The 288,358-nt window shown below is 47.3% G+C and overlaps 1 protein-coding gene across 1 annotated transcript; it reads left to right on the plus strand.

Moving 5' to 3' along the window:
• The first annotated feature begins 31,490 nt into the window (after positions 1-31,490).
• On the plus strand, positions 31,491-131,623 carry LOC144790961 (uncharacterized). The gene is made up of 12 exons (XM_078665579.1): positions 31,491-31,651; positions 99,420-99,525; positions 102,342-102,407; positions 103,632-103,697; positions 104,256-104,324; positions 105,366-105,419; positions 105,792-105,905; positions 107,622-107,780; positions 108,936-108,996; positions 109,550-109,572; positions 109,659-110,004; positions 131,589-131,623. Exons 1-12 carry the CDS (start codon positions 31,491-31,493, stop codon positions 131,621-131,623), a joined length of 1,260 nt encoding a protein of 419 aa, XP_078521705.1.
• The last annotated feature ends 156,735 nt before the right edge of the window (positions 131,624-288,358 follow it).

Raw genomic sequence — 288,358 nt, forward strand, 5'->3', positions numbered from 1 at the left:
ATAGCACATAGAAAGATCAGCTTCGCGATAAATGGCTGACGAAGCAATGCCTGGTTCGACTTGGCGCTACAACGATTCGCAACTGCTCTTGGCGCTTCATCCAATTCACAAGATCAACGCTCACTCTCTTCATTTTGTTTCAGAGGTGGGCTTGAGTTCTGGGTCGAAGAGCATCCTTCAGAGATGTCGCATCCTGCCCACCTGGCGCGAGCGCTCCCTCCTGTTACTAGTGTCAGCCAGACTCTCCTCATTCGACTTGGAGGCATGGCAGGTTCCAAATAATCACACCTGCCAAATGAAATGAATTTGTACTTGTAAAGCGCACTTATACCCCAACTGGGGTTTCCTGGCGCTGTACGCATACCGCTGTGGAACCCTTCCTGGCTTTTCCCTGTGAAATCTCCACTCCTGGGCACCCCCAAGGTGAAGCCAGGCATCCCAGCGCTGTTGGGGCCGTTGTGGAGATTAAGCAAGCTATTGCCCAGAGTCACAGAGTGGGACCCATGATTAGACTAGGCACCGAGGCGAGAATTATCAGGTCTGAGGAAATTGAGCCCAAGAAGACCCGCCAAGGCGGGGAATTGAACCCTGGTCCCGGGCTAGACCTCTGCATCAGGGTCTGCCGCTCTAACCATTGAGCCACACTTCTCCACAAAAACAAAACAAAACAAAACAAAAAACCCTAATATCTCTAGATCCCTATGTGAAGACATCTGATAGTTGTTTGGCTTGAGAGAGGAACTGGGGGCATTCGTGGAGTGTTTGGGGGTAGGGACATGGAACAACAATAAGAGAAATCCAGGACTGAATCCGCCATCTTGATGGGTTTGTCTCAACAGTGGTGCCCTGCGAGGACTTCTACTAGGGAACATCGAGGACTCTTACAGGTGTATTGACCAGACATGAGGTAAAGAGAATACAACAGTTAGGAGCATGGGACATGGTATAGCAATGGGACTAGAACAGCTAGGCAAATGGGTCCAACTAGGTTGATCCCTTGTAATGGCAGAAGGTGCTGTGACAAGCTCCTGACAGATGAGGATACAGGGGAGAGAGGGGGTACAGGATGCCAGGAGAGGTCCGGCCGCAGGCTGAGAATGAAAGCAGTGAGCAGTAAAACACAAGGTTACAAGCACAAGGGCTAACAACTCAACAAGGGAACCACTTACTTAGGGGTGGGCGGAATTGGCGGAATTTGATTCAGTGGAATTTGGCAGAATTACTTTACAATTCTGCAAGATTTTGCGGAACTCTGCGACGGGGTGGAGCGGGCATTTGGTGCTATTTTCTTAACTCAAAATGCATTCTTGTACCCAGAAATGGATGTGAGGATGTATTTTACGCCAGGAAATAGTGCTGTCAAATACCAAATGCACTGTAGTGCATGCCCTTTGGCGCCCTTACATACTCTGTGTAATCCATGCAGAGTTTGTGAGGGGTCGGACGGGTATGAACTATAGTGCGTACCCCTCAGCATGCTTACACACGCTGGGGCAGATTTACAAGCCCCTTGCGCCTCTTTTACGCCGCCGTTGTGTCACTTTTGTGATGCAGCGGTGGCGCAAAAGATGCGCCATAGTGCGGGGTATTTACAACATGACGCATCTGGGAGATGCATCACGTTGTGAAGCCCTGCACCAGAAGGAGGCGTTCCTGCGCAGAGGGGGGGGGCGTTCCAACTTGAAGCAGGCGTAAGGCTTGACGCAGCATTGGACAGATAGGGCACCCCCGAGCCTTGCTGGAGCTGCATCGCACTTGCGACGCAACTCCAGCAATGCGCCGCATTTACGGCACAGGCGCTTCACGCATCTGTGCCGTTTTTGCACCATGATGCACCGCATTGTAAATATGGCGCACCATGGGTGGCGGAGCTGCGGCGCACAATAACTGGCGCATCCCTGGGGATGCGCCAGTTATTGTAAATCTGCCCCTTAGAGTATATAAGCATTATACACTCTGATCATGTGAGGGTGCCAAGGTGCATGCACAGCAGTGCAGTCAGGGTTTTTTAAACAGGGCCAGAGAGGGAGGGGCCCCTCTATGTTTAAACAGCACTGCAGATTAAAGTGTAATCTGCATTTCTTCTTAGACATAGACAGACTGCTCCCTCTTCCAGCCCTGTTTAAAAACCTAACACTGCAGATTAATTCCGCAGGAGGAGCAGCAGAGTATATTAGTAGTTCGGCATTACAACAGTTAGATAGAATTACCAAATTCCTCCAATTCCACCAGTGAAATAAAAAATTCCAGCCACTCCTACTGAAGAGGAGCTCTAACCGCAGACATCTGGAAAAGGAGAAAGAAACAAAGGTGTTGGATGGATAAGCAGGCGTGAACTTAAGTGAAACAGAGAACCACAGCAACTTAGGGGCATATCAGCAGGGGCTTTATCCCCGCTTTTTGGCTTTAAAAGGTAGAAAAGCGGAGATAAAACCATCGCCCTCTCAGCAAGAGGGTGCTAACATGAATATTCGAATGTTAGCACCCTTTTGCACTACGCCTACCTTTGCATCTCTAATGAGACGCAAAGTGGGCATTCCTGACATACACTACATGTCAGGACATCAATAGTGCGGCTTCGCGCTATCAGCAAGGATGCCCTAGCATTTTAGCAGATGTTAGTTTAGCAGACGTTAGTTTTTGGAGAAAACTGCTGTTTTCTCCAAAAACTAACGTCTGCTAAATTCTTGACTTAGCCATCTCTAACATTGGGGGTGGATTATGCTGATAAGACCACGGGGTCGTATGAGCAAGGTTATCGCCCTTTTGCAGAGAACATCGCTGGAAAACCAGCGATGTTTCCTGCAAAACCGTGATAACCTCTCTATCGCTGGAATTTTTATCACCCTGGAAAAACGCGTTGTTGATAACGCGCTACCAGGGCGAGAAACTCCAGAGATAGACGGCGATGAATAACAATGCTCTAATCGCGCTTTGTGTTATTCATCGCCGCTCCTTGCTGATAGGCCCCTATATCATTTGTTGCATCTGTGGGGTGTGTGCGGTACTCGCAGCATTCCATAAAAACTCTCAGCGAGACTCCATACAGCTCCACCAACAGGTGAAAAATATGCAGCATATGCTGCAATTTACCGCCGTCAGTGCAGCGCTGAACAATCAGGGTGAACTGCACCGTGCGTTGTGCAAAATCACGTAGCCATTCGAGTTGATTCAGCTGCCGCTAAATCGAGAATCGACTAGAGCGGCAGCAAATGTCCTCAAGCGACACTCCCTGTCTGCAACTGGTAGACGGTTAGAAAATCGAGCTAGAGGATGCTGAATCTCGCTCGCCGGGTCGCCAGCTCACATCTTCTGGAGCTCCATGGGAGACAAATTCTGCCTTGTGGCGAGTGGCGAAATTTGGCTGAAAGTGAGAGCCACACTAGAGAATGGCAGCTTATCTATTCCTGGATTTTTTGCGGAGTGACTATACTTCTGTCAATTTTGCAGGCGGAATGAAACATTCTGCCCACCCCTGGTGTCTGCTCCATCTTGAAAGGGTCATAATTACGGATCCTTCTGCTAACACCCTGGAGGTGTTCAGGCTGACATGGAAGTGAGGAGTCAAACAGAACTGTGTGCAGTCTAGTGTTTGAGGGAGCCTGTTATCTACTGCCCAGACTCTTATACTACCCATCCACGCCACTTCACCCATCCATGCTGCTCCATCCATTCAAGCCCTTCCATCCATCCATGCCCCTCCAGCCATCCATGCCCTCCACCCATTGATGCCCCTCCACCCATCCATGCCCCCCACCCATCCATGCCCCTCCACCCATTGATGCCCTCCACCCATCCAAGCCCCCCCATCCATGCCCCTCCACCCATTGATGCCCTCCACCCATCCAAGCCCCCCCATCCATGCCCCTCCACCCATCGATGCCCCTCCACCCATCCAAGCCCCTCCACCCAAACATGCCCCTCCACCCATCCATGCTGCTCCATCCATACAAGCCCCTCCACCCATCCATGCCCCCCACCCATCCATGCCCCTCCACCCATTGATGCCCTCCACCCATCCAAGCCCCCCCCCATCCATGCCCCTCCACCCATTGATGCCCTCCACCCATCCAAGCCCCCCCCATCCATGCCCCGCCACCCATCCATGCCCCTCCATCCATCCATGCCCCTCCACCCAACCATGCCCCTCCATCCATCCATGCCCCTCCACCCATCCATGCCCCTCCATCCATCCATGCCCCTCCACCCAACCATGCCCCTCCACCCATCCATGCCTCTCCACCCATCCATGCCTCTCCACCCATCCATGCCCCTCCACCCATCCATGTCCCTACACACAACCATGCAACTCCACTCATCCAAGCCGCTCCACCCATTCAAACCCCTCCACCCATCCATGCCACTCCATCCATCCAAGCCCCTCCACCCATCTATGCACCTCCACCCAACCATGCACCTCCACCCAACCATGCCTCTCCACCCATCGATGCCCCTCTAGCCAACCATGCCACTTCACCCATTCATGCCACTCTACCCATTCAAAGCCCTCCACCCATCCATGCCGTTCCATCCATCCATGCCCCTTCACCCATCCATGCCGCGCCACCCATTCAAAACCTCTTCACCTATCCTTGCAGCTCCATCCATCCATGCCCCGCCACCCATTGATGTCCCTCCACCCATCCATGCCCCTCCACCCATCCATGCCCCTTCACCCATCCATGCCCCTCCACCCAACCATGTCACTCCACCCATTCATGCCACTCTACCCATTCCAACCACTCCACCCATCCATGCTGCTCCATCCATCCAAGCCCCTCCACCGATCCATGCCCCTACATCCATCCATGCAGTTCCATCCATCCAAGCCCCTCCATCCATCTATGCCCCTCCTACCATTCATGCCCCTCCACGACCCATCCATGCTGCTCCACTCATTCAAACCCCTCCACCCATCCATGCCGCTCCATCCATCCAAGCCTCTCCACCCATCGATGCCCCTCCACCCATCCATGCCCCTCCACCCAACAATGCCACTCCACTCATTCATGCCGCTCCACCCATTCAAACCCCTCCACCCATCCATGCCACTCCATCCATCCAAGCCTCTCCACCCATCTATGCCCCTCCACCCATCCATGCCCCTCCACCCATCCATGCCGCTCCACCCATTCAAAACGCTTCACCCATCCATGCAGCTCCATCCATCAAAGCCCCTCCACCCATCTATGCCCCTCCACCAATCCATGACCCTCCACCCATTGATTCCCCCCCACCCATCCATGCCCCTCCACCCAACCATACTATTCCACTGATCCATGCTGCTCCACCCATCCAAACCCCTCCACCCATTTTTGCCAGTCAACCCATCCATGCCGCTCCACCCATCCAAGCCCCTCCACCCATCCAAGCCGCTCCACCCATCCATGCTGCTCTACCCATTCAATCCCTCCACCCAACCATGCAACTCCACCCATCCAAGCCGCTTCACCCATTCAAACCCCTCCACCCATCCATGCCCCTGCACCCATCTATGCACCTCCACCCATCCATGCCTCTACACCCATCGATGCCCCTCCACCCATCCATGCCCCTCTACCCAACCATGCCACTCCACTCATTCATGCCGCTCCACCCATTCAAACCCATCCATGCCGTTCCATCCATCCAAGCCCCTCTACCCATTTATGCACCTTCACCCATCCATGCCTCTCCACCCATCGATGCCCCTGCACCCATCCATACCCCTCTACCCAACCATGCCACTCCACCCATTCATGCCGCTCCACCCATTCAAACCCCTCCACCCATCCATGCTGTTCCATCCATCCAAGCCCCTCCACCCATCCATTCCCCTCCACCCATCCATGTAGCTCCACCCATTCAAACCCCTTCACCCATCCCTGCAGCTCCATCCATCCAAGCCCCTCCACCCATCCATGCCCCGCCACCCATTGATGCCCCTCCACCCATCCATGCCCCTCCACCCATCCATGCCCCTCCACCCATCCATGCCCCTCTAATCATCCATGCCCCTCCACCCAACCATGCCACTCCAAGCATCCATGCCGCTCCACCCCTTCAAACCCCTCCACCCATCCATGCTGCTCGATCCATCCAATCCCCTTCACCCATCCATGCCCCTCCACCCATTGATGCCCCTCCACCCATCCATGCCCCTCCACTCATCCATGCCCCTACATCCATCTATGCCCCTCCACCAATCCATGACCCTCCACCCATTGATTCCCCCCCACCCATCCATGCCCCTCCAGCCAAGCATACTATTCCACTGATCCATGCTGCTCCACCCATCCAAACCCCTCCACCCATTTTTGCCAGTCAACCCATCCATGCCGCTCCACCCATCCAAGCCCCTCCACCCATCCAAGCCGCTCCACCCATCCATGCTGCTCCACCCATTCAATCCCTCCACCCAACCATGCAACTCCACCCATCCAAGCCGCTTCACCCATTCAAACCCCTCCACCCATCCATGCCCCTGCACCCATCTATGCACCTCCACCCATCCATGCCTCTACACCCATCGATGCCCCTCCACCCATCCATGCCCCTCTACCCAACCATGCCACTCCACTCATTCATGCCGCTCCACCCATTCAAACCCATCCATGCCGTTCTATCCATACAAGCCCCTCTACCCATTTATGCACCTTCACCCATCCATGCCTCTCCACCCATCGATGCCCCTTCACCCATCCATGCCCCTCTACCCAACCATGCCACTCCACCCATTCATGCCGCTCCACCCATTCAAACCCCTCCACCCATCCATGCTGTTCCATCCATCCAAGCCCCTCCACCCATCCATGCCCCTCCACCCATCCATGTAGCTCCACCCATTCAAACCCCTTCACCCATCCCTGCAGCTCCATCCATCCAAGCCCCTCCACCCATCCATGCCCCGCCACCCATTGATGCCCCTCCACCCATCCATGCCCCTCCACCCATCCATGCCCCTCCACCCATCCATGCCCCTCTACTCATCCATGCCCCTCCACCCAACCATGCCACTCCAAGCATCCATGCCGCTCCACCCCTTCAAACCCCTCCACCCATCCATGCTGCTCCATCCATCCAATCCCCTTCACCCATCCATGCCCCTCCACCCATCCATGTAGCTCCACCCATTCAAACCCCTTCACCCATCCCTGCAGCTCCATCCATCCAAGCCCCTCCACCCATCCATGCCCCGCCACCCATTGATGCCCCTCCACCCATCCATGCCCCTCCACCCATCCATGCCCCTCCACCCATCCATGCCCCTCCACCCCATCCATGCCCCTCTACTCATCCATGCCCCTCCACCCAACCATGCCACTCCAAGCATCCATGCCGCTCCTCCCCTTCAAACCCCTCCACCCATCCATGCTGCTCCATCCATCCAATCCCCTTCACCCATCCATGCCCCTCCACCCATTGATGCCCCTCCATCCATCCATGTTCCTCCACCCATCCATGCTGCTCCACTCATTCAAACCCCTCCACCCATCCATGCCGCTCCATCCATCCAAGCCCCTCCTCCCATCCATGCACCTCCACCCATCCATGCCTCTCCACCCATCGATGCCCCTCCACCCATCAATGCCCCTTCACCCAACAATGCCACTCCACCCATTCATGCCGCTCCACCCATTCAAACCCCTCCACCCATCCATGCCGATCCACCCATCCAAGCCCCTCCATTCATCCATGCCCCTCCACCCATTCATGCCGCTCCACTCATTTAAACCCCTCCACCCATCCATGCCACTCCATCCATCCAAGCCCCTCCACCCATCTATGCCCCTCCACCCATCTATGCCCCTCCACCCATCCATGCTCCTCCACCCATCCATGCCCCTCCATGCATCCATGCCGCTCCATCCATCCAAGCCCCTCCACCCATCTATGCCCCTCCACCCATCCATGGCCCTCCACCCATTGATGCCCCCCACCCATCCATGCCCCCCCACCCATCCATGCCCCTCCACCCATTGATGCCCTCCACCCATCCAAGCCCCCCCCATCCATGCCCCTCCACCCATTGATGCCCTTCACCCATCCAAGCCCCCCCCATCCATGCCCCTCCACCCAACCATGCCATTCCACTGATCCATGCTGCTCCACCCATCCAAACCCCTCCACCCATCCATGCCGCTCCACCCATCCATGCTCCTTCACCCATCCAAGCCCCATCACCCATCCATGCCCCTCTACCCATCTATGCCTCTCCACCCATCCAAGCCCCACCACCCATCCAAGCCCTCCACCCATCCATGCCCCTCCACCCATCCATGCCACTCCACCCATCCATGCCCCTACATCCATCCATGTCCCTCCACATAACCATGCCATCCTACCCATCCACGCACCTCCCCACATCCAATCCGCTACACCAATCCAAGCCCCTCCACTGATCCATGCTTCTCCACCCATCCAAGCCCCTCCACCCATTCATGCCACTCCACCCTTCCAAGCCCCTCCCCCCATTCATGCCATTCCACCAATCCAAGCCCTCCACCCATCCCTGCCCCTCCTCCCAACCATGCCATTCCACCCGTCCAATCCCACCCACCCATCCATGCCCCTCCACCCAACCATGCCATTCCACCCATCCAAGCCCGTCCACCCATCCAAGCCACTCCACCCTTTTAAGCCCCTCCACCCTTCCAAGCCCCTCCCCCCATTCATGCCATTCCACCAATCCAAGCCCTCCACCCATCCCTGCCCCTCCTCCCAACCATGCCATTCCACCCATCCAATCCCACCCACCCATCCATGCCCCTCCACCCATCCAAGCCACTCCACCCTTCCAAGCCACTCCACCCATTCATGCCCCTCCACCCATTCATGCCCCTCCACCCATCCTATCCCGCCCACCCATCCAAGGCCCTCCACACATCCATGCCGCTCCACCCATCCAAGCCCCTCCACCCATCCAAGCCTCTGTTATCCTCAATCGCAGCTCTTTTTCCTTTTCCGCCTGTCTCCTCTTGTTTTTTCCCTGTGTCACCGTCTTCTTCTTCACTTCTGGGAAATAGAATTGATAAAAAAGACTTCTGCAGTGACTATTTAACATTCTTTTGTTAAATAAGAATTTATATGCACATATTTTCTAGAAATTATAAAAAGTTCTATTTTGTTCCCGGAGCCGGGATTGAATCATTACGTCATTTTGGCCTTTCTCCGAAATGAAGTGGTCAGCCTGATCTCGTCTCTCTCCATTCTTCATTTCTGGATGTCACAGGAATGACAGAAGCCTCTGCCCTTGGCCTCTGCCTGGTGAAAGGGCGAGGGGGCGTTGAGGCTTCCCAGACTCCTCTGCGCCCTCTTCTTGACCAGAGTCCGGGGAGTAATAAATGAACAATATTAATCACTGTGCATAATAATTTTAACTGATAAATTGCATGTGTGATATTTAATTGTGTGTCTTGATTAAAATACCTTTTCTAATTAAGTAAAAGCACCGGCTGGACAAGAATCTATTGACCACTATTCCATGTTTCATTGAGGTCTGAACCTTTGCCTCATACCAACTCCCAAAGGAAGTCTGCGGGTGCTGTCCTTTGCGACCCTAAGGCCCTCATTAGGATGGCGGGCGGACCTTGCCCATCCGCCATCCTCACGGTACTTGGGACCGCCCGCCAAATATGGCTGGCGCTGTCTGATAGACACCGCCACCATGCGACCCGGGCGGAAAAGCGGTGGATGGTCTTTTCGTCCGCCGCGGTCCCCCCACCATGGTAATATGGTGGAGGGAAATAAGTGGCGTGCGGACCAAGATGTCGGGCGGATCTGCCCGACATCCTAATGGGCCGCTAAGGGTCAACTGAGGCTCGGCTTTGGGTCCAATAATGTGGGCAGGCTCAAGATGCAGTGGTAAAAGGAGTGCATACTCACAGTCTGAGCTGACTAACTCCTGCCCGCCCTGACAAAGGGACGGGGGAGGGGAGTCGTGGTCTATATCAAATAGTGCTGCAAAGTCACGCTTCACCTTAGTTCAGCATCTTGTAGGTCATATTAACCCTTTGGCCGTGGCGGTAATTCTGCCGCGGCGCTGGGGGGGGAATGGGGGTAGCGCGGCGCCACCATGCTTTTGATGGAACCACACCGTCATGAGCTACGGACGGGCTGTGCTTATGAGGGCGTGGTTCCACCACAACTCCGCCAACTCACAAATTCACCCACACAGATGGGGAATCAGTGCCGTGTGGGCGGAGCAGCCGCAGCGTGACAGAACCACGCCGTCATGAGCACACGTCACCCGTGGCTCATGACGGCGTGGTTCCATCACAAGCATGGAAGGGGTTAATAAGACTGTGGCTCTTACGGTGGCATGCGGTGATCTGAAACCCAACCTGATATCGTTCAACAGACACTATCAGAAGAAGGTCAATATATTGGGTTTGTTCTATAGTCCATGCCAGGGCTCTCCAAAGTCAGTCCTGGAGGGCCGGATCCATGGCCGGGTTTTAGCATAACCCCATTTAGATAAATGTAGTGATCTTAAAATCTGACGTGGATCACGCCCTCCAGGACCGACTTTGGATAACCCAGGTCTATGCCTTTGATTGTAGGTTTGACGATGAAAGGTCGACCCACGACAGGACAATACTTTTCATTGTGTCTGGATCAGTTTTGAGTTTTGTAAAAATAGGCCTTTGGCGCCTTCCTTCAAACAGTTGGAGAGGTCCTGGCCGAGGAAGGTGCTAATGGTGGGGCATATTAGCAAGGGCCTTATCGCCGCTTTAGCAGCACTTTTTGCCACTAAAGCTGTGGTTTTTTATCGCCCTATCAGCAAGCTGTCGCAAACAGGCGTTAGTGACAGATTTCTGGCGATAGCGGGCGGTTTTCCTGTCGCCTTGCATGGCCTGCAATAATTATCTCTACTGACATGCAAGGTGGGCGTTCCTAACTAAAAGCAAATGAAAACAGTCGCTAACACTACTTACCTCTATTAGCAATGCAGGCGAAGCGATAAAAAAAGTTGCCCTAAGCGCGATTAGGTTAAGCCCCCATTGGCGTTAATGCGTGAATATCGCTGGATTTCCACCGATATTCAGGCATTTCGCCGCTATCGCTGGATATTTTAGCACAGTGGAGATAAACGTTGCTCATAGCATGTTTTCTCCGCTAAAATATCCAGCAATAGGCAGCAATGAAAATAAACGCGCTAAGTGCGTTTTTGCGATATAGTTCTTGGTAGTACGCTCTGATATTTTTAAGAGTGGGAGGGGGGGTACCTTGCCACTGATAAGCTGGTAAAGACTCAAGAGGGCAGCTGGGTGGTTTGGTGGAGGAGATAGTTCCTTGTAGGGGTTCACCGATGACCAGGCTGAAGAAGGTCAAGCTATCTTGACTGTGATTGGATTAGAATTGGTGGTTGGGGAGTCTCCTTGTATGTATCTTGCAGATCAGATTCAGCAGTTCTGAGCAGTGCTCACCAGAGATTCGATCACATTTGGGAGTATTAGTACTTGGGGTTTTAATGATATAGCTCAGTTTTCTGGTTTTATTGCTTTCTGATGTTATTTGGTCATTAAAAAATAGAGCTTTGGTGTTTAGTGCGTCACACTTGTTTGCTCACCTGAGTTGATTTACGCGCTCTTTGTCAGGATGTTTGTAGGGCTATTTTGTTCCTGTGTTCCAGGACATGTACCTGTTTTGTCTCATGGTTTAGGGAGTGTGTAAATCACCCTTTGATTACTTTCCTTAAGATGGGAGTGAAGATGTCCCTGATTATAACCATAGAGTTGTAAAGGTGTTGGACTGAGCAGTTATCCTCTGGTTTTACTCTCTTCTGCACACCTCACGATGGCTCCTTGAGACTGCCTCACAAGTGCTGCTCACAACTTTACTCCTCAAGTAGCAAAAAGGCTGCTTCGCTCCTTTGCCTACTGTTAAAAGTGATTGCAAGTAGTTTAAAGTAATCTTATGGTGACATGAACACCACACACATGAACAGCACACAAACTCCTCTTACCCTAAAATTGTAAAAAGAAATCCATCTCCATGGAATGAATCTGTGAACAGACACGAACCTTGATTGTGGCAATCTATGTCTAAATTACACTTCTACACATATGACCTCTCCTAAAATGCATAACACAGCAAAAAGAAGAAAATGTAGAACAAAATAAATATATCCTATTTCAAAACCACAATGATACACAGCAAAGTCGAGATACAATATAGAAAAAGAAATAAGAAACAACAGCTTTACTTGGGTGCATATGTATCAAGCCCTTTTCCGGTTCGCAAATGGGCCGATTCTCAGAATCAGCCCGTTTGCGAACGGGAAAAGGCCTTTTGGAATGTACATCCCAAAAGTGCATCGCAAATTAGAGAATCGCAAAATTTCAGATTCTCTATTTTGCAATTGCATTTAAGGAATCTCAAATTGCGATTCTTTAAATGCAATGTAAAAAGCACCTAAGTTGTGCGAATTTGGCATAAGAAATTGCAAATTACCACCAATTGAGAGTTGGTGGCAATTTGCGAATTCTTTGAAAAAAACAAGTTTTTGCTTTTTTCAAAGTGTCATGTGCCACACATACATGCCCTGAAGGCATGAATGTGCACCACATGTGCACACGTACATATTTCAGGGGTGCAAAAGGGTGTCCATTTGCATATCGCCATTGTCTAACCCAGGGTGGTGTGGAGTGCAAAAAAACGATGGATTTGGGCCCAGATCTTTTGACTGGGGGAGTGTGTGACATTGATCCACATTCAGTCCATCACTTGTTGTTTTTGCAATTGCCGCCCTAAGTGCGCTGGGGATGCCCAGACGTGGGTCCCAGGCACTCCACACCACTTGGAGTCAAGCTAGCCGGGCTGAAGAGAGGTGTTACCTCGAAACCGGTCCGGTCCTCGGATGCTTGATTCCGTTCTGGGAAGGACATGGCTTTTGTAGTTCGGACTGGACTGTTCCCATGGGGCAACAGGGTCAGAGCTGATTTGCATATCGCCATTGTCTAACCCAGGGTGGTGTGGAGTGCAAAAAAACGATGGATTTGGGCCCAGATCTTTTGACTGGGGGAGTGTGTGACATTGATCCACATTCAGTCCATCACTTGTTGTTTTTGCAATTGCCGCCCTAAGTGCGCTGGGGATGCCCAGACGTGGGTCCCAGGCACTCCACACCACTTGGAGTCAAGCTAGCCGGGCTGAAGAGAGGTGTTACCTCGAAACCGGTCCGGTCCTCGGATGCTTGATTCCGTTCTGGGAAGGACATGGCTTTTGTAGTTCGGACTGGACTGTTCCCATGGGGCAACAGGGTCAGAGCTGATTTGCATATCGCCATTGTCTAACCCAGGGTGGTGTGGAGTGCAAAAAAACGATGGATTTGGGCCCAGATCTTTTGACTGGGGGAGTGTGTGACATTGATCCACATTCAGTCCATCACTTGTTGTTTTTGCAATTGCCGCCCTAAGTGCGCTGGGGATGCCCAGACGTGGGTCCCAGGCACTCCACACCACTTGGAGTCAAGCTAGCCGGGCTGAAGAGAGGTGTTACCTCGAAACCGGTCCGGTCCTCGGATGCTTGATTCCGTTCTGGGAAGGACATGGCTTTTGTAGTTCGGACTGGACTGTTCCCATGGGGCAACAGGGTCAGAGCTGATTTGCATATCGCCATTGTCTAACCCAGGGTGGTGTGGAGTGCAAAAAAACGATGGATTTGGGCCCAGATCTTTTGACTGGGGGAGTGTGTGACATTGATCCACATTCAGTCCATCACTTGTTGTTTTTGCAATTGCCGCCCTAAGTGCGCTGGGGATGCCCAGACGTGGGTCCCAGGCACTCCACACCACTTGGAGTCAAGCTAGCCGGGCTGAAGAGAGGTGTTACCTCGAAACCGGTCCGGTCCTCGGATGCTTGATTCCGTTCTGGGAAGGACATGGCTTTTGTAGTTCGGACTGGACTGTTCCCATGGGGCAACAGGGTCAGAGCTGATTTGCATATCGCCATTGTCTAACCCAGGGTGGTGTGGAGTGCAAAAAAACGATGGATTTGGGCCCAGATCTTTTGACTGGGGGAGTGTGTGACATTGATCCACATTCAGTCCATCACTTGTTGTTTTTGCAATTGCTGCCCTAAGTGCGCTGGGGATGCCCAGACGTGGGTCCCAGGCACTCCACACCACTTGGAGTCAAGCTAGCCGGGCTGAAGAGAGGTGTTACCTCGAAACCGGTCCGGTCCTCGGATGCTTGATTCCGTTCTGGGAAGGACATGGCTTTTGTAGTTCGGACTGGACTGTTCCCATGGGGCAACAGGGTCAGAGCTGATTTGCATATCGCCATTGTCTAACCCAGGGTGGTGTGGAGTGCAAAAAAACGATGGATTTGGGCCCAGATCTTTTGACTGGGGGAGTGTGTGACATTGATCCACATTCAGTCCATCACTTGTTGTTTTTGCATTTGACACCCTGGCACCCTTGAAATTGCATTCTCAATTTGCGATTCTCTAATTGCGAATCTCTAATTGCGAATCGCAAATTGAGAATACCTTCCCATTCATTCCCATGGGCCTCCTGGCCCATAGGAATGAGTGGGAAGGTATTCCCTAACTACGATACGCAATTTGCTAATCGCAATTAAGGAATGCCAAGGAATCGCAAAATATTTGCGAATTATTTATTACATCCTGTTTTGCGATTCTCAAATAGCGATTCTCTAAAAATCGCTCTTTGAGAATCGCAATAACGGTATTTGATACATATGCCCCTTAGTGAATTAATTAAATGACACAGATGTTAAATTCTACACATCAGCACCACTTGGCCTCAGCAACCGCAGGGAAAAACCAAGATCCTGAAAGTTGACAGGGCCAGCATAACCGCAGTCACTTTTGCTGATAATGCACAGGAAGAGGCTGAGTCCTTCACTGACCTGGGCTGAGTCGTAGAGAAATGGGGCATCACAGACGGCAACGTCACAGCAAGAATTGGCAAAGCAAGGGCTGTCTTCATTCAGCTGAAGAAGATCTGGAGCTTCAAGGACCTAACGCTGCAAACCAAGACACGGCTTTTTAACACCAAGACCGTGTATGTGTCCGTGATATGAGTGTTCCCTAATGCGCACGCCATATTTACCAGGAGAGTGTTGGTTGGCACAAGTACAGGCATGGTGCTGTGATGTCAGGCGCTCACATACAGGTAGATTCATGAAGCCAAAATCGTCACGCAAAGGGCCAGATTCTGAGAATCTGCCCTTTGCGAGCGCAATTTTTGCATTTGGGATTCATCATCCCAAATGCTAAGATCGCAATTATAGAAATCGCTAAATTGCGAAGAATCGTATTTAAGGAATCTCAATTAGAGATTCCTTAAATGCTATTCATGAACCTTTTTAAAATTGCGAATTCGCAATATGGGGGCGCTATTTACCGCGAAGTGTAACTTCGTGGTAAATAGCGAAAACTTAGAAAAATGCACTTTAGTGCATTTTTCTAAGTTGTATGTTGCGCACACACATGTCCAAAGGACATGTGTGTGTGTAACACCAGTGTACATTTGCATTTCAGGGGTCCTACAGGGTGTCCTTTGGATACCCTGGCACCCTTGAAATCGCTTCCTTATTTGCGATTCGCTAATTGCGAATCGCAAATAAGGAATGACTCCCCATTCATTCCTATGGGTCTTGAGGCCCATAGGAATGAAAGGGAAAGCCAGTTCCAGCTCCTCCCTCAGTTACAAGACCAGCAGGTCTGCAGTTTGAGAGTAGGTTCAGGACACAAGGTTTTAACCCCTCCTCTTGTGATCTTCCACTGTCAGCTTATGTAAGAGGACGCCTTTGACTTCCAGGATAACCTATTGCCGCCAGGTCTTCCCTCTCACCTGGGCCATGGAGCTTTGAAGCAAACGGCCCATGGTCCAAGGCTCCTCTCTAAATACCTGTAGTTCAGGTAAGATGAATGTGAAGTTTATCGTGCAGGCGGATGCCGCGACAGACAGATGGCTGTTCCACAGAGCGGATGGCTCTTTCCAGCAAATCATTTAAATGGATTGATCATCCTGAAAATGGTTGTGAGGAGATGTATTGTTGAAGCTTCCTTCCAGGAATGATGGATGCGCCCGTCTGGCGCTCAGGTGAATCAGGGATGGAGTGAGATGGATTCCCCACACACTTGCAGTGAAGCTGACAAGCAACAATGACATATTTCCTATCTTTTGAAGTAATTTCCTGCTGACATAGTGTCCTTCCTATACACCTACAATAGTTCCTCCAGCTGCAAAAATAGACCCATAATTCAAGTTATGAAACACATCTGCTGCCGTAATTGTTTCTGATCCTCTGAGACCTGAAGAAACTCATAATTCTGAGGCACGTTCCCAGATTCAGCAGATCAAGGGCCTCATGTAGGTAAATAGTATTTACCGAATTTTACAGATTCGGTATTTACGAATCGGTAAATGCTATGTAGCTAAAAAATCGGTAAAAATTACCGAATCGTTAAGATTAGGTTTTTACCGAATCGGTATTTACCGATTCGGTAATTGCCATTCATTCCTATGGGCCTTGAGGCCCATAGGAATGAATGGCAATTACCGAATCGATAAATACCGATTTGGTAAAAGGGGGAAAACATTGAAGGGTGGCAGGGTGTCACTTTGACACCCTGTTGCACCCCTCAATTGTTTATGAGTGCACATGCTGCAGACATACATGTCCTAAGGGCATGTATGTCTGCAACATGGCACTGAAGCAATTTGCATTCAATTGCTTTTTTTTTTTTTGTTATTTACCACCAACTTGTAGTTGGCGGTAAATAACGAATCCTAACATGGGATAAGCACCCATTTAAGTGCTCCCTAAATTAGGAATTGAGTAATTTACCGAATCGGTATTTAAGAAATCGGTAATTTACCGATTCCTTAAATTACAGATTAGGTAAATTACCGAATCCTTAATTTCGGCCCCCTACATAAGAAAAGCCCATTACCGGTCGGTAACAGCTGAAATTCGTTAATTTCGGCCGCTACCGACTGGTAATGTGCCACCTACATCTGGCCCCAAGTTAGAAATATCAGGGGCGGCATTACTGTTCCTGATGTTCCTGCCTCATAATCAGGGCCGAGTGCGGGGGATGTGGCGCTATCAAATAAATTGCCCAAGGATGTCAAACACAGGGACCGCGCCTGAGGTACTTTGTGTTTGGGCCCAATAAATGTGCAGAATGTAATAACATGGGATACCGACATGCAGTGCAGGAGTGTTGACATGCAATGTTTGCACCAGGATGCAAACATTGGACATCTTGAGGCTCCTGGATATGCAATATGAGGTGGTAGCGGCTACTGGGCTTGTAGAGTGAAGAGCGGGAGCACCCGTATGTACGTGAGAGATGAGGAGCAATGAAGAGTGAGGGGTAAGGAGTGAGAGGAGAGAGAGATGGATGAGAAGTGGGGGATGGGTAGCGAAGGATGAGCAGGGAGAGATGGGGGGATTGAGGATTGTTGCTTGAAGGTGGGGGAGTGCGGGATAAAGAGTGATAGGTGAAGGTTCAGAATCAAAGAATGACCGACCACTGATACTGCAAATCTTGCCCAAAGATAATAATGGAGGTAGTAACTTAAGATAAAACTCTATAGTCTGTTTCTCTCTTTGTGCCCCAAACTCATCATACTTCATGTCCTTGTACCACAACCTACTCATGGTAAATGTCCATCTGATGCACTTTACAAAGATTAATTCTCTTTTCAGGGTGCTATATTAATTTCATGGTATGTCTTATCCATTTTAGTACATGTAATATACATTTCAACACATCACCTTCATTTCAGAGCGTCATCATAATTTCAACTTATCCCATATTTTTTCAACATGTGTCTTATTCTTTTCATTGCATGCTCATTTATATTACAGGGTTTTATGTTATCTTCAAGTTGTGTCTTATTCATATTAAGCCACATTGTTTTCATTGTGACACAGGCCATATTCATTTCAACAGGTGCAATATTTATTTCAATATGTCACATATTCATTTCAATCCTTGTCAAATTAATATTAATATATGTTAGATTCACTTCAAAATGTGGCATATTCTTCCCAATGTATGCCATATTCATTTCAGCCAGCTTATATTTATTTCAGTTTTGATCATAATCATTTTAAGGCATGCAAAATTCTTCTAATGGAGATCAAATTACTTTCAAAGCATCCACTATTTTTTTCACTGCACGGTATATTCATATCATCTCAAGTCATATTTATTTTAATACATGTCATATTTCTTTGAAGAGACATCATACTCATTTTAATAAATATTATAATGAAGGCTCCCTGCTTTCCATTTCTGCTGATTTGTACAGGTAAATACAGACAGACATTTATTTTTATGTGTGTATTTATTTTTAAATTTACATAAAAATGGATAGTGGGTTGACTTTTTTGAGTGATTTTAATGCTGACAGGGATAATGTAAAAAACACATTTTAGTAAAGAGGTTTAAGCCCAGTAGACAAGGTTGGGATCAAAATGTGCATGTTTCCATATGATTTTACTGACTTATCATCTGTGGGTGTTTATATCACTGAAATCTGTAAGGTATTCAATCAAGAGTGCACATTTATATACTACTTTCTACCTAATTAGTTTTACAAAACACCAAAAAGTATAAATAGAGATATAATTAGCATACAAATAAATATAGATAAACACAGACTGAAATGTATAAAAAAATACCATAAAACCGGAAGCCCTATTCATAATCAATGTATGTCAGATGTTTTGCAATGTAGTCATATTCATTTCAACTTATGTCATTTTTTTAGCATAGATCATATTGAATGTATCATGCCATACTAATTTCAAGATGTGTCATTTCCCTCTTAATAAATTCCATACTGATTTTAGTGCACATCACATACATTTTAGTGTAAGTCATAATCATTTTTAACACTTGTCATACTCATTTCAGCAAATGTCATATTAATTTGAACATGTGTCCTAATCACTTCAATGTGGCTTATATTAATTTCAATAAATCTCTTATTTAATTTCATACATGCAATAGTCATTTTAATTTGCGTCATATTCATTTCAATATGAGTCATGGTCATTTCAATGCGAGCCAAATTCCTATCAGAACCAGTCATATTCATTACAATATGGCAATGTTCGTTTTGAGGTGCATCATATTCTTCTCAACATATATTGTATTCATGTAAACAAAACTACAATATAGATACTTTTATACATGTCAAATTAATTTCACTAAATGTTATAATACTTTAAGGAAATAATATTCATTTCAGCATCTGGCATACTTCTGTTAAAACATCAGTCACTTCAGCACATATTGTATTCTTTTTTATGCAAGTTATATTCTTTTCATTGTATGCTAAATTCTTTTTAGTGACAGCATACTTATTTTCACAATGGCTGACATATTTCAGTATATGTTTTATTCAATTTGGAAAATGTTATTGAATATAAAGTACAGTGCTTCTTAGATTATGGATTTACCATGTATCATATTGGTTTTGAAAAGGGATGTTTTCATTTTGCTGTGTGTTACTTTCTGTTTACTGAGTGGCATGTATTTCAGGGGTGTCATTTTGTAGAGCTGTAATTTTGACATGAATGGCTTCCCATAGAAATCCTCTTTGCAGATTCAATTTATGGCCCTGTATGGCTGCAGGGTCATGAATCTTTTGAAACATAAATCGAACAAGGACACTTCTTTCTCATGCTGTACCCAATGGTTAAAGCTGAAACCTGTTTTTACTGAGACATTTTAAAGGCAGGAGCTGCTGTTGAATGCTACATGAAATAGCTCTTCCTAGCTCTGCTCTTGGGTTTAAAATAATAGGGCACCTGTGGTTTAAATATGTCTGGATGACCCCTTACCCTGAGTCCATATTTCCAGTGCAGTAATTCAGAGAAGCAACAGTAAATCACACTAAGCTGACATTTACTTTTCTTTGCAATGTCTAGATTTATACTGTTTCCAGTTTTACAACCTATTTCCCTACTGCTGTGCTAAATCAAAGCCATTTTACATCTTCTGCTAAATAGAACTCTTTGGTCACTCAGGTCAAGTATTTTATAGGTGGGCAGATAATTCTTACCTCTAGGTGGGGCCAGGGATTGTCCACCGCGTGGAAACGTTTGGCACCCACTCAACAAAGCCCCCATATAATCCCTTCACTGTATTTGTGAGGTAGGTGTGTGCACATTTTGCGATTACCAGTGGGTTGCAAATAAACCTACCTCATTAATATTCATGAGGTTGGTCGGAATTTGCGACCCATTGGGGATCACTAAATTCACAGGGGTGGTGGCCTGCTGGAGGCAGCAGTCCACCATACCTGTGATTGTTTTCAAATAAAGCAATGATTTTTTTTTAATACAGCCCATTTTCCTCAAAGAAAAACTGGATGTGATTCAAAAACAAAAATGAAAAGTTTTCTTTTCATTTTTAGGTAGAGCCTGGGCAGCGCATGAGCTGCTGCGAGGCATGCAGTAGTGGAGTATGGCTTTGAAGCCCCGCCCACTCTCCGCCCATATTTTTAATTGGCTTGTGTCATTGTCTTTCAAAAATGCTGGCTTCCGAGTCATTATTAGGCTTTTTAGTCCCTTCTTGGTACCGCTTTGTCTGTATTGTTTACCTCCCATAGCGACTGGACCTATTACCTGTTTTGGTACATGGTCTTCTTTATAAGTTGGTGAGCACTATTTTATTTAATTCTCTTCCTCTATTCCACCCACTACCTCGCAGCACGCCGCCCGCTTTAATTTGAATTTTTACTAATGGCTGTCCACTTCAGCAGCCATGTTTTTAGTTTATTTATTTTAGCAGCACGGTCCGCATTTAGCGGCCACGTTTATTTATTTGTTTATTTTGTTTACTAGCGTCCACGCGACGCTTTCAAATCCCTAGAGGCTGCACCCCTTTCTTTACACAAACCACGTCTGAATAAAGGTATGCGTCGGACATTAAAGTGAAAGTGTGGCATGGGAGCTTTTACCACCAAAAAAAAACCGTCTGTTTGTCAACTTGACAAACAAATGTTTTATTTTGTCAAAGCCCCCATGCCGAGGTTTCATTTTAATGTCGGACACGCCCCTTTCTTTAGACGCGGCTTGTCTAAAGAAAGGGCGCGGCCTTCATGAATGTGAAAGCACTGCATGGGCGCTAGTAAACAAACAGATATTTGCAATGCAATAGGTCTCACATTTGCGAGAGTCTAAGCTATTGCACTGCCAATAGCTGAAACTCTTGTTAATGGGAGACCTATTGCATTGAAAATGCTTGTTTAGGAGCAGGCAGTGGTCCGAAGTATGGAGGCCATGTCCTTGCATGTCCTGCTCAGTCCTCTGCTTCTATGTACCACTTATTCCATTTTGGTGCAGTGGTCCATTCTCCTGGCCCATACTGTAACCATTTAGAGGGTTTCTGGTATGCCGGTGGTGGGATATTCGTCTCTTGATGATTATGTACCCTGGCACTATGAAAGTGCGGATGCTGCGTAGGCCAGAAACGTCATCGGTAAGCCCCAAAAGCGTAACCTGTGGGTCTAAGTCTAGGGGCCAGTCCAGTACACACCATACCATTATGTTTATTGAGCGCCGATACCGCGGAACCACTGGGCACTCTCAGATCGTGTGGTAGAACGTATCCGATGGACCTGACCATCAAAGGTAGACCTGGCTAGCAGCCCTACCGATGCGCCGCAGCGTCACTGCGCAGGGCAGGAGCCCTGCTTGATTTGAGGTGGAACTCCCACTTCACCCAACTCTAAATGATAGATGTAAGTAACAATGCACATATTTGAATTGGATAAGCCGGAGGCTCATGGAGACCACAGCACTCGGACGGCCTTTTTGTCTTCAGTCCACTCACCATCCTACAGCGTACCCAGATCTTTCTCTCAAGCCGTCTGGTTGGGTGAATTATTCACAATGGTTTTATACAATCATGAGACATTCCTTTTACCAAGCCTGTCTAATACCAAAAGAGGGCTAAGGAGGGCCATGTTCCGGCAACCTGGGGAGCCCTTTCTCATAGGTGGCTAATACGTGCGTCAGTTGTAAATACCTGTAAAACGGCTTTTTATGCATTTGGTACTCCATCAATAGGTCCTCAAATGTTTTAATGTCACTGCCCCTCCACACATCCCACAGGGTCGATATACCAATCCGGTCCCACTGGGAGAATCGTGAAAGCCTCATGGCCTGTGTTGACCTTGTGCTTTGCCAAAGGAGAGCCATGGCTGTAAGGTTTTGATGAGAGTGATCTGTTCCTGTTTGCAGACTGGTGCCCTCCATACTCCTGGAGAAATCTCCTCCAGCTGGTGCCGACGTAGACTTCTCCTAATTTTCCATCAGCCCCTTTGCATCGGGAATAAGCAACGATCAACACCTTGTGAAAAGTTCCAGTGGAAAACCATTGCGTCCAGGAGCCTTGCCAAACAGCATGGAGGGGATAGCTTGTTGGCCAAGGACATTGCATTCAACATCTGGCTGCATTTGCATTATGAGTTCTCACACAAGGGGGTGGCACGCTCAGCCTCAATTTGAAGTCGACTAGTAAACAGGGATCTGTAATAGGAAGCAAACTCAGCCACGATATGGCCACTTCACCTGGGGACATTGTAGTATCTTCATGTTGTGTTATTATGTACTATGTTATCTTGTTCCTAGCTGCTCAGCCAGTGTGAGTGTTCTGTGTGGAATGTTGGTGTACATCTCTTTTCTTTTTTGCAAATACGGCCGGCCCGGCTGTGAAGTGCACCACCGCGGGATCCAAGCGGCCGCAGCATGTTTATTGGGGCAGCAAGATGCGGATCGGCAGGATGCTGTAAGTGGGGGCTTTCCTTGGTGGCAGCTGCACTAGCAGAGGATTAATGAGCACACCGTAATGTGGCAAACCCACGAGGGTATAACGTGGACTACCGATCCCAGCATGCACAGGCTCCCATGAGGAATATTAAATCTCAGAAGGGGATGACTCGGTGGTTGTGATTGCTGCATGTATCGCGTGCTGCCTTTGAGGAAGGAAAGACTGTTTCCGAAACATGTCAGGCATTTACTGCTTGGATTTTTAACTTAACTGACTCGAATGCCTCCAGATAATAAACTGACCTGCTTTCAAGAGTGCACTTCGCCTAGGGGCAACTCCTATTATATATATATATCTATCTATCTATATATATATATATATATATATATATATATATATATATGTATATATATATATATATATATATATATATATATATATAGATAGATAGATATATATATATAGATATAGATATATATATATATCTATATCTATATATATATATATATATAAATATATAGATATAGATATATATATATATATCTATATCTATATATATATATATATATATATATATATATATATTACCTACTGGCGGTCGCCAGTAGGTATATATAGTTAGGATTTTTTCTCTATGGGATTTTTGAAAATTCTATGTCTAATAACTTTGGCGTTTGTGGACGGAATTGGCTGAAATTTTCAGGAAAATGGAACATTTTGTTTCTGAGCAGCCCCTGAAAATTTGGGGGGGGGGTTCGTCAAGGGGGGGCCGAGAAAAAAGGGGGGTCCCAAAACATGTTTTTAACATTGAGTTTTCCATAGGGCGGTTGGCCTCACTTTTAGCCCGAACGGCTGAATGGATTTGCACGAAACTTGGCAAAATTGTAGGGACTGGTAGCCCGATGTGCCTTTGCTAGGTCTCAATATATGTGCTCCAGTGGATTTTGAGAAATTAACGTTCAAAAAAAGATATATATCTGTAACAGCGGACCGGGCAGCGCTCCAGTTCGCGTAATTTTCTCGTTACGGAGCTTTGTGAAGCGAAGCTGATTGGTTCTCCGGCGTCTGTAAACATTCCAAACAGTCCGTAGCGGCCGCCATCTTGTCTCTCGGTAGGATCGAGAGACAAGAGGAGGCCAAAGCGAAGGGGCAAATGACCATAAGGGGGCATAGTAGATCCTCCCTGACCCCCTAGGTTTGATGTGGAGGTTTTAAAAGGGCCCCGCGGGGCAAAAAAAATAAAAATAATAATAATCGAACGGCTGAATGGATTTGCACGAAACTTGGCAAAATTGTAGGTACTGGTAGCCCGATGTGCCTTTGCTATGTCTCAATATATGTGCTCCAGTGGATTTTGAGAAATTAACGTTCAAAAAAAGATATATATCTGTGACAGCGGACCGGGCAGCGCTCCGCTTCGCGTACTTTTCGCGTTACGGAGCTTTGTGAAGCGAAGCTGATTGGTTCTCAGGCGTCTGTAAACATTCCAAACAGTCCGTAGCGGCCGCCATCTTGTCTCTCGGTAGGATCGAGAGACAAGAGGAGGCCAAAGCGAAGGGGCAAATGACCATAAGGGGGCATAGTAGATCCTCCCTGACCCCCTAGGTTTGATGTGGAGGCTTTAAAAGGGCCCCGCAGGGCAAAAAAATAAATAAAATTTTAGTTTTTTTGCGTGGGGAGCGTCCGGTTCGCGAACCGGGAAGCGTTCTGGGGAGCGTACTTTGTTGAAAATTAGTGAAAAAAGTTAGAGTAAAATAATAATTGTGAGTGATCAGATGTAGGGTAGCTCTGAGAAGAGCTTTTGGGTTTATGGTACAATTAGGTACTTATAAGTAGGTACCAATGCACAGTCTTAAATTCAGAATGAAAATTCTGTTGCCCTCATCTGAGAAGTGAACTCCACCTCCTCTGTAGATATCTTGCATGTAGTAACGCAAGTTATTGTTGTACAAGGAGCCCATTCCATGGTCTCTCATGTAAGCTGAAACAGATTTGTTTACATGCTTCCTCGACTTCTCAATTTGTGGACAAAATTGGTTCGACCACCTCCATTTCTGTCTTTGGCATATATTTGAATATACCAAGGCAGTCTGAGGAAAAAGTGCCATTAATTGCTCAAAGGTGTCCTTTAAAAGCATTTCCAGACCTACCCCAGTCAAAGTGCCCAAGTCATTACCTCCACAGTGCACAATTAACAGGTCAGGTTTTGGCAAATGCATAAAGGTTTTCACCAATGGTATCAATTGGTGACATTTTAATCCTCTGTGGCCAAACCACTTAATTTCCACATCTTGTAAATTGAGGTTAGGTAAATTTCTGTTATAAGCATACCTCTGAGCCCAGTAGATGTAACTATGTCCAACAATCCAGACAGAAAACATGGTGAGAGAAGGTTCTGCTGCAGTCAGATGAAGTGTGGCAATGAAATGGCAGTTGAAAAAATAAGAGTTTAAAATGAAAAAAACTGTGGAGTTTCTGTGTTAATGAAGCAGTAAGAGTGATTGGTGGATTTTGATTGCTGAAAACAGAAAGTTAGGGTGCATGGATGAGTTCTTTGAAAGATGTATTTTGAGTGGTCAAGAAAAAATCATTAAATGAAAGAATGCACTGGATATGCAGGTGCACTGAGAGTTCAGAGTTCAATTGCAACATTGTTGTGTGAACTTGCAAACACCAGAGGTCTTCCAAGAGGTGGTTGCTATGCAAAAAAAGCAGAGAGGGCAGAGGGGGGAAGGGTTTTGATTTGAAAAAAAGTGAGGGAAGAGTTTTGATTGGGTGACATGAGAGATATGTGTGAAGAATTACAGCATTTCTGTGCTTTTGATAGCTGCAGACTCTGGAGTGCATACCTTTTGCTCTGCTGAAGACAAATTGGTGTGTTTCTGAGACTGTTTTGAAACTCAAAGTATTTGCTAAGGTGAGAAAAGATTTCTTTAATTTAGATAGAGAATAGTGTGCTTTAAGGAGAAAATTATGAAGAAAGTTGTGTTTTTCAAATGTTGCTTTGTCTCAAGTGTTTTACAAATAGATTTTGTTTCTTTGAGAAATTGTAATTGGAGAAAATGTGAAGTATTAGTACTGACAGGGTTTTTATGTGCATAGGAGCTGTGGAGTGTTTTCAAATTATGACTTGTAAATCGTTTTTGAGGAAAAGGAATGGTTTTAATATTTATGACAAGGACATAATGGTGTATGCTTCTTTATAAGGCAATTGAGTGTCTCTGATGTTATTTTTCCCATTTTAATGTAAGACCTTTCCCTGTGGAGCAAATTGCTTGTAAATATGCTCTCACCTGTGCATGGCAAATTTAGATTTTGAATGTTTGCGTTACATAGCCATGTTAAAAGTGACCCAAACATGCTGCAAAGGCAATCAAAAAACGCTTTCATGTGTCTTAAGGACATTTTAAGTCATTTCCCCATGTGGAGTGTTTTTAAATTATGACTTGAAAATCGTTTTTGGGGAAAAGGAATGCTTTTAAAATTTATGACAAGGACATAATGGTGTATGCTTCTTTATAAGGCATTTCAGTGTCTCTTATGTTATTTTTCCAATATTTAATTAAAAGACCTTTCCCCGTGGAGCAAATTCCTTGTAAATATGCTCCCACCTGTGCATGGTAAATTTAGATTTTGACTGTTTGAGATACATAGCCATGTTAAAAGTGACCCAAAAAAGTTGCAAAGGCTTTAAAAAAAACACTTTCATGTGTCTTGAGGACATTTTAAGTCATTTCCCCGTGGGCAGTGTTTTCAAATTATGAGTTGAAAATCGTTTTTGAGGTAAAGGAATGTTTTTAAAATTTATGTGCGCCATATGCCCCCATCTTGAGACACCCCTGCACCCTCGGAAAAATTCCTAATTTGCGATGAGCTAATTGCTAATCGCAAATTGCACTTTCATTCCTATGGGCCTCCTGCTCCATGGAAATGAATGGGTAATTTGCAATTAGCAATTTGCCCATTGCAAATTAGGAATGGTAAAGAATCGCTATTTATTCCTTAAAGTTCGCTATTTAGGAAATGCAAAAAACTTTGATGATACATATGGCGGTTCATCTCTAACAAGATAAGAAGCTTAGGGATAGATTTATGATGACTGGCGCATCACCAGGGATGTGCCAGTCATCCTGCGCCGCTGTTCCGCCACCCATGGTGTGCTGCATTTACAATGCGGCGCACCATGGGGCAAAAACAGCACAGATGCGTGACGCATCTGTGCCGTAAAGGTGGCGCATTGCTGGAGTTGTATCGCAAGTGTGATGAAGCTCCAGCAAGGCTCAGGGGTGCCCCTGTCGCAGGGTTTCTGTTCTCACACAGAACTGTGCACAGAGGATTGGAACCTCGGCGAATTAGGGTGCCCCAAAACTCACCTTAGTACCCAAAAACCCCTTACCAAGCTAGCTACAGTGTCACATTGGATATAACAAACTCCCAATGGTTAGACAATCCAGAACATGAACTTACAGTACCTCAGGATACGTGGAACTCATGAACACTCGGTCGTTATGTATTCATTACAAACCAGAACATGGAGTTAAGAAGAACACATGTGCATTTGAAATGTTTATTTACTAATGCCGTCTTCTCAGGCGTAGTATCTTAGATAATACAAGTACACATATTATCAGTAGCAAAATTACCAGCATAGTTACTACTACATAAATAGCGAATGGTGACAGCATGTTAACATGCTGTAAATGAATAAGAGTTAGCAACACTTATATCTCACCCTCCCTAATACACATATTATATTATTTGCTAAGAAGGTCTCTTTGGGTTGGTTTAGGGCGGGCCCATACCTTAGTGTCCTAGATTTGAAGGAATCACATCAGCATACACCAGCTCTCTCTTCATGTGAACCGCATCAAGTGTTGTGTATGTGTGTTCGGCAAAGCAATATAAAAACCGCCTCATGCCCAGAATTGGCAGAAGCTGCACTTATGTTATGAGTATGAAGTCGTGGAGATCAGACCTCATAACAATTCTGTATCGTGTTGTTCTTGAAACTTCAGCACTCCCTGTACAGACATAGTTTAACAAGCAAAGCAGATAGTAGAGCAATAACATATTATTCTCATGTAAACCACGATGAACTACTAGGTTGAAAGCTAAAGCAACAACTAAGTGTCGTGTGCAGAAGTTGCAAAAAAGGAAAAATGGCGTTTAAACCGGTAATGAGCCCATGCTAACTTAACACGGTGTAAAGATATCCAGGATCTACATGACACCCCCCATGATCCGGAAACGAACTGAATAAGATAATAGAAGTGCCATCTCATGAGAGCAGATTGCAACTTTATATGTGCACGGTCCGCAAGGTAAAACATTAAAAACTAGCAAAATGTAATGCTAAAAAAAAATAAAACAGCCAACTACTTTATCGAGGCTTAAGCCAATAGGCAAGCTAAATAATAAAAACTTGACAAATAAGTCAATGAATTGTCAATGAAATGCTAGTACTCAGCATGTCAAACATAAAAAAGGTCTATGACATAACTGTGTATGCACTAACAAGTTGCACACCTATGAACTCATAGGTGTGTCTCCCATGGCACCAGTGTGAATTTGCTGTGTTTTACAGCTAAAGTTATGTCCAAAAAAGTTCAAATGAAACGTTTCAAATGTTCAAGAAAATTTATATATCAATCGCTTTTCTTGTATTCGTTACATGTAGCAACAGTCCTATTTGTTCCAATGCATTTCGGTGTTTACATACACCTTCGTCAGGGAACGTCTACAAATAAACAGAAAATATACTATGTAACAACTTTTCAAATATACGTGTTAATAGACACACAGTCATTCGTTTTATGCAAACAGGTTTCTGGCTTTTAGAATCATATCAATGTCCCTTTAAAGCTAACGTGATCTAACATCGTTACCACTGATATATCACCCCGTTAGTAATCATTGACTGCTTTACGCGCCCAGTTCTCCCTCTTCTACGTAAACGTCTAATAACTAACTTCACCGATTTTCCACAGTGGGGGGGGACCCCTATTATATGATCGCATGCAGCTTACGCTTAACGTATCTAAATTCGCCATGCCTCACCTTCGTTGCTATAACATATAATCCCGCTACTCCGTGTGGGATCCTGCTTCTGTTTGCGTTCTCACTGTTTGTGAAAATTCAACTGACGCCGCGTACCTGACGCATGCGCGCTGTCTAAATCTACCGTTTTTTAAAAGAAACCCGTTTTTTTGAATTTACAAAACTTTAGCATTCTTGAACACGACACCTGAAATTTATATACAAGTAGAGGTTTAAACAAGACTCCAGCTATTATATTATAAACATTATGGTGCTCTGGTTATCAGAAGAACTGCATCATAATTATCTGACGGTACATTAGTTCACAAGTAACATGTAAATTCAGTACGATCATTTAAACCATGCGGTTTAAGGCTGTTTAGATAATAAATCCAGTGATTTTCTCTCTTTAAGAGATTTTTTTTGTTCATGATTCCTTCTTTTCTCGGGACTATTTCCAATACACAAGCCCTTAATTGATTCAAGTTATGGCGTTTCTCTGTGAAATGTGTTGCTACCGTCGATTTCGTGGAGTGGGTTCTAATATTGCTCTTATGTTCGGTTAGCCGCACTTTCAATTTCCTTTCAGTATGTCCCACGTAAACACTTCCACAAGGACATTTCAATAAGTATACCACATTGGTGGTATCACATGTGGCATTGACTTTAAGGGGTATTTTGTATCCTTTCATGGGGTGGTTGATGTTTGTCCCCTTAATGATGTTATGACAATTTGCACAGTTTAGACACGGAACCGTTCCTCTATATATCTGATGTTTGATGTTCTGTTTAGGTTTCTTCAATAGTTCACCTATGTTTTTTCCCCTTGAGTGTGCAAATAAAGGTTCCTGATGAAAAATCCCATTGAAGTCTGGTTTCATTTTTACTATTTGCCAATTCTTGTATATGATTCTATTGAATCGGGTACTCACATTGGAAAATTTGCTTACACATGTTATACGTGGTGATTTTGTGATTGTTTTGTAAGTCAATAGCTCTTGTCTAGATTTTGTCGATGCTCTTGCCTGAGATTTTTGGATCATGTCCTCTGGATAGCCTCTAGTCGAGAACCGGTTTGCCATGATTCGTAGTTGTTCTTGGCATGCGTGATCCTCAGAGACCACTCTCCTGACCCTGAGAAATTGTGTATACGGAAGGTGGTTTTTCAATGATGGGGGATGGTGACTGATGTATTGTAACAAATTGTTCTTATCTGTAGGTTTACGGTACAAGTTTGTGGTAAGGGTGCCATTATTTAATGTGATTTCCACATCAAGGTATTGTATGGTGGTATCATTAATTGTCCATGTGAATTTAATTCTGTCATTTCTGTCATCCAGGATTCTCAGTTGTTGTTCTAATGATTCCTGTGTGCCTTTCCATATGATGAACATGTCATCTATGAATCTCATGTATGCTGACAGATGTGTGGCCCATTCTTGATTATTGTAAATGTGTTCCTCTTCAAAAGATCCCATGAATAGATTAGCATACGCCGGTGCGGCGCAATTTCCCATGGCGGTTCCATTGAGTTGAATAAACCAACGTTTCTCATAGGTAAAGTAGCTGTTCATCAGGGTAAATTCCATCAATTGCATCAAGAAAATGTGTAGGTCTTCAGGATAAGTACTGTGTAATAAGGCTTTTTCAATGGCTTCTAAGCCTTCTCTGTGAGGTATGGCTGTGTATAGTGTTTTAACATCTATGGTGGCCATGATGCAGCCCGTTTCAATCTTTACTGCTTGTAACTTTACCAAAAAATCAGTTGTATCCTTAATGTAAGAAAGATTTTTGATTACCAACGGTTGTAAATATTTATCTATGAATTTACCCACTGGTTCGTGGATACTCATCTTAGTGGATACGATTGGCCGACATGTTTTTTTTTTTTTATCTTTGTGGACCTTAGGTACAAGGTACATCGTCGGGCTCTTTGGATTTTCTTGCATTAGATACCTTTTGGTTTTTTCGCTGATGACGCCTTTGTCTGTAGCTTGGTTCAAAATTGTTTGCAAAGTTTTACGGATGTCTATCGTTGGGTCTTGGTCTATTTCCATGTATGTGTTAGTATCGCCTAGATGGGTGTTGATTGCTTCCTCATAGAACTCTTTGTTCATTATCACTAATGCCCCTCCCTTGTCCGCCTTTTGACATATGATTTTTTGTTGTTCGCTATGCTTTCTATGGCTCCAAATTCTTTCTTCGACAGGTTTGGATTTTTGACTCTTTTGTTAGTATTGATTTGGTTGATTTCTTGTTTACATAACTTTTCAAAGAGATCAATCATCTTATGTGATGTTGGAGGCATGTAGTTACTAGGAGTTTTTAATCCTTTTAGCTCATCTTCCTTTGGAGGTGGTTTTTCGGTGATGACGTTTTCAAAAAATATGTCTCAATCTCATTTTCCGTGTGAGTTTAAAAAGACTCACCTCTAGCTCTAATTGGTTAGTGTGGGTACTAGGTACAAATGACAATCCTCGTTGTAGGGTGTTAATCTGAAATTCATTCAAGGTTTGATCCGAAATATTCAATACTAGGTTATCTTTCTTGGTTAATGTTGTTTCTTTCTCTCTTTCCTGGACGTGGTGTTTCTCGTTTGTGGTTGGTTGATTTCTTTTGTTTTTGTTGCGTCCCCTCCTGGGTCTTCTGTTTCTATTTGGCCTGCGCCTAAAAAACAAGGACAAGGGAGGGGCATTAGTGATAATGAACAAAGAGTTCTATGAGGAAGCAATCAACACCCATCTAGGCGATACTAACACATACATGGAAATAGACCAAGACCCAACGATAGACATCCGTAAAACTTTGCAAACAATTTTGAACCAAGCTACAGACAAAGGCGTCATCAGCGAAAAAACCAAAAGGTATCTAATGCAAGAAAATCCAAAGAGCCCGACGATGTACCTTGTACCTAAGGTCCACAAAGATCCCCAAAAAAAAACATGTTGGCCAATCGTATCCACTAAGATGAGTATCCACGAACCAGTGGGTAAATTCATAGATAAATATTTACAACCGTTGGTAATCAAAAATCTTTCTTACATTAAGGATACAACTGATTTTTTGGTAAAGTTACAAGCAGTAAAGATTGAAACGGGCTGCATCATGGCCACCATAGATGTTAAAACACTATACACAGCCATACCTCACAGAGAAGGCTTAGAAGCCATTGAAAAAGCCTTATTACACAGTACTTATCCTGAAGACCTACACATTTTCTTGATGCAATTGATGGAATTTACCCTGATGAACAGCTACTTTACCTATGAGAAACGTTGGTTTATTCAACTCAATGGAACCGCCATGGGAAATTGCGCCGCACCGGCGTATGCTAATCTATTCATGGGATCTTTTGAAGAGGAACACATTTACAATAATCAAGAATGGGCCACACATCTGTCAGCATACATGAGATTCATAGATGACATGTTCATCATATGGAAAGGCACACAGGAATCGTTAGAACAACAACTGAGAATCCTGGATGACAGAAATGACAGAATTAAATTCACATGGACAATTAATGATACCACCATACAATACCTTGATGTGGAAATCACATTAAATAATGGCACCCTTACCACAAACTTGTACCGTAAACCTACAGATAAGAACAATTTGTTACAATACACCAGTCACCATCCCCCATCATTGAAAAACCACCTTCCGTATACACAATTTCTCAGGGTCAGGAGAGTGGTCTCTGAGGATCACGCATGCCAAGAACAACTACGAATCATGGCAAACCGGTTCTCGACTAGAGGCTATCCAGAGGACATGATCCAAAAATCTCAGGCAAGAGCATCGACAAAATCTAGACAAGAGCTATTGACTTACAAAACAATCACAAAATCACCACGTATAACATGTGTAAGCAAATTTTCCAACGTGAGTACCAGATTCAAAAGAATCATATACAAGAATTGGCAAATAGTAAAAATTGAACCAGACTTCAATGGGATTTTTCGATCAGGAACCTTTATTTGCACACTCAAGGGGAAAAAACATAGGTGAACTATTGAAGAAACCTAAACAGAACATCAAACATCAGATATATAGAGGAACGGTTCCGTGTCTAAACTGTGCAAATTGTCATAACATCATTAAGGGGACTAACATCAACCACCCCATGAAAAGATACAAAATACCCCTTAAAGTCAATGCCACATGTGATACCACCAATGTGGTATACTTATTGAAATGTCCTTGTGGAAGTGTTTACGTGGGACATACTGAAAGGAAATTGAAAGTGCGGCTAACCGAACATAAGAGCAATATTAGAACCCACTCCACGAAATCGACGGTAGCAACACATTTCACAGAGAAACGCCATAACTTGAATCAATTAAGGGCTTGTGTATTGGAAATAGTCCCGAGAAAATAAGGAATCATGAACAAAAAAAATCTCTTAAAGAGAGAAAATCACTGGATTTATTATCTAAACAGCCTTAAACCGCATGGTTAAAATGATCGTACTGAATTTACATGTTACTTGTGAACTAATGTACCGTCAGATAATTATGATGCAGTTCTTCTGATAACCAGAGCACCATAATGTTTATAATATAATAGCTGGAGTCTTGTTTAAACCTCTACTTGTATATAAATTTCAGGTGTCGTGTTCAAGAATGCTAAAGTTTTGTAAATTCAAAAAAACCGGTTTCTTTTAAAAAACGGTAGATTTAGACAGCGCGCATGCGTCAGGTACGCGGCGTCAGTTGAATTTTCACAAACAGTGAGAGCGCAAACAGAAGCAGGATCCCACACGGAGTAGCGGGATTATATGCTATAGCAACGAAGGTGAGCCATGGCGAATTTAGATACGTTAAGCGTAAGCTGCATGCGATCATATAATAGGGGTCCCCCCCCACTGTGGAAAATCGGTGAAGTTAGTTATTAGACGTTTACGTAGAAGAGGGAGAACTGGGCGCGTAAAGCAGTCAATGATTACTAACGGGGTGATATATCAGTGGTAACGATGTTAGATCACGTTAGCTTTAAAGGGACATTGATATGATTCTAAAAGCCAGAAACCTTTTTGCATAAAACGAATGACTGTGTGTCTATTAACACGTATATTTGAAAAGTTGTTACATAGTATATTTTCTGTTTATTTGTAGACGTTCCCTGACGAAGGTGTATGTAAACACTGAAATGCATTGGAACAAATAGGACTGTTGCTACATGTAACGAATACAAGAAAAGCGATTGATATATACATTTTCTTGAACATTTGAAACGTTTAATTTGAACTTTTTTGGACATAACTTTAGCTGTAAAACACAGCAAATTCACACTGGTGCCATGGGAGACACACCTATGAGTTCATAGGTGTGCAACTTGTTAGTTCATACACATACACTCCAGGAGGGGAGTGGTTTCCATGTCAGCACGGTAAAAATTATAAACATCAGGCGGTGCACGACCCTTTTCCTGAACGCTTATAACTGTGTATGCAAAATAAGCTGCAACAGCCTCCAATAGGAAGTCACCGTCTTCATCCGAAAACAGTTCAGCCATCCAACTTAAAAGCGGAAAAGAACATACGTGCTCTCCCAGCACCGGATCCTCTATCACCATCAGAGGACAGCTCGGTGGGTTTTCAAGAAAGCTCTGTTCCAAGAAAGACTGTGCTGCCGCCAGTAAATTCCAGGGACCAATTAGTCCATGCAACAATGCCACAGCCATAATCCTTTCGCCAGGACAAACCAACTCGTGAGTAATGATAGGACTCATCAGCTGATTAAAGTCGACGTCAGGAGAAACCGGTCCGCAGAGACACAAATCAATGGCCCAATCGAAATCACAGGTCAGGCAGTGAAATACAGGCTGGACACAGGTGAAGTAGGAGAATCGAAAAGATAATCCATATGCCGTGCTTAATATCGCCAACGGCATTGTGCCATAATATTCAAGCATGCGATTGCGGAACAACGTCAGCAGCTGCAGGGCGGGACCTTGCACAGGAAGGACATCCATATTTAAAAATGTAAAAAACCACAAGAGCGCCCGCTGCTAATGCAAGTAAAACTGGGAATCCACGAAACAAAGTGGAAAAAATAGAATGAAAGAAAGCAGGGATGACTCCAAAGATTTTCTCAAATGAAGTCACGAGACCACTGCTAACAACTTTAAAAAAATGCGCCAGGCCCTTTGTGGAGGACACGTTAAAGATAGTCCGAACCATGTCGCTGAAATGCAAAGGCAAATCAGTATTTAAAAGGGCTTGCACCTCTGTACGGGTGTTCGCTATGTGAAGCACGAAAGTTTCACGGGCCGAACTCAAGGCCACCTCTCTCTGAGACAAAAGAGCCCTTATTCTTGCCATGCCGTTGAAATCTGCTCCCAAGGTTGGTATTTGTGGCCAGATTGAAATCTCCATATGTTCATGTATGGGAGGAAATAGAACATTTCTGCAGCAAATAACCCGTTCACTTACTGTTACGATAAAAGGAATACTTCTAATTAACCCACAACAATCTTCATTATTGAGCATCAAATAACTACCATTTTCCAACAACTTGAACGTGGGGATGATAGCAGGAACTGGTGTGCCTTGCAACACGCAAGCCATATTTGGTCGGTCTTTGTTGCATGAACCGTGTAACTGTATGTGCCTACACATTAGTGAATGATCTGGCGTCTCAGTGCATTCCTCTCCATTCAGATAAACTTCTTGATCATCTTTGAAACATCTGTATGTGTATGGAAGCGACCAGACCTCATGAAGAAAACCACTACCTAAAGGTTCATAACGACCTATTGGTACATATTTCATACAATTTGAAAACTTATATAAAGCAAAAGGCAGCGTTATTAAACCGTGGATAAGCCACGTTGCAGCAGTGGCCTCTGCCACGGAAAAAGGCAAAGATTCTAACCTTTCAATATGTAACATAGAAAAGGAAGCATCACGCATTGACAGCAAGCGTTGTTTGTCAGTCAAATTGAATGGGGCAAATAAAGAAGAAACGTTCATGTATCCTCAGGGAACTTTACCATTTTTCAGAGTTTGAAGGGTCCAAGCAAATTGCATGATTGATCTTAATTGATTCTGACCATGGTATAACACTGACACTTCATCATGCACAATATCGACAACTGACGACACAATGTCATCTAGTGTGTAAATTCTAGATGAAAGAACGCTAATACTATTGTCAACAACTGCAAGCACTTTTTCAAGATTCGCTTGATCAATAGCCCTAAGGCGTGTAGCAGCCTCAATCTGAGTCAGTTTCCAAATTTCATTGTAAGCTGCATATATCCACCTTTTCGACCTGCCACTAGCCGGGCCTTTAATGAAATCATTCAAATCCACGTCTGCATTCAGTTTAGAAAGGTGACTTTTAACTGCAAGTAAAGTTGAATGCTTCAGCCAATTCTGACACAATTTTCCTACAGAGTAAGTTGTGACAGTGTGGACCAAGTCAAACCGGGGATCAGATCTAACATTTTTAAAACCTTCTCTTAAACCCAAAAATCGATTCTGGCAAGAATCTGAACTACGTTGCCAAAGCAGTCAACCTTTTGGATTTATACTGGAAATGTTAAAGGAAGAATTACGGAGTAGGGCCTGTAAATCACTAATGGACAACCGAGTAAAATTACTCCAACCATCATATTCCTCTAACTCCGGGATAGTAGGGGTGTTTAATTTTTTAGAAGTAGCCAATCCAAAGCATGTGGTCTGGGAAATTGTTTCATTCAGAAACAACATATGATTCGGGATGAGACATGCACGGTGCAAAGCCTCAGTGCCTTGTACCTGCCAGGTTTGTGAACCCCAAACTGATGTAGATCCTGGATATCTTTACACCGTGTTAAATTAGCATGGGCTCATTACCGGTTTAAACACCATTTTTCCTTTTTTGCAACTTCTGCACACGACACATAGTTGTTGCTTTAGCTTTCAGCCTACCTGCGTCAAGACCTATGCCTGCTTCAAGCAGGCGCAGGGTTTTGACGCAGCTTTGTCCTATCTGATTGTAAATGCGGCACACCATGGGTGGCAGAGCAGCGGTGCACGTTAACTGGTGCATCCCTGGGGATGTGCTAGTTAACATCAATCTGCCCCTTTACATTTAAGTATGTGCAGGGGACACAGAGTCGGTGAGGCTTATCCAAGGTTAAGAAGAGATGAGTCCTGTTCACTGAAAAATTTGACATAGGCTTCACCTCCTCAGCATCGCTGGACATGGCTAAATAATAGCTGCAAAATGTTACTCTTGTTAAACAATTTTACTATTATAATCTCTGAGATTTGTCTCTTACTCTGGAACATCTCATTGTTGTTATCTTTCTTTAAAGATAAAGACAACATCAACATGAGCGACAATCAGCAATCAGTTGATTTCGACCTCATCATTGAAGTCGTAATTGAAACATCAGTGGATGTTGATCCCTTGGATGATTTAAATCCTGAGGATGAAGAAGAACGTGATGAGGATGCAGATTTGTCAGAATTGTATGACATAGGATGGGAAGCTGACGTGCTTGAGCCTATGGAACTATAAACATTTATTTAAAAAATTTATAATAAATAAAAAGTAAAAATGTAAACCGTTTAATTTAAAAATAAAGATACCTTCAAAAACAGGTTATGTGTAGTGTCTTCAATAAAATATTAAAATATGCTCATAAAATTAGATCAGATTCACATATAAAACAGCACAGGTAAAATGAATATAAATTCCATTTCTTTTCTGCTATTTCTGTATTCTAAATTTGCCAAGCACTAAAAAATCTTCTATGTAAAAATGTTAAGTAGTGTGTTAAGTTTTTGATGACTGTTATTGATTTACTGTTGGGTAATAGTGGTTAATAACATTTTTTATTATATTTTACCACAGATTCAACTGCAGATCATTTCAAGATTTCAGCATGCCAACCAAAGAAAGACTGAGAAAGGCTGCAAAACGTCAAAGACAGCAGGTCAATGAAAAAAAGCAGCAGTCTTCTAACAAAAATATTTGTCAAGTCACCAAGAAAGCACCGGGTAAGAGTACAAAAACATTCATAAGAAATATCTGTAGTAAAAAAAATATTACTACAGAAAATGTTTCAGTCCAGAAAAGGAGAAGCAATTCAAACGGAAAGGAAAGTCCAATGAAAAATGTTACTGCTAGAGCAAGAGATAACTCTGTGCATGATAGTAGAAGGAAACAACAGTGTAGGGACATTCGTAAACGAATGTTCCGCAACAGGATAATTGGCAATTTGTTAAAAAATATTAAGAAAGGTCAACAGAAAGTGGTTTTTTATAAGAGAAAAAAAATAGTTGAGAAAGTTATTGATCAGGCATTTGAAATTAAACGTAAGCTATTTATTTTGATAATCATTAGAAATAGGCAGCCAAACATGTCAAGTTATGATTTCAAAAGAAATAGTAGATGGAAGAGAATAATTAATCGTAGTAATTTTTGTGAAGTTTTTTCTGGAGAATGGATGCATAGTTCAAGCTCTGAGGCATTTTTTAATGAGGAGAGTTATTTCCAGGATAATGATTTGGTGCATGCAGTTGACACCAGTGGTCGAGCTTATGAAGTGAAAGATGGTTGTCCAGTTGAAAAAGAAAAACTTGTGACAACAGAGATAGAAGAGGTGTTAGGTAATGAGGTTTTAGGAAGACGTCCTAAGGGTCCTGTGTACACCTGGAAGTGTAGTAGTATTTGCAGTGTACGACAGGATTCCATCAATTTGCTTTGTGATTTTATAAGGTCATTTAATAAGAAAAGTTTGAAGCAGAAAATGAAGTTGTTGCAAGAATTAGATCCTTGCAGAGTGAGAGAAGTGATAGGTTTGAATGGTCATTCACTGGCTTGTCTTTCCAGGAGAGTATGCCAGAGTGTTTTTCATCATTTCAGGATGCTAGCAGTGCATCATAATAAAGTGAGGAAATTAGTTAGAATGTTGTATTATGCTAAGAGTCCAGCAATTATGCTTAAACAATTATGCGCTGCTCTTTTGCATGGTTCTGAAATAGATGTGAAGAATATATGTGAAGAAATTGAGTTTTGTTACTTTGGAAGTAAAGAGGAGAATGTTGAAATTGACCAAGAAGAAGAGAGTAATGTGGAAGATAGTGTACAGGTTTCCAGTACAGATAATTTCCAGAGGGAAATTGCGACGTTTGAGGTGAAATCAAGTGAGAGGCCAAATTTCACTTGTGCGTGTTGTCGACGCACTTATTATAAGAATCAGACTAAGTTAGTGGATTTATATGCAAAAAGTGAAAGGGAAAATAATAGTGAATGGAAGGATTTTACAACATACTTGATGGTAGAAAATTGTTTTGATTTGGGATTGGATCAACGTGTGTGTACTTATTGTTGTAACAAATTAAATCAAAACCAGATGCCTGCTAGAGCAGTTCATAATAATCTGGAATTGGTTGAGAGGCCTTCTGAATTGAAGGATTTAAATACTTATGAATCTATTTTGATTCAAAGTATCCATCCCTTTCAGGCTATTGTAAGAATGGAGCCAAAGACAGGGAAATTGCCTCCATCAGATTTACAGAGAGGATTAAAGGGAAGAGTTGTTTATTTGCCTCTAGATTTGAAGAAAAACATTAACACAATTGGAGTAGAAAAAGTGGAAGAGGAACCTCTGGTTATCTTAGTTAATGGGGTTCCGACAAAGAATAAGAAAATATGGCAAGATTTAGTGGATGTTAGGAAAGTCAAAAAGGCAACATTGTATTTGAAAAAAAATAATAAATACTATAAAAATGTATATGTTGCAGAAGAGGAAGTAAGTGAGGAAGAGGATAGCGATTTGTGTGCTGGTCAAATTGAGAAAGTAGAACCCTGTAATAGTGAAGAAATATATGAACATTATAGTGTTCATCCTTTGCATTCCAAGGAAGTCATGGGGAATGCTATTGAGTTGTTTCAAATGAAACAAGCCAAAGGGAGTCCCATTAGTGTTTGGGAGGAAAGTTTGGAAGCTCGGTGTTTCCCACAGCTTTTTCCAACAGGTCAGGGAGGAAGATATGATGAGCGACCTCATCAAATTCCTGCTTCTGAATACCGGACTTTGCGATTGTATGCAGGAGATGCTAGGTTTCGACAATGCATTCCCTATTTGTTTCATCTCCTGTTTGAAAGCGATCTGTCTGGACTGTCATATGCAGTGAACCACATCTTGAAAAGTGGTATACACATGCAAAACATCTCGGCAAGTGACTTTATGGATAAAGTCAATGTCCAAGACAGTATTTTGGATTCTCACCTGATTAATCTCATGGCGTGTCAGCGTGGTACTAATGAGTACTGGTACCGTCGTCATGGTGATTTAAAATGTATGCTGAGGAACTTAGGAACTCCCACATGGTTCCTCACTCTGAGCTGTGCCGAGTATGGCTGGGAAGACTTACTTGAATTTCTACGAGAGGCAAATGCAAACATCGAAAACATCGAATTCAAGACACCCGGAGAACTGTGCTCTTTGGATCCAGTCAATGTATGCAGGTACTTCAATCATAGATTTGAAGCTATGATGTCTTTCATCATGAATAAGAAGAATCCACCTCTTGGAGAGGTGTTGGATTTCTTCTGGAGAAAGGAGTACCAAGCAAGAGGTGCTCCTCATATACATATGCTGCTGTGGATCAAGGATGCACCTAAATTTGGAACGGATCCAGAAGACTCAGTGATGAGTTTCATACAACAGTATTCTACGTGTGCTGTTCCAAACGCAAAGGAGAAGAAAAGCCTAAGAGAAAAAGTTCTACGTTTCCAAAGCCATCGATGTGGAAAGTACTGTCGTCGTAAATTCCGAAACAAGGACAAGTTCTACACCAAATGTCGTTTCGGCTTTCCACGACCGGTGATTTCTAAAGGAAGAGTAAACAGTTTGATGTCTTCGCTGCGACATAATGTGATGAAGAAATCACCTAAAAACACATACAATTTGAAGAGGAACGAAGAGTCCAAGTACATCAACGACTACAACCCGGTGATTTTGTCCATGTGGAATGCTAACATGGATATACAGTTTGTGGCTGATAACTGTATGGCTGTGGTTCGGTATGTGACATCTTACATCACCAAAAAAGAGAAGACAGAATTGAAGGATATGTGGGAGGACATTTCCCATGAAAAGAGCCTCAGCAAGAAGTTGTACAGTTTCAGTCTGAAGATGTTGTCGCATCGAGAAATCGGAGCTTACGAATGCTCTGACCGGTTGTCTTCAGCAAGTCTCTATGCCAAGTCCAGGAGTATCGTTTGGGCGAGTCTTGGTCTTGCTGCAACGCGTAATCGAGTTCTAAAACCGGTGCGGGAAATTGAGTATTTGGCAGAAAAGGAGCCAAACAGTATCGACATTTTGAAGACCAACATGTTGGATACATATTATCCAAATCGAAGCAAACACCTCGACAATGTTTGTCTGTATGAGGTTCTTCAAAATTACATATTCAAGAGGAACATCAAAGAAGATACTAAGAAAGGAGTGTATGCTGTAATAGGAAGTGAGGGATGTCTGGTCAAGCAAAGAAAATGCCACTTGGTAAACCATCGAAAATTGAGTAGCGAATCTCCTGAAAAAAAGGAGTTTTTCTATTTAGCACTTTTGCAACTTTTCAAGCCTTGGCGTGCAGAAGAGGAACTGCTTGGAGATTTCCTCTGTTACGAAGACTCTTTCAATGCTGCCAAGGAGACCATAGAATGTCCTGCTTTTCCCAAATATGTAGAAATGTTGAATGCGGAAATTGAGCAGGAAGCAACGATTGCAGCCGAGATTGCCAGAGACAGTTCTCAGGACAGTCAGAGTTCTGCTTCATTGAGTCAGAATCCACTAGGAGGACCTGTTATCGAAAATGAAGCTGTCACTGCTATGAATGAAGTGGAAAGAGCCATGGCACATGCTCAGGAGGATGCGGTTAACTTAGAAGAGTTGGAAAGACAACTCAACGTTGAGCAGAGGAAAATATATGACGAAGTTACCATGCAAATTGATCATGGATTATGTCATGACAAGAAAGAGTGTTCATGTACGTCATTGAAGCCTGTCCGACTGTACGTGAGTGGAGAAGCGGGAACTGGAAAAAGTTTCCTTATTAAAGCAATTTCATGCTATTTGCAGGAAAGGACAGAGTCATCGCTGTCTTGTGTTGTCACCGCTCCAACTGGACTGGCAGCACATAACATTAAAGAGATTACTTTACATCGTTTACTGATGCTGCCAGTGGAGCATGACAACAAATTACAATATCACAAGCTATCTGGAGATGCTTGTTTTGAAGTTTCAAGAATCTTGAGGAAAATGAAACTTCTTATCATTGACGAAGTAAGCATGGTTTCCAATGTCATGCTTGCGTTTGTGCATTTGAGAATGCAAGAAGTTCTCAAAACAGAGTATGATGTGTTATTTGGTGGCAAAAACATCATTGTTTTCGGAGATCTTCTGCAGCTGACACCAGTGAAAGGGCAACCTGTGTTCAAAATGCTCACGCATGAAGATACCAGGAAGTGCCTAGGGAGCATTGGCAACGTCAATATATGGTTAAACTTCAATTATGCTGAACTGCATGAAAATATGCATCAGGCTAAGGATGAAGTTTACAAGAGTATTCTACAAGATGTTAGAATTGGAAAAGTGACCGAGCATGGGAAAGAAGCTTTACATGCACGATTACTGTCAAATTTATATCCAGAACAAGATGTTGTGCCTGAGAATATTTTTCAGAAAATTACTGAGAAGAAATCTGGAATATGTTTGATGCCAACTCTTGCAGAATGTGCCAAATTCAACAACAAAATGTTGCATTTGGAAAAGCAGGAGATTGTGAAACTAGAAGCTATTGACAGAGTAGAGCATATGGGATCAACAATTATTTTGTCTGAGAATTTGAAATCAAAATTGGATTCATTAGAGAAGACTATATCTAAAACTGCAGGTTTTGAAAAGACTCTGAATGTGTGCTTGAACTGCCGTATAATTTTAAGAAGGAATTTACATGTTGAAAGAGGTCTGGTAAATGGATCAATGGGTAATGTTGTTGATTTTGTGAAATACAGAAATAGAGATGGAATTGAATTTTTTAAAATTAAATTTGATGGCATTGAGGAAGTACAGGTAATTGGTCGTTGCTCTGCTAGATTTTTGCTTGTAAAAGACTTATATGTTCGCCGTAAGCAGTTTCCTGTTTGCTTGGCATATGCGGTGACAATCCATAAATCGCAAGGTTTAAGTGTAGACAGTGCATTGGTGAATATTGGCAGTTCTGTGTTCAAGGAGGGTATGGCATATGTGGCATTGTCACGAGTTAGAACTTTATCGGGATTGTACTTGATTGAGTGTGATGTCACAAACATTTGTGCAGATCTAGATTGTGTTAAGGAATACAATAGGTTGAGAAGAGAGTATGCGCCACATTTGCCTCAATATCCTTTGTTTGAGAAACGTGTGGTAGGCCGGAAACGAAGAAATGTGACAAATACTAGGGAGGTTGCAGCAAAAAGACGAAAAGTCGATGAACCTGAAATTATAAGCAGAAACAAAAAGGATTCTGTTGAAGATGTTGTTGGTTTTCAATTTGAAAACAGTTCTGGTGTCAACTGCTATGCTAATGTAGTGGTTAATGTTTTGTTTTCTCTAAAAAATGTAAAAGAAGAGATTGTGGTCAATTCTGATCAAAGATTTTGCAGTTTGTTAAATTCTGTGTTAGAGAAATGTAGCACAGATAGAACAAAAATAGAAAGTGTGTCTGAAATTCGAAATCTGTTAGACAGATGTTCAGGCCAAACACAATTCTCTCAAAATATTCAGCAAGATTGTCAGGAGTTTTTAATGTATATACTTGATGTATTGCATGCTGAAGGTGTAGATGTAGATCACCTGTTTGGGCTTTCTTATCAATGGCAGCATGACTGCGAGAACTGTAGGGTATCAAGTAGTACTAGTGTAGACTCAGAAAGATTTATATATTTAACTTTGCCAGACAGTAAATCAGTCTCTTTTAATAAACTAGTAAAAGCAGCTGATCACAACATGGAGTGTAGCCAATGTAAATCTGAAATGATGTCCACATTATTTATACGAACATATGGCCAGTATGTTATTTTAATGTTCCAACGATGTAGGCCTGATGGAACAAAATTGACAACTTTAATTAAAAATTTTGTGGCTTCACAGTTGTCAATATCAGGAAGGACTTTTGTAACTGCAGCAATTATATATCATGACGGTCCTTCAATAACATCAGGACATTACACAGCTTATTTAAAGTCTAGAAACGGCTGGTCATTCTGCAATGATTCTGTTTTAATTTTCACAAAAAAATTGCCGTATGACCTTAAAAACTCTTACTTGGTGTTTTTAAAACCAAAATTTTAGGGAAAGAATCTCGGGATGTGCTCTGAGGAATTTCAAGAAGTTCTAATGGCTCCTACACGATTTGGCCTTGAGGATAAGTGTAGTACAGAGACATAACTTCTTACCATAACACTGGACGTCATGTTGAAATAACTGCACTTTGAATGAATTCAGAAAAACTGTTTCTTTTTATAAGCAAATTCAAGCAGCCAATCAAAACATGGAGTAGAGGGAATGTAAGTCTGCAATGCTGTCTACTGTTTTATATTGCTTTGTGATTAAAAGTGATGTAGAGAATTTAATAATTGTAGTAGTCATATAGATAGTGTAAGTCTGCTTCATAGTAAGCAGTATCAGTGTCATAGGAAATGTAGAACATGAGTGAGCAAGAAAGGTAAGATATTAGTAATCCAGGATTGTGAAAATGATCTTCAACATTTTAATTCTGAAAGTTGCGGAAATACAACATGACGGGATTGGTTTACAAGAATTCCAAGAGTTATAAATGGCTCTGACACGATTTGGCCTTGTGGAAACGTGTGGTAGAGAGCGAGAAGTCATTTATTGTAAGTAACATGTTTTTGAAAACGATGGAGGTTTTCTTTCAGAAAGTGGCGGGTTGAAAGTAATAACAGCACAACAGAGTGTAAGCTGTTCATAGGACATCCTTCGCCGTCATGGAAAGTAAGTTAACTTTAAGGAGTTCTGAATTCTGATTTGTTATGTTGTATGGGTTTTTTAAACACAATCATTTTGATTGTGTTTTTTTTCCCCGCTGTTATATGATGAATACCTTCAAGTCACTGTTTTTAGTGAAATTTGATACATTCTGAGAACAGCAAAAATAAACCATTTAACATGTATAATTAATTCTGTTCTGTTTGCATTTATGATGTACATGTAGAACTGTGTAGGAGGCATGGAGAAGGTGAGGCTTCTGTAAGTGTCAAAGTTGTTGCATACAGTGCTCATATTCTACGTAGTCTTTCATATGATAGACTACATTTCCACAATGAGATACCTAAGCAAAGGAAACACAGGTGATATGATTGTGGAATGAGCAAAACAAATTGCACGTTTTTCAATTATATTACCTGTGTTTCCTAACATTACACATCACATTGTGTAGATGAGGTTTAGGCCTGTTCCTGGAGACAGAGGAGGTCTGACATTTGTTCAAGAGTGCAGTGGACATGACACACTTGGTTGGTAGGCCTGCACATGTATTTTCTTCTCTGTATTCTTCAACAAACCTAAATTTCATCTGCAACTCTGAGTAGGACTTACCTGAAACAAATCTGTGAATAGGTTACACCTTATCGGCATCTTGAAACAATGATTTAAAATGTTAGGGTCAGATTTATGATGACCGTGCGTCTCATTTGCTCCGCTGTGGGTCACTTTTGTGTAAAAGATGCACCATGTTGCAAGATAGGTTTCAGTTCATCTCCAGCAAGATACCATCACTTTGAAATGTATATAATTAGCACTGTGTAGGGGACATGCAGAAGCTGAAACTTTTCTAAGTGTCAAAATTGTTGTATACACTGCTCAACTTCTGTGTACTGTTTGATATGCTAGACTCCATCTGCACTATGAGATACCTAAGCAAAGGCAACACAGGTGATGTGATTGTGAAATGAGGAAAATAAACTCCACATTTTTCAATTACATCACCTGTGTTTCCTAAGTTTACGAATGACATTGTGCAGATGAAGTTTAGGTCTGTCCACGGACACAGAAGAGGTCTGGCCTTTGTTCAAGAGTGAAGTGGACATGACTTACTTCATTAGTAGGCCTTCACATGTATTATCTCCTCTGTATTCTTCAACAAGTGTAAATTTGATCTGCAACCCTGAGTAGGCCTCACCTTAAACAAACCTCTGGATAGGCCACACCTTATTGTCATCCTGAATCAATTATTTAACATGTTAGGGACAGATTTATGATAGGTTTATGCCTCTTTTGCGCCACTGTGCGTCACTTTTGTGACGCAGTCGCGGTTGAAAAGATTTGCTATGAGGCGACAAAATTATAAAATGATGCATCTAGGCAGATGTGTCATGCTGTAAAAAAACAATGCCACATGAAACCGATGCAGCAGTCATGCAAAAGATGCACAATGTTGCAAGATAGGACTCTCTTCATCTGCATCAAGATACTGTTAGTTTAAAATGTATATTTTTAGGACTGTGTAGGGGCATGGAGAAGCAGAGGCTTCTGTAAGTGTCAAAGTTCTTGAAAAACTATTTGTCCTTCAATCTTTTCCCTTGTCTTTTCTAATTTTTTAAAAACATGTTTTAATATTTTTCAAATGTTTGTTCTCTCTTTCACAGATTGAAAGTATAAAAAGAACAAATGACTAACTTAACGACAATTATAAGGTAAATGTTTTGTACTCTTTTTGTTATATTTCTATCACATTTAACTTCTATTAGTTCCACTGCTTCATTTCTTTAAGCATCACTTTCCTGCCTTTGCTACTTCCCTCATTCCTTTCTCTATTACTTAATTACTCTACTCCTTCACTATTTTTCTTAGTCCCTCTCTTCTCATACTTCTTCACTCTTGGTCACTCACTCTGTCTCTATTACTTTCACTGTTTCTGACTGATCTAAAAAATTTTTTTTAAGAAGAACAGTAAGTATAAGGGAAGGAAACAGACAGTTATGTTAAAAGAAAGACAGCTATAGGGAGTAAACTAGGGATACTGTTACCCGCAATCCTCTGCTGATGATGTCACTGACCATGTCATGAATGATGTAATATGTGACATCATCAGCAGTGGATTACGGGTAACAGTATCTCTAGTTTACTTCCCTATAGCTGTCTTTCTTTTAACATAACTGTCTGTTTCCTTCTCATATACTTACTGTTCTTTTTAAAAAACAAAATGTTTTGGTTCGCTCCCGGTTCGCGTACCGGCGAGCGAACTGGGAAGCGAACCAAGAGAAATAGAGGTTGGCAGAGTTCCAAATATTCTACCAATTTTTTTATAACGGGGAGGTAGTTCTGAAAAGAACTTTTTTTTATTGTTTTTGTTGTTTTATATTTTTTTTATTATTTTCTGAACATTTTTTTACTTTTTTTGAATTTTTCTCAACGGTTTTATATATTTTTTTGGTTTTTTTTGGGGGGGGAAACGAAAACGATTCATTGTAAAGGGCTCAACAGGAGCAACAACAAAAAAAGAATTTATTGTTTGGGGCGTTTCGGACAAACATAAACATGATTGTCAATAGCTCTGTTGATCAGAGTGATGCTACTTTCTCTGTAGCAAATGAATCCATTGCAAAGTACGCAGACTTGTTTTACTTCCCCGAATCTCATTTGTATATTTGGCACCATCTCCCTGCCCTCTGGTCCCGTCACTTCCGGTACAACAGATCTTCTGGCCATAATAGGGGGATTATCTAGTTCGTTACGTAACTGTGCAGCACTGTAGTTGTTAGGATGCCACCTAGTCATATGGCGATGCATTGTGTAGTTTCCGTAACTGTATTTCTTCTCGGTCCCTCTGGACAGTCTATCTTGACATATAAGGCAAGTTACGTATCTTGCATTTACTTTTTTCTGGCCTTTGGGAAATTAAAAAAATTGCCAAATAAAATTTTCTTTCAGGTGAAACCTCCTGGGCTCCTCAGGCAAAAACTGCCTCTCTTCCTGCTCTTCCTGCTCTTCCTCTTCTTCCTCTTCTTGCTGAATTATAACTTCAGCAGGTGGTCCTCTCTTCCTTGGATGTGGTGGAGGTGGTGGGGAAGCACCAGCTGAAGCTACTAAAGAAGCCATTGCTCACTGGTAACAAAGGGTCTTTCTCTCACAAAGATGAAAGTCAGAGTGAGGAAAGAAGGAGGGGTTTTCATCATTTGGGAAAAACAATAGTTCTCAACCAATGAAAAGTGTTAATTTTAGATTACATGACCTAGTCTTACATCATTAGGAAACCAAAAGTGAAATGAACCAATGAAAAGTGTTATTACCAAGTCACATGACCTGCTGTGTTTACGTTACGCGCTTTGCGCCGCCTCCCGGTTTGCTTCCGGGAACCTGCGCTTCGCGCCTCGCTACGCTTCGGGTACGCTAACGTAGCACGTCATATGACGTATCACGCGACAACGCGAAACGTCATGCGGACGCGACGCGTCACGATGTTGTTTTCTAACGCGGCAGTTGCGCTAAAGGAACGTTTACCGGTTCGCGGACTATTTCGCGGCATCAAGGTGAGCTAACGGGAAGCTTCCCGGTTCGCGAAGCGGGAGCGAAGAAAAAAAAATATTTAAAAAAATGTATTAATAAACATATAAAATATATTTTTGGATTTAAAGAAGAATACATTTTACAGCTACAGATATTAGCTTTTAAAAAACCAATGAAATTCACTGAAAAAACCATAGGTTATAGACCATATATAGTTAGGAATTAGCATTTACAAAACCTTGAAAATTCACTGAAAAAACCATAGGTTATAGACCATATATAGTTAGGAATTAGCATTTACAAAACCTTATTTTACTCACACAAAACCATTGAAATTCCATATATAGTTAGTTGCACTAACTATATATCGCGCACCCGCAATCCACTGCTGATGATGTCACATATTACATCATTCATGACATGGTCAGTGATATCACTGATGACATCTCAAATGACATCACTGATGACATCACTGATGACATCTCAAATGACATCACTGATGACATCACTGATGACATCTCAAATGACATCACTGATGACATCACTGATGACATCTCAAATGACATCACTGATAACATCTCAAATGACATCACTGATGACATCTCAAATGACATCACTGATGACATCTCAAATGACATCACTAATGACATCACTGATGACATCTCATTTGACATCAATGGTCACATCACTGATGATATCATTCATGTGACAATACAATGCATCTCCTCACACTTTAATATAACCTCTGTTACACCCAGTGTTAAATACAGAATATAATTTTTTAAACCATTGACACACCAATACTAGTTACTACATACGCCCTCACTGATTCTTATGTCTACACACACATTCACTCATTCACCCATACAATAATTCATACATACAATCACTCATCTTTACAACACTATCATATGCACTCATACACCTATACAGACACTCACACTCTGCCACTCATCCATGGAGTTACTCACACACCTAGTCAGTCCTGTAAAGAATCAATCACACTTCCATTTTCTAATCTATACAGTTAAACATAGAGTACCTTACATTTTCAAACATATACTAACACATACTTACTCTCTTATACAATCATTGATACAAGAACACATTGATCTGCACAGAGTCACACATCTCCCAGCCAGCCACACACACACTCAGTCTCCCATACAAATACTTGGACAATCAATCAATAACCCATATAGTTACTCATATAGCTACTGATCAACACATGCAGCAGTTTACAGAACAACAGACAGAATGATGCACAAATTAAGACAGTTTAGTCACTAACCCATGCACTCAGTGAGACACATTTAATCACTCACTCATACAGTCAGTCACGCACCTACTAAATCCTTCATCCAGACACTTCTACATCTACTCATTCTTCAATATGTAAAACATATTTAAACTTTACAGAAACACACAGTCACTGGATGATGTCATTAGTGATGTCATCAGTGATGTCATTTGAGATGTCATCAGTGATGTCACATTTGCGATGTCATCAGTGATGTCATCAGTGATGTCACTGACCATGTCATGAATGATGTAATATGTGACATCATCAGCAGTGGATTGCGGGTGCGCGATATATAGTTAGTGCAACTAACTATATATGGAATTTCAATGGTTTTGTGTGAGTAAAATAAGGTTTTGTAAATGCTAATTCCTAACTATATATGGTCTATAACCTATGGTTTTTTCAGTGAATATATATATATATATATATATATATATATATATATATATATATTCACTGAAAAAACCATAGGTTATATAACCTATGGTTTTTTCAGTGAATATATATATATATATATATATATATATATATATATATATTCACTGAAAAAACCATAGGTTATAGACCATATATAGTTAGGAATTAGCATTTACAAAACCTTGAAAATTCACTGAAAAAACCATAGGTTATAGACCATATATCGTTAGGAATTAGCATTTACAAAACCTTATTTTACTCACACAAAACCATTGAAATTCCATATATAGTTAGTTGCACTAACTATATATCGCGCACCCGCAATCCACTGCTGATGATGTCACATATTACATCATTCATGACATGGTCAGTGACATCACTGATGACATCACTGATGACATCTCAAATGACATCACTGATGACATGACTGATAACAACATCCAGTGATTTTTTGTTTCTGTAAAGTTTAAATATGTCTTATATATTGAAGATTGAGTGGATGTGTAAGTGTCTGGACGAAGGATTTAGTAGGTGCATGACTGACTGTATGAGTGAGTGATTAAATGTGTCTCACTGAGTGCATGGGTTAGTGACTAAACTGTCTTAATTTGTGCATTATTATGTCTGTTGTTCTGTAAACTGCTGCATGTGTTGATCAGTAGCTATATGAGTAACTATATGGGTTATTAATTGATTGTCCAAGTATTTGTATGGGAGACTGAGTGTATGTGTGGCTGGCTGGGAGATGTGTGACTCTGTGCAGATCAATGTGTACTTGTATCAATGATTGTATAAGAGAGTAAGTATGTGTTAGTATATGTTTGAAAATGTAAGGTACTCTATGTTTAACTGTATAGATTAGAAAATGGAAGTGTGATTGATTCTTTACAGGACTGACTAGGTGTGTGAGTAACTCCATGGATGAGTGGCAGAGTGTGAGTGTCTGTATAGGTGTATGAGTGCATATGATAGTGTTGTAAAGATGAGTGATTGTATGTATGAATGATTGTATGGGTGAATGAGTGAATGTGTGTGTAGACGTAGGAATCAGTGAGTGCGTATGTAGTAACTAGTATTGGTGTGTCAATGGTTTCAAAAATTATACTCTGTATTTAACACTGGGTGTAACAGAGGTTATATTAAAGTGTGAGGAGATGCATTGTATTGTCACATTAATGATATCATCATTGATGTGACCATTGATGTCAAATGAGATATCATCAGTGATGTCATCAGTGATGTCATTTGAGATGTCATCAGTGATGTCATCAGTGATGTCACTGACCATGTCATGAATGATGTAATATGTGACATCATCAGCAGTGGATTGCGGGTGCGCGATATATAGTTAGTGCAACTAACTATATATGGAATTTCAATGGTTTTGTGTGAGTAAAATAAGGTTTTGTAAATGCTAATTCCTAACGATATATGGTCTATAACCTATGGTTTTTTCAGTGAATTTTCAAGGTTTTGTAAATGCTAATTCCTAACTATATATGGTCTATAACCTATGGTTTTTTCAGTGAATTTCAATGGTTTTTTAATAGCAAATATCATAAGCTGTCGAATGTCAAGTACGTGGTAAGTAAAAACATTTTCGTGTTTATGCACACTGATCTGCTTTGAATGCTGCCCCCCACCCCTCATTTCTATTAGGAGTACTCTCTCTTTGCAGATAGTGAAGGGTAGTTAACGCAGGCCTTTGCCCCCGTTGTAATCCGTCGTGCCTGCTTCTCTCTCCATTTGATTGATTGTTCTCTTTGGTTCATTCTCTATTTACAAACAAGCACAGAGTCGCAATACTCTGTTTAGTCTTTGCAGATAGCGAAAAATTGTGTAAAAAAACAAAAGTAATCGAGCAAAATCAGTAGGCCACTAATGGGATCTCTTTTTGACCTCGCTAAAATAGAAACATTAAGAACAACCTGTTGAAAATAGCAATGTGTATGTACATAAGCGGCGTCCATTTGTGTTCACAGTACCCCTTGTTGAGTGTTTGAATCGAGCATTGAATTGTTCGAAGTTGGTTCTCTTAAGGATCTTCTCTGCCTGCAAACGAGGAAGAATAGGAATATTCTCTCTCCCTTTGCAGATAGTGAAGGGTAGGTAACGCAAACCTTTAACACGTCGTGCCTATTTCGTTCCTCATTGATTGATTGTTTGCCCAAACATTGACTGTTTGGGAATTGGTTCTTTTTGGAGGTATTCCCTGTTTGCAAATATACGTAGGAAAATCTTTGCAAGTAGTGAAAGGGTAGGTAATGCGGACCTTTCTCCCCCGTTGTAATCTGTCATGCCTATCTACTCCCCACTGATTGATGCACCTGTTTCACCCGGACCATTTACTAGAGATACGTCATCTGGCCCGACCAGAGAGCACCCCTAGTGAAAAGGACATATGCAATAATAACGAAGTGATCACTGTATCCTGTTAACAGAAACTTTAGCATGAAACAACCTGGAAAGAAAAGAATAGGAAAACGAAAATCAGTAGGCCACTGATGAACTTTTTATTAAATAACAAACAAAGAAACGATAACAATACGTAATGATAAAACCTATTATTGTCCTAGAAACAAGAAACGTTAGAAGTAAGCCTGTAATAAGAAACCTGAAAACATCGCCCCTCACTGCCCCAAAACCTGTCTGTCCCACCGCCTGCCACGGCCAAATAACAGCAAACTGGGAAAGATAGAAGTCAGCAGACATCCGCCCCATTCTAGAAACTTCCAAAGGGCAACAGGTTTTCGGCTACGCCCAGCCGGAAGCAACACATATAAGACGGGTCCTGCTGCCACGCCTCGGCCAGGAGATCATCACGTAGGGTGTAGCCGGAGGAGAGGCCGAGGCCAGCGGGACCCGGCCAGGGGGATTGACAACGCTGGAGAGTTGCAGGAGGGGGAATGTCCGTGTCCTCGACCCTCCCCTCTCTCTCCCAGTCCGGCCGCGGTGGCCCTTGACAGTTGCAGGTAGTCCCGCCACATTCTCTACCGGTCCGGCCACCAACGGCCGGGGCCGATGGGATCCGGCTACAGCCGATAAACCAAGGAACCCGTTCATGGGGCCAGAGCAAGGGGCGTCCGGCCGACATCCACCGGAAGCCCGGCCCGAAGACGGACGGGACATTTCTTCTTTCTTCAATAATGGCTTTGACAACACTGGGGGGGATGTCTTGCACATGCCTCCGACCCCCCCCTCGTCCTCATCGCCTGGTCCGGCCATAACAAATCTCAAGCGAGACGCCGTGGGGTGCACTGGGAGGGAGAGACGGTGCGAACAGGCCTCTCCCGCCTCCCCAGTGGAGGCTTCCCACCTGCACCCTCAGCGCTCCAGGCGCCCGGAAAAGGGTTCTTCCACTGTGGCGATGCTGCAACGTCTCGCCCGTCCGCTCATTTGACCCGCGATCGCCAGTAGCTACCGAACTCTCAAAATGGCGGTCGACCTGGCAAGAGCGGGCCCAGCATAAAGAAATGGCCCGGTCACTGGTTGACTCCACCACCGTAGTCCTCCACGACCTTGAAGATTCTAGAGGAGCCGCGGGAGTCTCCGACCCCCGCAGACACCCCCGATGGGGAATGACTGCCATGATCGCCCGTGGAGTGACGAAACTGTATCCGCGGGACGTCGGCGCTCCCATGCTGGCGCCAGTCTCACTTTGAATGACTAGAATCCTGCAGACCTCAGTTCCGGTGAAAGCACACTGTGACCCGGTAGGAAAAATTGTTGCACCCCCTCCCCTTTTTGACTGATAGTTCAAACCACCGATCCTTTCCTTTGCTCTTTTACCAGAACTTTGGACTGCCTCCCCCTCTTTTACATTTTCTAGAGAAAACAAAACATTAACCACTACATTAGCATAGCAGTTGACACCAGAACTGTTTTCAAATTGAAAACCAACAACATCTTCAACAGAATCCTTCTTGTTTCTGCTGTGACCCTGCTACAGCACAGGCATTGTCCCCAGCAGTAATTCTGCAATGCCGGTAAGAATAGCTGTGGTGCCTACTGGACTCACTCACCCCCGCGGTGCCCCACGCCGTTATTTGCTGGGCGGCAACTTACTAGACATCACCTTCGTGACATCCAGATTTCAGCGCTTTCTGCTGCCTTGGAACTATTCGCACAACAGACCGCTACTGACAATCCACACCCCGGGACGCCCCACGCCGGATACCCAAATCAGTGCGGCACCCAGGCAACATCTTCTGAATTTTCATAATTTGAAAGAACTAGTAACATGTCCTCATCAGGAATTTCCTCATGAAAAGTCTGCAATGATGATTCTTGTAACTCTATGGTCTCCAAACATTCGATAAATTCGCCATCAAGAGATTGATCAAAAAAATCATTCAAGTCATCTCCTCCTTGTGAGAATATTTCATTATTGGTGCTGTCAATTTCAATAAATGTATTGGATAATTCAAAAGAAATTGCCACGGTCTCTTCGTTGTTTAAATGTTTTTACTGTTTTTGTTTTGTTGTATATATTTATAAGTTATTAAAGTTTTATAATCCTACTACTTTGTTGGAGTGCTATATATTTTTAATGTGACACATAAATGTAAAAAATTTGATGTACAAAGAGTCATCCCTGGAATCTTCCGCTTCAGGCTCGGTCCCCTCCCCAATCACAATACAGGATGGTTTTCAGATAGTAGGAACACGTGTGGTGTGACGGATCTCATCGGGTGTGGGCCTTGATCTACTATAACTCCTTTGAAGAGGGGTGATTCTTTACAGCTGGGGCCATAAACTACATCTGCAGGGCTAGCTGATAGCCTGGACAATCGGACACAGAGGAAGAGGAGTGTCAGAGGGTGCGGTAGTGAATCGGGCGAAAGGGAGGTGTCGGGCGGGCACAGAGTGTGATTCTCAGGGAAGAGCAGCGCAGATGGGGGAGGTTTATTGCCCATGCATAAGACAGAGAGCGGGGGTGACCAGTGCCTGGGGAAGATGCTTGCGAGGGTGGGGAGCCATGCTACGAATCGACAGCGTACAGAGAGTGGGTCTGGTCAAGGCATCTAAAATGGCTGCCGTGCACGACAAAAGTGTGGCATTTCAAAAACGGCAAGATGGCGCAAACAATGTTTTTCAACACTTCCTCATTTCCTTCGAATCGAACGTTAACAGACGTTGGTGCATATTACCAAAGTTAAGCGATATTTATCGCTAACGATGCTTACCAACAAATTTTTTACCGCTAAGCATCGTCAGAAATTATCGAAGATAAACTTTGCTATTATCAAGGTTTATCGCAAATGCGATAAAAAACGGCCGCAATGCATGAATATCGCTAAAAAGTCAGCGATATTCATGCATTACCGAGCTAATGCTCTTAGCCATGTTATCCACCTCCCATTGGATAACATGGCTAAGAACTGCTCAGGGCAGGTGTTAGTTATTGGAGATATTCGCGCTTAGCGCGAATATCTCCAAAAGTTGGTAATAGGAGATAGATATCTTGCATGTTGTAATGCAAGTTATTGTGGTATATGGAACTCATACCATAATCTCTCAGGAAAGCAGAAACTGATCCTTTTGGGACCGCCTGAGAAGGCCTAGGGGGTGAGGGGTACTCTACTTTGCCCCCTTTTCACGTTCCGAACTATTTTATTTTACTCTCTTCTGTAATTACACAAAATAGCAGCGATAAGATGCATCAGAGACACACAGTGAGAGAAAGGAGGCCGGAGATGAAGAAGAGATGTCAAATACACATTGGAGATAATATAGTGGGAGAAGGGAAGTAAATATGAGTAAACTTACCATGTAACATAAAAATGTTGCACTCTATACTATAAGTCTCATTTTATACTACAATCACTTCGCTACAACCTCATAAATTAAAAATAAAAATGAATAATGTCTCAAACAATTTTTGATTTCTAAATATAAATTTATTCTTCTGAATTTTCTAAATTTGAAAGAACTAGTAACATGTCCTCATCAGGAATTTCCTCTTCAATCATCTCATCTGGAATCTCCTCATTAAAAGTCTGCAATGATGATTCTTGTAACTCTATGGTCTCCAAATATTCGATAAATTCGCCATCAACAGATTGATCAAAAAAATCATTCAAGTCATCTCCTCCTTGTGACAATATTTCATTATTGGTGCTGTCAATTTCAATCAATGTAGTGGATAATTCAAAAGAAATTGCCACGGTCTCTTCATTGTGAGCCATTTTATTTTGAAATTGCTTGCTGTAAATTGCAGAAAAAAATAATCACTTTCATTTATCGTTTTTAGTAATACATAATATAAAACTAACTTTATTAAGTATTTAGTATAACAGAAGGACTGCAAATAAATAACAGAAAACATTTTTCAAATTATCTTCAAGTGTACAACATAGTTCCCCTTACAAATTAACAACTCACCTTTTTAAAAGTAGGAGAAGTGTTAGTACTGTGTAAATCAAACACCAGAAATTGACCACCAAAAATTCCTCACAAATGTACCTCAGACAGTAGTATCACAAAATGGCTGTGGTTTCCTCTCATTTGAGATATATACATAACCAATTAACTTTCATCACACACAAATACAAAACCAAAGTAACATTTTAATTGGTTCTAAATTTCAACACTTTCAAATGTGTTTTCCCCATGCAATTTTCCATAGGACATTTACATACGTCTACAGCCTGAATGGCTGAACGGAATTACACCAAACTTGGCAAAATGGTACATCAAACCTAAGAGGTCAGGGAGGATCTACTATGCCCCCTTATGGTCATTTGCCCCTTCGCTTTGGCCTCCTCTTGTCTCTCGATCCTACCGAGAGACAAGATGGCGGCCGCTACGGACTGTTTGGAATGTTTACAGACGCCGGAGAACCAATCAGCTTCGCAAAGCTCCGTAACGCGAAAAGTACGCGAAGCGGAGCGCTGTTACAGATATATATCTTTTTTTGAACGTTAATTTCTCAAAATCCACTGGAGCACATATATTGAGACCTAGCAAAGGCACATCGGGCTACCAGTCCCTAATATTTTGCCAAGTTTCGTGCAAATCCATTCAGCAGTTCGATTATTATTATTATTATTTTTTTTTGCCCCGCGGGGCCCTTTTAAAACCTCCACATCAAACCTAGGGGGTCAGCGAGGATCTACTATGCCCCCTTATGGTCATTTGCCCCTTCGCTTTGGCCTCCTCTTGTCTCTCGATCCTACCGACAACGGAGCTTTGTGAAGCGAAGCTGATTGGTTCTCCGGCGTCTGTAAACATTCCAAACAGTCCGTAGAGGCCGCCATCTTGTCTCTCGGTAGGATCGAGAGACAAGCGGAGGCCAAACCGAAGGGGCAAATGACCATAAGGGGGCATAGTAGATCCTCCCTGACCGTTTAGGTTTGATGTGGAGGTTTTAAAAGGGCCCCGCGGGGCAAAAAAAAAAATAATAATAATAATCGAACAGCTGAATGGATTTGCACGAAACTTGGCAAAATTGTAGGGACTGGTAGCCCGATGTGCCTTTGCTAGATCTCAATATATGTGCTCCAGTGGATTTTGAGAAATTAACGTTCAAAAAAAGATATATATCTGTAACAGCGCACCGCTTCGCGTACTTTTCGCGTTACGGAGCTTTGCGAAGCGAAGCTGATTGGCTCTCCGGTGTCTGTAAACATTCCAAACAGTCCGTAGCGGCCGCCATCTTGTCTCTCGGTAGGATCAAGAGACAAGAGGAGGCCAAAGCGAAGGGGCAAATGACCATAAGGGGGCATAGTAGATCCTCGCTGACCCCCTAGGTTTGATGTGGAGGTTTTAAAAGGGCCCCGCGGGGCAAAAAAAAAAAATAATAATAATAATCGAACGGCTGAATGGATTTGCACGAAACTTGGTAAAATATTAGGGACTGGTAGCCCGATGTGCCTTTGCTAGGTCTCAATATATGTGCTTCAGTGCATTTTGAGAAATTAACGTTCAAAAACAAGATATATATCTGTAACAGCGCTCCGCTTCGCGGAGATAAAATTATATGTGTATTACCTAGCTGTTGCTAACACCAGTTAGCGACGGCTAGTAGGAGATAGCGACCATCTTGGGCCCCACTTTGCATGTGAGTGATATTTATCACTAATGACATGCAAAGTGGGCATGCCAAGATGTTAGCGACTGGAAACAGTCGCTAACATCGCTATCTCCTATTATCAACTTTTGGAAATATTCCAGATAAGCGCGAATATCTCCAAAAGCTACCACCTGCCCTGAGCAGTTCTTAGCCATGTTATCCAATGGGAGGTGGATAACATGGCTAAGAGCATTAGCTCGGTAATGCATGAATATCGCTGAGTTTTCAGCGATATTAATGCATTGCGGTCGTTTTTTATCGTATTTGCGATAAACCTTGATAATAGCAAGGTTTATCTGCGATAATTTCTGACGGTAAAAAAATCGTTGCTAAGCATCGTTAGGGATAAATATCGCTTAACTTTGGTAATATGCCCCAACGTCTGTTAACGTTCGATTCGAAGGAAATCAGGAAGTGTTGAAAAACATTGTCTGCGCCATCTTGTCTTTTTTCAAATGCCACACTTTTGTCGTGCACGGCAGCCATTTTAGATGCCTTGACCAGACCCACTCTGTGCACGCTGTCGATCCTTAGCATGGCTCCCCACCCTCGCAAGCATCTCCCCCAGGCAGTGGTCACCCCCGCTCTCTGTCTTATGCATGGGTAATAAACCTCCCCCCATCTGCGCTGCTCTTCCCTGAGAATCACACCCTGTGCCCGCCCGACACCTCCCTTTCGCCCTATTCACTACCGCACCCTCTGACACTCCTTTTCCTCTGTGTCCGATTGTCCAGGCTGGTCCTAGGGTATCAGCTAGCCCTGCAGATGTAGTTTATGGCCACAGCTGTAAAGAATCACCCCTCTTCAAAGGAGTTATAGTAGATCAAGGCCCACACTCGATGAGATCCGTCACAGCAGAAGCGTTGCTATTATCTGAAAACCATCCTGTATTGTGATTGGGGAGGGGACCGAGCCTGAAGCGGAAGATTCCAGGGATGACTCTTTGTACATCAAAGTTTTTACAATTATGTGTCACATTAAAAATATATAGCACTCCGACAAAGTAGTAAGATTATAAAACTTTAATAATTTATAAATATATACAAGAAAACAAAAATAGTAATAACATATAAACATTTTTAGGGAAAAACAACGAAGTAGCGGTCGGCTGTGCGAATAGTCCCAACGCAGCACAACGTCCAGATTTCCGGCGTGGGGCGTCGCGGGGGGTGGGTCATCAGTAGCAAACTGTTGTGCGAATAGTTCCAAGGCAGCAGAACGCGCTGAAATCTAGATGACACGAAAGTGATGTCTAGTAAGTTGCCACCCAGCAAATAACGGCGTGGGGCGTCGCGGGGGGTGGGTCATCAGTAGCAAACTGTTGTGCGAATAGTTCCAAGGCAGCAGAACGATGGCACCAAGGTGATGTCCAGTAAGTTGCCGCACTGGTTTTGGTATCCTACAATGCTGCTCCGAATAACGGCGTGGGGCGCCCCGGGGGAGGCGGCGTGAACGGGCCTCTCCAGGTGGAGTCTCATCTGTTGTAGTGGGGCGCCCCTTTACCGTTTCAGTTGCCATTCCGTCCGTTTTTGGTCCACTGTGTCAAAAGCCGCAATTCAGCTGAGTTGCGCCCACTCTTGCGGTGCAGCGATAGGCGGCTGTCACAGGACTCTCAAAATGGCGGCAGGCTGTTTCCTTTTTGGGCCTGGTCCACTGAAATGGCCCTGGGACACCTTGGAAATCGGACACTTGTCTGCTAGGTCTTGGACCCCATTCTCGAAAGCGTCCCCTCCGCCTTGAGAATTCATCAAAAGTTTTGGGGGCCCCGACTCCTGCAGGCTTCTGGTGGGGAGCGGCTGCCATGATTGCTCGCGGAATGACCACGACTGAGCTACGAGATGGTGGTGCTCTCATGCTGACGCCAGCTTCAGTCTGAAACATCCAGAAACAAGGTGGGGCTTTCATCGTTTGGGAAAAAAAAAAAGTTTTCATCCAATGAAAAGTGTTGTTTTTAGGTCATATGATCAAGCCTTCCATCATTAGGAAACCAAAAGTAAAATGAACCAATGAAAAGTTTTATAAACAAGTCACATGACCTGTTATGCGGCATAGGGTATAAAATGCGGAGAAAATACGTTGGCACGTGAGGCGGCGTCAGTAGCGGACCGATGTGCGAATAGGCCGAAGGCAATACAACGCGCCAAGATCCGGATGGCACCGAGGTGGTGTCATAGTTGAGAGTTCTGAGCAGCGGTTGTAACACTGTCTGAAGCTTATTTGCAGCTGCTGCAGCTTCACTACGCGCCAAGATCCGGATGGCACCGAGGTGGTGTCTAGTAAGGTGCACTGGTGTGGCCATCCTACAATGCTGAAAGTCGGCGCGGGGCGCCCCGTTGGCCTGTGAGTTTGCGTCAGTAGCGGACCGATGTGCGAATAGGCCGAAGGCAGCACAACGCGCCAAGATCCGGATGGCACCGAGGTGGTGTCTAGTAAGTTGCCGCACTGGTGTGGCCATCCAACAATGCTGAAAGTCGGCGTGGGGCGCCCCGTTGGCCTGTGAGTTTGCGTCAGTAGCGGACCGATGTGCGAGTAGGCCGAAGGCAGCACAACGCGCCAAGATCCGGATGGCACCGAGGTGGTGTCTAGTAAGTTGCCGCACTGGTGTGGCCATCCTACAACGCTGAAAGTCGGCGTGGGGCGCCCCGTTGGCCTGTGAGATGGCGTCAGTAGCGGACCGATGTGCGAATGGGGCCAAAGGCAGCGCAACAATATTTTCTGATTTGAAGACACCACAAGGCGCTGAGATGCCAAGATCCGGATGGCACCGAGGTGGTGTCTAGCAAGTTGTGGCACTGGTGTGGCCATCCTACAATGGTAAAAGTCGGCGTGGGGCGCCCTGTTGGCCTGTGAGATGGTGTCAGTAGCGGACTGATGTGCGAATGGGGCCAAAGGCAGCGCAACAATATTTTCTACAATATTTTCGGAGTAGAAGACACCACAAGGCGCTGAGATGCCAAGATCCGGATGGCACCGAGGTGATGTCTAAGTTGCGGACCGATGTGCGAATGGGGCCAAAGGCAGCGCAACAATATTTTCTGAAGAGAATACACCACAAGGCGCTGAGATGCCAAGATCCGGATGGCACCGAGGTGATGTCTAAGTTGCGGACCGATGTGCGAATGGGGCCAAAGGCAGAGTAACAATATTTTCTGTATGGAAGATACCAGTAGGCGTTGAGATGCCAAGATTCGGATGGCACCGAGGTGATGTCTAGCAAGTTGCTGTACTGGTGTGGTCATCCTACAATGCTGAAACTCGGCGTGGGTCGCCCCATTAGCCTGTGAGATGGCGTCAGTAGCGGACCGATGTGCGAATAGGCCGAAGGCAGCACAACGCGCCAAGATCCGGATGTCACCGTGGTGGTTTCATAGTCGAGAGGCACTTCATCTGCAGTGGGGCGCCGAGATCCGGATGGCACCGAGGTGATGTCTAGCAAGTTGCTGTACTGGTGTGGCTATCCTACAATGCTGATAGTCGGCGTGGGGCGCCCCGTTGGCCTGTGAGATGGCGTCAGTAGCAGACCGATGTGCGAATGGGGCCAAAGGCAGCGCAACAATATATTCTGAATTGAAGACACCACAAGGCGCTGAGATGCCAAGTTCCAGATGGCACCGAGGTGGTGTCTAGCAAGTTGTGGCACTGGTGTGGCCATCCTACAATGGTAAAAGTCGGCGTGGGGCGCCCTGTTGGCCTGTGAGATGGTGTCAGTAGCGGACTGATGTGCGAATGGGGCCAAAGGCAGCGCAACAATATTTTCTGACTGACACCACAAGGCGCTGAGATGCCAAGATCCGGATGGCACCGAGGTGATGTCTAAGTTGCGGACCGATGTGCGAATGGGGCCAAAGGCAGCGCAACAATATTTTCTGAAGAGAAGACACCAAAAGGCGCTGACATTCCAAGATCCGGATGGCACCGAGGTGGTGTCTAGCAAGCTATGCAGTTGAGTTGTGTGCGCACTTGCGGCGAATAGGTCGAAGGCAGCATAACAATGTTTTCTGAATAGAAGACACCACAAGGCGTTGAGATTCGGTTACCACCGGGGTGATGTCTAGCAAGTTGCCGCACTGGTGTGGCCATCCTACAATACTGCTCCGAATAACGGCGTGGGGTGCCCGAAGGGGGGGGGGGAGCCGGCGTGAATGGGCCTTCCTAGGTGGAGGCTCGTCTGCTGTAGTGGGGCGCCCCTTTACCGTTTCAGTTGCCATTCAGCTGAGTTTCGGCTGCTGTTGATGCTACAGCGACAGGCGGCTGCAAGAGGACTCTCAAAATGGCGGCCTGTTCTTTGGATTTGGGCCTGGTCCACTAAAATGGCCCTGGGACACCTTAGAACTCGGACGCTCGATTTTTTTTTCCTTTCCTGTACATGCAAAAAAAGGTAAATGCCCGGTACGTTACACGCTTCATCTGCCACGATGAACTCTCCAGAGGAACCGAAAAAAAATATAGTTGTGGTAACTATACCATGCATCGTCATATGGAGAGGTGGCACCAATTAATTATAGTGCTGTATAAAAGAGAGATTTGGAGGAGAACCCCTGACCTGCTAGTACATTCATCAAAGAAGTGGCACTGAGAGCTTCAGAGGCAAGGGAAACGGTCCCAAATATTTAGAAGAACTTTGGAAAGATTAAAATGACATGTTTAGATTGTGGTAAATTAATTTCATGTGGACAGATGAGTGTTACTCTAATAAATACAGCATATGAACATCATCATAGTCGATGGTTGGTAGAGACATTTTGACTATATCCTGGACCTGCCCGTCCTCGCCCAAAATGGCGCCGGAATAAATGGGACTCGTAACTCCTTGTTGTGTACTGGTTGCAGAACCTTGAAATCACGAGATACGTATGCAGTTTTGAAGCACATGGCGGGCGGGGACGAGAATTGATTGAACATTTCGACATCCCTATTGATATTAAGTTCTGATGTGTTATTGATTACTGTACTATTGAAAGTTCGAATTAACGTCACCCATGGTACTTGCCCGCAAATGTATATCTAGATAATTTTATTGTAACTGGCCCTGTCGTATTTTAATTATAAAATGTACGTCCACCGATTCCGTAACTGTTAGACACCTTAGTTCTTGCAACCTAATGGCCCGCCCGGTACGTTCCTCTACAGTGTAAATGTCTATTCATCATATACGATTACAGTTTGCTCCGTGGCAGGCCCACGTGGTTATAGGCTCGTATTTGTATAATGAAATTTTCACAATAAAGGTTTTTAAAAGAAAACATGGTAGTAGTATATACATTGGTAAAGTTTTTAATAATAGTCACTGTTTTAGAATGATTAAAAGGCAAGTGAAATAAAGCAGACCAATTACATGAAGGGTAAAAGGTATAATACGAAGGAACGCAGTAAAGATAAATGGTCAAGGGCTGTTGTGTTTTCTATTCCTGCAACATAAAGTGATCGATAAGAATCTCATATTCAGGCGTATCGGCGACTAAGACAGCAGGTCGACCCTCTTTTGCTCAACGGCTCCGTCATGGGACGAAGAAACACTATTTTTCTCGAAAAAAGAATATATTTTACTTGCAGGACAGTTGTAAAATTTCCGGGAAAGTACATTAGCCTGGAACATTATAACATATATTTAAGAAAAAATAATGTTCGGAAGTAATGAAAAGCGTAATTTTTAGGTGATATGACCAAGCCTTTCATCATTACAATAAGAAAAGTAAAATGAACCAATGAAAAGTTTTATTAACAAGTCACATGACTTGTTATGCTTACGTTACGCGCTGCGCGCCCCTGATGACTTCCGGATGCGCTAACGCGGCGTGTCATATGACGCATTACGCGACAACGCAGGTCCAGAATATAGTCAAAATGTCTCCACCAACCAGCGGTCGGAACACAACCCCTTTCAGCAGGCTAAATAGTTCTGTTAAATGACAACAGAAGGGACAGGCAACAAGAACCATCAGTCAAAGAGGGGAGGGCTAGTTCTTCTCTACCGGGTTACATTGGGGCGCTACCGGAACTGATCGAATTGGTAGTCTGCAGTGTTTCTGGATGTTTCAGACTGAAGCTGGGGTTAGCATGAGAGCAGCACCATTTCGTAGCTCCGTCGTGGCCATTCCGCAACCAATCATGGCAGCCGCTCTTTATCGTTATTTTGGGCGGGGTGGGTGGCGGAGCCGAGCTGTTTTGCAGCCATCATTGTGTGGAGTTCAGTTCATCTCACTAGTTTTGTATTTGTCATGAGGGGTTGTTCCTAATGTTTCTATTTTAGCGAGGTCAAAAAGAGATCCCATTAGTGGCCTACTGATTTTGCTCGATTCCTTTTCTTTTTTTTTTACACGATTTTTCGTTATCTGCAAAGACTAAACAGAGTATTGCGACTCTGTGTTTGTTTGTAAATAGAGAATGAACCAAAGAGAACTAATTCTAAAACAGTAAATACTTGGATAACAATCAATCAAATGGAGAGAGAAGCAGGCACGACGGATTACAACGGGGGCAAAGGCCTGCGTTAACTACCTTTCACTATCTGCAAAGAGAGAGTACTCCTAATAGAAATGAGGGGGGGGCACCATTCAAAGCAGATCAGTGTGCATAAACACGAAAATGTTTTCACTTACCACGTACTTGACATTCGACAGCTTATGATATTTGCTATTAAAAAACCATTGAAATTCACTGAAAAAACCATAGGTTATAGACCATATATAGTTAGAAATTAGCATTTACAAAACCTTGAAAATTCACTGAAAAAACCATAGGTTATAGACCATATATAGTTAGGAATTAGCATTTAAAAAACCTTATTTTACTCACACAAAACCATTGAAATTCCATATATAGTTAGTTGCACTAACTATATATCGCGCACCCGCAATCCACTGCTGATCATGTCACATATTACATCATTCATGACATGGTCAGTGACATCACTGATGACATCACTGATGACATCTCAAATGACATCACTGATGACATCTCAAATGACATCACTGATAACATCACTGATGACATCTCAAATGACATCACTGATGACATCACTGATGACATCTCATTTGACATTACTGATCACATCTCTGATGACATCATTCATGTGATAATACGATGAACCTCTTCAGACTCTAATATAACCTTAGATACACTCAGTGTAAACAGACACTCACAGACTGTCACTCATCCATGGAGTTACTCACACACCTAATCAGTCATGGAAAGAATCAATCACACCTCCATTTCCTCAACTATACAGTTATACACACCTTACTTATTCAAACATATACTAACACATATTTACTCTATTATACAATCCCTGATACAAGTTCACAGTGATCCATACAGCCACTCACACATTCACTGGCTCTTATGCACAGTTATTTATATATGTCAACTCTCACATGTACTGTGTTTTACATATGTACTTACTTTGACATGTAGCACTGAGATATCCATTCACTCACCAATACACTCATGCACACAGTCAACAGCCCATACAGCTGTTTCCACATGCACTTTTGAACCCATACATCTAGTCAATCAACTGCTCACACATCTATGCAGAGAGTCATACACCTCCCAGCCACCCACACACACACTCAGTCTCCCATACAAATGCTTGGGCAACCAATCAATAACCCATACAGTTAATCATATAGCTAATGATCAACACATGCAGCAGTTTACAGAACAACAGACATAATGATGCACAAATTAAGACAGTTTAGTCACTAACCCATGCACTCAGTGAGACACATTTAACCACTCACTCATACAGTCAGTCATGCACCTACTAAATCCTTCATCCAGACACTTATACATCCACTCATTCTTAAATATGTAAGACATATTTTAACTTTACAGAAAAATACAGTCACTGGATGTTGTCATCAGTGATGTCATCAGTGATGTCATTTGAGATGTCATCAGTGATGTCATCAGATATGTCATTTGAGATGTCATCAGTGATGTCATCAGTGATGTCACTGACCATGTCATGAATGATGTAATATGTGACATGATCAGCAGTGGATTGCGGGTGCGCGATATATAGTTAGTGCAACTAACTATATATGGAATTTCAATGGTTTTGTGTGAGTAAAATAAGGTTTTTTAAATGCTAATTCCTAACTATATATGGTCTATAACCTATGTTTTTTTCAGTGAATATATATATATATATATATATATATATATATATATATATATATATATATATATATAGGACAATACTTATGACTATCTCCTCTACTGAAAATAAAACAAGCAATTGTGGTACTACCTTTTTTACCACTGTCTGCAGAAACCTCTTGAAAAGTAACTGTTAGAAAGCAGGGGTGTGGGTGTGTACACCTGCCAGGTTTTAACATTTAGAACCTTTATTTAGGGAACTTAAAGCAGTGTTTTAAATTAATATTTCATTAATAAACTGTTTCTAAAATTCCCACTTCCATTCGGAAAATGAATATATCTCTTGAGTGCTTTTGCAGAATGAGATGCACTTACCACAAGGTGAAGAGTGTATGAACGCATCTCTGCTCCCAAGAGAGGGACCTTTGAAACAGAGCCATGTTGCTGCTCTCGAGAAGGGAAATACACAGGGGAAGCCTTCTTTTTGAAACATGTGTGGTGCATGGCTTTATATAAATTTAAAAATCTAATCTTGCCTTCTCTTCTTTCCAGTATCACTGACAGTGGAGCTATTTCACATGCACTGCAAGCTGTCCCTTGCTGCAAAATTTGTATAAATGGATTTATTATCCCTGTTGCCTTAATGGAACTGATAATATATGCCCCATCTCAAGTCAAATGTACTTTCAGCATTAATAACATAAGTTATAGATTAGTTCTCGCAATGAACATCCTGCAGTAACTGGTGCAAGCAGCAGTGTGCATCTGCTACTAGGCAACACAAAAACAGGTGAGCATTGCGTGGGATACCTAGGCATTCTGGTACAGGACAGCCATAAATGCACATTTTGGGGCCCATTGTGATGGCGGACGGACGGTAAACTGGACCGCCCGCCAGAAGTGCGGAAGTCTCGCTAGGCCCATTAGGATGCACCCGCCACCCTGGTGGTCTCATCCCGCATATTTAACATTGTGGCGGGCGGTGCTGCAAGCAGCACCCGCCGCAATGTGAAATATGCATGTTGTGCCTTGGCATGCAAAACGTGACAAGCACCGCGCGGTTCGGTCGGAAACATAGGCTTCGATTTGCTCATTCTGGAACCCGTCTGGAGGCCTTCCTAGCGAGATCGGACTCGGCCCCTTAGTAGTAAATGTGGGAGAGACATGAGGAGTGGCTGGAAAATTAAGAATACTTACTACTAAATGGGAGGGGCTTATAGAGGTGTGAGAAGAGGTGTATGGAGGGGCAGACACCCACCCACAAAAAAATTGTTGTTATTCGCAAACTGTACTGTACTAAAGCACCCAACGCAGTATTAAATGCAAACAAAAGTTCTGAGCACCAAAGTGCCAAAAGAGTCAAACATCCAATCCAAGGGTCATATATTATCTGTCCACATTAATCCAGTTCATCAAATCAAGCCAAAGGGAAAGTTTCTGTACATCCAATTCATGCAGCAGTGATACAACTTCGACAGCCAGCCAAGACGTGTTTTCGGTGCACTGAACTGAAGAGGAGTTCTCCCCGTGCCAGTTAATTTGCAGCAGAATTATTTATTATTTGATAGTATAAGATGCTCTGGCTACTCCAGTCAAGGATACACACCACTTCTATTCTACATCAGCCTTGAAGAAGTCGAGGCACAATTTGCCATATGACGCAGCATGTGTTGGCTGGCTGTCTAAGTTGTATCACTGCTGTATGAATTGGATGTGTGAGAGTCTATTACAGACATTTTGCAGAGAAACGCTGTGTTTACGCTACACTCATTAAAAAAAGTTTCTTTTAGATAAAAAAAACTGTGTCTGACATATGAGAAATGAGACGGTGTTCCAGAGATTTTTTGCAACAATATTAATGAGCTGCTGCTGTGTTACAGTCGGTGGACAACAAATTCAAAGTTGTTCCTAACAGGGCCCCCTAAAATACGTTTGGACCAGGTACCCAAAATCCTTAGGGTGTCCCTGAGGAGCTGCATCCCAAAACACTACCAGAGCTGTGAAATTATAGGAGGGGTGGACCATTAGAAAAGGTTTCCCATTATCAGGGTATAGATTCTTCAGAGACCGCCCTTTCATATGTATCTTTCTATAATAATGTAAAAAGAATTAAACTGCATTGTCAGAATGCTTCACTTGTCTATTGAATAAGGAAGTCGACTCTGAGGAACCTACTGATGACATTGAAATGAAATGAATGAATTTGTACTTGTATAGTGAACTTATACCCTGAGGTGTCTTGGCGCTGTACGCATACCGCTGTGGAACCCTTCCTGGCTTTTCCCTGTGAAATGTCCACTCCTGGGCACCCCGAAGGTGAAGCTAGGCATCCCAGCGCTGTTGGGGCCATTGTGGAGATTAAGCAAGCTATTGCCCAGAGTTGCAGAGTGGGACCCTTGATTAGAATAGGCACCGAGGCGAGAATTATCAGGTCCGAGGAAATTGAGCCCGAGACCCGCCGAGGTGGGAATTGAACCCTGGTCTCGGGCCAGAGCTCTGCATCAGGGTCTGCCGCTCTAACCATTGAGCCACACTTCTCCACTGACATTGAGAATGGACTGCAGTGTAGAGTTGGGTTTGGCAAGCCCATCGTGGTGGAAAAGCGACAGAGATGGGATTGGAAAGACTGGTCCTGGGGTAGAACAAGTTATCCCAGCAGAGAGCACTTTGGTGGATGTACTGGTCCCAGGGCCCCTGAAGAAATGGGGTCAAGGTGGGAAGGACAAGTGCTGGGAATGGGTCTCAGGTGTGGGTTTATCACTGCATCTCTATGTGAGAAGTATTTGTCAAACCAAACACCTTGGCGTGCATCCATTCTGGGGTGCATTAGGGGCTGTAAAACATATTGTGACTATGAAAAGAGAAACTGGAGGGAGCATCTCATTTAGAAAGGAGTCGCTGCCAAGAAATGCTGCTTATAGTGGAAAATGTGCTGTGTAAATCAATAGACAACACTAGCCAAGCCAATAATGTGTAGGGAAATGTGTTCGACCTGTGACCTGTAAATTACAAGGTATGTGATATATTACTGAACATCAGCCCCTATACATCAAAAGGTTTATGTTGTCTCCCTCTTTCCGACCCCTCTTTGATGTTCAGTGTCGTATGCAAAATGTTGAGTTGAAAGCTTCCAGTTACAAGAAATGTGGGTAAAGGTTACAGAGAGATGATTAGAAGGGTTGCTTTGGTTCTTGTGCATGAACAGTGCACGCTGCAAGGCGCTGAGCATGCTGCAGCAACACACTCTGGGCCTCATTTATGAGAAGTGACGCATCACTGCGTGAAAGCAGCTAAGCGTCACTTCTCAGTGCGCCCTCATTGCAACATGATTGATGCGTCATACTTACAGTATGGCGCAACAAGTCGGAAGGAGTTACAGATACGTCAGTATTTCTGGCGTATTTGTAGGCGTAAAAGTGACGCATTGCTGGAGTGTGTCACAACAGTGACGCAACTCCAGCAATGTGTCCTTTCACATGTGAAAGGGCCTGCGTCAGTCTCATGCCTGCTGTAAGGCAGGCGTAAGATATTGACGCATTTGCACCCAAGAAATGGTGCAGTGAAATTTCGTAGATTTCACTGCGTCACTTCTACGAGGCTTACGTAGGTGGGAATGCCCACCCTGCATACATTATACCTGACGCAGGTATAATGTAGCGCAGGGGTTTACATTTCCTTAGATGCGTCCCTTTGAAATTAGGGCGCAACAGGAGGCATGTTATACGTCACCAATGCGTCACATAAAGTGACGCAAAGGATGCACAAAACTGTCACAAGGCCTCATAAATAAGGCCCTCTGTGTCGCACTCATGCTTGTTAGAACAGTAAATAACACGCCAAGCACAGTCCTTAATCGGACAGGTTTCCCCTTTGCTCAGCTCCTATGTACACAGCTCATTTACCATCTTCTAGGCACTCACTTCTCTGAACTTGTCATATATTATGCATTTGTCTTCTTTACTTTTCTTCCACTTGATTAAAATCCAATGATTCTTTCAAATATTTCAACATGATCTGATTAACTGTAAAAATCACTAAAGATGCCTGAAATGCTTTGGGGCTTGGGGACACAGAACACATGATTGCTACATTTAATCAGATCATGTTGAAATACAAGTCTCTGTCGTTCACTCCAGGCTGTGCTGATGGGGGGTGGGGGCACCTACCCAAATTTGGACAGGGAGGAGCCCCGTGGTCTGTGGGGCTCGCCCGCGTGTGTACAGATTTTGGAAAAACTCACCAAAAATTCAGTAAAGTGAAATGTGGATGGAAGGCATGGGGACGCCATATGTCGCTGCCATTCACCAACTTACCTTTCTGGAGACATTAGTAAGAAAAGATTCCTCTACTTGGCAATTGGTGGAATTTGGCGGGAACTATAACAGGGAGTCACCAAAATTCTACGTGCGGAATGGAATATTTCGCCCACCCTTAGAAACAGTAGGTTTCTGACTGTGGGACTTCACCTGGCTCTGCCATCAGAAACCTATGACCTGTTGACCAACTCACCAGAGGGTCGCTGGGCCAGTCCATTGGAAGAAATGATTGGGAAGAACCAGGTTTAGTTGTCAATTATATTATTCTAACTTGGAATCAAGTAACATATCTTATCTTGGAGGAAGAAAGGGATGGTCATGAGTGCGGACAACCTAGAGCAAACTAATCCATTAGGGCGTCATGTAGGGAGTTTAGGCTGAAGGAAGAATGGTCCAGTGCCATTGTTGGTTCTATGGGTGATGCAAACGGCTTCAAAGGTATACTTCAAGGCACGGACTGCCGCTGTAGGTATTGACGTGTTGATAAAGGTGAGTCTGAATATGTAGATTAGGGCGCTCTCTTGCAGCTACGTTCAGGATTCTCTGCATTGCAAATCTTGTGGCGATTGCTCGTGCTTGGGTAGACGAGTCGTGAAACTACTGAGGGGATGATATGTTGTACCCGTACTGGACATGTCAACATAGGAAATCCATTCTGGAAGGGATTCTCTGGGATCAATCAAAAGAAGTGCCTAGACTGGTTAGGACCAGCCAATGGGAAGCCTCCAGGTATACAGATGATCCTGAGGTGGCCCGCCCATCTGACAGGTGAAGACCCAAAGTTCAAAGCTGGAATCAGAAGCGATTGGTCAGCTCTGTGGATAAGTTGGGAAATTTGGCCTGGTCAGTGCTCCGTGAATAACTGAATGAATTTTATATGTTTATTGCCCAAAACCATGAGCCCGAAACAAGGTGTCCGAGCGCCTCCCTTCTTCCATATTTAGCATCTCTAGTAAGAGAAGAATCCAGAGGTCAAGAGGGCCACTGGTGTGTTTTTATCATTTTAACTTAAAAAAACAGGACTTCAACTGTTTATTAAATATGGGGAGATTAGATTGTGTCTTTAATCCAAGGGCTTGGTAGTCCACGCTCTGTTCATTAACATTGAAAGTGATCTTTCTACTGCCTTCTCTTTCCTATGGTGAACAGTCACACTATCGAAAAAAAATTATTGACTGAACATAATATCGAGTTTTTAATATAGAATGGACAGAATATTGAATTGCAAAAATATAGTAGTGCAGAATATCGAAATTCAGGGAAGAAATATTGATTTTAATAATATCGAAGTTAGTAATATCAACAGTCATAATATAGTTGTTAAAAATATCGAATTTTTTAGTGTTTTAAGTGTTAGTATATGTGTTTAAAGTATGTATTATCTTTTGTAATGTATGTTTGAATTTTTTTTAAAGTAATGAATTTTATATAATTTAATTTTATGGGTAATTTAATTCCGTAGCGGGTTGTGGGTTTATAGGGGAATAGGATGGGAAGTAATTTATTATAGTAAATTAAATATAAATTTTTAGGAATTATTGATTATTTTTAATTTAATTTTGCGTTTTAGTTCCGTATCAGGTTGTGGGTTTATAGGGGAATAGGGTGGGAAGTAATTTAATATTTATTTTTATTTATTGGTATTGATAATTAATTTATTGTTAATTAATTATTCATTGGTAATGAATTTTTATTACTTGATAATTATGTTAATTGTATTAATGTATTATTCAGAGCAGGTTGTGGGTTTATAGGGGAATAGGGTGGGAAGTATTTTAATTGTAATTAAGTAATTATTAAAATTATTTTTGTGTATTGATGATTAATGTAATGTTAATTAATTATTAATTGGTCATTTTTCCATTACTTATTACATTTTTGGTATTGAAAATGAATTGGTTGTTAATTAATTATTAATAGGTAATGCACTTTTAATACATAATATTTATTTGGTATTTATAATTAATTAGTTATTAAATATTTTGGGATTGGTAATTCATTTTAATCATTTTTTTATTGATATTGATAATTAATTTATTTTTATTTAAATATTAAATCATTACTTTCCCTACTGTTGCACTCACTGGAGTGGGTATAGTACTTTTTACCCCTACACTATCCAACGCTTTCCCTACTGTTGAACTCACTGGAGTGGGTATAGTACTTTTTACCCCTACACTATCCAATGCTTTCCCTACTGTTGCACTCACTGGAGTGGGAATATTAATTTTTACCCCTACACTATCCAACGCTTTCCCTACTGTTCCACTCACTGGAGTGGGAATAGTAATTTTTACCCTCCCGCTATCCAACGCTTTTCCTACTGTTGCACTCTCTGGAGTGGGAATAGTAATGTTTACCCCTACGCTATCCAACGCTTTCCCTACTGTTGCACTCTCTGGAGTGGGAATAGTAATTTTTACCCACCCGCTATCCAACGCTTTCCCTACTGTTGCACTCACTGGAGTGGAAATAGTAATTTTTACCCTCCCGCTATCCAACGCTTTCCCTACTGTTGCACTTTCTGGAGTGGGAATAGTAAATGTTACCCTCCCGCTATCCTACGCTAAAAATATTGAATATTTTTTAATAATAGTACGTTAATATAGATAGGTATTAAATAATTAAAATGCCTGTTTATTTTTTTTAACTTATATTAATTATTTATACATTTTAAGGTTATTTAAGTATTTTTAAGTATGTTTTAGTTAATTATATTTATTATTTCATTAATTTTACATTACGTTTAAGACATTTTAAAATTTCGATATTTTAACAAACTACGGGGCTAGATGTAGGTAATTGCAAATTACCGATTTGAAAATACCGAATTTTACCGATTCGGTATTTTCGAATCGGTAATTGCTATGTAGATAAAAAATCTGTAACAATTACCGAATCGGTAAATACCGATTCGGTAAAACAGGGAAAGAGTCAAGGCTGGCAGGGTTTCACTTTGACACCCTGTTGCACCCCTGAATAGTGCTTGTGTGCACATGTGGCATACATACATGCCCTAAGGGTACGTATGTCTGTCACATGGCACAGGTGTAAATGCACAGATTTGCATTTACAGAGGTATTCGTTATTTACCACCAACTAAGAGTTGGTGGTACATAACGAATCCTGTAAGCACAGAAGCACTCTTCAAAGTGCTTCCTACATTTCATTTACCGATTCGGTAAATACCGAATCGGTAAATGATGATTCGGTAAATACCGAATCGATAAATTCGGTAAATTTGCCACCTACATAGGAAAAGAGTATTACCGGTTGGTAACGGCCAATTTCGGCCGTTACCGACCGGTAATGGCCTTCCTACATCTGGCCCTATATTATTTACAACGATATTTTGGATTCAATATTTTTGTACTTACCTGTTTGTAGGTAGGAATTCAATATTCTGGCATTCTATTTTTGGCAGGTCGATATTTTGCTCCTCGATATTCTGTCAGTGATCCCTTTCCTATATCTGGTCTTACCTTTCTTGGGGCTATTGTTGAATAAAAGAGAAACATGTCTAGTTTTCCTTCTTGTGACAAGGCCATAATACCTTCAAAGAAGGCATTGAAGTTGTTGGAGATGGTTGGAAATGGGCCTTCGACGGTTCAGACCAAGAAACCATTCCTGCTGCTGCATTCTGGACTGTCTGAATTTAGTGGTAAAAAGCTAATGTTTTACAACTGCATTTCAGTTGCAAAACAGTCATAAATGCCACTGCGAGTCGCTATTAGGAAGGGACACTATTAACACGCCCTTTCTAGATATCAAATCCCTAAACCATTTTGCAATTTGGCGAATCGCAAAATAGGGTTCTGTACATTCAAAAAGGCTTTTTTTGCTGTCACAAAATGGCCCGATTCTGAGGATTGGGCCATTTGCAGCCTGAAAAAGCCATGTACACATGGCCCTAAGTTGATAGCTGCTCTGAAACCAAAATGGCTGCTGCAAGAACTTATTGCACTGCTCAGGATAGCCTGCGGGTCCCTCACCTATTCTCTTACTTCCTCCTTCCAGTTATTACTCATTGAGGGGTCTCCACCTCCTTAGACAGACCTACTCTTGTACTACCTTGTTTTCATAGAAGCGCAGACACCAAAGACTTGTGCCCCCCCTCCCTTGTGTCCTTCCGACAGCTGTGTCTGGTAGATTATTGTCTTTCAGAGGGTGCTGTCTTTTATATTTTTTAAAATATAGTATTAGTTTTTGCTATGTTTCTGTTTTTCCCTCTAGTTTGTATTCCTAATCTGGTTGTGAGATATGGATGGCGGACATTAGGTAAGACTGGATGTATTTGTACCATTTTCCCTCCACGTAAGCTCTTTGCCCAAGTACTGATCAGCTAATGAAGCAACCCAACTATTACACCCAAGAAGCCCTCCTGGCGATTGATAGCCCTACTGCACACTTGAATGTCCATTCTGGCTTCAACATCTTGGCCCCTTATCTCTGAAGCTTACTTCAGGAGGGCTCTCCGCACCGCCTTGAGCTCTCTCAGTCCACAGGGGTGTTAACTGGATCACCTCTCTTGGGTTGTCTTCGCCCAAGGGTGACTCCCCATCCTAACCTTGAAGTATCTGTTGATACCTCACTGGATGGTTGAATTTGAAACATGGTTCCCTCGGATACGTTCTCTTCCTTCAACATCATTGTAAATCCTCCAGAACCTCCTTCCCAAACTGCGATGAACTCGGCACCTGGTGATTCAACGAGTGGTTGGCCAGAGGATATAAATGTCGCTTGTCCCATAGACAATCATCAAGGTAACCCTGCTGCTGGGACTTTTGTGAGCGCCCTTGGAAAAGTTGACGGGACATTAGGAAGGACAGGATTTATTTGTACCAATTTCCCTCCATGTAATCTCTTTGCCCAAGTACTGATCAACTAATGAAGCAACCACAACTCTGAAGAAGAGAAATCTAAACCTATAATATTCATCTTGAGCACAGGCTCTTAGATATATCTGGGAAGTTCAACGGACTGGCACATGCAGGTACATATTGAAAAGGTCCCGCGATGCAAGGAAATCTACAATTTTTATGAATGGCAAGATCTCTTGAAAAGTTTATATCTTGAATGCCACTTGGAGAGTCAAATAATTTTCAATTTTTAAATCCAGTACTGACCTGTAATCCCCTGTGATCGTTTGCACCAGGAAATCAGTGAGGTAGACCAGCTTTCCCCTCTGACTCTCTTGGACTGGGATTATGGACCTTTTCTCCAGAGACTTCTGGATTCCATCCTTCAAAGCTTGCTGCTTTTGATGATTCCTTGATACAGGAGTGCTATGAAAACAGCATGATGGGTGGCTTTGGAAAGTTATTCGATAACCGTCTTATATCATTTTCAATACCTATTGATCTGTCTCTGAGGCTCTCCAATTGTCCAAAAGAAACTTTAAAGTGCATCCTTCTGGTCGATGACGGGGAGATGCTGATTTCTGTATCTGGGACTTTTCCGAAGGAGTGTCTCCGCAGCCGTGTCCCCTTCCTCGAAAGGGCTGGTCAGGTGTCCCCGTCTGGATGAATGGGCCCAATGATCTCCTCACCCCAAAAACCTGTCACCTTGATAGTTGCTTAACTGGGGTCATCACATTTCTGTATTTGACTTACTTCTACAGCATATTCTCTAGTTGTGATCCAAATAATGTTTTACCTGAAAACTGAATTCTCACCAAACCCTTATGAGTTGCATTCATCAGTATCCAGGGCCCGACTCACAGAACTAACTTGAGACACAATCCTAAACTTACTACCATGTTGGTATTCACAGAAGGCACTTACTCGTTTTGGTATTCACAGAAGTTAGGAGTCCTAACTTTAGGACCCCTAAATGCCTTCTGTGAATACCGAAAGTCTTAAAGTTGGGATTTTTCTGTGTTTAGGAGTAGTAAAGTTAGGACTTCGCCACCCAAAAACCCATACCCATCCTATACCCTAAAACCCCATACTTACCTAATACTGACATTTAAAACGCATATGCCTTAACCATTCATGCCTTTACAAGGAAATACATTGTAAAGGCATATGCATGGAAAAAGTTTGCGTTGTAATGGTAACTGCGTTGTGATAACCACATTATAATGGCATGCATTGTAAGAGCATGCAATGTGGCGTCATACAACCCTTTTGAACGCAGGATCCATTCCCCGACGGGCTATAGTTCCTTTGATAGGCCACCTAGGGGCTTCATCTCCAATTGCCTCAAGCAGGCCACCTTTTCATTATATCCTCATTACAAGCCCTATTCACGACCCAAGTACCGATCGAGCAGCGATCCATTTTGGGTGTTTCTCTAATGATTTGTCCTGATGATGACTTGCTGAATTATGAAAGATTGAAACGTTGTCAACATGATACTGCCTGAAAAAGATGTAGACTACTATATACATGTATGAGCAATGCAATCATTATGATTTATTTTATTTTTCCAGGCACATAAGTGGAATTGTTACTTCTTTTCGCTGTTTTGCTTTTCTTTGTTTAGCAATCTGTGTCGCCTATACACTTCTGAGCATTTTATGCACATTACCCCTGGGGCACCTCTCAGTTGTGTATCTTATGCTGCGCAATTTGCACTGTCATTATACACACTTATGACAGGGCCACTGGAATTGTGCAGCACTTGACTAAATTAAGCAGCAAGAAGAGGCAAATGATGTGGCTTACTTTCTGATAGTATCACTTCATTATTTCGTCATTTTTATACTTGTTAACACTGCCAGGGCACAGGTTGCACCTAATTAGTACCAGTTTAACACCCAAACATAGGAATAAGTAGCAGAAAGGTGACCAGTCAACCTTTGCACAGGTGAAAAAGCTCCCTAGCACACGTTATAGATTAGTGTTCTCTACAGTATACAAGTGTTTCCACCATTCTTCACTTTCGTATTCATAAATAATTCTTTTCCATAAGGTCCAGTAGATTCTTTTGAAGTTTTATTTCTGGAGATTCACAGCCAACACGTGTTTCGTCGTATTGGGAATGTAACCCACGACTTTCTCAAGGCTCAATGCGGAGTAAATCAGTCGTATATATTATGCGGTGATAATTCCAAACCGCAATGGGTTTCTGTTGGGGGCGTCGGTTTTGTGCTGGTTCTATTGATAGAAGTAGCCAATATTCGGCTTCCGTAAGACAGTCTTACGGAAGACGGGTGACAAAGAAGAATAATGACAAAAGCTGGCAAAAGACACTTTCTAAAGAAGCGGAAGCCGAATATTGGCTACTTCTATCAATAGAACCAGCACAAAACCGACGCCCCCAACAGAAACCCATTGCGGTTTGGAATTATCACCGCATAATATATACGACTGATTTACTCCGCATTGAGCCTTGAGAAAGTCGTGGGTTACATTCCCAATACGACGAAACACGTGTTGGCTGTGAATCTCCAGAAATAAAACTTCAAAAGAATCTACTGGACCTTATGGAAAAGAATTATTTATGAATACGAAAGTGAAGAATGGTGGAAACACTTGTATACTGTAGAGAACACTAATCTATAACGTGTGCTAGGGAGCTTTTTTTACTTATGTAGGCATTTGCCAAACTTAAAGAGGTATTGTGGTTCTCTTTACCTTATAGCACCATTTGACAAACTGAACGTTTAATATTAAGTGTGATATTCTGAGAGGCGCCATTAGACCTAAAACAATACCAGTAGCCAAGCATCCCAGTCAACCTTTGCACAGGGCCTTTCACTGTGTGACAACACGTGGTGCTGCATTTTTGGTACATTTTGAAGCATTTGAGATAGAAACAAACATTTTTTGTTAAAATCTGCACATTATGCGGCAGTTTATGGATTCTGTGGCACATGTGGCAGAACTATAATTATGCAAAAAGCGTTGTGACTGCTCAATGGCATAATTGCAGTGGCCTTGACGTATAATAACTTTTCCGACAATCCTTGGCCATACCCCCTATTTTATTTTTGGCCCATCAATGGCAACATAAAATACCTTTGCATAGCATGGTACTGAAAGATCCCTTCAGGACGTTGTTGATATCAGTAATACCCTGATCATTTTTAAGATTATGGGTGACTCCTGTTGTGTGTACCGCCAGCTGAGACAGCAGCAGCGCTTAGGGACTAAAATGATGCATCTTATAAAAAATAGACCTGTGGCTCCCTGATTCCCAGTGCTGGAGTCCCCTCAGCACCTGCCAACATCTGGAAACCCTATGGTAAGGTTTGAAGACTAGGTGGCTGCAGATTTGCTGTACTGGCACCCCGCGTTTGGACTACTCTACCTTTAGATATAAGAACCTGCACTGAATTTCCTAGATTCCGTAGGCTTCTTAGGACTTGGCTATAACTAGACTTTGCAGACATCTAAAATACCTCAAGTTTAGCTCCAAGAAACCAATCGGTGTATGTGCGCTTTATAAGAAATTTTAACATAAAATAACATAACGTATCATATACCTCCCATAAGAGGAGTCTCTTTCTGAGAATTTGGACGCAGCATCAGTTCTCTTGAGGACCGGTTCCACCATTTTCTCTCTAGGATCTGCCAGTAAACACTCCTTTTGAAATTATAGCTCCCTGAGATGAAAATCCTGCCACAGGAGAACCCACTTTGACAACTGTCAGAAGTTCTTCATTCAACACATGACGCGGATATCTTTTAGAGAGGAAATTAATGTTTATCCAGTTCCTTCCACTCACAGGGCCATATCATCAAGAATGGCGATAACATTATCGTAGCAGGAAACTGCCGCTAAAGCGGCGATAATGGGCTTGATAATATGCCCTTGTGAATTCCCATAGAAGCCCAAGTTTGATGTCCTTCACACCAGAACATGGGCTTCTATGGGAATTCACAAGGGCATATTATCAAGCCCCTTATCGACACTTTTGCGGCAGTTTCCTGCTGCGATAATGTTATCGCTGTTCTTGATAATATGGCCTACAGTCTGTTACTTTCCCAATAGCGCTGCGAAGAGGTAAACGTTCAGGTATTCTCTTCTGGTATTGAAAGATGACTCCTTCTTCTTCTTGTAGAGGAACATCAGGGAAAGCCAGGTGCTCTTTCTGCAAAACCTGTTTCAACTCTGCTCCCTGAATAAATCTTCCCTTGACTTCTTTCTCATCCACCTCCTGAGCCCCGACGCGCTGCCAGCATCCGCGATCCTCATGGCCAGGGTGATAATCAATAGATTATCCTCCTGGCCCCATCAATTCTGAATGCTTTAACAGCGCAGAAGGTTGATGTGGCCAGAGGAGGGAAAGGAACAGTGAGGAGAGACACCGAAAAGGAAAAAGAAAGATTGATGACTTTTGGCTTTGGAACTCCCTCGGCTCCCACTTTGCCTCATATAAAGAGCAAATTATCACTTGTGAATAAAAAATATTCAGGGTGGGTGAAAAATTCAGCTCCAACTGTGGAGTTTGCGGAGTTTTGCCCCCTCAGCTTGGCGCGGAGTTCCGGAAAAAATGCGAACCACTGCAGGGTAGAGTTTTTCCGCACAGGGGGCTCAGTCAGTCAAAACCACTTTATTCGATTAATTAAAATCATAAAAATTCACAAAAGAATCGCGTATAATAAAATACATTAGGGTGATATAAAAATGTTAAAAAGCAAGGAACAATCTCAGTTAAAACAGTTTCATGCTCTTTATAAAATCCAATGAAATTCTTGTTTCAATCAATACTGGGCATCTTAGTTTTCTCATCCGAACAGCAGCTACAAAAAAGTTTGCGGTATTAAAAATTTTCCTGGGGTTGCCCAATAATTGTACTCCCACTTTGCCTCATATAAAGAGCAAATTATCACTGGTGAAAAAATATTCGGGGTGGGTGAAAAATTCAGCTCCAACTGTGGAGTTTGCGGAGTTTTGCCCCCTCAGCTTGGCGCGGAGTTCGGGAAAAACTGCCAACCACTGCAGGGTAGAGTTTTTCCGCACAGGGGGCTCAGTCAGTCAAAACCACTTTATTCGATTAATTAAAATCATAAAAATTCACAAAAGAATCGCATATAATAAAATACATTAGGGTGATATAAAAATGTTAAAAAGCAAGGAACAATCTCAGTTAAAACAGTTTCATGCTCTTTATAAAATCCAATGAAATTCTTGTTTCAATCAATACTGGGCATCTTAGTTTTCTCATCCGAACAGCAGCTACAAAAAAGTTTGCGGTATTAAAAATTTTCCTGGGGTTGCCCAATAATTGTACTCCCACTTTGCCTCATATGAAGAGCAAATTACCACTGGTGAAAAAATATTCAGGGTGGGTGAAAAATTCAGCTCCAACTGTGGAGTTTGCGGAGTTTTGCCCCCTCAGCTTGGCGCGGAGTTCGGGAAAAACTGCCAACCACTGCAGGGTAGAGTTTTTCCGCACAGGGGGCTCAGTCAGTCAAAACCACTTTATTCGATTAATTAAAATCATAAAAATTCACAAAAGAATCGCGTATAATAAAATACATTAGGGTGATATAAAAATGTTAAAAAGCAAGGAACAATCTCAGTTAAAACAGTTTCATGCTCTTTATAAAATCCAATGAAATTCTTGTTTCAATCAATACTGGGCATCTTAGTTTTCTCATCCGAACAGCAGCTACAAAAAAGTTTGCGGTATTAAAAATTTTCCTGGGGTTGCCCAATAATTGTACTCCCACTTTGCCTCATATAAAGAGCAAATTATCACTGGTGAAAAAATATTCGGGGTGGGTGAAAAATTCAGCTCCAACTGTGGAGTTTGCGGAGTTTTACCCCCTCAGCTTGGCGCGGAGTTCCGGAAAAACTCTGCCAACCACTGCAGGGTAGAGTTTTTCCGCACAGGGGGCTCATCAACGTTAAGTTGGCAAGTTTGAACGCCAGAGGCGTAACACAGGGCCCCGCAGCCCCCGCGGTGCGGGTGGCCCCCAAGTTCCAGGGGGGCCCCTCAGCACCGCACTCTGGCTGCAGAGCTCCTGATTGAGCGTTTTGAGAAAGCTGCTGCTTGGGGTGAGTGGAAAATCTACTAGAGTGGCAGCAAAGAAGCAACGCCCTCTAGCTCACCACATGGTGCTGTCCGCCCTGTTCATGCTGATTTTACAGCGTGGAACAAGCTCTTGCAGCTAACAATCAGCACAAGCACAGCGATGTGCCAAAATTCTGCCACTCGCAGAACTTCGCAGAATCTAGCAGAGTTTTAGGTAACTCTGCGGAATTCTGCGGTGTGAAACTCAGCGAGATTCCGCCCACCCCTAGAACATACGATGTTCCACCTCCAACCCTGAGTCTGCACTGACAGATTCAGGATTATACCTATAGCAAGACTGCGAGCATCTAATACAGTTTAGTTTGGAGTGAATAACTTGCAGTAGGTCTAACTTACTATGAGTTTCATCAAACATCGCTTACAACAGCCTTCAGTCACCTTTCACCTGCAGCCACCTCTCAGGAGGGGGCTGTGTGTAGCGGCTCGGCTCTTCACAGGCTGTTTCTATATTGTCTCAATGAACCTTTCATCAGAGGAGTTTGGACTGAAGGGGGCATATTACCTAGAAATAGCGATATTTATCGCTTGACAGGGTTAGCGGGAATAATTTTATCGCCGTGCTACGACGATTTTTATCGCTGAGATACCTTGCTATCCACAAGGTTTATCTCAGAAACGATAAAAATAATTCAAAATGCGTGAATATCGCTGAGAATATAGCGATATTCACACATTATCGTGACAATGCTCTTAGCCATGTTATCCACCTCCCATTGGATAACATGGCTGAGAACTGCTCTGGGTAGGCGTTAGCTTTTGGAGATATTCGCGCTTAGCGCAAATATTTCGAAAACTACACCTTTGTAGGTAATAGGAGATAGCGATGTTAGCGACTGTTTGCAGTCGCTAACATCTTGGCACGCCCACTTTGCATGTCAAGTCAAGTCAATACCACTTTATTCGATTATTTAAAATCATACAAAGTACACACAAACATAAGAAATTTCATTCATTATACTCTGTAAAAACATCATAAACGTTTAAAAAATCGTAATTAACAGTGTATTAAAAATGTATCAGAAGGCATACTTTAAGACCATGAGGTAGATGAAATTGTGAAGAAGAAGTAACTTATCCTCAATAGAGATTCAGTAGGAGTGATCATGAGCACAAAATATCCATACCAGCAACGTTATTTATACATCTTAACTTCTTTGCACGAATAGCAGCAACCAAATACCTAGCCACAATAAAAATTACCCAGGGAGTATCAAGCAACTGTAAATATAATAAAGCAGGACTCGCCTGGGCAATCCCTGAACACCTTAACAGGGGTTTTAAAAATGTTGACCTGCTCTCGTAATAATATCCGCAAAAGAAAGTAAAGTGCATTGTGTCCTGTATAGACATATCATCGCATTTACAAAGTGCTGTATCCTCAGGCTTACTCCACCCTTCAAACACTCCCAAAACATAATGCATTAAATTACACCTAAATTTTGTCAATAAAATGCGGTGGACTTTGCATTTCATTAGTGATAAATATCAATGACATGCAAAGTGGGCCCCAAGATGGTCGCTATCTCCTACTAGCTGTCGCTAACTGGTGTTAGCGACAGCTTGGTAATAGGGCGATCAAATTATCGCCGCTTTAGCAGGAAAAAGTCCCGCTAAAGCGGCGATAAGAGCCCTTGGTAATATGCCCCCCCCCCGTTCCATCAAGGCTTACTTACACTTCATTACCCTTTTCTCTCTTTCGAGAAAAGTTTGGTAACTAGAGTTTCCAGAAGTTGCCAAAAACAATAGTTTAATACTCAGAAGTATTGAGTGTCAAAATGTATCTAAAAATTGTTCAAAATAAATGATTGCCTTCTACTGACACACAGTATCAATAACACTCTGCAAGGATAATAACTTGCATTTGACATTTACTACAAATACATTTTATTCAATTAAAGCTTTCAAAGTCAGGAAGGTGAATGCAGTGGGCCCAGGAATCCTGTCACGAAGGTTTAAATCAAAGTTAGTGCTTCCATAGCGCTCCGACAAGGAGCCACGTCCGGTCTCAAGAATCTTCCAGAACTGCTGGAAACCTCGCCCTTTCACCTCAGACCGAGCAGGCACACCCTCTCCCTAGGAATCCTCACTATGACCTTTCACCTCAGACCGAGCAGACACACCCTCTCCTTAGGACTCCTCACTATGACCTTTCACCTCAGACCGAGCAGGCACACCCTCTCCCCAGGACCCTCACTATGACCTTTCACCTCAGACCGAGCAGGCACACCCTCTCCCCAGGACCCTCACTATGACCTTTCACCTCAGACCGAGCAGGCACACCGCTCCTCAGGACCCTCACTATGACCTTTCACCTCAGACCGAGCAGACACACCGCTCCTCAGGACCCTCACTATGACCTTTCACCTCAGACCGAGCAGGCACACCGCTCCTCAGGACCCTCACTATGACCTTTCACCTCAGACCGAGCAGGCACACCGCTCCTCAGGACCCTCACTATGACCTTTCACCTCAGACCGAGCAGGCACACCGCTCCTCAGGACCCTCACTATGACCTTTCACCTCAGACCGAGCAGGCACACCGCTCCTCAGGACCCTCACTATGACCTTTCACCTCAGACCGAGCAGGCACACCCTCTCCCTAGGACTCCTCACTATGACCTTTCACCTCTGACCGAGCAGGCACACCGCTCCTCAGGACCCTCACTATGACCTTTCACCTCAGACCCAGCAGGCACACCGCACCCCAGGACTCCTCACTATGACCTTTCACCTCAGACCGAGCAGGCACACCCTCTCCCTAGGACTCTTCACTATGACCTTTCACCTCAGACCGAGCAGACACAGCCACTCCCCAGGACTCCTCACTATGACCTTTCACCTCAGACCGAGCAGGCACACAACTCCTCAGGACTCCTCACTATGACCTTTCACCTCAGACCGAGCAGGCACACCGCTCCTCAGGACCCTCACTATGACCTTTCACCTCAGACCGAGCAGGCACACCGCTCCTCAGGACCCTCACTATGACCTTTCACCTCAGACCGAGCAGGCACACCGCTCCTCAGGACCCTCACTATGACCTTTCACCTCAGACCGAGCAGACACACCGCTCCTCAGGACCCTCACTATGACCTTTCACCTCAGACCGAGCAGGCACACCCTCTCCCTAGGACTCCTCACTATGACCTTTCACCTCAGACCGAGCAGGCACACCCTCTCCCTAGGACTCCTCACTATGACCTTTCACCTCAGACCGAGCAGGCACACCCTCTCCCTAGGACTCCTCACTATGACCTTTCACCTCAGACCGAGCAGACACACCGCTCCTCAGGACCCTCACTATGACCTTTCACCTCAGGCCGAGCAGACACACCGCTCCTCAGGACCCTCACTATGACCTTTCACCTCAGACCGAGCAGGCACACCGCTCCTCAGGACCCTCACTATGACCTTTCACCTCAGACCGAGCAGGCACACCGCTCCTCAGGACCCTCACTATGACCTTTCACCTCAGACTGAGCAGGCACACTGCTCCTCAGGACCCTCACTATGACCTTTCACCTCAGACCGAGCAGACACACCGCTCCTCAGGACCCTCACTATGACCTTTCACCTCAGACCGAGCAGGCACACTGCTCCTCAGGACCCTCACTATGACCTTTCACCTCAGACCGAGCAGGCACACCCTCTCCCCAGGACCCTCACTATGACCTTTCACCTCAGACCGAGCAGGCACACCCTCTCCCTAGGACTCCTCACTATGACCTTTCACCTCAGACCGAGCAGGCACACCCTCTCCCTAGGACTCCTCACTATGACCTTTCACCTCAGACCGAGCAGACACACCGCTCCTCAGGACCCTCACTATGACCTTTCACCTCAGACCGAGCAGACACACCGCTCCTCAGGACCCTCACTATGACCTTTCACCTCAGACCGAGCAGGCACACCCTCTCCCCAGGACCCTCACTATGACCTTTCACCTCAGACCGAGCAGGCACACCGCTCCTCAGGACCCTCACTATGACCTTTCACCTCAGACCGAGCAGGCACACCGCTCCTCAGGACCCTCACTATGACCTTTCACCTCAGACTGAGCAGACACACCGCTCCTCAGGACCCTCACTATGACCTTTCACCTCAGACCGAGCAGGCACACCCTCTCCTTAGGACTCCTCACTATGACCTTTCACCTCAGACCGAGCAGACACACCGCTCCTCAGGACCCTCACTATGACCTTTCACCTCAGACCGAGCAGGCACACCGCTCCTCAGGACCCTCACTATGACCTTTCACCTCAGACCGAGCAGGCACACCGCTCCTCAGGACCCTCACTATGACCTTTCACCTCAGACCGAGCAGACACACCGCTCCTCAGGACCCTCACTATGACCTTTCACCTCAGACCGAGCAGACACACCGCTCCTCAGGACCCTCACTATGACCTTTCACCTCAGACCGAGCAGGCACACCGCTCCTCAGGACCCTCACTATGACCTTTCACCTCAGACCGAGCAGACACACCGCTCCTCAGGACCCTCACTATGACCTTTCACCTCAGACCGAGCAGACACACCGCTCCTCAGAACCCTCACTATGACCTTTCACCTCAGACCGAGCAGGCACACCCTCTCCCTAGGACTCCTCACTATGACCTTTCACCTCAGACCGAGCAGACACACCGCTCCTCAGGACCCTCACTATGACCTTTCACCTCAGACCGAGCAGGCACACCGCTCCTCAGGACCCTCACTATGACCTTTCACCTCAGACCGAGCAGACACACCGCTCCTCAGGACCCTCACTATGACCTTTCACCTCAGACCGAGCAGGCACACCGCTCCTCAGGACCCTCACTATGACCTTTCACCTCAGACCGAGCAGACACACCGCTCCTCAGGACCCTCACTATGACCTTTCACCTCAGACCGAGCAGACACACCGCTCCTCAGGACCCTCACTATGACCTTTCACCTCAGACCGAGCAGGCACACCCTCTCCCTCGGACTCCTCACTATGACCTTTCACCTCAGACCGAGCAGGCACACCGCTCCTCAGGACCCTCACTATGACCTTTCACCTCAGACCGAGCAGGCACACCGCTCCTCAGGACCCTCACTATGACCTTTCACCTCAGACCGAGCAGACACACCGCTCCTCAGGACCCTCACTATGACCTTTCACCTCAGACCGAGCAGACACACCGCTCCTCAGGACCCTCACTATGACCTTTCACCTCAGACCGAGCAGGCACACCCTCTCCCTAGGACTCCTCACTATGACCTTTCACCTCAGACCGAGCAGGCACACCGCTCCTCAGGACCCTCACTATGACCTTTCACCTCAGACCGAGCAGGCACACCCTCTCCCCAGGACCCTCACTATGACCTTTCACCTCAGACCGAGCAGGCACACCGCTCCTCAGGACTCCTCACTATGACCTTTCACCTCAGACCGAGCAGGCACACCTTCTCCCTAGGACTCCTCACTATGACCTTTCACCTCAGACCGAGCAGGCACACCTTCTCCCTAGGACTCCTCACTATGACCTTTCACCTCAGACCGAGCAGGCACACCTTCTCCCTAGGACTCCTCACTATGACCTTTCACCTCAGACCGAGCAGGCACACCGCTCCTCAGGACCCTCACTATGACCTTTCACCTCAGACCGAGCAGACACACCGCTCCTCAGGACCCTCACTATGACCTTTCACCTCAGACCGAGCAGGCACACCGCTCCTCAGGACCCTCACTATGACCTTTCACCTCAGACCGAGCAGACACACCGCTCCTCAGGACCCTCACTATGACCTTTCACCTCAGACCGAGCAGACACACCGCTCCTCAGGACCCTCACTATGACCTTTCACCTCAGACCGAGCAGGCACACCCTCTCCCTAGGACTCCTCACTATGACCTTTCACCTCAGACCGAGCAGGCACACCGCTCCTCAGGACCCTCACTATGACCTTTCACCTCAGACCGAGCAGGCACACCCTCTCCCCAGGACCCTCACTATGACCTTTCACCTCAGACCGAGCAGGCACACCGCTCCTCAGGACTCCTCACTATGACCTTTCACCTCAGACCGAGCAGGCACACCTTCTCCCTAGGACTCCTCACTATGACCTTTCACCTCAGACCGAGCAGGCACACCTTCTCCCTAGGACTCCTCACTATGACCTTTCACCTCAGACCGAGCAGGCACACCTTCTCCCTAGGACTCCTCACTATGACCTTTCACCTCAGACCGAGCAGGCACACCTTCTCCCTAGGACTCCTCACTATGACCTTTCACCTCAGACCGAGCAGGCACACCGCTCCTCAGGACCCTCACTATGACCTTTCACCTCAGACCGAGCAGACACACCGCTCCTCAGGACCCTCACTATGACCTTTCACCTCAGACCGAGCAGGCACACCCTCTCCCTAGGACTCCTCACTATGACCTTTCACCTCAGACCGAGCAGGCACACCCTCTCCCTAGGACTCCTCACTATGACCTTTCACCTCAGACCGAGCAGACACACCGCTCCTCAGGACCCTCACTATGACCTTTCACCTCAGACCGAGCAGGCACACCGCTCCTCAGGACCCTCACTATGACCTTTCACCTCAGACCGAGCAGACACACCGCTCCTCAGGACCCTCACTATGACCTTTCACCTCAGACCGAGCAGGCACACCCTCTCCCTAGGACTCCTCACTATGACCTTTCACCTCAGACCGAGCAGGCACACCCTCTCCCTAGGACTCCTCACTATGACCTTTCACCTCAGACCGAGTAGGCACACCTTCTCCCTAGGACTCCTCACTATGACCTTTCACCTCAGACCGAGCAGACACACCGCTCCTCAGGACCCTCACTATGACCTTTCACCTCAGACCGAGCAGGCAAACCGCTCCTCAGGACCCTCACTATGACCTTTCACCTCAGACCGAGCAGGCACACTGCTCCTCAGGACCCTCACTATGACCTTTCACCTCAGACCGAGCAGACACACCGCTCCTCAGGACCCTCACTATGACCTTTCACCTCAGACCGAGCAGGCACACTGCTCCTCAGGACCCTCACTATGACCTTTCACCTCAGACCGAGCAGGCACACCCTCTCCCCAGGACCCTCACTATGACCTTTCACCTCAGACCGAGCAGGCACACCCTCTCCCTAGGACTCCTCACTATGACCTTTCACCTCAGACCGAGCAGGCACACCCTCTCCCTAGGACTCCTCACTATGACCTTTCACCTCAGACCGAGCAGGCACACCCTCTCCCTAGGACTCCTCACTATGACCTTTCACCTCAGACCGAGCAGGCACACCGCTCCTCAGGACCCTCACTGTGACCTTTCACCTCAGACCGAGCAGACACACCGCTCCTCAGGACCCTCACTATGACCTTTCACCTCAGACCGAGCAGACACACCGCTCCTCAGGACCCTCACTATGACCTTTCACCTCAGACCGAGCAGACACACCGCTCCTCAGGACCCTCACTATGACCTTTCACCTCAGACCGAGCAGGCACACCCTCTCCCTAGGACTCCTCACTATGACCTTTCACCTCAGACCGAGCAGACACACCGCTCCTCAGGACCCTCACTATGACCTTTCACCTCAGACCGAGCAGGCACACCCTCTCCCTAGTACTCCTCACTATGACCTTTCACCTCAGACCGAGCAGACACACCGCTCCTCAGGACCCTCACTATGACCTTTCACCTCAGACCGAGCAGGCACACCGCTCCTCAGGACCCTCACTATGACCTTTCACCTCAGACCGAGCAGACACACCGCTCCTCAGGACCCTCACTATGACCTTTCACCTCAGACCGAGCAGGCACACCGTTCCTCAGGACCCTCACTATGACCTTTCACCTCAGACCGAGCAGACACACCGCTCCTCAGGACCCTCACTATGACCTTTCACCTCAGACCGAGCAGACACACCGCTCCTCAGGACCCTCACTATGACCTTTCACCTCAGACCGAGCAGGCACACCCTCTCCCTAGGACTCCTCACTATGACCTTTCATTTCAGACCGAGCAGGCACACCGCTCCTCAGGACCCTCACTATGACCTTTCACCTCAGACCGAGCAGGCACACCCTCTCCCCAGGACCCTCACTATGACCTTTCACCTCAGACCGAGCAGGCACACCGCTCCTCAGGACTCCTCACTATGACCTTTCACCTCAGACCGAGCAGGCACACCTTCTCCCTAGGACTCCTCACTATGACCTTTCACCTCAGACCGAGCAGGCACACCTTCTCCCTAGGACTCCTCACTATGACCTTTCACCTCAGACCGAGCAGGCACACCTTCTCCCTAGGACTCCTCACTATGACCTTTCACCTCAGACCGAGCAGGCACACCTTCTCCCTAGGACTCCTCACTATGACCTTTCACCTCAGACCGAGCAGGCACACCGCTCCTCAGGACCCTCACTATGACCTTTCACCTCAGACCGAGCAGACACACCGCTCCTCAGGACCCTCACTATGACCTTTCACCTCAGACCGAGCAGGCACACCGCTCCTCAGGACCCTCACTATGACCTTTCACCTCAGACCGAGCAGACACACCGCTCCTCAGGACCCTCACTATGACCTTTCACCTCAGACCGAGCAGGCACACCGCTCCTCAGGACCCTCACTATGACCTTTCACCTCAGACCGAGCAGGCACACCCTCTCCCTAGGACTCCTCACTATGACCTTTCACCTCAGACCGAGCAGGCACACCCTCTCCCTAGGACTCCTCACTATGACCTTTCACCTCAGACCGAGCAGGCACACCCTCTCCCCAGGACCCTCACTATGACCTTTCACCTCAGACCGAGCAGACACAGCCACTCCCCAGGACTCCTCACTATGACCTTTCACCTCAGACCGAGCAGGCACACCCTCTCCCCAGGACCCTCACTATGACCTTTCACCTCAGACCGAGCAGACACAGCCACTCCCCAGGACTCCTCACTATGACCTTTCACCTCAGACCGAGCAGGCACACCGCTCCTCAGGACCCTCACTATGACCTTTCACCTCAGACCGAGCAGACACACCGCTCCTCAGGACCCTCACTATGACCTTTCACCTCAGACCGAGCAGGCACACCACTCCTCAGGACCCTCACTATGACCTTTCACCTCAGACCGAGCAGACACACCGCTCCTCAGGACCCTCACTATGACCTTTCACCTCAGACCGAGCAGGCACACCGCTCCTCAGGACCCTCACTATGACCTTTCACCTCAGACCGAGCAGGCACACCGCTCCTCAGGACCCTCACTATGACCTTTCACCTCAGACCGAGCAGGCACACCACTCCTCAGGACCCTCACTATGACCTTTCACCTCAGACCGAGCAGACACACCGCTCCCCAGGACTCCTCACTATGACCTTTCACCTCAGACCGAGCAGGCACACCCTCTCCCTAGGACTCCTCACTATGACCTTTCACCTCAGACCGAGCAGGCACACCGCTCCCCAGGACTCCTCACTATGACCTTTCACCTCAGACCGAGCAGGCACACCCTCTCCCTAGGACTCCTCACTATGACCTTTCACCTCAGACCGAGCAGGCACACCTTCTCCCTAGGACTCCTCACTATGACCTTTCACCTCAGACCGAGCAGGCACACCGCTCCTCAGGACCCTCACTATGACCTTTCACCTCAGACCGAGCAGACACACCGCTCCTCAGGACCCTCACTATGACCTTTCACCTCAGACCGAGCAGGCACACCCTCTCCCTAGGACTCCTCACTATGACCTTTCACCTCAGACCGAGCAGGCACACCCTCTCCCTAGGACTCCTCACTATGACCTTTCACCTCAGACCGAGCAGGCACACCGCTCCTCAGGACCCTCACTATGACCTTTCACCTCAGACCGAGCAGACACACCGCTCCTCAGGACCCTCACTATGACCTTTCACCTCAGACCGAGTAGGCACACCGCTCCTCAGGACTCCTCACTATGACCTTTCACCTCAGACCGAGCAGGCACACCGCTCCTCAGGACCCTCACTATGACCTTTCACCTCAGACCGAGCAGGCACACCGCTCCTCAGGACCCTCACTATGACCTTTCACCTCAGACCGAGCAGGCACACCCTCTCCCCAGGACCCTCACTATGACCTTTCACCTCAGACCGAGCAGACACACCGCTCCTCAGGACCCTCACTATGACCTTTCACCTCAGACCGAGCAGGCACACCGCTCCTCAGGACCCTCACTATGACCTTTCACCTCAGACCGAGCAGGCACACCGCTCCTCAGGACCCTCACTATGACCTTTCACCTCAGACCGAGCAGGCACACCCTCTCCCTAGGACTCCTCACTATGACCTTTCACCTCTGACCGAGCAGGCACACCGCTCCTCAGGACCCTCACTATGACCTTTCACCTCAGACCCAGCAGGCACACCGCACCCCAGGACTCCTCACTATGACCTTTCACCTCAGACCGAGCAGACACACCGCTCCCCAGGACTCCTCACTATGACCTTTCACCTCAGACCGAGCAGGCACACCGCTCCTCAGGACCCTCACTATGACCTTTCACCTCAGACCGAGCAGGCACACCCTCTCCCCAGGACTCCTCACTATGACGCGTCTGGGCGCTGATGGGGGCGCTTGTTATAATGATGCCCTGCAGAAAAGGGCAGCTGCGCTATGCCTTCTGGGACACGTAGTCCCTTTTTGACAGAGTTAAATGAAACCTGAGTTTGTGTCCGGGGTTGTTTCCTAAACTGAAGTGGAGGGCTCACCTTGTCAAGGCAACAGACCTTCAGGAGGCGCTGGGGGGCGCCACTGATGCGTGAAAGGAGAGCGCAGGCGTGCACTGTGCAGTCACTGGTTGAAGACGTTCAGAGTTTGGTTGCAACAATGAGAAAAGAAAGAACATATACTTTTCGGACTGGCTAGCGAATATGCAACAGCAGAGTAGACGGCTGAGAGAAGTGTGGCTCAATGGTTAGAGCGTCAGACCCTGATGCAGAGGTCTAGCCCGGGACCAGGGTTCAATTCCCGCCTCGGCGGGTCTTGGGCTCAAAATTCCCCGGACCTGATAATTCTCTCCTCGGTGCCTATTCCAATCATGGGTCCCACTCTGCAACTCTGGGCAATAGCTTGCTTAATCTCCACAACGGCCCCCACAACGCTAAGGATGCCTGGCCTCCACCTTGGGGGTGCCCAGAAGTGGACACCTCACAGGGAAAGCCAGGATGGGTTCCACAGCGGTATTCGTACAAGCGCCTTGAGACCCTTGCGGGTGAGTAGTGCGCTATACAAGTATCAATTTACAATTTACATTTACGGCTATCTCGCTTGACCTTAATTGGTCCCTGAGCTTCTTTCCCTGGACCAGGGGGTCTCGGACTCGTTGATTGGAAACAGGTCTCGTCTCCTCTGGGAGCCTGTCCACACGATCAAGAGATTGAATTAAATCCGTATCCACTGATTGGAGATCCGCCTTACTTCAAGGAACCAGGCAGAGTAGACGTCCATCAGAAACATGGATTCCGGATCAACTGGAAAAAAATCCAGCTTTGCTCCAATTCACGATCTGGAATTTATAGGAGACAGACAGACAGACAGACAGACAGAGAACGGGTCCTCTTCTGGAGCTCGCACTTGTAAAAATACAGAGGAACATTTTCATCTCTCCAGGATCAGGGTCAATCCCAAGCAAGAGACCGCCTTCAAGTTTAGGGGGATTTGATTCAGAGATGACGGATGGGAACTCCTCTGAAGACACAGACGCCGAAGATGATCACGACAGATGCCAGTGGTAACGCTTGGAGAATAAATGAATGAATGAATGCACATTTTAAAAAGCGCATAGATACTTCTACAAGGAGCGTCCCAGCGCTATGATGGGCTCCATGGAACACCAGAGCAGGTGGTCCCACAATGCAGAATCTTTCTTTTGAGCTGAAAGAGATGGAAGCTGTCAGACAAGCCCTTCGGGGGTGTCCAACTCAGAGTCAGGGGGGCTCAAATTGTGATGAGAAAGAATGCTCTATGTGATGATGAAATAGTACATAAGCATCAGACGGAGGAGGGGTCTTCTGTCCTAGGGCTTGCTGAGGGCGCTAAGTTACATTGATTGTCTAAACGGCAAAGAACATTTTCTATCCCTTTCTTCACTTCACATAGGAATGGAGAATGTGGTGGTAGCCAAAGAAAATACCCTCTCTCCGATTTTGATAATGATTTTCCTTTCTGCCCCCTCTTATCTTTACTTACTTTACTTTGAAGTTGCGCGTAGCGCATAGCTACCCAACAGGGTTTCCCAGCACTTGGCAATCAAAGGGCAGAAACCAAAGTCAAAAGAGCCAGGTTTTTAGAAGTTTATAAAAAACACAGAGGGATTGACAAGCTCTCAGAGAGTCAGGGAGCAAATTCCATAGTTTGGGACCCAGATAAGAGAAGGACTCTCGCCCTGTCGAGCCCCCCTGAATCTGGGACCAGTGGAAAGATGCAGATCGCTTGAACGAAGGGGTCTCCTGGGGCAGTAGGGTGACACCAAGGATCTGAGATAGAGTGGACCCTTGTTCCACATGGCCTCATGCATGAAACATAAGGCGTTTCATTGGACTTGCTTCTCAATGGAGGGCCAGTGAAGGACGCGTAAGAGATTAGAGGCAGAGGAGGGCTTGGGGAGATGGACCAGCAGCCGAGCAGCCGCATTGAGGGCTACCTGAAGGCGTCTCTTTGTTCCCTCTTCTTCTTCAGGTGGGGTGGGATCAGCAGCGGGTGCTTCCTTTATTTCCTTCTTCTATCCTCTGTTCCGACTCAGGCTGTCCTGTTGCATCTTCCGGTTCTTGGTTTGTAGGATGGCAGGGGAGGCCTTCAGAGGAAACGATTATCTAAAGGTTTGGCTTTGGTGGTCGAAGCTTCTAGCAAACCTTGCCCTCTCCTCTCTCACTCTCACCGACCACCTTTCCCGCAGAGGTGTTTTAGGAATGATTGTCCTGTGATGAAGTGAGCATTCCTTCTTTTCTTCAGGAGGGATTTTCCATGGGTCTGGCAGTTGCTACCCTGAGGCTTTAATGGGCTCCTTTTAAAGCATTCCAGGTTACTTGGAGTTTTTTTTTCTCTTACTACAGCTTTGTGTTTTTACATTTCTCAAAATCTCCTCTTCTCTAGATCTTCTGTCAAGGGTTTGGCTCCTGAATGGGGTCTTCTGATACTTGATGCTCTCCAAAAGAATCCCTTTCAACCTTTGGATTTTATTTCCATGCAGTGTTTAACCCCAAACATGTTCTTTCTTTTAGCCATTATTTTGATAGAAGGTTAGGAGACCTCGGTTCTCGCTCTCAGGTCTATTCTGAAAGTGTTTCCTGATAGACCGAGTTCCGCCTGTTCTTTGCACCAACGGCGTATTCCTTGCTTCATTTAGCACAGGTGGTCCTTCTGCCCACGTTTGTCCTTAACTCTTTTTCTCCAGAAGCCCTGAAATGTTAGATGTGAGAGGAGCTGTTTTACTTCATTTCAGGCGGGTTTCCCCTTCCAGCCAGGAGCTCTCTTTATTATTTGTGGCCCTGCAAGAAATCTAAAACCTTCCATCTCTTCTTTGAATAGGTAGGTGCACCCCTCGATGGCGGCAGCACACAAAGAAAATAATTTGGGTTGTACAGGGCAGATTGAAGATAAGTCACCCAGAGGCAAGGCATCTTGTTGGGAGGAGGTCCACAGGGCTTCCATCCTGGAGATATGCAGGGAAGCCCATTGGCCTGGCCCCTCAGCACTTGTGAAGCACAGGCAGACACGAGGTGACACTGATTACAGTGGTTTGGGTTCCAAAGTGCTTTCTGCCGTGGTATCATGGGGACGCAGTCTCTATAGCAACTCTCAATAACGTTTTCACAAGTTGTTGATGTCCTTACTTCTTCGCGTGCTTGACCCAAAGCGCCTTGGCTTGTGCATTACCCAACAAAAAAAAAAATTGAAACATTTTGTGGCAGAAAAGGTGACGTCACAGATAATTACAAGCGATTTCATTACTCTGACTCCTTTCTTCCTCGACCCAGTGTCCGGGGAGAAGCGATAGAGTCGAAGGCCATTTTTTATATGAAATGATCTATGTGTAATTGTAGCATGTTCTCCCACAGAGTGAGGAAGAGCTGAGTTACTCACTGGGTGTTTTTCATCATCCTCTGCATTTCCCACACTGGTGACTCTACTGCTTCTTACACTGGTGACACTACTGCTGCTCACACTGGTGACACTACTGCTTCTCATACCTGTGACGCTGCTGCTTCCCACACCGGTGATACTACTGCTTCTCACACTGGTGACACTACTGCTTCTCACACTGGTGACACTACTGCTTCTCATACCTGTGACGCTGCTGCTTCCCACACCGGTGATACTACTGCTTCTCACACTGGTGACACTACTGCTTCTCACACTGGTGACACTACTGCTTCTCATACCTGTGACGCTACTGCTTCTCACACTGGTGACTCTACTGCTTCTACCACTGGTGACACTACTGCTGCTCACACTGGTGACTCTACTGCTTCTCATACCTGTGACGCTGCTGCTTCCCACACCGGTGATACTACTGCTTCTCACACTGGTGACACTACTGCTTCTCACACCTGTGACGCTACTGCTTCCCACACTGGTGACTCTGCTGCTTCTTACACTAGTGACGCTACTGCTTCTCACACTGGTGACTCTACTGCTTCTCACACCTGTGACACTACTGCTTCCCACACTGGTGACTCTACTGCTTCTCACACCTGTGACGCTACTGCTTCTCATACCTGTGACTCTACTGCTTCTCACACCTGTGACGCTACTGCTTCCCACACTGGTGACTCTACTGCTTCCCACACTGGTGACTCTGCTGCTTCTTACACTAGTGACGCTACTGCTTCTCACACTGGTGACTCTACTGCTTCTCACACCTGTGACGCTACTGCTTCCCACACTGGTGACTCTGCTGCTTCTTACACTGGTGACTCTACTGCTTCTACCACTGGTGACTCTGCTGCTTCTCACACTGGTGACACTACTGCTTCTCACACTGGTGACTCTACTGCTTCTCACACCTGTGACGCTACTGCTTCCCACACTGGTGACTCTGCTGCTTCTTACACTGGTGACTCTACTGCTTCTACCACTGGTGACTCTGCTGCTTCTCACACTGGTGACACTACTGCTTCTCACACTGGTGACACTACTGCTTCTCATACCTGTGACGCTGCTGCTTCTCACACTGGTGACTCTACTGCTTCTCACACCTGTGACGCTACTGCTTCCCACACTGGTGACTCTACTGCTTCTCACACCTGTGACGCTACTGCTTCTTACACTGGTGACTCTACTGCTTCCCACACTGGTGACTCTGCTGCTTCTCACACTGGTGACTCTACTGCTTCTCATACCTGTGACGCTGCTGCTTCCCACACCGGTGATACTACTGCTTCTCACACTGGTGACTCTACTGCTTCTCACACCTGTGACGCTACTGCTTCCCACACTGGTGACTCTGCTGCTTCTCACACTGGTGACTCTACTGCTTCTCACACCTGTGACGCTACTGCTTCCCACACTGGTGACTCTGCTGCTTCTCACACCTGTGACGCTACTGCTTCTCATACCTGTGACGCTGCTGCTTCTCACACTGGTGACTCTACTGCTTCTCACACCTGTGACGCTACTGCTTCCCACACTGGTGACTCTACTGCTTCTCACACTGGTGACACTACTGCTTCCCACACTGGTGACTCTACTGCTTCCCACACTAGTGACACTACTGCTTCCCACACTGGTGACTCTACTGCTTCTCACACTGGTGACACTACTGCTTCTCACACTGGTGACTCTACTGCTTCTCATACCTGTGACGCTGCTGCTTCCCACACTGGTGACTCTACTGCTTCTACCACTGGTGACTCTACTGCTTCTCACACTAGTGACGCTACTGCTTCTTACACTGGTGACTCTACTGCTTCCCACACTGGTGACTCTGCTGCTTCTCACACTGGTGACTCTACTGCTTCTCATACCTGTGACGCTGCTGCTTCCCACACCGGTGATACTACTGCTTCCCACACTGGTGACTCTACTGCTTCTCACACCTGTGACGCTACTGCTTCCCACACTGGTGACTCTGCTGCTTCTCACACCTGTGACGCTACTGCTTCCCACACTGGTGACTCTACTGCTTCCCACACTAGTGACACTACTGCTTCCCACACTGGTGACTCTACTGCTTCTCACACTGGTGACACTACTGCTTCTCACACTGGTGACTCTACTGCTTCTCATACCTGTGACGCTGCTGCTTCCCACACTGGTGACTCTACTGCTTCTTACACTGGTGACACTACTGCTTCTCACACTGGTGACTCTACTGCTTCTCACACTGGTGACTCTACTGCTTCTCACACTGGTGACTCTACTGCTTCTCATACCTGTGACGCTGCTGCTTCCCACACTGGTGACTCTACTGCTTCTTACACTGGTGACACTACTGCTTCTCACACTGGTGACTCTACTGCTTCCCACACTGGTGACTCTACTGCTTCCCACACTAGTGACACTACTGCTTCCCACACTGGTGACTCTACTGCTTCTCACACTGGTGACACTACTGCTTCTCACACTGGTGACTCTACTGCTTCTCATACCTGTGACGCTACTGCTTCCCACACTGGTGACTCTACTGCTTCTCATACCTGTGACTCTACTGCTTCTCACACTGGTGACACTACTGCTTCTCACACTAGTGACGCTACTGCTTCTTACACTGGTGACTCTACTGCTTCCCACACTGGTGACTCTACTGCTTCTTACACTGGTGACTCTACTGCTTCTCACACCTGTGACGCTACTGCTTCTCACACTGGTGACTCTGCTGCTTCTCACACTGGTGACACTACTGCTTCTCATACCTGTGACTCTACTGCTTCCCACACTGGTGACTCTACTGCTTCTCACACCTGTGACGCTACTGCTTCCCACACTGGTGACTCTGCTGCTTCTCACACCTGTGACGCTACTGCTTCCCACACTGGTGACTCTACTGCTTCTCACACCTGTGACGCTACTGCTTCCCACACTGGTGACTCTACTGCTTCTCACACTGGTGACTCTACTGCTTCCCACACTGGTGACTCTACTGCTTCTCACACTAGTGACACTACTGCTTCTCACACCTGTGACGCTACTGCTTCCCACACTGGTGACTCTACTGCTTCTCACACCTGTGACGCTACTGCTTCCCACACTGGTGACTCTACTGCTTCCCACACTGGTGACTCTACTGCTTCTCACACTGGTGACGCTACTGCTTCTTACACTGGTGACACTACTGCTTCTCATACCTGTGACGCTACTGCTTCCCACACTGGTGACTCTACTGCTTCTTACACTGGTGACGCTACTGCTTCTTACACTGGTGACGCTACTGCTTCTCATACCTGTGACGCTGCTGCTTCCCACACTGGTGACTCTACTGCTTCTTACACTGGTGACTCTACTGCTTCTCATACCTGTGACTCTACTGCTTATCACACTGGTGACTCTACTGCTTCTCACACCTGTGACGCTACTGCTTCCCACACTGGTGACCCTACTGCTTCTCATGCTGGTGACACTACTGCTTCTCATACCTGTGACGCTACTGCTTCCCACACTGGTGACTCTACTGCTTCTCACACCTGTGACGCTACTGCTTCCCACACTGGTGACTCTACTGCTTCTCACACTGGTGACTCTACTGCTTCTTACACTGGTGACACTACTGCTTCTCATACCTGTGACGCTACTGCTTCCCACACTGGTGACTCTACTGCTTCTCACACCTGTGACGCTACTGCTTCCCACACTGGTGACTCTACTGCTTCTCACACCTGTGACGCTACTGCTTCCCACACTGGTGACTCTACTGCTTCTCACACTGGTGACTCTACTGCTTCCCACACTGGTGACTCTACTGCTTCTCACACCTGTGACGCTACTGCTTCTTACACTGGTGACGCTACTGCTTCTCACACTAGTGACTCTACTGCTTCTACCACTGGTGACACTACTGCTGCTCACACTGGTGACTCTACTGCTTCTCATACCTGTGACGCTGCTGCTTCCCACACCGGTGATACTACTGCTTCTCACACTGGTGACTCTACTGCTTCTCACACCTGTGACGCTACTGCTTCCCACACTGGTGACTCTGCTGCTTCTTACACTAGTGACGCTACTGCTTCTCACACTGGTGACTCTACTGCTTCTCACACCTGTGACGCTACTGCTTCCCACACTGGTGACTCTGCTGCTTCTTACACTGGTGACTCTACTGCTTCTCATACCTGTGACGCTGCTGCTTCTCACACTGGTGACTCTACTGCTTCTCACACCTGTGACGCTACTGCTTCCCACACTGGTGACTCTACTGCTTCTCACACCTGTGACGCTACTGCTTCTTACACTGGTGACTCTACTGCTTCCCACACTGGTGACTCTGCTGCTTCTCACACTGGTGACTCTACTGCTTCTCATACCTGTGACGCTGCTGCTTCCCACACCGGTGATACTACTGCTTCTCACACTGGTGACTCTACTGCTTCTCACACCTGTGACGCTACTGCTTCCCACACTGGTGACTCTGCTGCTTCTCACACTGGTGACTCTACTGCTTCTCACACCTGTGACGCTACTGCTTCCCACACTGGTGACTCTGCTGCTTCTCACACCTGTGACGCTACTGCTTCTCATACCTGTGACGCTGCTGCTTCTCACACTGGTGACTCTACTGCTTCTCACACCTGTGACGCTACTGCTTCCCACACTGGTGACTCTACTGCTTCTCACACTGGTGACACTACTGCTTCCCACACTGGTGACTCTACTGCTTCCCACACTAGTGACACTACTGCTTCCCACACTGGTGACTCTACTGCTTCTCACACTGGTGACACTACTGCTTCTCACACTGGTGACTCTACTGCTTCTCATACCTGTGACGCTGCTGCTTCCCACACTGGTGACTCTACTGCTTCTACCACTGGTGACTCTACTGCTTCTCACACTAGTGACGCTACTGCTTCTTACACTGGTGACTCTACTGCTTCCCACACTGGTGACTCTGCTGCTTCTCACACTGGTGACTCTACTGCTTCTCATACCTGTGACGCTGCTGATCCCACACCGGTGATACTACTGCTTCCCACACTGGTGACTCTACTGCTTCTCACACCTGTGACGCTACTGCTTCCCACACTGGTGACTCTGCTGCTTCTCACACCTGTGACGCTACTGCTTCCCACACTGGTGACTCTACTGCTTCCCACACTAGTGACACTACTGCTTCCCACACTGGTGACTCTACTGCTTCTCACACTGGTGACACTACTGCTTCTCACACTGGTGACTCTACTGCTTCTCATACCTGTGACGCTGCTGCTTCCCACACTGGTGACTCTACTGCTTCTTACACTGGTGACACTACTGCTTCTCACACTGGTGACTCTACTGCTTCTCACACTGGTGACTCTACTGCTTCTCACACTGGTGACTCTACTGCTTCTCATACCTGTGACGCTGCTGCTTCCCACACTGGTGACTCTACTGCTTCTTACACTGGTGACACTACTGCTTCTCACACTGGTGACTCTACTGCTTCCCACACTGGTGACTCTACTGCTTCCCACACTAGTGACACTACTGCTTCCCACACTGGTGACTCTACTGCTTCTCACACTGGTGACACTACTGCTTCTCACACTGGTGACTCTACTGCTTCTCATACCTGTGACGCTACTGCTTCCCACACTGGTGACTCTACTGCTTCTTACACTGGTGACTCTACTGCTTCTCATACCTGTGACTCTACTGCTTCTCACACTGGTGACACTACTGCTTCTCACACTAGTGACGCTACTGCTTCTTACACTGGTGACTCTACTGCTTCCCACACTGGTGACTCTACTGCTTCTTACACTGGTGACTCTACTGCTTCTCACACCTGTGACGCTACTGCTTCTCACACTGGTGACTCTGCTGCTTCTCACACTGGTGACACTACTGCTTCTCATACCTGTGACTCTACTGCTTCCCACACTGGTGACTCTACTGCTTCTCACACCTGTGACGCTACTGCTTCCCACACTGGTGACTCTGCTGCTTCTCACACCTGTGACGCTACTGCTTCCCACACTGGTGACTCTACTGCTTCTCACACCTGTGACGCTACTGCTTCCCACACTGGTGACTCTACTGCTTCTCACACTGGTGACTCTACTGCTTCCCACACTGGTGACTCTACTGCTTCTCACACTAGTGACACTACTGCTTCTCACACCTGTGACGCTACTGCTTCCCACACTGGTGACTCTACTGCTTCTCACACCTGTGACGCTACTGCTTCCCACACTGGTGACTCTACTGCTTCTCACACCTGTGACGCTACTGCTTCCCACACTGGTGACTCTACTGCTTCTCACACTAGTGACACTACTGCTTCTCACACCTGTGACACTACTGCTTCCCACACTGGTGACTCTACTGCTTCCCACACTGGTGACTCTACTGCTTCTCACACTGGTGACGCTACTGCTTCTTACACTGGTGACACTACTGCTTCTCATACCTGTGACGCTACTGCTTCCCACACTGGTGACTCTACTGCTTCTTACACTGGTGACGCTACTGCTTCTTACACTGGTGACGCTACTGCTTCTCATACCTGTGACGCTGCTGCTTCCCACACTGGTGACTCTACTGCTTCTTACACTGGTGACTCTACTGCTTCTCATACCTGTGACTCTACTGCTTATCACACTGGTGACTCTACTGCTTCTTACACTGGTGACACTACTGCTTCTCATACCTGTGACGCTACTGCTTCCCACACTGGTGACTCTACTGCTTCTCACACCTGTGACGCTACTGCTTCCCACACTGGTGACTCTACTGCTTCTCACACTGGTGACTCTACTGCTTCTTACACTGGTGACACTACTGCTTCTCATACCTGTGACGCTACTGCTTCCCACACTGGTGACTCTACTGCTTCTCACACCTGTGACGCTACTGCTTCCCACACTGGTGACTCTACTGCTTCTCACACCTGTGACGCTACTGCTTCCCACACTGGTGACTCTACTGCTTCTCACACCTGTGACGCTACTGCTTCCCACACTGGTGACTCTACTGCTTCTCACACTGGTGACTCTACTGCTTCCCACACTGGTGACTCTACTGCTTCTCACACCTGTGACGCTACTGCTTCCCACACTGGTGACTCTACTGCTTCTCACACTGGTGACGCTGCTGCTTCTTACACTGGTGACTCTACTGCTTCTCACACCTGTGACGCTACTGCTTCCCACACTGGTGACTCTACTGCTTCTCACACTGGTGACTCTACTGCTTCTCACACTGGTGACGCTGCTGCTTCTTACACTGGTGACTCTGCTGCTTCCCACACTGGTGACTCTGCTGCTTCTCACACTGGTGACGCTACTGCTTCTCACACTAGTGACTCTACTGCTTCCCACACTGGTGACTCTACTGCTTCTCACACTGGTGACTCTACTGCTTCCCACACTGGTGACTCTACTGCTTCTCACACCTGTGACGCTACTGCTTCCCACACTGGTGACTCTACTGCTTCTCACACTGGTGACTCTACTGCTTCTCACACTGGTGACGCTGCTGCTTCTTACAATGGTGACTCTACTGCTTCTCACACTGGTGACGCTACTGCTTCCCACACTGGTGACTCTGCTGCTTCTCACACTGGTGACGCTACTGCTTCTCACACTGGTGACTCTACTGCTTCTTACACTGGTGACTCTACTGCTTCTCACACCTGTGACGCTACTGCTTCCCACACTGGGGACTCTGCTGCTTCTCACACTGGTGACGCTACTGCTTCTCACACTGGTGACTCTACTGCTTCTCACACTGGTGACACTACTGTTTCTCACACTAGTGACGCTACTGCTTCTTACACTGGTGACTCTACTGCTTCTCACACCTGTAACGCTACTGCTTCTCACACTGGTGACTCTGCTGCTTCTCACACCTGTGACGCTACTGCTTCTCACACTGGTGACTCTACTGCTTCTCACATTGGTGACACTACTGCTTCTCACACTGGTGACTCTGCTGCTTCTCACACTGGTGACTCTGCTGCTTCTCACACTGGTGACGCTACTGCTTATCACACTAGTGACACTACTGCTTCTCACACTGGTGACACTACTGCTTCTCACACTGGTGACTCTACTGCTTCTACCACTGGTGACTCTGCTGCTTCTCACACTGGTGACACTACTGCTTCTCACACTGGTGACACTACTGCTTCTCACACTAGTGACGCTACTGCTTCTCACACTGGTGACTCTACTGCTTATCACACTGGTGACTCTACTGCTTCTCACACTGGTGACACTACTGCTTCTCATACCTGTGACGCTACTGCTTCCCACACTGGTGACTCTACTGCTTCTCACACTGGTGACTCTACTGCTTCTTACACTGGTGACACTACTGCTTCTCATACCTGTGACGCTACTGCTTCCCACACTGGTGACTCTACTGCTTCTCACACTGGTGACTCTACTGCTTCTTACACTGGTGACACTACTGCTTCTCATACCTGTGACGCTACTGCTTCCCACACTGGTGACTCTACTGCTTCTCACACCTGTGACGCTACTGCTTCCCACACTGGTGACTCTACTGCTTCTCACACCTGTGACGCTACTGCTTCCCACACTGGTGACTCTACTGCTTCTCACACCTGTGACGCTACTGCTTCCCACACTGGTGACTCTACTGCTTCTCACACTGGTGACTCTACTGCTTCCCACACTGGTGACTCTACTGCTTCTCACACCTGTGACGCTACTGCTTCCCACACTGGTGACTCTACTGCTTCTCACACCTGTGACGCTACTGCTTCCCACACTGGTGACTCTACTGCTTCTCACACCTGTGACGCTACTGCTTCCCACACTGGTGACTCTACTGCTTCTCACACTGGTGACTCTACTGCTTCCCACACTGGTGACTCTACTGCTTCTCACACCTGTGACGCTACTGCTTCCCACACTGGTGACTCTACTGCTTCTCACACTGGTGACGCTGCTGCTTCTTACACTGGTGACTCTACTGCTTCTCACACCTGTGACGCTACTGCTTCCCACACTGGTGACTCTACTGCTTCTCACACTGGTGACTCTACTGCTTCTCACACTGGTGACGCTGCTGCTTCTTACACTGGTGACTCTGCTGCTTCCCACACTGGTGACTCTGCTGCTTCTCACACTGGTGACGCTACTGCTTCTCACACTAGTGACTCTACTGCTTCCCACACTGGTGACTCTACTGCTTCTCACACTGGTGACTCTACTGCTTCCCACACTGGTGACTCTACTGCTTCTCACACCTGTGACGCTACTGCTTCCCACACTGGTGACTCTACTGCTTCTCACACTGGTGACTCTACTGCTTCTCACACTGGTGACGCTGCTGCTTCTTACAATGGTGACTCTACTGCTTCTCACACTGGTGACGCTACTGCTTCCCACACTGGTGACTCTGCTGCTTCTCACACTGGTGACGCTACTGCTTCTCACACTGGTGACTCTACTGCTTCTTACACTGGTGACTCTACTGCTTCTCACACCTGTGACGCTACTGCTTCCCACACTGGGGACTCTGCTGCTTCTCACACTGGTGACGCTACTGCTTCTCACACTGGTGACTCTACTGCTTCTCACACTGGTGACACTACTGTTTCTCACACTAGTGACGCTACTGCTTCTTACACTGGTGACTCTACTGCTTCTCACACCTGTAACACTACTGCTTCTCACACTGGTGACTCTGCTGCTTCTCACACCTGTGACGCTACTGCTTCTCACACTGGTGACTCTACTGCTTCTCACATTGGTGACACTACTGCTTCTCACACTGGTGACTCTGCTGCTTCTCACACTGGTGACTCTGCTGCTTCTCACACTGGTGACGCTACTGCTTATCACACTAGTGACACTACTGCTTCTCACACTGGTGACACTACTGCTTCTCACACTGGTGACTCTACTGCTTCTACCACTGGTGACTCTGCTGCTTCTCACACTGGTGACACTACTGCTTCTCACACTGGTGACACTACTGCTTCTCACACTAGTGACGCTACTGCTTCTCACACTGGTGACTCTACTGCTTATCACACTGGTGACTCTACTGCTTCTCACACTGGTGACACTACTGCTTCTCACACTGGTGACTCTACTGCTTTTACCACTGGTGACTCTGCTGCTTCTCACACTGGTGACACTACTGCTTCTCACACTGGTGACACTACTGCTTCTCACACTAGTGACGCTACTGCTTCTTACACTGGTGACTCTACTGCTTCTCACACCTGTGACGCTACTGCTTCTCACACTGGTGACTCTGCTGCTTATCACACTGGTGACACTACTGCTTCTCACACTGGTGACTCTGCTGCTTCTCACACTGGTGACGCTACTGCTTCTCACACTGGTGACTCTACTGCTTATCACACTGGTGACACTACTGCTTCTCACACTGGTGACACTACTGCTTCTCACACTGGTGACTCTACTGCTTCTACCACTGGTGACTCTGCTGCTTCTCACACTGGTGACACTACTGCTTCTCACACTGGTGACACTACTGCTTCTCACACTAGTGACGCTACTACTTCTCACACTGGTGACTCTACTGCTTCTCACACTGGTGACACTACTGCTTCTCACACTGGTGACTCTACTGCTTCTACCACTGGTGACTCTGCTGCTTCTCACACTGGTGACACTACTGCTTCTCACACTGGTGACACTACTGCTTCTCACACTAGTGACGCTACTGCTTCTTACACTGGTGACTCTACTGCTTCTCACACCTGTGACGCTACTGCTTCTCACACTGGTGACTCTGCTGCTTATCACACTGGTGACACTACTGCTTCTCACACTGGTGACTCTACTGCTTCTACCACTGGTGACTCTGCTGCTTCTCACACTGGTGACACTACTGCTTCTCACACTGGTGACACTACTGCTTCTCACACTAGTGACGCTACTGCTTCTCACACTGGTGACTCTACTGCTTATCACACTGGTGACTCTACTGCTTCTCACACTGGTGACACTACTGCTTCTCACACTGGTGACTCTACTGCTTCTACCACTGGTGACTCTGCTGCTTCTCACGCTGGTGACACTACTGCTTCTCACACTGGTGACACTACTGCTTCTCACACTAGTGACGCTACTGCTTCCTACACTGGTGACTCTGCTGCTTCTCACACCTGTGACGCTACTGCTTCTCACACTGGTGACTCTACTGCTTCTCACACTGGTGACACTACTGCTTCTCACACTGGTGACTCTACTGCTTCTCACACTGGTGACACTACTGCTTCTCACACTGGTGACTCTACTGCTTCTACCACTGGTGACTCTGCTGCTTCTCACACTGGTGACACTACTGCTTCTCACACTGGTGACTCTACTGCTTCTACCACTGGTGACACTACTGCTTCTCACACTGGTGACTCTACTGCTTCTACCACTGGTGACTCTGCTGCTTCTCACACTGGTGACACTACTGCTTCTCACACTAGTGACGCTACTGCTTCTCACACTGGTGACTCTACTGCTTATCACACTGGTGACACTACTGCTTCTCACACTAGTGACGCTACTGCTTCTTACACTGGTGACTCTACTGCTTCTCACACCAGTGACTCTGCTGCTTCTCACACTGGTGACTCTACTGCTTCTCACAATGGTGACTCTACTGCTTCTCACACTGGTGACTCTGCTGCTTCTCACACTGGTGACTCTACTGCTTCTCACACTGGTGACTCTACTGCTTCTTATACTGGTGACGCTGCTGCTTCTCACACCGGTGATACTACTGCTTCTCACACTGGTGACTCTACTGCTTCTCACACCTGTGACGCTACTGCTTCCCACACTGGTGACTCTGCTGCTTCTCACACTGGTGACTCTACTGCTTCTCACACTGGTGACTCTACTGCTTCTCACACTGGTGACACTACTGCTTCTCACACTAGTGACGCTACTGCTTCTTACACTGGTGACTCTACTGCTTCTCACACCTGTGACGCTACTGCTTCTCACACTGGTGACTCTACTGCTTCTCACACTGGTGACACTACTGCTTCTCACACTGGTGACTCTACTGCTTCTCACACTGGTGACACTACTGCTTCTCACACTGGTGACTCTACTGCTTCTACCACTGGTGACTCTGCTGCTTCTCACACTGGTGACACTACTGCTTCTCACACTGGTGACTCTACTGCTTCTACCACTGGTGACACTACTGCTTCTCACACTGGTGACTCTACTGCTTCTACCACTGGTGACTCTGCTGCTTCTCACACTGGTGACACTACTGCTTCTCACACTAGTGACGCTACTGCTTCTCACACTAGTGACGCTACTGCTTCTCACACTGGTGACTCTACTGCTTCTCACACTGGTGACTCTACTGCTTCTCACACTGGTGACTCTACTGCTTCTCACACTGGTGACACTACTGCTTCTCACACTGGTGACTCTACTGCTTCTACCACTGGTGACTCTGCTGCTTCTCACACTGGTGACACTACTGCTTCTCACACTGGTGACACTACTGCTTCTCACACTAGTGACGCCACTGCTTCTCACACTGGTGACTCTGCTGCTTCTCACACCTGTGATGCTACTGCTTCTCACACTGGTGACACTACTGCTTCTCACACTGGTGACTCTACTGCTTCTCACACTGGTGACACTACTGCTTCTCACACTGGTGACTCTACTGCTTCTACCACTGGTGACTCTGCTGCTTCTCACACTGGTGACACTACTGCTTCTCACACTGGTGACTCTACTGCTTCTACCACTGGTGACACTACTGCTTCTCACACTGGTGACTCTACTGCTTCTACCACTGGTGACTCTGCTGCTTCTCAAACTGGTGACACTACTGCTTCTCACACTAGTGACGCTACTGCTTCTCACACTGGTGACTCTACTGCTTATCACACTGGTGACACTACTGCTTCTCACACTAGTGACGCTACTGCTTCTTACACTGGTGACTCTACTGCTTCTCACACCTGTGACTCTGCTGCTTCTCACACTGGTGACTCTACTGCTTCTCACACTGGTGACTCTACTGCTTCTCACACTGGTGACTCTGCTGCTTCTCACACTGGTGACTCTACTGCTTCTCACACTGGTGACTCTACTGCTTCTCACACTGGTGACTCTACTGCTTCTTATACTGGTGACGCTGCTGCTTCTCACACCGGTGATACTACTGCTTCTCACACTGGTGACTCTACTGCTTCTCACACCTGTGACGCTACTGCTTCCCACACTGGTGACTCTGCTGCTTCTCACACTGGTGACTCTGCTTCTCACACTGGTGACTCTACTGCTTCTCACACTGGTGACACTACTGCTTCTCACACTAGTGACGCTACTGCTTCTTACACCGGTGACTCTACTGCTTCTCACACCTGTGACGCTACTGCTTCTCACACTGGTGACTCTACTGCTTCTCACACTGGTGACACTACTGCTTCTCACACTGGTGACTCTACTGCTTCTCACACTGGTGACACTACTGCTTCTCACACTGGTGACTCTACTGCTTCTACCACTGGTGACTCTGCTGCTTCTCACACTGGTGACACTACTGCTTCTCACACTGGTGACTCTACTGCTTCTACCACTGGTGACACTACTGCTGCTCACACTGGTGACTCTACTGCTTCTACCACTGGTGACTCTGCTGCTTCTCACACTGGTGACACTACTGCTTCTCACACAAGTGACGCTACTGCTTCTCACACTGGTGACTCTACTGCTTCTCACACTGGTGACTCTACTGCTTCTCACACTGGTGACTCTACTGCTTCTCACCCTGGTGACACTACTGCTTCTCACACTGGTGACTCTACTGCTTCTACCACTGGTGACTCTGCTGCTTCTCACACTGGTGACACTACTGCTTCTCACACTGGTGACACTACTGCTTTTCACACTAGTGACGCTACTGCTTCTTACACTGGTGACTCTACTGCTTCTCACACCTGTGACGCTACTGCTTCTCACACTGGTGACTCTGCTGCTTATCACACTGGTGACACTACTGCTTCTCACACTGGTGACACTACTGCTTCTCACACTGGTGACTCTACTGCTTCTACCACTGGTGACTCTGCTGCTTCTCACACTGGTGACACTACTGCTTCTCACACTGGTGACACTACTGCTTCTCACACTAGTGACGCTACTGCTTCTCACACTGGTGACTCTACTGCTTATCACACTGGTGACTCTACTGCTTCTCACACTGGTGACACTACTGCATCTCACACTGGTAACTCTACTGCTTCTACCACTGGTGACTATGCTGCTTCTCACAATGGTGACACTACTGCTTCTCACACTGGTGACACTACTGCTTCTCACACTAGTGACACTACTGCTTCTTACACTGGTGACTCTACTGCTTCTCACACCTGTGACGCTACTGCTTCTCACACTGGTGACTCTGCTGCTTCTCACACCTGTGACGCTACTGCTTCTCACACTGGTGACTCTACTGCTTCTCACACTGGTGACACTACTGCTTCTCACACTGGTGACTCTACTGCTTCTCACACTGGTGACACTACTGCTTCTCACACTGGTGACTCTACTGCTTCTACCACTGGTGACTCTGCTGCTTCTCACACTGGTGACACTACTGCTTCTCACACTGGTGACTCTACTGCTTCTACCACTGGTGACACTACTGCTTCTCACACTGGTGACTCTACTGCTTCTACCACTGGTGACTCTGCTGCTTCTCACACTGGTGACACTACTGCTTCTCACACTAGTGACGCTACTGCTTCTCACACTGGTGACTCTACTGCTTATCACACTGGTGACACTACTGCTTCTCACACTAGTGACGCTACTGCTTCTTACACTGGTGACTCTACTGCTTCTCACACCTGTGACTCTGCTGCTTCTCACACTGGTGACTCTGCTGCTTCTCACACTGGTGACTCTACTGCTTCTCACACTGGTGACTCTACTGCTTCTCACACTGGTGACTCTACTGCTTCTTATACTGGTGACGCTGCTGCTTCTCACACTGGTGACACTACTGCTTCTCACACTGGTGACACTACTGCTTCTCACACTGGTGACTCTACTGCTTCTACCACTGGTGACTCTGCTGCTTCTCACACTGGTGACACTACTGCTTCTCACACTGGTGACACTACTGCTTCTCACACTAGTGACGCTACTACTTCTCACACTGGTGACTCTACTGCTTCTCACACTGGTGACACTACTGCTTCTCACACTGGTGACTCTACTGCTTCTACCACTGGTGACTCTGCTGCTTCTCACACTGGTGACACTACTGCTTCTCACACTGGTGACACTACTGCTTCTCACACTAGTGACGCTACTGCTTCTTACACTGGTGACTCTACTGCTTCTCACACCTGTGACGCTACTGCTTCTCACACTGGTGACTCTGCTGCTTATCACACTGGTGACACTACTGCTTCTCACACTGGTGACACTACTGCTTCTCACACTGGTGACTCTACTGCTTCTACCACTGGTGACTCTGCTGCTTCTCACACTGGTGACACTACTGCTTCTCACACTGGTGACACTACTGCTTCTCACACTAGTGACTGTTGGACTTTGGCCCTTAGGGCAGGTTCACCCCTAGACTTTTTGCTTGAAATGGTGACCTGGAGATGGTGATTTTTGGATTCTGCGCACTTTCACTGTGTCCCAGTGGAAAGTGCGTGCGCACTCTGAGTGCATGTGCTGAGCTAGGCCTGCCCGCCCATAGGAATGCATGGGGAATGTATGTGTCCCTGGTAGTTCCTGATGCGTGGGGTGTACAGGCTTGAGTCTGGTATGTGTGAACTCGTGAGAGTGAATGCTGCGAGATGGTGTATGCAGCATGTATGTGTCTAGTAGCGAAGCGCCATTTCTAGACATGGCTGTACGTGTGCTGTGAGGGTGCTGGCGTGTGATTGGCTGGAGCTGGCTGGCATGCCAGGCTCCAGGAAGTCTGGATGGGTCTGCCCGGTGGTGAGTGGGAGATTAGCACGAGTGATGTGTGGGAGGAGTGTACCTGTGTCCTGGATGGGCTGGGTTTTCCCCACACAATGCTGGCTCCGCCCCCCTGTGGTGTGTCTAATGACCCAAGCCCTGCCAGTGAATAGAGAGGGTGGTTGAGGTAAACAGAGTACTCCAGAACCAGCTGCGACTGGTTCCGCCCCCACTCTGCACCCTTGAACAAAGGAATGCACTGTATAAAAATGGGGCTGTGTCCCCACTGAAGTTGTTCTCTTCCAGGATCCTGAGGGGGCGGCTGCTGCTGCTGCTGGGCCAGAGGACCGCCACTTGGGGTGTCTCCCTGCCTGGAGACCCAGTGAGCTGGCTCTGGGCCCAGCCTTGCCCCCCTGCCTACCAAGGACTTGCTGGAAGTCTGCCCTGCTTGCTGAGGGCACCTGGGAGCGCTTTATCCTGTTTGTAGCGCTAGGAGCGCGCTTAATGCCCTCTAGCGCTTGAAAGCGCTTGATTTTGGCCATAGCGCTGTGAGCGCTGTGTTTTGTCCTGTAGGCGCTTGGGAGCGCCTACCCTTCGTTTCTAGCGCTGCTAGCGCTGGGTGTGCACAGCCGGTGCCCACCCGGCATCTAATTGCCCCGTGTGGCGATTTGGCGGCGCGGGTGCCACCCCGCTCATTGCCGCTTCGTTGTGCCCGTTGTTGTGGATTCACGAGGGAGCCCACTCCTCGGATCCTGGGAAGCCGCCTGCCTGCCTAGGAAGCGGGCCGCCGCGCTGCCCGCGGCGACCCGGAAGTGGTAAAGCGGCCCGGCCAATCGCAGCGCGGCCCAGGAAAGGCCGACCGGAAGTCCCGCCTCCTCCGACGAGCCGGGGAGAGAGAAGCTGCCGGCCGGGTCCCCGAGGCTCCCCGAGTGGAGAGGAGAGCCCCGGGACGAGAGGAGCCGCACTGCAGCCCGAGCCGGTGAGTGTTGCCAAGAAGCGAGGGGAGGGGCGCCGGGACAGGTTGTCGGTGTCCGCCCCCCCCCCCCTGCCCCCCTCAGCAGCGCGACCTCGCGCCCTTGTGTCTAGAGCCAGAGAGGCTCTTAGGGGGCATTTGTCGTCCTGAGTCCCCAGAGGGGGGACTCCAAGCGGCCCCAAGTGTTCGAGGGTCCCCCGTGAGGGGCCCTGACGCCCGCATTATTGTTGAGGAGCCCAGAGAGGCTCCTGGGGGCCATTTTTGTTCATTGAGCCCAGAGAGGCTCTGGGGCAGTAGTTCTGGAAAGAAGCGCCTGAGAGAGGCTCAGGGCGCCATTTCTTGTCTGGAGCCCAGTGAGGCCCCACAGTGCCACAGTGGTGGTTCTTGAGCCCAGAGAGGCTCCAACGTTGCCCTAACCTTCCCTGCACCAGTTGCCCAGCACTTTGTGGGCAACTGCGACGTTTAGGCCCTGACATTGGGACACAGGGACTGTCACAGGTGGTGACTGATCTAAGTTTTGCGCAATGTTATTACTGCACCTCTGAATGTATTGTTTATGCGTCATGTGCCCTTACACCTCTGAATGAATGTTATGCATTGCATCATGTGTTTTCCTCTTACACCCCTACAGGTATTGTAATACATAGGTGGTTGTTTTCTCCCTAGTACAGGTGGTGCTAGTGAGGTCCTGGTTACCAGTGATTACTGGTTGTGTGCTATTTTGTGCTATATTCTATGTACTAAGTGCTATTTCTGAAAGTGCTACTTCTGATTCCTGACAGTGGTCCAGGTGGCCCTGTCTTGTACATATCCCTTGTAAATTCTGCCCGTGCCTCTGGCACATTGTAAAGTGTGTGTTTTATCTAATGTGTTTTGGTGTAATACAAAGGCTATTTTTATATAACCTTGTGTGGAGTTTCCTTTGTGGTGGGCCTTTGGTTGTTGTTGCTGGGGTGCGTGCGCAAATACTTAGCCTACATCGCCTCCAAGTTTAGCCTTGCTGCTCGCGCCACGTTACCTAGAGGGTGAGTAGGGGTTATCTTGGCGCGTAACTCCCTTGCCCTGACTTTGGTGTGGTGGTCTCTGACTGACTTTGGCGAAAGCCCTGGCCAGCCAGGGATCCCATTTCCAACATTGGCGGCAAGCGGTGGGATAAGGATTTGTGTTTGCGTTGTACCTTAGTAGTAACTGGCCATACCACAAAACTCTGCATTTAGATGACCACATTTTAGGGGATTGTATTGTTTTGGAAGTTTCATTATTTTCTTCTCCTGAAGAGTGTCATTTGATTGTGTTCAGTACATTTGTCCCCCGCCCTGCTTCCAGAGTTTGGTACCTGTGTCGCATTTGGTCAGGTTGAGAAGTCAGGGGTGGTAGAAACTGCCTAACCGATCCGAGGGGAGGGTGTGTGTGGATGAATGGTGTGTTTTCCTGGACGCATGAGTATGAGTTCTCTTTGATAAGGAGATTGTTGAAGTTTTGGAATTGTGTACTCTTACTTCAGATTGTTAAGTCCCCTGTGTTGCACGTGTCTGTAAGCATCTTGCCAAGATGGAGTCTGCTTTTAATGTCTGGGGTCTGTTTTTGCATGAACTGAGAGAGTTTTGCGAAGAGAGAGACATTGCAGTGAATGAGTCAGACACCCAGTCCCAACTTAGGGGTAACCTGATCCAATGGCAGAAGGAGCGTGAGCACAGTGAGGAGAGGGCCCGGGTCTCACACCATGAGGGTGGTGGGTCAGAGGGGAGCCCTGAAGAGTCTGAGGAGGAGGAAGAAGATGATAGCACAGGGACGCCAGCAGATAGTGAGGACCCCATAGGTAGGGAGTCCCTTGCTGGGTCCAGCGTAGGAGGCAGCGCCTCATCCCTTTCCCTGTCCCCAGAGGAGCTGGAAGATAGGAGGAGAGAAAGGGAGCACCAGCTGGCTTTAGAGAAGCTCAGGTTGGAGCATGCCCAGGCTATGGCACAGCTGGGCATTAGAAAGCAACAGCTAGAGGTTAAGAAGCAACAGCTGGAGACCGAGAGGGTCTTAGCGCAGGACAGGATAGAGGAGGCTGAGAGGGCCGCCACCAGAGGCAAAGTAGCTCTGGAGGGTAGACTATCCCCTGCGCGCAGTGTTGAGTTTCTGGATCCCCCAGGGAGGGTTGAGTCCAGTGGTGGCAGCTATTTAGATTTCAGTGTAGGAAATCCCAGTCCCAGTTCCCCCAGTCTGGTACCTGTTTCCCCAGAGGAGGAGTTAAGGGTGAAGTTCAGGGACAGTAGGAAACTGTCTCACCAGTCTTGGGTAGATTTTGAGGATGAATGTTGTGATACACTGTGGGCTTGGGTAGAGGTTCACACTGACTCTGATTTTGAAGTCTTGTTTGATCTTATTGTCAAAGAGCAGGTGCTCAGTGGTTGTTCGCCAGAGTTGCGCCAACACCTGTTGCCATTTGGATTTACTGATCCAGAGTTACTGGCAAGGGAAGCAGACCGCTGGGAGAAGGCCAGAGGTTCTCTAGAGTCCCTAGTGAGTGACTCCAAAAGTAGTGGTTCAGGTATCCTCCAGCCCAGCGTGGTGGAGGAGGCTCAGTGTAGCCCAGCTAGGTCCCAGGATAGCGAGGAGGGTGTAGGGGCTCACTGCCTGGCTCAGTGGAGCAGGAGTGAGGGGGAGACCGAGGTTCCCCAGACGCCCGAAGCCCTGCCTCAGGACTTGGATGGTTTCTTGAGGGAACACCAGGTTGGGGACCTAGGCTGTCCTGTTAGTCCACTTGAGGAAGATCTCCTAGTGAGTAGAGGACCTGGAGCGTCTGTAACCAGAGCTCCTGTGGTTCTAGAGTCTGGCAGTACCGCTCCGGTAGGGAGGGTACAGGAGTCCAGAGTGAGGAGTGATTGGGGGAGTTCCCCAGTGGCTGGACCAGTGGGTCAGGGACTACCCAGTTGGGCTAGGTTCCCGTGTAGTGACCATGGTGACACCACTTCTGGTCTGGGGGATCTTCGCGCACTGTCAGGTGGACAGGGAGCGGGAGATCTGCGCCAGACAGACAGTCACACGACACATGGGCCATGTGTCAGCCTCAGGGGGATTGTGTGTGAGTCCCCAGAAGTCCTGGAGTGCCAGGCAATTGTTCCACCGAAGGTTTTAGACCAAAGGTTGGAAGGCCAGGTTCAGGATCAGCCTGACCTGAAGGGTAGGACGACTGTAACCAGTGTCCTGACCGGTTCTTCTTCCAGAGGAACTTCTCCAGGTGGGAGAGGGCAGACCTCTGGAAGGGGGTGCAGAGGGTGGGAGAGCCCACCTCTGACCCCGGTGCAACCTGAGTGGATAAGTCCTGGGTTGGAATGGCGTTCTAGGGGTACCCCTCGCAGAGGGAGGAGGAACCCTAGGAGAAGAGGTAGGGGGAGGAGAGCCTTCCCTGAGACTCCTGGTCCGCCTGAGGTTGTAGGCCTTAGGCTGGAGAACCAGTGGCAGTCTAGTCCTGTCTTGCATACAGGAAGAGTGGAGAATGGCTCCTATGTGCCAGGGGTTACTACCCCCCACTCTGCGAATTGGCATGGACCAGTGGCACCTGGGTGGCCCAGGGCCTGGTCCTGGCCGCGGACAACTTGGGAGTACCAGTGGGGTAGCCCAGTTGGTCCAGACAGTGTGTTTAGAAGGAATCCCATGGGTTCACCGTGGCATAGAACAGGAGGGTGTCCCTGCAGTTGCGGGCCCGCGTCCGTGTTCTATCGCCCCAAGCAGGGAAGTCCATCACGGTGGTGATTGGTCTCCCCTGCGTTTTGGCTGGAAGGGGGTTATGTTGGACTTTGGCCCTTAGGGCAGGTTCACCCCTAGACTTTTTGCTTGAAATGGTGACCTGGAGATGGTGATTTTTGGATTCTGCGCACTTTCACTGTGTCCCAGTGGAAAGTGCGTGCGCACTCTGAGTGCATGTGCTGAGCTAGGCCTGCCCGCCCATAGGAATGCATGGGGAATGTATGTGTCCCTGGTAGTTCCTGATGCGTGGGGTGTACAGGCTTGAGTCTGGTATGTGTGAACTCGTGAGAGTGAATGCTGCGAGATGGTGTATGCAGCATGTATGTGTCTAGTAGCGAAGCGCCATTTCTAGACATGGCTGTACGTGTGCTGTGAGGGTGCTGGCGTGTGATTGGCTGGAGCTGGCTGGCATGCCAGGCTCCAGGAAGTCTGGATGGGTCTGCCCGGTGGTGAGTGGGAGATTAGCATGAGTGATGTGTGGGAGGAGTGTACCTGTGTCCTGGATGGGCTGGGTTTTCCCCACACAATGCTGGCTCCGCCCCCCTGTGGTGTGTCTAATGACCCAAGCCCTGCCAGTGAATAGAGAGGGTGGTTGAGGTAAACAGAGTACTCCAGAACCAGCTGCGACTGGTTCCGCCCCCACTCTGCACCCTTGAACAAAGGAATGCACTGTATAAAAATGGGGCTGTGTCCCCACTGAAGTTGTTCTCTTCCAGGATCCTGAGGGGGCGGCTGCTGCTGCTGCTGGGCCAGAGGACCGCCACTTGGGGTGTCTCCCTGCCTGGAGACCCAGTGAGCTGGCTCTGGGCCCAGCCTTGCCCCCCTGCCTACCAAGGACTTGCTGGAAGTCTGCCCTGCTTGCTGAGGGCACCTGGGAGCGCTTTATCCTGTTTGTAGCGCTAGGAGCGCGCTTAATGCCCTCTAGCGCTTGAAAGCGCTTGATTTTGGCCATAGCGCTGTGAGCGCTGTGTTTTGTCCTGTAGGCGCTTGGGAGCGCCTACCCTTCGTTTCTAGCGCTGCTAGCGCTGGGTGTGCACAGCCGGTGCCCACCCGGCATCAAATTGCCCCGTGTGGCGATTTGGCGGCGCGGGTGCCACCCCGCTCATTGCCGCTTCGTTGTGCCCGTTGTTGTGGATTCACGAGGGAGCCCACTCCTCGGATCCTGGGAAGCCGCCTGCCTGCCTAGGAAGCGGGCCGCCGCGCTGCCCGCGGCGACCCGGAAGTGGTAAAGCGGCCCGGCCAATCGCAGCGCGGCCCAGGAAAGGCCGACCGGAAGTCCCGCCTCCTCCGACGAGCCGGGGAGAGAGAAGCTGCCGGCCGGGTCCCCGAGGCTCCCCGAGTGGAGAGGAGAGCCCCGGGACGAGAGGAGCCGCACTGCAGCCCGAGCCGGTGAGTGTTGCCAAGAAGCGAGGGGAGGGGCGCCGGGACAGGTTGTCGGTGTCCGCCCCCTCCTGCCCCCCTCAGCAGCGCGACCTCGCGCCCTTGTGTCTAGAGCCAGAGAGGCTCTTAGGGGGCATTTGTCGTCCTGAGTCCCCAGAGGGGGGACTCCAAGCGGCCCCAAGTGTTCGAGGGTCCCCCGTGAGGGGCCCTGACGCCCGCATTATTGTTGAGGAGCCCAGAGAGGCTCCTGGGGGCCATTTTTGTTCATTGAGCCCAGAGAGGCTCTGGGGCAGTAGTTCTGGAAAGAAGCGCCTGAGAGAGGCTCAGGGCGCCATTTCTTGTCTGGAGCCCAGTGAGGCCCCACAGTGCCACAGTGGTGGTTCTTGAGCCCAGAGAGGCTCCAACGTTGCCCTAACCTTCCCTGCACCAGTTGCCCAGCACTTTGTGGGCAACTGCGACGTTTAGGCCCTGACATTGGGACACAGGGACTGTCACAGGTGGTGACTGATCTAAGTTTTGCGCAATGTTATTACTGCACCTCTGAATGTATTGTTTATGCGTCATGTGCCCTTACACCTCTGAATGAATGTTATGCATTGCATCATGTGTTTTCCTCTTACACCCCTACAGGTATTGTAATACATAGGTGGTTGTTTTCTCCCTAGTACAGGTGGTGCTAGTGAGGTCCTGGTTACCAGTGATTACTGGTTGTGTGCTATTTTGTGCTATATTCTATGTACTAAGTGCTATTTCTGAAAGTGCTACTTCTGATTCCTGCCAGTGGTCCAGGTGGCCCTGTCTTGTACATATCCCTTGTAAATTCTGCCCGTGCCTCTGGCACATTGTAAATAGTGTGTTTTATCTAATGTGTTTTGGTGTAATACAAAGGCTATTTTTATATAACCTTGTGTGGAGTTTCCTTTGTGGTGGGCCTTTGGTTGTTGTTGCTGGGGTGCGTGCGCAAATACTTCGCCTCCAAGTTTAGCCTTGCTGCTCGCGCCACGTTACCTAGAGGGTGAGTAGGGGTTATCTTGGCGTGTAACTCCCTTGCCCTGACTTTGGTCTGGTGGTCTCTGACTGACTTTGGCGAAAGCCCTGGCCAGCCAGGGATCCCATTTCCAACAGTGACGCTACTGCTTCTCACACTGGTGACTCTACTGCTTATCACACTGGTGACTCTACTGCTTCTCACACTGGTGACACTACTGCTTCTCACACTGGTGACTCTACTGCTTCTACCACTGGTGACTCTGCTGCTTCTCACACTGGTGACACTACTGCTTCTCACACTGGTGACACTACTGCTTCTCACACTAGTGACGCTACTGCTTCTTACACTGGTGACTCTACTGCTTCTCACACCTGTGACGCTACTGCTTCTCACACTGGTGACTCTGCTGCTTCTCACACTGGTGACTCTACTGCTTCTACCACTGGTGACTCTGCTGCTTCTCACACTGGTGACACTACTGCTTCTCACACTAGTGACGCTACTGCTTCTCACACTGGTGACTCTACTGCTTATCACACTGGTGACACTACTGCTTCTCACACTAGTGACGCTACTGCTTCTTACACTGGTGACTCTACTGCTTCTCACACCTGTGACTCTGCTGCTTCTCACACTGGTGACTCTACTGCTTCTCACACTGGTGACTCTACTGCTTCTCACACTGGTGACTCTGCTGCTTCTCACACTGGTGACTCTACTGCTTCTCACACTGGTGACTCTACTGCTTCTCACACTGGTGACTCTACTGCTTCTTATACTGGTGACGCTGCTGCTTCTCACACCGGTGATACTACTGCTTCTCACACTGGTGACTCTACTGCTTCTCACACCTGTGACGCTACTGCTTCCCACACTGGTGACTCTGCTGCTTCTCACACTGGTGACACTACTGCTTCTCACACTAGTGACGCTACTGCTTCTCACACTGGTGACTCTACTGCTTATCACACTGGTGACACTACTGCTTCTCACACTAGTGATGCTACTGCTTCTTACACTGGTGACTCTACTGCTTCTCACACCTGTGACTCTACTGCTTATCACACTGGTGACACTACTGCTTCTCACACTAGTGACGCTACTGCTTCTTACACTGGTGACTCTACTGCTTCTCACACCTGTGACTCTGCTGCTTCTCACACTGGTGACTCTGCTGCTTCTCACACTGGTGACTCTACTGCTTCTCACACTGGTGACTCTACTGCTTCTCACACTGGTGACTCTACTGCTTCTCACACTGGTGACTCTACTGCTTCTTATACTGGTGACGCTGCTGCTTCTCACACCGGTGATACTACTGCTTCTCACACTGGTGACTCTACTGCTTCTCACACCTGTGACGCTACTGCTTCCCACACTGGTGACTCTGCTGCTTCTCACACTGGTGACTCTACTGCTTCTCACACTGGTGACTCTACTGCTTCTCACACTGGTGACACTACTGCTTCTCACACTAGTGACGCTTCTGCTTCTTACACCGGTGACTCTACTGCTTCTCACACCTGTGACGCTACTGCTTCCCACACTGGTGACTCTACTGCTTCTCACACTGGTGACTCTACTGCTTCTCACACTGGTGACACTACTGCTTCTCACACTAGTGACGCTACTGCTTCTTACACTGGTGACGCTACTGCTTCTCACACCTGTGACTCTGCTGCTTCTTACACTGGTGACTCTGCTGCTTCTCACACTGGTGACTCTACTGCTTCTCACACTGGTGACTCTACTGCTTCCCACACTGGTGACTCTGCTGCTTCTCACACTGGTGACTCTACTGCTTCTCACACTGGTGACTCTACTGCTTCTCACACTGGTGACACTACTGCTTTTCACACTAGTGACGCTACTGCTTCTTACACCGGTGACTCTACTGCTTCCCACACTGGTGACTCTACTGCTTCTCACACTAGTGATGCTTCTGCTTCTAATACTGGTGACGCTGCTGCTTCTCACACCGGTGACTCTACTGCTTCTCACACCTGTGACGCTACTGCTTCCCACACTGGTGACTCTACTGCTTCTCACACTAGTGACGCTACTGCTTCTTATACTGGTGACGCTGCTGCTTCTCACACCGGTGACACTACTGCTTCTAACACTTGGGACTCTACTGCTTCTCACACCAGTGACGTTACTGCTTCTTACACTGGTGACACTACTGCTTCCCACACTAGTGACGCTACTGCTTCTCACACCGGTGATAATATTACTTCTCACACCTGTGACGCTACTGCTTCTTACACTGGTGACGCTACTGCTTCTCACACCTGTGACGCTACTGCTTCTTACACTGGTGACGCTACTGCTTCTCACACCGGTGATACTACTGCTTCTCACACCTGTGACGCTACTGCTTCTTACACTGGTGACTCTGCTGCTTCTCACACTGGTGACTCTACTGCTTCCCACACTGGTGACTCTACTGCTTCTCACACTAGTGACGCTTCTGCTTCTCATACTGGTGACGCTGCTGCTTCTCACACCGGTGACTCTACTGCTTCTCACACCTGTGACGCTACTGCTTCCCACACTGGTGACTCTACTGCTTCTCACACTAGTGACGCTACTGCTTCTTATACTGGTGACGCTGCTGCTTCTCACACCGGTGATACTACTGCTTCTAACACTTGGGACTCTACTGCTTCTCACACCAGTGACGCTACTGCTTCTTACACTGGTGACACTACTGCTTCTCACACTAGTGACGCTACTGCTTCTCACACCGGTGATACTATTGCTTCTCACACCTGTGACGCTACTGCTTCTTACATTGGTGACGCTACTGCTTCTCACACCTGTGTCGCTACTGCTTCTACCACTGGTGACTCTGCTGCTTCTCACACTGGTGACTCTACTGCTTCTCACACTGGTGACTCTACTGCTTCTCACACTGGTGACACTACTGCTTCTCACACTAGTGACGCTACTGCTTCTTACACTGGTGACGCTACTGCTTCTCACACCTGTGACTCTGCTGCTTCTTACACTGGTGACTCTGCTGCTTCTCACACTGGTGACTCTACTGCTTCTCACACTGGTGACTCTACTGCTTCCCACACTGGTGACTCTGCTGCTTCTCACACTGGTGACTCTACTGCTTCTCACACTGGTGACTCTACTGCTTCTCACACTGGTGACACTACTGCTTCTTATACTGGTGACGCTGCTGCTTCTCACACCGGTGATACTACTGCTTCTAACACTTGGGACTCTACTGCTTCTCACACCGGTGACGCTACTGCTTCTCACACCGGTGATACTACTGCTTCTCACACCAGTGACGCTACTGCTTCTCACACCGGTGACACTACTGCTTCTCACACCAGTGACGCTACTGCCTCTCACACCTGTGACGCTACTGCTTCTCACACCAGTGACGCTACTGCTTCTCACACCGGTGCCACTACTGCTTCTCACACTAGTGACTCTACTGCTTCTCACACCAGTGACGCTACTGCATCTCACACCGGTGACACTACTGCTTCTCACACCTCTGACGCTACTGCTTCTTACACTGGTGACAATACTGTTTATTTCTACCAACTAAGGCCTCTATAACCAGTATGGTGGTGAATACCGCCAAACTTGCAGATCAGCTAAATACTGATTCAGCGGGGTTTGGTAGATGATGTGTTAAATAATGCATATTACAAGGTTTTATTGTGTACTTTTACTGCATGCGCTAAATACTGAACGCAAAAAACACGGAACACAGTTAGAAAATGTATCCCTAGAGAGTAAAAACAGCAGAGTAACAAACAGAAGGACCTCAGGACACCCGCAAAGTACAGTAACAACGCCTCCCCGAGCAGGGGGGTGCAGGCATTCATTGTGTGTGGACAAAACATCTTGAAACCAGACACATAGAACCCTTTGCCTTCATTTGATATCACTCAGTCACCACAAGCAGAAACCTGCCAAACTCTTCCGCCATGGACCCCAGGAGGGAAAGGAAGCGACGTTTCCTGATCCTGGGCTGGAGGTCCTGGCCAAGGAGGTGGTGAGACACCGTGGCTGCCTACAGTGCCTTCTCGTGCTGAAGATGCCACCAAAAAACTAACAAGAAAATGACAATGGAAGAAGAAAACGGACACAATTAATACTGTGTCAACACAGACACATGATTCTGAGGCCATTAGATTTAAATTCAAAACCTAGAAACTCTTTGTACTTAAAAGAGTTGTCAAGCACTTAAGCATGGCAACTGGTGGTAATTATTGTATTGTATTGTAATTGGATTTATATAGCGCTTACTACCCCTGACGAGGCGTCGAAGCGCTTTTTCGGCAGTTAGCACGCTACTCCGGGACCCACAGAGGATTAGTGTTGAATTAGTATAGTGAAACATGCAAGTACATTTTCAGTGGTGGATAGGTTAGTCAGTTATTTGGATTTGGAAGGATCGCAGAAGGATAGAGGAGGACAAAGGTTTGTATTTATATAGCGCTTGTTGACGCACGCTATTCAGGAAGCCTACAAAGGATTAGTGGTGAATTAATATGGTGACATATGAGGTAATTTCAGTGGTGGATATTAGTCGGTTACTTGGAGTGAGAAGGATAGCGGAAGGATAAAAGGGGAAGAAAGGTTTGCATTCATATAGCACCTGTTACCCCTGATGGGTGTTGAAGCGCTTTTCTGGCGAGTAGCAGCCTACTCCGGAACCCATAAAGGGTTAGTGTTGAAAATTAGTATAGTATAAATATGAAGTAATTTGAGTAGTAGATATGTTATTCAGTTATTTGGGGAGTATATTAGTATAGTTGAATATGGAATATGGAATTTGAGAAGTGAACATGTTAGTCTGTTAATTTTGATTGAAAAAGGACAGTGGAGGGATAAAAGAGTGAAGGATTTTTTTTTAAGGTCTCAGCAGTAGGAAGAGGCTTTTGGATGAGTAAAAAGGAGTTTTGGAGGGAAGGAGTCAGAGGGGAGAGTTTAGAAAGGTTTGTTTTAGGGGATCGGTGTAGTAAAAAGAGGTGTCAGATGATGCAAGGAGGGGTAGAGCAGGAGAGAGTCTAGAAAGGGTTATTTTGGCGATCATAGTAGTGGTATGGGGTTTGGGTTAAATGAGAGAGTGGATGTAGAGGATATATTGATAGATCTATAGGATGAGAGATAGGGTAGTGCATTAGAAGGAGTAGTAGAAAGAAGTTTGAGATGAGTCAGAAGGTTGGGCTAGAAGATATATTGAGCGAAGTATAGGTTGAGAAATAGGCTAGTGCATTGGAAATGCTAAATTAGAAGAAAGTGATAAACATATAGATCCATAATTACATTGAAGTATATAGATACATAAAGGAAGTAAGTATATTTAGATTAAATATATTGATAGAGTGCTTATTTGTGAAATAAAAAGATTTAAGAAAATATATATATATATATTGATCGAGGCACAGGATGAGAAATAGGGTAGTGCATTGGATATGCTTTTTCAGGAGAAAAGTAACAGACACACAGATCCAAGTACATGGAAGGTACATAGATGCACAATGGAAGTATGTACATTTAGACCAAAGATGAATTGTATTTACTGATGAATAGTATTATTATTATTATATTTTATTTTTTATTTTCTCTTAACAACATAATTATTTTACATGTTTTATAAAGTAATATACAAAGATAGGTACATATCTATAGTGAAAACAAATGCTTATATACAGAGGGATATGCTGTAAATTTCTGTTTCCGTATGGTGCTTATGTGGGGAAGAGCCAGATCTTGAGTAGTTTGAGAAGGATGTGCCTCCCATGGGGCCTCATTTATGAGGCTTTGCGTCAGTTTTGCGCTTCCGATGCGCCACTTTTTTGACGCATCGGCGGCGTAAAACATGCCTCCTGTTGCGCACTATTTACAAAGTGACCCATCTAGGTAGATGCGTCACTTTGTAAACCCCTGCGCTACATTATACCTGCGTCAGGTATAATGTATGCAGAGGGGGGCGTTCCCCCGCAAAAAGCCTCGTAATAGTGACGCAGTGAAATCTATGAGATTTCACTGCGTCACTTTTAGGACGCTGTTGCGTCAAAATCTTGCACCTGCCTCACAGCAGGCGTAAGACTGACGCAAGCTCTTTCCCATGAGGCTTTCCCCATGTGAAAGGACGTATTGCTGGAGTTGCGTCACTTTTGTGACACATTCCAGCAATGCGTGACTTTTGTGCTTACAGATACGTCAGAAATACTGACGTATCTGTAACTCCTTGCGCCATGATGCGTCATACTGTAAATATGACGCATCATTGGTCTCGCAAGGAGGGCGCAGTGAAAAGTGACGCATCGCTGTTTTCAGGCAGCGATGCGTCACTTTTCATAAATGAGGCCCATGGTTTTTTTCTTGTATGGTGGGATTTTGAGGCGAGATGCTCCTTTAGAGCGGAGGTTCCTTTGTTGAATGTGTTTGGTGATTTTATTCCTGATGAAGAGTAATCCTATTCCATGTATTGCTTTGTGGGTGATACAAAGCAGCTTGAACGTGGATCTTCTGGCTACCGGTAACCAATGCAGGGCTTTCAAGGCAGGGGAGATGCGGTCTCGTGGTTTGATATGCAAGAGTAGCCTGGCAGCCGAGTTCTGAATCCGTTGTAGTCTTTTCATGGTCGTTAAAGGTGATCCGTGGTAGAGGCTATTGGCGTAATCGAGTTTGGATAGAACAAGTGAGATGGTAACTTGGACCTTGTGTGGAGATCCCAAATGAGGGAAAATTTGTTGCAGGGTTTTTATAGTAGCAAAGCATAATCTTGCTAGTTTATCCACTTGAACATTCATCGACAGCTTGGAGTCCATGGTCATTCCGAGGTTTCTTACTTCCTTGGATACTTTAGGCAGTGATCCCAGTTCATCAGGCCATGCGGCAAGCGGGTTGTAATTTTTCCAATCGCCACACGTGAGTATTTCAGTTTTTGAAGCATTCAATTTGAGATGGCTCCAAGTCATCCACTGATCCACGGCTCTGAGAGAGCTGAAAATTGGTGATTTACCAATGTCTTTGGGGCATTCCAGTTGAAGGAGAATTTGCGTGTCATCTGCATAGTTGTAGCACGTGAGGTGAAATGTATTGATCAGTACTGGTAAAGACTTCATGTAGATGTTGAAAAGCATGGGCGAGATGATAGAACCTTGAGGGACCCCTGCTTTTGTGGAGTACGGTTTGGACGAGAAAGGTGGGGTGTGGATGACATTAGTTCTGTTTCGAAGGTAGGACGCGATCCAGTCTAAAGCAGTCCCCTCTATGCCTGGCTTCATAAAGTCTTTGGGGCATATTACCAACGTTAAGCGATATTTATCGCTAACGATGCTTAGCAACGAATTTTCTAACGCTAAGCATCGTCAGAAATTATCGCAGATAAACCTTGCTATTATCAAGGTTTATCGCAAATGCGATAAAAAACGGCCGCAATGCATGAATATCGCTGAAAAGTCAGCGATATTCATGCATTACCGAGCTAATGCTCTTAGCCATGTTATCCACCTCCCATTGGATAACATGGCTAAGAACTGCTCAGGGCAGGTGTTAGTTTTTGGAGATATTCGCGCTTAGCGCGAATATCTCCAAAAGTTGGTAATAGGAGATAGCGATGTTAGCGACTGTTTCCAGTCGCTAACATCTTGGCACGCCCACTTTGCATGTCATTAGTGATAAATATCACTGACATGCAAAATGGGACCCAAGATGGTCGCTATCTCCTACTAGCTGTCGCTAACTGGTGTTAGCGAAAGCTAGGTAATAGGGAGATAATTGTATCTCCGCTTTCTTGGCTTTTAAAGCCAAAAAAGCGGAGATAAACCCCCTTGATAATATGCCCCTTTGTTTCAGAGTGTCATGGTCAACCGGGTCAAAGGCAGCTGAGAGTTCCAAGAGGAGTAGCGCAGCAACACCGTTGCGGTCAACTGTATTCTTTAGGTCATCCCAGATGGCAAGGAGGGCAGATCAGTGCCTCTTCCCAGACGGAATCCTGTTTGGAAATCTGAAAGTATGTCATTCTCTTCAATGAATTGTGACATCTGGGCGAACGTTGCTCTTTCTATCAGTTTGCCCAGGAAAGGTCCATTTGTAATGGGTCTGTAGTTGTCAGGGTTCAGCGGGTCCAAGTTTGTTTTCTTCAGTAAAAGGCGTATGTATGACTTTTTGAGTTCTTCTGGAAATATTCCAGTAGGTAAGGAATTGTTGATGATTCTTCTTACTGGAGTGGCAGCAGAGGTTGTTAAAAGAATTGTCTTGAAAGTTTGTGGCGGACAGGGGTCACAAGGGCTGCCGGCAGGCCTGCTTGCTTTGACCAGGTCCATAAATTCATCGTGTGAGATGTGTTGGAAGGAACGGAGAGGCTTGATTAGAGCATTCTTGGATAGTTGTTTTGTACAAGGGTTAGTGCTGGTGCTTTGTTTCTGCTGTAAGTACGAATCCAACGTGTCTGCTTTGTCCGTGTAATGATTTGCCAGTTTGTCTGTGAAATCTTGAGTAACAGAATGAGTTCCTTCTAGGCAATTTGGTTGTCGAAATTCATTGAGTATTTTATAGAATTCTTTATTTGCACATTTAGCGTTTGGAATTCTGTCTGAATAGTACCTTTTCTTAGCTTTTTTGATAGCTGACTTGTATAATCTGTTAATTGTTTGTAGGTGAAGATTGTCTTGTTTGGCGTTTGTTTTGAGCCAGGTATGTTGCAGCTTTCTAATTTGTTGTTTTATGTCTTTTATTTCTATGTTTCTCCAAGGCGCTTTTTTTCTTTTGTTCTGTTGTGTGGTTTTGAGTGGTATCAGGATGTCAAAAGCTTCCTGTAGCCACTCATATAGATTCTGAACAGAATTTATGTTTTTCAGATTTATACTGGATATTAGTTGTGTTTCCAAGTGTTCCAAATTGAGTTTGTTCCACGGCCGATAGGTGGATGGATGTAAGGTAGTTTTAGGTGAGCCACTTAGTGTTGTTTCATGTTGGAAGGCAGGCAAGTGGTGGTCTGACCCTGTGACTGGAGTTATAGTTTGAAAGGTAACTAGTTCAGTATTAGCAAAAATGACATCTAGGATATGTCCAGCGCTGTGTGTCGGATTGGGGACAATCTGATGCAGGTTCAATGCGTCTAGGCCGGTGATTATTGTTTTTGGATGGGTCATATTGGTTTTATCAAACCAAATGTTAAGGTCACCCAGAACGCATAGGTTAGAGTGTATTGTTATCAGGTTTGAAACTGTGTCTAGAAGTGAATCTGGGAATGTTGCCTTGCTAGGTGGAGGTCTGTAAAGGAGCAGGAAGTTACAGGTGGAAGACGGTGTAGGATTGCATCTTGTTAGAAGAGCCTCACAATTCTTTATGGAGATGTTGTCAACTTTAGTGATATGTATTGTTTGCCTGAATACAACAGCTAGACCACCTCCTTTTTTGGCTATATGTTTTGGGGTGATTATTTGATAGCCTAGAGGAATGGCTTCATGCAGGACTGGAGCCATATCCTCTCCCAACCATGATTCGGTTATGAATAATATGTCTGGTTTTGCATCGGTGAGAAGGTCGTAGATGTGATGCTTGTTTTTAGAGAGGGATCGAGCATTTATTAGTAGACAGTCTAGAGAGTGGCCTTTGGTGATAGTGGGACTTTGTTTTGTAGAAGAGTGGTCAGTATTGTGTGGGTGTGTAGCAGGAGTGCTTTTAGTGCTGGTATTAGCTGTATAAGGATAGCAATTGTGTAGCTGTTCTGTATCGTGTTCCTCATCCAGCATGCTAAGAAGACATTTTGATGCGTATGCATGTGTATGTGTTGGAGATGGTGTTTGAGAATGAGTTGGAGTGCTGTGTTGCTTTTGTGGTGTAACATTGTTGTGAGGTAGACTTCGGGAAGCAAAGTTGTGAGGTGTGGCATGTTGCTTATATTTTTTGCGTGTGTTGAAGGCGGAAGGTGTATGAGTCAGGGGAGGTGGTGCAGCATGTGGGTCTACTTCAAATGGTGGAGAAAAAACGATGACCATCCTCAAACATACCTGGAGTGGAAGACAAGAAAGAAGATCTCGAGGTTGGATAAATCCAAGGTAAGAGACAAGAGAGTGTTAACGGACGTCCATGCGGTTGTAAAAAGGTCGATGTGCTGAGAATCATCATCATTCTGAAGACTCATGTAATAAGTTGCACATGTTCACATGGCTGATGTAATAAGTTGCACATGTTCACACGGCTGATGCAATAAGTTGCACATGTTCACATGGCTGATGTAATACGTTGCACATGTTCACATGGCTGATGCAATAAGTTGCACATGTTCACATGGCTGATGTAATAAGTTGCACATGTTCACATGACTGCTGTAGTAAGTTGCACACGTTCACATTGTTCCATGTATGTATAGCCGTAGGGGCTAACAACTCTCTAATGGTACTGCTGACATGTAATGAGATTGGACTACAACAGTCATAATTAGGGCTCCCGGCTTTATGGTAGTTATTTTCTAAACAATTTCTATCTAGATATATTTATATTTATTTTTTGGCCACCTTATTGGTTTTTATCTATATTTATTTTGTGTTTTGAGAATAAATGGTGTTGTGTAATGGTAAATTTCCTAATTTCTTTAATGGAAATCACACTCACACGTTGATTCCTGTCACATTGTAGCAAATTAGCAGCCAAATATAAGAAAACACTATAGCCTCAGTCAATAATAGCATTATATCCGAATGTATTGTAACAAATCCTTGTATTGAGGAATATCTCACCCTCTCTTTTAACTCCCCAGGCTGTGTATCCGTTCTGTTGTTGGACTGCAATTCATGAAGGACAGCATGCAGAGTCGCTCACAAGAAGTACAATTTTCAGGGTTTTTTTGCTCTTAAAAATGAATACAGACAGGAAACACATTGTTTTCTGTCTGTATGTATCTGTAAAAATCAGTAAAAATGGAATACTGGAAACCTTAATCATGATGCATTGTAATCTTGACGATAAAGGGATGATTTATCTGCCTAGAATGTGCGGGGCGGGGTGAAGTGTCATCACAGTGTCACTAATATTTCTTCTCCACAGGATCATGGCGTTTCATACAGGACACCAAACACAACAGTTGGGTCTACACAGGTCCCATCACACAGCACTTGCATGCTAATAGTGTACTTCGTGTTACTGTTGCAGCACGCTTGTTCCTGTCTATGTCAGGCCATCAGATGTGCATGAGTGCAGTCAATTGACCCTAGACTTTTGGTAAATTCTGCTGCAGCACTGATGTTTGCTTTGCTGAAACTAGCTGTGCGGGTGTACAAGGGGAGCGGTATAGGCTGCGCACTCACTCTCAGCAAAGCAACCACCCCTCGGCAGAGTATTCTCAAGTTCAAAAGTAATTTTATTGAAGCGACAAAGAATAAAAATACAGAATAAGTTGGTAAATAAGTAAACACAAAAGATAAGTAAACATAGAAAAAGTTCAGTTATTACAAAATATCGTGCAAACATGGCTATGATGGAATGGCAGGATAGCTAGACAGCATTACAATCAATAAGATAACACATTTTGTGTGAATTGCATAAGAACTGGAATTCACAAAAGTACATTAATATGACATAATATTGTAATAATAATCAGATATGGAATGTTATGGAGGTCGGGCAACTTCTTGCTGAATTGTAATTAGGGAAAAGGAGCTTTTAGTGCTGGCGTCAATGAAAATTGTAACAGGTGACCATAAATTCAGATGTTTTATAGCTAAATGAATAGGATGAATAAATGCTGTGTCCAATCTATGATTATTGCATTCTGCATACCATCATGCCTAGAATGATAATTTGGCCAAATCTTTACCATTTTTTGTAATGTGCCGAAAAGCAACTGCTAACAATAAATCAACAATCTTTATATTAAAATGTAATCATCCCATATAGGTGACAAGCTTCCTAAAAATAAGTGAATAACAGAAAAAGGGAAATTGGATTTGAAAATTAAGTTGATTTGCGCCCAAACTTTTTTCCAAAAAGTATGTACATGTGGACACATAAAGAGTAGGTGAATCAAATCAGCAAATGAGGAAGAGCAAGACAACAGGTGTCAGGTATATCAGTATGTCTTTTATGTAAAATGACTGGGTGTAGTAAAAGCCTATTATAGATGAAAAAAGTGTTTGTGTAGTGTTAGCTGCCCTGGAGGATTTCCTAATTTTAATCCATATTTTATTCCATAAAAAAGTAGACCATTCTTCTTTAAGATCTTCTTCCCAGGAAAGTTCAACTCTAGTATTTTCTCTATCAGAATGTAAAGAGCGTATATGAGTGTATATAGTGGAAGCTTTAGGACAAGAGTGTAAAAGAGTGTATATGCCATTGGTAGGGAGGAGTTTAGGATGTGAATGGGTTAAAATCTGAGCATATGCATTTGAGAGGGCTTGTTTATTAAGAATATATTTAGAATGGAATGAAGGGGGTAGGTCAAAACACTAACTAGATTCTGAGAAAGGTAAGACCTCATTTTGTGAAAAAAGTTAGTGTGTCCAAATTAAGCCTTTGCTTCTCCAAGATTTCCAATAGAAAGGCTTTCCATTAATCAATATAGACTTATTGTGCAATAGTGAGGACCCAAGAAAGGAGTTTGAATCATTAGGGGGTGTAGTTGGGGTAAGATCCTGAAGTTTACAGGTGTGCTCGAGAATAGGAGTAGAAATAGATTGTGGTCTGCCAATGAAAGAAAGAAACTCTTTGAAAGAAAAAGGAGAAAGATATGAACGTTCAAGATCCTCCCACAGAGGACAATCCGATAGAGATTCAGAGAGCCATCCCAAAGCTTGACGAAGTAGGAAAGATTTTTGGTAAGTAAGGAAGTCGGGAAAATTAACTCCACCCTCTGCCTTTGGTCTTGTTAATCTTAGCAATGAAATGCAGGATTTCTTATTATTCCATAAAAATGATAATAATATGAAATTGTTCTTTTTTTAAGGGAATGGGTACTACAATACTGGAGAGAGTATATAAAACTTTTGGAGTGAGCATCATTTTAATGGTATCTAGACGCCCCCACCATGAGAGATATAAAGGAGTGCCATTTAGTTTTTAATGTGGAGATTTTATGTATACATTTTCCATACACAAAGAAAGTTTTGTTGGAATTGAAGGGGTAAAATAAAGACCTAAATATTTAATAATATTAGAATTCTAAACAGAAAATGAAGCACTGTAAGCATCCTTAAAAGTATACTTGTTTAAAGGTCGAATCTCAAATTTGTCTTTATTTAGTTTATAGACAGAAATGGAGGTAAATAGCTAGACTTTGTGAAGAAAGGCAGTAACAGAGGATTGCAGATTAAAAATAAATATCAATATACCATCGACATAAGCCGCCAAGTTGATTTGTTTATCATTGGCTTGAAAACCCTGTATGACTCGGTTTTGACGAATTCTGAACAAAAAAGTCCAAAGCCTAATTAAAAAGGAACGAACATAAGGGGCAACCTTGGCGAACACTTCTTCTTAGGTCAAACTAGGGGGATTTATTTTTATTTATTTTATTTTAAAGGTTTTATATAGCACTGGCTAGACCCGGAGGTATCAGAGCGCTTTACATGAGTATCAGATCATAGTTACAGGTTACATCGTTACAAAGGTTACACAGTTCTTAGAGCATGGCAACATAGTTACTTTTAAGGTCGAGATAAACAATAAGCACAAATACGTAAGGGGAAAAGCAGACAAGGGGAGAGATTCAGGGACTGGTGGTTCAATCTGAACCACAAAAAGGGTTCAGTACGATATTTATTTAAAAGTGCACAATGTAAAATACATGGGCCTTCATGTTAGCTTAACTTTTGGGAAACTTGATGACAGGCACCTTAATGCAGGACATGAATGCAGAGGCCTAGTGATTCAGGCCACTACAAGGAAATATGCATGGATGACATGCACACACATGTAACATAGGGTATACGTAGGGGGCATCTTGGTCAGGCAAAATTTCATTTTTCTCATTCCCTCCTTGTCCCCTACTTAACCCTTCAGGATACATCTATATTCATGAGACCGTATAGTTCATCATACAGAATCATTTGTTCATCTTTTATCCTTTGTTTACGTGGATGGGGAATACAGGCAGTAGCACACAGGCCGCAAATGGCCGGGCCACACTGCAGACAGAGACAGCAACCAAATATCATGAGTAGGACCAGTCCTAGGAAAGACAATACTTTCCATCCCCAAGCAGATATTATACCCCAGAGCCAACTGGACCAAGTCCATGTGCCTGGGTCTTGATGTATGACATGAGCAATTTTGTGGAGCCTTGTTATTGCTGCGTACACAGATGGCGCATTATCTGGGATGAAAATGCAACAACTAGATCGGATGACTCTACAAGCTCCGCCCCTATCCGCCAAGATGACGTCTAGAACGAGGCGGTTTTGAAGAACTGTGGAAAAGTAAATTTTGCCATGTTCTGTGTCCCTACGCGTCCTCCATCATATGTTATGTGTGCATGATTAATATGCATATGTATTCCCCATGTTCGACTAAAGACGCAATTATAGTTGTGTCCATCTCTAGTATGCCTGTTTCCAGTTCCCGTGAATACTACGAATATCAGGCCTATGTAAAGTTACGTTGCCACGTTTCTCAGTGTGCACGTTATTTCATTGTAAAGTTCCCGTTTCTAGGCCTCAAAAGGGCCCGGACACCAGATTCAGCTCCTGTCTCCTGAAGCCCTCGCTGAGGAGCGACACGGCCCCCACCTGTATCCCTGACCCTTCACTTACTTCCTGCCTCACAGTGCCCGGTTCAGCCTGGCTCTGCCTCTGAGTCTGCCAAGAGTATGTTATGATTCTAGTTATCAGTCCAGCCCTCCTTCTCTGCATTCCTAAAGCTACTGAATCGCATCAATAGTTACCGTCATAGTCTAGTCTTTACGTCTCCATGTTAAAGAAATACTGTATTAATGGTCATTTAATATTCTTCATCACGCACTACATGTAGAATAATGCATGCACCAGTCTTAGAGTCTGTTAGCCTTTCCCCTCCTGACTTCTAGTTTATATCAACATGTTCTCTAAACATCAGATACTAGATACTGTTTAGGTACATGTCGCCCTGACTCTCCAGACTTCAGTCTCTGCTCCTAGCACAGAGTTCATAGCCCCCAGCTTCTTCTAGTAACACGTCATTGCCAGCTTGCGCGCACCATCAGGTTAGAGGTCCCGGCTCCTTAGGTAGCCCCCTCCATGTTTCCGCCCCATTCATGACATATTCTGTTACGTTTGCATCACATGTCTATGTATACGCCCTGTTACACCCACTTTCACCCTTATCTTTCGCGACTGCTATTGACCACACCCACTGCTCCGCCTATCGTATGTACTGCAATGCAATTGTTTTAGTATATATATATGTTGTACTGTTATTAAATGTTACGCCAGTCCTTTCCCCAGAGCGCGCTCATCCCAGATCCTGCCCCGGCAGCTGCCGGGCCCTGCCATCCTATTTCTGTGCAGGTTGTCCTGTTCCTGTCCTTATGCTGTAATAAACCTGCAAACTCCTACTACCTCGAATCTTGACTCTTATTTATTGAGCTATCTGTTATTGCTATGCCTAGTCAAACCTAGATCCGGTATTATTTATTTATATACCACATAATGGCGCCCGAACAGGGACTTGCCCTTTCCCCACGCGCCGGTGAAGCCACGCCGGCCCCCTGACCCTCTGCAGCCGTGACGGAACCATACCGTGCACGTGCAGATATTTCTGCTTCAAGTATCCCTCAGGCCCACGGAGGAGACGGAGGTGGCGGTCCAGCATCCAGACGAGGCGGTGGAGGAACGCGGCGAGTCCCGACCAGAGCCCAAGCCGAGAGTCCAAGGTCCGAGGTATCCGGAGGCCCACCCGTAACAGAAGTCCGAAGTTCGTCCGTCCGGCGTCGAAGCAGTCCCGTCCAGTCTGAGGCCTTCCGTTCTTGCTGCCCGGTGAGTACCATTACTGGGGTAGTATCTAGACAGGGTCAATCTAATTGACTCTGGTCCGTGGGTTGGTGGTACACAGACCCACAAAACAAAGTGTCCACTTCGGTGGATGCGGGTCCTGACGTGTCTCTTTATGAGACCGGTGAGTTTCGTACTGTTTCAGCAGTGCATCTAGTTTCTGTTCTAGTCAGTTCTGTTCTCGAGAAAATTCGTGTATTCTGTTTTCCGTATTCCAGGTAGTATTCTGTTCGAACTGTTATTTTAAATGTTCTTCATGTATTTTAATGTCGTGGTATGAATGTGGAGTTATTATTGTGTTCATTGTGTATTGTAATTACGTATTGTGTCTAAGTTACAGTTCAGTCATGCCGTTATTATCTAAATTACGTCAGTTAAAAACCAGAAAAGGTCTGCTAGAAGCAGCAGTTCCTGTCCCGCCTATGGACAGTCCAGGTCATTTTATGTATCAGAAGCATGGCATAAGCGCCATATTGTATCTAGATTTATGGGTAGAGTATACCAAACAGTTAGAGGAAAAGTATAGATGGCCCGTATCAGGTACGTGGGATGCCGAGTGCATCATGAGAGTAGAAGAAGCATTATGGAAAAAGAAAGCCAGACAGTCACAGAAAGATGCCATCGAGTTATGGCGCAAAGAATCTCATAAAAGAACCGAAAAAGAAATCAGAAAGTCAGAATTAAGTAGAGAATCCTTAGAACGAGCCCAAGAAAAAGAATTATTCGAGATAGGTGAACGAGTTAAAACCGAACAGTCAGACAGACAGAGGCATGCCCTTATTAAGGGTATGTACCCTCTTCTTGCCGAGGGCTTGCCAAAAGCGACCCCGGAGGCATCCAGTAACTTTCCGCCACCACTAGTTCCGACCAAGCTACGTCACAAACCGACCGCAGCTGATATTTTCATCTCGTCCTATTTGGACGACACGGTCCCGGAATATGCAAATCCCGCTCCGCCAGTCCCTGTAAATCAGGCACTTCCTGCTCCTCCAGATACCGCAGTACCTGCTACGGCACCCCCGGTCCAGCCCGTCCTACAAGTTCAGCCCGCATTTCAACTTCCCACTCTGCCAGCACGAAGAGCATCAGTCGATGGTTCCAGTTTAGGGGCCGCAGGAGGAGGTCCTCCTCAGACCCCGCCGCCAAATAGACGTCTAGGAGCAGTCGAGTTACATGAACGTGCGTTACAGCGTACGCCTAAATATCAGTCCATTGCAGAAATCAGGCGAGCTCTTACTGAATGCTGTTATGATCCAGTTCCAGGCGAAGATAGTATGGTTATATTTTCCGTGCGTGTTAGGCAGGTGTCCGAGTACTTGGTCACTTTACCGAATATGAAGGAAGATCTCGACAGAATATATTGTTTCATCCGTACAGGGGATGATCCAGAAAGTATTAGTGACGTCATGTCTCAAAGGAAAGTTGAGATCCAGCTCATGATATTAAAGTTTCTGATTAATTGTCTAATAAGGGAACAAGATTATCCGACCAAAGATCAAGTCGAAATGAGAACCCTGACAAGGTGGAGTGAGAATATAGCCGAGGGTAAGCACAAGACTATCGGTAGTATAGAGAGTATGTACAAGAAAATTCGTAAGGAAATAATAAGGTTACATGATCAACGTAAGGCAGCACAAGTAAGCGAGAAAGAAAATGACTCTGCGGAAGAGGTAGAGGACGAGAATCCCGCCAGAATAGCGTATGTAGGAAAATCTAGATTTCCAGACCGACATTTACGCCTAGAATACAAGTCAACTTTCCATCGTCCAACACCAGAACAAGGTTCTCTAGAACAAGTATTCCAAGCTACTGACCATATTCTGAAATCACGAATCGGTTATAGCGAGTTAAGTACTATGCATGAACAAGAACTAGTCCGATCAGCAGTCCGATGGATTACTGATTCTACCACTTTTCCAGACGAAATAGTGGCACAAATGTTTCTGAAATTGCCCCCAGCCGAGCAACGACTGGTGGGTATGTATATGATCCAGCACCTCATTACATTGTATGAGGGTCAACATTCTGATCCAGGTCCGTTACATGATGTCCTGAACGAGTTACTCCAGTATAAATGGAAAGGTTTAGGTACCGATTTAACTAGTGTCATTCTAGAACAGCGCCACAAATATAGAACGTTCTTGAACCCGCATTTTGTTCATGTCTCACCCCCAGAAAGTAAACCCTTTTACATAGACAGACAAAATCCGTTACGAGAAGTGCATCCAGTTAAGACAGAGGGTGGTGAAATGCAACGAGTGTTTGTTTACACCCCGATCACAAAGATGGAACTCTTAGAGATGAAAAAATTAATTCCCTGTCACGACAAAGATCCAGCAGGGTTCCACCGAGAATTAAAAGACATGCTCCGTATGGGAGAATACACGTATCCAGATATTATTAAAATGTTAAAAGTCCTGTTGCCCGCAGGGGTATATGAGAAACTCAAAGAAAAAGAATGGGAGGTGGGAGAGAAAAAGATCGATTGGGCAGTTCTAGAAGCTGAAGATAAGGCACGAGTACCAGGTACCGGTCTTGGAGACAAATGTAAAGAATTACCAGAATTATTGATTCAAGTTTTGCCCAGATTATTAACCACTAAAAAGGAAGACTGGGATGCAATCTCAGCCTGTAAACAGAAACAAGACGAAGACATTAGTGATTTTTATTCTAGATTTGAGAAATGTTTTAGCATCAACAGTGGCCTCAAGACAAGTAGCGAGTCATACCCTCACCTTTTTGTTACTAAATTAGTCGAGAATTCAAGTCCACCAATTAAAAACCGAGTTTTGAAAGTCGAAAGTACCTGGCAAGCTAATACCCCGTCCCAGATGTTACAGATGCTTCAATATCACCAGAATAGAATCAGAGAAGAGCAAGAACATGAGAGAAAACGTATGAAAGACACGAAAATGAAAGTACTAGTTGCACAATCTGTTCCTCAGGACAGTCAGAAGAGGGGTCCGAATCAAGCCAGTCATCCTACAGCTCCCGTTAAAGGGAACTGCAATTATTGTAAACAGCCAGGTCATTTTATAAACGAGTGTGCAGTTCTGAAACACAACATAGCTACCGGTAAGACTAAAGAAAGACCACGTCCGCCTAGGCAAGAGCAAGTTTCACAGACTCCTCAGCCACAGAATGCACAACAGACAGTTACCGCACCGCAGCCCATCGCTGCAACACAGCATGTTACACAGCAGATGTACCAGTATGCACAGTCCGAGTATCCAGAGTACCAGCCATATTCATGAAACAGCCTAGAGAGGGAGGTAGGCTTGCCTCTCATCGAGATACCTGTAGATCAAGAAGGTCCCTATGTTCACAGTCAAGTATTAGGGAAAGACAGAAAGTTTTTGATTGATACAGGGGCAAGTAGGACCACCATCAGTCACGCCGAAGTTCCAGGGGCTCCGCTCTCAGGCTCTAGAAATGTTTCCCTTGGATTTTCAGGAAAACCTATCGTAAATGAAATATCAAAGCCAGTTACTCTAGAAGTAGGTCCACTGTCCCGCACTACTGATCTGTTACTTACGAAGTCATGTCCAGAAAATTTATTAGGCATTAAGACACTGAAAGAGTTAGGTGCAGTTATATGCTGTTCCCCAGAGGGAATACGATTGTTCCTAAGTGACTTCAAGGGTCACTATGTATTACGAGATTTTGATCCGAGATTGTCTAATGTTCCGCAGCATCTATGGGCGCGAGGTCCAACTGATGTTGGCTTTATGCAAATCACACCCCATCGTGTGACTCTCAAGCCAGGTGTAGTGTTACCACGAATCAGACAGTACAGATTGCCACCTGAGGCTGTAGCAGCCTTATCCAAAATTATTGACGAGCTCATGGCTCAAGGAGTAGTTGTAGAAACTGACTCCAATGTATGTAATTCTCCGATCATTCCAGTCATGAAACGTACTGATCCAAATGCACCTCCAGTATATCGATTAGTGATTGACCTTCGAGAACTTAATAAATGCATTATTCCCCAGTACCCAGTTGTCCCAGATATCTCTTCCCTATTGACAGCCATTGATTCCGAAGCCACATTTTTTACGGTCATAGACCTCAAGAACGCGTTTTTCAGTGTCCCCATTCATCCAGACAGCCAGTTTCTTTTCGGATTTTGTTTAAATGGAAGGAGCTATATGTTCACACGCGCTCCTCAAGGTTTCACAGAAAGTCCTAGCATTTACAGTCAAGCACTCAAGAGACAACTAGACAACATTCACATGCCAACTGACACTGCGCTGCTCCAGTATGTCGATGATCTACTGATCACAGCCCGTTCTGAACGTGCTTGCGAGCGAGCATCACTCACAGTTTTGTATTTCCTTGCCGAGATGGGGCACAAGGTGTCCCCTTCGAAGCCTCAATTCTGTGTCCAGCAAGTAATCTACTTAGGCCACTTGCTGTCCAAGTGGGGTAGGCAGTTGACATCAGACCGTATCCAGTTAATAGCGAGTCTTCCTCAGCCCAAGACCCAGAAGGAGGTACGTGCTTTTATTGGCCTCACTTCTTATTGCAGACAATGGATTCCTCAGTATGCATTTCTAGCTAAACCACTGATACAGTTAACGACCCAGGAGGCAGCCGTAGCGACTGTCTTCCCTTGGACATCTGAACATACACTTAGTTTCAATGAGTTAAAGAAAGCCCTATGCCAAGCTCCAGTCCTAGTTACACCGAACTACAGTAAGCCTTTTACACTTTTCGTCACAGAACGTGAAGGTACAGCATTATCTGTTCTCACACAAGATCAAGCAGGACAATACAAGCCTTGTGCTTATTTTTCGAGCACATTAGATCCTGTAGCCCAGGCTCTGCCTGCGTGCCTCAAGTCAGTTGCAGCCACAGCACTAGCTATCAGACAAAGTGATTCCATAGTATTAGCACATTCCCTGACAGTACAGGTTCCACACTCCGTGGAAGTTCTTTTAAACCGAACACAGACTCAGCACTTGACAATTGCACGTTTAACAGGTTATGAATTGACACTGTTCCAGCCACACATAGAAATCAGACGCTGCAACGTTTTAAATCCTGCTACACTGTTACCGTCAGTTAATTCGAATCCTGCCACACACGACTGTGTGGAAGTAGTTAACATTATGACCAAGCCAAGACAAGATCTGACAGATATTCCATTACCAGATCCCGACCTGACACTTTATGTGGATGGTTCATGCATGAGAACAAGTACAGGAGAACTAGTAGCCGCGTATGCAGTGACTACTGACACTGAAGTTATAGAGACACACCGTATTGACACCCTGTCTGCTCAAGCAGCGGAGCTAGTTGCTCTGACTCAAGCCTGCATACACACCAAGAACCTGAAAGTTAATATTTACACAGATTCACGCTACGCATTTGGAGTCGTACACGAATTTGGAGTGCTCTGGCAGGAGAGAGGTTTCATGACTTCTCATGGAACCAAGATTCAGCATGGTCTCCTTATTCAAGCACTGTTAGATGCCATACACTTACCGACATCCATTGCTATCATGAAATGCAAAGCACATACGAAAGTTACTGACACTATTTCCCAAGGTAATGATCTAGCAGATCGCACAGCCAAGCTTACAGCACAGACTCCAGACATTCCAGTTAACCCGACACAGACACATACTCCAGATCCGACTACATGTATGACAGTTAAGGACCCTACTCAAGATGTCATAGATATCCAGTTACATGCTACTCCCGATGAAATCAAGAAATGGTCCGAACAAGGAGGGGTCCAGACAGATCAGGGATGGGTGACGAAGGGAAAAGCCACATGGTTTCTCCCCGACTCTATGGTTCAAGTCATTGTTAATACCGCACATAGTCCAGCACATTTAGGAGAAAAAGCAATGTTAGATAGTATCCAGAATATTTGGTTCAACAAGCATTTACGAGCTGCAGCCAAGCAGAAAGTCCGTACCTGTATGATATGTTGTCAGTTTAATCCAGGTAAAAGTGTCCCGGTGGAACAAGGTGGATTCCAGCCCCTTGACCACCCTTTTGAAGTCCTCCAGATGGATTACATTCAGATGGAGCGATGTCGAGGTTTCAAGTATGTCCTTGTAGTTGTATGCGCTTTGTCCAGGTGGACAGAGGCATATCCAGTCCCTGATTACACAGCCACGACCACTGCCAAGCAGTTGGTTCGTGAATTCTTCCCACGTTATGGACTCCCTAGAGTCGTGTATTCTGATAACGGCCAGCCATTCTCATCCGAGCTAATGAAACACGTGTCCCTTTTGTTAGGGTACCAGTGGAAGTTCCATTGTGTACGCCATCCTGAAGCAGCTGGTCTCGTAGAGAGACATAATCAGACCCTGAAAATTCGCATCGCCAAAGTATGTCAAGAGAAAGGCGTGGACTGGCTAAAAGCTCTGCCAGTTGCCCTGTTCTATATGCGCATGGTCGCACATTCCAGATCAGGTCTGTCCCCATATGAGGTCGTTTTCGGCCGCCCCCCTAACATGTGGGGTACACCTAGACCCCGAAGTATTACCGATGTTTCAAGTAATATGCTGACAGATTACCTAGCTTCCTTGATGTCTGCCCTCAACTCTTGTCGTTCACAGGTTGCCGCCTCATTTCCAGACAATACCGAGGTGGCACCGCATGAAATCGTTCCCGGATCCATGGTCCTAGTGCGAAATTTTGATCGTTCAAGTCCGCTGGAGCCTCGCTGGAAGGAGCCCCGACAGGTCCTCCTGGCCACCCGTACAGCCGTGAAGTTGGAGGGACGCAAAGGCTGGGTGCATCTATCGCATATAAAGAAGTTTTATGGATTGAAACCAGTTTCAAAGAACATTTCCGAGCATTTCAAGGACTGCCAAAGTACTATTCCTAAGGACTGTCCCGCAAAAGACAATGATACCGCACCCTCCCTGTTAGAGACAACTCCGCAACAGGAGAATAAGAAAAAGTTAAGGTCTAGTAAAATAAGTCAGCCAGTTTGATTGTCTAAGTCCTCCCCTAGGTGAAACGGTTAGACCGGTTTCTGACATGTATAAAATAGACCCCCATAGTGAGAGAGTTAGTCAAAACTCAATCCGATGTATCGTTTTTCTAAGTTTCATATTATTTCTCAGCATTATGATTTCCTGCACCAGTTATGCATTTTACTTGTATTTTCCAGTTTCTCATGTAAATAAGTCTTCTAATGTTACAGTAGAGCACACGTTTAGTGATCTGCCTCCTCATGAACTCTCTTACCGCCTCGCTATGCGTAACAATTCTTTTATCCGCATGTTACATTATTCACACCAGACCAGCAATGCCACTAATTGTTGGGTGTGTGGTCGACTCCCCCCTTTCCAGACACCGAAGGGAGTTCTGCCACTCTTTCCTTATCCATTTTCACATAATGGTTCGTGTGGAGCATGGTCCACGTTAACGTCATCCTTAACAGATATGTCTTTTCTTAACAGTACATGTTTTCCAGACAAGCAAGGTCTTCCCCACAGAACCGGATTAGATCTAGAAAATGAAGTCTACAATTTAGGTAATTATTCTTCGAATTTCATGGTCCTGAATGTTCAGTCTGATACTACTCCAGACTTACCTGCTATTTCAGTACTACCAGTCAAAGGCGAATTATGTGTCCGAAATAATGGTTCCGTACATGTAGGACATAGTGATTGTACTACTATTGTCAAGTATAGTGACAGTGGGAAATCTATTTTCAAAGCTTCACGTCATTCTTATTTTATTTGTGGTCAAACCGCATATGTTCGTCTGCCCCTCGATTGGGAGGGAACCTGTTACATTGCCTTCCTACTGCCACCTGTTTTCCTAGCCCCATCTGATTATCATAGAAATACACATCTAGTACACATTAGACATAGAAGGGAGATCGAGTCCCCAATTGTCGATTATACTGAAACCACTCTAGAACAGTATACAGATTTTAATAAAGGTTTCTTCTTCTGTATAGGACCTGTTCAGAACGGTAAGCTAATCCGTAGGTTAACCAGAACCCTTGAAGCTGTAGTAAATGAGACTGCCTCTGCTCTAGGTAACCTAACCGAAGAGCAATCTGCTATGAGATTTGTCGTGCTCCAGAATCGTCTCGTCCTTGACGTCATACTGGCCGATAGGGGCGGGGCCTGTAGAGTCATCGGATCTAGTTGCTGCATTTTCATTCCTAATAACGCGCCGTCTGTTTATTCAGCTATAACCAGACTCCATAAAATCGCCCATCTGTTACACCAAGACCCAGGCACCTGGACATGGTCCGGTTGGTTCTGGAATATAATTTCCGCTTGGGGATGGAAAGTCTTGTCCTTTCTAGGTATTGCAGTAGCGATCATATTCAGTTGCTGCCTCTGTATACAATGTGGCCCTGCGATTTGCGGCATTTGTGCTACCTCTTGTATTCCTAGTCCCAAGTCCCGTTCTAAATCCCGTTCCAAGACAATTCGAGACGAGCAAATGATACTGTATGAAATGATAGATGGTATCATGAATATTGATGTTTCCTGATGGAAACGTAGTGACAAGGAGGGAATGTGGAAAAGTAAATTTTGCCATGTTCTGTGTCCCTACGCGTCCTCCATCATATGTTATGTGTGCATGATTAATATGCATATGTATTCCCCATGTTCGACTAAAGACGCAATTATAGTTGTGTCCATCTCTAGTATGCCTGTTTCCAGTTCTCGTGAATACTACGAATATCAGGCCTATGTAAAGTTACGTTGCCACGTTTCTCAGTGTGCACGTTATTTCATTGTAAAGTTCCCGTTTCTAGGCCTCAAAAGGGCCCGGACACCAGATTCAGCTCCTGTCTCCTGAAGCCCTCGCTGAGGAGCGACACGGCCCCCACCTGTATCCCTGACCCTTCACTTACTTCCTGCCTCACAGTGCCCGGTTCAGCCTGGCTCTGCCTCTGAGTCTGCCAAGAGTATGTTATGATTCTAGTTATCAGTCCAGCCCTCCTTCTCTGCATTCCTAAAGCTACTGAATCGCATCAATAGTTACCGTCATAGTCTAGTCTTTACGTCTCCATGTTAGAGAAAAACTGTATTAATGGTCATTTAATATTCTTCATCACGCACTACATGTAGAATAATGCATGCACCAGTCTTAGAGTCTGTTAGCCTTTCCCCTCCTGACTTCTAGTTTATATCAACATGTTCTCTAAACATCAGATACTAGATACTGTTTAGGTACATGTCGCCCTGACTCTCCAGACTTCAGTCTCTGCTCCTAGCACAGAGTTCATAGCCCCCAGCTTCTTCTAGTAACACGTCATTGCCAGCTTGCGCGCACCATCAGGTTAGAGGTCCCGGCTCCTTAGGTAGCCCCCTCCATGTTTCCGCCCCATTCATGACATATTCTGTTACGTTTGCATCACATGTCTATGTATACGCCCTGTTACACCCACTTTCACCCTTATCTTTCGCGACTGCTATTGACCACACCCACTGCTCCGCCTATCGTATGTACTGCAATGCAATTGTTTTAGTATATATATATGTTGTACTGTTATTAAATGTTACGCCAGTCCTTTCCCCAGAGCGCGCTCATCCCAGATCCTGCCCCGGCAGCTGCCGGGCCCTGCCATCCTATTTCTGTGCAGGTTGTCCTGTTCCTGTCCTTATGCTGTAATAAACCTGCAAACTCCTACTACCTCGAATCTTGACTCTTATTTATTGAGCTATCTGCTATTGCTATGCCTAGTCAAACCTAGATCCGGTATTATTTATTTATATACCACAGAACGACAAGTCTAATAGCAGACTGTTCCTGGGTCAAGTTCGCCAGGGCAGATGCAGTTACATTTACAACTGTTTCAAGAGTCCTTGTTAACCTGCGTATCAGTTTACTGTTTTGGACGGGACCTATGAAGAAAAAGAATCCTTTGTTGAAATCTGTATATTGCTCCCAAGCTGTTTCAGTCTGATCGATCCCTGCGGAATCTGTCTCTCTCTTTTGTCTAACATGTTCTAGTCGTGAATCTCTATGATAATTGGATGGGGCTAGAAAAACGGGTGGCAATAAGAATGCTATATAACAAGTCCCACCCCAGTCTAAGGGCAGATGTACATAGGCTGTCTGACCACAAATGAAATAGGTATGGCGTGATGTTTTGAAAGAAGAAAGTCCTTTATCGTTAAACTCTACTACAGTGTTACACTCGCTGTGTCCCATATGTACTGAGCCTTTCTTACTAACACATAAATCACCTTTTGCCGGTAGAACTGAAATAAACGGTGGACCTGTATTTTGCTTGGGCTGAACATTTAACATTATAAAATTAACGGATGCATTTCCCTGCTCGTACTCTTCATTCTCTTTCTTTGACTGGAAAGCATGCTTCATTCATTACTTTATTTAGGTTTCCATATATCCAGCCACCTGGATAAGCTATGTACTTTCTATCTATTGAGGTCATTAAGGCAAACCATGCTCCACATGAACCATTGTGTGAGAACGGTAGAGGATAGAAGGGCAGAACTCCCTTTGTTTCTTGATAAGGAGGCAGTTGGCCACATACCCAGCAATCAGTTGCATTGCTGGTCTGGTGAGAATGGTGTAACATACGAATAAAAGTATTGTTACGTAGTGCAAGTCGATATGACAGTTCATGAGGTGGCAGGTCACTGAATGTATGCTCTACAGTATTGTTAAGGGATGAGTGCATATGTGAGGCAAGAGGAAAGAAAACATGTAGTAATAAACTGACACAGATTATAAAAAATGCACAGAATAAAAAGAATGATCAAAGTAACTATACATCTACTGCGTAATAGTTTGCAGTATTTTTCTCTCATGTTTCTTTTCTTACTATTCTCGTATGTGATCTTATACATGTCAGAAATCTAGCCTAACCGATTCACCACCGAGTGGACTTAGACAATTAAACTACGTCTGACTTACTAGATCTTAATTTGGATTTATACTCCTGCTGTGGAGTCTTTTCTAGCAAAGGCGGCGCAAAGTCTGTATTGTCTTATAGTTTTTTTTTTTTGCAAAAGTTCCAAATTGTCCAAGATATGTTTTCTTCAATGCTGCGCGTCCCCTTGCGTCCTTCCACTTTCACTCCGGTCCTCGTGGTTTCGGCCGGCGTCTTCCAACGTGGCTCAAGGGGGCTTGATCGGTCAAAATTCCAGACACAAGTATAGAATCTTCTGGTGCTATGGCATGTTCCTTGACCTGGGTGTTGTCAGGGAAGGCGGCAGCAACCTGTGAACAACAAGAGAGTAGTGCAGACATCAAGGAAGCCGGGTAATCTGTCAGCATGTTACTGTCAACATCAGTTATTTACTTAAGCATAGGTGTACCCCACATATTTGGCGGTCTACCGAAAACTACTTCATAAGGAGATAGGCCTGTTCTGGAATGAGCTACCATACGCATGTAAAAGAGGGCAACCGGCAAGGCTACCATCCAATCCACTCCTTTTTCTGCACAGTTCTTGGCAATTTTTGTCTTAATTGTCTGATTATGTCTTTCTACAAGGCCTGCTGGGTGTCGGACACAATGGAACTTCCAGGTATAACCTAACAGAAGAGACACTTGTTTCATTAATTCAGAAGAAAATGGCTGCACGTTATCTGAATAGATGACACGCGGCAATCCATACCTGGGGAAGTACTCGCGCACTAACTGTCTGGCTGTTGTTACAGCAGTATAATCTGGAACTGGATAAGCTTCTGTCCATCTAGATAGTGCACACACAACGACCAAGACATACTTGTAACCTCTACATCTGTCCATTTGGATATAATCCGCCTGGAGAACCTCAAAAGGGTGGTCAGGAGGATGAAATCCGCCTTGTTCCACCGGAATGCCTTTACCTGGATTGAACTGGCAACAGATCATACATGTTCACAGAACATACATGTTCGCACTTTCTGTTTCGCTGCTGCACGCAGGTGCTTGTTAAACCATGGTCAGTCTGGACCCCTCCTTGTTCAGTCCAATTATTTATCTCATCTGTTGTGGCATGTGTCTGTATGTCGAGTACATCTTGTGTGGGGTCCCTGACTGTCATACTTTTTGTCAGTAACGGTACCTCTGTCCTTGTCGTGTCTGTTGGTGTCTGGGCTGTCAGTTTAGCTGTTCGGTCTGCCAGGTCATTACCCTGGGAAATTATGTCTGTAACTTTGGTGTGAGCTTTGCACTTCAGGATAGAAATGGCTGTAGGTAAATGTATCACTTCCAACAGGGCTTGAATAAGCTGGCCGTGCTGAATCATGGTCCCATGGGAAGTCAAAAAACCTCTCTCCCTCCATAGGACCCCAAAATCATGAACTACGCCATAGGCATATTGTGAGTCTGTATAAATGTTTACTTTCAAGTGCTTAGCTCTTATGCAGGCTTGTGTCAGAGCGATGAGCTCTGCTGCTTGTGCTGACAGTGTGTCTATTTTCTGTGGGCCCGATTCACAGAATGAACTTAAGACTAACCGCTATATGTATGAAGCCAAAAATCGATCGCAAACGCTGCGAATCGCAATAAATAGCGTTAGCGACTAAAAAATCGCTATTCGCTATGTATGAAGCAAAATACGCTTGCGAAATAAGGATTCGGTAAATAGCGATTTCCAAACGTTGCGAAAGTGCAACATAGCGAATAAAAAAGCGAATCCTTATTTAGCGTAGAAATCCGTTAGCGAGATTCGCTAAAGCGGAAATCGCAATTCTGAAATCGCTATGGAATGTATCAACCAATTTGCATTAGCGAATCAAGCAAATTCGCAAAATAGCGCCTCGCAATTACCATCAAGTGGGAGCAGGTGGTAACCAGGTGCAAACTATAAATTGAAACCCAGAATGCAACACACTCCCTACCACAATGTCCGGGTTGTACATGATAGTGAGGAGGCGAAGAGTGAGAGCTCTGGCGCAGAGGAGGAGACGGCAGGAGAGGATATTCCGGTTGCGCATTACCATCTTCCAACGCACTGATGAGGATATCCACACCCATTACAGACTGGAGGAAGAGAGCATAATTGAATTGATTGATGAACTCAGGCCCTACCTAGAACACCCCACCCGCAGGACCCAAGCCATACCCACACACATCCAGGTCCTGTGTTCACTACACCTGCTGTCCTCAGGTAGTTTCCAGGGGGTCATAGCCACTGCAGGAGGGGTGTCTCAAAGTGCCCTGTCGCGCTTTTTCCATGCATTCCTCGACGCCATGACACATAGGATGCAACATCACATACACTTCCCCAGCACCCCACAGGAACTAGCACAGACTAAGCAGGATTTTTATAACATAGCCCAATTCCCCCACGTCATAGGATGTATAGACGGAACACATATTGCCATTTCACCCCCCACAAACATAGAGTATGTATTCCGGAACAGGAAATGCTACCATTCCCTGAACATACAGATGGTGTGTGATGCCAAAAACATTATCACCGATATAGTGGCAAAGTACCCAGGGAGCACACATGATGCATTTATATTCCGTCACTGTGGCCTATACCGTAGACTCTCAAGAGGGGAATTTGGAGAGGGATACCTACTAGGTAACAGCACACATTGTCAGCCCATATTACTCATGACCTGCATGTGCATCACATTGACTGACCTTTCAACTCTTCCACCCACAGGGGACAGTGCCTATGCAGTCAGGGACTTCATCCTGACACCCTACTTGAATCCTGCCACTGCTGGGGAGCACCGCTACAACCGGGCACACATTACCACAAGAAACACCATCGAGCGAACATTCGGGATTCTGAAGAGCAGATTCAGATGCATCCACAAAAGTGGAGGTGCCCTTCAATACAGCCCTGAGACATGCTGCAAAATTGTTGTAGCTTGTGCCATGCTCCACAACATTGCGACCAGGAAAGGGACACCTATGGAGTCGAGTGACTCAGATACCTCGGACGTGGAGGGACCCGGACCCATACACATGGAAGCTGGCGTAGCTGCTGCTGCAGCTGGGCGCCAGAGGCGTGATGAGATCATGCGGAACTACTTCTAGGTGAGTAAAAATGATACAATGACAACTTATTGCTCTGCAAACGTGTTTAATTTCCTAAACCAACAATGTGACTTCCAAAAAAATGCAGGATGAACTCTCCTAAACAAAAGCACATGTTCAAATCACAGTGCAACTAAACAGTCATTGGTATAGCAAGTGCTACCCAGTTGCTGGCCCCATATACCCCCTGTGTGGAGTAGTCATTTTGATGCAGTCCCTATTGTTGTGGGGCAGGCCTGCTGCTCCGGCCACTACGGCGCCTCTCAACAGTGGGTGGTGGTGTATTAGTGCTCCGCACCGACTGTGAGTCCTCCTCACTGGGGGTAAGCACCCCGGGTCCAGCAGTACGCAGCGCACGCAGCTCATCCAGGGTGGCAGTTGACTGCACTACCACAGTGGCTATGTCCTGGATACCATGCGAGAACTCTCGCTGGGTCTCTATGGCACGCCTTGCCAGCATATTGTTGGAGGAGGCGAGGCGATTAACAGCACGCGTGTAGTGGTCCATGCGGGCAATTTCTTTGCGCCTGGCTGCGCGTTCAGCTCTCATCTCTGCAGTCAGCTCCTGCACAGCCCCCCTGATTTCCTCGCGTAGTCCTCTGTTCCCTGCCCTGATCTCTCTCTGAATGGCCTTCATGTGTTTCGCTTGCAGGCGGTGAACCTGGAGCATGTGCATTTCAAGACCGGCGAACACTGATTCTTCTTCTTGCACATTGGTGCTGATGGCCGTGCGGGGTCTACGCCTGCCTCTGGACTCTGTTCTGGACTCCTGCTGCTGGGGTACTGGTGCTTCAGACTGGACATTGACATTTTCCTCTTCCTCATCATCCATTATTCTGAATGGCCTCACGTTCCTCCTACTGTGTCCCTGTGTTTGGATTATAGGACTGTCCTCCCCATCTGGATCATGGCCATGCCTGCCTTCTCCTGAGCCTCTGGCTCCTGTCTCTGTTGCACTGGCTGTAGCTTTCCCACTTGCAGGTGCTGTGGATAGAACAGCACACATTACTTATTTGATCATCACAAGTGATGTACTATTAAATTTTCACAGTGTTCCCTGACTTTACTTGTGTCATTCACCTCTCCTGACCTGCACATGTGTACAATTTGACAATCTCATGCTACTTTCTACATTGCTGCCTGTTGTGACTACATCTCCCATAATGCATTGCTGTGTACTTGGTCTAGCCTGACATGTGGTTGCCCTAATCCCTAGGTCGCCTCAGGGGGTTCTGGGGGTGGTTTAGGGTGGGGAGGCATGCTTCTTACCTGGTCTTGCTGATGGTTGTGCTGAGCTGTCGAGCACGGACACGCCCGCAACACTCTGATGAGGCAGTGTGCCCTCTACCAGCTCCTCCAGTGGTGTAGAGTCTTGGACGTTGGAGGTTCCCCCACCGGTGAGCTGGGACTGCTCCAGCCTGGCAGCCAACCTCTCCTTGGAGCGCTGGCGCAGGTCGTACCAGCGCTTGCGCAACACATCAACTGTCCTGTGGGTGACTCCTAGGGCATTCACTTTGGCTTGGATGCCCTCCCAAATCCTTCTCTTGCTGGCTTCTGGCACCTTGTGGGAAGTGGCCCCAAATAATGAGTCATGGTGTTGCACCATTTCAGTGATTAGGGTCTCTAGTTCAGCCTCTGAAAACTTGAGCTTCCTCTTCCTGGCTGCTTCCCCTGCTTGCTGCTCCTGCTGGCTTGCTGGGACATCCTGGCTTCCACTTTCTGCCATGGCTCAAGAGTTGCACACAACACTCTCACTCTCTCTGTCTCACTCCAGATGCCCCATGGGAAATCACTCTCTTCCTGGTTGTGATGTCATCATATAGCATCAGGATTGCAATTGGATGTTTCCAGATTTGTGCTAAATTGCGATTTTTCCCGGGGGTACCTCTCAATTTAGCGCTATGCTGGGCGCGGTCGCGCTAATTAGCGTATTTAGGGGTGCGGTCGCGCAATTTCACGGCGCGGTCGCGCTAATTAGCGTATTTAGCGACGCGGTCGCGCTAATTAGCGTATTTAGGGGCGCGGTCGCGCTATTTAGCGACGCGGTCGCGCAATTTAGCGACGCGGTCGCGCTATTTTTGCGTATTTAGGGGCGGGGTCGCGCTATTTTGCGAGTTTGGCCGTTTAGGGAATCGCTGATTCATATTGTGCAAATATTTAGCGATTGTGGCCGAATCGCTAAATATTTGCTAATGCGTTGATACATCCCGATTAGCGATACAGATTTAGCGATTCGGTAATTTTCGCAATTTCTGATTCGCTAATCGGTCCCTTCATACATATAGCGGTAAATCCTAAACTTACTACTATTTGATATTCACAGAATGCACTTACTACTTTCGGGATTCACAGAGTGAACTTACTACTTTCGGGATTCACAGAATAAACTTACTACTTTCGGTATTCACAGAATAGATTTAAGACTACTAACTCTAAGTCCGAAATCGGGGAGTAAATTCCGGTCCGGAGGCGGAGCTTCCGGCCCGGAGGCGGAGCTTCCGGCCCGGAGGCGGAGCTTCCGGCTCGGAGGTGGGGATTTTTGCCATGCTGAAATCTCCAATTCTGGGCCGCAAGCTCCGACTCCGGGCCGTAAGCTCCGCCTCCGGGCCGTAAGCTCCGCCTCCGGGCCGGAATTTACTCCCCGATTTCGGACTTAGAGTTAGTAGTCTTAAATCTATTCTGTGAATACCGAAAGTAGTAAGTTTATTCTGTGAATCCCGAAAGTAGTAAGTTCACTCTGTGAATCCCGAAAGTAGTAAGTGCATTCTGTGAATACCAAATAGTAGTAAGTTTAGGATTTAGTCTTAAGTTCATTCTGTGAATCGGGCCCTGTGTCTCTATGACTTCTGTGGTCACGGCATACGCTGCTACTAACTCTCCTGCACTCGTTCTCATGCATGATCCATCTACATAGAGCGTCAGGTCAGGGTCTGGGAGTACAATATCTGTCAGGTCTTGTTTTGGTCTTGTCACTATATTCATTACTTCCACACAGTCATGTGGTGGTGCATTTACTGTACTTGAGGGCAAAAGTGTTGCAGGATTCAGAATGTTACAACGTCTGATCTCTATGTGTGGCTGAAATAATGTCAGTTCATATCCTGTCAGTCTCGCTACAGTCAAATGTAAAAATAAATAAAAATATGGCGCGTGACATAATGCTCTTTTTAATTCCTCAAATGCCAAGGTGTGTTCTTGTGTCCAAGGGAGGACAGTCAAAATGGCCGCCTCCTTTGTAGTTAACTGTATGAGTGGTTTGGCTAGATATGCATACTTGGGAAGTGAGGCCAATAAAGGCACGTACTTCCTTTTGTGTCCTGGGCTGTGAAAGGTTAGTAATGAGCTGTATGGTTCTTGTGTTAGCTGTTTACCCTCCTTGGAAAGCAAGTGTCCTATTACACCACTTGCTTTTCACAGAATTGTAACTGTCAGTGATGCATTCTCGCATTCTGTGTCTGATCGTGCTGTAACCAGGATGTCGTCTACGTACTGTATCAGTCCTGTGTTTGCAGGCATGTAAAAACTGTCTAGCCGTTTCTTTAGTGTCTGACTGTAAATGCTAGGGCTCACTGTCAACAATCTAGCAAAAATGAATTTTATAGAAATAAAAGAATAAATAAAAACGTATTTTCAATTCAAAAGCACAATTTCTATTTTGGGGAAACCTCTTTCCAAAAAGCTCTATAGTTTACAAAAAAAATCCTACTCTAAATCTTGGGAATAGTATGACCATACTACCTACAATATGTTCTCTAAATGTATTTGAATAAAATCCAAATTATTCTAGCATAGACAGAGGACTGGAGCCTCGCTACTCCTATTAGAAGCAGCACCTCCCTCTAGAAAGATGTTCGCGCTCGGAGTTTTGAATCAACTCCAAGCCGGCTTCACTGTGATCTAAAATTGAATGACTGCCAGATGCTGAACTCATTGCAAGAGCGAAACTCCTGCCAATTATTCTGTTTACACTACTGAGGGAAAAACGTATTCATTTGCAAGCGTGAATTTATCTGAAGTCAATGAAGCTTTTAGTGTTGACTGTAAGGAAGAACAATTTTTTTGTACACAAGTCAGAGGGGCTGGGGAGGTAACTTCGCTCCGAACTCACTCCTTGCTCACCTGCCCCTCCCCTCAGAGCCAGGAGCTGGCTCAGTGTCAAACATCACTAAGAGGAGACAAGTCTCTCACTCGTCTCTGCTTCTCTAAAATTGGGTCGCTGCCAACGCTGAGCTCATTGAAAGAGTCAAGCGTCTGCCAAGAAAGCTAGTGTCAGTCGGAGGAGTGGCCCTCCCTTTACTTAAACAAAGGGATCGCGGAAAGAATTGGGTTATGGCCAATAATAAGAAGACAGGCACGGCAAGAGGGAAAAACCCTCCCTTTACATAAACATATACTGGAAGCCAGGACCTTCAAGGTCGAAAAACACATTCTCTGTAATTCAAAACATATCTGTACCCAGGCCAGGGAGCTAAACCAACATTCTCTAATTTCACTGAAGCCAATTTAATAAGGACATATTTTCTGTAACTAAGTGACATGCTAGTACTTTAAAATAATCCTGTACTGCTACTTAAAAGCTCCACTTTCTAATAAACACTTTTGTCTAACTAATTCAGCTAGAAGGCAAGACATTTGAAACATGGGCATTTGTTTAGCATGCAAATTAACACAAAAAAAAAAAAGGACAATTTGCTTCTGCACACAAGGCTATGCATTTTGTAGTTGAGAGAAAAAAAACGAATTATCATGGACTGTTGGGTTGGGACTGTTCTCTGCATACATCAATTGAAGCTTCTCCACTAAATGTTTATCTGAAACCATCTGTGTAAGCATTGCAGCCTAACTGACCTCTGAATCAGACATAATAAATCCTATTTTCCAAGTCTTGTTTAATGAATACTGCTTTTACCGTGCAAGATTATACCTTTCTAACAGCAGCCTGTCAAAGTACATAGGTGAGCCTTTAAACTAAATGAATGCAAATTAAACTAATGTAGGGGACACTTAGCAATGCATTAAGATGGTGGTGTATTATAGCTATCAAAAAGGGCCACGTTCATTAATTTACAAATAGCCACTATTCCTAATTAAGTGTGCAAGCTCTTCTATTCTACCTATTCAAAGGGCCAGATTCATAATTTTTCAAACAAAATAAATAAAAAAAAACATGTTTTCTAATTGAGTCTATTAACTGTCACAACGCTATTCTAAAGGGCAGCTTGCATTGGGAAAAATATTCTGTAGAAACATTCCTATTTTTAAAAAAAACACACGGTTGCAGTACACTAATTAATAGCACATTCTCTAATGGGTCTATTCTATAATGTCTTCTCAACCGTGAAAAACATTAAAGCACTCTCCGTGCAAAAACCCTTATCTCAATAAGACTGGTTTATTTACAACTACCGACCTCTGAGTTAAACACAATAAAATCAAGTGTTCCAAGGCAAACCCTTTACAAATACACTTCTTTACTCTCCATGCAAGATTTTACCATTCAATCTGCAAACTGACAAAGCACATAGGCAGACCCAGAATGAAAAATCAAAGAAACCTTTATCTCAATTTTCAGAAATACGCCCATTGGATAACATCGCAAATCACACCTCCACACAAAACATGCCTTTTCCACCACTTCCACAGCTCAGATCCCTTTCAAATTTGGCATCACAGTAGTCCAAGCGATTCCCTAAATCCTCACCAAAAAGCAACCAAATCCCTCCACTGGAACGGGTACGAATTTCCGCTCAAAAACACGCCCCCCGCAAACACCAAAAAACGCCAAAATCCCTCAACACCTTGTTAAACAGCATGTTAAAACAAATACTGCCTACTCAGTACAAGATATTAACTCTTTGGCAGCTGAAGCACAATCATTCCCCAATAACTGCAGTACATGGGAAAGTCATGAACTCATCTCTCCACGTTATCACATAACACGTACGCACATCTTCAAAACATTTTCTCTAAGCACTTGAAAGAGATCCAGCTCTCTCCTGACTAGCGTAATGATAACAAGCTCTGCACAAAACATAACCACATGGCGCTATTCACAAGCCATATTTACAAGAAACTCAACAAGTCACGAAAATGACACGCTATTCACAAGGCATATTTACAAGGCGCTATTTACAAGGAACTCCACAGTAAACTTATAGCTCCAACTCTAACTCTAGCTAGTTCTTCTGAGAGGACGTGATTCTTTTTCTTTGGCTTTTTCCTCTGCTAGTTTATGTCTCTCTACTTTGTTGAATTCTTTCTCTGTTCTCCTATGTGACTCTTTGCGCCATAACTCAATGGCATCTTTCTGAGAGGGTCATGACCAGGTGTGTCTCTAGGCGGGATGTTAACTGACTCTTCTAGTATACCCTTTCTGGTCCCTATCTGACGTAACTTTGAAAACAGTGGCATGTTTGAAATCAATACAATGAAAACACAATACACAAAAATAGACTGAAACAATCAACAATCATTCATACAAGAAACATTATAACACTAAAACAGACACAGTCTAACCTGATACATGGAATAAAACATGTACTTGAAAACAATAAACTTTGTGCACTGGAATACAGTACAACCATACCGGTCTCAAAAAATGAGACACGTCTTTACCGGGCCCACGTTTAACCGTGGACCCGTCTTGACCGTTTCCACTTTTTACAGTGGACCCGTCTTGACCGTTCTCATTTAAAATGAGCCCGTCTTGAAACTTGATACATTCCCCATAGTGGTACTCACCGGGAAGCAGAACTTGAAACTTGAAGGCCTCGGAAACTTGACTTGACTACGCTTGCGCCTTGGAACAGGTGGACCTCTGGAGACCTCGGACCTTGCTCTCTCACGGGCTGGGCTCTGGTTGAGACGATCCGCGTTCCTCACCGCCTCGTATGGATGCCTGGTCGCAGTCCGTCCTCCTCTTGGGCCTGAGGGAGTAGCGGGAAATCCAGATGGCGTGCGCACTTGAAGTCCGTCACGGCTGTAGAAGGGGGCCAAGACTAGACCCACAACTCCGGCGAGTGGAGAAAGGGATATGTCCCTGTAAGGGCGCCAAATTTTGTGGTAAATAAAATATTACCCTGGCAGAATTTCTAGGCATTAACAAAGTATCATGCATCAAATGAGAGACAGGATCCGTGGTGTCCAAGTTAAATGGGCTTTATTCCAATAACTCGAGTCAAAGGGAGAATCAGTTCCATCACCACAGAGGTTCAGGAAGAGTCTTCTAACATTTAATAACAATGAACAGAATATATACATTTTACTCCTTGTACATAGGGCGGAGCGCTCCAGGCAGAGCAAGAAAGAAAGAGATAAGAGCATGTGGGCGTACATGAGGGTGTGTACTTCGATGAGTCATAGGTAGGTGATAGGTAGGTGTCATAGGTGGGTGGGTACTTAGAGGAGGAGTTTGCATGACCAGCTCGAACTTTGTCCTACTTGTGTGCAACATGAGCATGACGTGCAATTGACGTGTAACTGGGAGGAGAGCTGACTTTCAGTCTAGAAGAGATCTCTTGTGTCAAGGCGACCAGCACATCTAGTACTAACTGATATCTTGAGTCAGGGGATGTATTATCTGAAGCAAAGGTTGCTCGTCACTAAATGACAGAAAGGGCATATTTATTCGTTCGTTGCATGAGCTTTCTATGGATGCAAGCACTGTAATCCACTTAAACAGAGACAGAATGGCTGGGCCCTATCTATGCAGATGGGTTCTGTGTACCTTCTTCACCAGACTGAAATGTGATTCTGTAAAGCAAACAGATAACTGTTATTCATAATACTGTCTTGGCAGGCCTTACTGGGCTTCTTGCGGCTTTAAGTGTGTCAGGAGTCATGAAAACATTAATTCAGGGACTGGTGGTTCAATCTGAACCACAAAAAGGGTTCAGTACGATATTTATTTAAAAGTGCACAATGTAAAATACATGGGCCTTCATGTTAGCTTAACTTTTGGGAAACTTGATGACAGGCACCATAATGCAGGACATGAATGCAGAGGCCTAGTGATTCAGGCCACTACAAGGAAATATGCATGGATGACATGCACACACATGTAACATAGGGTATACGTAGGGGGCATCTTGGTCAGGCAAAATTTCATTTTCCTCAGGAGGGGGTAGGAGATGGGGAAGTAGACAGATGATGAAGGCAGGAAAGAGGAGGGGAGGGTGAGAGACACAGCATGGGAAGAGGAGAGGAAGGGTGACAAGGACACAAACCGGTAGACGAGTCAAAGCAACGTCCAAAGTCCAGTAGCTGTGATCCCAGGGGAAGAGGTATCACTTCTCTATCTCTGTAGTGGGAGGTTCCCTTTACGCAGTAGACTCTCTCAGAGGGGTCTCTGAGACTCCAAGGCCTACATACTGGATCCTTCCCCAAAAAGGGGAGAGGGAGTGCTTCGGCAAGGGGTGCCATACCATACATTAAGTGTGAGTGGCTCCCTTGGTGCAGTGGACTCTCTCAGCGGGTTCGCTGAGACTACAGAGTATAAAAATTGGATCTTTCCCCAACACGGGGAGAAGGAGTGCTTAGTCAAAGGGCACAAAGGACAGGGGGCTAGGCAGACTAGCAGGCAAGGGGGAGATTCAGGGGAGGGGGGTAGGAGCAGGGGAAGTAGACAAAGAGAGAAAGAATACTAAATGGGAACATATTTAATTAATGAGTTTTGTAGAGCGCTGACTAGACCCGAAGGAATCAGAACGCTTTACATGAGGAACAATAATGTTGCAATTTACATCAGTTAAGAGTTAGATAAGTATCAAGAAAAGCATTTAAAGAACATAGGGGACAAGGTGGATGGAACGAGGAAGGGTAAGGGGCTAGGGTAAAGGGGTAGAAGGAAGATAGACTCTTAGATTAGAGTGAAGAATCAAAATCAGGGAGATGATCTTTGGACCAAAACCGAACCATTTAAGTGTTTGAAAGAGGTAAGACCAATTGACTCAATCAAACGCTTTCTCTGCGTCTAAGGCCACAGCAGCTAATGAATGGGATAAATGGGAAGAGTTGGATAAGACATAAAAAAATAGACAAGTGTTATAGGAGATAAGGCGGCCTTTAACAAAACCGGATTGTTCTGCACCCAATAATTGAGGGAGGAAAGTTTCTAGGCGAATAGACAAAGCCTAACAAACAAATTTGTAGTAAATGTTAGCAAGTGAAATAGGTCTGTAATTCTTACAATATTTTAAATCTTTCCTTTCCTTAAGAATTAAACAAATTAGAGCTTTGAAAAAGAACCCAGAAGATTTTCCCAAATGTGAAAATAGATTTAAGAAAGTAAGTAATTTGGGGAGAAGTAGTGGAGCGAAGTGTGTGAAAAATGTCACTGTGAAACCATCTGGTCGCAGAGCTTTGTCTTTCTTAAGCGATTGTAGAGTAGTGAGAAGTTCCTGTTGTGAAATATTAGAATCAAAAGGAGAAAAACCCAGTTGAGCATTAGAGGATTTATGAATATTTTATTTATTTATTTATTTATTTGCGTGTTTGTATAGCGCTATGAATAAACTCCCGAAGGAGTATCTCCACGCTTAGAACAACAGGAAGCAAATATTAGGGCATCATACCAAGTTTCTAAAAACAAATGAATAAAACAGTTACATACATACTAAGCTATGGCTAATTTTGTTTGAACAGAAAAGTTTTTAATTGTTTCCTAAAAAGGAGATGATCGGAGCATTGTCTCAATAAGAGTGGGAGAGTGTTCCACATAATAGGACCTACCACTGACAGAGCCCTTCCACCCAGTCTGGTCCTGCTGATCTTAGGTACCCTCAGCAGCAACTGCTCACTTGACCTGAGTGTACGTGTAGGGACATATGGTACAAATGTTTTAGCCAAATAGGCCGGTCCTAAGTCATGTAAACCTTTATGTATGGTACAACAGGTCTTAACCCTCACCCTTTGACGTATGGACAACCAATGTAGTTTGTCCAGCAGTGGTTTGGATGGAGATCTAGGGGGAGCATTGAGGACTAGCCTGGCTGCTGTATTCTGTACCACTTGCAGTCGGTCTAGCACCTCTTCATTTGCACCTGCCAGGAGACCATTACAATAATCAAGTCGGCTTATTACTAAAGCCTGAACCAAAGTTCTTCTAATGGAGTCCGGAAGGAATGGAAATATTCTACGGAGGAGACCTATCATGTGGAAACAAGATCCCACTGTGATGTTACCATGGTGTTTCATAGTCAGCTCCGACTCCAACCGTACCCACAGGTTCTTGATTATTTGTTTAGGTTCGGGAGCTGGACCTAAGTCTAACGGCCACCAATCAGGAGACCATTGAATCTTAGCCTCACCGAAAAGCATCACCTCAGTCTTACCAACATTACACTGAAGAAAGTTGGAAGACATCCATTGGGATACTGCTTTCATCCCCTCGGAGAAAGATTGTATAACCTCCGGTGTTAGTGATTTAAAGGGAAAAAGCAGCTGAGTATCGTCAGCATATGACACTGGACAGAAACCAAAGGCTCTTGTTATATCTGCCAAGGGGGCCACATAGACGTTAAAAAGAGTTGGGCTCAGACACGAGCCCTGTGGAACCCCCTTGGTGATCTTAACCTCATCCGACCTTAAGTCACCCATGGTGATACATTGGGTGCGCTCGGAGAGAAAGCTCTTTATCCAGTCCAGTGCCTTGCCACCGAGTCCATTCACAGTCAGTCGTTCGATCAAGATGTTATGCGAAATGGTATCGAACGCTGCCGATAATTCCAGCAGTACCAGGACAACGGAATAACCACCGTCCTGGTACATGCGGAGGTCATCCGTTATCGACAGCAAGGCCGTTTCAGTACTATATTTTGGCCTGAAACCTGACTGTGAAGGATCAAGGCTTCCAGATTGTTCCAGGAAGTTGGACAAATGCTTGTTAGTGTGCTTTTCGATGATTTTACCCAGAAAGGGCAACAGGGAAATCGGCCTAAGATTAGACATATTGGTCCAAGGGGAGGAGGTGTTCTTCCTAATAGGTCTGACTAGGGCCTTTTTCCATTCTCGTGGGACACATCCTGTTGTTAACGAGAGATTCACCAGGCTCTGAATATGTGAACCAAGTGTTTGCCCCAGCGTTCCCATTAGTCTGGCTGGTAGCAGATCAGACGGGCTCCCACTTTTAATGTTATTGGTCAACATCTCAACCTCTGATAGAGAGATCTCAGGAAAATTATGGAAGGTATTAGATTTAGTGACTACTGCTTGTACTGATATATGGGCATCCTGACTAATAGATGGAATGAGTGCCTCTATCTTCTCATAGATAGCATCAATTTTCTCGGTAAAGAAACTTGAGATATTGTCACATAGATGTTGGGATGCCATATCTGCACTTTCGCATGCCACAGGTTTTAGAAAAGTGTTTACAATCTGGAAGAGTACTTTTGGATCATTGCCTGCTGCCTCCAATTGCGAGGTAACATAGTTCTTACGAGCAGATCGGATGGCTTTATGATAGATGTTTAACGCCATTTGATATTTCATTTTATCTCTTTCCAGGTGCGACTTTCTCCATACCTTCTCGGTTTTCCTAGCAGTGCGTTTAAGGCTCCGCAGTTCTTCCGAAAACCATACTTCCTGTTTCCTGGCAGAGCGCTTTTTAAAAGCTTTTAGCGGGGCAATCTGCTCCACCGCAGTATGAATAGCCAAATCATATTTTAAAAGGGCAGTATTAATATCATCAGTAACTAAAATCAATGGGGCCACATAAACCTTTTTGAGATTTGCATCTGTTATTTTATGCCATTTTCTTCGCTGAGCAGGAATTTGTGAAGAATAGTTGTAACACGTATCCATCTTTGGCAAGAACAAAATGATCTGTCCAATTAGTCTGTATAGGCGTATAACATTTAATTCCAGAAACATTGGAGAGAATCAGGTCTAGAGTATGCCCCGCCTGATGTGTAGGCTCATTATTGCACTGTATCAGTCCAATTAAAGATAAATCAGTCAAAAAGGATTGGGCCTCAACATTAGTTTTCGTCTCGCTGTGAATATTAAAATCAACAAGCAGTAAGAAATCCTTAGCTGGATAAACATAGGGGGCGAGTGCTTCTACTAATTGTCTAGCAATTCCTTTTATGGGACCTGGAGGGCGATAGACCAATGCTCCCTTTCTACTATGTGTGGCAGACGAGCCGATCTTGAAAACCATCATTTCAAAGGCCGGATTGCACCATTGCTCTAAAACCAAGACCGAGATGTTGTCTATATGTACAATTGCAATCCCCCCACCGGTTTTCGTGGGGCGATCCAGTCTGATGATTTTATAGCCTTCAGTAACCCCAAGAGTAATAACCGGGGTGGAATGGGGTTTAAGCCATGTCTCCGTGAAAAAACACAGATCGGGTTTATGTGTTGAAATGAGGTCCCAGACCTCGATATAGTGTTTGGCTAAAGACCTTATATTGCATAACAGGTTTACCCCACCCTGAGTGGGTATGGTGGGTTTATTTGTTCTATATAGTGGAGAGCATATATCATTTGTGATTTGGAATTGGTATTGACATAACCTACACGAAAACGGCCCCTCAGGGGGGCGGTGGTTAACTTCCAAACAATATGTGTGAGAATTATCTCTTAAACGTAACAAGGCCTGTGAGGAGTAGCTCACTATAGATTTCATCGGAGAGTTTGGTCCAGATAATGACAATGCCATGGCCCCTGGTCCCGTCCAGTCACGGACGGGCGCAGACGGGCTTCTCTCTGGCTTGTCTCAGGCGTGTCCTCAGGCGCTCCCCTGCGCGCGACCGCTGCGCGCTCACTGCGACGAGGGGGCTAAATACCCCTCTGCGTGGTGCAGCTAGAGCGCTAACTGCTCGATGTGGGCGGAAGTGACCAGGCTCTGCCTGTCCTGCCCTCCGCTCAACGGCACTGGTTGCCGAGTCGGACCGGGGCGGGCAGGTCGTGTGATCGAGCCCAGGCGTTCCAAGTGCAAGTAAGACAAATAAAATTAAAGATTTAAGCGGCGCTATTTAAAATTCAATCTAGACAGATGCTATCAGTTGAAATTAAAAACCAGCAATATTCCTTAAACTTGCAGTTCACAGCGTCAGCGGGTCGGGAAGACACTGCCACCGTCCTCCTTACCTTATTTGAGAGGAATTGTGAGATATTTGCTTCTGAGGGTATGATTTCAGGTGCACAGAAAGCTTTGTAGAAAAGAAGAAATTCATTTATTATCTCTGAATCTTTGAACCACAATGTGTTTTGTTCATCCATGATAGTCAATGTTAAACTTATTATGTTTCATTTTTAAGTAATTCCCCAAGATTTCGCCAGCTTTATTTTGGCCAGCATAACACTTTGCACTAGATTTTAAAAAATAAAGTGAGGCATTGTCAGTAGATTCCTATGGAATTGAAATGTTGCCTTAACAAGCTGATACAAACAGTTTTTGGACTTTGAAGAATAATAGGAGTGCTCCAGTCTATTTACCTCAGCCAAAAGATCATCAGTAACTTTGTGTGCATTTTTTTTGTTTTCTGGAGACATAGCCAATAATAAAATCTCTGCCGGCTGATTTGAATGCATACCAAATTACGGAAAAGGATCAGGTATCAGTTTAGTTTAAGGAAAAATAATCATTAAAGAAAGAAGCAAAAGAGGAGTTAAAGTTGGGGTCTAAGAGGAGTGAGTTATTAATAACGCCATCTCCTAGGTAAATTGGATTTTGTAGCTATATCTAATTGAATGAGGATGGGAGCATGGTCAGATATTAGAATAGATCCAATATCTGCATTTCCTAATGACTGGGAGATGATATGTGAGACAAAAAAGTAATCAATTTGCGATTGGGTTTGATGAACTGGAGAGTAAAATGTGTATTCCCTTGTGGTAGGGTTGTAAATTCTCCAGGCATCTATGAGTTTATATTGCTGAATGGGCTGGATAAATACCTTATGTGCTTTATGCGGTTTAAAAGAAACCGGCAAATTGAGAAAGATAAAAGGGTTTATTATTTGATTGCAATCACCTGCAAGGATGAAATTATCATCAATACAAGATGAAATGTCTTGGGAAAAACAGTCCAAAACGTGGAGTAACCATTCCTGGGAGCGTAAATATTAAGTAAAGAGACAGGAGCACCTTTAATTTGTAATTTAGTATATAATCATCTTCCCTCTCCATCCGAAAGTTGAGAAAGCAACTTAGCATCAATCAATTTTTGACATAGAGTTATTACACTGTTACGTTTAGTTTCACCTGGTGAGAAGAAAACTCCCTCAACCCAACCCTTTCTCAATTTCAAAGATTCAGAAGCAGATAAATGAGATTCCTGTAAAAGAACAATATTGGCTCCCAATTTAGATAGATGTTAAAGCACGTTGACTTTTAATTTGAGAATTCAGACCTCTGACATTCCGCAATATAATTTTCAAAGACAACAAGGGGATAACTAGAAGATGAAGGTCTAAACGAACCATTAAAGAGCAAAGGATAGAATATATAACAATTTAACCATGTGAGCATAAATATTAACAATAAACAGTATTTAAGAGAAATTAATACAGATAAGAGTATAAAATAGTGAACCGGAAAAGAAGAAAAGATTGACATAAAATAAAAGGTGCAATAAAGCATAGAAAGAAGAAGAGAGAGGAAAAAAGAGGGAGCAACAACAAAAAATATACAACCTACCTACATCTAAGGACATCATAGGAAGGTGGGGGGGTGAAACCACATGGAGCGGATGGCATGCCCAAACTCGACGGAACGTAGAATGAGGAAGGACCACATCAATTCACATAAGGTAAGGGTATATGGCATGAAAAAACATGAACAAACCTGGGAGGAAGGAGCCAAAAACAAAAAAAGAATGGTTATTAAAGGAGTTATTTAAAATTGTAAAGTAAAATGACATGACATAATATTTTGATAAAAAATAAAATGATCAAATAGTAAACATCATAAAACTTACAAACTGTATGTTAGAACTTTGAATGTTAGAAATAAGAAGAGAAATTACTACATTTCGGAAAAAAAAACATCAAATATTATGAGATGACGAAGCACCAGAAAAGTCCATAGACTCTGATCTGCAAGAGTTAATAAACCTCTGCAATTTGATAGGATCCTCATATGTCGTAGTTTTGTTCTTATAAGTAACCTTGACGAGGCAGGGATGGAAAAGTTCATAGTGAGCCCCCATAGCCCGTAAGTCAGGTCTCATATTAAGAAATTCTTCGCGTCTATTTGCTGTAGTTTTTGCATAATCCTGAGTGAAGAATAAAGTAGAACCTGACCATGAAACACGTTGAATTGACTTGACTGCTGAAAGTACTTTGAGTAGATCAGTATACTCAAGGAAGTACATGATGACACCTCTTGGTCTCCGAGAAGTGGCTGCCCCCGCATGTTGATGACCAAGTCTGTGGGCACCTTAAATGTTGAGCGACGTTCCCTCTGGTAGATGCAGCAATTTAGGGAGGAAGGACTTGAAGAAAGAAAGAGGATCTGAGCCCTCTGAGCCCTCCGGCAGGCCATAAATGTGGATATTGTTTCTCCTGTTTCTATTTTTTAGGTCTTTGACTTGTCGTTGGAGTGAAGATACTTGCGATTGAAGATCATTAACCTTCTTGTTTGTGTAAGCATAGGAGGAGACACTTTATTCCATAGAGGTAAGACGATCATTCATCTGAGACCAATTTTCCGTTAGAAATTGCAATTTGGTGATAGTTTCCTCCATGAAGGGACAGAGAGCACGTATCTCCTCAACATGTCTAGAGTAAACAGGAGAAGAAGGCTTTGGTGGGGAATGTGGGTCCTTCTTCAGACGTTTAGTGGTGGTCTTCCCTGCTGCAGGAGCACCAGAGCCAGGAGGAGCAGAGGCTTTAGAAATAGAGACCAAGAAATCCTCCATTTTTGAAAATTTTGTGAAGATTCTAGAGTTTTTGATAAAGGACTGAGTGGAACGTGACACCTGGGGTGCCAGCTTTTTCAATCTTCCCATAAGAAGATCAAAGTGATATAGTATTAAATCTCTGTTGTGATAAGAAATATATATACATAGGCTCTTTCTCAAGTGCAATACCACAGTGAAAATATTGCCAGAGGTATGGCTGAAATACATTGACTGCCCTTCATAAGAAAAAAAGATGTCAGGTTGCTTCCAAAGAAATATAATGTGAAGATTTCTCACATTTAACTCAGTAGGGGAGAGTGAAGTCATGGAGAAGCAGCATTCTCAGAAATCCAGGAAAAAGTATGTCAGAAGTAAAGCGTGAAGACAAAATGGCTGGCAAAGCAAAACTTGCTATAAATTGCACATTAAATGGTCTCCTCCAGTCAAAGAAATTGTCACTTGTTAGAGAACACTGTTATTGTAGGGAAAGGTCATCTTGATTGAGCCCGTAGAGAGGGAAACAGTAAATAACTATCACCATGTGTTTCATTGAAGTGAAGACAGTGCGCCCAAAATGGCGGTCGCGGTCAGCGCGGCTTGAATGAAACATGCGACATGGGAGGAAATTAAGTTGCACGTTCCCGATAAAGCTCTGAAAGTAAGCCCATGGAGTCAGGCCATCATCCGCTTGTCAGGGCCCCTCACCACGAACTGGCAATTAGCTATAAAACGTGGCCAGTCCGCGTCATCCCGAGGAGACTAACACGGGCGCCTCCATCCTCCACGGGCGTCAAGCCACGCCCCCCCTTGGCAGAGTATTCTGATGAATGTTTTTCACCAATCCTACTGTCTGTCTGTGTAGTGTCCGCTGCAAAGACTTCCAGCTCTGCTCGCATTTTCAGTACACAGGTCTTTATGTTTGGCACTGGTGTATCTGTAATGATTACATGTTTTCAACGGTACCCGCGTTGCCTGCGTATCCTACGGACCTCAAGCGGATTCCTGTATATAGGTTCAGCCGTACGGTGCCAGTCCTGGCTCTCATTCATTGTTGTCACAAGAAGATGATGGACGGAGTGCTGAAACTTTAATACACTCACCCACAGTCACAGATCTGGGTTGAATCCATCATCGTTCTTTAGTTCTCTTTCATTGCTCTGCCATTTGAGGTCATTGATTGGCGGCCTGGTTTCCATCCCTTGTTGTGTGGCGTGTTGTAGCAGAACGTGGATCTGGCATAGCATGATATAGTGACCTAGCCTTAAACCATGGTAGTCGACTGCGGAACCGAAGTGTGAACTGCTAAAATCACCAGTGACAGCTTCATCTGTCCATGGCTGTCTATGGGGTCTTTCACTGTCTGCAAGTGTGCGTGGAATTCTATGTTTCAGCTCAAATGGTGCATGTACTGTTTTTTCGTTGTTTTTCGTTATTGTGTTGGTTTTAGCTTTATGTATTGTTTTACGTTTTTTCTATCATTCCTTACACTTTCAGGAATTTTTTCCACACATTTTTGACTAGAGATATTTTAATGTTGATTTTCAAATAGTGTTCAATAACTCTCACAAGTGTAATTAGGAGGTGTTTACCACATTTAGTTTTGCATGTGATAAATAGCACATGATATACAAAGCACATGTTAACCACAAACATGGTATTCAGCACATTTGATAAAGATCACATGAAGTTTTTCCCTTGTGATCAGTCGATTTGGTAAGTTCATACGCTATTTACCCTGGAATGCGGTAATTACCATTACATCTAACTCATAATTAGGACACATGGGCTCCAGTTTCATACCTAGCATAGGGGAAGCCAGTGGGCTGGCCCCTTCTAAAGATTCACGCCTTATGAAAAATGTTGAGTTTCAGAGAGCTGATCTGGGCTCTGCTGCTCAGAAGAAAGGCTTCAGTAACCAAACTTACTCTTAACCAAAAAATAATTCATACAGAGAAGGAATGTGAAAGCACCTGGGTGCATACTATGGCCCTTTTAGAAACTACACCTGTGTGCACGTCTGAACATCTGCAAACTCTACAGCTGTTTAGGTTACTGAAACTTGCAGCAACTGTCATTTTTTTTCTGTGTACTGACCACAGTGGGCCCGATTCACAGAACTAACTTTAGACAAAATCCTAAACTTACTACCATTTTGGTATTCCCAGAAGGCACTTACTCATTTTGGTATTCACAGAAGGTACTTACTCATTTTGGTATTCACAGAAGGCACTTACTCATTTTGGTATTCACAGAAGGCACTTACTCATTTTGGTATTCACAGAAGGCACTTATTCATTTCGGTATTCACAGAAGGCACTTACTCATTTCGGTATTTACAGAAGTTAGGAGTCCTAACTTTAGGACTCCTAAATGCCTTCTTGAGAATATCGAAAGTCTTAAAGATAGGATTTTTCTCAGTTTAGGAGTCCTAAAGTTAAGAGTCCTAACTTTACTACTCCTAAACGGAGAAAAATCCTAACTTTAAGACTTTCGGGAGTTGATTGCTGGGAGTGCTGCTGTACGAGCTAAAGTAACTCCAGGTTGGGTAGCCTAAAGCTGTTCTCTTTGGCCCTCGAACACCCCTGCAATGCTCTGTTAGTTTACAAAAGATTGAAAGAATGTGGCCAGCATGACATGGAGACACTGCCAGCAATGAAAGAGAGTGAAACCCGGTGTGTCCTGTTGTCCTTCCTTTAGCTACATCTCCACTATCCTCACCAATCGGTGTTTCTTGGCTGCACTTTATGGTAAGATGTTTTTCAGTGATCAAGATGAGTCGTCGTTACAAAGAGACAGATAAGCCTGGTCTTGCTAGCTTAACCCCTTCGATGCTGATGAGGGCCCCCGTCCGTCATGCAACACGGTGTGCGTGTGCTGATGACGGCTGGGGGCCGTCATGATCCCGCCCATTCTTTAGAAGTGCCACACAGGTGCAGAATCGCGGCCACGCCCACGGGGTTAAAGAAACTCTTATAGCGCACACTGGGGCCAATACTAATTAGCGAGGCTTTGTAAAAAACAATAATAATAACAAAATACGGTGCCTAGCACTGCCTTGCATTACCTTCTGTCAGGTAGGCGGTACATGCTGTGACATGGGCGGCCTCCACCCACTCATTATCTAGGGTCTCTTACATCATGGCCAATATTATTGTTAGGAATGGTGGAACATTCCAGGCTAATAGAAACATACAAGTGAGGTTTTTGTGCACAGTCCATCTTAAACTGAATTACTTGAATGTGTTCTAAAGAGTCACTATTGAGTAAATCAGACACATGAAGTAAATTGATTTGACAAAAACCACACAATTTAGCCGTACAGGAAATCTGGGATTTGAACCCGGGCTTCACAGTCACACATAGTTCACTTAAACCACTGACTAGATTCATGTATTTTTCTCAAATCCCTTTAAAACCAGAAGGCAGTGTTTTGTGAAACCTTGTAAGATGAATTGTAAACTGTGTTAAATAAATACAGATCACACGCTAATTTGACGCAATATCTAAAAAAAAAGGTTCATAATTAAGGTAATGGAAAGCAGGACACCATGTGATAATATCACTGACTTTCTAGACATTAAGTAGCTATTCTAGAAGTGAGCGCGCCGCTGAAAGCTTGAGCCAGGCTTGAGCCTGAAGCCTGTCTCTGGCTCACCTCAAGGTCCTGTTGAAACCATGACCCCCTAACTAAGTATGGGTGAAATTTGCGAATTTGAGTTCAGCGAATTTGCGCAAAAGCGAATTCGCGGTCCGCAAAATCCGCAAATTTGTGCGAACCTGCAATTTTTTTTATTTTGGCGTGTTTGCGGGGTTTTTTTTCAGCGCGGCTACCGCGATATTATCCATGTGGTCGTTTTTGGCCGCGGCCATCTTGTTCGCAGGAGGAAAACAACTCGGCGAACTCAGAATCATGGTAAGTCAATGCAGCGCACGTCAGATTGTATTTTTGAAGTGCGAACAAGCAAAAAAAATTCACGAACTTGCAAATTCGGATTGTTTGGCAATTTCGCACGATTCGCAGAACGCGAAATTGCCAAAAATCCGCAAATTTCGCGAGCAGAACGAATTTTCAGCCATGCTTACCCATAACGAGCCAAAATTTCATGTGGCTTCTGCCTGCCTCCTTCCCTTTACCCCAGATGTGGCATCAGAGACAGGTGTTCTGACTTTGGACCTGGGAAGCCAGGTTGGAGTCTCAGCAATGGCTGTACATCCTGTGATTCTGGGTGAACCACTCAATCTCCCATGCCTATAAACACTGAAAGTGGCCTTGTGTAATGTAAGTGGTGCTCGTGTAAAGTGCTCCAATACCTTTAGGCAGCCTCGGCACGTGCAGGTAAGAGGGGGGGGGTCCGGTGGGGAGATTTCAACAGATGACGACGAGGGAAAATTAATAATTTATTTAATTTTTCCTCGTCATCATCCATCGAAATCCCCTCCCACCCGGCCCCACCATCCCACTGTCCTTACCTGCACGGGCCGCCGCTGCCTTTGAGTTGAGTTCATGCTATATAAAAAGTACAGAAAAATTCAATAAGAAGTATAAACAAAGCCCTTAACCTACGAAAAGACAAATACTCAATTCCTAGCTGATTTGTTCAAAGTTATTTTAGAAAACCGGGGTAAATTGCAGCTTCCCTGCTTAAATTGAGAGATCTTAGGCCAATGTTTTACTTCACCAAAACTCTTTCTTCTTCATGAATGCACATAAAAGCACTTTAAAATATGAGAGTTTTGAATACCAGTTGTACAAAAACCTATTATATGTGATTTAATAGACTTTAATGTGACTTATTAACATCAATGCTTCAAATACACTCCCCTTCAATTATATCATAATTTAGAGGTTGTTTGTTATATGATTTACTCAGCAAACATATCAGGGCTTGGCACGTGCACGGGCTCTAAGGTCTGAGCCAGACCCTTGGCTAGCTCTCCTTGTTAATTTGTTGGCTCGCCCACCTCGAAGCTATTCAATGCTGCGCTTGAAGTGCATTAAAAAAAGTATAGATACTGCCTTGGGGACGGGGTCAGTAAGCGCAGAGGCGTAATCAAAGGTGTGGCTAAAAAGAGAAAAGAGCAAAATATTCTGTAACTATTTTGTTGATCTCTCACAATCGGGTGACTACATATAAGATAACACACTAAAAAATATATAAAAGTTAAACTAATCGGTGAGAAATGCACTATTTTATGTTGTGTAATCTGTATTGGTTAGTGTGATCACTACAGATGTATATGTGTGCAACCAGAGCCCCACAGAATGTAATCCTGACGGTAAACAACCTTTACAACGCAACTTTTACCACGCAGTGCCTTTACAACGCAACTTTTACAACGCAAACCATTACAACGCATTGCGTTGGGGGGGGCGCTCTAGGATAGGGAATGGGTTTAATGTACTATCCAACACCTTCCCTACTATCCACGGGGACTGGAGTTGGAATAGTAAATTAAACAATTCACTATCCAGCGCCTAAAAGCATTATGCGTTGTAATGGTATGCGTTGTAAAAACCGCGTTGTAAAGGCATGCGATGTAAAAGCATGCGTTGTAATGTCATACATCCAATCCTGACGATGCCTCATGGAAAAGCATGTGTGTATTTTTAGTGCTAGGAGGTGCCTGGAAGCGCTGTGAATGATTAACTTATTATTTTTAATGTGCATTAATACACAGTATAATAATACATTTAGGTTTATAATAAAAAGAGCTTCTAAAGCACAGGTTTCATTATTAAGCAGACTGTGCCTAGTATAAACATTTTTTGTATCTGTCTTTAAAATCAGGCTCTGCACAGCTCACCTTGGAACACCCTTACAGACCTCGCAAAAAGAAACTATCTTGTCATCAGGGAGCTCAAAGTGATTCCATCAATTAAGGCCTCCCAAGCAGCCTTTACATTTGCCAAGTAACCAATTGCACATATTTGCATTTCTTTGGGGAAGCAGGCACCCTGGGCTTTTTTTTTAGCCGTCTGCCCCTGCCTCCCGCACCCAGCACGGGAGACTCCCTCGCCAGTCAGCTGGGGAATCTGAATTGTGGAAATGAACTTTAGTTTTTTAGCTTAGAGCTAAAATACTGACAAATGCAGCCCCTTAAGGAATTCTCCATGGACAACCGGCTTTAGGGCTAATTTGCGGAGAGTCTTTACGGAAGGTTACTCGCCCTCTTTCTACCACCTATCCTACACCCTGATGCCACCTCTGGGTGCACCAGGCCGCCTTTTTAGGTCTCGCCTGGCGTTAGCAGCACGCATACGCTGCCCTCACCTTGCGAGAGCTTATAGGGATAGATACGATTCCAGAAGCTCGCTTTCTGCTCCGCCGTGTTTTGCATTGGTGCGCGTCATTTTGCGTCACCAATTATGGAAACTGGGTGTTACGATTGTCCAGGAGGCTTTTTAGTCCTGCCTGGTTACCACCCTGTCCACTTTTGGCCCTGCCCACCGGGACTGGATGTTCTACTTGCGGCGGGAGATGGTGTCTCTTAATTAGCTGCTAAGCACTTTTTTCTTTACTTTGTGAGCCACTCTCAGTGCAGACACAACGTGTTTTTTTTTATTAACGGAGCATTGCTCTTTAATGCGCTTTATATTTTAAATGCAGTACTGGGCTGTTCAGAGCCCTCATTGCTGTGCGTGGGCTACATGAACGGATATTTGTTTGTTGTGTAGGGCGCAGAACTGGGCTGTTCAGAGCCCTCATTGCTGTGCGTGGGCTACATGAATGTATATTTGTTTGTTGTGTAATGTGCAGTACTGGGCTGTTGTACAGAGCCCTCATTGCTGTGCGTGGGCTACATGAACGGATATTTGTTTGTTGTGTAGGGCGCAGAACTGGGCTGTTCAGAGCCCTCATTGCTGTGCGTGGGCTACATGAACGGATATTTGTTTGTTGTGTAGGGCGCAGAACTGGGCTGTTCAGAGCCCTCATTGCTGTGCGTGGGCTACATGAATGTATATTTGTTTGTTGTGTAATGTGCAGTACTGGGCTGTTGTACAGAGCCCTCATTGCTGTGCGTGGGCTACATGAATGTATATTTGTTTGTTGTGTAATGTGCAGTACTGGGCTGTTGTACAGAGCCCTCATTGCTGTGCGTGGGCTACATGAACGGATATTTGTTTGTTGTGTAGGGCGCAGAACTGGGCTGTTCAGAGCCCTCATTGCTGTGCGTGGGCTACATGAATGTATATTTGTTTGTTGTGTAATGTGCAGTACTGGGCTGTTCAGAGCCCTCATTGCTGTGCGTGGGCTACATGAACGGATATTTGTTTGTTGTGTAGGGCGCAGAACTGGGCTGTTCAGAGCCCTCATTGCTGTGCGTGGGCTACATGAATGTATATTTGTTTGTTGTGTAATGTGCAGTACTGGGCTGTTGTACAGAGCCCTCATTGCTGTGCGTGCGCTACATGAATGTATATTTGTTTGTTGTGTAATGTGCAGTACTGGGCTGTTCAGAGCCCTCATTGCTGTGCGTGGGCTACATGAACGGATATTTGTTTGTTGTGTAGGGCGCAGAACTGGGCTGTTCAGAGCCCTCATTGCTGTGCGTGGGCTACATGAATGTATATTTGTTTGTTGTGTAATGTGCAGTACTGGGCTGTTGTACAGAGCCCTCATTGCTGTGCGTGGGCTACATGAATGTATATTTGTTTGTTGTGTAATGTGCAGTACTGGGCTGTTGTACAGAGCCCTCATTGCTGTGCGTGGGCTACATGAATGTATATTTGTTTGTTGTGTAATGTGCAGTACTGGGCTGTTCAGAGCCCTCATTGCTGTGCGTGGGCTACATGAACGGATATTTGTTTGTTGTGTAGGGCGCAGAACTGGGCTGTTCAGAGCCCTCATTGCTGTGCGTGGGCTACATGAATGTATATTTGTTTGTTGTGTAATGTGCAGTACTGGGCTGTTGTACAGAGCCCTCATTGCTGTGCGTGCGCTACATGAATGTATATTTGTTTGTTGTGTAATGCGCAGAACTGGGCTGTACAGAGCCCTCATTGCTGTGCGTGCGCTACATGAATGTATATTTGTTTGTTGTGTAGTGTGCAGTACTGGGCTGTACAGAGCCCTCATTGCTGTGCGTGCGCTACATGAATGTATATTTGTTTGTTGTGTAGTGCGCAGAAATTGGCTGTACAGTGCCCTCATTGCTGTGCGTGCGCTACATGAACGGATATAATAGGCTCTTGCTCTACAAGGTCTGCTGGCTGTTTGTTTAGCAAATTCATACAGCGCAAACTAGTAGTAGAGTAGTAGAGACCTTTACAAGACACCCGGTTACATTTCACTACAGCACATTCACACAGGAACACATTGCCTTTTAGAAGGCACAGGAGATTAACTATTTTGCCCAGAATCACACATTGGTCAGCCAACGCCGTGACTCAGACAACACCAGCTTACGCATGCGATCATCATGCGTGATTAATCAATTAATCGCACGTGATCATCATGCGTGATTAATCAATTAATCTCCCCATGGTCTCCCTGTTTACTAAAAACTGAGTGCTAAGGAACATTCACATGCGCTATAAGAAGGGACCGCCCCGTTAAATGTGTTTAGTGTTGTTAGAAATGGCGATTTCTGGTTGGCTAAGACTTGCGCCAAAGCCAGGCAGAAACCACCACTCTAGTCAGGGCAAGGAAGTCACCCGCCAAGATAACCCCTGCTCACCCCCTTGGTTGCTTGGCACGAGCAGTCAGGCTTATCCCGGAGGCGATGTGTAAAGCGTTTGCGCGCGCACCCAGCCACTACACCCAAGGCCCACCACAAAGGAAACTCCACACAAGGTTATATGTAAAAATAGCCTTTGTATTATACCAAACACATTAGATAATAAACACACACTTTACAATGTGCCATGGGCACGGGCAGAATTTACAGGGGATTATGTACATGGGACAGGGCCACGTGGGCCACTGTCAGGAATAAGCACTTAGAACATAGCATATATAAAAACTGTAGCACCAAATGGTACATGTAGCACGCAACCAGTCATCACTGGTAAAAGGTAAGTACCACCTACGCAATCCTAAACACCTTAGGCCAATATCACGCAGGGAACCATGAACTCACTAGTATCACTATACTAGGGAAAACAACCTCCTAGGCATAAAAATACATTTAAGAGGAGACCAGAAACTTCACACATGATGCATAAAAACACATTCAGAGGTATAGGGCAAAAAGCATTATACATGAGGCAGAAATCACATTAGGCAGGTAATCACAAATTGCGCAAAGATCACATAGGGCATAAAAACATGTACCCTACGCAAGGGCACAACACCAGCACTGTCCCCCAGGCCAACCGGCCTCTCAGGGGCTAGAAACACCCTGCGTCCAGCAAAGTCAGGGCAGACTGCGCAGGCAGCCAACGTAGATTGCGCAAGGGTTCATGGGGGGCCTAAACGAAGCAGCTGCACACTAAGTGCTGGGCAGCTGTAAGAACTGAGCCTGGCACCAGCACACCTCCTGGCTCGCTGTAGGCTCTGAATGCACAATGGGGCCGAAGGCGATGTGGGAGCCTTGCAGGCTCTACAACAAACAACTGTGCCCTCAGGAGCCTCGTGGGCTCTCAGCAATAATGTGCCCCGTCGTTGGAGACCCCCTCTGAGGGCTCGGAAGCCAATGAATGCCCCCTGAGCCTCTCAGGCTCAAAGAAAGAATGCCCCCGGTCGTGGGAGTCCCCTCTCTGGGGACTTAGAATCAACAACTGCCCCCTGAGCCTCTCGTGGGCTCTAATTACAAGGGGCCCTCTGAGCCTCTGAGGGAATGCCCCCGCTTCGTTGGAGTGCCCGGGAGCCTCTTAAACTCGAAAACAATTACGCCCCCTTTGCAGGTGGAGCCTCTCGGGCTCTAAGGAAATGCCTCGGACGTTGGATGCCCCCCCGCACTCACCGGTCTGCTCCTGGGGTGGTGGCTGCATGCGGGGGCTCTCTGCTCCTGACACCGGAGTCCCGCCTGCTCCTCCTGGTGGCTGCTCCTCTCTCGGGGCTGCAGGGCTCACCTGCTGACACCTTCCGGTGCTCCTCTTTTCCTGCAGGGCTCTCTGGCTGCCGGAATGTCCTGGGAGGCGGGGTAGGCTCCCGTCCTCTCACTTCTTCATCGGCGACTTCCTCTCTCAAACCTGAGCGCGAGGTGGGCTCCCGTCTGCTTCCGGTTTTGGGAACAGTACTTCCGGGTCGCCACGGCAGAGCGGCGGCCCTCAGGACACTCCTCGGCGAGCTGGGCAAAACGAGGGGTAGGCTCCCTCTTTTCATCTTTACAAAGACACGGGTTATGCACCCGGAAAATAAATAAATAACACGGGGTGGGCTCCCGTGAAAGTAATACAAAGTAGCGGTAATTCTGCAGGGTGGGCACCTGCTCTGAAGTAAGCAACAAGGGGGGATCCCCACACCGGGGAATCCTTCAAGTTTGGGATGGCCACACCAGCGGCCCGACGTGCTATTTTGGGGGAAAGCCAGCCCTGCTCAGGCACTGGCACGCCACCCAAGTCCCCCAGATCCAGGGACAAAGTTCCAAAAGAAGTGAAGGCATGGGGGGGCAAAGTCTGGGCCCAGGGGCCAGCTCACGGGGCCCTCCAGGCAGGGAGGCAGTCCCCAGTGGCGGTCCTCCTGGCGCCCAGCAGCAGCAGGCCCCCCTCAGATTAGGATCAGGAACAGAGCACACTTTTGTAAGGGCACACAGCCCCTTCTTATACTAAGAAACCCTTTGTCCTTAGGTGCAGGGTGGGGGGAAAACCATATGCAACTGGTTTTGGAGCACTTTGTTGTGCTCAGCCACCCTTTCCATTCACTAGTCAGGCTAGGGTCATCAGTCGCACAACAGGGGGCGGAGCAAGCATTGTGTGGGGAAAGCCCAGCCCTATTCAGGTCCCAGGTGCACCTCTCCCTCACATCACTCATGCAGATCTCCTATTCACCACCGGGGCAGACCCATCCTGACTCCTGCAGCCTGGCACACCAGCTAGCTCCAGCCAATCATAAGCCAGACAGCCAATTAACATGATTTACACAAACATACCAACTTCTAGAAGTGGCACTTCCACACTAGACACAATCATGCCACACACATCATCGCACAGCATTCAATTACCCGAGTCTGCACATACCAAACTCGAGCTTGCACTCCCCACGCATCAGGAACTACCAGGGACGCATACATTCCCCATGCATTCCTATGGGAGGGCAGGCCAACCTCACTACACGCACGCACTTTACCCTGGGACACAGTGGTAAAGTGCGCAGAAGCCAAAAATCACCAACACCAGGTCACCATAAAACGCAAAAAGTTTAGGGGTGAACCTGACAGAAGGGCCAAGTCTAACAAGTGTTCTATCTACTCGCTGGTTTTTGTTTCTAATATTCGACCTCTTTCTGCTCGCCCATGTGCCCACTTCGTGATCCTCCTCTCCTTCCGCATTCTGCCAGCACCCTCCTACCCAACAGTCATCCACCACCATGTCCACCACCACCACGTCCACCACCATGTCCACCAACATGTCCACCACCACGTCCATCAACACCACCAGGTCCACCACCTCCACCATGTCCACCATGTCCACCACCATGTCCACCAACCCATCCACCACCACCACAATGTCCACCACCACCACGTCCACCACCCCATCCACTATCATCACCACCACGTCCACCACCATGTCCACCACCACCACATCTACCACCACCACCGTGTCCACCACCACCACCGCGTACACCATGTCCACCACCACCACATCCACCACCACCTTGTCCACAACCACTAAGTCCACCACCACCACCAAGTCCACCACCACTACGTCCACCACCACATCTACCACCACCACCAAGACGTGCACCACCACCAAGTCCATCACCATGTCCACCACCACCATGTCCACCACCACATCCACCACCACCAGCACCACCACCACATCCACCACGTCCACCACCACGTCTACCACCATCACATCCAGCACCACGTCCACCACCACCATGTCCACCACCACGTCCACCACCTCCACCACCACCACCCTGTCCACCACCACCACCACATCCACCACCACATCCACATCCACCACCACATCTACCACCACCACCACCACATCAACCACCACCATGTCCACCACCACCACGTCACCACCACATCCACCACCTCCACCACCACCACCCTGTCCACCACCACCACCACATCCACCACCACATCCACATCCACCACCACATCTACCACCACCACCACCACATCAACCACCACCATGTCCACCACCACCACGTCACCACCACCACCACAATGTCCACCACCATCACCACCATGTCCACCACCACCCCATCCACCACCACATCCACCACCACCACATCCACCACCCCCATGTCCACCACCACCATGTCCACCAGCACCATGTCCACCACCACCACCACGTCCACCACAACGTCCACATCCACTACCACCATGTCCACCACCACCATGTCTTTCACCACCACGTCCACCACCACCACCACAACGTCCACCACCAGCACCACATCCACCACATCCACCACGTCTACCACCATGTCCACCACTGTGTCCACCACTATCATGTCCACCACCACCATGTCCACCACCACCACGTCCACCACCACCCCCATGTCCACCATCACCACCTCCACCACCATCACGTCCACCACCACCATGTCCACCACCACCACCACATCCACCACAACCATGTCCACCACCACCACGTCCACCACCACCACCACGTCCACCACCACCACATCCTCCAACACCACCACATCCACCACCACCACCATGTCCACCACCACCTCCACCACCACCATGTCCACCACATCCACCACCACCACTAGGTCCACCACCACCACGTCCACCACCACCATGTCCACCACCACCAGGTCCACCTCCACCACATCCACCACGTCCATCACCACCACATGCACCACCAAGTCCACCACCACCATGTCCTACACCACTTCCACCACCACCACATCCACCACCACCGCATCCACCACTACCACCACAGCCACCACCATGTCCACCACCACCACGTCCACCACCACATCCACCACCACCACGTCCACCACCACAACATCCTCCACCACCACCACATCCACCACCAACATGTCCACCACCACCACCACGCCACCACCACCACATCCACCACCACCACTACGTCCGTCACCACCACGTCCACCACAACCACCACCACATCCTCCACCACCACCATGTCCACCACCACGTCCACCACCACCATGTCCACCACATCCACCACCACCACCAGGTCCACCACCACCATGTCCACCACCACATCCACCACCACCAGGTCCACCTCCACCACATCCACCATGTCCATCACCACCACATGCACCACCAAGTCCACCACCACCATGTCCTACACCACTTCCACCACCACCACATCCACCACCACTGCATCCACCACTACCACCACATCCACCACCATGTCCACCACCACCACGTCCACCACCACGTCCACCACCACCATGTCCACCACTACCACATCCACCACCAACATGTCCACCACCGCCACCACGCCACCACCACCACATCCACCACCACCACTAGGTCCACCACCACCACGTCCACCCCAACCACCGCCACATCCACCACCACCATGTCCATCACCACCACATCCACCACCATGTCCACCACCACCACCACGTCCACTACCACCACCAGCACCAACATGTCCACCATCACCACGTCTACCACCACCATGTCCACCACCACGTCCACCACCACTTCCACCACCACATCCACATCCACCACCACATCCACCACCACCACGTCCACCACCACCACCACATCCACCACCACATCCACCACCACGTCCACCACCACGCCCACCACCGTGTCCACCACCGTGTCCACCACCATATCCACCGCCACCACATCCACCACCACCATGTTCCCCACCATGTCCACCACCACCACTTCCACCACGACCCCCATGTCCACCACCACCACATCCACGACCACTTCGTCTGCCACCACCACCATGACCACCACCACCACCACATCCACCACCACCATCACGTCCACCACCATGTCTACCACCACCACCACCCGTGACACGTAAAGTGTCACTGGAGGGCAGGGGTAATAGGAGTGGCAATCCCGGCTGTAAATGGGACATTTAAGGATGCATTGGGTGCGAGAAGACGGGAATAGGGGCTAGAAGTATTACACCAGACCCAAGATACATTTTGAAGTGGCGCAACGTCACAGGGGCTCCTGTAAAAGCACTCACAGAATCTCTACCTCATAGTGGCATACCTGCATGAGCCACTCACTCAAAACAAGCATTGGCATAGCCAATAGGTCTTGCCTTTGGGACCTTATAAGTGTTTAGCCATGCAACACTTGATGTTGTTGCACCAAGGATTTTGTGCTGGATAACTAAACACTTATAAGGTCCCAAAGATGAGACCCATTGGCTATGCCAATGCTTATTATTATTCACTGACAAACACACCTCCTGTTTCTGGGCCCCTCTAAGTGTGCACAGTACCCCCACCCTGTGCCAAACTCTGTTCCCCTCTGCTGCCTTTCTCCCTCTGCCCCTTCTGGACTCTCTCTCAGTGTGTACAGTACCCCACTCTGGCAGCCTCTTCTCTCCCCTGCTGCCTCTCTCTCTCTCTGTGCCCCCCCCTGGCCCCCTTTCAGTGTGCACAGCACCCCACTCTCTGGCAGCCTCTCCTCCCCCTGCTGCCTCTCTCCCTATTTCCCCTGGTTCCCCTCTCACTGTGCACAGTACCCCCACTCTCTTCTCTCCCCTGCTGCCTGCCTCCTTCTAGCCCCGCACCCTCTTTGGTTTGCATTGTGCCCCCACTCTCTGACAGCCTTTGCTATCCCCTTGTGCCTGTTTCCCTCCTCTACCCCTTAAGTGCACCCCGCCCAGTGTGCATTTAACACTCATCCCTGTCCCTCCTCCGGGCTCTACCAACCTCAGGCCTCCCCTGTTGCCTATTCCCCTCTCTCCCTCAAGAGCCCCCTTAGTGTGCATTGCACACTTAGCTCCGACCCCCTGTGCGCCTCTCACTGACTCTGCCAGCCTCCGCTCTCCCCTGCACCCCCTCTCAGTGTGCACTGCACTCTAACCCCAGCTCTGCCAGCCTCCGCTCTCCCCTGCACCCCCACTCACTGTGCACTGCACTCTCACCCCCAGCTCTGCCACCCTCGGCTCTCCCCTGCACTCCCCTCTCAGTGTGCATTGCACTCTCACCCCCACTCTGCCAGCCTCAGCCCTCCCCTGCACCCCCTCTCAGTGTGCACTGCACTCTCACCCCCACTCTGCCGTCCCCAGCTCTCCCTGCTACCTGTCTCTCCCCTGCACCCCCTCTCAGTGTGCATTGCACTCTCCCCTCACTCTGCCAGCCTCCCCTCCCCCTGCACCCCCTCTCAGTGTGCACTGCACTCTAACCCCAGCTCTGCCAGCCTCGGCTCTCCCCTGCACCCCCACTCACTGTGCACTGCACTCTCACCCCCACTCTGCCAGCCTCAGCCCTCCCCTGCACCCCCTCTCAGTGTGCACTGCACTCTCACCCCCACTCTGCCGTCCCCAGCTCTCCCTGCTACCTGTCTCTCCCCTGCACCCCCTCTCAGTGTGCACTGCACTCTCCCCTCACTCTGCCAGCCTCCCCTCCCCCTGCACCTCCTCTCAATGTGCACTGCACTCTCACCCCCCACTCTGCCATCCCCAGCTCTCCCCTGCACCCCCTCTGAGTGTGCATTACGCTCTAACCCCAGCTCTGCCAGCCTCCGCTCTCCCCTGCACCCCCTCTCAGTGTGCACTGCACTCTCACCCCGGCTCTGCCAGCCTCCGCTCTCCCCTGCACCCCCACTCACTGTGCACTGCACTCTCACCCCCACTCTGCCATCCCCAGCTCTCCCCTGCACCCCCTCTCAGTGTGCCCTGCACTCTCACCCCCCACTCTGCCATCCCCAGCTCTCCCCTGCACCCCCTCTGAGTGTGCACTGCACTCTCACCCCAGCTCTGCCAGCCTGCGGTCTCCCCTGCACCTCCACGCAGTGTGCACTGCACTCTCACCCCCACTCTGCCATCCCCAGCTCTCCCCTGCACCCCCTCTCAGTGTGCACTGCACTCTCACCCCCACTCTGCCGTCCCCAGCTCTCCCTGCTACCTGTCTCTCCCCTGCACCCCCTCTCAGTGTGCACTGCACTCTCATCCCAGCTCTGGCAGCCTCCGCTCTCCCCTGCACCCCCTCGGAGTGTGCACTGCACTCTCACCCCCACTCTGCCATCCCCAGCTCTCCCCTGCACCCCCTCTGAGTGAGCACTGCACTCTCACCCCAGCTCTGCCAGCCTGCGGTCTCCCCTGCACCCCCTCTCAGTGTTCATTGCACTCTCCCCCAGCTCTGGCAGCCTCCGCTCTCCACTGCACCCCCTCTCAGTGTGCATTGCACTCTCACCCCCTCTCAGTGTGCACTGCACTCTCACCCCAGCTCTGCAGCCTCCGCTCCCCCCTGCACCCCCTCTGAGTGTGCACTGCACTCTCACCACCGTCTATTCAGGCTCTGCCATCCCCAGCTCTCCCCTGCACCCCCTCTGAGTGTGCATTGCACTCTACCCCAGCTCTGCCAGCCTCCACTCTCCCCTGCACCCCCTCTCAGTGTGCACTGCACTCTCACCACCGTCTATTCAGGCTCTGCCATCCCCAGCTCTTCTCTGCTACCTGTTCCCCTATCTCCCCCTCTCAGTGTGCATTGCACTCTCACCCCCTCTGAGTGTGCACTGCGCCCTGCTCCCTTGCCCCCTCCCTGCCTGTTTGCCCCTCCGCTGCCCCCTCCCCTGGCTCTGCCAGGCTCTCACACTCCCTGCTCCAGGAGCTTTCATTCCGCGACCGGCTCAGGACGAGCAGCTGCGCCGCCTCCTGCATCAGACGCCGCGGATCCTCCCCGGACCCAGCCTTTCAGGGGCCCCCAGAGACCTCCCCAGCCTTTCACGGGGCCCCTCCCCCCACGGACCCCTGGAGGGGACCCCCGGGCACCGGCGCGTGCCAGGACTGATGCCCGGCGTGGACCGCTGTGCCAGCCTGGACCATTGAACCCGAGCCTTGGGATGCCCCGCGCCCTGGAGCCCGGATGCTGCGCCCCCCGAGACCGCCTGGCAGCAGCCCCCGGCAGTAGGCACCTCTCCCGCGGTGGGTGAGCGGTGCCCGCGGCGCAGGATGTGCCCCCGCGCCCGGGGCAGGGCTCCGCTGCCAGCCCGCACCCCTGCCCTGCTGCTGAGCCTGGCAGCCCGCGCCCTCCTGCTGTGCCAAGGTAAGAGGGGGTGCACTGGGGGAGGGGGGGTGTCTGAAGGGGCGCAGGGGTGCCCGGCTGCCGTGGGTGAAACCCCGAACCGTGGGCTCTTGCCCGTCCCCCCTTGCTTCACTTCGGGGGGCTCCGTGTTTCACTGATTTGTGTCTTTGTTGGAGATGCTGACACATGGTGATAGGACAAGTTACGCACGGCCCTCCCCAGGGGGCCCCAGTGTACCCCAGCACTGCAAACTTTGCCATCATTCTTCTACCAGCGAGCCTGGGGGCTCTCGAAGCTAGAGGAGCCCCCTCCCGCCCCTCTCACTGATTCATTTCACCCTCACACGCGCCACGATGCACCGAGACCTGGAGGTGACCAAGCACCCTTGGATCTGCGTTATTGTGTCATATATAGCGCTGCGTGCGGGTGAAAGGCGCTTCGGAGAGCTGCGCGTGGAGTGCATTGGGGTACGGAGCCCCCAGGGTCCAGCGAGGGGGCTCGGACTCCGCTGGGACAGTGTGTTTTCTGACAGGTGCATTCATTCACATAGCGCCAAAGCTGCTCTCGGCGAGTGCAGCGCTTTATTTCCCGGGCTTCTGGCCTCTGTCCTGGCGTTTAGAGCGTTGGTTTGATTGGTAGAACGAGAGCCCCGTGGGTGCTTGGATAACGGGGTGCCCCTCCTCGGGGAGGGGGTCGCGTGCATCGACAGGTTGAATTACTTTTCTTTTATGACATGTGTCATCGTTTACATGGGCGCACACGCCTGCCTGCCACGCGCACACCCCTGCCTCTCACGCGCAAACACCTGCCTGTCACGCGCACACGGCTGCCTGTCACGAGCACGTGCCTGCCTGTCACGCGTGCACACACCTGTGTGTGACGCGCGCACACCTGCCTGTCACGCGTGCACACCTGTCTGTCACGCGCACACACCTGCCTGCCACGCGCACACGCCTGTCTGTCACGCGCACACACCTGCCTGTCACGCGCACACACCTGTCTGTCACGCGCACACACCTGTCTGCCACTCGCACATACCTGCCCGTCACGCGCACACACCTGTCTGTCACGCGCATACACCTGTCTGTCACACCGCACACACCTGTCTGTCACGCGCACATACCTGCCCATCACGCGCACACACCTGTCTGTCTTAAACGCCACACCCCTGCCTGCCACGCGCACACGGCTGCCTCTCACGCGCACACGCCTGCCTGTCACGCGTGCACACACCTGTGTGTCACGCGCACACACCTGTCTGCCACTCGCACACACCTGTCTGTCACGCGCACACACCTGCCTGTCACGCGCACACACCCGCCCGTCACGCGCACACACCTGTCTGCCACTCGCACACACCTGTCTGTCACGCGCACACACCTGCCTGTCACGCGCACACACCTGCCCGTCACGCGCACACACCTGCCTGTCACGCGCACACACCTGTCTGTCACGCGCACACACCTGTCTGCCACTCGCACATACCTGCCCGTCACGCGCACACGGCTGCCTGTCACGAGCACGTGCCTGCCTGTCACGCGTGCACACACCTGTGTGTGACGCGCGCACACCTGCCTGTCACGCGTGCACACCTGTCTGTCACGCGCACACACCTGCCTGCCACGCGCACACGCCTGTCTGTCACGCGCACACACCTGCCTGTCACGCGCACACACCTGTCTGTCACGCGCACACACCTGTCTGCCACTCGCACATACCTGCCCGTCACGCGCACACACCTGTCTGTCACGCGCATACACCTGTCTGTCACACCGCACACACCTGTCTGTCACGCGCACATACCTGCCCATCACGCGCACACACCTGTCTGTCTTAAACGCCACACCCCTGCCTGCCACGCGCACACGGCTGCCTCTCACGCGCACACGCCTGCCTGTCACGCGTGCACACACCTGTGTGTCACGCGCACACACCTGTCTGCCACTCGCACACACCTGTCTGTCACGCGCACACACCTGCCTGTCACGCGCACACACCCGCCCGTCACGCGCACACACCTGTCTGCCACTCGCACACACCTGTCTGTCACGCGCACACACCTGCCTGTCACGCGCACACACCTGCCCGTCACGCGCACACACCTGCCTGTCACGCGCACACACCTGTCTGTCACGCGCACACACCTGTCTGCCACTCGCACATACCTGCCCGTCACGCGCACACACCTGTCTGTCACACGCACACACCTGTCTGTCACGCGCACATACCTGTCTGTCATGCGCACACACCTGTCTGTCACGCGCACATACCTGCCCGTCACGCGCACACACCTGTCTGTCACGCGCACACACCTGTCTGTCACGCGCGCACACACATACACAGGGTGTAACGCTGCCCGCAGGGTTCTGCTGCCGTTGGGAGTGTCCTTTACTCTTCCACCTTCAAGGACCCGGGTGGCGGGCACGGGGGTGAGGCGGGAGCAGGGGTGCCCGCCGCTTCACCACTCACGGATCACCACCACTCAAGAAACGTGCCGGAACAGACTCACGCACAAACGCACACCCACATACAGACACGCCCATAGACTTACAGACACAAGCAGTTACACACATGTACCCGCCCCACGCACAGTCACACACACCTGTTCCTATCACACCCCCCCCTCCTCTCCCAGCCCCGCAGTGCGTGGGTTTCAACCCTCAGGGGGTAAGATGTGTTCAATCCTCGGTGCGCAGACAGCGGTGCGGGGGGGGAGGGGGGAGGGGTTGAATTCCAGAGGATCGTCAGGTGTGGTGTGCACGTGTTACAGGTTCACAGGTGAATTCATGCGCGTTCGGTGGCGGCAGGATTCAGGGGGGTCGGATGACTCCATCAATGGGGGGATCCCCCAGATGCCGAGCTCCGTCTCTGTCCGGGGGTGCACGAACCCCGCGAGCTGCAGTTTGCGCTCACAGAGCGCCCTGAAGCCGCAGCGCAGCCCCGAGCGAGCGACACGTGGGGAACGCTGGAAAGAGGCGGAGGAGGGGGGAGTGAAAGGGGGGGGGAGGGTGATCGGGGGTGCCATCAGTTGGAGGGAGGAGCGACGCCGTCTCCAAGATGCGCGGGCGCTTCGAGGTGATCTGTAGCGCCTTGAAACGGCTCCAGGCACATACGTGTTCTCTTCTAGGCGCTGGGCCGCACACTTCCTCAGCGCTCCCCCCCCCCCCCCCTTTGGGTGACGCACTGACCCCCTCCCCCTCAATGGGCACCCACTCATCTTCACACTCCTCATTCGGCCACCCAATGACCCCCCCCCCCCCTCGCCGGATGACCCCCCCCCCGCTGGTGCCTCCTCATCGCCCCTCGCCGTGGACCACTCACAGTGCCGAGTCTTGGCCCACCCCACCCCTCCCCCGGAGTCCCGCGTGCCCCTTAAGTTCTGTGGGTGCCGCTATCACTGCACCGCGTGCACGATCCCTCAGCCGGCCCCACTGGTGTCCGTGCGCCTCGATGGGTCACACCCCCCGTGCTGCAAACATGCGCACTCGTTCCCACGGGGGGGGCGGGGGGGGGTGCACTACTCCGATCTCCCACGTGTCTTGCACATTCACGGACAGGAGCACCCCGTGCCCCTTCCACTGTGAATGCACACAGCGTCTGGGCCTCACGCTGTGCACCAGCGCCCCCCCCCCCCCTGTGCCCGCCGTGGTGCACACTCGGGTGCCGGACCCCCATAGTGCTGCGCGGCCCTGAGGGTCCCGGATCACCCAGTGCCACCCTGTGGTATCACCGGATTTACAGACTCACCTTGTGGTGTGTGACCAGGGCCGGCGATGGCACGGGCAGGGTGGGCAGCTGCCCTGGGCACCGCACCGAGCCCACCAGCATGGGGCCCCCCACCAGGGTAACACACCCCCAGGCCTCGTGCACTCCTGCCCATTCAATTGAAAGAAAGGCGTCTCTTTGCAATTGAGCCCCTGAGAGGGAGGGGACGGGTCTCCCTGGGGCTCCTACTTCCTGGGACTCTTAGTCTTAGGCAGGGCTTTAAGTGGGCCGGGTCTCACCGGTGCTGAGCACCAGCAGTTTTTCAGAGGGGGCTTCGAAACGGGTCTCTATCGGGCTCTGTTTTGCCCTGGTGGTCTGTTTTTTTCCCGGACTGCAGTGACAGCAGGCACATCGACGTACGCTGCTCACACTGCTCACTTCTCACTAGTAGAGAAGTTACGGCATGACGTCATGCCAGGTGAGCGTTGTGAGGGAAGGGAATCCTTTCAAGAGAGTGATTTTCTCTCTGGATTTCCCTTCTCTTTTTGAAACTCGGGAGCAGCAACATTGTCATGTTGTTACCAGGGCTTTAAGTGGAAGCTTTTCCAATACTATATAGAAGCCATAGTTGCTGCTTATTTATCCTATGCAATTAACAACCATTGACAAAGCCAATAGTCCTTCCTTGTTGTACGTATGATGTTACTTGTATCATATATCTGGATTCAATGACAGAAAAAGCAAAGTACAAGGCGGGTGACACACTCTGCTGAGCACAGATTTTTAGCTTAAGTGTTTTAAGCCACGCCCTTAATTACATTGGCCACGCCCCTTTGAGAGACCCCCCCCCCCACCTGTTTATTCATCCCAGTTAAAGCCCTGTTCTTAGGGATGATGTCCCAGTTGCCAGGAGATGGATTTTGCAGGTTTGTCCTGCAGTTTTGGCCTCCTGCCGGGCTGCCCATTCAGAGACGCCGTGGGACGCCCATTGTCAGCACTTTAGCACAGCACAGCTTTAACTCTCAGCCCCAAGCAACCCTCACACCTTCACCCTGGGCTGTAAAAGAGGTGCTTGTGGGAGGCTCAGAGGAGGAGATGCGGCCCAGAAGGAGTGTCCAGAAAGCAGATTCCAGAGCCCTGAAGGTGTCACTTATGTGAATTTGAGGGGCCTCGCACATTCCCTTTCGGCCCAGGTCCCCAAAAATCCTAGAACAGGCTCAGTCAGTGACCACACTCAGCGCTACAGTCTGCACCGGGTCCTCCCACACACCCATTCACAGCGCTGCACACTGCATTGCACACTGCACTGCACACACCTTCTATGTGGCCAGCAGTGCGCCACACACCCCTTGCCAAAAATGTACGTTGTGTGATTGTGCCCGTTCTGGCTTCTTCCTTGGCACCCACCTATTACGCGACGCACATTTTTGGCTAACAGTTGCCGGAAGGGATTGACTGGTGGGTTTCCCAGCATCAGAAACTGACCAGATTTGGATCAGTAAAACACATCACTGCAAACCCTGATGAAGTCCCTGAGAGGCCGAAACGTGTTGGCGGGGCTGTTTGCAGTCTACACTATGGATGGAAATGAATAAAGATGCTACTTTGTGAAAAATCGAATTTCATCTCCAGCTTCACATTTCGAGGAAAAAAAAGTTGGAGATAATGCATTGAAATTTGTTTGAAATTGTATATAATGATATAAATGTTTGAAATTGATCCTTTCCTCTTCCAAAAAAGTCTTAGCCAGAGTGGCGGTGCCTGAGGTGGATGTGTGTGTTAGTGCCCGGAGGGCGGCAGAGGTTGTCATCGAGGCACTACAGCGTACTCTTCTGGAGTGGGTCACATACTGTGCCACACACTGGCTCTTGGGGCGCACATTCCTTATGCATATTTCAAATGCTCTTAACCCCTTCGGGGCTGATGACGAGCTGAGCTCGTCATGTAACGCGGCTTTTTGCGAAACGCAGCGCGCAGCGGGAAAACCGCTAGCGCGCATGCGGTTAAACAGTGTGTTACTGGATATGGGCGCTGGGAAAGGAGTTGGCCTAACGGCTAGGGCGCTCGACCTCGGACCTGTGGATCTGGGTTCGAGTCTCGGTAACTACGCCAAAACCTCCTGTGATTCTGGGCAAATCACTTAATCTCCCCGTGCCTAAAATGAAAGTGTGTCCTCATGTAACGTAACTGGAAAATATGTAAAGCGCTCTGATACCTGATTCGGTTCGGGTCTAGTTTGCGCAATATAAAACTCTGCAAAAAAAATAAAAAATCTTTTTTCATTTGTCACCCCGAGTGGGACGGGTATGCTCAGACGTGAGTCCCGTGCTCTCCATGCCACTGTAGTCAAGCTATCCTGACTGATGAGGTCTGAAAGTCCGAAACCGGTTCCTAGGATGCTTGTTTCCAGTCCAGGGAGGACCTGACCTGGCAGTTCTGGCTGGAATGTTCCCATGGGGCACAGTGTCAAGACTGATTTGCATATGGCTGGGTCCAAACTGGAATGGCACGGTGAGCAAAAAAAACGATGGATTTCGGCCCAGATCTCTGTACTGGGGTGAATGTATGACATTGTTCTGCCTTCTGTCCATCAGTAGTTCTTTTTGCACTGGATATGGGGGCTTTTTGGTAAGACCATTAAATGAGGCCGGTCTGGGGGAAAATGCTCCCGGAGACCTCCATGAGGCTGAATAACTGGCCCTCAATGCTGGACTAAACTTAGAAAACTAAGGAGGCCTGGCTTAAAAAGACTCCTGGCCAACCTGGCTGGTTCCATAGCACCTGCGGTGAGGTTAGTTAGGGGGGTGTCTTCTCTCATGGAGCTGACTGGCTCAATCAGGTGCCCTATATTCTTGGCAAATACAAGTAAGCACAGAGACAAACTTCCACTGGTACCCTGGAGGGGTCTTCTGACTAACCCTGGGCATAGTTTGCGTAGTTGAGCTACACGTATCTATGCGAAGTGCATTTCGCACTACGCAAGCTACGCAAACTGCGTAGTGCAGTAGGGAAAATGCTGTTCGCACTGATTGCACAGTGCCGGATGCTTCTCCGCACTGGGCAAACATTGGAAAAGGCGTCTTGCACAGTGCAAGCGGTCGTTTTCTGCCGCTCGAGTAGATTTGTACTCGAGCGGCAGCTTTCTCAACGCGGACAGGTAGTTTCTCATCACGAGTGGCCGCGAGCATACGTGACCACTCGCAATGAGAAACCTGACCTCCCCGCGTTGAGAATCTCACAAGGAGGTTTATTTTCCACGCTCGCGGTCGGTAACTTGATGTTGCTGATCGCGAATGAGGAACAAGTCTGGCCGTGATGTCATTATGCTCGGTCGCCAACTTAACGTTGAGGACCGCGAGCAAGCAAAAAATGCCCACTATGCTACGCGTTTTTGCACTGTACTACGTGCAATTCGCGTAGCATGTAGTTGAGCAAACTACGTGAGCGTAGCGTAGTCCTACGCCCAGGGTTACTCCTGATCCAGCCAGACATCTGCAGGTGGGAAATACTAAACTCTGCTTCGGATCCGACCCTTGGCCTTTACATGGTACAGATAGAAAACTCAGGCTCTTTGGTGAAAGTGAACAGAGCACTGAGCAGAAGGGCATGGAAAGTACTCAAGGGAAGATGACACCCATCTGTCAATCATTCATCCTTTGCGAGGGATTGGGGGAGGAAGGCTGTTTCCTTACTTCACCCAAATTCCACATAAATACTCAGCATGAAATTGTAAAACTAGAAACAGGATTGAACCGATTTAGAAAATAAGAATGAGTGTTTAGAATGTAAACATGTTTTTAATAATGTCCCATGAATGTGTCTGAGATCTGAGGGGCAATTCTCGCAGTGCAGACCCCCTTTATATTTGCTATTTTTGAAAGAAATGGAAAACGTATCTCTTATTTATGAAAATACCGACCCACCATGATTTCTCAGAAACAGCGGCCGCTTTATTTAAAATCAAACATGTAAACATTGTAATTGCGTTGGCTAACTAGATTAAGTCAGCTCAGAAAAGAGCGTTTATTGATTAATGCCTCTTGTCTAATTGTTTTCATTCGGCGTCTTGTAAAAGGAGTTGTTGGCTGCTCCTTGGAGCTTTGTGTTTTATTATCAACAAATAATATCTGTAAAAGCTCCTCCAGACTGTGAGATGTGTGTGGCAGGCAGGGCTGGCCTGGGGTGACGGGTGTCTTTCAGCCTTACAATGTTGATGAAACATTGAAAAATGTTATCTGATTTTTGTACAACGTTTTAATGATTTATATTCCTATAAAATTGTCCTATGAGTTAAATAAATAACAAGGAAACGTACAAGGCCTCGGAAAAAATGCATCATTGAAGAAACACTTCTGCGGGTGATCGATTTTGTGGAAATGTCAGATATAATGTGGGTTCGTCGTGTGTCGCCCGCTCCTGAGACATCGGCGGGCAGCGGGGGGATGGGGGGTTGGGGGGGGTCTGTATTCAATACTAATGCAGCGCAGTGTGGGGTCTTTCATTGCCCCCCTCTCGTTCAGCCTCCCCCGCCGCCCCAGCATGCCCAGCGCCAGGCTGGCACAGACAGACAGAGTGACTGCTGGTATGACACATGGGCGAGATGCTGGCACGAGACAGAGCGCCCGCAGTGCTGCCCGGCATGACGAACAGAGAGACCGCTGCCAGGGCACATGGGCGGGCTGTGGGCACGAGGCAGAGACTGCCCGCAGGCGCGGCTATGACGTGATGGCGTCCTCATGACGCACGCATGGACTGACTGATGACAGGGCACATCGAGTGGAAACTGCACATATGAACTAGCATGACCAGAGAAGGGACTGCTGGTATGGCACACGGAGGGGCTGATGGCATGGCACAGGAAGGGGCTGATGGCAAGGCACAGGGAGGGGCTGCTGGCATGGAACAGGGAGGGGCTGCTGGCATGGCACAGGGAGGGGCTGATGGCATGGCACAGGCAGGGGGCCGCTGACATGGCACAGGGAGGGGCTGATGGCATAGAACAGGGATGGAGGCTGATGGCATGGTACAGGGAGGGGGCTGCTAACATGGCACAGGGAGGGGGATGCTGGCATGGAACAGGGAGGGGGCTGCTGGCATGGTACAGGGAGGGGGCTGCTAACATGGCACAGGGAGGGGACTGCTGGTATGCACAGGGAGGGGGCTGCTGGCATGGCACAGGGAGGGGGCTGCTGACATGGCACAGGGATAGACGTCTGGCACGGCAAAAAACCGATTCCTCCGGTCCTCATTAAAGAGCTTGAAGTTCAGGCAGGCAATAGGGGCACTTCTGCACCTACAGTTGTTACCAAACCCCTGTACCCTCCTTGCCTTGGTCATTTTTTTCCGGGAAGCTCACAGATCGAGGCTATCAAGAATTGATTGCTCTTCCATTGCTTTGTATTCTTGAGGGTACCATTGGGGTGACGGGGTATTTAGCCATAGACTGTGGGGTCTGAATATCCTGTCTTGTTTTAACCGGCTGAGTAATGTTATCTCCTTGTATTGACTTTTATATTGTCTGATTGTTTTTTGTATATTTTTGGGATGTGTTGTCATCCAAATAAACAAAGAATTATTATTACAAATATTACTGAGTTCACTACTATTAGTGCTACTGTTTGTATGCCAGACCACTGAAACAGACTTTACTACTATTACTACTAATACTGGCGTTACTATTATTACTACTACTATTTATATATTTAATAATATATAATGTATTTATTTTATTTTATTTTTGTGTTTTATAGAGTGCAAACTTGACCCGTTAGGGTATCCGAGCGCTTTACAGGGATCATAGAAGAGTACGGTAGGCCGGAGTTACAAAGTACAAAAGATAAAGAGGGGGCGGGGTGCTGGATACATAAGGGATAGAGGACACGTATGTACAGATTACATTTACGATTACACAAGATAAGGACCCAGGATACTTGGTGAGGTAGCTCGATACTCAGATGGGCGGCGCTAGTCGGTAGTTAGTCAGGGTCTCTGTGTTGGTAGGAGGCAACATTTAGGAGAGGAATTTACCCATAAGGAAAGTTTTGGCCTCCTTTTTGAAACATGCCAGAGAAGGGATTCTTCTGTTGGTGGGCGGGAGAGAGTTCCATATTCTTGAAGCGGCCCCAGAGAAAGCCTGATTGAAAGTTTTTTTTTTCCGGAAACGTGCAGGTTGGAGTAAGAGGTCTTTGAAGGACCGGGAGTTTCTGATTCTGTCGGATACCACAAGGTTCTGTGCAAGACAAGCAGAGGAGTTTGAGTATAAAGCCTTGTGTGTGATGTAGGCCAGTTTAAGTTGTAGTCTAGGCTCGGGGGTAAGCCAATTCAAAGCTTTCAAGTGTGGAGAGATATGGTAGAATTTTCTTGAGCTTGTAAGAAGTCTGGTGACTGCGTTGAGGCAGGCTTTTAACCCCTTAGCCGCAGCGGTAATTCCGCGGCGGCGCTGGTGGGGAGAGGGGGCCCCGCGCCGCCGACATGCTGGTGACGGAACCACTCTGTCACCAGCCACGGGTGGGCTGTGCTAATGACGGAGTGGTTCCGTCACGGCCCCGCCCGCCTAATAGAACGCGCCACGCAGGCACAAAATCAACGCCGCGCAGGTGCGTTGGCTGGGCCGTGACGGAACCACTCCGTCATTAGCACAGCCCACCCGTGGCTGGTGACGGAGTGGTTCCGTCACCAGCATAGAAGGGGTTAAAGGTGCCAGGGAGATCTTGGGTAAACCCAAGAGGGTGGAACAGCCATACTCCAGTCTGGAGATTACTAGCGCTTTGACTGCACTTTTTAGGTCGGCAGCATCGAGGAAGGGTTTCAGTTTCCCAAGGTAGGTCAAGTGGAATCTGGCTGATTTGGCCATCGATTTGATGTGGTGCCTCATGTTCAAATTGCTGTGCAGGGATATTCCCAGCGATTTCACTGAGTCCACGATGGTCGGTGGGCAATCTAAGGCTGTGATCGCCTTGATCCATATCTGCATCTCAGGATTGGTTTATGGAGGGGAGATTAGGAGAAATTCTGTTTTCTTTGCGTTGAGTTTGAGTTGATTGGAGGTGAGCCACTGGACGGTTGATTTCAGGGCCACATTCAGGGAGAGAATCTCCTAGAGAGATGAGGTTTTGATGTAGAGCTGAGTGTCGTCAGCATACATATGGTAGGAGATATTCACTGTGCGAAGTACTTCGGCAAGTGGTTCAAGGTAAAGGTTGAAGAGGGTAGTGTACAGGGTTGATTCTTGAGGGACTCCGACCGTGACCGGAGAGGGAGCAGATAGGTTGCCGTTGATTAGGAATCGCTGCGATCGGTTTTGGAAGAAGGATCTAAACCATTCTAGAACAGAGCCATCCAAAAAAGAATAAATCCAAAAAATAATACCTATACCACTACTATTAGTAGAGACCTTACTACTACTACTGCAGCTGGCTTCTTGGGTATTAATGCTACTATTTATATATCTAGTGATATTACCTTTATCGTTACTATTGAGTTTACTATTATTACTATGAGTTTCACTAGTATTGGTACTACTATTTATATGTTTAGTAATCATACTCACGCCACTACTGCTAATAGTAATGACTTTACTACTACTGCTGACTGCTCTACTATTAGTGCTACTATTGATGTGTTTAGTAATTCATTCATTCAAGAAAACTTTATTTCGGTTGGATACAACCATAAAAGCACATACATGATAAAAAAAGAATACGAATATTCCTTCATCATATTTAAAATGGCAATTGATTGCTGCCCAATTGGTTAAAATGCATTAATAGTAATAATACCCACACCACTACTGCTAATAGTACTGACTTTACTACTATTGCTGACTGCTCTACTATTAGTGCTAATATTGATATGTTTAGTAATAATACCCATACAACGGCTGCTGACGTTACCACCATTACAACTACTACTACTGGGTTCACTATTATTAGTACTACTATTTATATGTTTAGTAATCATACCCACACCACTACTACTAATAATATTGACTTTACTACTACTGGTTTCACTTCTATTAGTTCTACTATTTATGCGTTTAGCAATAATACAGATATCAAGATTACTACTGACTTTACTATTACTACTGGCTTCACTACTATTAGTGTTAATAGTGATATATTTCATAATAATACCTATACATCTGCTACTGACTTCACTACCATTACTACAACTACTGCTATCACTAATATTAGTGCTACTATCGATACATATATTGATAACACCAATGCTAGTAATGCTGCTAAAACGGACTATATTGCCATTAGTACTACTACTGCTGGTTAAAATGCTGGTTAAATAAAGATCTGCCACTTAATCAGCAACTTCTGAGAGAAGCACTATCCTGGGATACTATGCTTAAAATCCCATGGTTAAAATATCTGAAAGATTGCTTCTCAGAACTGGGGCGCCCAGAGCTTTTTGTAAGCCCACACTCTATCAGAAGAGCTGATGTTGAGTACATGAGGAAAACCTTTTCTCTCTCATGGTATTTGCATCGTGAGGAGGTGGAACTGAATAAAAGTAGTGTCCGGAAATATGTTGTTTTGAAATCTACACCAAATATGGAACCTTATTTGTCCTGGCCGATGTCTGGCTTTGATCGTTTCCTGTTAACCAGGTTCCGTCTAGACCTCTTCCACCTATTGCTTGCTGTTCCAAAGGGTAACCACCGAGGTCAAGTGCTACCGTCCTGCGGCTGCGACAATGTGTCTTCGCAGGACTTGGTGCACTTTTTATTTGTTTGTCCCTTTTATGATATACCTCGGAGATTTTATTTAAAGCCTCTTCTTAAAAAATTGAACTTTACCCAGGTTAGATCTGCACTTTGCTATTTACAGCTGCTAACTCACGATTGCACTTTATTTGTAACTGGCTTTTTAAGACTAGCCTTAAGATTTAGAAATAGCCTGGAGGGTTAATTGTCTAGAATTGTTGTTTTTAATATTGCACTGTACATGATCAATTGTGAATGATAATTCTGGATGTGGTTTTTAGATTGATCTAATTTTAGCTGTGTTTTTATTGAATTGTGCTTTTATGGTTGTTTGTATGAATAACCGAATAGAGATCTTTGAAGTTGAAGTTGAAGTACTACTACTGTCTTTACTACAATTAGTAGTACTATTCATATATTGAGTAATGATATACATACTGCTACTACTAATGACATCACTACTGTTACTACAACTACTGCTTTCACTACTATTAGTGCTAATATTGATATATTTATTATTAACACCAATCCTAGTACTGCTGCTAAAACCAACTTTTTTTACCATTAGTATTACTACTGGTTTTACTACTACTACTAGTACTACTATTTATATATTGAGTAATAATACACATACTGCTACTGCTACTGACTGTACTACCTGATTCACTACTATTAATACTGCTATTTATACATTTAATAATATTAACATTACTACTGCCTTAACTGCCCCTGGTACTATTGCTGATTGCTCTACACCGATTATTACAATTATTTGTTTTTTTTGTAATAATACTATTATCATTATCGAAATTGCAATTACTGGCTTTACTGTAAATAATACTAGCTGCAACATTATTACTAATACTCCCATTGCTCCTATCAGAGTTACTTCTGGCTTTCTTCCTTTTTAATACAATTACTGATGCTACTATTTCTGTTTGCATAACCTCACAAGTACTAATGTTATTGTTACTGAAGGTGTTTGTACTACAAAACTACTAATAAAACTATTACTACTACTAGTATAGACTTTACTGTTACTACAATTACTCTCGAACAGACAAAAAAATCAAGTACATCTAGTGTCGCATCTACTACTACTACCACTAGCACTACCATTGACCGTACAAAGATAAAACTGCTAGTAGTAATAATTTTACCAGAACTACTACAACTAGTACTAATGCGACCAGTACCACTGGCTTTACTAATACTGCAACTTTTATATTACTAAAGCTAATACTACAGCTGCTCCTAATGCATCAAGTGTTACTACTACTAATGCCACTGGCCCTATAATAATATAACTGCCACTACTAGTACTCTCAGTAATACTGCTAGTGTTATTAGTACTATGTCTTTCTGCATCTTTCTAATACTAATGCTACTGGCTTTGATATCCACAAGTCCCAATTACTTATACAACCACTACTATCTCTGTGTAGACTGATGCAATGTTGTACTCTAATATCACTACTAGGATTACTAATGTTTAAATTGCTACGGCTAGCTCAGCTATCCCTAGTACTGCTGTAAGTAACAATATCAAAACATCTGGTAATATTTTAAGTTCTCTTTCTGTTGGTAGCCACGTCACTGCCACTGGGAATGGTACTACTCCTACGAGGAATGCCACTAGCACAGTTACTCCTACATCTGTCCGACTGCTAAAACGACAACTACATGGGTAACAGTACAGGACTGCATCTCCTCGAGCCCCCATGTCAGAGAGCATGGATCAGGGCCTGTCGGAGGCTTATAAAGATGCGAGTGGTGCACAACGCTTGAATTTACACCTGCAGGTATATGTGGCTCTCCAGGAAAGGTAAAGGAAGAAAGGCTCCTGGCATTAGTGCTACCTGGATAGAACTACTACTACTATTAGTATTATTGCTGCTACTAACACAACTGTTACTACATATGCGTTCATACTGTGCCTGCAGTACAGACAGAGGAAGAACTACTCCAGACATTAGTGCTATCTGTTTTGACCCATAATACCATTCGTACTGCTGCTACTACTATCAAAGTTACCTCTGTTAGTACTGCTAAAGTTACTCATATACATAGGACACTACTACTGAACTACTGAACGGATTTACACCAAATCACAAAAGGCACTTCCTTGGACCAACATCTACCTTCCTGACAAATCTAGTGTAATTCCATTCAGCAGTTCGGACCGAATCCATGTCCAACGGCCCTATAGGAATTAATATGGGGAAACAAGGAGTCGTTCTATGTGTTGCTGCTGTTGCCAAAGATCAGTACTTCCATCTTGTCCGTGTTCACCTGCAATAAGTTGTTCTTCATTCACTCGGTGATGCTAGTCATGCAACTGTAGAAGTCGGTCCTGGTGGTGGTGGGGGCGTCTGTGAGTGAAATGATGAGTTGGGTGTCATCAGCATAGGAGAATATGTTGAGACCATGAGATCTGATGATATTGGCCAGCGGGTTGATATGCATTAAAGAGCGTGGGGCTGAGGGATCTGACGATGATTGCCTGTGGGGTCATATATGCGATGAAGAGCATGGGGTTGAGGATTCCGACAATATTGGCCAGGGTGGTCATATATGCATTGAAGAGCGTGGGGCTAAGGAATGAGCCCTGAAGGACATCGCAGACAATCTCCTTGGGTTCAGAGGTGAAAGGTGGGAGGTAGATCCTCTGGGTTTTTCTGGTGAGGCAGGAGGTGATCTAGCTGAGCGTATTCCTTTGGATGCCGATGTGGCTTTCAATCAGTGCATGATGGGATATGGTGTTGAAGGTTGCTGAGAGGTTAAGGAAGATAAAAGCTGCTGTTTCTCCTAATGTCGAGAAGGGTTTGGATGTCGTGAGTGGCTGCGATCAGGGCTGTTCCAGTGCTGTGATTGTGGAAGCCGAATTGGGAGACATTGAGCAGCTGGTTCAGCTCAAGTAGTATCACAAGTTACTTGTTGACGATCTTTTTCAGTACCTTTGCTAGGTTGGGAGCAGAAGCGGCCCGTGGAGCGAGTTCTGTAGGGTGGTGAGGCGGGGCGGGAAAGGGGCAGAATGCGGGTAGTAAATACCAGAATATGGATTAACGGAGGTAAGTAAACAATTAAATAAAGTAAAAAAATGTTGCACGCGCTGCATCGCATTTTGCAATGAAGCGCACGCAACAAAATTAGTCTGGCTGATAAAGGGTGTTATCCCAAAACAGGAGGCTTGTTTCCGGTCCGGGGAAGACTTGACTTGGAAGTTCAGGCTGGACTGTTCCCATAAGGCACAGGGTCAAGACTGATTTGCATATAGCTGGGTCTGAACTGAGGTGGCGAAGGGAGCTAAAGAACGATGGTAGATTCAACCCAGATCTTTGACTTGGGGTGAGTGTCTGAAAAGTTTCAGCGCTCCGTCCATCATCTCTTTGTGTTTGCTTTGTTCACCCTAAGTTGCCAGGGTATGCCCAGACGTGAGTCCCTTGCTCACTTTTCCACTGGATTCAAACTAGCCTAGCTGATGAGGTGTGTTACCCCAAAACCGGTCCCATGATGCTTGTTTCCGGTCCAGGAAAGACCAGGCTTGGTAGTTCGGGCTGGACTGTTTCCATGATATTTTTTTTTATACCTAAAAACAGTGGTTTCAGTGGAAAAATAGAACAATAATATAAGCGATATACATGCACAATGGCTATATGTTTGTAAGGGACCAAGTAATGTCTGTGGACGAAAAGAACTCTCTGCACAGTTTGTTCATCTAACCTTTTTATAATAAATGCACACAGAAATGATATAAATCACTTTTTTTTAAAATTCAAAAAGCGGTATACTTTTTGCAGTGTATTCCCAAGTGAAACATGGAACCATAAGTGAATATATACAGTGAACAGTTTTTTTAAAGAAAAGAAGGTTTCCATAAGTACAAGAAGTGACCATTCATTTACACATAGTGAAGGCCTCAGTGTATGATGACTCTGGCTATTTAATGGTCTTTTCTGTAAGTTTGTCGACAACGTTTAGACCCTCCGCTGGATGTGGGGTCTCCTCTGGACTGTTAATGTGGGGATATCTGGTTCTTAAAAGGGCACAGCCTGGGTGAATGTGAGGTGTCCCATTTGTGGTGAAGGGAAGGAAAAAGTGAACTCACGTGAGAACCCAGCCGGGTACTCATAATGAAGAGGGTACTGTGAAGCTGGCTCATACAATGAACTACTGCGGGCTTTCCAGTCCCTGCTACCTCAGTAACGATAAATCCTTTAGGTTGACACTCGTGGATGTCGAGTGTTAAGAATATCAGCGGATCAATCTCCTGCAGGGTGTGGAGCTGGCTGTAGATAGAGCTGCCGTTACGCCTGCCGATGCGGCTCTTGGTACGATGACCAATGTATTTTGCAGGGACCGTTCCCATGAGGCACTGGGTCAAGACTGATTTGCATATGGCAGGGTCTGAACTGAGGTGGCGAAGTGAGCTAAAGAATGATGATGGATTCAACCCAGATCTGTGACTGGGAGTGAGTGTCTGAAAAGTTTCAGCGCTCCGTCCATCATCACCTTGTGTTTGCTTTGTTTGCCCTAAGTGGGGTAGGGTATGCCCAGACGTGGGTCCCTTGCACACTTTGCCACTGGATTCACGCTAGCCTGGCTGATGAGGCGTGTTATCCAGAAAACGGTCCCAGGACGCTTGATTTCGGTCCAGTGAGGACCTGGCTTGGCGGTTCGGGCTGGACTGTTCCCATGAGGCACAGGGTCAAGACTGATTTGCATATGGCTGGGTCTGAACTGAGGTGGCGAAGTCAGCTAAAGAAAGATGATGGATTCAACCCAGATCTGTGACTGGGAGTGAGTGAAAAGTTTCAGCATGCCGTCCATCATCTCTTTGTGTTGGCAGGTATACTCGGGGCCTCAGTACAGCTATAAAAAAGAACTAACCCAAGCAGTAGTGCCATATAACTAGAACCACTACTACTACTATTACTATTACTACTAGTAGTACTGATAATGCTACTGTGTGTACTGATACTATGTTACTACTGCTGCAGGTAGAATTAGGGCTCCAGTACAGGTGTACTTGGCAGTAGTGCCATATTACTAGAACCACTACTACTACACGCACTGATACTATGTCACAACTGCTGCAGGTATACCTCGGGCTCCAGTACAGGTATACTTGGCAGTAGTACCCTCTTACGAGAATCACTACTCCCACAATGACCAACGCTGCTCCTACAGTCACTCCTACTCTGGGCACAAATGTAGCTTTTTTCTTTGACTTTGGTAACAATGTCAGAGCTCCGAATTCGCAGAAATGAAGTCATAGCAGTGGGTAATATTTGATTTATAATAAGATGAAAGTTCTTCCTGTGGATTCTGGAAGATATGCTGACTCAGCGTGACTTCACCCCATGACTAATGGGTTTAGAAGGGACAGTGAGCAGAACAGGAACCTCAAACCTTGACTCAGCAAACACCATGCTTGTGTCTTTATTCCGGAAAGACTTCACTCATACACACAGGAGGGGCAGTGTGCACCACAGGAGTGCACACTTCCCTCACACTGGAAGGCACATCAAGGGCAGCAGCAGGGCAAGCTTTTCACACTCATCTAAAAGGGTTTGAGGGGCACAGCAGCCGCGCAAGCTTCTGTCGGATACACAAGCTCAGCATGGCGTTGGAAGCTTCTTACACACGCGGAACAGGTGCGGAAGGTTCACCATTACTGCAAATTTCCCTCACACACATAAACACATAGGACAGACTGCATAATGTCCACCCTATGAACAAGTATATGAGGGGCTCAGCAGCAGCGCAAGCTTCTGTCGGATACACAAGCTCCGCATGGCGTTAGAAGCTTCTTACACACGCGGAACAGGTGCGGAAGGTTCACCATTACTGCAAATTTCCCTCACACACATAAACACATAGGACAGACTGCATAATGTCCACCCTATGAACAAGTATATGAGGGGCACAGCAGCAGCGCAAGCTTCTGTCGGATACACAAGCTCCGCATGGCGTTGGAATCTTCTTACACACGCGGAACAGGTGCGGAAGGTTCACCATTACTGCAAATTTCCCTCACATACATAAACACATAGGACAGACTGCATACTGGCCACCCTTTGAACAAGTATATGATGGGCATAAGTGCAGGCGGGGAACAGCCATGACAATGCGGGGATTACCCCGCACTGCCATTAGAACGCGGGGATTACAACGAAAGTCATTACAATGACTTTCGCTGGAGGGCGCTGTTGGATAGGGAATAGTTTAATTTTCTATCCAACACCTTCCCTACTGTCAATGTGGGCTGGGGTTGGAATAGAAAATTAAACTATTCCACTATCCAGCGCCCTCCAGCGAAAGTCGTTGTAACGACTTTCGTTGTAATCCCCGCATTGTAATAGCATGCAGGGTAAAAGCCCGCGTTGTAATGCCATACAACCGTGCAGGCTTCACCCATTCATGAACAGGTTAGCACAGTTTAAAGGAGCAGAACACGCTCACCCATGCACGCGTCAGGGTTAGAGCAGGTTTGCACCTCTGCGTAGTGGTGAGGATGTAGTGGCAACGCGTCAGAGGAGCCCAGGAGTAGAAGGTGGAGAGTTCACTCTGAGTAACCAGATTCACTCTCTGTTAGGGAGTGAAGAGAGATCTAGATTAAAAGGCTCTGGGAGATCCCGGCTTTTCATTGGGTGAGAGCAATGTATCTGATCCCAAAGTAAGTAAGTGCAGTTTAATTGAGAAAGCAGGGGCTTCCACCCGGCAGCTCTGGCACAAGCAGGGGACGTTTCCTCAGAGGAATGTTAGCATAGCATAAAAGCTGCACCAAAATAACATATTGATCAAGATATGTATGATCAAAACCCACAAATTAATTTAATAAACACATGGAACACATAATCAGTAAAACAAGACCAAAAGGACAAAAACCGGAAAACGTTTCCAGGAAGAAAATATGTAATTTTTTTTTAAAGAAAATGTAGAATAATTCCATTCAGAACAATGTAGTTTAAAAGTCAAGGTAGACTGAAGGCAGTACCAAAAGTGTCCACTGAAGGCCGCTCTTGCGCCAAAAGGAAAGCAGTTACCATCAAACTGCTCTGCTTTGACAGGCCGGGAGAGATGGGACAGGGTCAGTTGGCTGGCAGACTGGTACACTCAGATGCTTAAGACATCACCAGCACTCTCTGGGGGTGCAAGGATGGGGGTGAGGGGCTCCAGGCAAGGGTCCGCCCAAGTTCTACCGACGCTTCTCTGGGACCAAAGGACAGTCTCTCTTAAATGCTGATCAATGGAGAAAGTGGGATTTAATTATTGGGGCTTAATATTGACCCCAAATTCCTGTAACAAGAGTGAGTCTATTCTTTTGTAGGGTGGTTTTGGGGGGAGTCTCCCACCCTGAGAAATATTGGGAAAATATAGGTCAGAATGCGCATTTAAAATCGATATTTCACATAAAATTGCTCAAAAGCTGAAGCTTCTGAAAGGGAATTGATTTAATTCCCCAACTATTTTCAAAATTTCCAGGTCAATGAATCCTGAGGCGCTGCGGGAGTTCACCCCAATTTCAAAATGTGCAAGGGGTGCCCCTCTTACCCTCAATATGTCAAAAATTACCTCCGTTGTTCTACCCCAGCATTTTGTCTTGGGCACCCCATGTGCCTTGGGTGCCCATTAAGCAAAGAATTACATACAACATGCCAGAGCCAGAAAAAAAAAAAAAAAAAGAGCCAGAATATCGCCAGTGATGCCATCCATATGACTCGGTGACCCATATGTAAAACGTGACAGCTCGTGTGGCAGGGTCGGCACTTTGTCACGGCCGACCCTTGCCTTTTCCAAGGCTTGGACTTATAAAGTCAAAAATGAGCTCCAGTGATTCAGGACAGCATTTTCCCACCTATGTCCAATAGGCCAAAAATGACCCATGGTCAGTGCTTAATTTGAGCCGGTGTTTGAAGGATGGGCTCTCTGGGACTCGTTTTTGGCACCAGAAATTATTATTCCTCATCAGACTTTGATCCAGAGCAATGGAGAGACGAACATGGACTGAGGAAGGAAGGAAGGAGGGAAAGGAACCCTGTGAAAAAGGGAGGAATCCCCCAAAACACCGTACTTCTACACCATACCCAAAATTCATAAGAACCTTGAACAACCACCAGGACGTCCAATTGTGTTGGGTATTAGTTCCATTCTGGAACCTCTATCTAAGTTTGCCAACACCTTCCTCCGCCTGTTGGTCCAAAAAACCAGGACCTACTTAAAAGACACTAAAGCTGTCCTACAACTACTTGAAGGCATTGACTTAGATCCTATCACACCCGAGGTGAGCGGTCTAGTTGACATACGTAACACTTCACGTAAATCGTTCCACATGATCGATAACATGTTGCAACACGCTCCCCTACTGGACTACAGCGCTGCTTTTGCAGGACCTCTCTCTAGGAAGAAGCTCGTACGAACTACTTTCGGGGCACATCTTGGAACAACGCGGTAGCGCGTTCCTCCCGCTATGAAGTTTAGCGGTCTAGCCTCAAGGATCACATTCTCTTTTCCCCAAGATGAGGTCCCTGAACAGGAAGCTATTCGGGCGAAACACGTCCGAGGCGCATTGAGCAGTTCAGAACTGCTCCAATGAAAATCCTTTTTTGGCGGCAAAGCGTCCAGTCAAGGACACTACTTAAAACCCCCACCCGACGGTCTCAGTGTCCAACGGAGCCGCGGGGAGGCGGTATCTAGGCGAGACCGTGTCCTTGGTGTAGTAAGTACGGCATAGCCCAGTATGAGAATATGGCGGACATGAATATCTTTTGGATTTACATGTTTCCCTAAATCAACCCTGTTTTTTCCATCCACAGAGTGTGATGAAAGGGCGAGATTTTGATCGATACCTTATATCTATTGATCCAAACCTCGATCTGGTCGACTGAACCTTTATTGCCTGTCTTGGAAGGAAACAGTACACCTATCTGCAAGTTAGTTCACCCAATAAAGGACTCTACTCTTAAAGATCACGGACAACTTCTAGGTTTCAAAAGTTTATTGTAAAGATATAATGAGCTGCAAATACAAGCATCTCAGAATGAGATTCACGAGATACACAGGTCCAATTACATACATGTGCTCTCGAAAAGCCCTCAGACGAGCAACAGAAATCACTAACACAAGTTCTAAAAATAGCAAAGCTATCAGCATAGACGCATATCTCTCCTTCATTTAGGTTGGAGGAAAACAAACACAGGTTAGGCGTCCCTACCCTGTTCTAGATGGTATCCCTACTTAACCAAATCCCAACCTAACAAAGGTGTCAGCAATGAATGACCCCCAAGGGAAGTCACCCACTCTAAGTCTCTTGGTGAAAACCTAAAGTTCTCCAGTCATGACCCCTCACTGCCTACCCATCCGCTCTCTAAAGGGTCCTCAGGTCTCTGCTCTAACTCCACCCAGGGGTGCTGTCCCTAATACAAAACAGTCAACAACATTTGAGACGCCCCTTGCGAAACGCCTCTCACGTGGTGCAACTTCAGGCTTTTTCCATGATGCTTTGTATTGGGCCTCAGACGTTAGAGTTGACCTTGCTTCTCAGTCTCTTCTCCGGCCCGCTGATACCCCTTAAACATTCCAGAACCCTCCTCCATGTCTGGGCCGTCTACTGAACAGGCCTCTATTCATTCACTTATAATTGGATCCCCCCTTTCCTGTTGCAGACAGATATCTGCCGCCAAGAACCCAACTCTCATAGACTTCTAAAAAGGCTTGCAACATTTCTCAGCCCAGACATGTACGTGTAAATCAATGCTAAAACATTTCAGGCCTACAATATTTCACATTATGATTATAGCATTCAATTTCTTCATTTAATTAAAGCATGTTAAAACTCTTATTCTATTATTTAGAAAACATTACTCTAAATCATGGCCCATTAATGCAATGACCAAAAACGTTAAACAATCTGTGTCGTGAAAAGAAACACCTTCCCTTTTAGCTCCAGCTCTGGCCCTGAGGCCTACCACGTTCTGCGTTTTACCACGGACCATCTTATATGTTAACAGCTACACGACATAGATTCAAAATAATCACGTCTAATAAAATCATATAATGTCACACATTTCTGTATTAATTCCACTTCTACTTAAATCTCTATATTAGCTATACATTTAGAATATAATTTCAGATACTATTAGCACTCATGGCATTTCTCTTCATGAATTATGCTCTCTATAGGTAAGTGTGATGTACTCATATATTTATATCAGTTTGCGCTCTCTCAGTTCCCCCCTTTGATGACCTCTCGGGGTCATCACTAACATTTAAACTGCAGTTATTGCTGGCATTCTCTGCGCTTCCAGAGCTCTCAGGCTCCTGTACTGATTATCTTGTATGGCAGCCAATCTTTGCAACTGTTCTCTTTGGGCCCTTTCTGACCTTCTTGCTCTGTACCATTTGAATACCCTCACCAATCCCCACAATATTATCCCACAGATCAATATTATGATGATAGGCTTTAGGATATACCAAATAAAGCTTTTGCCTAAGGTGGAAAACCACCCTCCAACTGTACTCATTCCGTGGCCCACCTTTTCCCAGACATTTTCTCTACTCAAGTCTTCGATCTCCTTGTGTATATTAGTTATGTTCTTAATAACCTTCTCAAGGGGTTTTGAAAGGTCTGGAATGTAAGTGCAACATTCCTGAACCTTCAAAGCCTTACAGACTCCGCCCTCTTTTGCTAATAAGACATCTAATGCAAGCCGATTTTGAAGAACCATAGCCCTTATCGATTGCATCTCCCCTTCTACCAGCATTAAGGACTGAGCAGTGCTGGCAGACAACCTGTCGACAACTGTTGCCAGTCGTCTAATTTTAACATCATTAAGGATTATTCCCAAAAGAGGGAACATAGCTCCAAAGACATCTCCAACCATTTCTGCATCGCCTAAATCTCTCCTTCCCCTCGATGATGTCTGGCCCTCAATGATCAATAAGTCTTGTGCATGATATATTTTGGGGAAGACAATTGCCAAGTAACATGATCCATACCAGTTGTCAGGTAGTCTCACGTAAGCATTTCTTCCACATACAAAATACACATTTGGAATCACTTGCATTCCCTTCAGGAAATCCTTAGTGTAGTACTCTAAATTAAAAGCATGTTCACAGTCAACTTCACCCACGTATACATTTTCATAATACGTTTTGGCTCGGTGAAGACATAACTTTCCTTTCTGCGCTTTATCTAAAGCTATTGGACCACTACTACCCTTTCTCTTGTGTGACTTCTCTTCCTCGGTCCAATCTAATTTCCCTTGTCCTGATTTTTTCAAAATCTTTTGTCTCCTGTAACGATCATCCACCTGCCCTATGAACTTTTTCTCGACTTCTGACACCTTGCATGTCAGATTATTTCTACGGGCATGTGAAGTATCTAAGGTAATCCAAGGAATGAAGAACTTGGCCAATCTGTCTTCACTCTTCCAGTAATCCCATTTATTCATCTGCTTATAATTCGGGACTTCTGGCAACACAGAATCATAATTGGAGAAATAGTATTCAAAACTATCTCTCTCATAAAATATACTAAGCAATAAGCTACATGTAATGCCATATGTCAGAGGGAGGTGATGATATCGAATTCCTTCATCTACAGACGCAGGCAACTGCATGCAGACGTAGCAATCCTTAACCTCCATGGCATCCACGTATTCATACAAAAGTTTAGCATAAGCATTTGACCTAAAGTCTCCTTGGGACTCGTCTACATGTAACCTGCGGGCTTCTGCAGCCAATAACGCTTTCTCTTGAGTGTTTTCCCTTTTCTCACCTGCAACAGTGGGTGTAAGTGTTACTACAGAATTCGCATCAGTTACCTTTACCTCTTCCTCATGTCCCTTTACATAAGAAATTGTTACCACTAAAGCTATTAATATTATCACTCCTACTATTAGTGTACCTATTATACATTTAGCTCTGCGGTTCGGGGTGCCGGCCTCCATTTCGTCAGACAATCTAGCTTTTCCCTTTCTCTTTGCAAAAAAAGTTCTTTTCCTCTCGTTCCTTTACAGTCTCTTTCAATCCTTTTTTGTCTTTAGAATCCACACAGCTGGAGGCTGACAGCCTTTTTCGCAAAAAGTCCTTTCACAGTTCAAAAAGACAACCCTAGCCCTTCTCCATCCACTCAAGGGGTTCCCTAAAATTCTCTGCTTCCTGGGCGCTAGGTAATCTTCTTTTCTTCTGCTTGCTTTATTTACAAAGTCCTTTAACAATCGACTATTAGATTTGTGGTCGCAGCTTCAATAGCATAGTTCAATATTTCCATGCGAAGAGTATGCTCTTCATGTGCTGTTATCGTGGTACCAAAGTCGGGGAATTTCAATTCTGTAAGAAACATGTGTTTTAACTTGCTGAGGCGGGGAGGTCTGGGGAGCACGAATGTTAGTGACCCTTCTTGTTCGACACCGGGTACCAACAGTTGTATTTCCACGGTGATAATGGGCTCAGAACTGGACACCACCACCGCTCGGATCCTCCCTGTCTCCGGTTTCACAGACATTTGTCGCCAGATATGTCCACTCAGGTGTGGAATATCTTCTGTTAGGCACACGCACTCTTCTTGACCTTCTTCGGTCTGGTGCTTCAGCGCCCTGAGCACCTTCTTCTGGGTCTGAGTCTTCTGATATCGGAGGAAGGGTTGCTTCTGGAGTTGACCTCAGGCTAGAACTTCTTCTTTGCGGCCAATTTGCTTCTCCACGTGCCCTTCTACTCCTTCTCCTTCTGGTCTGTTCTCGCTCTCTTTCAGACCTGTCAGGGTCAGACTCGTACTCCCAGCTGTCTTCTCCTTCTGTAGCGTCTTCTGTTTCGCTGTTGTACTGACCGTCCTCAGCTTGGTCAGACTCGTTCCCTGCTTCCACTGGCACCTCTACAGCTTGGCTAGCCCCCTCTATGGCTTCTTGGTCCTCAGCTGGACGTCCATCCGAGAGAGGAGCTGTTTCCAGAGGTGCTGGAACCCTTTTCGTATGCGACGCGTGTATCCAGTTGGGCAGGCCTCCCACCTTTACAGCTGTACTTGTGATCAGGATGACCTGGTAGGGCCCACGCCAACGAATATCCAAGCAGCTTCTTCTCACATGTTTCTTCACCAGGACCCAGTCCCCAGGATACAGGTCATGGCAAGGGCCCTGGCACGCTGGAACCTCTGCAGCCTGCACCTGAAGGGACACAGAACGCATGGCGTCAGACAGCCCCTTACAATAGTCCAGGATCATATCATCTGTGATATTTAACAGTGCAGTAGCTGGAATAGATGGCAGTCTCATTGCTCTCCCCATTAACACCTCATGTGGTGACAACCCTGTTCTTCTGTCTGGGGTACTACGAAGGCTCATGAGTACCAATGGCAGGGCATCAGGCCAACTCAGGGTCGTTGAGGAGCAAACTTTCGCTATTCTGGACTTGATCGTGCCATTAATTTGTTCCACAATTCCTGAGGCTTCTGGTCGGTAACTGCAATGGAGCTTTTGGTCTATATTCAGTGCAACACAAATCATCTTCACAAGCTCGCTGTTAAAATGTGTTCCCCTATCTGATTCCAAAAAGGCCGGCACCCCGAAACGAGGGATAAGTTCTCTAAGCAGTAACTTAGCCACTGTGAGGGTGTCGCACCTACGTGTAGGGTATGCCTCAACCCATCTGGAGAACACACAAACAACCACCAGGACATAGCGGAGGCGGTTGCATCTTGGCATTTCAATGAAATCTATCTGCATTCTGTTGAATGGACCTCCAGACCTTCCTATGTGACTTAGTGCAACTGGTGTTCTTTTCCCTACATTCAGCTGCTGGCAGGTCACACAACGCTGGCACACTGCTTCTGCTGCTATTCTAAACTTAGGATTGTACCAAGTCTGTCTAAACACTCTCAGCATAGCATCTCTCCCTAAGTGTACGGGACCATGTATGAGTCTAGCCATTGGACTCACCATCTCATTGGGCAACACTGCTCTGCCGTCTGCTGAGACCCAAAAATGAGTCTCACCCATTACACATCCTGCCTTTACCCATGTTTCCTTTTCTGAATCAGGAGCATTTTCTTGCATGGTTGACAATTCATCCCAAGTATCAACAGTTTCCAGTATCATGGCTAATTCAGTTCTTACATTTATTCCACTCACATCCACCTCTGTGAAAGAGTAACCTTGTTCTGCGCAATACCGCGCAACTTCATCAGCATATCTATTGCCTTTCGAAACAAAGTCCTCATTTTTGGTATGTGCGATGCATTTTACAACTGCGATACTTGCTGGACATTGCAATGCTTCTAACAACAAGCGCACAAACTCTCCATTGCGAATGGGAGAGCCTGAAGAAGTCATGAACCCTCTTTGAGACCATAACTGCCCGTAATCATGAACTACCCCAAACCCGTATTGGCTGTCGGTGTAGATGGTGACTCGAATTTGATTGCCTGCTAAGCAAGCACGTGTTAGGGCAATAATCTCGGCTACCTGAGCGGAGTTTACTCCTTCCAGGCACCCTGCTTCCACAACTCCTTCAATTGTACAAACAGCATAAGCTGCTCTCAACTGCCCAACTTCGTCTCTTACACATGAGCCATCGACAAAGAAAACTTCGTCTGGGTCGGTCAGTGGCTCATCTACGATGTCGGGTCTGGGTTTGGTGCATAGTTCAGTCACATCGAGACAGTCATGGTCTGTATATTCATCATCATCATCAATATCATTTGGAAGTGGCATTAAGGTAGCAGGGTTCAAAACAGAGCATCTCTTGAGGGTCACGTTCTCTGCAGCAAGAATAACTTGCTCATAGCGCGTGAGCCTGCTATTGGTCAGATGCTGTGTTTTGGTCCTGGTCATCAACAGTTCAACAGAATGTGGCACGCACACCTCTAACGGGTGCCCCATGACGATATTTTCACATCTCTCAATGCTGACACCCGTTGCAGCAACGGATTTGAGACATCCGGGCAACGCTGCGGCTACTGGGTCTAAAGTAGCTGAGAAATAAGCAACTGGTCTACGGGCATTCCCATGGATTTGGACCAACACAGACAACGCACAACCTTCTCTCTCACAACAGTAAAGAAAGAATTGTTTATTGTAATCAGGCATTCCCAATGCCGGAGCACGACACAGGTCCTCTCTCAGCTGTAAGAATGCCATCAAACAGTCTTTGTCCCATGGTACCGGATCACTCACCTCTTTGTGCATCAGTTTTTGCAAGGGCTTTGCTTTCAGTGAAAAGTTCACGATCCACTGTCGGCAATAACCCACCATCCCTAGGAACATCCTGACCTCTCTCTGTGTCTGAGGCGCATTCATTTTCATGATCGCCTCTATCCTATCTGGTGACACTTTTCGTTTGCCTTTCTCAATTCTGTGTCCCAAGTACTGCACTTCTGTCAGGCAGTACTGCAATTTTCCCGGGGATACCTTATGCCCATTGGCAGCTAGGTGATTTAACAAAGCAATGGAGTCTTCCCTGCAAGCTTCTTCTGTGTCTGACGCCACAAGGAGGTCGTCTATGTACTGGACCAGAACTGACTTCTGGGGCAGCACTAGACTTTCAAGATTTTTCTTCAGAAGCTGGTTAAAGATCGATGGACTCTCTGTATACCCCTGAGGGATACGACACCATGTTAGGACGCGATTTTCCAGCTTAAATGCGAAAAGAAAATGGCTATCTTCGTCCAAAGGGATCGAAAAGAAAGCCTGACAAAGATCTATCACAGTGAACCACTCAGCTTGGAATGGAATCTGAAACAGTATCACTGATGGATTCGGTACCACTGGACAACATGAAACGACTATGTTATTAATCTTTCTAAGGTCCTGCACTATCCGGAATTTCCCATTTGGTTTCTGCAGACCCATAATCGGGGAGTTACATGGACTACCCACGATTTCTTTCAGTATTCCCTGTTTAATCATGGACTCGATCACGGGTTTTATGCCTGCAATCGTTTCTGGAGTCAATTTATACTGGGGTGTTCTTGGGAACTCAGCATGCGGTTTCACTACAATTTTCACTGGGTCCACCCCTTTGACCAATCCAATCTCTTCCCCAGTGAAATCCCATACCTCTGATGCCACTGTCTCTCTCAAATCCCAGGGAAGCTCGTCTACTGTCAAAGTAGGGTACAGCTCCACACATATTCTTGAGTTTGCAACTTTGAAATCCGCATCATCATCATTAGTCAATACCTCCACTCCCTGGGGTGTACAATATATAGTACAATTCAATTTGCACAACAGGTCTCTTCCTAGCAGACACACAGGGCTTGAATCGCAAACCACAAATTGGTGCTCATCGCTGTACTTCCCTATTTTCACCTGTACCGGTTCTGTCAATTGGCTGGTTATTCTCCTGTTTGCGACCCCTACCACCTGTATGGTCTCTCCAGACATGGGCAGGTCTGGAACTGCAGCTGATCTGATCGTGGATCTAGTGGCTCCTGTGTCCACCAGAAATGTCGTAGGGCACCCTGCTACTTCTGCTTCCACATAGGGTCCCCTCTGATCTACCTCTAAGGCTGCCCCGAGGGTGCAGTCTTCTCTTTCCACTCTCTGTCCGGTTAATGGGTCCACATAATAGCATTCTTCACCTTCCACAAACAGGGGCATTTGTCTATAGGTCTTACCCATACTCCCTACTCGAGGAGGTTGCGGGAACTGGGCTCGGGGAGGAGCCCCCCCCCCTTTGAGCACCTTTCCTTGGTATGGCGTCGCCCCTCTCATAGGTGCGCTCTGGACCTCTTCCTCCTCTATCTCTTGCTCTCCGATCTCTACATTGTAAGGGCACTCGCGTTTCCAATGCCCCAACTCGTTGCACTGGTGACACCTAGTCGTTTTCTTCAAGGTAGCTATGTCTACTCTGGGTCTAAAGGTAGTACTTTCCTCATTACCCTTGTTCTGACTGTACTGCTTCTTACCTCCTGTACCTGTCCCTTGCTGCTGTTGTTGCGGTCCCCCCTTTCCTGCTGTCTGCAATTGTACCACCATCAGCTTCTCTTTTAGTTTCTTAGCCTTGGAGTCTACCTCATCACAGCAGTACCTGGCATATCTCAGTATTTCATCTAGGGGTTTACTTTGCCAACAAATCGAGTGTTGCTGAATCATTAAACTAATATCCGGTCTCAGTCCCAGGACGAACTTGGACACGAATTGCCCTATGTCCTTTGGATCCATTACATCCAAGCCGCTATACTGTTTAAACGCCTTCAGCAATCTCTCGTAATATTCATGGACTGTCTCTTTGGGTTCCTGTCTCGTTCTGTCTATTCTGACCCAATCTATGTCTTGCATTGGCACTTTTTCTTTCAGCCAAGTCATCACTCTCTCGAATTTTGCCATCACGATCTCGGACGGCCCATTAGTCCTAGCATCTCTCTCTGGCTCCGTTGTGGGCCACTCAGCGCTAACCTTGCATGCTGTCCACAGATCTCCTGGTACTACAATGTCAAACAGCGTGTTCAGATCTATCCATAGGACTTTTGAGATCTTTACAAACCTCTCGACTTGCTTGTACCACTCCACGGGGCTCTCTCGTAACTTGGGGAAAGATGTGGTAAAAGCAGCTAAATCTCCCCTACTCCAAGGGACATGTACATAGCTCCCATTGGCAACTTCACGCAAAGGGTAAGCTTCTATTCCCTGCTGTCCTGGCGTTATACCAATCATGCTTCTTCTGCCGGTCCCTTTCTTGGACCACCTCTCTTCCCATTTATCTAGTGCCCTCCATGTCCTTATTCCAGTAATCAGTTCCCTTATGTGTGTTTTCAGCCCAATCGTTCTCCTCTCATCTAGATCTCGATCTGAGTAATGTAGCCTGTGGTTACCCTGTAATGCTTTGGTTCTTGACAAGTCCACCATATATTTGCCTGCTAGTTCGACTAACTTCTCATGGACTGCTCTCGCCTTTCGTGTGATGTCCTTTGCCATATACAGTATTTCATCCTGTTCATACATTTCCATTCTTTCTAAAGGCAGGGTACCATCTACCATGTCATCCAGATCTGACCTTAAGCTGGAGACATCAAGTCTCTTGGCTTTTATTTCAGCTCGCAATATGTCTTTTGAAGGGGGCTCACTGGTCTCCCTACCATCCCAACTTCGAGCTCTACGTTTGGGCTCGGGAGAGTTAATGGGTGGTCTCCCTCGCTCCCATCTCTCCAGGTCCCATGCTCGGCCATCCGATCTTGGAAGGTGATGGAACACGGGCCTTTTATCCCTACTCTCTCTCTGCCCACTCTCGTCTTCTTCTCTCCTCTCACCGCACACCTCTCTGTTATTTTCCCTCTGGTCGCTACACTCCCTTTGCCTCGTATCGCTCAGTATCCGATACGATCCTTCCTGGTTCCCCATATTCCCTGGGCTGCGCTCATTTCTGTCATCACAGGGACTATGGTGCGACCTCTCACAACTCCCATTCAGTTCTCTGGTGCCGGGCACACAGTGTGGACACTTAAAGCTGTTCCTGTACTCTTGCGCTCTCCTCTCCCCTTCACTGAGTATTGGGCACGCCACCCCTCCACTCCCGGGGCCCCCGTTTTCCAGGTCTGTTCTACCTCCATTCCGGGCCCAATGGGTGACTCCCCTACTCCCTCTACAGTCCCACTCCGGGCTACTCTCCCCAGCCCCGCAGTGAGTTCGTGCTCTGCTGTCCTGACTTTCCCTTTCTGCTTCTGCAGCATTGATGCACTTTTGAGCCTTCACTGCCTCATCCCACTGCTTCATGTACTCATTTAGCTCTTGAAAGGATTTTCGTCCAGATCCCCTCAGATCCATTGGCCATCTAGGGCCCCCAGGATCTCCTCCTGGGTCCCCTGCTGTGTGCATCGGGGTGCTCCACTCTCTGGGTATCGGCATCTGACTTGGGGAATTAGTGGTATCGTTCCTCCTTGCCTGCTCTGCTCTTTCTCTGTCTTTCCGTTTCCGTTCTTCCCCTTTTGCTCTCTCTTGGTCATATATCGATATTATAGGACCTATGGTAACAGGTACCTGTAGTGCATCTGGTAATGGGTAGGATGTGGCGCTTTCCGTTTCCGGCGCTCTTTGTACCACAAACCTACCGACTACCTGTTGCACCTGACTAGGCTGGAGCAACTCTTTCTTTGGCTCAGGATCCCACTCTGAACTGGGAAGCGGTCTATGCTCTCCTGCATTGCCCCCCTTTTCTCCTTCAGTATTCTCGACCTCTCCCCCTGCTCTATTATACGGGGGTGGCCTGTCTGTCAGTAATCTGTTTATCAGGCTGTCCTCTGTTTCGCTCTCATCATCTTCTTCTAGGGGGCTTTTATTTACTGGCGCCTCTAACACTGGGTACAGTTTATTTATTTCCAAATTATGCACTCTCCATCTTTTAGCATCCGCATCCCACCTGGCATCCTGTACTGCCCTTACCGAGCGTTTCACCCTTTCTTGTCGTCTGTTCATATTCCTTTCATGCGCTGTCCTAAGCCATGCATCAAGGGCTTCAAACTGGGTTGGTCTAGGCAAGGGTCTCTTTGAGGTCATGATTGATTTCAATCGATGTAACACCTCTAATCTGAACGTCCCGTACTTCGGGAACGTCAGTTCCTCGTTTCCTTCAGTAATCTTACTCCACTCTGATATCCAAAGGATCGTATGCAACCCAACATTTACTGCCATATAACGAGCTGGCGTACCCTCCGGCGGGGCTTCTTCCCCTTCATACGATCCTCGCCTCTCTTTCTTAAACAGCGCTTTCAACCATTTAAAACACTTCATAATTATGCGCACAAAATCCAGCCTCGCTACTCTGTTTACTTCCTGATGACAATCCACCAATCCTGTCGCGGCTTTGCTAGCTTGGCCTATCACAGCGCGGTCTTTCTCCTGTTGGCCAATCACGTCGCGACCCTGTATGACGTGTTCGCTAGCTGGCCTATCACAGCGCGGTCTTTCTCCGGTCAGCCAATCACTGCGCGACACCACCTGACGTCTCTTTTCTCCGCTTTGCAGCAGCACCCCTCCTTTCTCAACTCGTCTCCCGGTTATGCATGCGTCCCATTCATACACTGAAAAATGACTACTTCCGACCAAGCGGTCACTTCTCTCGACTGTACGTCCACAGTCTATCTGTAATTGTCAACACAACTGACGAGATGTCTATCGTCTCTCTGATAGGTTACTTACACACACAGTAACTTCCGACCAGCGTCCGTTACTCACGCACTCACTCTTACGTTCCCCCTATCTCGGTCTCTCGGGTGATCAATGGTACCTCATGACCCCCTTCACACTAGTTGACAATTACTCTGGGTGTCCGATACACCCGAACCACTTAAGCTCTCCTTGAACTTAAGATTTCCACCGGTTGCGCGCGCTCACAACCTGTTCCACAGTCACTCTACAGACATTCAACTCCGCCAGACATTACAACATAGATACAATACAAAAACACCGCAATCTAACACGCATAACCCTTTATACTCACTCTCGACCGATACTGCTGCTTTTTCTGTCTCACGTCATCCGGATCTTCATCTGCGGGCTGTTCTTCCGATCATCGATTTCTAGGGGCCTTGGGGTAAGCTAACCTGGCCTAGGTCACCGTCCTCAAGAAGGCAACCATCCTCTGCTACCAACTGAAAGGGCGAGATTTTGATCGATACCTTATATCTATTGATCCAAACCTCGATCTGGTCGACTGAACCTTTATTGCCTGTCTTGGAAGGAAACAGTACACCTATCTGCAAGTTAGTTCACCCAATAAAGGACTCTACTCTTAAAGATCACGGACAACTTCTAGGTTTCAAAAGTTTATTGTAAAGATATAATGAGCTGCAAATACAAGCATCTCAGAATGAGATTCACGAGATACACAGGTCCAATTACATACATGTGCTCTCGAAAAGCCCTCAGACGAGCAACAGAAATCACTAACACAAGTTCTAAAAATAGCAAAGCTATCAGCATAGACGCATATCTCTCCTTCATTTAGGTTGGAGGAAAACAAACACAGGTTAGGCGTCCCTACCCTGTTCTAGATGGTATCCCTACTTAACCAAATCCCAACCTAACAAAGGTGTCAGCAATGAATGACCCCCAAGGGAAGTCACCCACTCTAAGTCTCTTGGTGAAAACCTAAAGTTCTCCAGTCATGACCCCTCACTGCCTACCCATCCGCTCTCTAAAGGGTCCTCAGGTCTCTGCTCTAACTCCACCCAGGGGTGCTGTCCCTAATACAAAACAGTCAACAACATTTGAGACGCCCCTTGCGAAACGCCTCTCACGTGGTGCAACTTCAGGCTTTTTCCATGATGCTTTGTATTGGGCCTCAGACGTTAGAGTTGACCTTGCTTCTCAGTCTCTTCTCCGGCCCGCTGATACCCCTTAAACATTCCAGAACCCTCCTCCATGTCTGGGCCGTCTACTGAACAGGCCTCTATTCATTCACTTATAATTGGATCCCCCCTTTCCTGTTGCAGACAGATATCTGCCGCCAAGAACCCAACTCTCATAGACTTCTAAAAAGGCTTGCAACATTTCTCAGCCCAGACATGTACGTGTAAATCAATGCTAAAACATTTCAGGCCTACAATATTTCACATTATGATTATAGCATTCAATTTCTTCATTTAATTAAAGCATGTTAAAACTCTTATTCTATTATTTAGAAAACATTACTCTAAATCATGGCCCATTAATGCAATGACCAAAAACGTTAAACAATCTGTGTCGTGAAAAGAAACACCTTCCCTTTTAGCTCCAGCTCTGGCCCTGAGGCCTACCACGTTCTGCGTTTTACCACGGACCATCTTATATGTTAACAGCTACACGACATAGATTCAAAATAATCACGTCTAATAAAATCATATAATGTCACACATTTCTGTATTAATTCCACTTCTACTTAAATCTCTATATTAGCTATACATTTAGAATATAATTTCAGATACTATTAGCACTCATGGCATTTCTCTTCATGAATTATGCTCTCTATAGGTAAGTGTGATGTACTCATATATTTATATCAGTTTGCGCTCTCTCAGTGACTATAGGCACCCTTCCCACCCGTTCCATGGCCCATGGGGCATTGTCTCCACTGAGAACAAGTATGTACATAAGTTTCTTTCTCAAGGCACAACTAACTGACTATGACTAAGATTGACACTTCTAGTATTCAGAGGTCATCGTATTCATTCCCTGATTTGCAACAGCTGGATTTTATAATATAGAGTGCGTGTTTTATGTTCTGTGTTTGTGTGTCATGTGCTGTCATTTTCTATCTGCAGGACACAGCACCAGTGCTTGCTACACACTTAAGGCTAGGAGAATATTTTACACTATATATATCACCTTCCTTACAGGTCACCGATAATAACGCTGGATGCAGTATATGTCTTTCATTTTCAATGTTGTGTTTCTCTTTCAGATTACTAAGTAGAATACCCAGTGGGTATTGTATCCTGGGCATGACAATTTGCCTTTCACGTAGTAGCACTGCCTGTACATATATCACTTTTAAACATTTATTTACTTTGGACTATTCTTTCGACATCTGCTCGATATTATAGTGAGTACAGAAGGGATCTTGCTTGTGACATAAGACGGGAAAGTCGAGAGTAAGGAAATAAATACATAAAAGCATTTACTTTGCGCTCGCAGCATCGCCGACTCGGTGATGCTGCGCGCGCAAAGTAAGTGGTTTTCTTTATTTAGTTCCTTACTCTCGACTTTCCGGTTGTATGTCACACTCCACTACCCCCACCCAGCCCCGCCCCGCCTCACCACTCCACAGCATTACCTGTGTGAGCCGCCACTGGCAGTGACGCCAGGTGACGCAGTGACGCCAGGTGACGCAGTGACGCCAGGTGACGTAGTGATACCAGGTGACGCAGTGACTGTAGGTGGCTCAGTGACACCAGATGCCCGGTGGCTCACAGATGCCCGGTGGCTCACAGATGCCCGGTGGCTCACAGATGCCCGGTGGCGCAGATATGATTCTTGCAGCTCTGGTGTTGTGGCAGGATTCCCTTGGCCTCATTCATGAAAAGTGACTCATCGCTGCTTGAAAACAGCGATGCGTCACTTTTCACTACGCCCTCCTTGCGCCACCAATGATACGTCATATTTACAGTATGACTCATCATTGCGCAAGGAGTTACAGATACGTCAGTATTTCTGACGTATCTGTATGGTGCAAAAGTGACGCATTGCTGGAGTGTGTCACAAAAGTGACGCAACTCCAGCAATGTGTCCTTTCACATGGGGCAAGCCCCCTGTGAAAGGACCTGCGTCAGTCTTACGCCTGCTGTGAGGCAGGTGTAAGAAATTGACGTATTTGTGTCCTAGAAGTGGCGCAGGGAAATCTTATAGATTTCACTGCGTCACTTCTATGACCCTTACTTGCATCGAACGCCCCCTGCATACATTATACCTGGCGCAGGTATAATGTGGCGCAGGGGTTTACAAAGTGACGCATCTACCTAGATGCGTCACTTTGTAAATATGGTGCAACAAGGCACATTTTTTACGCTGCTGGTGCGTCACAAAAAGTGATGCACCGGCAGCGTAAAAGTGACGCACAGCATCATAAATGAGGTCCCCTGTCTCTTCTGCACTTCTCCTCCCTACCAGCTCTACTCTTTTTAAGTTCTTGATTATTTCAGTACATTTAAAAAAAAAAATGTCTGACAATTTCATACCCATAGCAACAATGTGACCCATCCCGGGAGTGAAGCCACCTGCACGAGGCACAATTTTTTCTGAAGCCTCCTGTGGAGCTCAATCCATTTGCTGAGCATTACTTGTGACCTTCCAGCTTCCCTGAGCCCTTGAAGAGCCGCTTTTGTCTTCAATCTTAATTTTCTATTCAGAGGGGGATGTCAGATGAGATATTAACTCCAAGCCTTCTCCCTTCCCCAATGTCTCCATCCTTTGCTTCGTTTAAGCTCTATTTCCTAAACTTGTTTATTTCTTCAACTGTATCGTAGGTAATCACTTGCTTTGTTTTTAAGAATATTTGTGAGTTAAAATATGAGACAATTATTCGTCTCTCTGTCGTTATTTGACTTGCTAACTTGTATGTTTGATGATATTAAATGTCCATTTTCTGTTTCCACATTGTAGACTTTGCATTTTTGCTAATTCCCCTCTGCAGACATCCATGTGTTTTCCATTTTTAGGTCAGGCCAAATACAGGTTTAGGTGTCTTCCCCACAAATATCATACAGACAATGCATACATATACTGGAGCTCCCAATCAGCACTCTTTCCTCATTGGTCTGCTGACATGCCATTCATATTATACCCTCCCCCTCCCCCTCCCCAGCAAACGGTAGAGATCACCAAACCTGCTCACTCCAGGCAATCGATGCTTTCACTTTGACTGACTGCATTTTCCCTTCCATATGTACACATACATATATTAATTAATTCCCCCTAAATCAGCATTGTTGGACGATGGTTGTCTGGCTGTCTATGTGTGTGGTTGAGGAGGTGTGTGACTGCCTGTATGGATGAGTGAGTGGGTGAGTCAGTGGGTGTATGGGGTAGTGAATGCATGTGTGAGAAGCTGTATGGATGAGTGAGTGTCTGTATGGCTCTGTCGGTGATTGAGGGCTTGTGTCAGTATGGGTAAGTAACTGGGTATGTGAAAGGCAGTATAGGTGAGTGACTGTTTGCGTGAGTGAGTGAATGCAAGAGCAGCTATATAGATGAGGGCATACTTCTGTCAGTGACTGTATAGGTGAGTGACTATGTGTTATAATGTGTGTGACTAAGTAAATGGGTGTGTGTGTAACTGTTCGGGTGAGTAAGTGGTTGTATGGGTGAGTGTCGAGGTGCGTGAGTTCTATGGATGACTCACTAAGTGTGTGAGTATTTGTGAGTGAATGGGTGTATGAGTGGCTACTGAGCGGGGATGTAGGTGTAGATTTATGAATCAGTGAATGAGTGTGTAAGTACTGGTGTGGCTCTGTGAATGGTTGTATGGGAGAGGCAGTGGGTGTATGAAACATTCCATAGGGGTGTGAGTGTGTTTGTTCAGAGCTGCTGTGGATGATGTTTTGAGAAGTCACAAGTGATGTCATCAGTGATGTCACTGACCATGTCATGAGTGATATAATATGTGAAGTCATAAGCAGTGCATTGCAGGGACTCGAGTTATAGTTAGCTCAGGTAACAATAACTGATGAATTTCTCTGGTTTTGTATGAGTAAAATCCAACCTTAACTATAACGTCCCTGTAACCTTTGTTTTTTTAATGAATTCATAAGCTTTTAAAATTCTTTTTGCTAACTATAATGTCCTTGTGACATTTGGATTTTTGTGTGAATTTCTATGTTTTATTAAATGCTAATTCCTAACTATAACGTCTGTGTAACCTTTGCTTTTTTTGGTGAATTTCTAAGGTTTTTTAGCTATCAGTCAGGTTTGCAGAGTGGTGGAGAAAGGGAGCTGGGCCGCCGACCAGCTCTCAGGAATCCCCTGCGTAGGACTTATAGGAGGTACCGGGTGGGCTTCTTGGCCCCCAAGGTCCGTAACCAAGGGGACTTTATCCCCCAATTAGTAGTGCATCAGGAGTCACATTTGCAGAGTGGTGAAAAAGAGGGCGTGGCCTCTGATGACTTCTTAGCAATCCTGTTGTGTAGAACTTACTGGAGGTAACAGGAAGGGTAGATGACCCCCAAGGTTGTCCTTGGGGGCCAACTATTCCTCCTATTACCTCCAGTAAGCCCCATGCAGTAGGATTGCTGAGATCTGATAGCAGGCCACGCCCCCTTTCTCCACCACCCTACAAACGCACCTCCTGATGCACTACTAGTCTGATGCGGACATATTGAACCCCGGTTAAAACGCTTGTTCATTTCCTGAAGATCCTTTACCAACGTATGTGGCCTCCCTTATATGATACCTTTGGTGACAGCTTGCGAACCCATTTACAAGAAGCTGGATACCTCATAATCGGTGAGGTGATCATCGACTACGAGCAATTGCCAAACCAGACCCCCCTATTTAAGCACAGCGTCTTGAACTGTGTCAGAACAAGATCGAGTTCATAAGTGGAGAGACTGATTATATCAAACCCCTTCGGCTCTAGAGCCTTATTAGGATTTTCAGAAACCAGATTGATGTGACTGATTACTTTCCATCCCTGATTGCGCTCCCTAGATAAAGATTCACTGCCCCCTCCAGCGTTCTTGTCCTGATGAAGACCCTCTAGCAAGGTTTCATTCCACACCTGCATCAATTTGGATCGAAACGTCGACACATCCTCCCACCTTCAGCCTTTTTCCCTGATTTATCATTTGTGATTTCCTTAGGCATGATATTGCATGAATAAAATTATGAATTGTGATTTTTTCAGCTTGTCAATTAATTATTATTTCTGGTTTATTGAGGTCATAGTGTCCACTGTTCCTTGTATTCATCTGAGTACCCTCACTATCCAAACACTACCCTTCCCTTTCCATTTCTTTAGGGCCATTAAATATGATCATGTATGAATGTATTTTATGAATAATTTTTTATGGTACACGTTGTGAATACAAACAATGTTGTTTATATTTTCTCAAAAACCTTTTTAGTTATGGTTTATTCTTTCTAGTATCTGGGACCACCTTGTTTGTATCAATTAATCACCCAGGTCCCAGCGACTTATTGGGTTAACCCGTGTTTCCATAACACAGCACTACTAGTAGGGCATGAAGTCCATTTGGCTATTGAGGGTCCTTGGGGGCCAACTACCCATCCTGTTACCTCCATCAAGTTCCACGCAGTGGGTTTGCTGAGAGGTTTTTGGTGGCCACGCCCTCTTTCTCCTCCACTCTGCAAACACACCTCCTAGCCTACTACTATTTGGGCCATGCAGTCCCCTTGACCCTTGAGGGGCCTTGAGGGCCACCTAGCCCTCCTGTTGTGTCCAGTAAGTCCTACACAGCCGGATAGCTGAGAGGTGGTCAGAGGCCACGCCCCCTTGTTCCACCAACCTGCAAATGCGCCTCCTGGAAAAGCAATGATTGAGGGATGCAGTCCACTTTAGTCCTAAGAACCTCAGGAGGCAAGGGGACCTCATCCCCCCACCTGCATTGCGCCAAGAGATGCATTTGCAAAGTGGTGGAGAAAGGGGCGTGGCTTGCAACCACCTCTCAGCAATCCCACTGTGTGGGGCCTACTGGGGTAACAGGTGGGCTAGTTGGGGCCAAAGGACCCTTAATAGCGAAGAGGACTTCAACCCCCAACCAAGAGCATGCCAGGAGGCACGTTTGCAGAATAGTGGAGAAAGGAGGCGGGCCCTCTGGCGAGTTGCCGACTTCTGATTTTTTTTTAGTTGAGGAAGGAGGGCTGTGTGGCCCCCCTTCCCTTGACCCTTTTGGGCCTGGGGACACCACCCATGGTTTCATCTTAATGAAACATGGCTAGGCTTTGTTTATATTTCGTTTTTAAAGGGGAGGGGTTCCGTGCAGCCCCTTCCCCAGGCCGACTTCGCCCCCGGAGCCAGGACATTTTTTTTCAAGAAAAGGGGGCCAAGAAGCCCCCCTCCCGGGCCATTTTCTGCAGGGGCTGCAGGGATCCATGTGCCCCCCCCCGCACTTCAATTAATTAGCCCCCGTGAGCTGGTCCACCCAGGGCCTAAAGTAAATGAAGCGCAGGAGACCGAGCTTTGATTTTATAACATTTTTGGCCAGATTTGCGGATCCACTGTGAATCCCGCCTAAATCTTTTTTTTTTAAATGCGTATTTTTGGTCCTGGGTGTCCTTGTGGGAACAGGACCAGGGGGTCAGGGTGTTTCTACCCATTGGAACAGGAAGGAGCTCCCAAATATGACGATGAAGTAAATGAAACACAACAGAATAATGTGATTTGACTCAGACCACACAATGCAGACCTACAGGGGAGCCGGGATTTGGTCCCCTGGCTCCTGGTTACACACAGTACAATTCTGTCACTATGTTAAATATTCTGATCACATGTTAATTTGAAAATAAGAAGATAAGGGAGGGTGGAACAGAATCTGCTGATATCACCGCGTTTCGCAGACTTCACATAGTGACTCTTATTGCAGTCATTGGTCGCCGGCTCCAAAATGGCACGAAAGGAGGGCAAATAAAGTCTGCCTTCCTGATTAGCCAGTCGCTTGAAGCAAAACGTCACTCTCTCTGGTCCCAAACACTGGGCTCTGGGTCAAGACACGGCATCACATGCGTGTTTGTAACGCATGTTCACCCAGAAAGGTATCTTGGAGCTGAACAACTCAATGGCACTTCTTTAATCGACCTCAGAAGGATGAAAGGCTCAACTAGGATTTGAACCTGTGACCATAAGGTCGAACACAGACCCCTAAGGTGGATGCATTCTTCCACTAAACCACAAAACATGGCTGTCACAATGTGCACAGATCAGGCAGAGGTGACTCACGTTTGCAGCAGGTCAAGCTGGGGACTGTCTCTGTCCGAGACTGCTACAGAAGCAGGCAGCTGTCAGTAGGGCAAAAAAGGATGGACAACTGCCACCGTCACTAACCGGCACTAGTGTGAGTTTAGGGGCAGTCTGGGTACAGGCGAGAGGTCAGTCTACGCAGCAGCGTAGGGAAACCTGAGGGAAGCCCCCTGCATAGAACATGCAGGGTCCCCCCACACTTCGAGCCCAGTCTGGAGCTCTCTAGAGTCAGGGACCTGCCAGTGCAGGGGGGGCCGACTAAGTTCGCCCCACCCCCTCCCACACCACTGGGGCAGCAGGGGCTTTTGTTAAACCTCTGAGTCTATGGCAAAGACATGCTCAACAAAGGGTCACCCAGCCTCAGGACCAGCAGAAGAGGCCCAGTGGGCAAAGTAGGAGGTGGTGGTAACCACAGGCACAAATGAAGTGCTACCTACATACACAGGCATGAATTCACACGCACACAAATCCATTTGAACGTGGACATGCACTTGCATACCTTCATGTGGGCACATGTACTAACATTACGACCAACAAAAAAATAGCAAGGGGTCAAATAATATGCAAACCAAATTTTACTACTATGAAATGATACCTAGTCCCTATAAAATGATAAACTGATTGTGTGCTGCTGGAGTCAGGCATAGGGTCTCCCTCCGTACAAGAAGATTCCCATCAGTCACCACTCGAATCCGCCCTTCATCATCTGGGATCCTTCATTCCAGAAGGGTGGATGGTGGACCCACTGCGGACTGGCAGATGTTAAAGCCTAGACCTACAGGTGGGACCCAGTGGTAGGAATGGTATTACCAAGGGTGACTGAAAGCAGTGCTCTAAATGTGCATAAAAAGTGAGAGTGCATGTGCATGGATGTAAATAGCCATAAAATTGAGTAAGAAAGAAAGAAGAATTTTTAATATGTTTTCTTTTCGTCCCAAAATGATAAAAAAAAGTGCGTAGTGGACTAAACAAATAACTACTATTCAAGATGGATGGACCATCCATCTTGAATAGTGGTTTTTTGTTTAGTCCACTACGCACTAAACAGTGGGTCCACCATCCACCCTTCTGGAATGAAGGATCCCAGATGATGAAGGGCGGATTCGAGTGGTGACTGATGGGAATCTTCTTGTACGGAGGGAGGCCAGCAGCACACAATCAGTTTATCATTTTATAGGGACTAGGTATCATTTCATAGTAGCATTGTAGGGTCGTTAAACTGCCCCTGGGACCCTCCCCCCCCTGTTGTTCTGATACACATAAACTAACAAGCATGTCTGCATGCACAAGTACTCACAAGCATGTCTGCATGCACAAGCACTCACAAGCATGTCTGCATGCACAAGTACTCACAGGCATGTATGCATGCACAAGTACTCACAGGCAAGTCTGCATGCACATGTACTCACAAGCATGTCTGCATGCACAAGTACTCATAGGCATGTCTGCATGCACAAGTACTCACAAGCATGTATGCCTGCACAAGTACTCACAGGCATGTCTGTATGCACAAGTACTCACAGGCATGTATGCATGCACAAGCACTCACAAGCATGTCTGCATGCACAAGTACTCACAGGCATGTATGCATGCACAAGCACTCACAAGCATGTCTGCATGCACAAGTACTCACAGGCATGTATGCATGCACAAGTACTCACAAGCATGTCTGCATGCACAAGTACTCACAGGCATGTCTGCATGCACAAGTACTCACAGGCATGTATGCATGCACAAGTACTCACAAGCATGTCTGCATGCACAAGTACTCACAGGCATGTATGCATGCACAAGTACTCACAAGCATGTCTGCATGCACAAGTACTCACAAGCATGTCTGCATGCACAAGTACTCACAGGCATGTATGCATGCACAAGTACTCACAAGCATGTCTGCATGCACAAGTACTCACAGGCATGTATGCATGCACAAGTACTCACAAGCATGTATGCATGCACAAGTACTCACAGGAATGTCTGCATGCACAGGTACTCACAAGCATGTCTGCATGCACAAGTACTCACAAGCATGTCTGCATGCACAAGTACTCACAGGCATGTCTGCATGCACAAGTACTCACAGGCATGTCTGCATGCACAAGTACTCACAAGCATGTCTGCATGCACAAGTACTCACAAGCATGTCTGCATGCACAAGTACTCACAGGCATGTCTGCATGCACAAGTACTCACAGGCATGTATGCATGCACAAGTACTCACAGGCATGTCTGCATGCACAAGTACTCACATGCATATCTGCATGCACAAGTACGCACAGGCATGTCTGCATGCACAAGTACGCACAGGCATGTATGCATGCACAAGTACTCACAGGCATGTCTGCATGCACAAGTACTCACAGGCATGTCTGCATGCACAAGTACTCACAGGCATGTATGCATGCACAAGTACTCACAGGCATGTCTGCATACACAAGTACTCACATGCATGCAGACAATGACACATTAACACAAGCAAATGCTTGCAGAAACATAGGCACCTGAGCATGCATACATGCAAACAGGGCTTTAAGAGTAACCCTGGATGTAGTTTGCGTAGTGCAGGGTGCAGCTACGCGAAGTGCACTTTGCACTAAGCACACTATGCGTAGCTACGTGAACTGCTTAGTGCGGTAGGGAAAATGCTGTTCGCACTGATTGCACAGTGCCGGATGCTTGTCCGCACTGTGCGATCATTGAAAACGGCATCCTGCACAGTGCGAGCGGTTGATTTCTACCTCTCGAGTAGATTTGTACCCGAGCTGCATCTTTCTCAATGCGGACTGGTAGTTTCTCATCGCGAACGGTCACGAGCATACTCGACCACTCACAATGAGAAACCTGACCTCTCCGCGTGGAGAATGTCGCCGGGAGGTTTATTTTCCACGTTTGCTCCTTTTACCCCCTCAACGCTTCTCAGGCCCAGTGAGGGAGGGGGCGCCGGACAGGTGTCTTTAATGGAGATTATGGGGTCAGTTGAAAGGAGGGGCGGAAGACGGGGTCGGGAAAGGAATCTGATTGTCAGCATTTCATTCGCTTTAAATCAATACCTAGATGGGGGGAGGTGGAGGGGCGAGGGCTGCAGCCTCCAGGAACTCCAGGCCCCCCCATCATCTTGAGAGCTGGTGTGACCAAGGAGATAGAGCGGAGGGGGATTGACTCTTCCGGAGGGTGGGAGGAGATTTCAAGCCAGGCTGGTGACCCTGAAAGAGGTCAAGGTCTGTTAACCCATCCCATCCCTTGCCATATCTGTCCCTACCATTTCTCTGTCCCATTTATGGCACAGCCAACCCTCCCCCTCTCTCCCCATCTCCTCTTTACCCCTCCCCTAACTCTTCCCGTCTCAAGACCGTGTTATCTTAATCCCCTCTCACCTCCACTCCTGTCTCACTTATTCCATCCCTGTCTCTGTCCCTTCTGCGGCTCGTTCTTTTCCATGCTGTACCCTCCCCCTCGCTGTCCCATACATGCTGTACCCACCCCCACCTTGTCCCATACATGCTTGTTGGACTTGGCCCTTCTGGCAGGTTCACCCCTGAACTTTTTGCCTGGTATTATTACATAATTATGGTGATTTCTGGTCTTTGCGCACTTTGACACTGTGGCGCAGTGTAAAGTGCGTGTGCTCTCTGAGTGCGTGTGGTGAGATTGGCCTGCCCTCCCATAGGAATGCATGGGGAATGTATGTGTCCCTGGTAATTCCTGATGCGTGGGGAGTGCAAGGTTGAGTTTGGTATGTGCGGACTCGTGTGATGAAATGCTGCGCGATGATGTGTGCGGCATAAATGTGTCTAGTGTGGAAGTGCCACTTCTAGAAGTTGGTGGGCCTGTGCAGTGAATGTGCTGGCTTGTGATTGGCTGGGGCTGGCTGGTCTGCCAGGCTCCTGGAGTCAGGATGGGTCTGCCCCGGTGGTGAATGGGAGATCTGCATGTTGATGGCTGGGGAGGAGTGCACCTGGGACCTGAATAGGGCTGGGCTCCCCCCCCACAATGCTGGCTCCACCCCCTGTGGTGTGTCTGATGTCCCTGACCCATCCTGTGAATAGAGAAAGGGGCTGAGCAAAAACAAAGTGCTCAGGAACCAGTTGTATCTGGTTCGACCCTTGCCTGCACCTTTAGACAAAGTAATTGTGTGTATAAAAAGAGGCTGTGACCTCTTGTAAAATGTTCTTGTTTTCCTGACTAGAATCTGCCAGGGGCATGCTGCTGCTGGGGCCCAGGGGAAGGCTTGCCTCCCTGGGCCCTGCCCAGCCCTTGGATACCTGATGGACTTTCTTTGGGGACCCCTCTGCCTTGCCTGGGTGCTGGAGGACTTCTTTTGTACCCTCCTGCCCTCTGAACCTCAGAGGACCTTGTTGCTGGGGCCCTGGTTGCTGAAGGGGCCATTCCTTAGGGGCCTGGTGCTATCTGTACCCCCCAGCGCCTTGAGAGCGCTTTATTTTTCCTTTCTGGGCAGAGCGCTGTCATTTCCCCTCAGGGGGGAGCGCACCTGCCCTTTGAATGCCCCCGAGTGCGCAGGTGCCCACCCTGTGTCTTAATTTTCATTATATTTTAATGTAAGGGTGCCACCCCTTTTTATATGCCTTAACGGGTGCCCATCCCGTTTCTACCTTTATTTTATATATCGAGGGTGCCTACCCCTCATTATTGCCCTCGAAAATGATGCCGGTGCCGCCGACGCGGCAAACAGGAAGTCAGGCAGCCGGGCACCTGGAGTGGTGCGGGACTTTCATTTGCTCCGAGGAAGTCCCGCCCACCGCCGGCCAGAAAGGAGAAGCAAGGCCGGCCAAGTCATGGACACCCGCGGCCCGGGGCTCCCATGATTTAGGGAGAGCCCCGGGGCCGCAAGCCGAACCCAGCCCCAGCGTTGAGGGGGCTCCCATGCAGTGGAGGGAGCCCCGGCGACGGAGAGCCCCGCCTGCCGCCGCATGAGTGAGGGGACAGCTCCGCCGGCCGAGAGAACAGCCCGGTAAGGAGGAGGGGTGTCCCTGTTTCTTCTCGAGCGGCCCCACTTGGCAGCGGGCTGCTCCAACGGTCACCCCCAGTCCTCCCAAGAGCCGAGGTATGGTTCTAACCGGGCCCCCTTTGTTGACTCGGGCCCAGAGGGGCCCAGGCTATATTGTTTAGGGGGTGGTAGCTCCGGGACACATTGCCGGTGCCCGCCCCCCCCGGCCCACACCGATTTCATTGGCCCCATGAATTCCAAGCCCTGTGGGTTCCACATGGGCCCCATTTCTTCTCAGAGACAGAGGGCTCCACCATCGGGGCGTTCATTTTGTTTAGGAGCCAGAGTGCTCCAGAAGCCACATGTATTGTTTTAAACGCCTAGTGGGCTCAGAGATGTGCAGCATTCCTCTAAGAGCTTAGACGGCTTCACCTTTTGCGCAATCTGTGCTCCAGAGCCTAGAGGGCTCCAACAGTTGGCGCAGTTTTGTCCTAGGGTCAGTGAGGGCCCTGTCGCAGTTTGCTCTACAGCTGCCCAGCAAGTAGTGGGCAGCTGCACCGTTTAGGTTCTTTCTTCCAGGGACTTGTTCTTTGGACTCAGGAGCGAGTCGCACTCCTTCATCCCTATCATGGCCTTCCACAGCTGCGAAGGACTTAGTGCCAGCTGCAGCGTTTAGGCCCTGTTCTGTCCCTGTCCTCATCTGCCCAGCAAGTAGTGGGCAGCTGCTACGTTTAGGTTTTTGGCGCAGTGGCGCAACCTGGACTTTGTTGTGACTTATGTGCTTCTTAGGGTGCTAGGAAATGTACTGTGTGTTGTATGTTTTGCGCACCTGTGTTCTGGTACCTCTGAATGTGTTTTTATGCATCATGTACAAAGTTGCTTTCCTACACCGCTGAATGTGTTTTATGCATCATGTGTTTTACCTACACAGCTGAATGTGTTTTATGCGTCATGTGTCTTCCTTACACCGCTGAATGTGTTTTATGCATCATGTGTTTTACCTACACCGCTGATTGTGTTTTATGCGTCATGTGTCTTCCCTACACCTCTGAATGTGTTTTTATGCATCATGTACGAAGCTTCTGCTTGTTCTAAGTTCTAAACGTGCTATTTCTTTACCAAGTGCTTATTCCTGACAGTGGTCCATGTGGCCCTGTCCTATATATACATAATCCCTTGTAAATATGCCCGTGCCAGTTGGCACAATGTACATCCTGTTATTATGATTCTGATGTGTTTTGATAATACAAAGGCTATTTTTATATAACCTTGTGTGGAGTTCCTTTTGTGGTGGGCCTTGGATGTTGTTGCTGGTGGGTGCGTTCGCAAATGCTTTACTCATCACCTCTGAGATAAGCCTAACTGCTCGTGCCAAGCTACCAAGAGGGTGAGCAGGGGTTGTCTTGGTGGGTGACTTCCTTGCCCTGACTAGAATGGGGGTTTCTGCCTGGCTTTGGCACAAGCCTTAGCCAACCAGAAATTCCCATTTCTAACATTGGTGGTCAGAGGTGGGAAATGGACTTGTGTTTGCGCAGTACCACAGCGACAACTGGCTCCACTACAAAACTCTGCTATTTTAGATAATCAAATGGAAGGGGATTATTGTTTTTAAGTTTTGTTCTAAATGTCATTTCTTTGGAAATGTGTTTCTTGTGCACTGTGAGTTAGGTGTCCCTAGCTCAGGAGGTTAGATCATCCCCTAAGTGCAGTGTGCTTTCTGGATTCACCAGAAGGGTGGGATCCAGTGGTGGCAGAGAAAATATGTCCAGTGCATGTGTTGTGTTCCCCGTCCCATTCCCGGAGTGATGGTACCTGTGTCACGTGTGGTCAGGTTGAGAAATCAGGGGTGGTAGAAACTGCCTTACCAGTCTGGGGGGGGTGTGTGTGGATGAATGTTGTGTTGCACTTGACAAGTGGTGTGAGTTCTCTGGGATGGGGAGCTTGCTGAATAAATGGATGTGTGTTCGATTTCAGGGGTGGGAAGGAAGGGCGACCATGTGCACACCCGGGCTGGAATGGAAGGGCACCCATGTGCACACCCGGGCTGGGATGGAAGGCACCCATATGCACGCAGTTTGGGGGGGGCTACAGCCATCCTGCTGGGATGTGGCAGTCTGTGGGTTGTGGCAGTGACGGGTTTGTAGATCAGGCCGTGTTACCTGCCCTGTCCTGCCCCTCTTATTTATTTATTTTATTTTATGACACTTGTAGAGCGCGTACAATTACCCGTGGGCGTCTCGGCGCTAAAAAATGCATTGATGTCTCACCATGATCAGAAAGTACAGAGATATGAGTTACTGATCGAATAACCACGTTTTCAGTTTTTTTCTGAACTGAAGAAGTGAGGGGCATGTTTTTATGTGGTTTGGTAGGGTGTTCCAAAGTCTAGGGGCCGCAATTGAAAAGCGGCGATCACCCCAGGAAGCTGTTCGGCTGCGTTGAACTACTAATTGGTTGAGTGAGGTGGATCGGAGAGTTCTCGGCGGGTTATAGGGAATCAGTTTCTCTTTGAGGAAGCAAGGGCCTTGGTCCTGTAGTGCCTTGTAGGCTATGCACAAAGATTTAAATTTTACCCTGTTATGGATGGACAGCCAGTGGTAGCTTTTCAGGGTGTCCGAGATAGGTGCAAATTTGGTTTTTTTTGACAATACGCGAGCAGCCGCATTCTGCACGGTCTGTAATTTTTTGGTAACTCTGCTCTGAGCACTGAGCAGCAGACCGTTGCAATAATCTAGCGATGTCAGAACAAGGGAGGTGACTAACGTTTTGGCTGCTGACTCTGGTAGATAAGGTATAATTTTTCTTACCATTCTAAGCTTGGAATGGGCGTTGGCTGCCACCTTATTTGCATGGGCCATGAAATTAAGCTGGTCCTCGAAGGTAACTCCTAGGTTTCTGACTTTGACCGTGGGGCAGGGAGGTGTACCTAAGACCGATGGCCACCAGGCTGCTGACCAAACTGGGTAGAGGTTACCAAAGATAACCACCTCCGTTTTATCAGAGTTGAGCTTCTGGCAATTCTTTGCCATCCACTCACCGATAGCAATCATCCCACTTTGGAATCTCTCTGCCACCCTCTGTCCATCACCCTTTATTGCCAGCACCAGCTGAGTGTCGTCGGCGTATGAGGTTAGGCCCATCCCATATGCTTTGATGACCCTAGCAAGGTCCGACACGTATATATTAAATAGTGTCGGACTTAGGGATGAGCCTTGAGGAACCCCACACGGTAACGACAGGTCAGCTGACTGGAAGGGGCCCAGTGTAACCGCCTGGGTTCTGTTGGCCAGAAAGGAGGCAAGTAGGTCCCTAGCAGTGAGCTGAATACCCATCCTCTCGACACGGTTGACCAAGATCTTGTGGTCAACCGTGTCGAAAGCTGCTGAAAGATCCAAGAGAACTAACAAGGCAGTTCCTCCTTGATCGCGGATGACTCTTATGTCATCAGCTGTTTTGATGAGAGCGGTTTCTGTGCCGTGATGTTTGCGGAAACCAAACTGAGTTTCATCCAGCAATTTGTGGCTTTCTATGTAGGCTGATAGCTGCTGATTCATAGCCTTTTCTATAACTTTGGCTAGAAAAGGGAGGCTCGCTATAGGGCGGTAGTTTTTTAGTTCACCTTTATCTAAACCGGGCTTTTTGAGCAGGGGTTTGATCAACGTATTTTTTAATGAGTCAGGGTAAGTTCCAGATGTCAGTATTGTGTTACAGACAGCGGTGATAATAGGGATAACTGTGTCTGGTACAGTAGCGATCACGGAAGTTGGACATGGATCCAGAGCAGAACCTGCTTTGATCGTTTTTACTATACTCTTGATTTGGTCCGTGGTGAGGGGGCTAAAACAGGTCATAGTACTTTTGGTAATAATCATGGGGGTCGTAGCATTGCTGCTAGCCTGATCTAAGTTAAAGGCTTGGTAGATGTCATTGACCTTTGCAAAGAAGAATTCCGATAAGGCATCACATAGTGCTTGCGATGGAGGTGGATTGAGATCCGGGGCATTTCCGGTGAGGGTTTTGGCAATGTTGTATAACTGTTTGCTGGAATTTTTCGCAGTTTCTATATGGCGTGTGAAAAAATCTTTCTTTGCTGCTATTATCATAGTTTTGTAGGTGGCAAGGGCTTTTTTATATTTTTCCTTATTTTCACTGTCATAAGTTCTTCGCCAGTGTCTTTCCCTGTTCCTGGTAAATTGTTTTTGAGTTTTAAGTTCTTTTGTATACCACTGAGCTTTAGGCACATTTCTATTTTTTGAGAGTGATTTGGTAGGTGCCAACTGGGCCGTGGCTTCACCCAACCACTTCTGGAATTGGTTGGTTGCGGTATTGGGATCAGTAGATAGTTCTGGAGAGGTGGTGTTAAGAAGCAATGTCAGGTCATAAGGATTGATGTCCTTCCATGCTTTGAACGTGCCCTTTACCGCAGGGACCACTTTTTTCCTCTGCGAGCCTTTGATGGTGAGTCTGCTAAAAATGACTGAGTGGTCTGTCCATGTCATAGGGAGGACCGAGGTTATACACAGTCCTTCCACATTTGTAAAAATTCCATCCAGCGTGTGGCCAGCCTGATGGGTAGGGGTCGTGACCAATTGTCTGAGGCCGATTATGTCTAAATCTGATACAAGGGTAGTGGTATCCCTATCACTGAGTTGCTCCAGATGGAAATTGAAGTCTCCCATAATTGTAGTGCAGTCTTCTGTGGCTATGGACTCAGTGATATTGCTAAGATTAGCGAGGAATGCGGATCTAGTCCCAGGGGGTCTATAAATCAATATTCCCTTAAAATTATAGGTGGGGGACATTTTTATATTGAAATGCGTAGCTTCGCATGAAGTAGTCGGAATCGGCGAGCAGCGGACTTCAAATTGGTCTCTTGCTATGATGGCTATCCCACCTCCTTTTCCTATGGGCCTGTCCTGCCGGTAGGCACTATAGCCTGGAGGGACTGCCGTGACGTAGTCAGGGGCAGATGCCTCGTCGGTCCATGTCTCTGTGATGTAGAGAACATCCAGGTTGGAGTCACTAATGAGATCGGCTATTTCCTGGCAATGTTTGCCCAGAGAGCGCGCATTAATAAGTGCCATGGAAACATGCATATCGACCTCTGTAGCTGAAGTTTTAGCAGCCATAATTGGGTTAATAAACACGGGGGTAATATTACAGTGTGAGCATTGTGTTTGTGGCTCCAACGGCATGAGGGATAGATCGAGTTTGGTGCAGAGCGGGGCGTGTGATGGGCAGATCTCCAGGAGTGCGTTACGGGTATAGGAGAGAAGAGGGGCAGGGGTTATGGCCCTAGGCCCGGTCCCGGCGCGGACGGGCGCAGACGGGCTTGCCTTTGCCGCTGCGCGGACGGGCGATATTGTTGTTAATAAACATAATTTGGGCGGGACGAGAGGAGGGCGGGAGGGGCGCAGAGCTCTCGGCCAGCCTTCCCAATTGAAGATGGCGGCCAAGTAAAGTACAAAGCTTCCCTGCGCCTGAATACAGCGGCGCTGTGGGAGGGAAGTTCGAGCCTCGGCGATGTAATCTCGCCTTAGGGGGAGACAGTACTATAAAATCACACCTATTAAAATATTTTACAAGCGTTTAAAAACAATTCGTGACTCAATCGTTTTTGCAAGTAAAATTGTAGCAGAAAGGTGCAAGGGAGCAAAACAGACCTCCGGCTTTCCGCCTCAGAGGGCCTCTGGTCCTTCTCCACTCCTGTGGGTGTGGGTCACGTGTGCATTCATCTGCCCTCAAAGCCCATGATACGTGTGGAGTGTGTGTAGCACACGTTGTGTAGCCACACTGGAATAGATGTTGTTTTTCTGTACGACAGACCCACAACCCTGAATCACCCTTGCAGTGTGGACTGAACCAGGGCAGCTGGAACCCCATGGGGCCATGAAACCCACCACGAGGAGAGTTCTGTGAAGTGATTGAGTGGCAGGATGTCTCAGGCACCAGAGGAACCGGACCATACCCTACGGTCGCCTGCGCAAAGATCTGGAGAACCAGAAGAGGCTCTCCTACACAGGAGAGGACTTCTGAAGGGCTCCTCGCTGCACCCCAAAGAGGTTACCTCGCTTGGCTGGGGGTGAGGACTTCCGAGGCGCTCAACGCTGCACCCCAAAGAGGACACCTAGCTTGGCTGGGGGTGAGGACTTCTGAGGGGCTCATCGCAGCACCCCAAAGAGGACACCTAGCTCAGCTGGGTGGGAGGACTTCAATGGGGCGCATCGCTGCACCCCAAAGAGGACACCTAGCTTGGCTCGGGGTGAGGACTTCTGAGGGGCTCATCGCTGCACCCCAAAGAGGACACCTAGCTTGGCTGGGGGTTAGGACTTCTGAGGGGCTCCTCGCTGCACCCCAAAGAGGACACCTAGCTCGGCTGGGGGTTAGGACTTCTGAGGGGCTCATCGCAGCACCCCAAAGAGGACACCTAGCTCGGCTGGGGGTGAGGACTCCAGAGGGGCTCCTCGCTGCACCCCAAAGAGGACACCTACCTCAGCTGGGTGGGAGTACTTCTATGGGGCTCAACGCTGCACCCCAAAGAGGACACCTAGCTCAGCTGTGGGTGAGGACTTCTATGGGGCGCATCGCTGCGCCCCCAAAGAGGACACCTAGCTTGGCTGGGGGTGAGGAATTCTGAGGGGCTCAACGCTGCACCCAAAAGTGGACACCTAGCTTGGCTGGGGTTGTGGGTGTTGTGGTTGGGGCTGCGGAAGAACCCAGCAGCAAGATCCATTTGACGGCATGCACCACATTCAACGCGCAAATGTCTCTTCAAGCGATACGGTCGCTCCCGCGTCCTTCATGACCACGCATGCACAGGAAGACACGCTGAGGGCACCAACCGGGTCTGGTGGCATATTGGACTAGTGCGTCCACAGTAAGGGCCACTGTTCGACCTCATGGCCACGGGTTCCAATCCCAGTGGGTCCACTCAGCCTTTCAACCTTCTGCAGTTGATACAAAATTATGTTACCACATCAGCAGGCTGTGGGGGGGGGGGGGGTGGCACTGTTATCTCTGCTTTGTTGGCCATGGAGAGACCATGTACGCCTGGGATAACATTGTCCTTGTCGGTCTAAGGACATCACAGACATGGCCAACACCAACAAGGCCGATTCAGACAAAAGCTACTGCACAAGAAGGGAGAAAGATACCTAAGAAAGGGAAGCTCCTGTAGGGAGGGAAGGATGGCCTGCATTGGCTGAGAGCAGGTCCTCTCGCCTTCTCTAGCTCCAATCTTCTTGAGTCCCAGAGATTGTGGTCGCCTGGAGCCAAGGGTACCACTCAGAACTGTCCAATAGAAACAGCCGCAGCTGCCTCCAAGAGCTGATAGAACCCTTTAGAGTTATGAGTGACACAATATGAGGGTGACGTACGCTCCTCCTTACGTAGCACCAACGGGACAACGAGTTATTGACTGACCTTGGATGGTTTATCGGTTCCTGAGTGTCTAAGTGAACACCCCCCCCCTCCATGAACAAGACATGATCTATTGGACCTCGCCCAATATACAGCTTTGCCACAGCTTTGTTTATTGCAGTGTATTTCATGGAACATAACTGTTGCTTATATGATTTGTCCTAGTTTTAAATATATGAACATTAGTTATTACTATGTATTAGACACTTGCACTGTTTTTATTAAAATGTACGAACTGAATAAAATATTCATATCTTTTTTTACAAGTTGCTTATATTTTATTTCATTGATTGTTTTTGTTTGACATTTCCTGCATGAACTGTGAGATACATATTCTGCATTTGTTTATTGTTTACTCAATTGTCTAGGAAGATATTTACATTGTGTTTTACCCTGTCCTAGAAATAAGAATACGTCAGGGGGTCCTTGTTACTTTCATACACTATTGGACCGCGCCACCATGACAGTGAAGGGTTTGAGGGGTCACAACGTTGAACCCAACAGCAGGCCTAAGGCCCAGGACACCAGTGGTAAAAGGCTCTGATTGTTACACTTTGAACCTCTCAACCTTTGACTGCCCTTGGACTCCTGAGAAAGACCCCTCATTATTTCTGACAATATTTAACTTTTTAGAGACAAAGTTAGCATTCATCCTGAACCAAATGCAGATTTCTGTTTAATGTCCAGTTCAATTTAGCCAAGAAGCGCTAGATTTCAAAATACCCTGAAAATGTTTGCAGACTTTGTCGTGATGTAGAGTTTGGTGGACAGGGTACTCCTTCACAAACGCGTCGAGGGGCGGTGTCTGCCAATCCCTTCTCTGCCCACGAGTTCTGACTTGGGTGGACTGGCAGCTTTCCTACAGCGACGATGAAGTAAGGGCATCAGATCACACGCCCTATTTATAGTATAAGGTCTGATGATATCTGTTTCTGTCTGTCACCCTCAAATACAAACTGGAGGCCAAAAACAGAAAAAAAGAAATGGCGGATGTGGCCATGGTTCTGAGTCCACCACAGGCCCAGCTGAGACCTCTTCATTTGTTGGGGGCATTCCAACCAGGCTGGTGGAGGAGATGACCTCTTCTACTCAGACGGATGGGGCGCAACCCCCCAGACTCGACATCTTTTATTTCATCAAAATGTTGATTATAATTGATAAAGAATTAATAAAACTATTTAACTGAAATTTCTAACTTTGAAAAAATACTTACAAACTGTTTTTACCAACAGTTTCATCTTTTTCAAATGTGGTAAAATTAAATACTTGAAACTTTATTAAACCATTCTTGAATAATTTACAGTTGTTGAAAAATCAACTTTCAAGACCCAACAAACCTTTCATTTGAAAATTCAGTGTTGTTGAACATTTTATATAATAACACTAGCGAGTTTGCAGGTGACAATGCATAACTATTGTGCCGTTGCTAAATGGGGTCACTATTCAACCCTTTTTTTTTTAAATAAAACAAATTCAGAAAAAGTAATTTAACAAAACTTTCAAAATACTTGCTTTGACTACAAACTCAATTAGGGGCAAATATTCAGAGAATAACTAAAAAATCAATGCAATATATTATTGATGAATGGAAATTCCTAGACTGCTTTACAATCAATGGGAATCAATGTAGCTCCTAGTAAAGCAAATGATTTAATGTTGAAGTAAAAAGCGTAAACAAGCAGCAGTAACTTGGTAGTGAGCAGAAGTAAGGCCGCTTACTCTTTGAACTGTGATTGATCACAACCATTGGTTCTGGCAGAACCGTCTTGTAAATATCTGTACTTCTGCGAGTAGTTTAATATCTTAGCCGGAATCCATCAAATTTTCTATGAGTCTGACGAGGGAACTATCCTTTAAGTAGTATTTGATCAGCATTTCTGTTGGACCTTATTGTAGAGTGTTTGAAGTATTACCACTGCCTCTTGAAGAGTGCGTAGATTTTATTTTATTTATTTATAAAGTTTTATACAGCGCGAACAAGATCCCGAAGGATATCAGAGCGCGTTACAATAGGCAGTAAGGAAGGACAAGAGGGTAGTATAAACATCAATTGGGAAACAAACAAAAAAATAAAAAAAGGAAGATAATACATATACTGGGTGGATCCCTATCTGATCCCTTTGGACGGTGTAAGTTGCCATGTGACAGAGTTCTACTCAACACCTCATCTACTTGAGCTACATCACTTCGCGAGTCAAGATTTATAAACATTCCGCTGCACATGCTGCCGTCAAGTGTCGCGTCTCTCCACCTACGACACCATCAGTTGTCTGACAACGGGTCTCGTGCTCGACCCGCGCCGTCCCCGCTGGCAACAACATGTGTTTGATTACTGAAGAGATGGTTAGGGCCTGAGCTGACAAGTGGCTCCTTAGCGCTCCTGACTTCTGAGCTCCCTGCCTGATTACCCCCCTGCCCTCTCCAGAAGGTTTCAGATAAATGAATGTTGGCCTCAAAGTGATGGCCAGCGCATTACCTCCTAAATTCTCTTTGAGACGCCGTTGCCCCTCATGTGGCGATAGAAAAAGGCTCAGCTCGTCAAGAGAAAATCAGTCCCCGCCAATTGAAAATCCAGAGTTCAGGGAGCAGAAGAGGGATAGATTGAAGAAGCGGCGGCCAGAGAATTGAAGGGAATGAGTAAACCAGCTAAATTTAATCATACGGCCAAGCACAGCGCTCGCGGCATCTCTGGCGGCCGCAGCCACTTGGGTGGGGACAGATTGCTTGTCGCTCTCACTGCGTTTAGAGGCATTTCATCTTCTCTGCCCCGGGACCTCCCGCCATCTTTAACCTGAATTGAAATTCCCTAGGCCTGGATCCAAATTTAAGGTGAACGGGTAGGGATTCATGGACCTGGAGGCACGTTTGCGAACAACAGACTAATTTGTGAACAACAGACTACTCGTTGCAAATCACAGGTACCAATCGGGTTGCGTAGGCGCCATGCCGAGGACCCAGGCCCGCACTCGCAGATTTAAGTCAATTTTCCATTGATTACCGTGTGCCTCGTGGGTGGGCGTGATGACGAAACTTGTGATGTCACCAGGTTGCAACCCCCCACTCATATGGGGGGGGCATATATAATCTTTTGTTTCCTTTTGACAACATTTAAAAACTAGGGGCCTCATTTACGAAAAGTGACACATCGCTGCGTGAAAACAGCGATGCGTCACTTTTCACTGCGCCCTCCTTGCGACACCAATGATGCGTCGTATTTACAGTATGACGCATCATGTTGCAAGGAGTTACAGATACGTCAGTATTTCTGATGTATCTGTATGGCGCAAAAGTGACGCATTGCTGGAGTGTGTCACAAAAGCGACGCAACTCCAGCAATGTATCCTTTCACATGGGGCAAGCCCCATGTGAAAGGGCCTGCATCAGTCTTACGCCTGCTGCGAGGCAGGCATAAGAAAGTGACGCATTTGTGTCCGAGAAGTGGCGCAGTGAAATCTTATACATTTCACTGCGTCACTTCTATGACCCTTTCTTGCGTCAGAACGCCCCTCCTAAATACATTTTACCTGGCGTAGGTATAATGTAGCGCAGGGGTTTACAAAGTGACGCATCTACCTAGATGCGCCACTTTGTAAATATGGTGCAACAAGGCTCATTTTTTACGCTGCTGGTGCGTCACAAAAAGTGACGCACTGGCGACGTAAAAGTGACGCACAGCTTCATAAATGAGGCCCTAGCTCTTTACGTCCTAGGCCTGTATTCTCCTGGGTCTCATAGACTATCAGCCTGATTCATCAAGGTACCGTTTTGCGAGTCTCTAATAGAGATTCATAAGGAATCGCTATTAGAGACTCGCAAAACGGTATTCATGTAGGAATTGCTAAATAAATAGCGATTCCTACACATTCCTTATTTGCGAGTAGCAAATTGCTACTCGCAAATAAGGAATAACTCCCCATTCATTCCTATGGGCCAAAAGGCCCATAGGAATGAATGGGGAGTATTCCTTATTTGCGAGTAGCAATTTGCTACTCGCAAATAAGATAGCGATTTAAAGGGTGCCAGGGGTGTCCAAAGGACACCCTGTAGCACCCCTTAAATGCAAATTGGAACAGGTGTTGCACACACACATGTCCAAAGGACATGTGTGTGTGCAACATGCAACTTAGAAAAATGCTTTTAAAAGCATTTTTCTAAGTTTTTGCTATTTACCGAGAGGTCTGACCTCTCGGTAAATAGCGGCCCGAAATTGCGAATTAGCAATTTAAAATTGGTTGATGAATTGCATTTAAGGAATCTCTAATAGAGATTCCTTAAATGCAATTCCTCGCACAATAGCGAATTCTGTAATAGCGATTTTTGCATTTGGGATGATGAATCCCAAATGCAATAATTGCGCTCGCAAAGGGCCAGATTCTCAGAATCTGGCCCTTTGCGAGCCGATTTTCGTTTCATGAATCAGGCTGTATGTGTATTTCTTTCTTTTCTTATTTTTTGCGAGTTCTGTACTACCTGGTCATTTCTCATTAGAGTGGGTCCTCTCCGATAGGCTTCTGAAATTCTTTGATGCAGCGCCTTGATACCCTCAGGTTAAGAGCGCTTTATAAATCTCTTTTTAATTTAATTTCTTATGACTCTTGGAGGCGGCATTGATATATACAGGTGATGTTTCCATCGGGTGCCTCAGTTTGTGTAGGCTCTCTCGGTGGTAGAAAGGTAACCAACCAGGGATTTGTGAAGCGTGCTACTCACCCATGAGGGTCTCAAGGCGCTGTGGGGGGGGGAGGGGTCGTGCAGCTTCGATTCAGCCGAAGCGCCAGGTTTGGCGGCTCTTCCTGAAGGTGTGCAGAGTGGGGGCGCGTTGGAGATGTTACGGTAAAGTTCCGCCCATGGTTTAGGGCGGCCACTAAAGGGGTAGTAAAGGGGTTTGTAACCCCAACACTGGATATTTCCGTCCCTTGGTAGGGTTGAGTGTTTTATCAGGGTAAAGTGTTGTGCCCCAAGGATGATCCTCGTTATGCCCCTTTTGGAAGTACTGATGCGACAGGACGCGGACCCGCCACAATCCAGCCCTACAAACGACTGTCCCTTTTGTGGGTAAATGACTCAAATTGTGTATATGTCTAAAATGGCACATTTCCGAAAATGGAGAAAAATGTTAAAATTCTTGCAGACAGACTATATCTGTCCCAAGATTTTCTGCTTCGTTGTCAATAAGAGAAAAGCCACATTTTGAGCAGTTTGAAGATTGTGTAATTCACAACCGCTTTTATCCAGGTCAAAGCAACATGCGCATATCACCAGGAAGCTTTCCCAAGGTGAGGAACGGAGCAGCTTCACAGAGAAACATAAAGTTACCTTCAGGGTGCCGTGGCAGCCTCATACTCAATAAGATATTTTTAAGTGGATATTGTAGATGTGCGTATAGTGACTACTGCCCTCTGGACTGCTGGGGAGATATTTTAGGCTGCTAGTTACTGTCCAGAGACATCTGTGGTGTAAAGACGCTCCACCTCCCATGAATCATCTGAGGGGGTTATGGAAGTGGTTTGCATGCCTGTCCGAGGTCTCTTGCGGGTAGCAATGCTTTGTGTCGTTCTCAGTCATGGGAATGCACGTTGTTAGTGGAGTTTCCAACATTTCCTCCACTGATCCCTGATCTCCTGTGAGTGTTGGCAAGCAAACGAGCTGTCTCTCCTCTGCTCCCCCCTGTTACCCAGGGAACCGATCTGCAGGTTGAACCCAAGCCCACTCTTTCCAAAGTCTTTCTTCATAAATGAACTCAAGTCAGCGAACAGTAGTTGTGGAAAGGAAACCGAATTACACAAGTGTAAAAAACATCACATCAAGTGTACTGTGGAGCCGTGCTGCCCTGGCAAATCGTAAAAGTCTTGCACCCTGGTGCACACATGTCATACCTTCTTTTCCTTGCGAATGACAACACTTAAACACAAAGGGCCTCATTTATGAGGAATTGGCGTAGTGTAGCGCCGCAAGGCTTCTTGTAGCGCTGTCCTACGGCAGTGTGAATGGGAAGTAATGCACAGTATTTATGAAATACGGAGTATTCCTGTCCTTACCCCCTGCGCTGGTGCACAATTCGCTGCCAACGCATTCACCCTTGGGCCATGGTACAAGGGCGCCTCCTTTGCAGGCAGGATTGCTTTTGTGCAAGACGCGGCACCTTCCTGCACAAAAACAATCCAGAGATGCGATTTCCTCTTTCTATGCAGCATGCTTGGAAAGAGGGAAAAATGAGGAGAAATAAAAATATTTCTCCTCATTACGCCTGCTCTGCGGAGGCGTTAGGTTTTGCCGCTGCCCCAGATTTATGTGAATAGCACCTTGGATGCTCATGACGAGCTGAGCTCGTCATGAGCCACGGTGCTCGTGTGCTTATGACGAGCTGAGCTCGTCATGACCGTTAGAACGCTCGCACGCTAGGCAAATTCCCCCGCTGTGCGGGCGTTCCACAGGAACGGGTGTAGTCATGACGAGCTGAGCTCGTCATGAACACACGACCACTGCGGCTCTTGACGAGCTGAGCTCGTCATGAGCACCGGGGCGCTGCACGCGCCCCTCCTCCCCCCAGCACAGCGGGGGAATATGCCCCGCACGGAAGGGGTTACGAAAATTTAGGGCAGCGTCAAAATCCATGGGTGTTGCATCGGAACACCCATGGGTTTTGCATCGGCACCTATGGGTGTTGCATCGTAGCACCCACCACAACGCCCATTGAACGCCTCCTTGAAGCAGAGTAAGGGAAGGCAGTGACTTGTGCTGCTTCGTCTTACTGTGTATCCATGAGGCCGTGCGAAGCCACGCAGAGTGGCTTAGCGTTGCCTCATAGATATCATGGAGAGGCTTATGGCACCGGAGCGTCAAAAAAAGTGCCGATCCTGCACCGCAAGCCTCTCATAAATAAGCCTCAAAGTGCGTGAGAGAAAAACTTCACAGCTTTATGCACCCCTGGAGTAATGCATCCCTAGCAGTGCCTATCGGGTATAAAAGCGAATTAGAGAGATGGTGACCCTGGAGTGAAGCTGTGATGCGCTTGAATACATACGGTCCTTCCTGAACCTTGTGACGGTGACGGCAGCGGGGGTCGAACACGTCACAACCCCAGCGCCACATCATGACGTTCACCGTGTTGTCCTAAGCAGAGGCACAGGGCCTGATTCCCAAAGGCAAATGTACACTTTTGTGTAAGTTTACAGTTGTTTGCTACTCACAAAGGTATTTTATGCATTGTATCTTTAAGACTGCGCAGTCTCCGCTCATAAAAACATACCCTTTTATGTGCAGAGTCCATATTGTTGTAAATATACTATTCATAAAATACCTTTTTAAATAGCAAAGAATCGTAAACTTCTACTTTCGGCTAAGATATCTTTTTGTGTAGATATCTTGTTAAGTGCTCCGGAGTCGTAAAGAGACTACTCATAAAATACCTTTGTGAATAGCAAACAATCATAAACTTACACAAACGTGTACGTTTACCTTTGTGAATGAAGCCCACACTGTACCATGACTGAGAGACTCAAACATTTGTTGCTAAACCGAAAAATGACCATTTCATTGAGACAGAGCCGAAACATGGAAGAACGGATCGCAGACGGACCGACACCTATGCTAGGATGGGACCAGTCGCGTGCTATCCCACACCAGCAACCGCACTGCCAACCGCACTGCCAACCGCACCGCCAACCGCACTGCCAACCGCACCGCCAACCGCACTGCCAACCGCACCGCCAACCGCACCGCCAACCGCACTGCCAACCGCACCGCCAACCGCACTGCCAACCACACAGGACACGCTACCAACCCCTATCCGAAAGAGGATTTATTCCAAAATCCTCCCCCACATACATAGGGTTATCTTCCAATCCCGTCCACTCAGTGGACAGAAGTTGTTCCAAGTATATGTCCCTCCTGATCTAATGCCTCCCTGGTCCTTCCCTCTAGGGTCGGCTTGCCGTAACTGAGGGGTGGGGGGGGGGGGGGTCTCTGCAGCAGTTGCCGGAGCTAAACTTTGGAATTCACTCCCTATATCTCTTGGTTCTCACCCCAACAGAGCTCTGTTTTCCAAGAACCTTTCCACCATTCGCCTTCACTCAATAATTATTCCCTTTTATTGATTTCTTGCAAAGTTAGCGCCTTGAAAGCCTATTAGAGGCATAAGTGGCACTTTATAAATTATGTTTAAAATTCTACTTGAAAATGATAACTACACAGAGGCTGTTTACGGTTATCCAACCAGAACCCGCTGCACACTTCGAACTAGCAACGATTGGCATTTTAATTTTACTTGTTTTCAGATTTCGCGCGCCACCGAGGGGGTGAAAAGCGTGTTGGTTGAGCACAAATGATTAGATTCCTTCAACAAGATGAGGGCAGCTCTGGCCATAACCACCCCCTCTGTGACTCAAAGTACACCACGTAGAACAGACACATGTGCAATCAGTGATGTAACAAGTTCCTAGGGTGCTGGCATCACATGTCTGGGCGCTCTGTGGGGTCTGTGAGAGAAGGACGTCACTCCTGAGGGAAGGGAGGGGGCACCGGCTGAATACACAACGAACTGGAACCTCAGGGTCAACAGGCCCCTCAACCCTAGCAGCTCAAACATTGACCCACTGTGACATGACCGACACATTGAAACACGTCATCGGTCACATTGCTCATGTCTGAAGCATGTCTGAGGGTGAAGAGCCTGTCTAAAGTATGTGAGCATGTCTGGTTGACTGAACCATGCTGTGCGATGCAGGGAAGCATGGTTGATGCATTGAAGCATGGATGGTGCAATGAAGCATGGATGATGCAATGAAGCATAGATGGTGCAATGAAGCTAGGATGATGCAATGAAGCATGGATGATGCAATGAAGCATGGGTGATGCAATGAAGCATGGATGATGCACGGAAGCATGGATGATGCAATGAAGAATGGATGATGCAATGAAGCATGGATGATGCAATGAAGCATGGATGATGCAATGAAGCATGGATGATGCAATGAAGCACGGATGATGCATTGAAGCACATAGTGAAGCATTGATGATGCAATGTAGCATGGATAATGCAATGAAGCACAGACGATGCATTGAAGCATGGATGATGCAATGAAGCATGGATGATGCAATGAAGCACGGATGATGCACTGGAGCACGGATGATGCAATGAAGCATGGATGATGCAATGAAGCATGGATGATGCAATGAAGCATGGATGATGCATTGAAGCACATAGTGAAGCATTGATGATGCAATGTAGCATGGATAATGCAATGAAGCACAGACGATGCATTGAAGCATGGATGATGCAATGAAGCATGGATGATGCAATGAAGCACGAATGATGCATTGAAGCATGCATGATGCAATGAAGCATGGATGATGCAATGAAGCATGGATGATGCAATGAAGCACGGATGATGCATTGAAGCATGGATGATGCAATGAAGCATGGATGTTGCAATGAAGCATGGATGATGCAATGAAGCATGGATGATGCAATGAAGCATGGATGTTGCAATGAAGCATGGATGTTGCAATGAAGCATGAATGATGCAATGAAGCATGGATGATGCATTGAAGCATGGATGATGCATTGAAGCATGGATGATGCAATGAAGCATGGATGTTGCAATGAAGCATGGATGATGCAATGAAGCATGGATGATGCAATGAAGCATGGATGTTGCAATGAAGCATGGATGTTGCAATGAAGCATGGATGATGCAATGAAGCATGGATGATGCATTGAAGCATGGATGATGCATTGAAGCATGGATGTTGCAATGAAGCATGGATGATGCAATGAAGCATGGATGTGGCAATGAAGCATGGATGTTGCAATAAAGCATGGATGATGCAATGAAGCATGGATGTTGCAGCAAAGCATGGATGATGCAATGAAGCATGGATGTTGCAATGAAGCATGGATGTTGCAATAAAGCATGGATGATGCAATGAAGCATGGATGATGCAATGAAGCATGGATGATGCATTGAAGCATGGATGATGCAATGAAGCATGGATGATGCAATGAAGCATGGATGATGCATTAAAGCATGGATGATGCAATGAAGCATGGATGTTGCAATGAAGCATGGATGTTGCAATGAAGCATGGATGATGCAATGAAGCATGGATGATGCAATGAAGCATGGATGTTGCAATGAAGCATGGATGTTGCAATGAAGCATGGATGTTGCAATGAAGCATGGATGATGCAATGTAGCATGGATAATGCAATGAAGCACAGATGATGCATTGAAGCATGGATGATGCAATGAAGCACGGATGATGCATTGAAGCATGGATGATGCATTGAAGCACACAGTGAAGCATTGATGATGCAATGTAGCATGGATAATGTAATGAAGCACATAGGATGCATTGAAGCATGGATGATGTAATGAAGCACGGATGATGCATTGAAGCATGGATGATGCAATGAAGCATGGATGTTGCAATGAAGCATGGATGATGCAATGAAGCATGGATGATGCATTGAAGCACATAGTGAAGCATTGATGATGCAATGTAGCATGGATAATGCAATGAAGCACAGATGATGCATTGAAGCATGGATGATGCATTGCACGGATAATGCATTGAAGCATGGATGATGCAATGAAGCATGGATGTTGCAATGAAGCATGGATGATGCAATGAAGCATGGATGATGCAATGAAGCATGGATGATGCATTGAAGCATGGATGATGCATTGAAGCATGGATGTTGCAATGAAGCATCGATGATGCAATGAAGCATGGATGATGCAATGAAGCATGGATGATGCATTGAAGCATGGATGATGCATTGAAGCATGTGCTACAGTGAAGCATGGATGATGCAATGAAGCATGGATGATGCATTGAAGCACATAGTGAAGCATTGATGATGCAATGTAGCATGGATAATGCAATGAAACACGGATGATGCATTGAAGCATGGATGATGCAATGAAGCATGGATGTTGCAATGAAGCATGGATGTTGCAATGAAGCATGGATGATGCAATGAAGCATGGATGTTCTAATGAAGCATGGGTGATGCAATGAAGCATGGATGTTGCAATGAAGCATGGATGTTGCAATGAAGCATGAATGATGCAATGAAGCATGGATGTTGCAATGAAGCATGGATGATGCAATGAAGCATGGATGTTGCAATGAAGCATGGATGTTGCAATAAAGCATGGATGATGCAATGAAGCATGGATGTTGCAACGAAGCATGGATGATGCAATGAAGCATGGATGATGCATTGAAGCATGGATGTTGCAATAAAGCATGGATGATGCAATGAAGCATGGATGTTGCAACGAAGCATGGATGATGCAATGAAGCATGGATGTTGCAATGAAGCATGGATGTTGCAATAAAGCATGGATGATACAATGAAGCATGGATGTTCCAATGAAGCATGGATGTTGCAATGAAGCATGGATGATGCAATGAAGCATGGATGATGCAATGAAGCATGGATGATACATTGAAGCATGGATGTTGCAACAAAGCATGGATGATGCAATGAAGCATGGATGATGCAATGAAGCATGGATGTTGCAATGAAGCATGGATGATGCAATGAAGCATGGATGTTGCAATGAAGCATGGATGTTGCAACGAAGCATGGATGATGCAATGAAGCATGGATGATGCATTGAAGCATGGATGGTGCAATGAAGCATGGACGATGCAATGAAGCAGGGATGATGCATTGAATCATGGATGATGCAATGAAGCATTGATGATGCAATGAAGCATGGATGATGTAATGAAGCATGGATGATGCAATGAAGCATGAATGATGCATTGAAGCATGGATGATATATTGAAGCATGTCTAAAGTACTGAACAATTTCTGATACAAGTAAGAATGTAACATGTAAGAATGCCTGGTGCAATGGTTGTAATATATATTGAAGCATTTCTGGTGCTTTTAAGTCCTATTGAAACACAGAAACGTGTTTAATGAACTGACTGACGTCTGAGAGGTGGAAACACGTGAGATTCTTTGAAGCAAGTCGTCGTAAACCCACTGATCCCGGAGACAGTACAATAAGATGTATTTGGGAGACGCACAGTGCCCGCCTTCAGCCCCCTCAGTCACACCCCAGTGCCCACCATTCTAGATCTGGAACCCAGGCCGGGAAACTCGCGTAACCATGACATTGGAAAAAAAATAGGCTCCAAAAGTGAACCCATAACAAGTGCATAAATGCACAACACGTGTCACACAAAGCTCATACATTGAGTCACTAAGCCGCAATTCACACGTGAACGTTTTAGATATATTTGCCGCTAACCAGTATGACATATATTCCTTTAGGGGCATAATTTTGTGATTGCCACTATGCACCATTTTAGGTAAATTACTCAAAATGACGTTTAATTATGTGAAATACATATCCGTTATTCATCGTTATATTTTAGCATAAATAACACAATTGCCTTGAACAACAGCCGCTCGCTCTGATTTTTTGTGCAATTCCTGTGCTGTGCTGCAGACTGTGGCGTAATGACATGTCTTACTAATTACATCATTTTGGGAAATGGAGTACCAGGTGTAACGCGAAATTCCAAAAATTGCACAAATTACGTTGCCATTAAAATTTTGCTGAGGCCTAATTCCCATAATGGCCCTTCTTGTTCCAACCCATGGGCCTCATTTATGAAAAGTGACGCATCCCTGCATGAAAATAGCGATGCGTCACTTTTCACTGCGACACCAATGATGCGTCATATTTACAGTATGACGCATCATGGCGCAAGGAGTTACAGATACGTCAGTATTTCTGACGTATCTGTAGGTGCAAAAGTGACGCATTGCTGGAGTGTGTCACAAAAATGACGCAACTCCAGCAATGTGTCCTTTCACATGGGGCAAGCCCCATGTGAAAGGGCCTGCGTCAGTCTTACGCCTGCTGAGAGGCAGGTGTAAGAAATTGACGCATTTGCGTCCTAGAAGTGGCGCAGTGAAATCTCATAGATTTCACTGCGTCACTTCCATTACCTTTTCTTTCGTCAGAACGCCCCCCCCTGCATACATTATACCAGGCGTAGGTATAATGTGGCGCAGGGCTTTACAAAGTGACACATCTATCTAGATGTGTCACTTTGTAAATATGGTGCAACAATCCACATTTTTTACGCTGCTGGTGCGTCACAAAAAGTGACGCACCAGCGGCGTAAAAGTGACAAACAGCCTCATAAATGAGGCCCCATGTATCCGAGAACTGTCGCTGCCCACATTACACGTTATTAATGCCCCCCAATGAAGACCCCCCCCCCCCTACACTTCGCCCACTGGAACTTGAACTTTTTTCATCCAATTAAAGTGCTTTAACTGCCCCTCTTATTGTGCTCTGTGTTTGCTCCTCTCTGACTAATCCCTTGTCCCTTCCCTTCATTATCAGAGAAAGGCGGATTCAACCTCCTTAGTCCTGGGCTCACTTTTCAGAACATTCCCTTTCTCTTTTTTTAATTGGCCAAAGTAATTTCTCCGGCAGTGCGTATCCGGCATCGGAATCGAGGGGTTGCCCCTCTGAATTGTTTCTTCATTTGTTTCCAGTGTGTTGTGGCTTGTGCCAGTTCTCAGGGCGCGGAAGCAGAGAGCACTCTTCAGGGGCTGGCATCTGAGGGCATCTCTGACCAGCCCTGTGATCTTGCTCAACCCCAGCCGTTGTCACTCCGGATGGCCTTTCTCATGAATGACACATTCAAAGTCACCGTGCTAGGATATATGGGTTATTCATGGTGTTGGTCTGATGGCTCAAAAGTAGAAGTGGTCAAACCACTGAAAGCTCGAGCCAGGCTCGAGCCCTGCGCCCGCTCTGGCCCGACTCGAGCTCGTGTTGGAACCTCGAGCCCATGAGGCGAGAAGGGGGCATATATTTCCAAGGGGAACAATAGGCAATTATCGCCGGTTTAGCGGCCGTTTTCGGCCGCTAAACGGTGATAATTCTATTGCTCTATTAGCAAGCTGTCGCTAACTGATGTTAGCGACAGCTTTAGTCGATAGCGAGCAGTTTGGGGCCCGCTTTGCATGTCAGCGATGTTTATCGCTAATGACATGCAAAGTGGGCATACCCAACCTGTTAGCGACTGAAAGCAGTCGCTAACGTCGCTATCGCCTATTAGCAAGGCAGGCGTAGCGATGGAAATATTCCCGCTATCGCCAAAAACCAACGTCTGCTCAGATCAGTTCTTAGCCATGTTATCCAATGGGAGGTGATAACATGGCTAAGAGCATTTTGCCGCTAACGCGTGAATATCGCTGTATTCTCAGCGATATTCACGCATTTTGCCTGATTTTTTTCGCTTTTGAGATAAACCTTGCTAATAGAAAGTTATCTCAGCGATAAAAAACAGTGATGCACGGCGATAAAAATATAGCTGCTAACCCTACTTGTTGTTGGTAATATGCCCCTAGATTTTAAGTGGCTTAGGACTGTCTCCCTCCCTCCACCCAGGATGTTGTGTTTCTGTCAGGGCTGCAGACTTCGGAAGTGGGTGGACCGGGTTCGAGTCCCAGGTGTCGGCTCAGCATTCTGGGATTCTGGGAATCACCCGTTTGTGACCCAGGGTCTGATTTAGAATTCGGTGGATCGGTCACTCGGTCACGGCAGTGACGGATATCCCATCAGCCGAAATATAAATCCCGTAGGATATAATACGATCTATATTTAAGCGGACGGGATATCCATCCCCGTTGTGACGAAGTAAGCCGTCTGCCAAGAATCATGCCCTTAGTGGCCAATGCAGCATTCCAAATGTTGCCGGAGCGCTGCCTGCCCTGGACCAGCTGCAGTCCGTGCAGGTAACAGCGGTGGGGTGGCGGGCCGTGTAAGGGGGGATTCCAAAGGACGATGCAGAGGGGAAATTAAATAAATAACGAATTTCAGCATCGTCCCTCGAAATCTCCCTTAACACGGCCCGACCGCCCGATCGCTGTTACCTGCACGGACTGCGGCTGCCCTGGACATTGGTTTCCAGACACACAGGGGCAGACTTATGAACATGGAGGTGCAGGACAGCAGAGCGAGTCACCTTGCATCACAGAGACAGGGTGGGAATGCACAAAAGCAATCCTAAGAGGCGTTTTCATCTTTCTATGTGTACCGGCAGTAGCAGGAAGAAGGTTGTGCAGTGTGCATCAGTAATTTGGAAGCCCCTCCATGTAATTTAGTAGCAGTACTTGTAAAGCGCACAAATCGACCCATGAGGGTATCTCGGCACTTGTACGCATACCGCTGTGGAACCCTTCCTGGCTTTTCCCTGTGAAATGTCCACTCCTGGGCACCCCCAAGGTGGAGGCCAGGCATCCTTAGCGTTGTGGGGGCCGTTGTGGAGATTAAGCAAGCTATTGCCCAGAGTTGCAGAGTGGGACTCATGATTAGAATAGGCACCGAGGCGAGAATGATCAGGTCAGAGGAAATTGAGCCCAAGACCCGCCGAGGTGGGAATTGAACCCTGGTCCCGGGCTAGACCTCTGCATCAGGGTCCGCCGCTCTAACCATTGAGCCACACTCAAAGTGGGAGCCTAGTCCAGTTTTGGAAAACATCCATTTGTTGATTGATTGCCGTGGAATCCCACCAATCAATGGAAGGGATTTGTTTTTACATTTTCTGGAGAGGGCTGCCCCCTCCTGACTTCAGCTCTGGCACGCTGCCCCTTCACTGGTTCACAGAAATACCCTGCCACTAGAACCCACGTCTGCGAGCCCTTCGGAACAGCGGCTTGCAGCTGTACCCCCAAACTGCACAGCCCAAGAACAAGGAAGCAGGACTCGGGATGACCACCATGAGAACGCCTAGAAGCCTTATTTATAATGTCTATGCGCTGCATCATGGCGGTTTCAAGTTATTGCCCGAAGAGCTGTGTAAGGCACTGTCCGTCAGAGGCACAGTCCAAGGGACCTACCAGCGGTTGACAACATTCAGACACATCTACTATCAGTCTAGTCTGGACTGAGGTGCCAGAAAAAAATCTTCTTAGTAATGTGCCTTTTTCAGAATTTTGGAGGACTCCCGCTGTGCTGGTGTGTGCATGTGAAGTCTGACAGGACCCAGGCTTCAAGTTTTATTTATTTGCATAGTTAATTAAAACCATTGCATACAGCTAGAAGTAATGCCAATTCGCACAATGACTAACGTACTCAGACAGCTTGATGAAAGACACGTAAAACATGCTCTTTATATTTATAAATAAAGTAAGCGGGTAAACGTGTGCTGTTTGCCCTCTTGTGTACGGCCCATCAATGTCCTTCTCTTCCTCATTTTATATTTAGCTCCTTCTGGGGCCACCCAGATAGTGTCCAAAAAAGCATTTGTATCCGTTTCTTAACTTGGGGAAGGCAGACCTCATTGAACTGTGAGGTGCGTCTTATTTTCTTGTTCTTTGTCCTGTTTCCGGTTATAAAGTGCTTGTGACTTGTGCAAAGTGCTCCTAAGAGGCGCCCCAGCCTTGTTCCTCCTCTGACCCAATGGGGTTCTTTAATATCGGTTTTAAGAACAATGGGCCATATTACCAAGGGTGGCGATAGGCAATTATCGTTATCGTTTTCGGCCGCTAAGCGGTGATAATTCTATCGCTCTATTAGCAAGCTGTTGCTAACTGATGTTAGCGACAGCTTTTAGGCGATAGCGAGCGGTTTGGGGCCCGCTTTGCATGTCAGCGATATTTATCGCTAATGACATGCAAAGTGGGCGTACGCAACCTGTTAGCGACTGAAAGCAGTCGATGGAAATATTCCCGCTATCGCCAAAAACTAACGCCTGCTCAGACCAGTTCTTAGCCATGTTATCCAATGGGAGGTGGATAACATAGCTAAGAGCATTTCGTCGCTAATGCGTGAATATCGCTGTATTCTCAGCGATATTCACGGATTTCGCCGCTATCGCTGGATATTTTAGCACAATGGAGAAAAACGGTGCTAATAGCATGATTTCTCCGCTCACATATCCAGCGATAAAAAAATCGTCGCTAAGCCTATTTAGTGATAATTATTGCTACTTGTTGGTTATATGCCCCTGTGTTCCCTGCAAGCTTGGGAGACGGGGGTTCACTCCTTGTCTCTTTGTCTGCGTGCGTGAGAATGAAGGTTGTGGAGATTGTCTTCAGGCTAGCTCTTGTCAGTGGCCATCAGTCATGTGTGTGAACTTTGCCTTGTTGGACCATGACGTCACTAAGAAAGGGGATCCAGCGATTCCAGCCGCTCTCCTGGACGCCTAGGACACCCCAGTGCCTCAGTTAATGTAGGGTTCGCATCTATTAGAGGCATCTCACTTGCTTATGCGGAGTTTGCAAAAATGGACTGTGATTTTTTTTAAACAGTTTCATGCAGTTTCTTGTTAGGAAAACATTTTCAAACGTATTGGAGAGCGGAAATATCCCTCTATAACTCGTGTGTGAGAGGTGATGTCAGAGAGGTTTAACCAACGTTTTTTGTTTGTGTAAATAGTTTGCAAGGTGGAAATCGAAATTTTGTGAAAGTGACAAATTGTCATCTGAAGTTTGTTACCTTGACAAAGGTTCACGATAGAGTTACAGTGTTGCACGTGCCTAATACATCTAATAAGAACTGTTGAGGCAATCTACAGCTGTGGGACAAGGCTGCCACCACGTGACTCCAGTCAGCACTGCAGGGTCTTGTAAGTTGAGAGGTCAAGTATTCTTAAGGTCAGGACTTTAAACATAGAGCGACAAGGACCGCTGATGACCCATATAGGCCTCACAAAACAAAAGAAACTCAGAGGGAGAAAGCCCGCCGTTCACTTTAGAAGTGTCTTACTATGAGCCTGTGTTGTGAGGCCAGGTTCTCTAGCCTCATTACATGAACACGTCTATTGTGTGCTCATTGTGCAGTTTATGCACCTACCTCTGTCTCAGCCTTGGGTTCTGCATCGCGTGGCCTGTGTTTGTGTTTTCTGGCGCCTCCTGCCCAGCTCAGCCTTGAGCTTGGCCAGGCTACCAGCAGGAGAGTCAAGGGAGGGCTTGGTGGCAGCCTGACCTCCCCCGCCTGTCTGTGATTGGCTGCCTCTGAGTGATGGGGCACCTCAGTTACTGAAGGATATACCAGAGAGATGCCAGAAGGGAGACCCCCGAGCAGAGACGGCCTGGTGCTCCTTGTGACCGAGTTTGTAGATAAGCGACATTACGGTTCAAGCACTCAGGAGAATCACCAAAGTGGTTTGGGGGCGTCAAGCTGCTCCCAGGATTTTAAAGAACTCTGATGCATTCCACAAAGGACGTTACAGTGGACTCAATGTGGCCTGTGGCAGCCCTGGACGAAAGGCCTCAGTACCTACATCGACATGTCACTCAAGAAGTCCCCAGGATTTTCACTCAGGAGCGCAAAGCAAAGTGTTGGCCTTCCACCAGACGACATGGACAATAGTGATACTACCCCACCCTTAGGGCATAGAGGAGAGTGGCGCCCTCCACCGAAGGGCATAGAGGACAAAGGTGGCCTTCCACCCAAGGGCATAAAAGACAGAGGTGGCCTTCCACCCAAGGGCATAGAGGAGAGTGGAGCCCTCCACCCAAGGGCACAGAGGACAGAGACGTCCTTCCACCCAAGGGCACATAGGACAGTGGTGGCCTTCCACCCAAGGGCATAGAGGACAGAGGTGCCCCTTCACCCTTAGGGCACAGATGACAGAGGTGGCCTTCCACCCAAGGGCATAGAGGACAGAGGTGGCCTTCCACCCAAGGCATAGAGGACAGAGGTGGCCTTGACCCTTAGGGCACAGAGGAGAGTGGTGCCCTCCACCCAGGAGCAAACAGGACAGTAGTGCCCCTCCAACCAAGGACGTAGAGGACAGAGGTGGCCCTCCACCCAAGGGCATAGAGGACAGAGATGTCCTTCCACCCAAGGGCATAGAGGACAGAGACGTCCTTCCACCCAAGGGCATAGAGGACAGAGGTGCCCCTTCACCCTTAGGGCACAGAGGACAGAGGTTGCCATCCACCCAAGGGCATAGAGGACAGAGGTGGCCTTCCACCCAAGGGCATAGAGGACAGAGGTGGCCTTTACTCTTAGGGCACAGAGGAGAGTGGCGCCCTTCACCCAAGAGCAAATAGGGCAGTGGAGCCCTCCACCCAAGGGCATAGAGGACAGTGGTGGCCTTCTACCCAGGGGCATAGAGGACAGTGGTGCCCCTCCACCCAAGGGCACAGAGGACAGAGACGTCCTTCCACCCAATAACATAGAGGACAGCAGCGTCCTTCCACCCAATGACATAAAAGACAGAGCCGTCCTTTCACCCAATGACATAGAGGACAGCGGTCTCCTTCCACCCAAGGACATGGAGGACATTGGTCCCCTTCCACCCAAGGACAGAGGAGATAAAGCTGCCTTCCACCCAAGGACACAGGAGATAAAGTTGCCTTCCACCCAAGGACAGAGGAGATAAAGTTGCCTTCCACCCAAGGACAAAGGATATAAAGTTGTCTTCTACCCAAGGACAAAGGAGATAAAGTTGCCTTCCACCCAAGTACACAGGAGATATGGTTGCCTTCCACCCGAGGACACAGGAGATAAAGTTGCCTTCCACCTGAGGACACAGAAGATAAAGTTGCCTTCCACCCGAGGTCAAAGGAGATAAAGTTGCCTTCCACCCAAGGACACTAGAGATACAGTTGCCTTCCACCCAAGTACACAGGAGATACGGTTGCTTTCCACCCGAGTACACAGGAGATAAAGTTGCCTTCCACCCGAGGACACAGGAGATAAAGTTGCCTTCCACCCAAGTACACAGGAGATACAGTTGCCTTCCCCCCAAGGACACAGGAGATACAGTTGCCTTCCACCCAAGGACACAGGAGATAAAGTTGCCTTCAACCCGAGGACAAAGGAGATAAAGTGGCCTTCCACCCAAGTACACAGGAGATACAGTTGCCTTCCACCCAAGTACACAGGAGATACAGTTGCCTTCCCCCCAAGGACACAGGAGATACAGTTGCCTTCCACCCAAGGACACAGGAGATACGGTTGCCTTCTACCCGAGGGCAAAGGAGATAAAGTTGCCTTCCACCCAAGGACAAAGGAGATAAAGTTTCCTTCCACCCAAGGACACGGGAGATAAAGTTGCCTTCCAAACAAGGACATGGGAGATACAGTAGCTTTCTCCCCAAGGTCAAAGGAGATAAAGTTGCCTTCTACCCAAGGACACAGGAGATAAGGTTGCCTTCCACCCAAGGACACAGGAGATAAAGTTGCCTTCCAACCAAGGACACAGGAGATGAAGTTGGCTTCCACCCAAGGACACAGGAGATAAAGTTGCCTTCCAACCAAGGACAAAGGAGATAAAGTTTCCTTCCACCCAAGGACACAGGAGATAAAGTTGCCTTCCACCCAAGGACACGGGAAATACAGTTGCCTTCCACCCAAGGACACAGAAGATAAAGTTGCCTTCCACCCAAGGACACGGGAAATACAGTTGCCTTCCACCAAAGGACAAAGGAGATAAAGTTGGCTTCCACCCAAGGACACAGGAGATAAAGTTGCCTTCCACCCAAGGACACAGGAGATAAAGTTGCCTTCCAACCAAGGACAAAGGAGATAAAGTTTCCTTCCACCCAAGGACACAGGAGATAAAGTTGCCTTCCACCCAAGGACACAGGAGATAAAGTTGCCTTCCACCCAAGGACAAAGGAGATACAGTTGCCTTCCACCCAAGGACACAGGAGATAACGTTTCCTTCCACCCAAGGACACAGGAGATAAAGTTGCCTTCCACCCAAGGACACAGGAGATAAAGTTGCCTTCCACCCAAGGACACGGAAGATACAGCTTCCTTCCGCCCAAGGACACAGGAGATAAAGTTGCCTTCCACCCAAGGACACAGGAGATAAAGTTGCCTTCCACCCAAGGACACAGGAGATAAAGTTGGGTTCCACCCAAGGACACAGGAGATACAGTTGCCTTCCACCCAAGGACACAGGAGATAACGTTGCCTTCCACCCAAGGACACAGGAGATACAGTTGCCTTCCCCCCAAGGGCACAGGAGATACAGTTGCCTTCCCCCCAAGGACACAGGAGTTACAGCTGCCTTCCACCCAGCATACAGAGAATGGTGGTGCGTCTCCACCCTTGCAGCTGCGGCTGGGAGGCGGCAGTGGTTTCAGGCATGGATGCTTCACATCAGTCGAGCTGCCTGCCCGCTGTGCCCCTTTGTGTGAGACCCACACTCCGGTAGTTGTTATGCTCGTGAGGCGAGATGCAGGATTCAGAAAACTCCGTTGCCTGGCAACCAAGGATGCTCAGGTGAAAATATCCCATGGTAAGGCCACCATTTGAAATTTCGCTGTGTGCTTGAAATCTTCTGCAGTGGGTGAGTGGGGACAGATGTGAGGCAGCTGTCCAGGGGACAGAGGCACTGCAGAGCACGAGGAGGCGGGCTTTGAGGCGCCCAGGAATGTGCCAGGGCAGCGGAGGTGGGAGTGACTGCGTGCTCCAAGCGCCACACTGGCCTCTCAGTGCCTGGCGTGTGAGTGCCCTGGATATATTGACATTAAAATCTGTTAATACCGCCCCCAATCTGACAGTTTCCTTGCTCGAACTTTACCATATGTCGACGCCAAAAGAAAATGGCGGTAAGGCGACAGTCAGTGGTACTGGGGTCAGCGCCGAAATCAGCACAGTTAGGGCATATTGTCAAGAACGGTGTTAAAATTATCGTCGGTATAGCGGCAGAAAACTGAAGGGGCAGCTCAGATCCTACCCCCCGTGCCCTCTGGGAAGGTTATGTGGTGCCCATCACTGACGTCACATGTGGATGGGGTGCATCCTGTCTCCATCATTTCATACTTCCTGTTTCCAACTTTAGCAAAACAGTTACAATCTGACGAGGCCCCTTTCACGGGGTCTGAGCACGAGCGCCGAGTGGGCACTACCGCCGAGGGATGGCGACTCTCCTGACCTCCATAAAGTGCCTTTCTGTGACCCCCCACACACTCACACCTAGAAGATAACGGTTCATCCGGTAACTCCAAACCGACCGAGGTCTGCCCTGGTTTTGTGAAAGCCACCGACCAGCATGGAAGCAGGAAGAATGCCCCAGACACACCCATAGTCCTATGATCTGGGTACAGTGGGCAGCGGAGACCCCTGGGCCCTGGTGCCACTGCACCTGTTGCACCCTTCATCACAGCTGCCGGAAACACCTATCTTCAAAGAGCGCAACAGGTGTCAGGCCAGAAAGAAGGCATTACCCCCACTTTAAACCCCCCCCCCCCCCCACCACGGAGCGATAATGTTCTGCGTCTCTGAACAACTCACACGTGAATCAGGCGAAGCCCCCTGCTGTGCTCAGAAGACCCTCACCCGGTGCTAACAGATCCCTGTCCTGCCACCCGGATGTGCCAGTCCAGGAATCCACCCCTGAGACGTCTCCTCTGCCCTGGACACCCCCGGATTCTGTTGCTTTTGCATTGTGCGCCCTTGCTGCGGTCTGTGCCCTCCCAGACAGGCCTCATCCCCTGCGCGGTGCGAAAAGTGGCACGTGCCATCACTCGCTGCTGCCTTGGCCCTGACCTGGCATGACCCCGGGCACCGTGCCCACGCCCTGGTGTGTAACATCTCGGTATGTGGCGCGTTGTAACGAGCTCTAATGCAGAGATTGCGAAGTGTCGTGGATTTCATCCTCTCCGGCACCTGCTGCCCAGACCCCCCCTGCGGCCCCCGAGGCGCAGCTGGCGGCCCCGGGAGCAGCCTCCCTGTTTAAACTACAAATGCGCCTTTTCTTGACACAGGCGGCGGTAATTGAAAAAGCGAGGCCTGTAATAAAGGGCTGGGGCTTAGTGCGCGCCGGGGCTTTATCTCCTGCAGACCTTGCAGTGTTTACCGGAGGCCTGAGAGGGGGATGACGGGAGGGGCTATGGGGGCCACGGGGGCCTTGGACGCGGCCGATCGATGCGCACAGTGGTGGCCCCCCTGGCTGACCCAGCGCGCCTCGCAGGACTACACGCGCTGCGCACGAGGGACCCTCTCCAAGGCACCCGAAGCTTGGCACAGTGGTGCCCCCCCCCCCCCCCCCGGCTGACCCTGCGCGCCTCGCAGGACTACACGCGCTGCGCGCAAAGGACCCCTCCAAGGCACCCGAAGCTTGGCACAGTGGGGGCCCCCCCTGCTGACCCTGCGCCCCTCGCAGGACTACACGCGCTGCGCACGAGGGACCCCTCCAAGGCACCCGAGGCTTGGCACAGTGGTGCCCCCCCCCTCCCCCTGACTGACCCAGCGCGCCTAGCAGGACTACACGCGCTGCGCATAATGGACCCTCTCCAAGGCACCCGAAGCTTGGCACAGTGGTGACCCCCCCCCTCCCCCCCCCCCACTGACCCAGCGCGCCTCGCAGGACTACACGCGCTGCGCACAAGGGACCGCTGCAAGGCACCCGAAGCTTGGCACAGTGGTGGCCCCCTGAAGCTGACCCTGCGCTCCTCGCAGGACTACACGCGCTGCGCACAAGGGACCCCTGCAAGGCACCCGAAGGTGGACAAACTGGTTGAATCTGTGACTGTGGGACCAAGAGTGTTGCTCCTATTCCCAGCTTCACGGTTGACTTAGTTGTGTGACCTTGTGCCTGTGAAATGTTCCCTTTCTGAGGCAATTCATCATTCAATCCAAATTGGGGCTGCCTCGAATCCAGTGAACTGTACAGCACGAAGTAAACCACCCCTGACCTTGTTGTTGACCTTCTGCACCCGTCACAACCACGGAGAGCAACTGTCACTTGTTAAGAAAGAACAAATCATTTTTTATATAAATGTTATGTTATTTTAAGATGTTTTATAGAGCGCTCCGCTGCTCCAGCAGAGGGTGTCCCCGCGCTAATAGCAGACAGAACAAGAGGCAAGCCACAGAAGGCGGACTAAATTGAAGGGAAGAGGTGAGCCTTATTGGCCTTATGAAAAACAAGGGGCCTCATTTATGAGAAATGACGCATCACTGCGTGAAAGCAGCGATGCGTCACTTCTCAGTGCGCACTCCTTGCGACATTCCTGATGCGTCATATTTAATGTATGACGCATCATGTCGCAAGGAGTTACAGATACGTCAGTATTTCTGACGTATCTGTAAGCGCAAAAGTGACGCATTGCTGGAGTGTGTCACAAAAGTGATGCAACTCCAGCAATGCATCCTTTCACATGGGGCTTGGCTTGCGTCAGTCTGACGCCTGCTGTGAGGCAGGCGCAAGATTTTGACGCAACGGCGTCCTAAAAGTGACGCAGTAAAATCTCATAGATTTCACTGCGTCACTTCTACAAAGCTTTTTGCGGGGAAATGCCCCCTCGTGGATACATTATACCTGACGCAGGTATAAGGTAGCGCAGGGGTTTACAAAGTCACGCATCTGCTTAGATGCGTCACTTTGTAAATAAAGCGCAAAAGGAGGCATGTTTTACGCCGCCGATGCGTCACAAAAAGTGACGCATCTGCGGCGTAAAAGTGACGCACTGCCTCATAAATGAGGCCCCAGGGGTAATTATCGATGCTGTGAATGTGTGTAGGAAGAGAGTTCCAGAGTTCAGCGGCCAGTGTGCGGAAAGAGCCCCACCAGCTCGAACCCTCCTCACCCGGGGAACAACCGCCAGGTGATGACCTATCGAGCGGAGGTGGTGAGTGGGGGTGCACGGTGAGAGCAGGTTGGCCAAGATGCCAGGAGAAGAGAAAATCAAGATCTTAAACACAATGCAGAGAGACTTAAAATCCACTGGTCTGGCCACCGGCAGCCAGTGAAGCCGACGAAGGGCGCTGGAGGTGGAGCAGGTTCTAGAAAGACCAGGAAGACTTCTGGATGCTGCATTATGAACTCTCTGCAGTCTCACAATCTCAGACTTGCCCCCAAGTAGAGCAAACTGGCCTAATCCAGTCTTGACAAAACGGAGGAGTAACCGTGAGTGGGTGAATCACCCTCCTTTTTCTTGTGGACAGCGAGAATCGGACACACGTTAGAGTGTGCTCCTTTTCAAGCTGCTAAAATAAAAATTCCCTTTTTTTGGTCCTGATGAATGCTTGAGTGATTGTTGCTCATTTGTAAGCAGAAACATGTTGACCACATGTTCCCATTTAAAGGACATTAGGTTTTCATTGTTATTCCTTTAATATGTCAGTTTTTTCACATCCTTTTAATGGAAGTAGGCTATCCCTCTATTAAAATTGATATTAGGAACTGCTAATCTTCCTTTTAAACTTGCACTTTTACTGTGGGCCCTATGGGTGGTCGCCCCTCTTTTTTCCATTTTCATACTTGGAAAATCCAATGGTGATAATTAACACCTACTTGTTTGGTGTTTGAGGGATTTTCATCTTATCACTGTTCTCTTCTCTCCCCACTGTATTTCTTATTTCTTTTTCACTCCCCTCGTTTTTCCTCTGGTAAGATTGTTTTCCGAGGGATTTGCTGGGGTTAGAGTGTGTTTTTTATAGATTTTGTTGATGCTCTTTCATTGTTTTGAATATTGACAAAACGGAGGCCTGGACAATAACCTGCCTGATGGATGGATCGAAAAAAAACAACAGCGGTTTGAGCCCCCGTAGTATACCAAAACACATTCCTGCCGCTTTCTTAGTTTGGGCCTGGAAGCTGAGAGCCGTCACTTATGTCTTTCGGACATAAATGGACGGCACACGGGGCTGGCAAAGGCTGTCAAGAAAACATGCCAGTTCAGTTTGAATGTTATTAGCTGAAACTATGCCGGATAAACTAGATGCGGCCACCAAAATACAAAAAACAATGTTTAGACCAAATGTATTAATAAAATACATTCCATAATCATTACTAGACACTACAGGGCAAAGGTTGCCTTCCCTGTTGCCAGAACCATACAACCTAAGTTCAGAAATCACAGCCTCCCAACCCTCTCTTCCTTCTTACAACCACTCACAGAGGGAAACGACTGGTCCTGGTCTCCCCGGGTGACGTCATGAGATGGGGGGCATCACCCCTAAAAACCTGGATGGATGTGACTCTCCCGGTCTATACATTGGTCTGAGGGAGCCAGAGGGGAGATATGCTGAGCTGCAGAAAGTGAGATGCTCTAATGTCGACATAGTTGAGGGCAGGGTGGGGTGGAGGGGTGGGTGGTCTCCTGAGCTGGTCAAGGCTTCGCCTCTCCTGAGTCATGACCCTTCAGCCCCCAACAGTGGTGATAAATAGCATACTATACCGTTACTCTTGACATATGTATATATTTAGCACAAACTCACCTTAAATCTCCAAGGCGCTATGCGAGGAGCTAGGAACAGGGAGAGATGCCTCCGTCAGGAAGAAGGGGGCACATTTGGGCACGAAGAACCAAGATCTGAAAGGCCTAAACAAGATGCACACTGGGGCTGCTCCTTCTCTGTTTGCACTGGAAATGATAGTGCCTTGCAGGTGGGCAGGAGCAGGCAGCACTAAAGGTAGATTTTATGGAAATATATTGTTTATTATAGCCTATACCGGCTATTAAAGGCCCTCTCTAGCGTTAAAGGCCCAGAGCCGAAGGCGAGGGCCTTTAACAAGGGAGAGGGACTTTAATAGCCAGTATAGCCCAGCTACGAAGGGCTATAAGGCTATTAGAACAGTCTTACAAGAGAGGTCAGAATGTTCTAACAAAAAAGAACAAAGCCTTATGGGAGCGTGAGGGGACTGGAATCCCCTCAGGGTCCCCGAAGCCTTTGTTGACAGCCAGAGCTGTGAACAAAGAAACATTGGAATGTTGCAGCTCCGGGCTTATATCAGCCATTAGAAGCTCGGAGCGCTCCATTGTTTTCAATGGAGCTCCCAACATTCCAATGTTCTAATACTGCATACATTACTGCAAGAAGGCCCCGCTGGGCACCACCGGATGTGCCGCCTGGGCTCTCAGAGGTTGAGTGTGCAGTGCCAGGGGGACCGCCCTGCTCACCACCGCAGGGGGGATAACTTAGAGACGGTGGTCCTAGTGCAAGCAGGCCCACCCTGACTTTACCTTGCTTTTTCTAAAGGCCAAGCAGTCTTGGTTATCATGCCCTTGGTGTGATGTGTGCACTCACCTGTAAAGCAACATGCAATGTTCATGCTCACACACCTACGTGACACCCCCAAGTAAGTGATCTGCAATGAAAGCCCTCATGTGAAAGGAAATCCCATGAAGGCGCTGGGCCAGCTCCTTAGTGCTCACCAGGCTCAGTGCACGTGTTCTTACAGAACCCTCCCCTCGTGCAGTACACGTGTTCTTATGGAACCCACGTGCTGAGCAAGGAGCATGCTTCGTCACCGGGTCCTCACCTGGTGAGGTACTCACCACCAGGGGGGGCACCACACAGTGGGAGGGAGCACTTGGATATTCTTTATATTTTTAAATAATCTTTATTGGGTTTTATTGTAAACACTTCAGTGGACATATCAGTTTGTGCACAACATTTTCACAGTTGTACGAGCATGATGCCAGAAAGCCCCATATCTATGAACCCACATATATGATAACTAGGGAACGCATGTTCCAACAATTCCACAAACCATCTTACCTGTGCGGCCATCTGAGCACGGCTGCGACAATAAAACATGTCCTGCACATTCATGACGCGCCGTCCACCCCATGGACCCCAGTGGCGCTGGCAGTGCGGATTGGATTCGCCGCGTGTGTCGCCGCGTGTGTCGCCGTGTGTGTCGCCGTGTGTGTCGCCGCGTGTGTCGCCGCGTGTGTCGCCATGTGTGTCGCCGTGTGTGTCGCCGCGTGTGTCGCCGCGTGTGTCGCCGCGTGTGTCGCCGTGTGTGTCATCTCTGTGACCCGGCACAGCAGGGAAAGGAGCACGGGCGAGTAGGGGAGAGAGAAACAGGGGGGGGGAGGGGTTACATTCCTGTAATGAGTCTGGCCGGCTGTTGCAGCTTGTGCTTGATCAGACCCAGGTGATGGGACCGGCCTGCGGTCTCCCAAGGTCAGGCTCCAAGTCATCCCCGTCCATCACCAGGGGCCGCTTCAGAGCACTGTGGCTTCGGCCCTGCCTCCCTTCAGGGTCGCTGCCCGCCAGAGGGCCACCACTGGCAGCATGGAAGCCTTCAGAAGCATGCTGCCCGCCAGAGGGCCACCACTGGCAGCATGGAAGCCTTCAGATGCATGCTGCCCACCTGAGGGCCACCGCTGGCAGCACAGCAGGCTTCCAGTGCATGCTGCCCGCCAGAGGGCCACCGCTGGCAGCATGGCAGCCTTCAGATGCATGCTGCCCGCCTGAGGGCCACCGCTGGCAGCACAGCAGCCTTCCAGTGCATGCTGCCCACCAGAGGGCCACCGCTGGCAGCATGGCAGCCTTCAGATGCATGCTGCCCGCCTGAGGGCCACCGCTGGCAGCACAGCAGCCTTCCAGTGCATGCTGCCCGCCAGGGGGCCACCGCTGGCAGCATGGCAGCCTTCAGATGCATGCTGCCCGCCTGAGGGCCACCGCTGGCAGCACAGCAGCCTTCCAGTGCATGCTGCCCGCCAGAGGGCCACCGCTGGCAACATGGCAGCCTTCAGATGCATGCTGCCCGCCTGAGGGCCACCGCTGGCAGCACAGCAGCCTTCCAGTGCATGCTGCCCACCAGAGGGCCACCACTGGCAGCACAGCAGCCTTCCAGTGCATGCTGCCCACCAGAGCGCCACCCCTGGCAGCATGGCAGCCTTCCGATGGATGCTGCCCGCCAGAGCACCACCCCTGGCAGCATGGCAGCCTTCCGATGGATGCTGCCCGCCAGAGTGCCACCCCTGGCAGCATGGCAGCCTTCCGATGGATGCTGCCCGCCAGAGCACCACCCCTGGCAGCATGGCAGCCTTCCAGTGCATGCTGCCCGCCAGAGGGCCACCGCTGGCAGCAAAGCAGCCTTCCAGTGCATGCTGCCCGCCAGGGGGCCACCGCTGGCAGCATGGCAGCCTTCCAGTGCATGCTGCCCGCTAGAGGGCCACCGCTGGCAGCACAGCAGCCTTCCAGTGCATGCTGCCCGCCAGAGGGCCACCGCTGGCAGCATGGCAGCCTTCAGATGCATGCTGCCCGCCTGAGGGCCACCGCTGGCAGCACAGCAGCCTTCCAGTGCATGCTGCCCGCCAGAGGGCCACCGCTGGCAGCATGGCAGCCTTCAGATGCATGCTGCCCGCCTGAGGGCCACCGCTGGCAGCACAGCAGCCTTCCAGTGCATGCTGCCTGCCAGGGGGCCACCGCTGGCAGCATGGCAGCCTTCAGATGCATGCTGCCCGCCTGAGGGCCACCGCTGGCAGCACAGCAGCCTTCCAGTGCATGCTGCCCGCCAGAGGGCCACCGCTGGCAGCATGGCAGCCTTCAGATGCATGCTGCCCGCCTGAGGGCCACCGCTGGCAGCACAGCAGCCTTCCAGTGCATGCTGCCCGCCAGAGGGCCACCACTGGCAGCACAGCAGCCTTCCAGTGCATGCTGCCCGCCAGAGCGCCACCCCTGGCAGCATGGCAGCCTTCCGATGGATGCTGCCTGCCAGAGCGCCACCTCTGGCAGCATGGCAGCCTTCCGATGGATGCTGCCCACCAGAGGGCCACCACTGGCAGCACGGCAGCCTTCCAGTGCATGCTGCCCACCAGAGGGCCACCGCTGGCAACACAGCAGCCTTCCAGTGCATGCTGCCCGCCAGAGGGCCACCACTGGCAGCACAGCAGCCTTCCAGTGCATGCTGCCCGCCAGAGCGCCACCCCTGGCAGCATGGCAGCCTTCCGATGGAGGCTGCCATCCAGAGGGCCACCCCTGGCAGCACGGCAGCCTTCAGATGCATCAAGAACTAGTACACATGCCAGGGGCGTGCCTCGAAGCCTGCATCGGTACGACCCTCTTTATCCCCACTGCTAGGACAGTGAGGATGACGCCACCCAAGTACATCTCCCCGAGCACCCCCCCTCTGTGTGACCTCAGAAATGTAGAGTGGCCTGACATAAAAGTAGGGGGTAGTTAAGGCCCCCCACAGGTGATGGCCTACCAGGCGTGCACCCCACTCCCAGACAGCGGCTCCACCATCCTTCAAGTAGGGAGGGGGTAGCTTACTCCTGTTCAGTTTAAACAATGGCACCTGGAGGTTGCGGCATCGTGATGCGGAGATCAGTCGAGGTGGTTCTGTGATCTAAGGCATTTAACCAGGGCCGTTTCTAGGTGTTTTGCCGCCTAGGCGAGAATTGAAAAATGCCACCCCCTCCCTTTTTCTCATAATTTGCAATTTTTTTTCGCTCTTTAATTTCAAATAAAAAACTTTTCCCCCTTTTGCCGCCCTAGGCGGCCGCATAGTCTTGCCTAATGGTAGAAACGGCCCTGCACTTGACCCCGCGTCTGCTGGTACCCCATCTACAACATCCATTTAGTGGGAGGTCCTCTCCACCAACCTATTGGGGGCTGCAGAGATTGCTTGTTTCTGTTCTGAGCTGGGGAAGGTGAGCCAGATGATGCAATCCCGCCTCTCTCATGTCAGCGGTGTCCCCTCCCGCATCATGGGGTGGCTGGTCCCCAGCGTGTCTTTGGTGTTCCGTGTACTGGGAACCCATACCGACATTGCTCCACCCAGTCCCAGGCATCCACAGGCTCCATGCAGACATAGTTGGTGTAGTGACTTTCAGCTAGGCCAGGAACAGTAGCGAGTACGGCAAGGCAGCTGGTCACAGTTTCTTCTTGACCCCTAAGAACGAGGCCCTGCGGTGCTGGACTACTAGTGTGTAGTGTGCAAACATGCGTATGCATGCACTGTCATAGGTGAGGGGCCAGCCACTCTGAGCAGATTGTAGTATAGTTTCCCTTTCTCAGAAGTTCATCAGCTGGCAGGCGTTAGCGGTGTGCTGTGGGGTCGCCTGGCCAGCACCCGGTGGGCCCGCTCCAACACAAAAAAGGGCGTAGACAACACAGCCGTGGACATCCAGGTTTTGAAGCAAGCAACAGGAACTGTCCCCTCAGCACCCTCGGGGAAGCCCACAATGCGTATGTTAGTGCAGCATGACCTCCCTTCCTCGTCCTTTCCCCTGTTTTCCAGTGCATGGACTCTGTCCATGAGGTTCCTGACCTTCCCCTCCAGGGCCGCAGTGGCTGGTTGTAGTATTTGAACTTTGAAGGGCAGTTTCAGTTTGTGTGACTCGGGCTGAGAGCTCCCGTTGGTTGTCACACAGTATGCTCATTTCGACCACCTCTGCTTCCGCTCGGCCTCCCAGATATTGCCTGGTGGTAGTGATGGCTGCAAGAATCTTGTTGAGCAGTTGGTGACATGTTGGCTTCTACTGGCTCTCAGACGAATCCTCCAGCATTTGGAGAACCTAGGGAGCGGGCTCCTCCAGCCCTTCGCTGCCCTATGCATTGCGTAGAATGATCCATATTCGCACCGGCCCCAGTCTGGGGATAGGTGCCTCGAGCACTGACAGTTGGGGTCCTCTGGCAGAGTAGTTAACCGTGGAAGATACGTACCCATCCACTATGATGTCATCTGGGGGGGGGGGCAACCCCTTTTGTTCTCCAGGACCTGCCTTGCCCCCCAGACTTACTGCACAAGTTCCTTGATTCCTGGGGGGGGCACAGGCAGCCCCGTCAGGTGAGTTGTGAGCCTTGTGGGAAGGAGGAGACCCCTCCTTTCGTAGCACAGTCTGTCCCATTAGTTTGTCCAACTTTCAAACTTGGTCTAGCTCATGGGGGTCTCCTATACCCCATGCACCATCCAATGCTGTTGAACCATGTCCCCAGATGCCAAAGGGGGTGCTGGGGCCCACGTCAACCAACACCCAGGGGGGAAGCGGCAGAGGGACTGCCATCACCGTGGAACTCCTGCCACTCTCCGGGGTTGCGCGGGCATCAATGCTGCTGGGACCAGCAGGCCTTGTGTGAGGTCCTATACCGTGGTACCTGTAGGTCGCCAGCTGTGGAGCCAATTATCATTCCTGCCACTTTGGGGCGGACCTCCCACCGATCTGCACCACTCTACCACCCGCCAATCGTCCGTGGGTCAGGCAACACCCTATTCTCCGGGGCCATAACCTCCCTCAACGTCGGTCACGTGGGCTGCGGATCCTTCCCTTCGTCTTCTCCTGTCACCCGGAAGCCGCTCACAGCAATCCCCCACTTGTCGGAAGGCGAGAGGTGGCGGTGTGCTGCTTGTGTTTCTCCAGATGTGTCCGGATCTTGGGCCTCCCGGTGGAGCTGAGCTAAGGTATGTCTGCCACCTTGCCATGGCTGGCTATCTCTGATATTCTCTAAGTTCTTAACAGGATCTTAGGACGATTTTTTTTTAAAATATCTCAAGGTAGCCCTAACCAAATTGTTTAATATGAGCGGCCCAGTGATATATGGTTAAAAACATAACATGACACAAGGAGGCAATAACTGAGCCAGTGGGTCTATTCCAGGTCGACATGTTTCGTCTGCTTCACAAGATGTGCAGATTTCATCAGGAGCTCTAAGACCCTTGTACTCCTGACCTACACTGAGCAGGAGTTATGCATCCGCAGGCATTACAGGCACGATCAAGAGCTAGTTCTGAATCCGTGCTCCTTACACGCAAGATCAAGAGATGGTTATGCATCCCTTCTATGCAGGATGAGCTGATTGAAAACTGGAGATTATCCACTCAAAGAATTGCGGCAACGGGGATTATCGTGGCCTCGTGGGAGTAAATACTGCGGCTTGCTGGGGTCAAAGGTCACACATGCACCAATGCTCAGTGGGGGCTTTCCAACCAAACTCAGTGGAACCGCGAACACACTGGCTCAGGAAATGCCTCTTTGTGGCATGGTATATGCCTAGGAGACTGAGGACCTTTCCAACATAACTGCCCCCCCCCCGCCCATTGGGTGTGCCATGATCTCGGACTCTCCCCTGCCTTCCCATTTAAATGGTACTGTCCGTACACTCCACCCCCATTCTTCCATAGTGCCCCTGAGTTTACCCTACTCTCACCTGCCTGTCCCTTACTCTCTAATATACTTCAGTAAACTCCTTACAGACCATGACATTCTCCTTCTGAGAAATCATTCCAGCAGTACCTGCCCTTTTCTAATGGGTCTAGTCGTCCCATACACATAAATCACAATATCTTCTGTGTATTATTCAGTGGGGGTGGGCGGAATTTGCGTAATCGCGTTACGCAAATCTCCGCGAAACTGTAAAAAATCTCCGCGAACACGCGGAATTGCTTGTTGGCAATGCTTTTTTACTGTTCGCAATCGCTCTTTGCGTGCTCAGGGGGAAATATCTCGTGAACAGACATTTTGGGAACGCGAACAAGCAAAAAATTTCGCGAAGTCACAGAACACAGAATTTTGGGCAATTTTGCGTTCTCTGCGGAATGCAAAATTACTCAAATTCCGCAAATTCCGCGAGCGAAACGGAATTTACAGCCCAGGCCTAATATTCAGCCTCCAGGACACTGTCTACTTTTCCCAATTTACTCTTGCATTTTAATTACACCTCTCTCCTATTAACTATATCCCCTCCTTGAAACTGGAGGAAATGCTTTAGTTTTCTCGGAGCTCATGGCTAACCAACAAATTTACAACAATAATTAATAGCCAGGCGATTAACCACTAAATTTTGGGATACGAAGTAGCGTGCTACCCGCAAATAAGTGCCTCAACACCTCATCTGGAATAGTAAGCACTATATCAATACAATTACAATACAATAATAATAGCTCAAGCATGCAGTTTTCACAAGGGTCTGGCCAGCGGCTGTCACATTGCAGCCAGATCTGCACTCCATAAGTGCACATAGATATGAGTCATATAGATGCAGCCAGATCGCACATAAACGATGCCAGCTTGAGTGGCGTGTCCTAAAATCATGTTTTGTGGTATTAATTATCAATAGACTATTTAATCAGAATTATAACTGGTTTTAGTCGATGTGAACACAGCTCTACTTGTAGCCTGCCCCAAATCTCTCTGGCCACTGGGGCCGGAATGTGAAAAAACACAATTGTTGTTTTTTCTGTGCAAAAACAATGATAGCATCCATAAAAAAAAAAAATATATATATATATATATATATATATATATATATATATATATATATATATATATATATATATATATATATATATATATATATATATATATATATATATATATATATATATATATATATATATATATTATATATATATATATATATATATGACCCCTGTGATGGACCGTGGCCTGGGGTCAATAAATATAATTAGTTAGGAAGTGGGCGTGCTTGGGGCCCCTCTTCTGAAACTAATTTTGGCCCGGGGACTCCATACTTCCGGGACCGCCATTTTATACAAAGGGGAAGGTGTGCGTGCCACCCTCGCCAAGCCTTCTATAGTCCCCAGGGACCGCATCTCCTGGGGGTATATTATGTTAAAATGGGAGTGGATGTGTGCCCCCCAGGGCTGAATCTCTTTAACCCGTTCCATGCATCAGACGGCCCCCAGCCGTCCGACATTACGGTGAACGTGTGCGTAGACCGGACAGGGGCCGTCCGATTTGCGCCCACGTGGAATTCGCCCACACGGCAGGGGAATGTGCGCTGCAGTGAAGGGGTTAAAAATGTGAAGGGGCCATGTGCTCCCCTCCCCATGCAGTGTATCAGCCACGCATAACCCATCCCCAGGGGACCGATACTGTACAGTGTCCCGGGAGCCCACTCTGGGACACTGTGGTTTCCTGCCCCCTGAGGGGAGAGTGATCGCCCTATGCAAACGAAAAGAGGGCACACTATATCATTGTGCACTTAGGGCCAAATTCACAGAACTAATTTAAGACAAAATCCTAAACTTACTACTTTTGGTATTCACAGAAGTTAGGATTTTGTCTTAGGTTTGTCTTAGGACTAACTTAAGACAGACTTAAGTTAGGATTTTGTCTTAAGTATGTCTTAAGTCTGTCTTAAGACAAACTTAAGACAAAATCCTAACTTCTGTGAATACCAAAAGTAGTAAGTTTAGGATTTTGTCTTAAGTTAGTTCTGTGAATCGGGCCCAGAATACCCACATAAATAGTGGTAGGTGGTGCTGGGGCAGGGTAAGGACTGTGACCCTATTCACTTGAATACGGGCTGAAGATTGACAATGGTGAAGACCTCTAACACGCCCCCTCTGATGAATGGCTGTAAAGTCTGAGGCAGTAAATTGGACAGCATCTTCTGTCTTCGACGGGACCTAACAATGGTATTGATAATGTTCATGTCGTTATTGATTCCTTTGCGCATTCTCTCGACACCGTAGAATCCGAGGCGAGTGTCTGACCCGGTATTGTGTCCATTGGACTGTTTCCGTGAAACATTGCGCACAATGGATCATTGAGTGGAAGACAATGACTCGCATTTATCTTCTTCCGATGAACAATGCTCACCGATCAATCTTCTTTTAAACGGATTGTATTCAGTGGATCTCTTGTTCCTGCTATCAGTGCATAGCACTGGATATCTCCCTTGCAGATTAATCTTCCCCATCCTTTCCCTCTGCACACAGTTTATTTTCAGAAGTCGTCATGGCAGACCAGTGGCCCAAAGACATTAAGATGTTGGATTGCTGTGCTCTCCCATCACCTAATGTCCATGATTAAGCAATCCGAAATCACCCGCAGATGAATGGGCGTGTAGACAGACCATTGATAGACCATGACTACATCCTGCATTATGGGGCAGGCTTCAGGGCACAAACTGAGGAGCAGTGGGTCTGATCAATACAAGGATTGGTATCATGGCTCTAGCGAATGAGAGCCACCCTGTGCAACATGGTCTGTAATATGTAGTGCTAACTGTGTATGTACATCGTAACTGTGTTTTTATATTTCTTAGCGTCTAGGCGCTGTAATACTGCTTGAGGTAACTCTGGCCCAGAGGGTTGTAGAGACATCTGTTTTTCACAGTTTATCCTAGTTGTTTGTGTAGTATAAATCTTTTGAGTGTATTAAAGTACTTTTCTTTCATAAAAAGTAAAGCGCTGACCGGACATTGATTTTATCAGTAGGTAGTATGGTGCTCATTGTATTCTGAATGTCTAACCCCACCTCACCTCACCTTGAGTAGCTCTGGGACTGCTCAGTTTCGCTACCCTGAGAGAGTCAAGTGCTGGAGAGGAGTACTTGGTTATCCAGTTTTGGGTCCATTAGTACTGAGGTCTCAGGACACCAGCGGAGAACACTCCAGTCGATGCAATTGGAGCGCAGTAACCCCTGAGTGCCCAGGTGCCCAGGAAGTCGGGTCTAACATCACTGTTTTGGTAAAATTCCTGATACTGATGAACAGTCTTGGGAAGAGAGTTACCACAATAACAGTCTTCCGTTACTGCCCTGTGCTCCGCAGGAGACCTCGCGCTCTTAAGATCTCCTTTTTTACTCTAGACATTTGCCCCGAAAACCAGCATCCTAGTTGCAAGACTTGGGGGTCACCTTTGATAAAGACCTTGGGATGCTTAGAATTCTGCCAGGCTGCTTCCATCTTTGACCTCAGTGGACACCATTATCTGCCCATCTCCAGCACACTGTGTGCTTGTGATGTTGTGAAGTCGGGTGGCAGATGATGCCTGCCCTGGGAAAGGGTAGAGAAGTGGTTGAGGCACTGATGGAGAGGTGGAGATGATGAAGCAAGCTCGTTTTTTATTTCTTTAGTTTTATATAGTGCTGGCTCGACCAGAAGGTATCAGAGAACTTTAGAAGTTCTTAGCATAGGTTAATTAGCGGTACCTGTGAGGATACGTGGGGGTCAAAAACAGTCATATAAACTATACATAGGCTGTCTGGTTTTAGGTTTAAACCTATAATAACTGATAAAACCCCACTGAAAGTAAAATAGCCATCACCAGTGTAAACATATAAACACTGAAAAAATGAATGGAGGGCGGACAGCTCCGCTCCACCCAGGGAATGTGTGGAATTTTGCCTGTTCGCGTTCCCCAGAAGGGCAGACAGGGGAGGCCATGGGTCATTTGTTTCTCCTTTCCCTGGTTTCCGGAAGGCAAGGCAGGGAACAGGAAACAGGAAGGAACATCACAGACGGTGCGTCACTTCCAGCCCTGGTGTCGTGATGGCTGAGGACCACTGATGCCCGTGCCGACTTGGCCTTTTTATTTTACTGTGCCATGGTGACAATGCAGCAGCACTTGATGAGGGGAAAAGCACGTTTCACACCCTCCCACTCCCTGTAGGCGGCAGAGTGTCAGGTGTCAGAGAATGATCTTGACTCTCCTTACAACTACTTCTTGGGTCAGGACTGCAGCCATCTTCTCCAGTGCCTTGAAACCCTCATGGCGATCCTCCGTGCTATACAAATGTCTGATTGCTTGATCGATTGATTGGCTGAAGGATTGGATAGCAATCTTTATTCTGCGAAGGACATTCACGCCGGCTCGTGGGGCTTAGGTTACAGTTTTCCCAACGTAGCCCATGGGGTTGTAGCTCCTGTTCTCACATTGTGGGCCCCAATGACAGCACGGTGTTGGGGGGGGGGGTAGAGGCAGGACATACAGAGGGCTGGGTCCACCCACAGTGATACAGTTGATTTCACTTGTGTGGTCCGACTTGATCAGGGGTAGCAAGTCCCTAGTGCTGCGACATTCTCCTGTGTTAGACTCATGTATAACATTTGTAAGTATGGGCCTTGTTATAAATCTTTTGGGGAGCCACGGACTCAGCATCATCTCCTACAACAACAAGACCAAACTCATCCTCCCCCGAAACTACAGGCACCAACGACAAGTTCAAAAGATGCATGAAGAAAGTGGCTGTCTGGATGAACATCCGTTTCAAACTCAACTCAGACAAAACAGAAGTAAACATCTTCGGGAAAGGCAAGGACACCCAGTAGAACAACGACGGGTGGTCACCTGAGCAGGGCCATACCCCCAACCCATCGAACATGCCCGCAACCATGGCATCATCCTTGACAGACAACTATCCATACAGAAACAGGTCAGCGCCCTCTCCTCCTCTTACTTCCTCACCCTTCGAATGCTCAGGAAGGTTTTCAGATGGCTCCCACCGTACACCAGCTGAACTATCACACAAGCTCTCGTCACCAGCAGACTTGACTATGGCAACTCCCTCTACGTAGGAATCACCGTCCAACTGAAGATGACACTCAATACCACCCAGAACACAGCTGCCAGAGTCATCCTCAACTTCCCCAGACAGACGCAACCCCCCCGCCTCACGTCGGAAAACTCCATTGGATACCAGTCACAAAGAGATGCTGGTTCAAGTTGCTCACACACACTTACAAAACACTACACAATGAAGGACCTGCGCACCTCAACAAACTAGAAAACTTTCGCTAACCCTCCAGGGAGCTTAGTTCCAGATCTCTCTCCCTAGCAGCCGCCCAACGACTCCACCGAGCAAACAACGGAGGCTGCTCTTTCTCCCACCCGGCAGCCAAGACATGGAACACCTAACCCCCCCCACCCCTCCCAGCACCTCAGAGCCTCAGCATCGCTTCAGCTGTTCAGGAAGAACCTCACTACCTGGATGTTCAATCAATAGGTACAGGAAGCATGATCCCGCAGCATAACCCCACAGCGCCTCGAGACCCTCACGGGTGAAGCAGTTGCGCTTTACAAATCCAGATTATAAGAATGCATAATAATATTGGTTTGTGTGAACAAACATGACCTGTTACCCACGCATAATACCTGACTATGGGCTAGATTTAGGAAGCCTAATTCTGGTCGGTAAAGGCCTGAAATTACCGAATTTCGGCCGTTACCAACCGGAATTAGGCTACTGAGATGTAGGTGGCCTAAATTGCAAATTCGGTAATTGACCGATTCGGTATTTTAAGGAATCGGTAAAATACCAAATTTGCAATGTAGGGAGCACTCAAATGAGTGCTCTTCCCATTTTAGGATTCGTTATTTACCACCAACTATAAGTTGGTGGTAAATAAAGAATACCTTAGAAAATGCAAATCTGTAAATTTTTAACTGTGCTATGTGGCAGACATACATGCCCTTAGGACATATATGTCTGCCACATCTGCACACAAGCACGATTCAGGGGTGCAACAGGGTGTCAAAGTGACACCCTGGCACCCTTGAATATTTTCCACATTTTACCGACTCGGTATGTACTGATTCAGTAATTGCCATTCATTCCTATGGGCCTCCAGGCCATTAGGAATGAATGGCAATTACCGAATCGGTAAATACTGAATCGTACCGATTCGGTAATACTTACCGAATATTTACCTACATTGCATTTACTGATTCTAAAATACCGAATCGGTAGAATTTGGTATTTTAGAATCGGTAAATTTCAATTACCTACATTTAGCCCTAAGTATTGCCATTGACTCTGTTAGATTGGAGGGTGCGAAGGCAGTGGCGGCCAGCACAGGCGGGACGGTGTGGTGAGGTGGGGCAGGGTGGGGGTCAAGAAAGTTGACAGATACCGGATAAGTAAAACCTCTTACCTTGCTCTGGCCGCATCGCTGATTTGGCGATGCGGGCGAGCGCAAGGTAAGTGTTTTATAATTTTTTTTATCTAATGTTACCTATCCCGCCGTTTGTTGACATCCCCAACCCCCATCACGCCGTGCCCCTTACCTGTGCCAGCCACCACTGCGCGAGCTCCATCCTGGTGGTTTCAGGGTCCTATAAGAACACTTTAAAGACCTGGTTGTTCCCTGAGAGGCTGGTTTGAGAGTGACCTTGTCCCCCTGCATATTGTTCTGTATTTTGCGCCTTGATGCCTATGGGCTAAGTTAGCGCTTTAAAAGTCGTATATTCATTCATATTTTAAAAACACCATTGAGCAGCAATGAGTGGCGGAAGAGGAGGGATGTGAAGCTCACACACCTGTGGTCAGAGGACAGCTCTCACCCACACCGTCCCATCCCCCACCCACCCTCACACACAAAGTTGAAGCCGAGACCTTGTACCCACCCCCTCCTCTGCTTTGAAAAACATAAAAAGAACCCCTCCTCGGACATGAAGGGTCGCTGCTGAATGATTAAAGAAGGATTTGAGAATGTAAGAAGTGAGAATGTTTTACTCTAATTAGACGCCGAGGCCAACGGGGTTTTAACCTCCTGTTAGACTTTTCAGAACTACTCTTGACAATTAGATGTGATGAGCTGAGATTCTGTGGCAAGCACTGGCAGCGAAGTGCCCGTTGTTTTACAGCGAGCAGTTTTATGAAACCAGTGACCCGACAATTGCAGCTCCTGCAGCCGTGCAAGCTTCACTCACAGACAGTGGCGGCACACCATTGGGGCATAGGAGCGCCACCCCACTCCTTTCTCACAGTGCGAGATGCAGAAAACAAATGGTATTTTCAATACCATTTTATTTTCTGCTTCTACATACATGGGAGACACTTTAGATTTAGCTGTCTCCTTCCCTATTTGATCAGCAAAAGCATTTCCTTTTCCCACAGTGTCTACTATGGCCTTACGTGCACTACATTTTACAATGGCCACACTTCGAGGCAAAGTCAAAGCAGTTAACAACCTTAAGATCAACGGGCCATGTTTTACATACATATCAAAATTTGGGCTGCCCTATGGCAGAGCAGCCTGGCTTTCATCCAATCGTCCACTCTTATGGTGGCAACAACATCCAAAACATATTTTACTAAAACACGCCCTTTGTTTATCCACAATACACTCGCTCTCAGACATGGCCTTGTGTACTCATGCTCAATCTCTCCTCAAAACAAGGTCTGACACATAAAAAGGACGAACAAAACATACAATATTTTACATTGACATGTCTTTTCCCAAAACCAAACAACCAAAGAACGGACTTCCGTTGACTCTCGTTCGTGTAGAACTCGTAGATTTCAACCACCAGACCAACAGATACCAGAAACAGGCAGTCCCGAGACTACCAAAAGGCCATCAGACAGGAACTAACCACAGACCGGCCTACAGACCATCCCGCGATCTCCCTGGTTCACCTTCAGGACTATTCTGACTGAGCCCGCTGCCTTAGCTCTGCTTCAGATGTGTCCAAAAGGCTACCCAGTTGTAACCACGGGCCTTTCCGAGAACAGTCCGGCCGGGGTGCCCACCACACGTGCCACACCAAGGCGTCTGATCGAAAACCTCTATTATTCACCAAACAAGTCTGTGGAGCGTCTGCCCGTGCAGCCTCAATGCCACCCCGTCAGACCTCCAAAGTTCTCCGTGGTACACCGACCACCAGCCAAATACAGTTAACTGTTTCCAAGACGCTGCTCAACAGCGTAATCCAAAGACTCCAAATCAATACACTCACCTGGTGCACACAGATATGATTGCGTGTTCTCCACTGCTCACTCCTGAAGACCAACACGGTCAGCTCCTGGGTTACGCCCGTAGGACTCTGGCGAAGGGTTACTAGCAGCTGGGGCTCTCTGATCATGAGAGCAGAGTTAAGCCAGAATTGTTAACCAGTCCACCCCCTCGAACAGATCAACCCTTCATTTGTCCTTTCTCACCCCGTGTTACGGGAGGACGACCCCAAACACGGAGTCCCACGAGAATCGCCAACTGTCGTATTACAAAAATATTCTATGGAGCTATACCTACCAATAGCACCCACTTATCGTCTTACCAAATAAACAATCAGTTGGCAGTGAAGAAAAGTCAATTGTTTATTAGACAACCAATACTCTATAGAGGAGCCCCTCCGACGTCACCCAGCCAGTGCGTGGAGAAGACTGACGATTCACACTCAATACATGGCATATATACTTTCAATGCGTTACATGAGATCACCGTACATGGAAAAGTACTGGTAGGCCAGTATCTTAAAGGAAAGACCATATATGGCACACTAAGCTCGTTCAGAAGTCTGCTTCTGCTATTATTGGGGAGGGTCAGGAGGGGTGACTCCCTTTCGTTTCAGTGCCTGGGAGCATGGGTATGACGCCTTCAGGAATGCGCTTATCACCTCTGAAGCCAGATGCGACCTTGGGTCTCAGAACAAGAAGGAATAGTATGAATTCAGCTGTCTGTATAACTCAACTAACAGGGCTTACTTGGCTGCTGGAGGGTGGCACGTGACCACAGTCCAAATCTAATACACGTACAACAAAAGGGAGTCTGTTTGGTTCTCAGTCTGCGTGCAAAGAAACATAATGCAAGAGCAGGAGAGGAGTTCCTGTATTGACATAACTAATTAATCTAAACTATGATAGTATGACGATAGATACATACGAATATAGATACATCATGCTAACACAAAAGTTTGCGATAAATGTAGAGTATCGATTTTATCCCTCAACGAGTAGGACTGAGGTCCATAGAGTGACTGCCTGCCTCACGGTGGCCTCAGTTACGAGTAGGACTGAGGTCCATAGAGTGACTGCCTGCCTCACGGTGGCCTCAGTTACGAGCAGGACTGAAGTCCACAGAGTGACTGCCTGCCTCACGAGTGCCTCAGTTAGGAGCAGGACTGAGGTCCACGGAGTGACTGCCTGCCTCACGAGTGCCTCAGTTACGAGCAGGACTGAGGTCCATAGAGTGACTGCCTGCCTCACAGTGGCCTCAGTTACGAGCAGGACTGAGGTCCACAGAGTGACTGCCTGCCTCACGAGTGCCTCAGTTACGAGCAGGACTAAGGTCCACAGAGTGACTGTCTGCCTCACGAGTGCCTCAGTTACGAGCAGGACTGAGGTCCACAGAGTGACTGCCTGCCTCACGAGTGCCTCAGTTACGAGCAGGACTGAGGTCCACAGAGTGAGTGCCTGCCTCACGGTGGCCTCAGTTACGAGCTGGACTGAGGTCCACAGAGTGACTGCCTGCCTCACAGTGGGCTCAGTTATCAGCAGGACTGAGGTCCACAGAGTGAGTGCCTACCTCACGGATGCCTCAGATACGAGCAGGACTGAGGTCCATAGAGTGACTGCCTGCCTCACAGTGGCCTCAGTTACGAGCAGGACTGAGGTCCATAGAGTGAGTGCCTGCCTCACGGTGGCCTCAGTTACGAGCAGGACTGAGGTCCGCAGAGTGTCTGCCTGCCTCACGGTGGCCTCAGTTACGAGCAGGACTGAGGTCTGCAGAGTGACTGCCTGCCTCACGAGTGCCTCAGTTACGAGCTGGACTGAGGTCCACAGAGTGACTGCCTGCCTCACGGTGGCCCCAGTTAGGAGCAGGACTGAGATCCACAGAGTGAGTGCCTGCCTCACGGTGGCCTCAGTTAAGAGCTGGACTGAGGTCCATAGAGTGACTGCCTGCCTCACGAGTGCCTCAGTTACGAGCAGGACTAAGGTCCACAGAGTGACTGCCTGCCTCACGAGTGCCTCAGTTACGAGCAGGACTGAGGTCCACAGAGTGACTGCCTGCCTCACGAGTGCCTCAGTTACGAGCAGGACTGAGGTCCACAGAGTGAGTGCCTGCCTCACGGTGGCCTCAGTTACGAGCTGGACTGAGGTCCACAGAGTGACTGCCTGCCTCACAGTGGGCTCAGTTATCAGCAGGACTGAGGTCCACAGAGTGAGTGCCTACCTCACGGATGCCTCAGATACGAGCAGGACTGAGGTCCATAGAGTGACTGCCTGCCTCACGGTGGCCTCAGTTACGAGCAGGACTGAGGTCCATAGAGTGAGTGCCTGCCTCACGGTGGCCTCAGTTACGAGCAGGACTGAGGTCCGCAGAGTGTCTGCCTGCCTCACGGTGGCCTCAGTTACGAGCAGGACTGAGGTCTGCAGAGTGTCTGCCTGCCTCACGGTTGCCTCAGTTATGAGCTGGACTGAGGTCCATAGAGTGACTGCCTGCCTCTCGGTGGCCTCAGTTACGAGTAGGACTGAGGTCCATAGAGTGACTGCCTGCCTCACGGTGGCCTCAGTTACGAGCAGGACTGAAGTCCACAGAGTGACTGCCTGCCTCACGAGTGCCTCAGTTAGGAGCAGGACTGAGGTCCACGGAGTGACTGCCTGCCTCACGAGTGCCTCAGTTACGAGCAGGACTGAGGTCCATAGAGTGACTGCCTGCCTCACAGTGGCCTCAGTTACGAGCAGGACTGAGGTCCACAGAGTGACTGCCTGCCTCACGAGTGCCTCAGTTACGAGCAGGACTAAGGTCCACAGAGTGACTGCCTGCCTCACGAGTGCCTCAGTTACGAGCAGGACTGAGGTCCACAGAGTGACTGCCTGCCTCACGAGTGCCTCAGTTACGAGCAGGACTGAGGTCCACAGAGTGAGTGCCTGCCTCACGGTGGCCTCAGTTACGAGCTGGACTGAGGTCCACAGAGTGACTGCCTGCCTCACAGTGGGCTCAGTTATCAGCAGGACTGAGGTCCACAGAGTGAGTGCCTACCTCACGGATGCCTCAGATACGAGCAGGACTGAGGTCCATAGAGTGACTGCCTGCCTCACAGTGGCCTCAGTTACGAGCAGGACTGAGGTCCATAGAGTGAGTGCCTGCCTCACGGTGGCCTCAGTTACGAGCAGGACTGAGGTCCGCAGAGTGTCTGCCTGCCTCACGGTGGCCTCAGTTACGAGCAGGACTGAGGTCTGCAGAGTGACTGCCTGCCTCACGAGTGCCTCAGTTACGAGCTGGACTGAGGTCCACAGAGTGACTGCCTGCCTCACGGTGGCCCCAGTTAGGAGCAGGACTGAGATCCACAGAGTGAGTGCCTGCCTCACGGTGGCCTCAGTTAAGAGCTGGACTGAGGTCCATAGAGTGACTGCCTGCCTCACGAGTGCCTCAGTTACGAGCAGGACTAAGGTCCACAGAGTGACTGCCTGCCTCACGAGTGCCTCAGTTACGAGCAGGACTGAGGTGCACAGAGTGACTGCCTGCCTCACGAGTGCCTCAGTTACGAGCAGGACTGAGGTCCACAGAGTGAGTGCCTGCCTCACGGTGGCCTCAGTTACGAGCTGGACTGAGGTCCACAGAGTGACTGCCTGCCTCACAGTGGGCTCAGTTATCAGCAGGACTGAGGTCCACAGAGTGAGTGCCTACCTCACGGATGCCTCAGATACGAGCAGGACTGAGGTCCATAGAGTGACTGCCTGCCTCACGGTGGCCTCAGTTACGAGCAGGACTGAGGTCCATAGAGTGAGTGCCTGCCTCACGGTGGCCTCAGTTACGAGCAGGACTGAGGTCCGCAGAGTGTCTGCCTGCCTCACGGTGGCCTCAGTTACGAGCAGGACTGAGGTCTGCAGAGTGTCTGCCTGCCTCACGGTTGCCTCAGTTATGAGCTGGACTGAGGTCCATAGAGTGACTGCCTGCCTCACGGTGGCCTCAGTTACGAGCAGGACTGAGGTCCATAGAGTGAGTGCCTGCCTCACGGTGGCCTCAGTTACGAGCAGGACTGAGGTCCGCAGAGTGTCTGCCTGCCTCACGGTGGCCTCAGTTACGAGCAGGACTGAGGTCTGCAGAGTGACTGCCTGCCTCACTAGTGCCTCAGTTACGAGCTGGACTGAGGTCCACAGAGTGACTGCCTGCCTCACGAGTGCCTCAGTTACGAGCAGGACTGAGGTCCACAGAGTGAGTGCCTGCCTCACGGTGGCCTCAGTTACGAGCTGGACTGAGGTCCACAGAGTGACTGCCTGCCTCACAGTGGGCTCAGTTATCAGCAGGACTGAGGTCCACAGAGTGAGTGCCTACCTCACGGATGCCTCAGATACGAGCAGGACTGAGGTCCATAGAGTGACTGCCTGCCTCACGGTGGCCTCAGTTACGAGCAGGACTGAGGTCCATAGAGTGAGTGCCTGCCTCACGGTGGCCTCAGTTACGAGCAGGACTGAGGTCCGCAGAGTGTCTACCTGCCTCACGGTGGCCTCAGTTACGAGCAGGACTGAGGTCCATAGAGTGACTGCCTGCCTCACGGTGGCCTCAGTTACGAGCAGGACTGAGGTCCATTGAGTGAGTGCCTGCCTCACGGTGGCCTCAGTTACGAGCAGGACTGAGGTCCGCAGAGTGTCTGCCTGCCTCACGGTGGCCTCAGTTACGAGCAGGACTGAGGTCTGCAGAGTGACTGCCTGCCTCACGAGTGCCTCAGTTACGAGCTGGACTGAGGTCCACAGAGTGACTGCCTGCCTCACGGTGGCCCCAGTTACGAGCAGGACTGAGGTCCACAGAGTGAGTGCCTACCTCACGGATGCCTCAGATACGAGCAGGACTGAGGTCCATAGAGTGACTGCCTGCCTCACGGTGGCCTCAGTTACGAGCAGGACTGAGGTCCATAGAGTGAGTGCCTGCCTCACGGTGGCCTCAGTTACGAGCAGGACTGAGGTCCGCAGAGTGTCTGCCTGCCTCACGGTGGCCTCAGTTACGAGCAGGACTGAGGTCTGCAGAGTGTCTGCCTGCCTCACGGTTGCCTCAGTTATGAGCTGGACTGAGGTCCATAGAGTGACTGCCTGCCTCACGGTGGCATCAGTTACGAGCAGGACTGAGGTCCATAGAGTGAGTGCCTGCCTCACGGTGGCCTCAGTTACGAGCAGGACTGAGGTCCGCAGAGTGTCTGCCTGCCTCACGGTGGCCTCAGTTTCGAGCAGGACTGAGGTCTGCAGAGTGACTGCCTGCCTCACGAGTGCCTCAGTTACGAGCTGGACTGAGGTCCACAGAGTGACTGCCTGCCTCACGGTGGCCCCAGTTACGAGCAGGACTGAGGTCCATAGAGTGACTGCCTGCCTCACGGTGGCCTCAGTTAGGAGCAGGACTGAGGTCCACAGAGTGAGTGCCTGCCTCACGGTTGCCTCAGTTATGAGCTGGACTGAGGTCCATAGAGTGACTGCCTGCCTCACGAGTGCCTCAGTTAAGAGCTGGACTGTGGTCCGCAGAGTGTCTGCCTGCCTCACGGTTGCCTCAGTTATGAGCTGGACTGAGGTCCATAGAGTGACTGCCTGCCTCACGAGTGCCTCAGTTACGAGCAGGACTGAGGTCCACAGAGTGAGTGCCTGCCTCACGGTGGCCTCAGTTAAGAGCTGGACTGTGGTCCGCAGAGTGTCTGCCTGCCTCACGGTTGCCTCAGTTATGAGCTGGACTGAGGTCCATAGAGTGATTGCCTGCCTCACGAGTGCCTCAGTTACGAGCAGGACTGAGGTCCACAGAGTGAGTGCCTGCCTCACGGTTGCCTCAGTTATGAGCTGGACTGAGGTCCATAGAATGACTGCCTACCTCATGGTGGCCTCAGTTACCAGCAGGACCGAGGTCCACAGAGTGACTGCCTGCCTCACGGTTGCCTCAGTTATGAGCTGGACTGAGGTCCATAGAGTGACTGCCTGCCTCACGAGTGCCTCAGTTACGAGCAGGACTGAGGTCCATAGAGTGAGTGCCTGCCTCACGGTGGCCTCAGTTACGAGCAGGACTGAGGTCCGCAGAGTGTCTGCCTGCCTCACGGTGGCCTCAGTTACGAGCAGGACTGAGGTCTGCAGAGTGACTGCCTGCCTCACGAGTGCCTCAGTTACGAGCAGGACTGAGGTCTGCAGAGTGACTGCCTGCCTCACGGTGGCCCCAGTTACGAGCAGGACTGAGGTCCATAGAGTGACTGCCTGCCTCACGGTGGCCTCAGTTAGGAGCAGGACTGAGGTCCACAGAGTGAGTGCCTGCCTCACGGTTGCCTCAGTTATGAGCTGGACTGAGGTCCATAGAGTGACTGCCTGCCTCACGGTGGCATCAGTTACGAGCAGGACTGAGGTCCATAGAGTGAGTGCCTGCCTCACGGTGGCCTCAGTTACGAGCAGGACTGAGGTCCGCAGAGTGTCTGCCTGCCTCACGGTGGCCTCAGTTACGAGCAGGACTGAGGTCTGCAGAGTGACTGCCTGCCTCACGAGTGCCTCAGTTACGAGCTGGACTGAGGTCCACAGAGTGACTGCCTGCCTCACGGTGGCCCCAGTTACGAGCAGGACTGAGGTCCATAGAGTGACTGCCTGCCTCACGGTGGCCTCAGTTAGGAGCAGGACTGAGGTCCACAGAGTGAGTGCCTGCCTCACGGTTGCCTCAGTTATGAGCTGGACTGAGGTCCATAGAGTGACTGCCTGCCTCACGAGTGCCTCAGTTAAGAGCTGGACTGTGGTCCGCAGAGTGTCTGCCTGCCTCACGGTTGCCTCAGTTATGAGCTGGACTGAGGTCCATAGAGTGACTGCCTGCCTCACGAGTGCCTCAGTTACGAGCAGGACTGAGGTCCACAGAGTGAGTGCCTGCCTCACGGTGGCCTCAGTTAAGAGCTGGACTGTGGTCCGCAGAGTGTCTGCCTGCCTCACGGTTGCCTCAGTTATGAGCTGGACTGAGGTCCATAGAGTGATTGCCTGCCTCACGAGTGCCTCAGTTACGAGCAGGACTGAGGTCCACAGAGTGAGTGCCTGCCTCACGGTTGCCTCAGTTATGAGCTGGACTGAGGTCCATAGAATGACTGCCTACCTCATGGTGGCCTCAGTTACCAGCAGGACTGAGGTCCACAGAGTGACTGCCTGCCTCACGGTTGCCTCAGTTATGAGCTGGACTGAGGTCCATAGAGTGACTGCCTGCCTCACGAGTGCCTCAGTTACGAGCAGGACTGAGGTCCACAGAGTGAGTGCCTGCCTCACGGTGGCCTCAGTTAAGAGCTGGACTGTGGTCCGCAGAGTGTCTGCCTGCCTCACGGTTGCCTCAGTTATGAGCTGGACTGAGGTCCATAGAGTGACTGCCTGCCTCACGAGTGCCTCAGTTACGAGCAGGACTGAGGTCCACAGAGTGAGTGCCTGCCTCACGAGTGCCTCAGTTATGAGCTGGACTGAGGTCCATAGAGTGACTGCCTGCCTCACGAGTGCCTCAGTTACGAGCAGGACTGAGGTCCACAGAGTGAGTGCCTGCCTCACGAGTGCCTCAGTTATGAGCTGGACTGAGGTCCATAGAGTGACTGCCTGCCTCATGGTGGCCTCAGTTACCAGCAGGACTGAGGTCCACAGAGTGACTGCCTGCCTCATGAGTGACTGCCTGCCTCACGTTGCCTCAGTTATGAGCAGTGCGGAAAGCCTGGGCCTGACTGAAAGCTCCTTTGCCTGACATGGTCTCTGCCAAGAGTGAGAGGGAACAGCTTTTTGGCAGAAACTTCGAGATATGAATATTTCAAGGATAGTTGAGTAAATCACAGTTTAATGGACTCAAAGTGCGAAATAAAATACCAGAATCGGATAACGTTAGATCCAAGGAAAACTATATTAGAGTCGGGAGACACCTTAGTGTGTGTGTGTGTGGGTGGAGAGGGAGTGGGAGTGAGGTGGGCGCATCAGGAATATGTCAAATTAATGTTGCGTCGGTGGTGGGCGGCCCTTGGGGGTCTCCGCAGCACTGTGTTTCGATGCACTTGTTTGTGTGCATTCATTCTTTCAACAATTACTTCTTCTGTTCACTTTCTGTGCACTTTCCCTGTACATCTTTCGTGTCTCTTTTTAATTCTCCATCCCTCCTGACCCATGCCCCGCGACCTGTCAATGACTCTGCGAAGAATATGGAATCATTCAGAAATCGAAAAACGTTTGAATACCTTGTAAAAATACAAATAAAAAGAATAATTCCCAGCGTTTCATCCTCCTGAGGATGACAAAGGTAGGACCCATGCAAGGTGGGTTACAGTAGCTCACGCTATCCATGTGTCTAGAGGCGTAGCTAGAGCACTAGAGCTTGTGGGGCCCGGGGTTATCCCTCAGTTTGCCGCCGGGGGGGAGGGTGCTGGGGAAAAAGGACAACGAGCACTTGAAATCACAATTCAATAATTGATCAAAACAAACTCATGCCTCAGAAAAACAAAATCACAAATGATACATCAGGAAAGAGGCTGAAAATAGAAAGAAGTGTCGACGTTTCGACCCAGACTGATGCAGGCATAGAATGAAACCTTGCTAGAGGGTCTTCATCAGGACAAGGGCACGGAGGGGGGCAGTGAATCTGGTCTCAAAGACATAATCAGAGATGGAAGAGGAATCCGTCACGTAGATCAGTATCCTGACATTCTTAATAAGGCTGTAGGACCAAAAGGGGGTTCCTATGTGATTAATCTCTCCAGTGATGCAGTAGGACTTGTTCTGACACGTTCAAAACGCTGGACTCTAATGAGGGGGTCTGGATTGAAGGTTAAATTGGATCGAAGATGATGACAACCGTCGAGAGGTGTCCAGCTTCTTTAAAAGAGTTCGCGGGCTGTCTCGAGGGTCTAAAATATCGCGGTGAGATCGCCACACGCATAGGTAAGGAATCAGCTGGAGAGAGAATCACGGGCTTCCGCGGGCTTCCACGGGGGTTCAGTTCATCAACATTAGTCAATGTTGGTTGTTTTTCTGAGGCATGAGTTTGTTTTGATCAATTATTGAATTGTGATTTTCAGTTTTTCAATTAATCATTATTTCTGGTTTATTGAGGTCATAGTGACCACTGTTCTATTATTCACTCAGCACCCTCACTATCCCAACACTGCCCTTCCCGGTCCATTTCCTTAGGGGCATCAAATGTGATCAAGTATGGATGTATTTTATGAATAATTTTTTATGGTACACGTTGTGAATAAAAACAATGTTGTTATAATTTCTTTGAATTCATTCAAGCTGTTTATGGTTTATTCGTTTTAGTATCTGGGACCACCTTGTCTGTATCAACTAGAGCCCCTTGCAACTCCACTCTGACTATTGCTGAAAGAATCAGCCCCCCCTAAAAATTTTAATAACTCCCCCTGAAATTTTGCTCTAGTTGCGCTTCTGGTGTGGTCCAAACCCACGATGACAAGAACCCTCCTCCCCCCCTACCTCTCACCACCTTACCTGGGTCCCGCGGCACCCACCGGGGCTGCCCTCATCCTTGGTTTAAGTGTCAGCAAACCCCTCTTTAGAATTGACCTCTCTCCGTGACTCAGCATCACTCTGTGAATGAGTTCTTGTTCCACAACATATGACCTTCCCCGTCTACCTAACTGATGTCAGTGACAAAGTGCGCTGTGCCGAATGCGGAGTCATCCTTTCCTACCTCAGAAAAAGGTGAACTTCATTCTCGTCACCCTACGGCTGACCCTCTCACCCAACCACGCTCGCAGGTGGAGGAAAAGGTACCCATGGTACATCACTGTGAAATAAACCGAGTACCACGTCATTTACTGCGAAGAGAAAAGGTAAGAGGGTGGTAGAAAGCAGCACATGAAAGCGTCCCAGAGAGATTTGTTCTAGCTAATTGCTCCCAAGAGGTATTAACTTACCGTGGCTTGTCTGTCTCGTTTTAGGACTTGTGTGCAACGGAGGGAGGACTAAAGGCATTGAGAAGCCTTGACGTGCCCTCCTTCCAGTGCCCACAAATGTTGCTGTCCTGTGATGTTTATCTGCCATGCGATACTGAATGGACAAGTGCCCACTTCTAGGGATGCCCATCCAAACTCATAGGGGTATATTTAAAAGTGTCCAGACCATCTTTCACTTTACTGCCTAAATCTTGCCCTTGAAAATAAGTTCTGAACCCCCACTTCTTTTTATAGGACTTGTGAACTGGCATTCACCAAAGATCCTTTCCTCCCCTCTGAAGCCCCTCTAAGCTCCCCCTTACCTCACTCAGCCTCCAGTACTCCACCGTGGTGGAAGCCGGGGTCTCTATTTAGGGGTTGGTTCTTTTCTGCTGCAGCATCAAATCTCCCAGCACTGCCACAGACTCGACTCCTCACGAGAGCGCGTAGAGGTGGAGCGTGGGACGCATCACTGCTATGTTCTCAGCACGAGGGCTGAGCAAAAATGATGTCCAAGGCCGTCATTGGTAGCGCAGTCGCGCTACAAGATTGACAGCCCTGGGACTGATATCACAGACCCACTAACAACCACAAACGCGGAGGTACGTCACACACTGCACCACCACTAAGCTTGGTAGTGTTGCGTGCGCTGCAGGCAGCATTTTTTGCTTTTTGCAAGCAGGTGCGCAGCGCTTGCACTTCAAACGGCAGCCGCGCAGCACTGGCCCGTTGCGGCGGCCTTTATAATTTATTTGGGTACACTGACAGACAGTAGTGTCAGTGAGTGTCCCCAAATAACTGATAAAGGCCGCCACCATGGGCCAGTGGCACGCGGCCGCCACCCTCAAAATAGTGCTGCCTGGGGTGGACCGCCCCCACCGCACCCCCTAGCTGCGACGCTGCATGTGTCCAATGGATGATTCGCTTGCGGTGTCAGAGTGGACAGCTGCGAGCCACCAGGGGTGCGGCTCTGTCAGTGCTTTATTTGAGCAGGTGGTTTCCTGTGCTGGGCATAAGTATGGTATTAATGATGTATGCCGCCACTTATGAGAGTCTGCCACATGGTGGAGCTGTTTGTGTAAACTAGAGATGAACACAACAACCGTTCTTTATTAATTTGGGAGAAGAAGTAACAGTTCACTGATGTAGTGATAGATTAATAAAAACGACTACAATAAAAATGCATAACATACAATTATATAAGTTCTTCCAGCCCCACCTAGGACTGACATTAATAAAAAACTATGGGGCAGATTTACAAGCGCCTTGCACCACCACTTTTTATGACGCACTTGCAGCGCATTGCACTGCCTCATATTTACAAGGACAGAAGAAGCCACCCTGCGAGACTTTTCCTGTCCTTGTAAATACGGCCCCTTTACATGCAAGACTGTGCTTGAAAGAGGCGTTCCGTGGGTGTTGCTGTGGGTGTTCCCACGCAACACCCATGGAGCGAGGCACATTTCTAGATTTACAAGGAATCGTAAACTTGGAAAGGCATCAGTATGCTATGCCACGAGGCGCAACGAGACGATATGTTTTAATTTCTGCTCGGTTTTTTCTCTTTCGATGCCTGCTGCAATCTACAGCATGCATTGGAAGAGAAAAATGCCTGCAGTGATTGCTTTTGTGCAGGGAGGTGCCCCTTCCTGCACAATAACAATCTCCCCACCACGCAGGCATCGTTGCACCATGGTGCAAGCGTGCCTGCACTGGCGCATGGCAGCTGTTTGTGCGCCAGCACAGGGGAGAGCACAGGAATGCGACATATCATTGTAAATATGTCGCATTCCTGTGCTCTGAAAGTGCCGCAGCATGGTGCAAAGGGCTTGGGGTGCCACGCTGTGGCACCTTATTGTAAATCTGCCCTAATGTTCTTCTGTGGAAAATGAGCGAAGGAGAGAAGTCATCTCTAGGGGCATAAAATGTCAGCGTGATTAGACTGCTCACTGAGATAGTACAATAATGTAATCAAAAAGCAGAGTCGATGCATAACATGCCTTGTGGTCAGGCAGCTCAGTGAGATAATGTGATAGCATCTTCTACAAGCAGAGAGTTGATGCATAAAGTGCCTCGTGCTCAGGGAGCTCAGTGAGATAATGTGATAGCATCTTCTACAAGCAGAGAGTTGATGCATAAAGTGCCTCGTGCTCAGGGAGCTCAGTGAGATAATGTGATAGCATCTTCAAGAAGCATAGAGTTGATGCATAAAGCGCCTCTTGCTCAAGGAGCTCAGTGAGATAATGTGTTTTGGCCAGATTCACAGAACTAACTTAAGACAAAATCTTAAACTTACTACTTTTGGTATTCACAGAAGTTAGGATTTTGTCTTTAGTTTGTCTTAAGACAAATTTAAGACAGACTTAAGTTAGGATTTTGTCTTAAGTTTGTCTTAAGTCTGTCTTAAGTCTGTCTTAAGTCCGTCTTAAGACAAACAAGACAAAATCCTAACTTCTGTGAATACCAAAAGTAGTAAGTTTAGGATTTTTGTCTTAAGT

This window comes from Lissotriton helveticus, chromosome 11, assembly GCF_964261635.1.
Source record: "Lissotriton helveticus chromosome 11, aLisHel1.1, whole genome shotgun sequence".
Taxonomy (NCBI): domain Eukaryota; kingdom Metazoa; phylum Chordata; class Amphibia; order Caudata; family Salamandridae; genus Lissotriton; species Lissotriton helveticus.

Coding starts and splice junctions, on each gene's coding strand:
- LOC144790961 (XM_078665579.1), top strand. CDS start 31,491: ATGAACAAAGAGTTCTATGAGGAAGCAATCAACACCCATCTAGGCGAT. Junction 105,906..107,621: donor CTACTGCTTCTCACACTGGT/GACTCTGCTGCT, acceptor GACGCTACTGCT/TCTCACACTGGTGACTCTAC. Junction 110,005..131,588: donor CACTACTGCTTCTTACACTG/GTGACTCTACTG, acceptor TCTTTTTTTAAG/GGAATGGGTACTACAATACT.